Here is a 288,358-nt window from a genome sequence, read left to right on the forward strand (position 1 = left end):
TCTTTGGAATGTTTGGAATTTTTTTGAGTAGATAATATTCATGTCATCTGTGAATAAGTTAGCTATACGTCTTTTCTTCTATTTCCCAAAATGTATTTTTACTTTTTTTCTTGTATAATTTCTCTAGTTATAACTACCAACACAATGTTGAATAAAAGTAGTAAAATCAGGCATCATTGTGTTGTTCCAGATTTAAAAGAAAGACTTTTAGTTTTTAGACCATTGAGTATAATGTTAGCCATGGATTTTTCCTAAATCCCTTCATTAGGTTTAGAAAGTTAACTCCTATTCTTAGTTTGTCAAGTGTTTTGTTGTTGTTGTTATTGTTTTCTAATAATGATAGAATGCTGGTTTTCTCAAATGATTTTTCTGCATCAACTGAAATGATCATGTGGTTTATATTATTCCATTAATGTGGTATGTTACATTGATTAATTTTGTATGTTGAGCCCTCCAACTTTATTGCTTGTGCTTTTGTGATTTTGCAATGAATTCTTAGATATAACATCAAAAGAACAAGCACCAAAGTTGGAGGCCTCAACATTAAAAAAAAAAGTCTCTCATATTTGGAATAAATCCCACTTGGTCATGGTGTTTAATGATTTGAATATGTTACTGCATTTGGTTTGCTAATATTTTGTTGAGGATTTATGAGTCTGTACTCATAAGCAATATTGTTCTGCAGTTTTCTTTTTAAAATGCCTTTGTCTTTTGTATCAAAGTAATGCTAGCCTTATAGAATTAGATAGTAACATTCCTTTATCTTGTACTTTTTGGAAAGCTGGAGAAGAATTTGTATTAATTATCCATTAAATCATTGGTAAAATTTATGAGTAAAATTTCTGTTCCTTGGCTTTTATCTGTTGAAAGGCTTTTGATGATTAGTTCAATCTGTTTGCTTGTTATAGTCTGTTCAGGTTTTTAATTTTCTTGAGTTCATTTAGAACTTTTGTATATTTTAAAGATTAATCCATTTCGTGTTATCTAACTTATTGCTGTAGAATTGTTTATAGCATTATCTTTCTGTCATTTTTTATTTTTAAAAAGTCAGTTATCTCATTTTCATACATAATTTTAATAATTTTCTTCTCTCCTTCATTAGTCAGCCAACCTCGTTTTGTTGTTTTAATGATCTTTTCAAATAATTAATTTTAGATTTTGTTGATTCTATCTATTGTTTTTCTTTTCTTTATCTCATTTAATTCTGAACTAATCTTTATTACTTTAGTTCTTCAAATAATTTGATAGTTTGTTCTTTTTCTAATTATTTAAATTGTAAAGGTAAGTATTGATTTAAAATTCTTTTTTATTTTTTAATATAAGCCTTTATAGCTATGCATGTCCTTATCACTGCTTTAACTGCAGTTAAATATAAATTTTGGTAGGTTGTATTCATTTTTCTTCATCTCAAAGTATTTTTTCATTTCCCAGTGATTTATTTTTTGAATTATTGGTTGTTTAAAAATGTGTGGTTTAAAATCTACCTATTTGTGAATTTTCTAGTTTTCTTTATTTTATTGATATCTATTTTTATCCCATTTGAGCTAAAGAAGATATTTTGTAAGATTTCAAAGTTTTTAATTTATGGAGTAATGTTTTGTGGACTAATACATAATCTATCTTGGAAAATATTCTATGTGCAATTAAAAATATGTATTATGTTTTTGCATGGTACCGTGCATATGTCTTTTAGGTCTACTTGTTTTTTACTGCTGCTCAAATCCTCTATTCCTTATTAATTTTTCTCTTTAGTCCTATTCATTATTAAAAGTGGAGTATTAAAGTTTCCAATTATTATCATAGAACAATTTATCTCATCAACTCTCTCAATGTATGTTTCATATGTATTGAGGTTCTATTTTTTGGAGCATATATGTTCATAATTTTTATATCTTCAAGATGGATTTGAATTTTATTATTATATAATGTTGTTTGGTCCCCTGTAAAAAAATTAACTTCAGGTCTATTTTGTTTTGATATTAGTTTAGCCATCCCAGCTCTTAATTGGTTACCATTTGCATTGAATATATTTTCTCATTCTTTTTCTCTAAACTTATCTGTATAACTGTATCTAAAGTGAGTCTTTTGTAGACAATATGTAATGGTTTCATATATTTTTAAAAATTTATCTGCCAACCTCTGCCTTTAAATTAAAAAGTTTAGTTCATTTACCTTTAAGGTATATAAACCCTAATGGTATTTATTTTATTTAATTAGTCTTTAGTTATGCCCACAATGTTTTATAGATCTGAACATACAGGCCTTGCACTTGTTTTTTTCAGATTTATTTTCATGTATTATTTTTGGTCCTTTTATAAGTAGTGTTGTTTTAAAATATGACCCCCAGTAAATGTTGCTAATATTTTGAAGCAAAATCAGTTTTATTGTTCTTTTACACTTAAAAGTTTTTAAAATTAGGTGTTAGCTCTAGTAGCACTTTAACAGTCATCTAATTTTCAAAATAGACAATCATGTTGTCTGCATATAGAAACAGCTTTATTTCTTTTTAAAACAAATCTGAATCCTCTTTGATTTCTTAACTCCCTTATTGCACTGGCTAGAACATCCAGTTCAATGCTAAGGACATGGGAGACCATTTGTTGATATGTGAGATATTTTTTATGAATCAGGACTTAAAATTCTGACTACAGCACCTGGAATTCATTGGAATACACTCTAGGAATAATTACTTAAAATGTAATATATGGCAATGTCCTGCAGTAAATGCCCGAATTTTCTTGCCTAAGTGATGAGAAAGCAATCAAAAGACTCACAGAGATGAAAATAATAGAACGAATTTATAATAACACATGGAACCATTTTCTTAAAAAGCTAGTGAGTAGCTCTCCTCTTTAGGCCAAGGTTGATAATAGAGCATGGTACCATGGAACTTACCTTCTTAATAATCAGGAATCTAAGAATTATAGAATTCTATATTAGTAGATTCTAAGTAGCAGAATTCACTCTTTGGGACAAATGGTAAAAGTTATTCTAATGGACAGCAAGATTGAAATAGAAGCCCAGGTGCCTTCAACTACAGAAATCTGTGATACGCACTATTATAGTGGTTCTAAAACTTTAAAAATCATATAAACTATATGAGAGTATTTTTTAAAATATAGATTATAATTCAAGATATCTGGTTTGAGACCTGAGATTCGGAAGTTCTAACAAGTTCTCATATGATGCTACTGCTGCTGATATATCACACTTTGATTAGCAGAGGAATAATTAACAGAACATAGTGTTTCTAGGGGATGGATGAATGTGCAGTTGACTAGAGGTTAACCTGGCATGTTTAAACACCACATCTCTCTCTCTATCTCTCTATCTTTCTCTATAGATAGATATAGATAGATATTCTATATAATATCTATACATATTATATACATACTTTATGTATATATATCACATATATATGTAAAACCATAAACCATAATGAGATAATGAGGGGTATGAAGAATAAAGCTGTGTCAGATCTCAAATAAGGAATTGAAATTCCTCACTTATTTCTAGGACAATTAACAGATCCAAAGGATACTGCTTAAAGTAGAAGCTAGATTTCCTTGAGAATTAATACCAAACATAAATGTTAAAAAATAAGCATTTATCCAAAACTCTACCAAAAAATGATTTACAGACATTTATAACATTTATGCTATGAAAGAGAGATACCTAAACTCTAGAAGGCGGTGGAATACAAGATACAATCAAGCACAAGTAAATCAGAGGGGCTGAAATGCCATTATGACTAAAATTATTAAAAGAATATTGATCGAAGTCCTTTTCACAGCAGGTCCAATATTTTTCAATCTCTGATTCTGTAGTTACATTCAAATCACCAAATTCAAAATTGGATATTTAAACTTGGCACCTGTCAGACTCCTCACATTATGCCTGATCTGTAAAGTAAGAATAATTTTAATAGAAGCATTCAAGTGAAAATTAATCCACCCACCTTCCAGCCATCATATGAAAATAGAAGAAATATTTTATCCCTTGTAGAATGTATGAAAGTAGTGACATATTCAAAGGATAAAATATAAAAAGGTGGTTCTCTATTATGTAATTATTCAATTCAGTTATATATCCTTCAATAATAAGATAGATCATGGTGGGTTATTTTAGACTATCATAGTCTTCACCAAATCCTATCCAACCTTGAACTATATGTTCCTATTATGGCATTTTTACTGGAACAGATGAGTTTTGTCTCTGGGACTTGATAAAAATAGTATTTATCAAGTCAATGTGTTCTCAATCCTTATCCATAAAGAAAATCTAAACCAGTTTGTGTTTCTTAGAAGAGAATATTAACTGTTTTGCTCTTAGGCCATATTAATTCTCCTTCACATTATCCAAAGAGAAATTGATCATTTCAAAATTCTGCAGAACATGATTCTGGTACACTGTTTGTTGACATTAAGCAAGTACATCTGGTGAGCAGAAAGTTGCATCTTCTCTGGATGCTTAAGATCCTCATAGACAGATAATACCACTTTGATGAAATTTTGTGGGTTCACTGAGCTGAGAGTACTAGGATGTATTGTTTGTAGTAAGAACAAGACTTTGAACCTCTTAACTTATAACTGCTAAAAAATAGATACGTTGCATGGTTGGCTTCTTTGCATACTGGAAGCAGTATATTGCACACTTAAAAATGCTTCACAGCCACATTTCTAAAGCTGCCAGTTTTGAATAGGGTCCAGAAAAATAGAAGACTTTATAGTAAGCTCAAGCTATGGTACAAGCAGCCCTTCCACTTGGACCATCTCATAAAGTAGGTATAATAATGCTATGAGTATCTCTAGGTTATGAAGGAAAATCTGTGAAATGTATGAAAATTCCTACGGAAAATAATTTTAGGTACTTAATAAATGTCTGAAGCAAGAGTCCTTTATAGTAGAGAACAACTCACTATTAAGAATGAACTTTTCAGCTTGTTACAAGGCCCAGAGAGGTACCAATTACATTTATTCGATGTTAAGTAATTATGTGCTCAAAGTTGTCAATCAGGATCTAAGTATTATCAGAAGCACACACTCATAAGGTCAGGTAAACTTAGCAGAAATTATATAATGGAGTCAGCACATCTAGTGCTGGTCCTGAGAATGTTCAGAGGCTAATGAGTAAGTTGTATTAACAGATACTGCAGACTCCGTCACCAATCTCTGTTACTCCAACATCAGCTCACATCTACTTACTCTTGGCAAGTTTCATATGAACAACCAACAGAGGAAGAAGAATCTTGGACCTGGTGCATAAATTTGTTGACTCCATAGGCTTGTGCTGCTAAAAATGGACTACCCCACACAGCAAGCACACTCAGCTTTAACCTGAAGGAGAGAAAGGAAGGGAACATCTCCCATAGGTCTGCAAGTACTGCTCTTAGCAAATTAGTTTATATGGAGAGAGAATTTCCCTGAAATTCAGAGGTAGATGGACTCAAGGGAAATAGTGAATGGATTGACTGGCTTGTTGGGAGCTGAAAGGGTAAAAATTTGATATCAGGGTAAGAATGTATGGGAAAGAGATATGCAGAGGGCCCTATTTAATTGGCGGAAAGCAAACACATCTCATAAGGTATACAGAAGAACCACTCAATAACTAGGTAGACAGAGAGATCTGTGAAATCTATGGAAATCCCTACAAAAAATAATTAGATACTTAATAAATGTAACTAGGCCAGTGGTTATGAAATAGTCTTTTTTTTTATTACACAACCCAATAGTTGTATAATAGTCCTATAAACAGAGTTGATACAGTGATAGAAGTTATACACAGACTTTAGTGGATGCTGACCTTCTCACAAATACTGGTCATGCTACTGCCACTGCTGATTGTCCAAACTGTCAGCAGTTAAACAACTCAGTCCACTCAATATGGTGTTACTCCTTAATGAAACAAGCCAACATTCAGTCTCAGGTTAATTATAGTAGAACATATCCATCCTGTAAAAGACAGAGATTCATACTTCTGGGAGTTATTATAAATTCCAGAAATTACTTGTCTTATTTGTACAAAGTACCACTGCCATCATCCCTATTGCAATTATAAGGAATGTCTAATTACTGGTATAAGATTTTATGTGATAGCCCTCAGAAATAAGGAAGAAATTTATAGCAAAGAGGTACTACAATGGACAAAAGGTGAGGAGATGAGAACAGCACTGTTGTCTATATGTGCATATATATACACACACATGAAATTTTATGGGTTCAGTGAGCTGGGGGTACTAGGATGTATTGTCTGTAGTAAAAGACAAGCCTTTGAACCTCTTACCTTATAACTACTAAAAATGGATACATTGCATAGTTGGCTTCTTTGCATACTGGAAGCAGTATATTCCACACTTAAAAATGCTTCTCTGTTGCATTTCTAAAGCTGCACATATATGTGTGTATATATATGCATGCATGTGTGTATACATATATGTGTATATATTTATGCATGTATATATTACAGATGTAGATATATACATATAATATATATTAATAAATTGGATTTTATATAGGAAATGGGTATATCTAAAGGACAAAAGAAGTAAACTAGGATGTAGGAAATTAATAAATATCTCATATTTTCTTAGCCTTCATTTTGTTCCAGCCATTGCTGTGGCAATAGATTTCAATTCGGTATAGTCTGGAAGCAGCACCTTCTCTCAACTGCAACAGATATCTGTAGCTTTCTGTCTTAAAGGTATTTTCCCAGTGAGTAAATAAACTTTTTGCATTAGTCTCCACAGGAACTTTTGTCAAACCTAAAAATGCAAGGGTATGAAAACCCTGGGAATAACTAGTGATCAATGGGAAAAGGAGTCAGTGACAAATACTCTTTTCTATACGTCAGGTAGACAATTCTGAGATCCATTTTTGATTCCTCAGATAGTCCTAAAGGATGTTGAATTCCAATTGTCCCTAGATTAACAATACAATTAGGATTTGCTTTCATTTAATCTATTTTCTCTTTTCCAAGTCTCCTAATCATGTTCTTTGGAATAATTTTCTTAAAAAAGTATTTTAATGTAAGCTCTCACCTTAAATTCTGTGATTAGAGAAACATAAACACATAAACTCTTGAAACCAATAATTGATATATTAAAAACTCAACTTAGAACTAGTGGAAAAAGTATGTTTTAGCCATGGGTCAAAGAGAGATGCTGTTAATCAAGTCATAAAATAGAAATACAACTGTAAGATGGAATACTTAGAAAACAACTTTTTCACAAGTACAACACAATAAACTGTCATGATGATCAATCATATTTTGCTGCATGCATAAAGACAAATTTGAAAGAGATCTAAATTTAAAAAATTAGCTAAATATAGAAGAGCCATAAAATACAGGCTTTTCTCACAGGGAGTTTGGATAGGTGGTAAACTCTACCAAGTAATAATTTAAAGCCAAAATCAACAAAAAGTGGATTAAGAACCCTATGGTGGAAGATAAAACAATTAAGCAATGTGAAATCAAGAGCTTTTTGTACAAAACTACATGTACTATAGAATAGAAATGATCACATTCTCTGCTATTAGCTATGTGCTAAGTGATCTGTATTTATACTTTAATTCACGCTCAAAAAATGGAAGAAATAGTGGATAATTGTCTAATCAAAATATTTAGAATAATTGTCCTAGCATGATAATTTTATTTCCAAAATATTCTTTGGACAGGGAGTATATTTTTACATTCTTTTTAGTCTCTTACGAAAGCTCTTTTAGTCTTTCAGGAGATACACAAACATACATATCCATACACACATATACATACATATATAATGTATACATGCTTATAATACATATAGGCATATATAATATAAACATGTACATACATTTTGGTATACTTTATATGAATATGTTTGTGTATGTGTACATATTGCATTCACAGATATATCATTTTTAATACATCATTTTCTAGAAATTTCTTGGGTTTTTTTTTTTTTTTTTGAGACAGAGCCTTGCTCTGTCGCCCAGGCTGGAGTGCAGTGGCAGGATCTTACTGACTGCAAGCTCTGCTTCCCGAGTTCACGCCATTCTCCTGCCTCAGCCTTCAGAGTAGCTGGGACTACAGGCACCCACCACCATGCCTGGCTAATTTTTTTTTTTTTTTTAGTAGAGGCGGGGTTTCACCCCGGGATGGTCTCGATCTCCTGACCTCGTGATCTGCCTGCCTCGGCCTCCCAAAGTGCTGAGATTACAGGCGTGAACCACCGCGCCTGGCCCAAAATTTCTTAAAACACTTTTTATGTCCTTCAAACAAACCATACCAAGATATACATGTGCATTTTAAATGTAACATAGTAAACCCAAATTTGCAGCCTGTGTGGTCCTATGCATATATGGTCCTATGAGACAATTCAAAGACAGAATAATATGCGTCAAATATAAGACCACCCTAGCTAATAAGGCTACAATGACTATGAAGACGTTAGACATGTTCATTAGTAATAGCCATAGTCATCTAAGATTTCTTCTTCTCAAAATAATATTTGAAATAATACGTATGTTTTCCTTGAATCTCTAATTTTGCTATATTTTCTCTCAATAGAGGTTAGTTGACTTTTGTTTTCTTTCTCAAACCCATTTTTGATTTTTAGCCTGGGTCTGTTTTACATTGTAAAACAGACACATGTAACCTCTTTTTTTTTTATTTTTTTATTTTATTTATTTATTTTTTTATTATACTTTAGGTTTTAGGGTACATGTGCACAATGTGCAGGTTTGTTACATATGTATCCATGTGCCATGTTGATTTCCTGCACCCATTAACTCGTCATTTAGCATTAGGTATATCTCCTAATGCTGTCCCTCCCCCCTCCTCCCACCCCACAACAGTCCCCTGAGTGTGATGTTCCCCTTCCTGTGTCCATGAGTTCTCATTGTTCAATTCCCACCTATGAGTGAGAACATGCAGTGTTTGGTTTTTTGTCCTTGTGATAGTTTACTGAGAATGATGTTTTACAATTTCATCCATGTCCCTACAAAGGACATGAACTCATCATTTTTTATGGCTGCATAGTATTCCATGGTGTATATGTGCCACATTTTCTTAATCCAGTCTATCGTTGTTGGACATTTGGGTTGGTTCCAACTCTTTGCTATTGTGAATAGTGCCGCAATAAACATACGTGTGCATGTGTCTTTATAGCAGCATGATTTATAGTCCTTTGGGTATATACCCAGTAATGGGATGGCTGGGTCAAATGGTATTTCTAGTTCTAGATCCCTGAGGAATCGCCACACTGACTTCCACAATGGTTGAACTAGTTTACAGTCCCACCAACAGTGTAAAAGTGTTCCTATTTCCCCACATCCTCTCCAGCACCTGTTGTTTCCTGATTTTTTAAAGATGGCCATTCTAACTGGTGTGAGATGGTATCTCACTGTGGTTTTGATTTGCATTTCTCTGATGGCCAGTGATGATGAGCATTTCTTCATGTGTTTTTTGGCTGCATAAATGTCTTCTTTTGAGAAGTGTCTGTTCATGTCCTTTGCCCACTTTTTGATGGGGTTGTTTGTTTTTTTCTTGTAAATTTGTTTGAGTTCATTGTAGATTCTGGATATTAGCCCTTTGTCAGATGAGTATGTTGCAAAAATTTTCTCCCATTCTGTAGGTTGCCTGTTCACTCTGATGGTAGTTTCTTTTGCTGTGCAGAAGCTCTTTAGTTTAATTAGATACCATTTGTCAATTTTGGCTTTTGTTGCCATTACTTTTGGTGTTTTAGACATGTAACCTCTTTTACATTGACCTCTGGTAAGATCAAGATCCTTCTTGGGGCCCAGCAGGAAACCAGTTCTGTGCCACTAACATCAAGACAGTAGGTGGCATATATTATTTTGCCTCTAGATACTCCTGTAGACATATAAAGGCTGGGACAAAAATATCTATGCAACACACAAAGTTATATATAAAGGTACAATTTGACAATAAATATTTCAAAAAGTTATATACAGTTATATATTAAATTTAACATTTTGTTGATGTACTTCTCATTTGGATGACATTAACACCTTGATACAGAATATCACTATGCTAATATCTTTCTCAGAGTAAATTGAAAACATACCACAAGAATACTCTCATTTTCCTACAAACGAATAATCAAATTCACCTAATCCCTACCCTTCCATTTACCCTAAGGATAGCCTCTTTAAGGTCACACATGTACCTCAAGCAATCCACATAAGTCCCCTTCACGCACACTCCTACTTCCATCCTGCTTACTGCATACATCTCATCAATTTGAATCCCAAATCAATACTCTATCAAAACTGCTATTTCTCAACTTGCTAACAAATTTCTTACTGCCAAGTCCAAAGGTTAATTTGACACCTACCCTGTCTGTCGTCTTAGCAGTTTCTGAAAACTCTGTTATACAACAATACATTTAAAAAATAATAGATATGAAAGTACCACAGTACCTAAGATTTATCCTAAGTCTGTGATAGATGTCTTTGCATTTCCAAAAACTGCTTTTGTATGTATTTATGTATTTTTTATTTTTATTTTCTCAAAAACTCTCATATTTAGATTTATATTTCCATATAAGATGTTGTATAGGAATTCTTTAAATATTACAACATTTTGTTCTTTAGTTTGAATATTTAGTTCATTCTCATTAACTGCAAAACCTGATACACTGTGTTTAAATATTACATCTTATTATTCCCTTCCTTTGAGTTTAAATTGTTTCACATTTTTGTATTAAAAAAATTAATCTGGCTAATTTTTAACTGATAATTGATTTTTTAAGTCACTCTTCATTTATTCCATAACATTTTTGGTATATTCATTTATTACTTTTTTGAGTGATTACCATTGGCTTTTAAAGTCTAATATGTATTGTTACTTTTACAACTTTCTAGATGATGCAAGGACTTTTGGACACTTTCAATCCATGCAACTTTCCACATCTCATACGCTACCTGTGTTTTTACTCTTTGTAGTATTTAAAACCAGTAAGATGTTATTTTTAATCCAATCAATATTTTCATGACAACATATTTACCCTTTATGAATTTCTGAGTATCCATCTGGTTCAGTCTGCATGTAATGTATTTCCTCTGATTTTGATTGGCAAAAAAAAAGTAAGTGTTGCATTTAATTAATCCAGGGTCATTTTATTGGATATATCATTCTTATTTTCTTTTAACACATTAAAATTGTCATTTCTTTTTTTTGGCATCTACTTTTTCTGTCAAGAACAATGCTGTCAGTATATTTTCTAGTCATGTGAACATAATATGTATTTTTGTCCTGTGGCTTCTTTTAAAATTTTGTATTTGATTTGATTTTCAGATATTTTTCTATATTTTGAGGAGTTATTTTCTTTGATTTGCTGCTGCTTGTAGTATCTTTTTTTTTTTTCATCAGTTTGGGTAAAATGTTGGCCTTTATTCCTTCAAACATTTTTATTTTCCAGTATTTTGTCTCTTTTCTTTTCCTAGAATTCCAATTATATGTATGCTTGACCTTTTCATATGTTTTGGACTGAGTTTTGTTTTCCTCTCTCTAATTGGTATGTTAAGCCTTAAACTCAATGTGATTGTATTTGGAGACAGTGTCTTTAAAGGGGTAATTAAGGCTTAATGAGATCATAAGGGCGAAAGTAGCAACTCAGCAAGAGAGGCCTCAGGAGAAACCAAACCTGCCAACCCCTATTTATATGCATTTTACATCATTTAGTCCCTCTATGCTTTATTCCCTTTTTTTGCTTCACAAGATTTTCCTTATTTGTATTAAATCTACTATTAGATTAAATCATTAATATTAAATCAAGTCATTGAATTCTGAATTTTTTGTATGTTTTGTTTTATTTTGCTTGCTCTTTTTTAGAGTTTCCAGTTTTCTGAGAAATGATTTTTCTTGGCTATAGTCTATTGAAACATATTAAGCATAGTTGTATTAATATTATGTTTATCATATTTCCATTATCAAGAACCTCTAGGTAACTATTTTCATTTTAGTTCTTTTCTTTGTTTACTCATATCTTAGCCTCGCTGTCTTAAACTGAGTTTTGGATATTGTATGAGGAAAGAGTAGAGATTATTGCAGATGTTGGATAATAGCTTCATACAGAGATAATTTATGTTTGCTGGAGTCTAAATGCAATAACAACACCAGATGATTCTAGTTTATTGTGGAGGTTAAAATAATTGAAGCTTGAGTTTAGTTTCCTTAAAACCAGGCAATCTCTACTTCATTCCATGGTTGTATCCTTTTGGGTTCCATTTAAAAATATGTAAAGGGAAGCATTAGTTTCAACACATTTGGTGGACTATGAAATTAAAAAATGTATCTCCCTCAATCAAAAGGAGAATTAAAAGAGCTGCCAAGATTCTCAGCCACCACTTTACTATTGCACATTTTAATTTTCTTCTTTTTCTACTATTTTAAATTTTTATTAAGTGTTGGCAAATATACATAGGTGTATAGTTCATTAGATTATTTTGTGTTGGTGGTTTTTTTAAATTATACTTTAAGTTCTGGGGAATGTGTGCACAATGTGCAGGTTTGTTACATAGGTATACACCTGCCATGGTGGTTTGTTGCACCCATCAACTATTGCAGATTTTTCTAAGAGAAAAGTTTCCCCAAATTATGGCCTCAATTATTGTAAGCAATATATATATATATTTGAATCTAGTATTTCGTCCTTGTTTTTCAAAGAGTTGTTAGATTTCTGATGATTTCAGTAAGATGTTTTAAAGATTTAATTAAACGTCCTCATTGTTTTCTGCCAGCTAGTTAGTCTAAGTGAACTAGTCTTCCATTTTTGGAAGGAAATCCATTTTATAATAGACTTAAGATGAAGAAAAGTGTCTTTTCAATTATATTTATTTTTATTAGAGACAGGTAAAATAAATACTCAGCATACTTATGGAAACTCAATATAGTAAGGCTATTTTAGATTCCTATTGTTAGAGTATATATTCTTTTATTTTCTTTCACACTGTTGACCATGATAGAATATATATTCTTTCTTTAAAATCTCATTGCACTATGTAGACTCTTTGAAAAAGAAATACATTGGCAGAATGTGGTAACATGTAATATGGATATATCAATATGTTTTAACTCACATCACAGGCTCCATGTGTACCCTCGTTAATGGACTTTTAAGACTGGATGGCACATACAGATATTGACATTATAAAAAATTAAACATTCAGGAAATGACTAATGAGAAATATATCCTTCTGAAAAAAATTGTTGAGAACTTCTTTCTTTAATTTTTTATTTCATATTTATGCTCCAGCAAATTATCTTTGTGATTTCCAATAACAATAAGACACTGGACTACATAGTTTATTACTATTCTTTTGATAAGACTGTCCTTTCTACCTTACCTGGCTTTTTCCTTTATCTTCATTTCATTCAGCTAATGCCAACTCACTTTTAATGCTTATGTCATGTATAGTCCTCCTCAGGAAAACTGTACTTACACCCATAACCAGTACTCTAATCACCAACTGTATTGTGTCTGACTCACTGTTCTATTAGTACAGGATACTTACCTCCATCATGGGAGTAATGATGCCAATTTATAATACATTTATTCCTCTACATTCCACTTGAGAGAAGGAAATGTTTACTAATCCTAAAATTAATTTTTGTTGACTAAACAATAGGTGAATTAATGAAAAAATGCTGATAATATTGTGGAATCTGAGAGAAAATATTTCAAAAGGTAAGTTTTGTTTTTTTTTTTTAGAAAAAGATAGTGTAAAGAATGATAAGAAATATGTAGAGTCAATAAATCAGATTTTTCTTTGGATTTGGGAACATCAATGACCTGCAACATGAGTAACTGAGGGGTGCACAAATAGACAACTCTTTTGAGAAGCCCAGTTGTGAACCAAAGTCCTCTCAACCATGACAAAGGCAGAGGTCAGTTGACAGTTAAGAGGCTTCGTCAAAAGACCAAAGGAGAATATTATGGGTGAAAATACTGCAGGAAAATATTGCTTACTGTAGCATCATTTATAGATATAACAAAAATAGAATAATATTAAATAATTTTGAAAAGTTCCTTAATTAATTTCAATAAAGAGCATGACCATTTTGGTCCACTTAATGTAGAAGACAATGTATATAGAGAGGAGATGATAAAATCAGGTGGATTTATAATAAAAGAATAAAAAACTTAGATCACTAAAACCAAATGTACTCTACTAAATGTACAGATACACTACAAAAAGCCCTGAGCACCTCTGAGTTCATTTTGGACATTTACATCACAGTGGTTGTACATTACTAGGCAAAATAATGTCTTTTCCATGTGTTTATTCATACAGGTAGCTACCATTGGTTTAGAAAAATTTATCTGAGAGTAATAATAAAGCATATTTAGAAAATGATTGTTTTGTATACATATATTCAGTATACTTTTATAGGTTATCTTCTGCTTGGCTTTTTAAACTTTCTATTGGTTTACCATTTGATTTTATTTTCATTTTTACTTTTTTTTTTGCTTCATTTGCTCATAAAGGTAAATACCATTGCATTTTAGAGCAGCATATTTTCAGGCCACCAATTATGTGCTGCTCTCTTTCCAGAAAGTCCTATGAAGTAGTAAAGAAGAGTGATAATTTGTGCTTCAAAAACACTTTGAAAATATTCAATCTATTTTATTTTAAATGTAAGAAAATTTTGTTTCACATTATGTAAGTGGTGAATATGGTTATTTGATAGAAGTATATGCTTTTCTATTGGCTGTAATTTTGTTGTTTAGAATGTAAATTGCTCTTTCATATAAGAACAATATGTTTTCCCTCTGTACAATAACACATTTTTCTTTTACTTAGTACTAAATTCAATCTGCCTTGCAAAATACTCAATTGTTTAAATATCTTATTCACCTTTATAAACCCTTCAGCAAGTAGCAGTCTTGCACATATTTAGAAATTTGAAAAATGCTTATTTGAATAAAGTGAAAGGCTAAAAAACAGTGAAAACTGTCAATTATAATCATTGTCTATGAAATACAGAACTTCTTTTCATAGAGAATTGACATTTTTAGCATTAGATTTTAAGTGCATTTAAATCGAGAAAAATCCTCGTTCTATTCTGAATTTGTAATTTATTGTAAGTATATTTTGCTTGCATCTGATTCTCCACTAAGCCCCTGGCTCATATACACACACTGTTTAAAAAATTTTTAATGCAGCCCTCTATTGAAAAAAGGGAATGGCCTATTTCTTGACTCCTTCCACACCTTGGCATTTCACACGCAATATTACCTTTCTTATTGAACTTCTGATCTAGTCAGACTCCACTTTAAACTTGTTCATGCATAGATTCAACTATTAATTTTACTTGGCATTAGTAAGAAGGATACACTATTAAAAGTGAATATTTATAGTCCAATTCATATTTAGTTCAAATATTTTTTCACTTTCATTATTTCAAGTATATGTTTAGGTGATATTTTATTTAAAGCTTGACAATGAAATAATTATTTTTAATTAGGTCTAACAGTCAAAGTAAGCATATGTGATAATTTTTAATATATGTTATATATTTTTTCTTTTTAATTTCTTTTTTATTTTAAGCTCCAGGGTACATGTGCAGGCTGTGTAGGTTTGGTACATAGGTAAACGTGTGCCATAGTGGTTTGCTTCACCTACCAACCCAATTCCTAGGTATTAAGCCTGGCATGCATTAGTTATTTTTCCTTATGCTCTCCGGCGACCTGCCCTCCCACAACAGTCACCAGTGTGTGTCTTTCCCCACCCTGTGTCCACGTGCTCTCATTGTTCGGCTCCCATTTACAAGTGAGAACATGCAGTGTTTGGTTTTCTGTTTCTGTGTTGGTTTACTGAGGATAATGGCTTCCAGCTTCATGCATGTCCCAAACTATTACCATGGTTGCATAGTATTCCAGTAACACTACTACATTAAAAATATCATGACTGCATAGTATTCCATAATATTTCTAATATAGTAGTGTTATTGGAGATGAAAACTATGAAAAAAGCCACAAGCCTAAGAAACCTTAAAATGTAGGACAAAACTCACAGCTTTATGTGTGATCTTATTAAATTTCAAGATCTAACTTACTTTACTTTGAACTGAATTGCATTTTGTAATGTTAGTTGTAATTAGTATTTGTAATATTAGTTCAATATTTTATAGCATTAAATACCTATTTGGTTCAATGTATGGTTTTTCATAACACAGTTTTCATATACAATTTGCTTAATAAAAACCTTTAAATTTGAGCTACTACTACAGATATGTAACACATTAACATAAATTAATATAAAATGTGCTACATATTATTTAATATAAAGTAACTTCAAGTCTTTGATATATTAACTTATATGACTGATGCCCACATATAACTATTTTAAGATTTATAAAAAATAATTGATTTTAAAATTTTTTACAAAAACCACTAAGCTAAATAAAACTATGTTCTAAAATCTATTTTCCAAAACACACTCAATACTCATAAATACAATGTGTATAACTTTTATACAAAACAAATATCTTGTTTTAAATGAAGCTTTATACCTATTAAATGTATTGCATGTCAAAAATTAAAATAGTTTTCAAATGTTTTATTTTTATATATTAGACTTTGCAGATGAGCTTAAACTTACATATTCTTACAAATAAGCAGACATTACATTAAAATAGCAGACATTACATTTTCTTTAATAGTGAAAATCTAGTTCAGAAAATTTGATGTTCACTTTTTCTTTAAATAAAAACATCACTTTTTGAAAACATGACACATTGAATACAGTTTAAAATATATAAATTTTATAATATATTGTTAACTAATGCCAAGTGTTGAAAGGAGGGATAAACCAAGATGTTGGGAGGCAATTCCCCATGGGATTCATTGTGTACCTGCATATTCTAGGCTTTCTGAATTTGAATATTCAAATAATAAATGTGGCTTGGAAGCTGGAGATAGTGTATATTTTGGGAAAAATTTGCAGATACCCCAAAATAATAAAGACAATTCTCTCTGCTTCACCTTCAGTATAATAAGGTGGACACATCAAAAAGAGGTCTGATCTTTATCCAAGCTCCTCGAAAGTAATTCAGAAGGTAAACCCTCTGAATTTCCTGAGTGACAGGAATATCTTTGTTTTTTATAGTAGACCCCTGGGACCACACTTGATAGTTTGTGCTAACCTGGTCTGGTGGGACCAGGCAGGCACATCCAGTAGTCTTGGAGTGGAATATGGCCACAGTAGAAAGACCAACCATGTGATTAGGAAGTTGAAGCTTTGGGTCACATGATATTGCCTTACCTCTGGAGAGAGGGACCTGGAGATTTTATTCAATCACGCTAACAATGAATCAATCAATCATGTTTGTATAGGGAAGCCTCAATAAAACTCTAGACACTAAAGCTTTGGTGAGAGTTGCAGGTTGTCAATACCTCTAGTGCATTGTCCTATGTAATGTCAGAAGGGTAACATGTTCTGAGGATGTGGAAAATTCCCATTCAGAACCCTCCCAGACTCTACCCTATATGTTTTTTTTCCTTGAGTGCTTTTAATGCCTAATTTCTCTATAATAAACATCAATCTGAGTATAATAAGCTTCTGTGAGATCTGTGTGTCTGTTTTAGCAAATTATCAAACCTGAGGGGGTTTTTGGAAACCTTATGAACTTAACAGTTGATAACAGAATTCTTGGGTAGACAAGAATTGGGTTGTGCAATTAAAAAATTTAAAGAGTGTTGATTTTATGTTAAATGTTCTTATCACAAAAAAGTAAAACAAACCACAAAAGGGCATGTGGGCACATTCAAAGATTATGGATATATTTACTCCCTTAATTGTGGTGATGGTTTAATGGGTGAATCCGTATATGTTCAAACTCATCAAATTGTATACATTAAGCCTATACAGCATTCTGTATATCAGTTATATCTCAATAAAGCTGTTAATCAAAACAACAAAAAAGTACTCTTTAGTTTGAGTAAGCATAATACCAAAATACATGAGGATAAATGGTCTGTTTATTGACCTGGGTGCTGATTCCAAAGATGTGCTGATTTGTGAGGATCCATAGAGGAGGGAGCTTATAGAGGGGGGATTTTTTATACATGTGTATTTTAATAGATTATATGAATATTTGTGGGTATGCAAAAAATTGCTAATTTTTTATGATGATATAAGTAAAGATAGGCAGATTTAGAGAATTTTATCTTGTCATAATTGAGTGGGAACAATTAACTATGTAGAACAATACTTTGTTTGCTGTTGTTTCCTGGATCCTGAAACCTCTCCTGGAGTCTGATCTAGGTCTTACTCGGGGAATCTATACCTATGGTTCATCCTGGACTTCAGTGAGAGTCTTGGTTTCACTATGTTCTTGTATGATATTGCAGTGTCTCAATTGCATAAGGTAATTTGTTCTGGAATACACACACATAAACATAAATGAAAACCTTACAATAAATTATTCATGTGAATGTCTTCTTGTCATAAACAAGTTGTTCTACAAATACTGATAACATCTATCAATATTCATTTGCCCCAATAATACAAAAATTATGAGTAAAAAAGGAGGAAAGCTGACCTCATAAAATATATTCTTTCTAGTTTCAAATTGTTACTTGCAGAAAAATGTAAATCATGTTGTTTAAAATGGCTAGAAGCTTTCAAAATTACCTTTAGTAGACACTCTCACCATACATTTATTTAGAATTTTGAACTTGGTACTTTACTGGAAATCATAATCTCTTTTCTGTATTTTGATAAGAAATTAATGGAATGTAATGGGAAAGTGAATTTTAATGTGAGGGGGATTAATTTGGGACTACTGTTAATTGTTTCTGATAGAATTTTAAAATTCATTTTCTTAAAATGATAGAAACATGTTTAGAACTCACTAGTTAAACAACAACAAAATGTCTGTTTCAAATTTTGCTTGCTCAAGAAATATTTAGATTTAACAATATGATTTACTCATGATTTCATTCTTGTAGTTCATGTTTTTATTATGCTATAAGAAGAATAAATACATGAATATGAAGTATACATTTCCTAGATGGCTTTGGCTCAATTTATTCATTTAAAAAGGCAAATTTTATAGGTATATAAGCTAAAGATTAAACTTAAATTGGACACAAAAGCAGCCTCTTTCTTGAAGTTTAATATTAATAAAATTCTATAACAGATATTTACAGGAATTTTAAAATATAGTTCATCTTACTTGTGAGCTGGTACTTGGTTGCCATTTTCTTGAATCACTTCCTGATGTGGCAGAAAAAAATAAATAAATAAACGAATTGATTTTCAATCATGTGTGGAAAATTTATACTATGAAAATCTAGATCAAAATATTGTCCTTTTCACATGAGCTTTTCAAAGGTACCTTACATCTTATGTATGCTTGGTTTAATATCTATAGTTATAGATTTACTTGTCATAAAATTTCTAAAGATTGATGATAATACAAAAATTTAAATAATTTTACTGTTCTCTTTTTGTGTTTCATTGGATTTTAACAACATTTTTTAAAGATGGGAATAAAAAATATATCTTAAGCAAGTTAGGGTTGAAATAGAATGAAAATGTTGAAGAAAAAAGCACATAGGGCCAGATTTTCTTTATAAATAATACATAGGCAGGGGCTTATTTAGCATTTTGTGGGACTTGTGTGAACTTATTCTATCCACTGAGAAATCTGTTCCCTGAGTACCACAAAATAGTAAGGTAAGACTAAAGGATAAAAAGAAACTTTTAAAAATAATTTTCTCACTTTCAGAAAGCAGTTTATCCAATGAGAATTTCCTAACATATGTAATAGTCTTTTTACCTTTTAGAATGTTTTCTTGGTGAAGTTAAAGCATTGAAGAAACAAAGTGGTCAATGAATTAAACTTTTTTTGAACAAACAAACCAAAAAACTCCAATAGTAATTGAATGATTTTTTCTAACCTTTAGATAAAATTATGGCTTACAGAGGCTAAGGCTACACTAAAAACTGAAAAGGCCCTAAAACATGCCACAATAAATTCTGGATTATCTTTATGAAACTACATGCAAGGTACTGGCTCTGATTCTAACGGAGCAATAATTTATTACATGCATTGGTAGTAAAAAGTATGTAACTCAAAGACAGTATTATAAACATGGCTTCCATTTTCAGGCAGCGAGCAACTTCATCATTTTTCAAACTTTCAGTGAAAAATTATGTAAAATTATATGGATAGACATGAAGGTGTGCTGCCCATTTTCACTTTCAATGAATGACTGACTTTTCAGCTCCAAGAACTTAAGTGATGTCCTTCCTGGGTAGCCCACAGCCTGTGACTGAGTAAGGTGAATGTATGAAGGCCTGATCATTTCAGCCTGACAACATAGAATATTTGAATGGGAATATTCACTTCAGAGCTTCTATTGGAATGGTCAGCATTTCTCTGTCATGCACTGCTGTTCACCTTATTTCATCCCAGTCCTGTTCCTCCCTCCTTTTCACTGGTATAAATTCTAAAAAAAAAAAAAAATACTTTATCCGAACTATATCTGTGTCTCATTCCAGAGAAGCCAGTCCGTAACAAACTGCCTAGGCTATCAGTCAAAATTCAAACAAACTCGTATTCCATTTCTCACTTCTGTCAAAAACAGGGGGTTTATCTAGAAAGTATGAAGTATTCACAAAGACTGTTTAACGATTAAAACATTTTAAAATATGGAAAGTATAAAAACGATATTTTTGTATATTAACAATAACAATCCAAAAACTAAAATTAAGAAACTAATTTCATTTACAATAATATTGAAAACGATAACATCCTTTGGATTTTTTTTCAGAGACAGAGTCTTGCTCTGTTGGCTAGGCTACAGTGCAGTAACATGATCATAGCTCACTGCAGCCTCATACTCCTGGGCTCAAGGGATCTTCTGACCTTAGTCTCCTGAGTAGCTGGGACTTCAGGTGTGTGCCACCACACCCAGATAATTTATTTTTATTTTTCTAGAGATGGGGGGGTGTCACTAGTTGCCCAGGCTATTCTCCAACTCCTTGTTTCAAGCTATCTTCCCACCTCAGCCTCACAAGTAGGTAGGATCATAGACACAAGCCACCGTGGCCTGGCCTGAAATAAATTTAACGAAAAAAGTATAAACTTTGTACACTGACTATTACACAACAATGCTGGAAAAAAATAAGATCTAATTAAATGAAATGACATTCCCTCTTCATCTGAAACTCAGTCATATAAAAAATAGCTATTCTATGCAAATGGCAATCTAGAGTCAAGGTAATCCCTATCAAAATACCAGCATATGTTTTTAGGTAAATTGGCAAGTCCTTGCTAAAAATTTATAGTAAATGCAAAGAACACAGAGTAGACAAAATCTTCAAAAAAGAATACAATGTTTATAGACTCATTCTTCCTGATCTCAAAATTTACTATGGTGCTAAGTAATGAAGTGTGGTACTGGCATAAGGATACACATATAAATTAATGGAACTGAATTAATAAGTTAGAAATAAACTCTTACATTTATAGACAATTGATTTTGACAAAGGTGGCACAGCAATTTAATGGAGAAAGTATAGCTTTTACAACAAATAGTAATTATAAAATTTCTCTTCATGTATGAAGGGTGAATTAAGACCTGTACCACACTTGCAGTGAGCCGAGATTGCACCACTGAACTCCAGCCTGGGTGACAGAGCGAGACTCTGTCTCAAAAAAAAAAAAAAAAAAAAAAAAAAAAAAAAAAGACCTGTACCACATACCATGCAAAGCAATCATCTTCAAATAAATCATAAACATAAATGTAAAAACAAAAACTATTAAACTTTTAAAGATAATGTAATAGAAAATCTTCATGGATTTGCTTAGGCAAATATTTCCTATATAGAACATCAATAGCACAATCCATGAAAAAAAGGTAAATTAGACTTCATCAAATTAAAAAATATCTACACTACAACAGGCACCATTAAAATAAATGAAAAGATAATCCACGAAATGGAGAAATATATTCATGAATCCTATATCTGTGGAAACTCGTCTTCAGAATTTGCAAAGAACGTGTATAATTTATTAATAAAAGGACAATTAAATTTAAAAATGGACAAAATATTTGAATATACATTTTATCCAAGAATTTAATTGTCAATAAGCACATCAAAACATGCGCAACATCATTGGTCCTTAGGGAAATATCAATTAAAACTATAGTTTAATCTCATCCATTAGAATGGCTACAATCAAATTAGCAAGTATATTTAGTGTTGACAAGGACGTAAAGAAACTGGTACACTTATACATTGTTTATGAGAATGTAAGTACTGTAGCTCCTGTGAAAAACTTATTGAAGTTTTGTGAAAACTTAAACATTAATCTCTCTTAGTTCCAGTAATTCCTCTTCTAGATATCTAACCAAGAGCAATGAAAACATATTTTCACGTAGACTTGTACACAAATTTCTACAATGTTGTTATTCATAATAGCCAAAATAATCCAGATAACCATCATTAGTTATAAAACTGTAATATGCCTAAACAATGGAATACTATACAGCAATAAAAAGTAATAAAATATTCCTACATGCACCAACATAAATGAAACTCAAAAAATTATGGTAAGTGAAAAAAATCTCAATTAGTATCCAATTTATTTTTTTAAAATGTCAAGAGATTAAGCTAGATGTTGGATTATGAAAAGCTTGGGAATGCAGGAACAAATTATGAGCCTCATTTTCTAATGGAGATCCTTGGACCAGATGTATTTTAGGTTAATTCAACCTATCTTTGCTAAAGGGATGTCTTAGTATTTTGGGAGGAGGTTAGGAAGGAGGGAAGGGATTCAATCTGCATTGTGGAAATCTTGGCTATGACATATAATTATGAAAATAAGCAATTTATATTGTTTCTTAGAAACTTAGTTTCATTAGGAGAAAAAATGTGAATAAGACCATCTGATTTATTTTATCATTTGCGAGTATGATAAAATATAAAAACATGTAAGGATGCCTTTAGGAAAGTTTAGAAATTATATAATGATAACTACTCATTTTTATATCGTGTCTTTTTCAATTACACAAAATTCGAATGTTCTATCTCAAATTTATGACGAGTAGTGTTTAAATATAAACATAAAGTCATAATGGATTAGGTATATTTTTTAACTTTTGATTTATATCTGCTGAATTGTACTTATATATAGTGTTACACTTTTTTTATTTAGTTGTTACTTAATTTAACGTGTTATTTCAGTAAACATTTAATAAGCACATGCTATGCATTCTGATGGGTACTTGTAATAAATTAGTCAATATAAAATAGAAATAAATCCTATATCCACTAACTTTCTGGACATGAAGTTTGAAAATAAAGTGATTACAGTATAATGTGAGTACTACTTGAATGAAATTTTGATGAGAACACATGAAAACAATTGATAAATGTTCTTCACCCAGCTTTGGTAAACAATGTGATGACAAGCATGAGTTCTGTCACATATGAAGCATGAGGGAGATTCTAAAACAAATGAGCCAAAATTATGAAATGAATACAAATACAGTCTATAAAAAATTGAAAATACTATGTTTGCAGTGTAAAATAAAATATTTAGTAATAGTCAATTAGGAAGAAAACTGTCATAATATCATGAATAATCTGTTAATGCCATGATAAATATTTAGGTATATGTGCATGTTAGAAATATCACTAAATTTAGCAATCATCCAGTAGGCTAATACTGCCCATAAATTATTAAACTAATATTCAGATATGTTGAGACATTCAAATATACATTTTTACTAAAACTGTAACTTATGTTTCTTTTCCATATTTCTTGATCCTGCACCAACATTCAAGTATTTATGATACACTTTTTTGTTCTATAAAAGTACATGTGTATGGTCTTCATTATTTGGTATGGTTTGACTCTGTGTTCCTGCCCAAATCCACCTCGAATTATAATCCTCATAATCCCTATGTGTCAAGAGTGGGACCAGGTGGAGGTAATTGGATCATGGGGGCAATTTCCTTCATGCTGTTCTCAAGATAGTGAGTGAGTTCTCAAGAGATCTGATGGTTGTATAAGTGTGTGGCATTTCCCCTGCTTGCACTAGCTCTGTTCTGCTGCCCTGGAAAGAAGGCGCCTGCTTTTCCTTTGCCTTCCGCTATGATTGTAAGTTTCCTGAGGCCTCCCCAGCAATGTGGCACTGTGAGTCAATTAAACCTCTGTTCTTTATAAATTACCCAGTCTCAGGTATTTCTTCATAGCAGTGTGAGAACGGACTAACACATTATTATTAATTTATGTTGAGATTTCAGTTAGTCAGTGATGTATGTCTATATGAAAGCTTAATATAAACCCTTAGGTTTTCTATAAAGTATCCAAACATTTAAAGTATAATTTTTTCACTAAAACATCATTTTACATCTGTGTAATTTAAAAAAATAATTGCAAACCTAGTAGAAAATTAAAATATTTGTGTGAAAATTTATGATTTCTGCATTAATAGTGAATTAAAAAATTACTTTTTATGACCTAAGAATAACATTAAGAATTTATCACCATGCAAATTCTCCTGACATGTTCTACAGATGACTTGCACAGTATTAACTCATCAATGAATGACATTCAGTGAATCCTAAAGTACTTAACTTGAACACAGACAATAGAGTGCTCATAAAGTTCCTCTTTTTAATCAAATATTATATGCGTTCATATTTTTAAAATTTAAGTCAATACTAAATTAGTGATAGAGAAAAATTATGTTAGCTTTATTCAGAAATGCATTTTGTGACTCTGAATTTGAATAGGTAGTTAATATCTGCCTATTGTCCTTTGATTTTTAGAGTTGATTCCAATTCTAAAAATATATTCTTCTTATGGTTCTGCACTTATTAAACCTGGAAGGTATATTATAACAGGTTAGTATATTGATTTAAGTAGTAAATATTAACTTTATATGTCTTTCTCTGTTAATTATGTAAGCAGAAAATAGTTGCTGTTTTGATACACACAATACTAGTTCTTTACAGCTGTTTATATGTAACAACAGTTTGACTTGTAAAATCTGCCTAGAATATTTACTGGCACTGCATTGCTTGTTTGGCATGTCTTTATCAAAATGATCCATGTGATGGTTTATGAAACTCAATTTGCATCTAATCAATATTTTAATTTTAATCATGAAATCACAATTTTTTCTCAGCTAATTCTGTTTTCTTAGGAGCTGTTAATACCAACCAAAAGTGATACTAAGGACAAAATTATATTTAATCTAATGTATACATTTTAAATCCCACCCATATTTCCCAGCCTTTCCACTCATCCTTTGAATGAATAACCTTTCCATCCACAATCCCTTCTTGTAAATAATCAGAATAGATATCTGAAGGGTTTAAGACAGAGATGGGGATGGAATTATGGCATATATTCACTTGTGCACAAGAAGAAGAGTTGCTCTCATTTTATAGTGGTGTGTACCTGGATATTTATGTCAGCAGATAAAGACTAGGAGAAAAATGAAGTGTCACCCTCTCCACTTTAAATCAAACAAGGGTATTTTGTAAGGATTTAAAGTGAATGTTTCACAAATTTTTTTAAATTTGTTTTTTGATTTTTAATTTTTATGGGTACATAGTAGGCATTTATATTTATGGGGTACATGAGATGTTTTGATACAGGCATGCAATGTATAATAATTGCATCACAGAAAATGAAGTATTCATCCCCTCAATCATTTATACTTTGTGCTATGAGCAATCCAATTGTATTCTTTTAGTTATAAGTACAATTGAATTTTTGTTGATTATAGTCACCCTGTTGTGTCACCAAATACTGGGTCTTATTCATTCATTCAAACTACTTTTCGTACCCATTAACCATCCCTATCTCCCCCTCATTCCTCACTACCCTTCCTAGCCTCTGGTAACCATGCTTCTACTCTATCTCCTTGAGTTCAATTGTTTTGATTTAATATCCCAGAAATAAATGAGAATATGCAATGCTTCTCTTTTTGTGCCTGGCTTATTTCACTTAACATAAGGATCTTCAGTTTCATCCATGTTGTTGCAATTGACTGAATCTCATTCTTTTTTATGGCTGAATAGTATTCCATTATGTATAATTATCACATTTTCTTTATCGATTCGTCTGTTGATGGACACTTAGGTTGCCCCCAAATCTTGGCTATGGTGAACAGAGCTGCAGTAAACATGGAAGTGCAGATATCTCTTCAATATATTCTTTTTTTTCTTTTCTGCATACACTCATCAGTAGAAATACTGGATTATATGGTAGCTCTATTTTTAGTTTTTTGAGGAACCTCCAAACTGTTATCCATAGTTGTTGTACTAATTTACGTTCCCACCAACAGTCTACCAGAATTCTTTAGTCTCCACATCCTCACCAGCATTTGTTATTGCGTGTCTTTTTTATATAAGCCATTTTAACTGGGGTGAGACGATATCTCACTGTGTTTCGATTTGCATATCTCTGGTGATAAATGATGTTGAGCACATTTTCATAAACCTGGTTTTCATTTGTATGTCCTCGTGTGAGAAATACCTTTTCAAATATTTTGCTCATTTTATGATTGAGTTATTAGATATTTTTCCCATAGAGTTGTTTGAGCTCCTTATATATTCTGATTATTGATCCTGTGTCAGGTGAATAGTTTGTAAATATCTTCTCCCATTCTGTCGGTTGTATTTTCACTTTGTTGACTGCTTCTTTTTCTGTAAAGAAGCTTGTTAGCTTGACATAATTCCATTTGTCCATTTTTACTTTGGTTGCCTGTGCTTGTGGGGTATTGCTCAAGAAATCTTTGTCCAGACTAATGTCCTAGAGAGTTTAATCAATGCTTTCTTGTAGTAGTTTCATAGCTTGAGGTCTCAAATTTAAGACTATCATCTATTTTAATTTTATTTTTGTATATTGTAGGAGATGGGCGTCTACTTTCATTCACTCCCTTGCTACCACCTATGTTCACTCAAAGCCCTGGAGCTTTGAAATCTACAAGTGGCAAAGCCAGTCAGGCCTATACCATTCCCTTCAAGATATTGAGTTTCCCCAGGTCCCAGGTAGGTCCAGAAAAACTGTCCAAGAGCAAGGGACTAAAGTCAAAAACCTTAGAAGTCCATCTAGTGTTCTATTGTACTGTGGCTGAGCTGGCACTCAAACCATAAGATGCAGCCCTTCTCACTCTTCCCTCTCCATTCTAAAGACAGAGGAGACTCACCCTGTGGCCACCTCCACCTGAGGTTCAAGAGGAGACTATCACTGATGTTCCCTTAAGGCCCTAGGGCTCTCAAGTCAACTTCTTGTGAAAGCTACCTGACCTAGGTCTCACCTTTCAGGGAACGGGTCTCCCCTCTGGCACAGGGCAGGTCCAAAAATGCTGTAAAAGAGTCATGTCCTGGAATTGGAGACTTTAAGAGCCCACTTGGTGCTCTACCCACCTGTGGCCAAGCTGGTACCAGGTGCAATTACTTTTCCCTCTGCTTTCTCAAGCAGTATTCTTGCCTCATAGCCACCACAGCTTGGAATGTGCTGAATCTCACCTGAGGCCAGCAAGTCTCAGCATCTCTCCCATGGCTCTCAATGTAGTACCTGGGTATTGTTACTGGTTATTCAGGGCCCAGGGGCTCTTCGGTTAAGAGGTAATGAAGCCTCCCAGGACCAGGTATTTCTCTTCAAGGCAGCAAAGTTCCTTTCTGGGCCAGGGTGTGTCTAGGAATGTCATTTGAGAGCCAGGGTATGGAACAGGCCTCACGACTCTGACTGGTGTCCTATCCTACTGTGGTTAAGCTGGTATTCAAGATGCAAGATATAGGCCTCCTCACTCTTCTGTCTCCTCTCCTCAAGTGCAAGAAAGTGGCCTTTATTGGAGCTGCAAGCTGAGCAGCCTAGGTTTAGGGGAGGGGTGATGCGAACATTCCCTTACCCACCCTGGCTGGTGTTTCAACAGGTCACGTGCCCCAAGCCCTGCAACCCCAACCCCCCGCCACCCAATCCACTGTCTCTGGGCTCAGCTCAGCCCTGGGACTCATCTAGGTGGAGGCCTTTCAGGTTTATTTGGAGATCCAGATCCCATTAGCCCATGGTGGCAAGGCTTAGGGGAAATCAAGTTTCCATTGCTGGGATTGATGATTCCCCTCTGCATAGGGCTGGTTTAAATGCACCCTCCATGGGCAGGTGTCAGCTGCGTTTGGTCCCATTTTGCTTTCTTCCATAACAAAGACAGCACTGAGTTCAATGCCTCAAAATTGCTGGCTTTCCCTCTCCCTAGGGCACACCATGCTGCTGTTGCCAGGGCATGAGGGAGGGGTGGCATCAGCAATTCAAGACTTTTTCCACCTCTTCAGTGCCTCCTTCAGTGACATGAATTAAAACATTGTGCTGTGAGTTCTCACCCAATCTTTGGTTCTTACAAAGGTGTTTGTGTGTGTGTGTGTGTGTGTAGATAGTTGTTAAATTTGTGTTCTTGCAGGGGGACAATCAGCGGAGCCTTCTATTCTGCCATCTTGCTCCTCTTTCTCACAAGTAAATATTAATTCACTCAGGTCATCCGTTTTCCAATTAGTAAAAGCTTCAACTCTAGTTGTTGTTCATATGTTCACAATTCATGTCAGTCTATCCAAAACTCCTCACCATCTTCTTATGTGTTTTCACAGAAAGTGCTAAAATTGAAATACTGGCATTCTTAATTTAAGTGACTTTGCTTAATATAATTGTATTTCTCATCTAGGTTTCAAGAAGTAGAATTTTCTAACTTATACATGTTAATGTAATTTAATAAGAAATAAAAAATCAATAATTATCTCTATCAGCATATTGTTTTTCTTCCCATGTTCTGTATTTTATTTGGCAATAACCTCCAAACTAGAGCTCTGTGATTTGTATTTCACTGCTATATCCTATGGATTCAATATTTTTATATACTTTTCCTTTTCATTTGTAGGGTCAACATTTTTCTCATCATTGCCATTTGAAATAGCCACCCCATCATCTTCTGCTTATTTTTCTCTCCTCTTCAAATGATATGTTTTGTATTCTACTCATCGCCTTTTACAAATCTGATCACCAATCATTTAATCTCCTACCATTGTGTGTTTTTCTAGGTCACTCTGCCAAACTACATATATACGACCCAGCTCTCCTCTGCCCTGATCCACTTCTGCTTCCCCTCTGTTCTTTACCTTCCACACTGCTCATTCACAGTATTCAATTTTTTTTAACCCAAATGTGCCTGAGGAATGATCTACCAGTTTATCTGGAAAATCACCAATCATCACCCATGCCCAATACAAAAATTCTATCTTTAATGAAATACTTGAGTTTCAAAAAATAATTATTATTCATTGTTTTCCAATCACTATTACTTATATTATAATAAAACTGTTATCTTTTTATAGTTAATTTTTGTATCTTTTCCATGTTTTTCTAAGTTTATTTCCAGCAAGGCTTATTTTCTAATCGTGTGGGGTTTTTCTTTGTTTTTGTTTTTGGTTTTTGTTTTTTTTTTGAGACGGAGTCTCACTCTGCCGCCCAGGCTAGAGTGCAGTGGCATGATCTCGGCTCACTGCAACCTCTGCCTCCCAGGTTCAAGCGATTCTTCTGCTTTAGCCTCCCAAGTAGCTGGGACTACAGGTGAGCGCCACCATGCCCAGCTAATTTTTTTATTTTTAGGTGAGACGGGTTTTTACCATATTGGCCAGGATGGCCTCGAACTCCTGACCTTGTGATCTGCCTGCCTCAGCCTCCCAAAGTGCTGGGATTACAGGTGTGAGCCACAGTGCCCAGTTCTAATTGTGTTTTTTAAAATCCCTAGTGCCCAGTATAGAGTCTTTAATGTACTAATAAATGAATATTCATTAAAAATAATTGAATGTGAATCATTTCTGTAACTTGCACTCTAAAAGTGGTTTACCTTTTAAGAATATTACCAGAATAATATGAAAGTATAGTTGGATCATTATTTTTTAATCATAGATGATTGTTTTGATATTGTATTTTTTTCACTATGATAGAATAATTTTAAACATACTAAGTTCTCCACATACTGGGTTTTAGTTTTAGGAATTAATTCATTGACAGTTATTGTGTTCGCATATGTGTACATACATATATATAATTTGAGGAGACTTCTTTTTTGAAAGCTGCTTTTGTCATTAGCTATTAATGAAATACTTTACTTTAATATAGGCAAGTGGTATATTAAAACCATGAATATATCAGCTATTCACAACATAGATGAAAAATGTTTGTTATACTATATCATGTCTAATAATCAGCATTATTAAAAAGGCTTTCAATATGTTCTCTAAAAATGCTAATTATTAGACATTATGTTATAATGTCTAATTATGTATTATATATAATGTCTAATAATATATTTTAAAAAGTCTAATATACTATAATGTCTAATAATCAGCATTATTAGACATTCTTTCAATATATTGATATTATTAAATCAGTCAAAATGAATCACTCAGAAAGGAGCCACTCTGTACAGGTCACACAGGGCTGAATTCACTGGCATCAAATATATTGTTTGGGAAAATAAACAAATAACTACATTAAAGAGACGATACGTTTCAAAAGACCAAGTTAAGTCCACTCCCTTTAGTTTTGGAAGAGATGGGGATTCAAATCTGTAACACAATCAGCAAGAAAATATAAAGATAATTTCTCTATATATTTCAAATAAAAAGATAGAGTATCTAGCCTAACATTATATATTGTGCCAGACAGGCAGCCAAGAAGTACTAGCTGAAGGAATGAATGATGATAGAAACATTGTTTGTATTTAAATTAATCAATAAATATCAGGGTAATCTGAAAATTGCCTTTCAGAGAAATGAGGTTTTCTGGGATTATGACTGCAAAATTTCATTGACAAGAGGTTAACTCCCTGTGCTGCTAACAGATCAAGCAAATAAAGTTTCTGAATTTCTAGTTATTTTAAGTATATTTTTAATTTTACCAAGTTTCAGCTTCCAGAAAGTTTGGTAGAAGCATTTAACATTACCTTGGAACATTCTAACTGATTTCTGATTCCAACATTTTTAAGGATACTGAAATTCTGTGACAAAATACTGTGTTAGCTTTTTGGAGCCCCTACTTTTACTATATCATGAAGGTAAACTTATCTCTGTTGCCTACCTCACAAAATTATTTTGAGAATTATATGATGTATTGACAAGTTCAAGGTAAACTGAATTTTATCATTTTGGACATTATAAAACCACCTATAATCATATTTCAGTGTGTGTGTGTGTGTGTATTTGTATATAATATATTTGTGAAATATATTAAAATTTACACAAATTATTTAAAGATGGATTTGGACCAGGTAATGTTTCAAAACGCATATACTATATAGCTCTTATCTTAGTCCATCTTCTCTTGCTTGTAAGAGAATACCTGAAATGGGGCGATGCACATGGTAAAGGATTTATTTCTTACATTTATAGAGGCAGAGAAATCTAAAGTTGGGGAGCCACATCTGGTGAGGGCATTCTGGCTGTTGGAGACTCTGTAAAGTCTCAAATCTGGGTAGGACATCATATGGCAAACAGGCTACATGCTAGGTAAGGTCTATATTCCTCGTTTTACAAAGCCACCACTCTTACCCCCATGTTAACCCTTTAATCTACTAACTCATTAATCTATCAGATCGTGATTGAGCCTTTATGACCTAATCACCTCTTCCAAGCCCTGCCATTCAATACTGCCATATTCAGGATTGCATTTTAACATGAGGTTTTGAACATTACCTTTCAATCCATAGCACCTCTATATTTTAAATTAAAATTTATAATTAAAAATAATTTTGACAATAGAAAGTCTATATATTTGTATTATAAATAAATTATATAATTTAGAATGCTTGCCTTAAGTAAAGAGATATAATGGTGTATATGAATGGTGGAGTTTTGTATTTTCTTTAATTTTTTTATACTTCTTTTTAATTTTTTATTTTACATTGAGTTTTTTTTTCTTTTTCTTTTTCTTTTTTTTATTTTGAGACGGAGTCTCGCACTGTTGTCCAGGCTGGAGTGCAGTGGTGCAATCTCGGTTCACTGCAGTCTCCACCTCCTGGGTTCAAGTGATTCTCCTGCCTCAGCCTCCTGAGTAGCTGGGATTACAGGCACCTGCCACCACGTCTGGCTAATGTTTGTATTTTTAGTAGAGACGGGGTTTCACCATGTTGGTCAGGCTGCTCTCGAACACCTGACCTCGTGATCCTCCTGCCTCAGCCTCCCAAAGTGCTGGGATTGCAGGCATGAGCCACCTGGCCTGGCCTGAGTTTATAATAATAAAAAAATCTTATATTATGGTTAGTACTAAATACGTATTTGTTAAGCTGTTATTTGATGTTATTATATGCCCTAGACAAGTTTTGGATGATTTGGGGAAAGCCAACTCCCAAGTGCCGTAAACCTGAGGAGATTTTTTAATTTGCAGAGATTTGCATAAGTGTAATTAGAGGCCCTGGCGTACCTCTCTATTTGCAGGTGGCCAAGAATCTCCCGGAAGAGAGCTTATTAAACACAGGCCACACATGGGATTCAGATAGAGACAGATTTATCTGAGGGACTAAGGTTAATAAATGGGGTCATAACTTTTGGAAGAAAAATATAGATAATGAAATAAAGTCACATAAGTGAGGGAGTATTCTAGCACTTAGATAAGCCTCAACTATAGGACCTGTATATTGTAAGCGCAAAAACAGGTGGGCAGTAGGACCACTTGAGTAAAGAATGCCAAGAGCATTAGATGGATATCAATGTGTTGCATTTCTGATCATGCAGGGGCGGGATGCCCCTCCACAAGTAATTACTGAAGTTTATAAATTATTTGGAAGATGAGTCTGAGGAAAGTATAGAATTATTTATAATTTACTGGCAATCTAACAGTTTGGAATATTGTATTAACATGACAAAATTATTTTCAACAGAAAGTCACCATAAGTGTGCAACAGTTATGAGATCATATGAATTATCTATAATAAATGTATGTTTGTATTTTATGTAATTATTTAGAATAAGTACCAATATGATATAATCAAAATAAAATCAGCAAGTAAATGAAAATAGAAATTTGTTGCTTTAAATATTGTATAGAAACACATTTACAACATTTTGCCAAAAGTTACTTCCCTGGAATGTTACATAAAATGCTGTCTAAGACTAGCTAACAACAACACTGATGGTATTTTGTTTTTTTTTTTTAAGTATTTTTATTAGGTTTTTATTGCTGTATAGCACATTATCAGAATCTTAGCATTTTAAATCAAATAACATTTATTATCTCACCGTCCTTGTGGGTCAAAAAGTCTGGGCACAACTTATCTTGCTCCTCTGAAAAGGTATATTCAACATGTTGACTGACTAGGGCAGGGTTCCCATCTGGAAGCTCAACTGGAGGTAAATCCTTCTGTAAGTGCACTCAGAATGTTTGCAGAACTCTCCTTACAGTTGAAGGGCTGAGATCCCAAGTTATTTCTGGCTGTTGTCTGGGGCCTGCTATCAGCTCCTAGAAGTCTCCAGAAGTTTATTGGCTTGTGGTTCTTTCCATAAACTCTGTCACTAAATGGCAGCTTTATTCTTTATAATAAGGCCCATTTCCACTAGCAAAATGGAATCTTATAAAATACGACATCACAGGAGCAATCCTTCCTAATGTTTGCGAAATTCTATTGTTTAGACAAAAGTCACAGCTTCTGTCCACACACAAGAGGAAGAGATTATAAAAAGACACGAACCCCTGAAGTCAGGAATCATTTTTGAGTCATTTTAGTGTCTATCACAGTTGTGAACTATCAAGTGACAAAACTTGATTGTTTTCTTACTTCACTTAGAGAAGATATCATGGTCAATCTTAATTGCTACTTAAATCAATTTGTGTATTTTAGTTAAAGTGAAAATCCATATATGAAGCACCATCAGCCATTTACAATAGAAAAAGTTCTAGGAAAATGCAAGTGTGCTTTAGACCACTCAAATAGGAAACATTTTCTAAGTAAAAATCAAATCACTATTCTTACCCCAGTTGTACTGCTAACACAGAATACCTGAGACTGGGTAATTTATAAAGAACAGAGATTTATTTCTTACCATTCCAGAGGCTGGGAAGTCCAAGGTCAAGTGGTCCACATCCAGCAAGGACCTTGCTTTGTCATCCCATGGCAGAAGGCAGAGAGGCAAGAACAGGTGAGAGTGTATGAGAGAGAGGAAATTCTTTTTCCTCCATTTTTGTTTTCTCCAAGCTCCCTGCCAATTGGATGGTGTCCACACCCATTAAGGGCAGAGGCCAATCTCTGGAAACATCCTTATAGACACACTGAGAATACCAGCTAAGTATTCTTTAATCCAGTCAGTTGACACCAAATTAACCATCACACCAATGTTGTTCTAAAAAAATAATAAAAATAATAAAATAAACATGATTTTCTGAGCAACAACTTATTTTAACAAGGTTAAACAAACATAAACAAGGCACCTGGCCCAAAAAAACCACCTAAAGTATTTTGTATTTTTTCTTACAGTTGTCTATTGTTAAATGTAGTGGGTATAATCTCTTGGTGGTGGTCACTGGAATGTATGTTGGTATTTACTTAGGGAAGTATCTGTGTTGTGCTACATGCAAACAAAATAATCTTCCAGGAGAACAGTCTGTGAAGAAAGGAAAAGAAACGAAAGAAATCATAAGGACTATGAGAGACAAAGCAGGAAAAAAGAAAGCCTGCATATTCTGAGAAAGGAGAAACTGACCTCAAAAACTACAATTTTCTAGGTTCTCTTCATCTGAAGCATGGATAAACATTGGCTTGAAATTCCAGTAGGTTTTCTTTCATGTTTTTACACTATTCCTCTCTACTCCTTTATTTGAGCTAGCTAAATAAATCACTATACCTGACAAACAAAGCTCTTTGAAGTAGTTTGATATTGAAAGGACAAAATTCTAATAGCACGTTTATCTTATTATTTCCCTGGAATAAAAAATACTTGGAAAAGTTTCATCAAACTCTAATGTGAATCTGATTTTATCTGCCACAAAATATTAGTTCTTCATAAATGCCTCTTCTAATCATTCTTTTAATTTATGCTCCTATTTTTTCTCTCAAAATTCATATTTTCTCCATCTGTATTACACCTTATAATAGCAATTACTCTTATCTAAAAATGTTTAAATAATCATTTGTGTGTGTGTGTGTGTGTGTGACTCACTTCTCACGGAACTAGTTAAGGACCTTGTAAAAATTAGACAAAAAGTACACAAATATGTAAGCAACTTAATGTGAAATAATGATTATTAGTATGAAAGAAACTATAACAGTACAAGAAACCAATGTTTTAGATGGGGTTGCTTTTGGGAATAGATTTTCTATGTCCCTTTTTTGCTATTGCAGAGTTTAATTCATTAATACCTGAAAACTTGTTGGTATTTGCATGTGTGTATATGTGTGTGTATACAGATATCTGAAATCTGCTTATATAACATTGTATCCTGACCTATTATTTCTTTATAATTCTGCGTATATCTGACATCTTTCAGAAAATTACTGCCTTATCTAAACCAGGTTAACCATAACCATATATTCCCCAAAACTTCTGCTTTACAGCTGTAGTAGAATTTATCACTTTATATGATAATTGTTTATTTATGTATTTTCTGCAATAAACTAAGTTCTTGGTTGGCAGAGATAATAATTACATTGGTTTTATACATATAAAAATAGTGAGAAGATTATTATTTCAGTGTTTGGGTATTTAGCTACTACAAAGGCACTAATTGTTCCTATTCATAATTAACTATATCACAGAACATTTTAATAGAATATGTTTAAAACTCACTGAAACACCATTTGAGGCAAGTACCCTAGGAAGCCAGCAGGAAGCATGCCCATCTGTGCCCTTGGAGACAGGCCTGCAGACTGTACACCCTAAAGAACCCTTGTAAGTCCCACAGTCTTGGGCCAGTCTTGACCAACCACGGACCTACTAAAGGGCATGGTGAGAGCCTCACCTATCCATGCACCTGGTATTAGACCCCTGACCTGTTGACCGACTGCAGACCTTGAAGCAGGCCCTTGTCCCAGTACTAGCCCTGCTCAACAAGGTCTTGGAGGCAGCCAGCCTGTCAAGGTCCAGACAGGATCCACAGCTGCCCTAGTCCCTGGTAACAGGTTTGCCAAACAAAGAACTAACTGCAGACTCACCAAAAGCCGCATCAACCAGCTTTGACCACACTTTATTATGATTACAGAGGCAATTGCATCATCCCAGGAACCTGAAAGGAGAAGGCATTTTCCTGCTGAAACAAGTTTGTAAACACTGGAAGAGGTGTTTGCTCCTTCCAAGGCATAGACATCAATGTAAGGCAAACATGAAACTACTAAAGGAAACTAATAAAGCCCCAGTAGTAATCAACACCAAAGATGTGGGGCTTTACAGGTTGCCTGACAAATAATTCAAAATATTCATCTTTAAGAAGTCCAACGTCATCCAAAAGAACATAGCTACATGACTAAATAATGTTCAGGAAAACAATACATGAACAAAACTAGAAGTTTAATGAAAAAAATAGGAACCATGAAAAAGAACCACACAGAAATTCTGGAGCTGAAGAATACAATGGCATAACTGGAAAAAAAAAAACTAATGCAGATCTTCAGCAGCAGAATAAATCATACAGAATAATCAGGAAACTGGAGGATAGATTAGGCCAGGAAGGGGTAGGATTATCTAAAGTGGTAACAAAAAAAAAAAAAAAAAAAAAAGCAAGCAAACAAACAAAAGCCTGTCAACCAAGAAAACTATGTCTGGGAAAGCTATTCTCAGAAATGGAGAGGTAAAGACATTTTTAGAGAAATAAAATCCCCTTTTTTTGGTGACTTCTAGGGAGTTCATCACCACTAGTCCTGCCTTACAAGAAATGCTAGAGAGTTCTTCAAATTGAAACTAGAGGACACTAAGTAACAACATGAAAATATAAAGTATAAAAGTCACTAGTAGAGGTAAACCTAGAATCAATTTCAGAATATTCTCATATTGTAATAATGGTGCATAAGTTATGTTTACAGAATGTAAACTTTCAGTTATATGGTTAATAAGTTCTGGAATTCTAGCATGTAGTATAGTCACTGTAGTTAATAATATATACTTCAAATTTGTTAAGATCATTGATTTTTCCATGGCTAACATTGTTTTATTTATTTTATTTATTTTTTTACTCATTTTTAACTAAATCCCATACATTTCATTAGCAAATTGTTCAGTATGTATGTCAAAAAGATTAAGACTCTTTAAAGAATTATAATATAGCACCCTTTAACCTATAAAACTATATAGTCAGTATTCAAAATTTCCCTATTGTTGAAATGCGATTTTTAAAATAGATTATTCTTCACACAAGTGCCATACACTGTAATCGGCTAATATGTTTTTTACTCTCAAAATTTATAGGTGCTTCCTCAATTTATTATTGTTTTAAAATATCTACCTGCAGTTTGTTGAACACATCAATTTTTAATTGATATGTACTATTTACATATTTACAATATTTTGTTACCTGCATAGAATGTGTAATGATCAAGTCAGAATATTTATGTCTCCTTGAGTAATTAGCATTTTTATGTGTTGGGAACATTTCAAGCCCCGTCTACTATTTTGAAATATACAATACATTGTTTTTACTGATAGTCACCCTATTCTGCTAACAATGAAACTTATTTCTTCTACCTAACTGTATGTTTGTACCATTAACCAGACTCCACACAGTAGGTCTTAAGGGTTTACAATAGCAACAACATAGGACAACTATGTGAGATGATGGATGTGTTAATTACCTTGATTGTGGTAATTATTTTACAATGTATATAAAACATCATGTTTTGCATTTCAAACATACACAATTTTCATTTGTCAATTGTACCTCAGTAAAGCTGGAAAAATACTCTGAGAAGTGTCCCATCTATTCTCTAATTATATAACATTGTCACTGACTTGATATACATGATAGATTTGCATGGTTGTACCTTCACTATTTAAAAACTGATATGCCGGGTGCGGTGGCTCACGTCTGTAATACCAGCACTTTGGGAGGCCGAGGCTGGTGGAACACCTGAGGTCGGGAGTTTGAGACCAGCCTGACCAACATGGAGAAACCTCATCTCTACTAAAAATACAAAATTATCCAGATGTGGTGGCACATGCCTGTAGTCCCAGCTACTCGGGATGCTGAAGCAGGAGAATCGCTTGAACCCGGGAAGCAGAGGTTTGCGGTGAGCCGAGATCGCAGCAGTGCACTCCAGCCTGGGCAACAAGAGTGAAACTCCATCTCAAAAAAAAAAAAAAAAAAAAAGCTAATGTAATAAATTGTTTTATATTTCAAAGATTAAACATTTTCTTGGCAGAAAGACATTGATGTTTAATTTTTACTTATTAATACAAGATTTTTTAAGACTTTACATGATTTTATGTCATATATTTCTTTGTTGTCATGGTTTTTAGTCTCATTTATATTTCTATAAAATGTAAACATTAGTCATATATATTTTACTTCCTTACAAGTGAGTTTTCCCTTTGAACACCATTGTTAATATCTCTAAAACTTATAAAAATTTCACATAGTTTTTTCTCATAGTTATGTTATTTATAGGTATGTGATTTGATAAAAAAAATACAGATCTTAGGTTGTCCCAATTCAAACAACTTGCCTGGATTTTACAACTATTTAATATACATGCATGTGCGTGTCTGTGTGTGTGTGTGTGTGTGAGTGTGTGTGTGTGTGTGTGTGTATGTGTGTGTGTGTGTATCACCCCTTAGATCTTTTTACTCCTGGCTTATTCTCACATTTCTGGTTTCTACATACATGGCATAAATATACCTTTTACAAACAGACTTTCTGTTTTCTTAGAGACGCTCTAAGGGATTTGTCTTTGATTGTCTTCATCAAAGAACCCAATTTATTTCTTTCATGAAATTAATGATGACTTTTATTTATTTAAATGATGTATTTATTATCTAGCATAAGCTCCCTACTTTCAAATCCAACATCTTGGGCAGTGTACTGTTTCTTGGACACTTAGAATAAGAACGCCTCCAGCAGTGCAACAGATTCCTTGTTAACGATGGGCAGTAACACACACTCTTCCTGGTTACTACAATCGATATTCAAGTACATTTTGCATTGAAAAACCAAGTGGTGAGCATCAGATGTTGCTCATCTTTCTTGCTGTCTGGCTGCCTATGGGGATAGCAAAATGTGCCCTTAACCTTTGCTGTTTGTGACTCACTGAGTAGCTGTACAAAATGCTGCCTAAGGCTGGAGGTAAACTATCCAGGGGCAGCAGATTGTATTTAGATGCTCATCACGCCCTCCACATATCAAAATCTCACACCAAACCCGTAAAAGATTTGTTAATCAACAACGTGGCATAACCCAGCAGGAGATTTGAGTTAGGAATCGGAGGCTTGTGAAGTTCTGAAATTATTTTCTGACTCTTATTCTCATTACATAGACAATTTTATTGTAGTCCAAAACAAATAAACAAACAAACAAGCAAATGCAGTGCACACCACATAAGGAAAACGTTTTTCTTTCATCTGGTATAGCCTATAATTACTGTGTGGGGGAAAAGTATATACACATTGCAGAAATTAAATAAATGCATACTTATATTTAAAAATTTAAAGAGGTAGTTCACAGAAAAAATTGTTTTATAATACATAGAAATAAGTAATCCTCACATTTTTAATGATTGTTATAACATGTAAATTTCAGTTAAACTGTGCATTTTGATAAAATTTGATGTATAGGTACTCCTGTGATACCATTACCACCAATTAATCAAGACAATTTAAAGGAGTATTGGCAAAGATGTAGAGCAACTGGAACTCTTATGCACTAAAGTTTGCAATTTAAAATAAACGACCACTTTCAAAAACAATTTGGAGATTCTTAAAATATTAAACATACACAAAACCATATGATTCAGCCATTCTGCACTTATTTACCTAAGATAAATGAAAGTCCATGTCATTAACGAAAATTTGCATATAATTTGTTCATAATAACCCCAAAACTGAAATAAATTAAATGCCAATCAATAGGTAAATGAATAGATAAATGTTGTTATGTTCATAAAATGGAAAACCATTCTACAATAAAAACGTGTAAACTCTTGATACAAGTAGCCATGTGGCTATATCACAAAATAAGTGAAGTAAAAGCATTAAATAAAAAAGTCCATACTGCATTATTAAATTTCCGTAAAACTCTGGAAAATGTAAACTAATCTCTAGTCATGGAAATCTGAACAGTAATTGTCTGGAATAGGAGGGCAAGGAATGGGGGAAATAAATATAGGAGGGACACAACTTTGAGGTTTTTTAATGTTTATTAGCTTGATTGCAGTGACAGTTTTACGGATACATGCATATGTTACAACTCTTTAAGATGTATTCCTAAAATACTGTATGTGAATTTTTATATCAGTTGCTATAAGTTTTATAGTAATATTTTTCCTCCAAAATCCAGGCACTGAAACTTAAAGCCAATGTGATGGTACTAAGAAGTGGCACATTTAAGATGTGATTAGATCATGAGGACTCCTCCTCTTGTGAATAGGATTAGGGCCTTTATAAAAGGGGCTTTGGCCGGGCGCGGTGGCTCACGCTTGTAATCCCAGCACTTTGGGAGGCCGAGGCGGGCGGATCACGAGGTCAGGAGATCGAGACCACGCTGAAACCCCATCTCTACTAAAAATACAAAAAATTAGCCGGGCGTGGTGGCGGGCGCCTGTAGTCCCAGCTACCAGAGAGGCTGAGGCAGGAGAATGGTGTGAACCCGGGAGGCGGAGCTTGCAGTGAGCCGAGATTGCGCCACTGCACTCCAGCCTGGGTGACAGAGCGAGACTCCGTCTCAAAAAAGAAAAAAATAAAATGGCGGCGGGGGAGGGGGCTTCCAGCAACATTTGCTAGCTTGGCTTCTGCCTTTCGCCACTTGAGGACACAGTGTTTATATCCCCTGAGGAGAAATCAGAATTCATGGTGCCATGTTGAGAGCAGAAATGGAATCCTCACCAGACGATTGAACCTGTCAGTGCCTTGATCTTGGACTTCTCATCCTTCAGAATTGTGAGAAATCATTTTCAGTTTTTTATAAATTACCCAGTCTGAGGTATGTTGTTAGAGTAGCACAAATGGACTTAGACAGAAATATACCTTAATGAAGGTATGAAAACATGGTCTGTAAGAAAAAAAAAAAGACACAAGACTTTTGGTAATACCAAAGGAGATAAAAAGCAACGTGATCAGTGTGCAAAAACAAATATAAAAACTAGTGAAAAGTAAAAGACATTGGAAAGTATCCAATATGCAACAGAAGTTGTAGAATAATTTAATTATGAAAAACAAATACAACTGGATGGGATATTTATTGACAGTTTTTGTTTATTAGTTTGAGGGCACAACTCAATTTCCAAAACTGAGATAAACCGGTGGCAGGAAAATTCATAGCACTACTTGCTAAAGGCAGTAAAATCAGAATTCAAGACTTGGAAAGAAGCATGAAAGGGTCTGTACAAGAACCACAGAAACTGTGAGAACCCAATCAGTGCACAGTCTCCCCAAAATATGAGACTCAAAGCTAAATTATGCATGCAAAAAGGAGATCTCTGTCTTCTCAGTTAAAAAATAAAAAAAGCTAGTAGATACCAAAAGAGAGTTCACTCATGAAAGTGAGAGCTTCAGGGAGCTTGTCTGTCAGTTTGTTGCTTCATTTAACTGACTACATTCTCAACCAGTCATAGCTCAGGTAGCAAAAATGTGGTGCTGAGTAGCTTTGAAGTGTCAGAGTACAGATTATAAGGGAATGAATGAGATACTCTGAAAGTAAAGGAACAACCTCAGAAGAATGGAAACCAAAAGAAGGCTTAGTCTCCATCTCTGCTTAGATCTTTAACTGAGCACCGATTATTTGAAGCCCAAGGGAAACATACAAGGACCAAGCTAAAAAATTCCACAATTAGAGGTCGTCATACTAGAGTAGAGATAATCAGCTGCTACATACCACAGGCAGAAACAATTTCAGATTAAAGACATGCAAGTTATTAATCTACTAGAATTAAAAATTAACAGAAAAATGTGGCAGAATATAAGGTTGCTACAACGTATTGTATAAAATACTCAGTTTTCAACTAAATATTGCTAAACACACAATGACACAGGAAAGTGAGATGCAAAGTCAGAAGAATCTGTCAACAGAATTGACACACAGTGGGTTAAATGTTGGATTAAACAGATGATGAATTCAAATCAGATAGCATAAATATTCTCAAGTATTAAAAGAAAATACTTTCAAATAATTGAGGGATACTATACTATTGGTGAAGAAGCTCAACAGAAATTTAAAAAAGAAAATTCTAGAAATTAAAATTTATTAACTAAAATAAAAATCAGATAAAAAGTTTCAGCATTACATTAGAATTATCAAAAAAAAACTAGTGAACTTGAAGATATATAGAAATTTTAAACTCTGAAGAATTGAAAGAAAAAGAGTAATACTATGGGAAGTGAGTTGGTTAATGTTAATAATTCCTTTTCTTTTATTATCTGAAATGTTTTGTGTAGAAATTTTTATTTATTCTTTAAACATTTGTAAGATTTTACCAGTGAAGCCATTTGGGCATGAAGATTTGAGGGTCTGCTTGTGGATGTGCATCTGTCTGCACATATATTTATGTGAAGATGTTTTAATTAAATTTTTCACTTTTCTTACTATTTACAAAGCTAATCCTTTTGTATTTTTTCTTGAGTAACTTTGGTAGTTTGTGTCTTTCAAGGAATTCATTTATTTTACCTCAGTAAACTTATTGGTATGAAGTCATATATAATATTCCTTTATAATCTTCTTGATATCTAGAGAATCTAGAGTGGTGTTCTGTTTTTCATTCTTAATATTGATAATTTTTCTCATTCTCTCTCTCTCTGTCTCTCCCGTCTATCTCTTATTACCATTGCTAAAGTTTTATCAATTTTATTTTTGTGTTCAAAGCAGCAATATTTGGTTTAATGGATTCTTTATTTATTATTTTATGCTTTTAATTTCATTGATTTCTTCTCTTATTTTTATTATTTTCTTCCTTGCTTGTTTTGGGTTTACTTTATTCTTTGTTTTTTGTATAAGAAATATTAGGATTTTGATTTGAGATTATTCTTCTTTTCCAATATAAGCATTTAATTATATAAATATTTCTCTATGAATATATCTAATTTCATAAAGTTTTATTTTTGTTATCTAAGCCAAATAAATTGAGATATAATTAATATACACAATATTGCATATTTTATGTATATATTTTGATAAGTTTGGATATATGCATACACCATGATAACATTACTATAGTAAAGATATCAAAGAACTAAACATATATACCACCTCTAAAAATTTCGTTGTGTACGTGTGTGTTTTGTGGCATGAACCCTTAAAATAGACCTATCCCCTTAACATTTTAAAGTGCAAAATAGTGCATTTCGTATAGGTACTATGCTGTACAGCAGATTTGTAGAACTTATATTTCTCGCATAATGAAACTTAATATCCAGTAACAATTTCCCATTTTCCTTGTCCTTGGCTCCTGGCCACCATCATTCTATTCCCTGCTCTGGGAATTTGACTATTTTAGACATCTTATATAAACAGAATTATGTGGTCTTTGTTTTTTGGTAACTGGTCTATTTCACTTAGCATAATGTCCTGCCAGTTCATTCATGTTGTAACAAAAGGCAATATTTCCCTTTTTTAATTTTCTGTTTATGTATGTATGTATGTATGTATGTATTTATTTATTTATTTATTTTTGAGATGAAGTCTTGCTCTGTAGTCCAGGCCGGAATGCAGTGGCACAATCTCAGCTCACTAGGAGCTCAGCCTCCCAGGTTCATGCCATTCTCCTGCCTCAGCCTCCCGACTAGCTGGGACTACAATATTTCCTTTTCTTTTAAAGGCTGAATAATATTCCATTGTATGTATATGCTATATTCATTATTATTATTATTATTATTTCAACACCGTCTTGCTGTGAGACTGGAATAGAGTGACACGATCATAATTTACTGCAGTCTCAACTTTCCAGGCTCAAGCAATCCTTCTGCCTCAGACTCCCAAGTAGTTGGGACTACAGGCATGCACCACCATACCCAGCTAATATATATATAGTTTTATTTTTTGTAGAGATGGAGTCTCACTGTGTTGCCCAGGCTGGTTTCAAACTCCTGGACTCAAGTAATCATCCCACTTCAAACTCCCGAAGTGCTAGGATTACAGGCGTGAACCACTATTCCCGGCAGTATATACAATATTTTTTAATCCATTCATCTGTTGATAAACATTTGGATTGTTTTCGTATCTTGACTACTGTGAATAATGCTGCAATTAACATGGAAGTGCAGGCATCTCTTCAAAATCTTGATTTCAATTTTTTTGGAATACATACCAGGCAGTAATATATGGTACACACACAAGGAGATATTGTTACGTATTATAAGAAATATATAATATATATTAAACCTATATATAACATATATTTTATATATAATATATATACCTAGATACATATATATACATATATACACACTCATACATATATATGTGTATATATATATATATATAGAGAGAGAGAGACACAGAAATAACAATTGTTGATGAGGATGTAAGGAAATTGGAATCGATATACATTGTTGATGAGGATAAAGTATGGTGCAGCCACTATGGAAAATGGTATGAAGTTTAACAAAAACACTAAAAATAGAATGACATATGATCTATATATGCATTTTAAAATTATTGAACAATTTAAGATTTTTAAGTTAAATTGAATATTTTAATACATAGTACATTTTAGAGGAACATAGTGTAACATTCTGAGATAAATAAAATATTTTATACTTTGATTAGGATGACATTGTCAAAGATTATTAAACTCTGTACATTAGATATGTGCATTTACTGTATGGAAGTGTTATATTGACTAGAAAAATGTTAATATATGGAATTGGTAGAAAAAATTCCAAGAAAGGAAGGAAGCTGTCAGTAGCTTAAAGAGTGAGAGAAAAGTGTTTGTGCAGAACCCTTAAAAAGACCAGCATTTAAGTGACAGGACAAAGTCTAATAGCCAACAAAGGAGATGTTGCAAAATTATTACGCACAAAGGTGTGAGAACAAGGAGCATGTTGAGTCATGGAATTCAGGGAGTAGAGCTGCAAGAATAAATGAGTAACATTTTGAAATTTGGCAGTGATGTACATTTAAAAACAAAAGCTATACTTGCTGATTTTATATAGCACCATTAAAGTTGCAGCTGCTATTAATGAGAATTGTTCCAGAGACATAACAGAGATACATACAAAAACTGGAAGTGAGGCAGTAGAGAGTGCATTTAGGATATGCTCTTTAGGGGTAAAGTGGGGAGTGATGATCCTTAGTAAAGTATCAAGAGATAAAGTTGTGATGGTACTTGAATATGTGCATTAGTTAAGGATATAGAGAGAATGAGAAAAACAATATAAAGAAACTAGGTAAATGACTGAGGAACAAAGTCCAGAAAGAGGAGGTGGAAATGCTATTCAGGATATAGGTAAATGACTTCCATCATGTAAAACTGAAAGACATCTGCTTAAAATTGGAATCAATATTCTCAGTGAAGCAGAAAGTAGGTTTTAGAAATGTAACAGAGGTAGTTAGCTAGACAGAAGTTAATGAAAGAGACAACTAACTGTGTTTGATGGGCTGTATTAATGGTAGGAAAAAACTTGAACCGAAATAGCTTTGTTATGATAAAATTTTGTTTTCTCAAAAAGAATGAAAATTTTATTAATAATAATCACTTATAAACTGCCTGGTGTGTGTCATACACTGTTCAAAGCTCATTACATGGATAAACAAATTGAATTCTCACAAAATGTGTAATGTGGATAGTATTAGATGAATTCTGTAGGCGGCAAAATTAAATAATTGTGGTACAAAAAGACCAAATAACTTGCCTAAGGTATCATTGTTGATAAGTGCCGAGGTTAGGATTTGAATCTAGGCATACTTGACTTCAGGCTTTCTGTATAAATAGGAAATTATACTGCTACTCTTTGGATCAAATAATAATGATAATAATATTTTTAATGTTGTTCATTAAACTGGAAAGAAGCCATACATTTAAAGATATAAGGTTTGAAGTTCGGACTGCTGCTAATAGTATGCTGATAATTTTGTTGTTTATTCGACTTCATACCTAAGACTATTTTCTGGTAACCCACAAAGTTTATTTGTTGAATAATGGCTGAAAAGATATTGAGATTTATTTAGGATTATATATCTGAAGAATGTGGTATAGGAATGCTAAAATTGTATTCTTCTCTGTATATAGTGTGACAATTTGTATTAAAAATAATAAAAATTATATCAATAATTTTGGAAAATGGTTTTCATTGATTTGGTTATTAGAGATACAGCTAAAATACAAAAATATTATATGCCTTTTATGAATTATATTTTATCAAGCTAATTATAAATTTTGGAAAAGCAATGGTTGAGTTTTCTTTGAGGTTAATCTTCATATTTCTAAATATCTAAAATGAAAACATATTGGTTGTTTTGTGTATATTTTATATCTATTTCTTACATTTATTTTGAAGTTTTCTTTCTATTTTATACCACCAAAATAACATCCCTAGAGACATGTATTTGTCAAGCCCTGCAGGACCTATTGAACAAATCTGCCTTATAATAGATTGCTTCCCACAGAGCATGAACTTGAGGAAACAAAAAGTAATAAAAATGTGTTTTAAAGTTGTCCCAAAAGTGAACATCTAAGTAAGAAAAGCTCATCTCTACACATCCAGCCAAATTTGTCACAAAATATAAAGTGCTTTAATAAATGGCATGATAAATAGCCAAAGTAACAACTTGCTATTTTATTTAAAGAACAGTAAGAGACCACCACATCAGCTTTCTTTGCTCAACATAAGGGGAATGCAGAGGATGTGTTGGTTAAAACTATTTTTACTCTCTGGATTCCTTCTTTATGTCTAAATGTGCTGCATAATATACTGATCAACACAAGCAAGTGAGCTCGCCACTTCTTCTCTATAGGCTTCTATTTTACATTTGAACTTCTTATGTATACCATTTTTCATTGTGATGTTCAACTTTTATCCCCTGTACTCCAAATGCAGGGAAATGAGTTGATTATAAGTTACAGAAGCTCAGAATCACTTTTTTCCTCTGTATGACCAGAGTCTAGAAATTCCAGATTATCCAAGAGAAACATGAGGCTATGCTTTGAGTATTTGTCCTCTTCAAAACTCAAGCTGAAGTTTAATTTTCAATGTGGCAGTATTGAAGGGTTAGGGTCTTTAAGAGGTGATTAGGTCACAAGCGTCCTGTCTGCATGGATGGATTAATCCATTCATGGATTTGTGGGTTAATGGCTTAATGGATTAATAAGCTGACATGAGAGTGGGATGTGGATTTCTTTATAAGAAGAGATGTAGATGCCTGAGCTAGCACACTCATCCTCCTCGTCATGTGATGCTCTGCCCTGCTTTGGGACTCTGCAGAGTCCTACTAGAAAAAAGTCCCTCAGCAGGTGTGGCTCTTTGACCTTGGACTTCTCAGCCGCCGTGACTATACGAAATAAATTCATTTAAAAAAATTACTCAGTTTCAGATATATTCTATAAGCAGCAGAAAACAAAGACACACTTTCCTAGCTGGTTGTTCTTTTTGGTACCTGCACCATGAATATATGAAAGTCTCAGGAGCTCCACATTCTTCTACATATTTATGCTGCTATTTTTTTTTAATTTCAGCCATTATAGTCTTTTAAGCATGATCTTTTAAATTTCAGCCATTTTCCCTAAAATTGATATGGCTGAGCACTTTTTCAAGGCCTTATTGAACAATCATATTTATTTTTTGGTGAATTCTGGGTCCTATATCTTTCCTCACTGTCACTATTTTCGTTAATTTCTTTTTGTTATTGATTTCATGCAAATAAAATATGCTCTAATTTGCAATTTTATCAGATATATACATTGAAAATATTTTCTCTGTGTCTGTGAATTATCGATTTCTTGAGTGTCTTTTAATGACAAAAATTATTGATTTTAATGATGTCCAATTTTTTGGTATTTTTAAATTTTCACTGTGTTTTCTCTGCTATTTACAATATTATTCTACCTCATGGTTATAAATATTTTCTCTTTATTAAAAGAAAATATATAAATATAGATACATGCCATTTTAATATTTGTGCATAATGTGAGGTAGTGATTAGTATTCTTTTTTCTAGTGTGTCTACAGTTTTTTCAGCCCTAATTTTTTTAAGTACATATTAATCATTGCTTCATTCAACTTAAGCAAAATTAATTAACTGAATTATTTGTAGGTATATTTCTTGGTTATCTATTATTGATTATCTTTTTTATATCCATATGCCAATACTTTACTACATTATTTTGATTATTGTGGTTTATACTAAGTCTTGTAACCAGGAACTTAGAGATATTCAATTTTATTCTTGTTTTTCTATTTGTTCTGACTATTCCAAGTCCTTTTCGATTAAAGCTAAATTATAGAATCCATGTTAGTGCCTTTTTAATAGCTGGCATAGAAAAACTTATTAGTATCTTGTTGAACCTATAGGTCGATTTATAGAGAATTGATAACAATACTGCATTTTAGCAACAATGAGTATGGTCTATCTCTCCACTTGTTTACATATTCCTCGCTCCACTTAGCAACGTTTACAATTTCTCAGTCCCACAGAATTCCCATCTGTGTTTCTCTGCTACTCCCTACCAGGGTATCCACTTTCCTGACTTCTAACACTGTAGCCTGTTTATGAGATTTATAAAAGTGGAGTCATACAACAGGTACTCTCTTGTACCTGGAATCTTTACTTTAACAATATGATTACAAGAATTATCCATTCTTATTGTTGTACTATGCTTCGTGGTATAAATATACCACGATTTATGTATTTATTCTACTGTTTAAGTACATCTGTGCAAAATTTATTGATAGCACAATAGAGACACATTTAAAAGTTTAAAAAGTAGCATGTTAAAGAATTCCCTGAAATTATGACGCCTGATCTGAGACTTATGGTGTTTAAGTTGGAGATAATTAGCTGAGCTATATAATAATTAGGTAAGTGCAGGGTGATAATCAAGGTGAGAAAGAGGGTAGCTTAAACAAAAGCACGCTATATTAAAATGGCACTAAAGTATAAAAAATCTTTATACCTTAAGGTATAGCAGAGGTCAGGGAAGTAGTCAGAGAGCCATGATGTAGCTGATTGCTCGATGTCTTTAAATTTCATGTTATAAGTTATGGATTTTTTTCTTACAGGCAATGGAAAATTATTAAATAATCATGGAAATAAATGTATGGATGCAATCCATGCATTAGAAGGATGTTCAGTGAGAAAATATCTGTATTTCTCTTTTCTCCTATTTTCTGAACACCTGTGAATGCTTTGGATAGATACCACTTTAAAGACATACAGGGAAACACACACACACACTCACACACACACACACAGAAACCTGTGTGATTCTGTCCACAGAACTAGTATTCTGGGCTACGAGGCAGGTCAGAGATGGTGCTGGGAAGAAAGAGGTTGGGGGACAATTGAAGAATAGCCTATATGATCATCAGCTCAAGCCCACTCCCTGTGAGGATCTGGGGAACCGAAGGAAGCTTTGCTCATCAAATATTTATCTGCCTGATGCATCATTAATAAACTATATACTTAGAGTTTACCACAAGAAAACAAAACTTCTATAGGGCTTTGCCAAGTCTCAATGTAGTCCTCTCTGTAGCCCTCAATATAGGGTTTAGGCACCTTGTTTAAGTGGAGGAAAGATAAAAATGAACATAATATTTCTCATGATTTAGTGCAGACGATCATTAGTATATGACATAATGTTGCTCAGAGACTGAGGACCTAGTTGAGACTATCCTAGCAGTGAGACCAGGAATGTTCGTTGGGTGACCCAGAGAAGCTACCTTTTTGATCAACAGAATTATCTTGCATTAGAGACACTGGGGAAAGAACTAAGAACAAGAAATAGCTCAAAAAGCTATGCCAGGAAACCCACACATGTTTTGGGACAAATACAGGCAATTCGTAATATACAGGTAAACATTAAAGAAATTCATTATTCAGGCTTTCAGGGAAACAGCAAGTGCCATTCACGAAGTAAACCCTCACACTTCCCAGAAAGAAGTCTTGGTGGATAAATGGAAATTACAATCTGGTTGTGAAAGGAAGGTAAGGGTTATTAAATCCTGCTTGTGTCTTCTCTTCTGGAATGGAAGCTGCTGCTTCTTTTTGTCTTCTGATGTGGGGGTTCAATGGCCTCTGCCACTCTACCTTTCCTCTTTTCCTATACAAGCAAAATTCCTTTACTACTGTAGCCTCTGATGTTGCCATTACTATCACTATCCCCATGGGTGATTAGTCCTTAACTGTCAATGCCAAGTATACCTGAACTGCTCTACCACACAGGCCCAGTATCCCCTCAACTGTGAAAGAACAATGAGTTAGCAGCCAACCCGCCTGGCAGCAGCTAACAGAGCGCCCAGGCTCTTATGTCAACCTGCCAGCACAAGAGAACTTGAAAAATCATTTCCACACAACACTCTAGCCCCAGCTCAGCCTGTCCTGCCTACTACTGTCCTGACATATTTGCTGTTCTGCTCAAAAGGATTAACCTTCCTGTGGTGGCTGTGTGTGCCTAGTGACTCATTATTAAAGGGTCCTGATAGAAATCGCAGGAAGAAAAGTCAAAAGAGAGTAATGGTATTCTGCAAGAAGACAGCAAGTGTAACAACAGTAACAACAAAAAGCTCCTTTCTGTTTACAATGCCTTCAGTCATAATCGGTCAGAATTCTAGCGAGCAGCTGGAGCAAGCCTTGTTAGGTTGGTTTCGGGAGAATTGAGGGAAACTACTTTGCAGAAAAATGATATCATATGTCCTCATTTTTTCCCTTCAAGTCCTGAATAGAAAACAATGCATTTTGTATAGCAAACTTACATAATTATGGGAGTATTATAGTTATCCAAAAATAACTTATCCACAGAGACTCTGGCCAACCCAGACCCTAGCTGTAACTCCTGGGGGACCAAAGAATCAATAATAACATCAGGCTGCAAGCTAAAGACAATGTACTACAGGTTCTGAAGATACATCATCGTCAAAATATCAACCTGAAGAAATCCAGAATTCAGCCAAGAAATGTAGTCCCTAGGTATATCATTTGTTGGAACTGTTAAAATAAAATACCACAGACTAGGTGGCTTTAACAACAGAAATTTATTTTCTTATAGTTATAGAAGCTAGGAGTGCAAGATCTAAGTGTAGGCAGGGCTGTTTCTGCGGAAGCTTCTCTCCTTGGCTTTTAATAATTGTCTTCCTCCAGCGTCTTCTCATGGTCATTATTGTTTGTGAGTCTTTGTCCTAACCCTCTGTCCTTATAAGGACAGTAGTCACATTGCATTAGGGCCTACTCTATGACCTCATTTCACCTAAATTACTTTCCCAAAGCCCTATCACAAAGTTCAGTCACATTCTGAGATACTTGGGGTTAAGAATTCAACATATAAATTTTGTGAGGACACAAGTCCATAACACTAGGTCTAATAAGAGATATAATTGAATTAGTGATGTGATTTCACAAGCAATAGGACTCTTGCAAATGACCATGTCTATCTAAGGTTACAGTACCTTCGGTTTCCTGTTTATAAGTTGAGTCACTAGATATATCATCAAGGCTCTGCTTTCCTGAAAAACAAAATACTAGAAAAATATCCACTGATGTGAAGGTCAAAATATCTGCCCCATGGTTTATTTCCAGATTCCTTTTGTGAGATCAAAAGCTATCTTTGATGCAGGGCTCATAGTATACTCAACACATGTGAACAAAGAATAAGTGAGTCTAAGTTAATAGAAGTTACCCAAACTGAAATAGTTCCAGAGATAATAGGGATATGGGGCAACATAGGGCATCCAAGAGCTATGGGAGAATGTCAGGGGAGGTGCAGAAGCACTAGTAAAGGCTGTGTTCCTGAGACCTAGCAACATGATGCCCATGTAATTGTAAAAAAGAATAGAACGAAAGAAATATTTGAAGAATGATACCAAAACATTTTTCAAAATTAGTGACAGACAACAAGCTGAAGAATCAAAACCTTCAGAGAGCATCAAGGAGTATAAAGCATAGAGGAATATCACATTTAAATAAACAATATCAAAAAACGTATATAAGTCTTGAAGGTAGCCAGAGGAATGTAAGATAGTATATTAAAAAAAAAAGTGAGAATGACACCAGATATCAGAAACCATGTTATCTAGAAGACAATATATTGACATCTGTAAAGTGCTGAAAAGAAAAACAAAACGAAACCTGTCAACCCTGAATTCTATATCCAGTTAAAATATCTTCAAAAGTTAAAAGGAAATATAGACTTTCACGTTTAAAAATGAATAAAGTCATTCATTGGCACAACACCTGGATCAACACAAAGAAACAGAGCATGCTAGCAATGAATTAAATAAAGGCAATATAAAATATGTTCTTTTTATTTCTTAAAGCTATATTTTTACCAACTTTAAAAGATGATTGTCAGCCAGGCGTGGTGGCTCACGCCTGTAATCCCAGCACTTTGGGAGGCTGAGGCAGGCAGATCACGAGGTCAGGAGATCAAGACAATCCTAGCTAACATGTTGAAACTCCATCTCTACTAAAAATACAAAAAATTAGCCGGGCGTGGTGCGGGTGCCTGTAGTCCCAGCTACTCAGGAGGCTGAGGCAGGAGAATGGTGTGAACCAAGGAGGCAGAGCTTGCAGTGAGCCGAGATCGCGCCACTGCACTCCAGCCTGGGCGACAGAGCGAGACTCTGTCTCAAAAAAAAAAGATTGTCTACGGAAGAGAATAAGAAACAATTTTGTGTTCATAAAAATATAAAGATAAGATGCATGACACAAATCGGACAAAAGATATATAAAAAGGATTGAAAATACAGTGGTCCAAGAACCTTAAGCTACATGGCGAGCAGAATAAAATCATTTTAAGGCAACCTGAATAAATTACAGATTAGCTGAAGCCAATACGAGGACTAGAGTATGGCAAGATTTTTAATTCTATCTTCTCAGCCTAAAATAAATTAAACAAGATCTCCTTGCACTATCTTCTTACAGCCTAAAATAAATTAAACAAGATCTCCTTGCACTATCTTCTTACAGTATCTCCTTAGATTGTAATTTGCCCGTAAACTATCAATTAACCTATAAACAATTCTGCAATTATGCTATCTACTTATAACTAGTGGAACTGAGGCACAAGCAAAAATGTACTTTGTATTCGTTTCTTGTAGGGCTTAGTCTAAAGATAATGGAATGCAGCTAACATTCAAGGCTCTGGAATATGATGACAAGCATTGTTAGGACTGTCAGTTCAGTGGAGCAACTATATCAACTCCACCAGGACTGTTTTCATGACTGTATTTTTCTTTTCTTAGTTTTATTATCATGTGGTCTCAATATAGATCCTATATCTTTGTTGCAATGCCTGCATTTCATCAGGGAGAAGAGGAGAAAGGTGTTTGACTATATAAGAAAAATTTTAAAAATATCCCAGGATGAGTATATCAGAAATCATATCAGCCAGAATCTAGCTACTTGGTCATCTCTTGCTGGAATCCTGTAAGAAAGAACCTAAAAATGGATTGGATCAGCCCTAACAGTGTCTGACACACTATTCTTGTACAAGGTATGTAAATTTGTATCTAGTTTATAATCAACAACATAGATCTTACAAAATGTATTACTACGTATCATAGAATTTGTTTTATCTTCATTGGTCTCCATCAGCTCCTTTTTCATTTGATTACCTATTTTTGTTTGCATGTCAAAATGAAGAATAGATGTTAATATCTTTTTTATTACTATGCAGATATAATTTTTACTGTATAATTATTATTGAAACAATTTATCCTAAATCAAAATCATTTGATGATTTTTTTTATTTTCTTGGATTTCTTCATTTTTCACATGTATGGCTTACATATAAATTCAGTGTAACTAATATTATAGAAAAATTTTGTGAGTTATAAATGACATTTTTTTCTTTTAAATTATATCACTATGTCATAAGTATCTATACTTAACTAAGGTACGTTCCATGGATTGAAATCAGTAAAAAGCTCTGCTAGCTGGGGCTGCTACTTACTTTTCAGCTTCTAAAAATGTATTAGCACCCATGGCATGGATGTCTGAATTTCTTCTGTTGTAATTCACTGTCAGAGAAAAATACAGTTGAAGAAACATACTATTATTTTATTCTTTCCAAGTCAAATATTAGAGATTTGCTATTTGTAACCTGATATCTACTTATTTCAAAGCTTGTTTAATTTTCTTTTTACTATATACAATAATACATTTTCTGAAAACAAATTGGCTTTTTATATTTAGAATGTGCTTCCTGTAACTACTGGTTGAAAGAAAGCGTCTGTCATATTATGTCAGCTTTTCCTCTCTGATCCGCTAGAGGGATGATCTGAATCATTAGTTTATAATCAGTTTTTTGTTTTTAATTAAACATCAGCCGTATGATTGAGTCAGGCAAAAATAGATTTTGCTCTTGTTCTCCAAAATAAATAGATTTACGGAAGTAATGTTTGGCAAAATGTTTAATAGGCTAATAGTAATAAATTTTATAAGAAAAGCATCACTTGGAGATTTCCATACATTAATTACTTTTAGGAAAGAGAGAGAGTTTGAATTGTGTAATGTTAAACAAAATGTTATTGATCAAGTCATTGCTATAATTCAGATTTCAATAAGTATAATACATAAGTTGATTTTAATTACACATTCAATTTTTTCTTTATTAATTTATTCAATCAATTATTTATTCAATCAGACCATTAGCAAATTTGCTAGTCTATGTCAGTACGCTGGTATATATGATTGTACGTGTGTGCATGCGTGTGTGCATATGCATAACACCTGTAGTATATTTCTATACATTCAACAGTTGCAGATGAAATCTAAACTAATATAAATTATACTGTAAAATAAAGATTGCACCATCTACTAGTAAATGCCCAAGAAAACACATTTTTATTCGGCTCAGTTTAAACACAGGCACAAACATTTAGCAAGCTTTGTGCTTAATGAATAAGTGAAACATAGACATTTATAGAGAATATGTATTTGCAAATAACCAGAAGTCTATTGAAGAAAATATAGCTTTAAATTCTTTTGAATAAATCTACCAAAACATTTATTAATCTTGGGTTGGAATGCTTTTTATTGATATATATGATGAAGAAAAACAGTATACAAGTAGGAAATTATAAAACTCAACACTAATCAGATTTAATAACTAAACTATTAAGCATATCTATATCTACCTACACACACACACACACACACACACACACACACAAAGATAAACAGAAAGAGCAAGGTAAAAATTAGGAAAACTGATCATCAACAACAAAAAAAATAACAGTGAAAGAAACCTACAAAATATCAGATGGAAAACTCAAACTCAAAACAGAAACAAATAAATTAGTAAACAATAGAAATTTTAAGTATCTTATTCTGAAAAAAAATCAAACACTTCCATTTGATTTACCTTAAAGTAAAATGGAAAACACAATGTTCAAGTACATGCTATTAAGAATTAAATGCTATGTAATTCTATACCAAGAAGATATGAATATTTACTCAAATCTATAATAATTAAATTCACAACTCAAAGAACTCTATTTTTTTCTCAGAAAATAAAATGGAAAAGAACAGTTCAACATTTGGCCTAAAATGAAGTGACAGAAACCTTTGAAGGAAATGAAAAAAATTGCAATAATTTTTTTTTTTTTTTTTTGAGTTGGAATCTCACTCTGTTACCCAGGCTGGAGTGCAGTGGCGCGATCTCAGCTCGCTGCAACCTCCGTCTCCTGGACTCAAGTGATTCTCCTGCATCAGCCTCCCCAGTAGGTGGGATAACAGGTGCCTGCCACCACACCTGGCTAGTTTTGTTTTTTAGTAGAGATGGGGTCTCACCATGTTGTCCAGGCAGGTGCAATAAATTATTTTTATGACTTTGGATTGTTACGGTGGTTTTTAGTAATGGTAAAAAAGATATTTGTATATATTCAAACCCATCAGATCATACTTCCAAAACATCATGTTTGCTTACAAAATATGCTTTAATGTAAGACGAAGGTTATTCTGCATAGCATGACAGCATACCCACTAAGATATCCTCCCTTCTCTAATTCTCACTAAAACAACAAAAGATTTTATACAGATTTTACATCTTGACATTTTCAATATTAAATATGTAAACTTTTACTAAATCTTTATATGCTAGTGCCATAGTATATAGTATATTTTAATACCTTTTTTCTTACTATGCAGATATAATTTTTACTACATATTATTATTATGTAGTATGGGTGCACCTTAGTCTGCTAGCCTATGTTCTACCTTCTGGGTCAGCAGCTTACTTTTCACTTGTATTCATTCTATCTAGGATTTATCATAACAAGTATTGTTTCTGTTATCAGTTAAGATATTTTCAGCTCTGAAAAAGAGAAACTGGCTCAATGATGCCTCCAAATGTTCATTTCTTTTTTTGTCATATTGTTTATTTGTTTGATTTTTGATCATTTGTTTCTGCTTTGTTTTGCTGTGTTTTACTCTTGTTTTGTGTGATTTTAAGCTTGCTTTCCCTTGTGGTTTTAGAATGGCAGCCAGCAGAGTTTGGAGCTAAATGCTTTTGTTTCAAGTCCAGAAGAAATGAGAGGGAAAACAAATGAGCAAGACAAAAAAAAAAGTAAGCATAAAAGTCACCCAAGTATGCCTCAAGCATGAGTTGTAAAGCCTCCCACTGAATCAAAGTGCAAAGATTTAAGCAGCTTTACTAGAAAAATTCCCAGTCAGAGCTTTTTTAAGAAAAAATTATCCTTTTTGTTTCAGGAATAAGATGTCACCTTATTTCTCTGATTATATTAATTGTATTCATTTTAAGGTTTTAGCCTCTATTTTTATGGTTTTTCTTTAAAATGTTGATGCTACTTTTTAATTTTTATCATTATTTTTGTCTCCAAAGTATGATTTGTTTAATAATGACCTCTATGTAATCTCTTTGTAGTTCCATTTTCTCATCAGTTGTCTTCTACTGTTGTTTCCATAATTCACCATTGGGGTTTTCCTTCTGCCAGGGTTCTTGTGAGTTTGTAAAGCATAGAAAAATCCCTTTATGAGGTGCACCTTAGTCTGCTAGCTTTTGAGGGTATTCACTCCTTCTTCCTACTGAAAGTGTACTTCCAGGGAAGAGTTATTTCTTAATAATACAATACTCCATATTCAGTGTGCTCTTCTAGAGGTAGCCACCTAGGTCTCTGATGTCTATGCCAATTTTCTATGTGAATGGTGGGCAGAGATAGACTTAGGCAGGGGATCACTGGTTGGTGGTACTCACAGTAATACTCTGGCAAACACTGGCATTACTCCCAGCCCATCTTCCTGTGCTTACAGCAGAATATACCTAGTGTTCCCACTTTTATCTTTCAGTAATTGCTCTCAGTTCCTGGGCTCCCTGGTGTTTCCTTTCTTTATTTAAGAAAATTATTCTGTTCTTTTAAGGCAGCTAATGTATGGTAGAGCAGCTTCAGTGAGTATTCACAAATTAGTGTAAAGCAGAATTTCTTAAATTCTTAAATACAAAAAAATGTAAACAATAATAAAGGAAAAATTAGGAAAACAAATATACAATCCTGAGGTCAATAAGATCTTCCTAATTAAAAACAAATTTTGGAAGAACAAAAGTTCTTATAAATAAAGTTAAATAATAAATAATACACTAGTGAATATGTTGGCAATTAACATGCAGAGTTTAATATCCATAATGTATGAAAAAAATAGCCAAAAGCTATATTAATAGAAACATTTTAAATAGGATATTCAAAAGGTCAATTGAAATACAAAAAAGTAATATTCAACTCCAGGTTTTAAATTTTGAGCAAAATATGCATCATCCTTGCCTTCATGCAGTTTAGTTTACTGAGGAAAATAGAAATTTAAGACAATATTTTATCTTAATCATTATTGGCAAACTCCTATCCCTTTATAAAACTTGCAGATACAGGAAATCCATTCTCTGAAAGAGTTTTTTGTTTTAAATTAGAAAACAGAATGCAGTAGAGAGAGAAAGATGGTAATATTTCTGCCCTTTCTACCACACGTAGAATGTATCATTGAAAGCAATAGATGAGGAATCAGATGTACCTATTTCTTCCAAATTTCTGGCAGAACTACTAATTGGTAAATTATAATGACATATACTAAAGTTAAAAAAAGATAAGAAGATACTTGGGGATTAACTTTGTGGTTTTACTTCTAGTCATGTCAACTTGTAGATGAGACACATGGGGTGCATACATTTTTATTTAGTGCAATAAACTAAGTCAAAGAAGAACAACATAGGAGGAACCACAACATACATATTTTGAGTGCATTTTTTTGTAGACACAATTACCTTGATTTTAGTAATGGTATCAAAGATATTTGTCTATATCCAAACCCATCAAATTATACACAATAATATGTGTAGTTCTTTATATATCAATTATACTTTAATAAAGCTGTAGAAAAAACAAATACTGATGGAATTATTAAAATAAATAAATCTGTAAAGGACAAAATACCCTCAAGATTTGGAAGAGAACTGAGTTTTTATTTGCCCCCAAGGGGAATCAAGTAGAAATCTATAAATCCCCTAAAAGAATGGCTGTTCTTGCCCACTGACGTCAGTGTTCTTGAGTAAAAAAAGGCTAACACCCATGCACAAATGGTTCTCAGAGTGCAGAAACCTTCCTATAGCATCAGAAAACCAAAAAAAAAAAAATATATGATATTGCTTTTACAATATCTCCTCAAAACAACAACAAATTTTAATCTGCCAAACAAAAGCAACAGCCAAAAACATTTCTTTTCTTTCTTTCTTTTATTTATTTATTTTTTTGAGATGGAGTCTTACTCTGTTGCCCAGGCTGGAGTGCAGTGGCATGATCTCAGCCCACTGCAACCTCCGTCCCCTAGGTTCAAGAGATTCTGCTGAGTAGCTGGGATTACAGGCGGCTTCCACTACACCCGGCTAATTTTTGTATTTTTAATACAGACGGGGTTTCACTATCTTGGCCAGGCTGGTCTTGAACTTCTGACCTCGTGATCCACCCGTCTCGGCCTCCCAAAGTGTTGGGATTACAGGCGTGAGCCACCACTCCCAGCCAACCAAAAACATTTCCCACTAGAGAAGAGATATGACTGAACTTGAAAGAGCATTTATTAAAAGGTACTTGGTAATAGAAATCAGAATTTTAAAGGAAAAGAGAAAAGGAGTCATAAAAGTAAGCATATAATCAAAACAGTTTATTATTACAGGAGGAAGGGGATTTTAAATTAGAAGGAAGACTCATTAATGCTAAATACTATATACAGTGATGCAAAATAAAAACTCAGACCATTTATTACGGTCTTTTAGATCATACTTTGGTCTTTGAAAATCACTGGTGTTCATTTAAAGCATTTTGCTCATTGGATAGTCAGAGATTCTGTTTGCAAAATGTATGAGGCCATTTTTGCAATGCTATAAAGAAATACCTGAGACCAGGCATGGTGACTCAGGCCCGTAATCCCATCACTTTGGAAGGCCAAAGTGGGCAGATTGCTTGAGGCCAGGAGTTCAAGACCAACCTACCCAACATGGTGAAATCCTGTCTCTACTAAATATACAAAATTAGCCCACCAGGTGTGGTGGCACACCCCTGTAGTCCCAGCTACCAGGGAAGCTGAGGCATGAGAATCACTTGAACCCAGGAGGCAAAGGTTGCAGTGAGCTGAGATTGCACCTCTGCACTGCAGCCTGGGCTGGGCAACAGAGGAGTGAGACTGTCTCAAAAAACAAAAACAAAAACAACACAAAAAAAACGGAGACTAATTTATAAAGATAAGAAGTTTAATTGGCCCATGGTTCTGCAGGCCATACAAGAATCAGCTTCTGGGGATGCCTTGGGAAGCTTACAGTAATGGCCCAGGCAAATGGAGAACAGGCACATCACATGGCCAGAACAGAAGCAAGAGGGAGAGGGTGGGGTGGTGGAAGGTGCCACACACATTTAAACATCTCAGAGAAACTCACTATCAAGAAGACAGCACCAAGCCACGAGGGATCCACCCCCATGATTCAAAACCTCCACCCAGGCCCCACTTCTAGCATTGGAGATTACAATTCAACATGACCTACATCACAAAAGGATTAAAGATAAAGTAACTACAAAGTAAGAAACAGTAGTTACCAGATACATATATGGAAAATCCAGCGATCAAAGAGAAAGTCTTGATGATAGCTTGATGAGATGACATGATTGTATAAATGTTCTGTTTAGAACAAGGCAGAAAGTCTACTGAACTGTGATGGTCAAGAAAGAAATAATGGAGGAGAAATGTGTCTTAAATATACAGGTTAAAATAGAGTAAAGTTGGATATTTAATCCCTTATGGAAGACTTAGATGTTACCCCTGGGGAACATGTACATAATATATACAATTATGATACCCTTTATTATCCATACCAGGAGACTTTTAAGAGTGAAAGTGGGACACTTAAGTTTTATACTGAGACAGACATGACCCAGATTGTTCAGTAACTGAAACCATATGGTCCTTTACTAATACATTACACCACAGTTCACAGTATAGCTCAGATTTAATCTGGCAATGAGTAGCAAGTCAGTAACTAAATCTTTGTTTCCTTCTTTAGTACTGCTTTTCTAAGTCTCCCTTGGAGAGCTGTTGTCTTGAGGCCTAGCAATGATGTGCTGTGAGCACAAACGATATGATGTACTTCCAACATTGGCCTAGAAAAGTCTTCTGCATGCTGTCCTTGAGTTTCCCATTTGGTGACCTGAGTTTCTTTGAGGGCCCAATATTAAAACAGTGAATCCACTAGGTTGAATTAGCATGGGTTACGAATATATGATGAGAAGTACAATGCCTCCTCAGAGCTGTAGGCTAATTAAAAGAATCTTTTACTTGTTTGAGAGACATTGTTCATCCGGAAGTTTGTTAAGCAGCTATTATTATCCAATACAAACTTATTCTCAATACAATCCTTCAAATAGTCGCTACCCATAGATTAAAGTGAATATGAGGGCATAATGCTAGGACCCATTTTGACGATAATGGATGAGATGGAAAACACAGATTAGACTTCAAAAAGTAAAGGTACACCTTATCTACAATATAGGATAAGCAAAGGGCAAAAGAGTGCAGAGAAAAAAATTAACAGAGCCAAGAATGTGATTTAGGCTACATGATTTTATTTTGTTTATCCTACTGAAACAGACTGAGATTAAAGTTTCTACTCAGATAATCACATTTTAAAGGACACATTCTATAGATATATATTGTTTATTTTTTTTAATGTATTTGTGTCCACCTTAAGCATTGCTGAAACTACTAATATTTCAATGTCTCATTCTGTCTTCTCATTGTTGACAATTTGAGTGCAATATGGTAGAAAATTTTAAGCTCAAGGCTTACATTGAAACTTGTGTCAGTTTGAAGTTAAATGAAATAATATAAAGCATGCAAGGTCATAGGGAAAAGAGTTATACATAAAAGTATGCTGAGTATATATTTACAAATAAAGTATTATATTTAATCTTTAATAATATAAAAACACATGGTAATCCAATCTGAAAAGGTACATACTATATGATTCCAACTATTTGACATTCTGTAAAAGGCAAAACTATGGATACAGTAAAAAGATCATTGGTTGCCAGGGGTTGAGGGGAGGAAGGAATGAATAGGCAGAAAATTTCTGGGAAAGTACAAAATTCTGCATGATACTGCAATGTTGGATACATGTCATTTTACATTTGTCAAAACCCAAAGATTATAACACTACCAAGAGTCAACCCTAATGTAAGCTATGGAATGACGTTGACCTTAACAAATTGTCATTCTGGTTAGAATTTTGCTACTGGGGAAGACTGTTTTCGTGTTGGGTGTAGTGTGCTGAGAAAGGAACTAGAGATATATGGGAATTCTGTACATTCTCAATTTTACTGTGAATCAAAAACTGCTCTAAAACCTAAAGTCTATTACAGTATTTTAAAATACATGTCAAACCAAAACATAAATTGAAGCATTTCAAAAGATTGTCACTTTGAATTGAATTTTAACAGCTGCTTGAAATATTTGATAGTTTAAATATATATATATGTTTTAATACAATATCTCAAAAATTACTTAATGTAGTAAAGGAGGAACACAGGAAAATGATCAGCAATAAAAATAGTATCTTTTTTCAGTATATTTTTGGATAATAGGGGCAATTTGTTTATTGTTGTTTAATGTGCATAAAGGTGCATGTGTTGTGTCCCTTATTCAAAATGCTTGGAACCAGAAGTGCTTTGAATTTTTGAATTTCAAAAATTTTTGCAATATTTGCCTGTACATAGTAAGATCCAAGTTTAAACATAATATTCATTTATACTTTATAAACACCTTATATACATACACTGAAAGTAATTTTATGTAACATTTTAAATAATTTTGTTCACAAAAATAAATTTGTGGTAAGTACTTAAGTGTTGAATTTTCCTCTTGGGGTGGTCATGTTAGTGCTCAAAAATGATTTAGGGATGCTAGAACTTTATTATTTAGTTAACATAGTGGCAACTTATACAACCCTTGTATTTTGTAGCACATTCACAGATCTCCATTTTGCATCTGTAGCTATATTTTATCTGTCATAATTAATGAAGCTCCATATGAATTTGCAGCCTTTTTGTAAATTATTAGAAATGATACATGATTCATGCATACATTCTTTAAGAAGCTTGTCACCTCTAATCAAGTTCATCATATTTCACAAGTCTATGACCTTGTGAATTTCATCTACTTTTTTTATTTCTTCATGCCTCATTTGAATAATCATCTAACAAACTAAATAGACACAATTGCACCCATAAAATTTACAAACATTCATCAGACTATGAAGAAAGTTCTGTTTTTAAGTAAAGAAGCACTTTTCCTTACTGGTTACATGCCTAAATGCATTGACTTGATTCCGAATACCATCACTGGGCACTAATGACCACATGTACTTGGAGATACAGTGCAAAGAAGTCACAGAGTAGATGCAAAATATTTGAACCAAAAATAAAGTTGAATTAAATATACGTTATTAAGAAGTCAAACAGTGAAAAATAGTGACTTGTAATCATGAAGATATGGGCATGAAATTTGAAAAAAATCATTGATTTTTATTCACTAGATTAGCAATCTTTGGAATTCTGTAGGAGCCAGGGTACAGTTTAAATAAATATAATTTTAAAATTATAATTATTGATCAAAGGATGAAAACGTTTTTCTTAATCTTCATTATATCTTTCGGGAATGACAGAACAGACAACTCCTTAAGAGGAGTTGGTCTAATTTTCTAAGATCTAAACTTTAAAATTATAATAGATCCGTAAATGAAGATAATTACAAATTGTGGGCTAAATATGCTCCTTGCTCAATTAAATTTGTTATTTTCATGTGACTAAAGGATGAACTACGAACGCAGGTTTTTCATTTTATAATGTCATAGACAAGGCATATGAGTAGAGATAGAACCAACTCAATACCCCAAACATGAAGAGAAAAAAAAAGGGAAAAGCCTTGTGTTTCCATTAAATCTTGGATATTTTATACCTGTGTGGCATTGGTAAAGTACATTGGTTGCTCTGAAATTCATTTTCCTTACTAGTAAAATTTGTCAGTGATATCGGCAACATGGAGAATTAGGAAGCCCTGGGTTTCCTCATCCCACAGGCACACCAGTTTAGTAATATACAGAAAATTCTATTTGTGAGAAATTCAGAGACCAATTAAGAGGCTCATGCTCTATGAGCAAGTGTGAAACCAACCACCAAAACTGGTAGGAAAATTTGTAAAATCATCTAACTGTAACTTTCCCTTCAGTACATTGCCAAACAATTGCCAACTATTTGGCAATTGCCAAATTGGGAGAAAACTCCTGGCTTTCAGAGTCTTCTTGGGGAGGGAAGGAGAGAACTAGACTGTAAGTTCAATGTTTTGACTCTCGGGAGACTGATCAAGGGACTGGTTTCTGTCTTGCCTGAATCTGAGAGCTAACAGAAAAGGGACCATATTGGGAACTGCTGAGAACCAAAGTGATGATTTACCAGTATGCACTCACCGGCCATTGCTCATCCTGCCAACTCAGCATAACAGGATCAGGAAAATTATCAGGCCCCAGATTCTCCTCAGGTAGATAAATATAAGACTGAAATATAAGCCCAGTGTTCATACATATGGTGATGGGGAGATTATCTGAGATACTCTACATGACTGGGGGTCACTGAAAACAAAAAATAGAGTCGGATGGTGTACAGCTGCTCCAGAAGACCCCTGGCACAATAGACAAATACTGGAGAGAATAAGAGATTACAGAGTTTTGAAAAAGAAAATTAACAAATCCCTATGGGATATTACGTGCACAAGTCTGGAGAAAACACGTCAAAAGAAAAAAATTGAGAGGCCTCTAGAATCTCTAGCCAGGTCGATTGATGTCTTTCATTTTACAAATTCAGTCCTTAAAGACTCGGAGAGGAAAGTTCTTTTTCAAATGTATGAATCCCACAAAAAACTGTCATGAAACATGAAGAATCAGAAAAATGTTTTTTTTTTTTTAATGGACACAATAGACTTCCAGATGTTGACCCTAAAAAAACAGAGATATATGAATTTCCTGACAAGGAATGCAAAATAATCATCATAAAGTTGTCAGTGATCTGGCCGGGCGCGGGGGCTCAAGCCTGTAATCCCAGCACTTTGGGGGGCCGAGGCGGGCGGATCAAGAGGTAAGAAGATCGAGACCATCGTGGCCAACATGGTGAAAGCTCGTCTCTACTAAAAATACAAAAAAAAAAATTAGCTGGGCATGGTGGCGGGTGCCTGTAGTCCCAGCTACTTGGGAGGCTGAGGCAGGAGAATGGCATGAACCCAGGAGGCGGAGCTTTGCAGTGAGCAGAAATCACGCCACTGCACTCCAGTCTGGGCAACAGAGCGGAACTCTGTCTCAAAAAAAAAAAAAAAAAAAGATGTCAGTGACCTCAGAACAATAATGTGTGAACAAAATGAGAATTTCAACAAAGAAATTAAAGGCACAGTGCAATGGAAAGACCTCCCCATATTTATATCTCAGAAGAATTAATGTAAGTAAAACATCCATACCATCCAAAAAAACCCACATATTAAATTAATCCTTATCAAATTAAATTAATCTCTATTAAAATTCAACTAATATTTTTACATAGAAATATAAAATAGATCCGTAAAATTTATATGGAACCACAAAAGACCCAGAATAGCCATAAAATCTAGAAAAAGTGAATGTAGCTGGAGACCTCATACTTCCTGATTCCAAAACATATTACATAACTACAGCAATTGAATTAGTATGGTACTGGCATAAAGACAGAGTAATGAAACAGAATAGAGAGACTGGAAATAAGGCCACACATATACAGTTAATCGATTTTTAACAATGGCAAAAATAATACACAATAAAGAAAGGACAGTTTCTTCAAACACTGTTGTGAAGACTGGATATCCACATTCTAAAGAATAAAATTGGACTTTTATCTTACCATACACAAAAATCAACTCATTAAAAAACTTTAACATAAGACCTAAAACTCCAAAATTTCTAAAAGAAAACATGAGAAGAATCATGACATTGGACTTGACAATCATTTCTTGGCTAGGTGTCAAAAGCATAGACAACAAAAGCAAAAAAAGAGAAGTGGGGCTACATCACATTAAAAAGTTCTGGGCAGTAAAAGAATAATGAACAGAGTGAAAAACTATATATAGAGTTGGAGAAAATATTTACAAACTCAAAAGGATTTAATCTCCAAAATATATAAGAAACTCCTACATCTACATTTTAAAAACCCTAATAATCTGATTAAAAAAAATGAGCAAAGGGCTTGAATATTCATTTATTCAAAGACGACATACAAATATCCAAAAAGTGTATAAGAAAAGGCGCACCACCACTAATTACCAGAGATATGCAAATCCAAACCACAGTGAAGTATCACCTCACACCTAATAGGATGGTAATTACCGAAAAGCAAACAACAAACAAGTGTTAGCAATGATGTGGAGTAACTGAAACATTTTCGCACTATTTGTGGGAATATAAAATGGTACAGCTGCTATGGAATACAATATGGAAATTCTTCAAAAAATTAAAAGTATAACTACCATACGATCCAGCAAGCCTGCTTCTGGATATATATCCAAAACAATTGAAATCGGGATCTCAAAGAGATATTTGCACATCCACGTTTATTTGTAACATTATTCACAGTAGCAAAGTTGTGGAAGCAAAGTAAATGGTCATTGATTGATGAATCAATAAAGGAGGTTTGGTATATTTTTCAGCATTAAAAAGAAAGTAAACCATGTTATATGCAACCATGAGTTAAAATATACTCATAATGTACTCAATAGATTAACCTTGAGTACATTATGCTAAGTGTAATAGTCACAGAATGACAAATAGTGCCTGATATCACATATATGAACTATTTAAAGTAGTCAAACTCATAGTGGCAGAATGCAGAATGCTGGTTTCTACAGGATAAGAGGAGAGGAAAAGAGGAGGTTGCAGTACAGTGGTTTTATACAAAAATATATACAAGCAGTTATACAGTATAAAACATTTCTAGAGATCTGCTGTGTAACTACTGCTTATAGTTAACAACTGTACAACGCACTTAAAACTTTGTTAAGAAGGTAGACCTCATGTTATGTTTTTTTACCACAATTAAAAATAAGTGACATTTAACTAATTATAAATATTACATGAGATAGTGAAACATTTTTAACACAAGAATGTTGCACACAATATAACATTAAATAATAAAAAAAGTAATCAAAATTATCTCCCTAATTACTATAATTAGTACTACAAAAATATTAGGCACATAGTGTATTAAGGATAAGTGATTTTATATATACAGACAGACATATACAGAAATATATACACATAAGTATAAATGTATGTATATATAATTGAAAACAAATTATTGCAATGGATTAAGAGGGTTACACTACCTATAACTTCCAAACGTAACCTTTTTTAAATTCAGGCACTCATATTGTAATATTGTGAATTTGAAACTACTACAAAGAAAACTAAATAAATTGATTTTACCTACAAAGTTATAATAATAGAAATTTGATTGGAGGCACTGAATTATGATGTCAAATATAACACAGTCAAATATAACATGATTATCCAACGACTACAACATTTTAATGTAATTTCAATTAGACATAACTCTTCAAAATTATTTCTTCAGAAAATAACTTAAAAAATTCAGTTGGAACATTAAAATTAGTATAAGTATCTAATGGATGTATTCAAAAAGTTGAAAATATTTTTTCATATATAAAACTGAAGTTAATAAATATAACACAAAATTCAGTGATAATTATGATAATTCAAAGTAATGCTTTATAATTGGAAGCATTATATATTTATACATTCTGCAACTACTTTTCAATCAGTAAACTTTTAATCTTAAAGGAAGTTAACAAGAGAAAATCTTTTGCTTTCTTTCCTTTCCTTCCTTCCTTCCCTCCTCCTCTTTCTTCTTCCTCTTTTCTTTATTTTTCCTTCTTTCTTCTTTTCTTTCTTTCCTTTTCTTTCCTTTTCCTCTTCCTCTTTTCTTTCTTTGTTTCTTTCTTTCCCTCTTTCTCTTCTTCCCTTTCTCCCTTCCTCCTTTCCATCCTTCTTTCTTTTCTTTTCATTTCATTTCTTTTTGTTTTTGTTATTAGTTCAAAAGGGTAAGACAAATGTTCAGGCTGTTTTTATCTCCTCTAATAACTTTATTTTTTATTTTTAATGTATGTGTGTACATAGTAGGTAAGTATATACATGGGGTACATGAGATATTTTGATACAGGCATACAATGTATAATAATCAAATCAGGGTAAATCGGGGTATCTATCACCTAAAGCATTTATAATTTCTTTATGTTACAAATATTTCAATTAAAGTCTTTTAGTTATTTTTAAATGTACTATAAATTATAGATGACTGTAGCCACCTTGTTATGCTATTAAATACTAGATCTTATTAATTCCATCTAACTATGTTTTTTTTTTTTTTTTTTCTTTTTTTTTTTTTTTTTTTTTATTATACTTTAGGGTTTTAGGGTACATGTGCACAATGTGCAGGTTTGTTACATATGTATCCATGTGCCATGTTGATTTCCTGCACCCATTAATTCGTCATTTAGCATTAGGTGTATCTCCTAATGCTGTCCCTCCCCCCTCCCCCCACCCCACAACAGTCCCCGGAGCGTGATGTTCCCCTTCCTGTGTCCATGAGTTCTCATTGTTCAATTCCCACCTATGAGTGAGAACATGCGGTGTTTGGTTTTTTGTCCTTGCGATAGTTTACTGAGAATGATGTTTTCCCGTTTCATCCATGTCCCTACAAAGGACACGAACTCATCATTTTTTATGGCTGCATAGTATTCCATGGTGTATATGTGCCACATTTTCTTAATCCAGTCTATCGTTGTTGGACATTTGGGTTGGTTCCAACTCTTTGCTATTGTGAATAGTGCCGCAATAAACATACGTGTGCATGTGTCTTTATAGCAGCATGATTTATAGTCCTTTGGGTATATACCCAGTAATGGGATGGCTGGGTCAAATGGTATTTCTAGTTCGAGATCCCTGAGGAATCGCCACACTGACTTCCACAATGGTTGAACTAGTTTACAGTCCCACCAACAGTGTAAAAGTGTTCCTATTTCTCCACATCCTCTCCAGCACCTGTTGTTTCCTGATTTTTTAATGATGGCCATTCTAACTGGTGTGAGATGGTATCTCACTGTGGTTTTGATTTGCATTTCTCTGATGGCCAGTGATGAGGAGCATTTCTTCATGTGTTTTTTGGCTGCATAAATGTCTTCTTTTGAGAAGTGTCTGTTCATGTCCTCTGCCCACTTTTTGATGGGGTTGTTTGTTTTTTTCTTGTAAATTTGTTTGAGTTCATTGTAGATTCTGGATATTAGCCCTTTGTCAGATGAGTAGGTTGCAAAAATTTTCTCCCATTGTGTAGGTTGCCTGTTCACTCTGATGATAGTTTCTTTTGCTGTGCAGAAGCTCTTTAGTTTAATGAGATCCCATTTGTCGATTTTGGCTTTTGTTGCCATTGCTTTTGGTGTTTTAGACATGAAGTCCTTGCCCACGCCTATGTCCTGAATGGTATTGCCTAGGTTTTCTTGTAGGATTTTAATGGTTTTAGGTCTAACATATAAGTCTTTAATCCATCTTGAATTAATTTTTGTATAAGGTGTAAGGAAGGGATCCAGTTGCAGCTTTCTACATATGGCTAGCCAGTTTTCCCAGCACCATTTATTGAATAGGGAATCCTTTCCCCATTTCTTGTTTTTGTCAGGTTTGTCAAAGATCAGATAGTTGTAGCTATGTGGCATCATTTCTGAGGGCTCTGTTCTGTTCCATTGATCTATGTCTCTGTTGTGGTACCAGTACCATGCTGTTTTGGTTACTGAAGTGGGGTGGTTAATGGGTTTAAAAACATAGTTAGTTGACTTTAAACTAACTATGTTTTTAAACCCATTAACCACCCCACTTCCTCCCCCCAACTATGCTTCCCAGCCTATAGTAAATTTCATTCTACTCTCTAGTTCCATGAGTTTAGTTGTTTCCGTTTTTAGCTCCCACAAATGAATGAGAACATGTGAAGTATATCTTTCTTTGTCTGACTTACATCATTTAATATAACATCCTCCAGTTCTATCCATGTCGTTGCAAATGACAGGATCTCATTCTTTTTGTGGCTGAATAACATTCCATTGTTTATATGTACCAAATTTTCTTTATCTATTCATCTCTTGATAGACACACAAGTTGATTCCACATCTTGGCTATTGTGAATAGTGCTACAATAAACGTGGCGTACAGAAGGCTCTTTGATATACTAATTTCCTTTATTTGGTGTACATATCTAGCAGTAGAATTGCTGGATCATATGATACTTCTACTTTTAGTTTTTGAGAAACCTCCAAGCTGTTCTCTATAGCAGCTGAGCTAATTTACATATTCACCAACAGTAAATGAAAGTTCTCTGCTCTCCATATTCTTGCCAGCATTCGTTATTGCCTGTCTTTTGAATAAAAGCCATCCATTTTAACTGAGGTGAGATCATATATCATTTTAGTTTTGAGTTTCAATTCTCTAAAAATCAACGATGTTGAGCACCTTTTCAAATACCTGTTTGCCGTTTGTATATCTTCTTTTCAGAAATGTCTATTAAGATCTTTTGCTCATTTTTAAATCAGGTTATGAGATTTTTTTTTCTATTGATTTGTTTGAGCTCCTTATATATTCTGGTTATTAATATCTTGTCAGATGAATAGTTTGCATACATTTTCTTCCGTTTTGTGGATTGTCTCTTCACTTTGTTGATTTTTTTCTTTTGCTGTGCAGAAGCTTTTTAAATTGACGTGACCCCATTTGTTCATTTTTACTTTGGTTGCTGTGCTTTCAAGCATTGCTCAATAAAACTTTGCATAGACTAATACCTGGAGAGTTTCCCCAGTGTTTTCATGGAGTAGTTTCACAGTCTGAGGTCTTAGATTTAAGTCTTTAATCCATTATTATTTGATTTTTGCATATGATGGGAGATAGGAGTTTAGTTTTGTTTTTCTGCATATGGATATTCAATTTTCCCAGCACCATTTATTGAAGAGAGTGCCCTATCCCCAATGTATGTTCTTGGCACCTTTGTCAAAAATGAGCTCACTGCAGGTGGATTTCTTGCTATGTCCTCTATTTTCTCCCATTGGTCTATGTGCCTGTTTTTATGCCAGTGCCATGCTGTTTTGGTTACTACAGCTCTCTAGTATAATTTGAATTCAAGTAATGTGATTCATCCAGGTTTATCCTCTAAAAAAAATAGAAACAAGGTCTTTCTCTGTCACCAAGGCTGGCGTGCAGTAGTGTGATCATAGCTCACTGCAACCTTTAACTCCTGGACTTAAGCAATCCTCCCACTTCAGCCTTCCCAGTAGCTGGGGCTACAAGTGTGTGCCATCAGATATGGCAATTTTTTATTCTTTTGCTCAGAATGTCTTTGGCTATTCTGGGTCATTTGTGATTCCATATAAATTTTAGAATTATTTTGAATATTTATGTGAATAATATTCTTGATATTTTGATGGGGATTGCATTGAGTCTATAGATTTCTTTGGATAGTATAGATATTTTAACCATATTGATTCTTCCAATCTATGAACATAGAATATCTTCCTTTTCTTTTTTGGTTTCCTCTTTAATTTCTTGCAACAGTGTTTCATAGTTTCTGTTGTAGAGATTTTCCACTTCTTTGGTAAGTTTATTCCTATGTATGTTATTTTATTTCTAGTTATTTTAAATGAGATTACTTCTTCATTTCTTTTTTAGATAGCTCACTGTTAGCGTATAGAAATGCTACTGATTTTATGTGTTGATTTTGTATCTGTAACTTTCCTGAATTTGTTTATCTGTTCTAATAGTTTTTTGGTGGAGTCTTTAGGTTTTTTTACAAATGTAAGATTATATCCTCTGCAAACAGGGATAATTTGACTTATTTCTTTCAAATTTGGATATCCTTTTTTTCCTTCTCTGATTGCTCTAGCTGGAAGTTCCAGTACTATGTAGAATAACAGTGGTCATAGTGAGCACCCTTGTCACTTTCCATATCTGAGAGGAAAGGCTTTCAGTTTTTTCATATTCAGTGTGATACTAGCTGTGGGTCTGCCATATATGGCTTTTATTGTTTTCAGGTAGGCTTCTTCTATACCTGGTTTTTGAGGCTTTTCATTGTGAAGGAGTGTATGCTTTTTCATCATCAGTTGTAGTAATTGTATGATTTTTGTTCTTCATTCTGTTGATATGATGTATCACATCGAATGATTTTTATATGTTGAATTATCCTTGCATCCCACTGAGTCAATAATAAAAAAATCTACTTTTTTTTTTGTGTGTGATGGAGTCTCACTCTGTCTCCCAGCCAGAGTGCGGTGGCACGATCTCGGCTCACTGCGACCACCGTCTCCCAGGTTCAAGCAATTCTCCTGCCTCAGCCTCCTAAGTAGCTGGGACTACAGGCATGTGCCACCACACTCAGCTAATTGTTTGTGTGTGTGTGTGTGTGTGTGTGTGTATTTTTAGTAGAGATGGGGTTTCACCATGTTGGCCAGGATGGTCTCAATCTCCTGACTTCATGGTCCACCCACCTCCGCCTCCTAAAGTTCTGGGATTACAGGCCCGAGCCACCATGCCTGGCCAAATGATCTTTTAAATGTGTTGTGAATTCATTTTGCTAGTGTTTTGTTAAGGATTTTTGCATCAATGTTCATCAGAGATATTGGCCTGTAGTTTTCTTCTCTTTATGTGTCTGTGTGTGGTTTTGGTATCAGAGTAATACTGGCATCATAGAATGAATTTGGAAGTTTCCCTCTTCCTCTGTGTTTCAGAATAATTTGAATAGCATTGCTATTAGTTCTCCTCTAAAAGGTAAAATTCAGCAGTGAAGTCATCAGGTCCCAGGCTTTTGTTTGCTGGGTGACGTTTTATTATGGCTTTTATCTTGCTCCTAGTTATTGGTCTATTCGGGTTTTGGATTTCTTCATGATTCAATCTTTGTAGGTTGTGTGTGTTTCAAAATTTATTCATTTCTTTTAGGTTTTTCAATTTATTGGCATGTAATTACTCATAGTAGTCTCTCACGATCCTTTGAATTTCTGCAGTATTGGTTGTAGTATCTCCTTTTTCATCATTGATTTTATTTCTTTAAGTATTTGCTCTTTTTTAATCAGTTACTGTGGCTAAAAATGTGTTAATTTTACTTATCTAAAAACAACAACCTTTCATTTCATTGATCTTTTGAATTTTTTAAATTTTAATTTCATTTATTTCTGCTCTGATCTTTATTCTTTCTTTTCTTCTACTAATTTTGAATTTAGTTTGCTCTTGCTTTTCCAATACTTTAAGATGCATCATTAGGTTGTTCATTTGAAGTTTTTGTACTTGTTTGATGTAAGCACTTACTCTCTAAACTTTCCCCTTTAGTACTGGTTTTGTTGTAACCTATACGTTTGGTATGTTGGATTTTCATGTTCATTTGTTTCAAGAAAATTTTCAATTTTCTTCTTAATTTCTTCATTGACCCACTGGTCATTCAGGAGCATATTGTTTAATTTCCATGCATTTGTATAGTTTCCGAAGTTCTTATTATTGATTTCTAGTTTTATTCCACAGTGATCAGAGAAGCTTCTTGATATGATTTTCAAATTTTGTGAATTTTTAAGACTTGTTTTGTGGTATGATCTGTCCTAGAGAATGATCCATGTCGCGGAGAACAATATGTACCCTGCAGCCATTGGATGAAATGTTCTGTAATATCCATTAGTTCCATTTGTCCTATAGTGCAAATTAAATCTGATTTTTTTTTTGTGGATTTTCCTTCTGGGTCATATTTCCAATGGTAAAAGTGATGTGTTGAAGTCTCCAGCTATTACTGTATTGAGGTCTATCTCTCTTTTCAGCTCTAATATTTGCTTTATATATCTTGGTGCTTCAACATTTAGTGCATATATATTTATAATTGTTATATCCTCTTGCTGGATTGAGCCTTTTATTATTACATAATTATCTTCTTTATATCTTTTTATAGTTTTTGTCTCAAAATCTAATTTGTCTGATATAAGTATAGCTACTCTTGCTCTTAATTTCTGCTCTGTTTCCATTTGCATGAAGTATCTTTTTCCATCTCTTTATTTTCACTCTATGTATGGCTTTATAGGTGAAATGTTTCTAGTAGCCAACAAATAATTGAATCTTGGTTTCTGTTTTTTGTCTTGTTTTGTTTTTAATCCATTCAGCCACTCTGTTTTCTTGTTGTTTTGTGGCTTTTCTTTCTTCCTTTCTTGTAAGAAAGGTCTAGTGTTGGTGATATCCCTCAGCTTTTGTTTGTCTGGGGAAGTCTTTATTTCTCCTTCATGTTTGAAGGATATTTTAGCTGGATAAAAATGCAAGGGAAAAAAAAAAAGCTTTTTTCCCCTTTGGCAATTTAAATATACCATGCCAATTTTTTTGTGTCCTGTAAGATTTGCACTGCGAAGTAAGCTGCTAGATGTATTGGAGCTTCTTTTCATGTTGCTTGGTTTTTTTCAGTTATTGCCTTTAGAATCCATTCTTTATCCTTGATTTGGGGGGATTATTATTAAATGTCTTGAGGTATTCTTATTTGAGTTAAATCTGCTTGGTGTTCTACAACCTTCTTGTACTTAGATATTGATATCTCTCTCTAGGTTTGGAAAGTTTTCTGTTATTACCTCTTCGAATAAACTTTCTCTCCTGATTTTTCAATTTACCTCCTCTTTAAGGCCAGTAACTGAGATTTGCCATTTTAAGGCTGTTTTCTAGATCTCTGTAAGTGTGCTTCATTCCTATTTATTCTGTTTTCTTTTGATTCTTTTGCCTGTATATTTCCAAATAGTCTGTCTTCTATCTCACTAATTCTCTATTCTGCTTGATCTATTCTGCTGTTGAGAGACTCTGACATATTCCTCAATAAAATTTTTCAGCTCCAGAATTTCTGCCTGATTTTAAAATTATTTCAATCTCATTGTTAAGATGATCTGATAAAATTCTGAATTCCTTCTCTGTGTTTTCTTTAATTTAGTTAAACTTCCCCAAAACAGCTATTTTAAATTGTCTCTCTGAAAGGTCATATATCTCTGTCACTTTGGGATTGGTCACCAGTTACCTATTTAGTTCACTTGTGAGGTATGTTTTCCTGGATGGTCTTGATGCTTGTGAATGTTTGTCAATGTCTGGGCATTGAAAAGTTAGTTACATATTCTAATCAGAGTCCAGGCTTGTTTGTCCCCATATTCTTGAGAAAGCTTTCCAGATATTCAAAGGAAATTGAGTATTGTGGTCTAGCTTTTTGGTCACTGCAGCTGTATTTTCATTAGGGGGCACCACAAGCCCAGTAACACTGTGACTCCTAGAAGTGATGCTATGGTGGTGTTGGGTAAGGTCTAGAATTCCCTGGATTATAATGTAGTCTCTTGTTCTCTTCCCTTACTTTCCCCCAAACAAACACTGTCTTTTTCCATGTCTAGCTGCCTAGAATTGAGGAAAGGTACATCTTAAGCCAGCACAGCACTGGGTCTTGCCCAAGGCTTGTAGAAACCATTTCCTGGCTACAGCTGATGTTTATACAAGACCATAGGGTTCTTTAGTCAGCAGATGATGAATCCTAACAGGAATAGGTTTTTCCTTCAGGGCAACAGGTTCCCTTCTGACCCAGGGTGGATCTAGAAATGTTGTCCAAGAACTAGGGCCTGGAATCAGGACTTTAAGAATCTGCTTGGTCTTTATTTTGCTATGGCTGAGCTGGTACTGAATTTACAAGAAGAGTCCTCTTTATTTTTCACTATCCTTTCTTCAGGCAGAAGTCTCCAGATGGCCATTATTACCTCACGCCTATGGCAACCGTGGCTACCACTGATGTTTATACAAAGCCTAAGGGCTCTTTTGTCAGCAGGAGATGACTTCTACAAAGAGCGCATTTTTTCCTTGTGACAGAAGGTTCCCTCTGGCCCAGGGTGGGTCTAGGAATATCATCCATAAGCATACTGGAATGGGAGCTTCAGGACTCTGCTTGGTGCTTTATTTTACCATGATTAAGCTGGTATTCAAGCTGTGAGACAAACATCCTCTTTACTGTCTCATCTCCTCTCCTCCAGTGGAAGAAAGGAGTCTCTCCCAGAGCAACTCCAGACCATATGGAGGTAGAGGATGGGTGACACAAGCACTCCCCAGCTGGTGTTCCACTGCATGTGTTCACCCCAAGTCCACTGGCTCTGAGCCCAGTATAGCAGCAGGAATTGCCTAGGAATTGCAGTCCTTGTGGCCCAGACTTTCAAGTTTATTTGGGACCCCAGTGTACTTGAGCCTGCTGTGGTGAGGCTAGCTGGAACTCAGGTTCCAACCTCTAGGATGGATGATTCCCCTCTGGTTAGGGCTAGTTTAAATGCTCCCTCTGTGGCCACTGGCTGAATTCTACCCTGTGTTGCTTTCTTCTGTGACTTAGCAGTACTGAGTTCCAATGCAAAGTCCTATAATCACTTCACTCTCTCTTCCCCAAGCACACTGATTCTCTTCCCCCGCTGTGTGGAACCTTTGGGGAATGGGAGAGGGGTGGTTGTAGAAAATTTGAAATTTTCTTTTCTATGCTCTTCACTGCCTTTTTCCTTGATATGACGCTATAAGGTGAGTGCAAAAGTATTGCATTTTTTGCATTGTTGGAATTTGATATTGGAATACATATGTAAGTAAATGTGTTTATGTTATACATCATCTTAATGGGCACTTCTCGCTTTATTTATTTGCTAATGACTTTATTTGCTGTTTATTTTATGTTTATTGTAGACTATGGAAATGATTTGAGACAAAAAGCAAAGTCAAGCTATTTTCTTATTCGAGTTCAAAATTGGTCATAAAGCACCGGAGACAACTCTCAACATCAACAACACTTTTGTTAATAGATCAGATTAGATTAATAATTGCTAGCCATAAACATTTTATAACATCAAACGTGTCATTTTCATTATTTTCTTACCTTTTTAATATGAAATAATTTCAAAATTGGAAGAAAATTTTCAAGAATAAGACAGAGAACACTAAAATATTCTACACCCCTTCCTTTCTATTGCTAACATTTTACCACATTTGCTTTATCATATTTTTCCTCGCTAAGGATGATTGATAAATAGGTGGAAGAATAAGCAGACATAACATATTTTTTCTGAGTCAAGTAAATGTAAGTTGAGGTCATGCAGTCATGACTGCCTCTTGCCCTAAGGTTTTCTAGGTCTCCGCTGGGAAGATCAGCTCTCTACCCTACAGCGGCTCTCTACCTACACCTGTTTAGAATCACAATTTTACTTTCCTCTTTTTTTTCTTCATGTGTCTCTCTTTTTTCCTTCTTTCTTTCTTCAAGAAGATCAATAGTTAGCTAGAATACTTTGAAAAGTATAATATAACCATAAAATTTAGGAAATTAATATTCTTCATAATACTACCCGTCTAATCTATAAATCCCATTCAAGTTTTACCCACTATTCAGATAAAGAATTCAGCTAAAACATCCAGGATCACACCTAATATTTATTTGTCATATTTTCTTAGTCACCTTCAATCTGCAACAATTCCTCAGTCTTATCTTTGATGATCATAGTATTTTTAAAGACTTTAAGCTTCCATTTTGTTGAGTATCTTTATGGTTATCTGATACTTCTCTTCTTCTTCCCCTGCTTAGATTGTAGTTAAACATTTAGGACAAAAATATCACAGAAGTGATACTATATTCTCATTATATCTTACCAGGTGGTACAAGATTTTGATTTCTTTCATTACTGGTGATGTTAATTTTGGTCATATGGTTAAAGTGGCATCTGCCAAATTTCTCCTGTTGGTATTTTCAAATCAATGTATCTAACTAATGTATCTAATTAAAAAGTCTTTTGCAGAAAGATTCTTTGATACTAAAGTCCGATTTCTCATTACTTTTCACCCAATAATTATAACATCAATTGATGATTTTTCTCAGGTCAATTGTAACTGTTATTGTTGCCAAATGGTGACTCTCTAATTTCATCAGTTCTTATGCATTTACCACCTGGCATTTCACATTCAGGAAGAATTATTTTTTCTCTCACATTTACTCATATATTTATTTATATCAGTATGACCTTATTAATTCTACTTTATTTATTGTTATAGTCTGCCATTACTATTACATATATTGATATTCAAATTGTCCCATATTTTGTAAGTACATCCTAGACAAGTTGGCTTTTATCTTGTTTTAACATGCCTGCATCATTCCTCAGGCACCTTTTTAGTTTCTGGACACACTCACACCCACATATCTTTGTCTATTTATATTTCAGTTGTTCCTTTTTATTTTTATAGCCCAAACATAAATTCTTCAAAGCCTAGGATGTTGCTTCTTTATGCTTTTTTGTTTATCTCAGATACTTCACTTGCCAGCTACCGACACTTAGCACATAATAACTGATTTCTCAGCTTTGCTGAAGTGACTTTCCTGACACAGAGAAGAATAAAGCTCTAGTTCTATATCCAGACTATTTTTGGTCTCACTCTTGATGCTGAACTCACTACTAGTAGTGCAGAGATGCCAGTGAACAGAGAAAGATGTGGGTGGTAGCATTTAAAAATATACACTACTGTTCACATAACTTCTTTTCTTACTCTTCGGAAGAAAATAAAAAGGTAACGTGAAAGTAGAAAATAGCAGTTAGATACATCCTGTTTTTTTAAGTCAGTTTGACCTTAGAAAAATTTAGCCACTTAAAACTTCTGAACTTCTTATTTCCTATCTACATATTTATAAATAGGAAAGTTTTACTGATCTCTTCCAACTTCAAAATTCAGTAAGTCAAAACTTATCCAAAATATTGTTTCATCTTTGAGTGAGGCTGTCAGGAATCACAAAAAAACATAGATGCATCAGGGATTTTCAGATTCAGAAATAAAAGTTGACATGTCAGTCACAGGGAACAAACAAAGCCAGTGACAGTGTCTGAGGACTTGAGCCATGTGTCGTCTGTGGGGTTTACATAAAGCTGTCCATGCTAAATCTTTAATAAAAGTCTGTCTCATAGCATGGAATCAAATTTCCAATTGGTGAATATTTAAACAAATTTCCTATAATACTTTATGTGAGCAAATCTTATATTCTTATTAATGGTCTAGAAGCACTTGACATTGTATATCATCAAGTTATAATCAACAAATATCTCAATAATATTTTTAAATTTTTGTTAAATATTTGTTTATTTTCAAAATTTTGTTATTTAATATAAGATAAACACAAAGCACAACTGTGGATTTTTTTCAACGTAAACCCCAAAATTTCACAAGCTGTGAATGGCTAATTTTAAACATTCATAATATATATCTGTTTTTATGTAATAACATTTTATGTAATAACATATTCCAACATACTGTATTTTTCTAACTTTAAAACAACTGCTTTGACAAGTTTATATAGATTTCTTTATAAATGTCTCTCTACTTCTTTTACATGAAGTAGATGTAATATGTACTTCTTTAACATGAAGTAGATAGACATTTATATTATATCCAAAATTCACCAAGAATTCATATTTTATTTTTCAACATTTCTTTTGTTTACAATCAGAATATGTTAAAAAATATTAGTGTGAAATTTACAAAATAAAAACTGGAAACAAATTAAAAACTTAATATACAATTAAAGGTCAAATGATTTTAAAATGATTATCTATTACGACTACTATTTCATTTTAAAATGTTGTTATATGAGACACAAACTGAAAATATTTTACAACATATTATATTTTCCTGTGAAGAAAACGTCTATTAGAACAGTATTTGTTTTCTCCTTAAATAAAGAATAAAAAATATTTTATTCTACTCTGTCAAATATTCCTTGATTTCACTTCTAGAAAGATGATTCCCTTTGGTGTAGATTTCTCAACTTACTCACTCATGCAGAGTTGGATTTCCAACTGCAGTCAGTTGACCTGGGATTTGGAGTTGGCCTTTAACAGTACAATAGTATAAGCTTCAACAATTTTTCTTCATTGACAGATTAGAGTTCTCTAATGCTGTTTTCATATAAAAATATTTCATTACAAGTTTTATTTCATTTTTAACATTCAAAAATCAAGAAAATTAATAAACAGTTTATTTATTTATAACATTAAATAAAGCAACCAAATAAGTTTAGTGAACTAGGGCTATATGCATGTGGGCCTTATTTATTTGACACGTATCTAATTTATTCTTTTAACTAAGTTTTGTGATCCGTGTCCCTAAACTTAGGCATTTTGAACATCCTATTTTAATTTTCAAAGATGATTCTCCTCCTTTTTCTGCCACCATAAAACAGTTTTGTTTTTGTTTTTGTTTTTTATTTTGAGATGGAGTCTCGCTCTGTTGCCCAGGCTGGAGTGCAGTGGTGCGATCTTGGCTCACTGCAACCTCTGCCTCCCGGGTTCAAGCAATTCTCTGCCTCAGCCTCCAGAGTGGCTGGGATTACAGATGCCCACCACCACGCCTGACTAATTTTTTTTGTATTTTTAGTAGAGACAGGGTTTCACCATCTTGGCCAGGCTGGTCTTGAACACCTGACCTCGTGATCCACTCACCTTGGCCTCCCAAAGTGCTGGGATTACAGACCTGAGCCACTGTACCAAGCCAAAACAGTTTTTATAAAATGCTTTCCAGTTTTATAAATTAATATTCTTTATTGTCAGCATCTGTATGCATTCCAAGAACATAGCATTGTTTTTAGTCACATAACGGTAAGTAGAAGTTTCTCAGAATAAAGCTCTTTATTGTAACAGTAAAATTTCTCTAATTATTGGAATATATTTCATTTACTTTGAGGAATATTTAATAATTCCACATGTGCTAAGCCTGACCATTGCTGGAAGGTAAAGCTTAAAAGAAACCACTTCTTGTGTATACTTTTTTAAGTTCATCAAATACTTTTAGCCCAACATGCACCTCCATGCAAGTAGTGTTCTCCAAACAGAGAAAATTATTTTGCCTATGCATAGTTGTGGAAGAATTCTATGAAAGTTTTATATATATATATATATAGTATATATAGTTATATATAGTTATATATATAAACTAGATATATATGTATAAACTATATATATAAACTATATATATAGTATATATAGTTATATATAGTTATATATATAAACTAGATATATATATAAACTATATATATAAACTATATAGATATAAACTATATATATATAAGCTATATATATATATATAGTGTAAATTCTAAAGTTACACATCATCCCATTAAACTTTGCCCCTCAGCAATCATTGCAACTGGCAATTCATTAACAGAAATTAACAGTATAAAGCGTATATTGAAGCTGAGTTGAAATAGTAAGAATCAAAGAAACAATCAGTGTAAATATAGATGGGACAGCTAATGGAAAAACAAAGCTTTTTCCCTTAGCTTGGCAATTTTGCCGCATCATAATCCTTACTTTTATTAGTAAATTGAAAATATTATGTTTCCAGACAAATACGATACTGGATTTTCTATTTGACCTATGCATGCTGTTTTGCATGTTAAAGTTTCCCTGGCTCAACCATGACAACAGCATTAACCCGTGGGTAAATCCTCCAGTCTTCTGGATGGTGTGATATACGTTACATCAATGGACCTCATGGTCATGGATCGATTTCCACCCCACAGTGTTTCTTCATTCTTGTATTGCTTCTGCTTTAGCTGTCATTTATAAAACTATATATGTGTATATATATACACACACACAGACACATACACACACACATATAAAAGAAAGCCCACTTGATTGTGATTAATTAACTTTTTGATGTGTTGCTGGATTTGGTTTGCTAGAATTGTGTATGTATAAGTGTGTGTGTGTGTGTGTGTGTGTGTGTGTGTATATATATATAGTTTTTGTTCTTTTTCTACTTTTATTTTAGGTTCTGGGGATAGATGGGCAGGATTGTTACATGAGTAAATTGAGTGTCGTTGAAGCTTAGGGTATGAATGATCCTATCATCCAGGTAGAGAACACAGTACCTGATAGGTAGCCTTACAACCTATAGCCCCATTACCCTCTCCTCTCAAGGGTACAGTCCCTGGTGTTTGTTGTTCCCATCTTTGTGTCCATGTGTATTCAGTGTTTAGTTTCCACATTTTAATGAGTATAGACAGCATTTAGTTTTCTGTTTCTGCATTAGTTTGTTTAGGATAATGACCTTCAGCTGCTTCCATGTTGCTGCAAAGGACATGATTTTGTTCTTTTTTATGGCTGTGTAGTATTCCACGATGTCTATGTATTAGATCTTCTTTGTCCAGTCTACTACTGATTGGAAAATGATTTATCTCATGTCTTTGCTGTTGTGAATAGTGCAGGCTGAACATATGTGTACACATGTACACATACGTTCTTTTTGGCATGATAATCTATTTTTCCTTGGGTATACACCCAGTAATAGGATTGCTGGATTGAATGGTAGTTCTAATTAACTTATTTGAGAAATTTCCCAAATATTTTGCATAGTGGCTGAACTAATTTACATTCTGCCCAAAGATAGTATCTTATTGTGGTTTTGACTTGCATTTCTCTAATGATTTAGTGATAATCAATATGTTTTCACATATTTGTTGGCCACATGTATGTCTTTTTGAGAAGTGTCTCCACATATATTTTCCCCATGTTTTAATGAGGTTATTTGCTTTTGGGTTATGTAATTATTTAAGTTCCTTATGGATATTAGATCTTTATCAGATACATAGACAGTGAATATTTTCTCCCACTCTGTAGGTTGTCTGTTTACTCTGTTGATAGCTCTTTTGCCATGCAGAAACTGTTTAATTTAATTAGGCCCCACTTGTCAATTTTTGTTTCTGTTCCAATTGCTTTTGGGTAGTCATAAATTATTTGCCAAATGCCAAAATGGTATTTGCTAGGTTTCCTTCTAGAGTTTTTATTGTTTTAGATCTTACATTTAAACTTTTAATCTATATTGAGTTAATTTTTGTATATGGTGAAAGAAATGGCCTCAGATTCAATTTTTTTACATGTGGCTAGCCAGTTTTCCCAGAACCATTTATTGAAAATGGAGTCTGTTTCCTATTGTTTGTAATTGTTAACTTTATTGAAGATCAGGTGGTTTTAGATTTGTAGCTTTATTTCTGGGTTCTCTATTATGTTCCATTGGTCCACATGTTTATTTCTATACCAGCACCATGCTGTTTTGGTTACTATAGCTTTGTAATATAGATTGCAGTCGGATAGTGTGACACCTCTGGTTTCATTCTTATTGCTTAGTATTGCTTTGGTAATTTGGGCTCTTTATTGGTTTCATATGACTTTCAGTATAGTTTTTTTTTTTTTTTAATTCTGTGAATAATGACATTGGTAGTTTGATAGATATAGCACTGAATCTGTAAATTGCTTTGGACAGTACAGTCATTTTCTCAATACTGATTCTTCCAATCCATGAGCATGGAATGTTTTTCTATTTCTTTGTGTCATCTCTGATTTCTTTCTTTAGTGGTTTGTAATTCTTGTCAGAAATCTTTCACTTCCTTGGTAAGCTGTATTCCTAGCTATTTTATTATTTTTGTGGCAGCTGTAAACGGAATTGCTTTCTTGATTTGGCTCTCAGCTTGCATTTTATTGGTGTATAGAAATGCAGCCAATTTCTGTACATTGACTTTTTATTCTGAAACTTTACTGAACTTGTTTATCAGATCTAAGAGCATTCTGGCAGAGTCTATTAGGTTTTCTAGGTATAGAACCATCATCCATGAAGAGAGATCATTTAACTTCCTCTCTACCTTTTTAAATGCCTTCCCTTTCTTTCTCTTGCCTGATTGCTCTGGCTAGGAATTCCAGTACTATGTTGAATAGAAGTGGTGAAAGTGGGCATCCTTGTCTTGTTCCAGTTCTCAATGGAAATGGTTCCAGCTTTTGCTTATCCACTATGAGGGTGGCTGTGTGTTTGTTATAGATGGTACTTATTATTTTGAGATATTTGTATTTGATACCTATTTTGTTTAGTGTTTTTAACATGAAGGGATATTGAATTTTATCAAAAGCCTTTTCTGCCTCTATGAAGATGACCATATGGTATTTTTTTATTTTATGAATCCAATTTATTGATTTGCATATGCACAACCACCATTGCATCCCAGGAAGAAAGCCCACTTGATTGTGATTAATTAACTTTTTGATGTGTTGCTGGCTTTGGTTTGCTAGAATTGTGTTCAGGAATTTTACATTTATGTTTATCAGAGACATTGGCCTGAAGTTTTCTCTTTTTGTTGTGTCTCTGCCAGGTTTTGGTATTAGAATAATGCTGGCTTTGTAGAATGAATTAGCAAGGAGTCTCTCTTCCTCATTTTTTGGTATAATTTTGGTAGTATTCGTACTAGCTCTTCTTTGTATGTTTGCTATAATTTGGTTATGAATCCATCTGGCCCAGGGCTTTTTATGCTTAGAGGGCTTTTTATAATTATTACATTTCAGGACTTATTATTTATCTATTCAAAATTTTAATTTCTTCCTGGTTCAATCTTGGAAGGATGTGTGTTTCCAAAAGTTTATATATATCTTCTAGGTTCTCTAGTTACTGTGTGTAGAGGTGTTAGTAATAGTCACTCTGGAGCTTTTGTATTTCTGTAGGGTTGATTGTAACATCCCTTTTGTTGTTTCTGATTGTATTAATTTGGTTATTCTCTCTTTTTCTCTTTATTAACCTAGATAGCAATTCATCAATCTTCTTTAATATTTCAAAAAACTAACTTTTGCTTTTGTTGATCTTTTATATTGATTTTTGGATCTCAATTTCATTCAGCTTAGTTCTGATTTACATTATTTCTTTTCTTCTGCTAGTGTTGGGCTTTGTTTGCTCTTGTTTTTCTAGTTACTCTAGATGTGATGGTTGATTTTTAATTTGTGATCTTTCTAGTTTCTTGATGTAGGTGTTTAGCACTATAAACTTTCTTCTTAACACTGTTTTAGCTGTGTCCCAAAGATTGTGGTATATTGTGTGGCTGTTTGCATTAGCTTCATTTTTTTATGTATGCCTTAATTTCATTCTTTACCCAAAAGTCATTCAGGAAAAGTTGTCTGGTTTCCATGCAATTGTATGGTTTTGATAGATATTCTTGGCATTGATTTCTGTTTTTATTGCACTGTGGACTGAGAATATAGTTTATATGATTTCAATTTCTCTGAATTTGTTGAAACTTGCTTTATGGTGGAGCATTTGTTCAATCTTACAGTATATGCTGTGTGCATATATGAAGAATGTATATTCTATTGTGTGGAGTGTTCTGTAGATGTCTATTAGGTCCAATCGGTCAAGTGTCAAATTTAAGTCCTGAATATCATGGTTAGTTTTCTGCCTCAATGATCTTTCTAATACCATCAGTGGGGTTTTCAAGTCCCCCAACATTATTGTGTAGTTTTCTAAATCTCTTAATAGATCTTGAAAAACTTGTTTTATGTATATGTGTACTTGGATGATGGGTGCATATATATTTAGAATAGTTAAGTCTTTCTGTTGGATTGAATGTTTTATAATTGTGTAATGCCCTCATTTGTTCTTTTTGATCATTATTGGTTTACAGTCTGTTTTATCTGACATGAAAATAGCAACCCCTAATTCTTCTGTTTTTCATTTGCCTAATAGATCTTTCTCTGTCCCTTTGAGTTGATAAAATAAACTCACAAGTTTATTTTACTTGTGAGTTGAGTCTCTTGAAGATAGCAGACAGCTGAGTCTTACTTCTTTATCCAACTTGCCACTCTGTGCCTTTTAAGTGGAGCCTTTATCCTGTTTAGATTTAAGGTCAATAGTGATGTATGTGGATTTGATCCTGTCATCATGCTGTTAGCTGATTGTTATACAGACTTGATTGTATAGTTGGTTTGTAGTGTCAATGGGCTATGTACTTAAGTGTGTTTTTGTGGTGGCAGGTATTGTTCTTTTATTTCCATGTTTAGTACTCCTTTTAGCATCTCTTTTAAGGCAGGTAAAATGTTAATGAATTCACTTATCATTTGCTTGTTTGAAAAGGATTTCATTTCTCCTTTGTTTACCAAGCTTAATTTGGCTGAATATGAAGTCACTGGCTACAATTTCTTTTCTCTAGGGCTGTTGAAAATAGGCCCTCAATCTCTTCTGGCCTGTAAGGTTTCTGCTGAAATATCCATTGATAGCCTGATGGGTTTTCATTTTTATGTGACCTTCCCTTTCTCTCCAGCTAACTTTAACAATTTTTTCTTTAACATTGACCTTGGAAAATCTGATGACTATGTGTGTTGGGAATGGTTGTCTTATATAGTGTCTCTCTGAATTTCTTGAATTTGCATGTCAACCTCTCTAGTGAGGTTGGGAAATTTTTCATGGAATTTATCCTCAAACATTTTTGCCAGGTTGCTGTGTCTCTATCCTTCTCTTTCAGAAATGCCAATGAGCCATAAGTTTGGTCTCTTTACATAATCCTATACTTCTTGGAAATTTTATTTATTTAAATTCTTTTTTCTTTATTTCTATCTGCCTCCATTGCTTCAAAGAAGTAGTTTACAAGCTCTGAGATTCTTTCCTCAGCATGGTCTATTCTGTAGTTAATGCTTCCAATTGTCTTTTGAAATTCACGTAATGAACGTTCATTTCCAGAAGTTCATTTTGGTGCTTTCTTAAAATGGTTATGTCATCTTTCAACTCCTGCATAGTTTTATTAGTTTCTTTGGATTTCATTTCAACCTTCACTTATATCTCAATGAGCTTCCTTGCCATCCATATTCTGCATTCTACTTCTGACATTTCAACCATTTTTATCTGGTTAAGAGCCATTGCTCAGGGGCTAGTGTGATAGTTTTGAGGTAAGAAGACACTCTGGCTTTTAGAGTTGCCAGAGTTCCTTATAGGTTCTTTCTCATCTGTGAGGGCAGATGTTCCTTTATCCTTTGGAGTTGCTATCTTTTGGATTGGGCTTTTGTGTTTTTATTATGTTCTTGATTGCCCTTGAGGGTTTGACTGTGGTACACATTGGGTACAGTTAAATGAATCCGTGTCTAGATGCTTTTAGAGTGCCAAGGCTCAACTCCACACTCGAACTTTGTGCTTCAACTCTGAGTGGTAGGGACTGGACCTATATCTTTGTTCTCTGGTCCCTTGAGGTTGAGCACTAGCTGGGGTAGAGGGGCTATGGTACTCTCAGACTGTTGGTAACAGTGCTGTGTTGTGAGCAGCAGAGGCCATGGGAGGAAGGCATTCCAGCAGCAGCACTGTGGGCAAGAAGTGCTCCAGTGGGACGGTGATGGCTCTGTAGGCAAATGTGCTCCAGAGGGGCAATGGTGACATGCAGTGGCAAGAAACTCCCATCAAAAGTCTCTGGCAGGGATGGCATGGGTGCTGCATGTGGAAAGCCTACTGTAGTGTGATGGCAGAGTCCCTGGTGAATTCACCAGCTCTGGCAGCTGGCTATCACCAAAAGTGCTTCAGTGGGGGCAATAGAGGCTTCCAGAGAAAGTACTATGGCATTGGCCACTGGCAAAAGTGCTCTGGTGGGGTAGATGAGCTCTGGCATGCAGCACAGACAGGAAGGAACTCTGGGAGGGGCTGGTCAACAGAAAGGTGAGCAGCTTGGACACACCCTTGTCCTGTGGGCAAGACAGACCTGCTTTTCCAGGTGTGGTGGATTACACAGGTCAGAACCACCTAGAGGAGTATGAAGAACCTTAGGGGATGAACACCAATGGTCATGTTCCACTGCAACCATCCCAGCACCTCACCACCTGGGCTCCATGCACATTCAAGTTCTGCCTACACTCTGGGCAGTTCCCCTGCCGCTCAAATGTCTATGGAATTTGTGGAGTTTCCTGTAGCTATGATCCTTGAGGTCCATGGTGAAAGTAGGCTGCTTGGCATTTATTTTACTCACCTCTTCCTTAGGAGCTGTTCAGGGCCAGGAATGATTTCTGGTTCTTGGCAACCTGATGTATGGTTCCCAGCTTCCTCCCGCTTCAGCCCCAGCATTTAGATTGTCTGTCTATCCACTCCCAGTACATTCTCTCAGATGATCTGTTTGGATTCTGCCAATCTACTGGATATTCTGGTCTTTCTCAATGGGAGAAGTTCTTCCTGACTGCATATAGTTGGCCATTTTTTCACCCTCTCTATTTTTAAATTTTTCACACAAAAAAGTTTTATGTAAATTTTGTCAATTTTCTTTAAAATCATTCTTTTGTTATATCATCTCATTTCTGAATTTTTCCTAACTGTTTTTTATGCTTTTTTTTTAGTTTTTTTCTTAATTTCTTTTTGCTTCTTTTGTGTATATATTTTGTCATGTGCCTTCATTGTGGATTAGGCATTATTGATTGTTGTCTCTTACTGTCTTTCTCTCTTTGTTTTGGCAATGACTTGTATACAATTCAACCACAATTCTTTTCTATTGTCATAGTTAAGATGGGCTTTCAAATAAGAATGATTTTGTTACCCAAGAATATCTGGAAATGTCTGGGGACATTTTTGGGTATTGTTAATGGTTGAGCTGCTGTTGGCATCTAGTGGGAAAGACAATGGATACTACAAAAAAACCCTGCCTTGCCTAGGACATCTTCCCTCTAAGAATTATCTGCTCCAAAATATCAATTTTGTCTAGGTTGAGAAACCCTGGCCCCATACACATAGATGACTATAATGGGGTCTGGGGAGAAGTTAGATTTCTTTAGCTTCATGCCTCCAATGTGTCTTTTTATGTTGTCAAAAGTGAGTCTTTATAATTCCTAAAATCTGTCTTGTCTCCCTTCAGTGTTTTTATCTGCACTTTATTTTTTCCATTTTACTTACAGCTTCTATACTATTCTATTTGATTTTTATTCCCAGGAGTTTGTTTTCAGAATAAGTGATCATCTTGGGAATTATAGTTTACAAATCCCCTCATAATTTGGGCTGCTTTTATTCAATTGAATTGCAGAGACTTCCATAAGCATTTGTGATCCTTCACTCTGAAGTACACTGCTTACTAAAAATCTGTCAGTTCTTCAGTTGTCAAGACCCTCAGAAGTTGCTGCCTTTCTACTACTTCATCTACTTAGTTGCTGATACATCATGAGTCACCTCACTGTTGAATGTTTCAAGTGTATACATTTTCATTGATTTTGTTTACATGTTATATATGACATTTTAAACTAGTGGTTCAATTTCTATACTGAACATCAGTTTTTCCATTTTCTAAAATTCTAAATTTTACAAATATTTGATTTTTCAATTTATTATTGAGCATTGTTGAATTTTGTTTGATCATGTATGTATTAAGTTGTCAATTTAATTTTTTAAACTTACAGGCATAACTGTGTTTCTGTTTTTCTTTGAAGATCTTTTTATGTATCCCTCAGTTTTAGATACACCTCTCTATTACTTTGTAATAACTGTTTTGTTTTCTATAAATTAAATTCATCAAAATATAATCCTCAAAGAAACAACATTTGATTATATAATTCTGGTCTTATTTTTATCTTTTTCTTACTTCTATTTTCTTTCATTTGCTCTTATGGTCTTCTAAATTATTTGGCTAAATATTTTGTTTACCAACTTTTAGCTCTTTGATTCTCATATATAAGAATAAACTTAAATTGTTTGTTTTACATAATGCTTTAGGTGAATCCCATTAGTTTGGAAAGTTTTATTAACTTTTAAATTAACTCTCAAACTAATTGTATTTTAGTTATGTAATTTTTGTTTTGTATCCTTTCAATTTTCTACCAACTTTTGTTTCATTTGCACTTGAAAACTATTTTTTAAATTTATTGTGTAAATGTTTGTATATATATGTGTGTGTGTTTATATCAAGCTTATTTATATCTTTAAATTTTTTTTTGATTTTTATCAAACTATCAGTTTCATCAATCAGTTGTTCCAGAGATATTTTTAAATTTTCACAAATGCACATGGATTTATCAATTTCTCCAATTTTCTGCAAAGTTTTATCTTATGTAATTTGGGGTTATTTTTATAAGCATATTAAGTTGTTATACCTTCTCACTACATTAAACTCTTTATCAATGGGTAGGTACTGTCCATATCCCTCAAAAGGAGATGTGAAGATGGAGGTAGAAATTAGGGTGATGTGGTCACAAAACAAGAATTACTGGCAGCCACCAGAAGATGGCAAAAACAAGGAACAGATCGTCTCCTAGAACCTCCAGAGGGAGTGTGTCCCTGACAGCACCTTAGCTTCAACTTTCAGGCCTCCAGAGCTGTGAGGCAAACATTTTTGCTGTTTTATGCCACCAAGTTTGTAGCAATTTATTGTAGCAGTCTTAGGAAACAAATACACCTGCACTCCCACAAAAAATTTGCATTATGTTTGAGAGTGTGCATCATATTCTATTCAATTTTTAATCTCAACATTATGGCTTATAACAGAGCCCACATCTTGTTCATAATACGTAAATTTTAAATAAGATAATTAAAGCATGTGAAAACATAGGCTTTTCAAATTAGTGCCATCTGGTTCAAATAGAATTTGGAAATAATTCTCTCTGACTCTGAATCAGTTTTTTAAAATTTCTATATTTTTCAAATCCTTATTAAGTAAACTACTGTGTGCTGGCTATATATCCCAAAGTGGATTATGATAAAAACTAGAGTATCCATTTATTGTTTCCAAGATACTTTTAGTTAGTACTCCAGAAAGACCCAGTTTGGTTGTTTTTTATATAAAACTTCTCTAAATTTTTTTCCTGTGACAATTTATTTTCTAAAATGGTATTATGTTAAGATACGTACTATTCCTATAATAATTCAACAACCACACTAATATAATTTTAAATATAACCTTAGGTATAACTTCATGTAATTCTTTCATGATTTTTATCAAATTACCCTTAAAATAGTATAAAACTGCTACAAATTCAGGTATATAGTATGCACCCACTGTGTAATTTTTAACATTAAGCCTTTTTACACTATTAGAGTGTGATATTGGAATCTTATTTTATAAAAACTCTTATTGTTTTCTAAATTGTATTAAAAGTCTTGTTTTATTAATTCTCTTTTATTAAAGAGAATTAAACTTATTGTTTTATTAAAAGATTGTTTTCTAAATTTACTATATATTTGCATCAAATTATTGCAAGAATATATTATTTCATCCTAGTATGCTCTTCTTAGTGCTATAATACTTTCTAAACTGTAAGAAGAGAAATATCAGTTTAATTATGATCATTGTAACCAAGAAATACTCCTGAAAAATGTTCTAGCATGTAGTGTTAAATCATCATAGCAATCATAATGATTTGTTGCATTCGTTACTTATTAAACTTCTGCCATTTTCAATCCCTCAATATTATAGGCAATGTAGACCAAGAAAGATGTTAATTTTAAAATCTTCAGCCATTTGTTCATTTTATGAAGGAACATTACATTCACTATAAAAGGAAGATTGTAATAATTTCTAAATAGAGTAACAAAGCAATAATATTTTTTAAAAAATGGGACAGAACACCTGGCCAGAGCAATCAGGCAAGAAAAAGAAAATGAGGGCATCCAAACGGCAAGACAGGTAAGTCTAACTATCCTTGTTTGCAGGTGACATGTTTCTATAGCTAGAAAACTCCACAGTCTTGGCTCAAATGCTTCCTCAGCTGATAACCAACTTTAGCAAAGTTTCAGGATACAAAATTAATGTACAAAAATCACCAGCATTCCTATACAACAACAACAGCCAAGGCAAGAGCTAAATCAGAAATGCAATCCCATTCACAATTGCCAGGAAAAGAATAAAATATCTAGGAAAACAGCTTACCAGGGAGGTGAAAGATCTCTACAATGAAAATTACAAAACACTGCTCAAAGAAATCAGTTATGACAGATACAAATGGAAAAACATTTGAGGCTCATGGACAGGAAAAATCAGCATTATTAAAAGGGCCATACTGTCCAAAGCAATTGATAGATTCAATGCTATTCCTACTAAACTACCAACAACATCCTTCACAGAACTAGAAAAACTATTTTAAAATTTATATAGAACCAAAAAAGAGCCTGAATAGTCACGGCAATCCAAAGCAAAAAGAGCAAAGCTGGAGGCATCATGATATCTGACAACGTCATTCAAAAGTGGGCAAAGGAGATGAACAGACACTTTTCAAAAGAACATATACACACAGTCAACAGTCATATAAAAACAAGCTCAATATCACTGATCATTAGAGAAATGCAAATAAAAACCACAATGGTATCTCATTGAAAAAGCAACAGTTGCTGGCAAGATTGCAAAGAAAAGGAAATACTTATATTTTATGGGTGGGAATATAGATTACTTCAGCCATTGTAGAAAGCAGTGCAGTGATTCCTTGACATAGCTACCCTTCAACCCAGCAATCCCATTACTGGTTTTAGTGGTTGTATACCCAAAGGAATATAAATCATTCTGCCACGAAGGTGCATGCATGTGAATGTTCATTGCAGCACTATTCATAATAGCAAAGATATGGAATCAACCTAAATGCCCATCAGTAGCAGATTGGATAAAGAAAATGGATTACATATACACCATGGTACACTACGCAGCCATAAGAAAGAAAAAAATCATGTCCTTTGCAGGAACATGGATGGAGTTGGAGGCCATTATCCTTAGCAAACTAACACAGGAACAGAAACCACATATTCTCACTTATAAGTGGGGAGCTAAATGATGAGAATTCATGGACACAAAGTGAGGATCAACAGTCAGTGAGGCCTACTAGAGGGCAGAGGGTGAAAGGAAGGAGAGGAGAAGAAAAAATAACTATTGGGTACTAGGCTTAGTACCTAGACGACAAAATAATCTGTACAACAAACTCCAGTGACACAAATTCACCTCTATATCAAAACTTCACATGTACCCCTGAACCTAAAATAAAAGTTAAAAGACAGAGCAAAGTATTTCTGGGGACTTTCACAGAAAATGTGTTCAGTAAGGCTGAATATATGTTTTTAGGTATAGTATTTGTTTTAGAAAGCTCTTTAATTTCTGACAGAGCCCTTCAAATGTGTACATTTCAATGAAATTAAGGAAATTTCAAACAAAAATGATCATTAACAGTCTTTCTTTTTATACCTTCCTTCAAAACTTTTAGTAAGCAAGTTTTCAAGATTACACAATGATTACTTCCAGGATTCTTGATCAGCTTGTGGTGCAAAGAGCAATCATGGTTGGCAATATAATCTGTTGGAAATACACTAATTTGGGGGAATCTTTTGAAATATTTAATATGTGTCAAATAAATCTGAGTCAGCTATATAAATTGTCTATATTATACAGGATTTTTTGATGCCTAGCTGCCTCAGTATTACTTAATAGTTTTCTCAGAAGAGAAGTGCCATCACAAAAGGAAGCAAAGAAGAAGTAGTAAATGAGAGTGGAGGCATGATTATAAATTGAGTTGAATGTAAAATAAAATAGTTATTTAATATTATGGTCCATGTGCTGCTTTTTTGTGAATTGTATTCTCTTTGACTAGCTTTGTCACAGTATTTCATTAGATTATATATTCATAAAGAATTGTATTTTAAAGTTATACATTTAATTATTTAACATTGGTTTTAAAAATCACATAAAATTATGTCTTTAAATTCCAAAAGCCTGAAAAAAGTCAGTTTTTTAAAAAAGGTTCACAAACTAAAAAAATAAAAGTTACTAAACACTTGTGTAAGTGGAAACATTACAGCTTTCTGGCTTAGTTTATTTGAAATAGTATGATGTTAACTCACTTTTTCCCAACGCTCTGCGTATATTTATGCTGTGTATAATTACATATACATTTTATTTATTTAATTAAGCCAAAAAGACTTGCTGGATCAATGGGGTACACTTTTCAAAGTCTCCACTAAAACATTCTCAAGGTAATGCATGAGAATGACTAATATATATGTGCATATATATATTATGTATCATGTATCATGCATCAAAAATTGATCCACTGCTCTTTTAAGTTGTTAATTTTTATCTTTCCTATTGCTTTCTTTAAATTGAGAACATAATAAATTGAGTTCCAAATTAGTTATAATCACTCTAAAATTTGCAGCTTCAAAAGTTTCAAATGTATTGCATCAATTAAAATTTTGCAAGATTAAATTTACTTGAGAATAACATTCAGCCTTGTCTTGTCGCTGATCTATTGTTTTACAAATCAATTTGACATACACATTAAAATATCTTATTGCTTTAGAAGACTATGAATAATATACGTGTATGCAATTACACAAGATGGTTTTTAAAATGTGTTAATTTACTAGGCTTCAGCCCACACTTATTCAAAGACTAATACTGTTATTTTTTAGAATTGATTGGAGTCCATAGCCAATTGACATTAAGGAAAGGGAATTATCCTAGATAATCTTGGATGGCCTGGTTCAATCAGCTGAAAGCCTTAGGAGCAGAACTGGGGCTTCCTGAAAAAGCTATTCATCTATGAACATCAGCTTTAGCTTGTGCCCAGGAGTCCTTAATGTTCTGCACCAGAGATTTAAGACTTGCCTAGCCAGATCCACAATGAAGAAAGCCAATCTACTGCAATAAACATCTTAGTATACTTCTTACTCATTTCTGACTCTCTGGTTGAACTTTGACTGATATAAATTTTGGTACCTGAAATAGTTCTAGACGAACAGAGGCCTAAGGCTCAATTTCCTGAATTGGTTCTGGGATGTCTGGAATTAGTTATCCAATCTAATTAAATTTAAAGGCACTATTGACTCTATCTCCAGACTCTATCACATGTGACATAAAGTGACAATAATATATGAAATATTTCTATTGGATAGTCCTAATCAATTACCTCTAGAAGGCAAGTTTCTGCAATACCATGTATTTACTAGCTTAGAACATTTTGCTCAAATGAAGGAGTATGAGTTTGGCTGGCTGCCCCTAACTTTGCTCGAGCAAGCAGGTAATTAAAAGTATGTTCAGGGTTTCATATTTCCAACTTAAACTCTGTATTAATGACCTAGAATATTCTCTACTTGCCCAAACACAAAATGAAATGCAACAAGAACCTTTATCACATGTACCTGTATCATAGACATTTCTGAAAACAAAATTAATAGTTCCATTTGGTGAATAGCTGAATTGCAACATAAATTGAATTCCTATCCTAACCCCACAAGGTAGATTCTGTTAAAGTGGAGGCATTGATTGAGAAGGAATGGGATTACGGAAATTGAAACAGGAGATGTGAGAAGATCCTAATGAAGGTGGGAACTTTGGACTCATGAACTCTGCTAAGTGTAGCAGCCATTCTTTCCTTGCTTGAATGGGTTAGCCCATCCCACAAGGTAGTTGCCTTATCAGCCACTGCTGAGCTTTCTCAGTTCCTGTTTCTAACACCTCTCTGTGATTTTAGATGTAAAACTAACTCAAGTCTCTGCAGGCCCCAAAGAGTAAGGTACAAACTGAGATCCATGAGGAAATACACTACCCACCCAAATAACTAAATATTTTTAAAAATGTACACAGAATAAGATCTGAGAAATATGTTTGGGAATGAATCTTAAGAATGTTGATTCAAGGAGGAAAGAATATAAAGTTAAGTCAGGCTGAATTTATTGACATGAGACCCTAAGCAGAGATTCTAGATTTCATGTTTTACCTTGAGGGGTTGAAAAAGCAAACATGTTCTACACTAAAGGAAATTAAATTCTAAAAGTACTTTGGTATAATGTACAGGAAGGGAGAGAGTGGAGATATTGCAATTTTATAATGGATTTATCATACTGATTTGCTCAATTACCCTGGAACACCCCTATGACACACCTTTCACCTTGACTGTGAGAAATAAATTTGTAAAGGAAGCCTTGAATGTTCTTATTTGTAGGTCAGAAATTAGAGTAGATACTTCTGTTGTCAAACTGTGACCTCAAGACGCAATGGAAATAATGACAGCCCAGGGCAGCAGTGGCCTCATGACTGCAGTTAATTGCCAAAGACAAGGTGCACATGGTTAATGGACCTGGTTAATGGACCTCAGGTTAGCAGAACCTGAGGAGTAATCAGAAAACTTTGACTTGCAGTGACTTATGGTATGGGCTACTTAATCACAGTGTACTTAGAAAATGAATAGATGGACAGTCTATTAAAGTCTTATTTGACCTGCATAAGAGGGAAACTTCTAGGTTTAGTGAATAGAGGTCTAATTTGAATTACCAAAAAAGATACTCATGACCTATCAATCAATTCTAAAATATGAACCAATTTTCAGGACACTTCTACACCACGACAAACGTGTACTGCTTGTTTTTTTACCATCCTTTTCCAGATGGACCTATGGATGTTTACTAGCGTAATGATGCAATGGAAAAGGGGAAATAATCAAACATTTTGGAGATTACTGGAGACTGGATCTGAAATGACACACTCTTTCCTGAAGACCCAAAGTGTTACTGTAGTCTACCAGAATTGAGAAATTATGGTGATTGTGGCATTTTTGCTCAGATCTATCTCACAGTGGACGAATGTATCCACGAACCCATTTGATGTTATTTTTCCAGTTCTAGAATGTAAAATTGGAATAGACATACTCAGCAACTGGCAGAATCCACACATTGGTTCCCTGACTTGTATACTGAGAGCCATTATGGTAGAAAAGTTTAAGTGTAAGCCAATATAATTGCCTCTACCCCAACATATAATAAACTGAAAGCAATAATGCAGTTCTGGAGGTATTGCGAGGATTAGTGCCACCATCACAGACTTGAAAGATGCAGGCATGGTGATTTCCATAGAGCCTTATTCAAGTCATGTATTTGGCATATGCAGAAAACAAATGGATCTCGGAGAAGGCGACAGTGGATTATTGTAAATGTTCAAATTGCAGTTGCTTTTGCAGATGTGCTTACATTACTTGAGCAAATTAACACATCTCCTGTTACCTTGTATGCTGCTATTGATTGGGCAAATGCTGTATGGAAATAAGTAATTCAAAATTTAAGCTGTTGAAACTTTAAAATATTTTCAGCCTTGGGGAAATGTGATTAGGAGAGACTCACATCAGACAGCTGTAACCTAGGCAGCTATCTATAACCTATGTTTCTCTTTATAGATTAGACTTCTTCCTTACCTACACTGTTTTATAAAATGTTGTAAATGACTAAAGATCACCAAGGAAGACTATGTCTCTCTTTGCTGTTGATCTTCATTATAGATTAATTTCCCTCTTACCTTTCTCACAAAAAACAATGCGTGACTATCACAATATATTAGATGGAATGTTAAATATACTCTTTTAAATTGGAATGGAAAAACAAGCTGTATGGAAAAGAAAGCAAACTATAACTAATTAAATCATTGTAACTCATAAACCAGCCTTGAATATAGAGCTATAATCCTACTAAACTTGATTTCCTGACTATATAAGCAACTTTTAATGTCTGAGAACTGACTCCATTTCTTTGGAGTCTGTGATCTCTGGATGGCTATTCCTAGATTTTCATTTGAATAAACTATTCAGAACTGGATTCTGACCCTTTTGATTATTTCAGGTTGACAGCTATTTGTTCTGTACCTGTTAATGAAGACCACCAGAGCAGTTTACTTTCAGCTGGCAAGGAGAGCAAAATACCTTCACGGTCATGTCAGAAGTATCTTAGCTTTCTAGATAAGCTATGTTATAATTTAGTCAGCAGGGACCTTGATCCCCTTTCCCTTCCATGAGACATCACACTGGTTCATTAAATTGATGATATTATGTTGATTGTTAGTGATCAGGAAGTAGAAAACTACACACTTGAACAGACATTTGTGTGTCAGAAGGTGGGAAATAAATCCCACAAAGATTCAGTGGCCTTTCATCCCAGAGAAATTTCTACGGTTACAGTGGCATGAGCATGTGAAGTTATCCTGTCCAAGGCAAAGAACGAGTTTGTTGTGTCTGGCCCCTGCTGTCACACACAAAATGAAGCTTAATTCTTATTGAGCCTCTTAGAATTTTGAAGGCAATGTTAGCAGTGGTGAATTCATACAGGTTGGCCCCAACTTGATTTTTGCCTCATCGAAAGAAAGACTTCAGCCAAGGAGCATAAGGCAGGGTAAGACACTGAGGCCAGTTGTAGAGCAGGAGTGAAATGTATGACAAGTTTTACAGCGAGATGAAAAAAACTAAAGTACACTTGGAAGAGGGCCAATAGGGTGACTTGAGAGATCCAGTGCTTGGTTTGACCTTCGACTGGGGGTCTTATACATTGACATGCTTCCAGGGTTGTGCTACTTCTCCCCTGATTCACCCCTTGGGATGGGCTGTTTACATGGGCAGTGGCCCGCCAGCACTTGGGAAGGGTCACATGTGCAGTGTGTTTACTGAAGTTGTGCACATGTTCACTTGAGGTGTTTTCCCTTACCAGGCGAGTGTTCCTAGAGGAAGGTCCCTTACCTGTTAAACTCTGCCATTTTGCCTCTTAGTGTGCATGCTTGAAGCTGCTTGCCCAGCTCCTGAGATCATATTGAGAAGCCGCTGGTCACCAGCTTCAAATGTTTTCCATCTATTGAGAGATTGCCTTTCCTGGCACCAGCTGCAACCAATTATTATTTTAGAGCTACAACTTAACAACCAGCTGATCATCATCTCATGGTTGCCTGACATTCCTTGGGGGCGGGTCTCTCCTGACCCACTCATGTTTGCCTAGCTACCTACTGTAACAGAAACAAATTTCTCACTTGGGTCTACTACTATGGTCCATTTACTGATTGGCCATAGGAATAGCTGGTTTTGAGTAGATCCCAGAACAAAAGAAAGCTCTGCATCACATACAGGTTGTCATGTTGACAGATTTTCTTAAATGTCTAAAGCAGAAAGAAAAAGAAAAACTAAACAAACAAAGACAGAAAAATTAAAAAAGAGAAAAATGAAAAAACACACACTCTTCTTGTCTTTGCAGATTTGCATGTGTTGGCAATCTGTGTTGGCACTCCTTTGGCACTTAGGTAGGCTGTTTACCACGCCGTATTAGCCTTCACTCTTTGCTTACTGAGCCAGAAGATCAGCCAGAGGCGAAAGCCTTAGGTCTTCTCTGGCCTTTCTGAACACATTTGAACACGTGTCCTACTCTAAACAAGCATATGGCTTTTTTTTTGGGGGGGGGCGGCGGGGGACGCAGTCTCACTCTGTCGCCCAGGCTGGAGTGCAGTAGCGCGATCTCGGCCCACTGCAACCACTGCTCCCCCAGGTTCAAGCTATTATCCTGCCTCAGCCTCCTGAGTAGCTGGAACTGCAGGCATCCGCCACCAAGCCCAGCTAATTTTTTGTATTTTTTAGTAGCGATGAGTTTTCACCGTATTGGCCAGGCTGGACTTGAACTCCTGACCTCATGATTTGCCCGCCTCGGCCTCCCAAAGTGCTGGATTACAGACGTAAGCCACTGTGCCCGGCCAAGTACATGGCTTTTAAATTTCCCAGTATACATTCCCCAGAATACAGGAGCTTTTCCATGCCCTGTTTCCTCAAAGAACCTCTCTTCTCAGAGCCTCCTTTCAGGCTTCCACATTTTGATTGCCTCACTGTAACTGTCTGTCCCAGATGGCAGAGGGACTGTCCATTTACCTTTCATTGTTTTCAAGACCTGCCCTCTGAATAACTCCTTTTCTTCCTGAGAGAGTTTCAGTTTAGTTGAAACAAAACAAACACCTCGCCTGGGTTCCTCAGGGTGCCTTCAGACAAGTTAAAAGAGACAAATACAATTCTTCGCATAGAAGGTCTGCTTTGTTCCCGCTGGAGCCAGGAACCGGGGTCTCACTGAGAACATGAGCTGCCACTTTCAAGACTGCTGGTGGGCAGGGAAGTGAGGTGGCACAAGAACAAGTAACAATGCTATCAAGTTCTCGACATTTTTAAGTTGGTTTTTCCGTGGTTAACATTTAGTTGGTTCCTGTCAACCTCTGACTGTTTTCCAGAGTGCTAATGAGTTGATTCTGACACTTTCTGCTTGTTTTTTTTTTAGAGATGGGCCCCAGGAGCTACTTAACTCTGAGTTTTTGGCTAATACTATTCCTTTTTATACTAACTGTTGGAATCAGGTAATGTAAGTTCTCTAACTTTTTAAAAAAGCCTTTGTACTTTTCTGTGTCTTGTTTTTTCATATATATTTTAGAATTGGCTTGCCATTTTGCGAAAAAATTCTAGTCAGACTTCGACAGAGAATGCATTAAATCAATAGATCAGGAATTGCCATCTTAAAAATAGTTAGCTTTCAAATGCATGGACATAATGTTCTCCATTAATTAAATCTGTTCAAATTTCTCCCAGGAAAGTTTTGTAGCTTTCTGTATATACCTTTTGCATTTTTTTTGTTGTTGTTGTTAAATGTATTTCTAAGAGGTTTTTTTGGTGCTGTACGTATATGCTTGGTTTGTTAATTTCATTTTTGGATTATTTCTAGTATGTAGAAATACATTTGAGGTTTATATATTGATCTTTACTCAGAGTCATCGATGAGCTTATTAGTTTTCATAAATTGTTTCATGAAATCCTTAAAATTTTCTAGATACAGGTTCATATTACCTATGAATAAAACATTTTTAAACCAGATGTCCTTTATCTCTTTATCTTGCCGGTTGCTCAGTTGCACTGGCTAGAATTTAATGTACCACTTTGAGTAACAGAGGACATTCTTGCCATATTCTTGATTGTAAGGAAAAATCATGTAGTTTTTCACCATTGAATATGATACTAGTTGAAACTCTTTATAGATATTTTTCAGTTGAAGGAGTTCCCTTCTGTTCTTTGTTGAGAGTTTGTTGAGCTATTTTCCCTGGAAAATGGCATGTTTTTCTTGAGCCATTTTCTTATTCATACACTGCAGATGACATATTTTCATGTGTCTGATCACTTGAAAAACAAACAACAAATACATTTTTATTATAACACCAGACAAAAATAATTAATATAGTTGCACTCAGCAAACATCAGTATTAGAAACCTACTTTTAAATCAACAAAATGTACAATATAAGTGCTATTTGATAGCATGAAATATCAGTGATTATTCATTAATTCTAAACCTGGTAATTAATCACCTGAATTACTGGATTTTATTCGATAAGTATGAATACCAATAAAACATTCATTGTGAGCAAACATCTTTCATCTTCCCTTTTATATTCTCTTGCATATAAATTCAATAAATACTATTAATCAATACTTTCTACATTAATATATAAATCTTGCCCTCAGTAGTGTCAAATCTGCACATGAAAATCACTACACAGAAACATGGCATAATGTCTGATGAGATTACCTCTGGATGTATAGTCATACATTAAATGTCAAATGATTAGGAAGAAATACACTAAAAACAGTTGTTATGTATCAGTTGTTGGATCATGGTAAATTTTTAGCATTTTTTTACATGTATGTTCTCAATTCAATTATATTCAACATTTTAACATGTTAAAAGAGGTAAAAGCAATTAATCTTTATTTCAGCAAAGAATGCCACCACAACTTTTTCCCCAGGGATGCCACCCCCCTGTAAGTAAGGGAGTTCACAGGCTTTTACCCATTTCTGAGGCTATCTCTCTCCATTTAATGTATCTAAATTGTTTAGAAATATCCAGTGTTGGGAGAAGATATAAAAGGGATAGATACGAAGTATATCATAATTGGTATAAAACATTATAGTGGAATATGGGAATATGGTAGAATTATTCAAGTTAGCTAAACAAAGGAAACTTTAAAAAGTCAAACATTTAGCTTTGCCTTATCTGCCATTTGTATTGCAATGTTAGTAGTGTTTTCCATAAATCTTGAGCATCTTCTGCTAAGTACAACTATATTGCTTAATTGGTTTATAAGGCACGCCAAAGGAACATTTTTGTATTCCATATTTGAGTTAATGTTCAGCAGGGAAACATGACATGGCAGCAGCAGCTAAAAGAGAACATTTAGTAGCAATAGGATTTGCAACCAGAAAGAAACATGAAATCATAAGCTATGGGTATTTGTCAGCATATTGGGAAATATACTGACCTTCCATAAGACTAAGGAGTTATGTAAATCACTGCATAATTTTAATGATTCAGGCAGCTATCTGGGTTAAATTTGCTTTGTTAACTATAAAACTCTTTGAACTTTGGCGTACAAGTTCATGCCAGCCCCGCTTCCCACCATCAATCCACAGTGTGTTGTGACTTATTCCTACTATTTTGGAATAGTAGGTTTGGAATATTTTAAGTCTCTCCTTAAATTATTCACAATCTGTTCATCTTCTTTGAGTGCAAAAGTTGCCATTTGCCTTTTAGTTGCTCAGAAGCCTATTTTCTGGTATGATATTCCAAGATTTACTATTAAGCTGCACTATTGCACATTAGAGTTCAGAAAAATATGTCTCAAAAGCTCAATTTATCTATTCAATCAGATGTAGTTACTTGGAAAATACAGAATGATTACTTTTCTAAAGTGTATCTGGCCTGATCTAAAGAGATTTCACTTATTCAAGGATCAACTCCACACAAAGACTATAAATTTCGCACAGTAAGAATAACACTAACAGATTGCAGGAATTCTAATGAGTGAGTTTCCATGTCTACTAGGACACATACAGATATTCAGCCATAGAAAAGGAGAAGAACTGAAAAGCATGCAAACTATTTACAAGATAATTACCCAAGTGGAGATTACATTAAAATACATATTTTGCTCAATTTCTACAATTCTCATACTTTTAGCTTAAAAATAGTAATATATATGGAATATTACCTACATATAAAATTATTGTACAGGTGTTTTTACCATAGAGGGGAGATGCTGAAGAGAGTATTTGACTCAATAATTCAGTAAGTTTCAAAAGATGTTACAATAAACTGAAGTTGGCAGTTATCACGCATAATTTTCATATGTGGTTGCATTAAATTTCTAATTCTGGGCATCAACTCAAATTCTGAGAACAAGTAATATGCTTTCTATTGAAACCAGCAGTTGAGTAATAATACATAATATGACAATATTATGTGAGTAACATTTGTATATGAGATATTATCACGGCTAAAAATGTATTAGGCATAATAATACCTTAGGAAAACTTGAACTTCTTTCTTGTAAGAGGCATAGAAAAGAAATAAGAGCTCTTTCAACAGTTGGTTTACTCTTTTTCAAAGCTTTCACAAAATAATGCAAATATAACTTTTCAAAGAGAAACAAAATAGTATTTAATATCAGTAAGAAAGATGGAGTAAGTGAACATTAAATTTTACTGCTAGATTTTTTTTCTAAACTAAACAGTTTACCAATTTATAACAACCTTAGTTATCATTTCTAATTAATTATAATTACATATTGTTCCATTTATACAACATTAAAAGTTTAGTAATACAGTCATGTGTTTCTCAACAATGGCGATACTGTCTGAGAAATGTGTCATTAGGTGATTTCATCGTTGTACAAATACCAGAGTGTATTTACACACTCTACATCAGAGTGTACTTTCAAGCCTAGATGGAATAGCCTACCACACACCTAAGCTAAATAGTATGGCCTGTTGCTCTTAGGCTACAAGTCTGAACATCATGTTATTTTACTGAATATGGTAAACAGTTGTTATACAATGTAATACAAGTATTTTTTATCTCTAAAGATATCTAAACATAGAAAATAAAAAGACATTATAGTATAACCTTATGGTTGCACCATTGTATATGTGGTCCATCATTAACTGAAACATTGTTAGGCAGCACATGACCATATACTGGACACATTCAATGTCAAATGTGTGTGACTGTCAAGGTGAGGGGTCAGGGTTTTAGGCTGCACGTAGAAAGATGTGGATTATTCTGAGACTCTACATCCTCCAAGTGCCAGCACTGCAATTTTTATATCACTAGTAATTGTGAGTGATCTGGCTTCTTTTCCAGAGTTTGAGTTTCATCTGTTCAAGGCAATCTTATTCTGTCATTCATCCAGTCCATGCTCCTCTCCTAAATCAGAGATAAAATATATTACAAATTCTGCTATGAACTCCAGTGTTGTCTCAATCATAAAATGCCAATTTGGTATTCCAACTGGATTAATAAAAGTGATCTCCTGAAAGTGATAAACTTTGCAAACTGACAAACAACATTCTAGTTCATACAGCATCTTGCTTCGTCTCTAGTAGCCATTTCATTTTTGGGGAGCCAGGGAATAGGTAAACCTGCATGCTTTATTCCTTAAAATGGAAAGAAAAATAAGAAAAAGTTCACAAGCCTGGTTTTCAACAACTTAATTTAGTTTAAATGATAAAAGAATACATACATAAACACACACACACACACACACACACACACACATTAGTTTCCAAAGATAGTGTGAAACCTATCTACTACTCTCTATGTGGCATGCACTACCTACAGTCAAGAGTGGAGATGCTCTTTGAATCTGAGCTGAGCCTGTGACTGCTTTGATCAGTGGAATGTGGACAAAGTGAGGTCTTAGGCTACTGAGCACAGTTATTAAGATTTGACAGTCTACTCTCCCTGTCATGGAAAACTAAGCTTTCAAGTAAGAGTCCAAGTTATTCTACTAGAGAGAGAAACCACTTGTTAAGGTCTTGAAAGTTGAGATGCAACGTAGAGAGAGGCCACATGGAGAAGTACACGGGCACCAGATATCCAGAGAGAGCTGGCAGGCCCAACCATCACCTGACTTGACTCACTTAAGAGACCTCAAGCTAAATTTATTAAGCAACCTACCAACTGTGCTCCTGCCAGCTTACAGAATAAAATGGCTATTGCGTAAACCACCAAATTTGGAAGTTATCTGTTATTCAAAAATATTGAAGTGAAATAGACTTTTTAATGTTAAGTGGAATGTTGCTTTTGAAAAAAGCTTCACATATATATTATACACTTTGAGACATCATGGGGCATGGAAGCTGGCAATGCCTTGAGAAGATTGTTAGGCATGAAGAGAATTTTGGAAATTATTATTTGAGCTGGAAAGACAGAGACACAAGTTATATAAAAGCAATATAATTAATAAAATAATCAATAAAGGGATTATGAAAAATTGAAAGGTTACCCAAACTTGTTGATCTGTGTAAACATATTACCAGAAAAAAATTTGAGAGTGTGAACTTTTTTAAATATAAATATTACATTTGTATATCGGTTGATGATAAAGTACAAGAGTAGCTAGAAAGGCTAAAAAGTAACTGCTCAGTTTTTTAAGATAATTTAGAGAAAATACAAAAATGCAATACTTTTCTGTCTTCAAAAATAAAAGCTTGTCTATTCTCAGTCTCTGTGAAAGACAAAAACAGCTTTCAAAGTAGGAAATAGCCTCAGAGCAAAGGACAAATCTTGGCCATTGCTAGTATAAACTGATCTCTGTGTAAATTTCAGATCAAGGATCAGCTGTACATGCCTTTCTTAAGGCTCAAAAAACTTTGTCACCTATAGAAATTTTCACTAGAAAAAAGACCACTAGGTTAAATAATAGAATTTCTGAAAATTTTAAGAAAAATTTTACCTCAGTAGCCTTGGATAGGAGGTCTAAGGTACAGCAGCTCTTACTTCTGAAGGTAATGTGAGTGCTATTTTTTGTTTGTATGTGTTTTCTTGTCTAATGAGTTTTATTATGATATGATAAATTTAAAAACCTACAAAGCTTATTGAAGGAATTATAACATTTTGTACTAAAAAAAAAAAAAAGGTGGCAGTTTATAATGAAAAGAGATCACTGGGAACCTCAAAATTTTATAAGCAGGATGCAGGCCAGAAGAGCTGCTGTGCTAAAAGCATGAGCCATTTCTTATAGAGAAGTGAGGTTAAGTCAGAGGGCAAATGAAAATTCCTGAGGATGGAGCCAGGATCTATGGGGAGCCACTTCATTGAAACTTAATCAAGGAACCACATGTAAGTACCCAGTTGGATATTTTAAAAACTGTTGTTTTATCAGGTCATTTATGTTCTTCTCTAAACTGGAACATATCTCAAAATAATAGGAGCTATTTATGACAAACCCACAGCCAATATTTTACTGAATGGACAAAAACTGGGGGCATTCCCTTTGAAAACTGGCACAAGACAAGGATGCCCTCTCTCACCACTCCTATTCAACATAGTATTGGAAGTTCTGGCCAGGCCAATCAGGCAAGAGAAAGAAATACAGTGTATTCAAATAGGAAGAGAGGAAGTCAAATTGTCTCTGTTTGCAGATGACATGATTGTATATTTAGAAAACCCCATCATCTCAGCCCAAAATCTCCTTAAGCTGATAAGCAACTTCAGGAAAGTCTCGAGATACAAAATCAATGTGCAAAAATCACAAGCATTCCTATACACCAATAACAGACAATCAGAGAGCCAAATCATGAGTGAACTCCCATTCACAATTGGTACAAACAGAACAAAATACCTAGGAATACAACTTAAAGGCATGTGAAGGACCTCTTCAAGGAGAACTCCAAACCTCTGCTCAAGGAGATAAGAGAGGACACAAACCAATGGAAAAATATTTCATGCTCATTGATAGGAAGAATCACTATTGTGAAAATGGCCATACTGCCCAAAGTAATTTATAGATTCAATGCTATTCCCATCAAGCCACCATTGACTTTCTTCACAGAATTAGAAAAAACTACTTTAAATTTAAATTTCATATGAAATCAAAAAGGAGCCCATATAGCCAAGACAATCCTAATCCAAAAGAACAGAGCTGGAGGCATAACACTACCAGATGTGAAACTATACTACAAGGCTATAGTAACCAAAACAGCATGGTACTGGTACCAAAACAGATATATAGACAAATGGAACAGAACAGAGGCCTCAGAAATAATGCCACACATTTATAACCATTTAATCTTTGACAAACCTCACAAAAACAAGCATTTAATACATGGTGTTGGGAAAACTGGCTAGCCACATGGAGAAAACTGAAACTGGACCCCTTCCTTACATCTTATACAAAAATTAACTCAAGATGGGTTAAAGACTTAAATGTAAAATCTAAAACCATAAAAATCCTAGAAGAAAATCTAGGCAATGCCATTCAGGACATAGGCATGGGCAAAGACTTCATGACTAAAACACCAAAAGCAATGGCAACAAAAGCCAAAATTGACAGATGGGATCTAGTTAAACTAAAGAGCTTCTGCAGAGCAAAAGAAACTATCATCAGAGTGAACAGGTAACCTACAGGATGGAAGAAAAATTTTGGAATCTATCCATCTGACAAAGGGCTAATATGCAGAATCTACAAGGAACTTAAACAAATTTAAAAGACTTTAATTTAAACAAATTTAAACAATTTAAACAAATTTAAAAGACTTTAAAAGAACTTTAAACAAATTTAAAAGAAAAAAACAAGCCACCTCATCAAAAAGTGTGCAAAGGATAGGAACACACACTTCTCAAAAGAGGACAGTTATGCAGCCAACAAACATATGAAAAAAAGCTCATCATCACTTGTCATTAGAGAAATGCAAATCAAAACTATAATGAGATACCATTTCACACCAGTTAGAATGGCAATCATTACAAAGTCAGGAAACAACAGATGCTGGATAGGATGTGGAGAAATAAGAACACTTTTACACTGTTGGTGGGATTGTAAATTAGTTCAACCATTGTGGAAAACAGTGTGGCTATTCCTCAATGATCTAGAAACAGAAATATCATTTGACCCAGCAATCCCATTACTGGGTGTATACCCAAAGGATTATAAATTATTCTACTATAAAGACACATGCACACATATGTTTATTGCAGCACAATTCACAACAGAAAAACTTAGAACCAACCCAAATGCCCATCAATGATAAACTGGATAAAGAAAATATGGCACATATACGCAATGGAATACTATGCAGCCGTAAAAAAGGATGAGTTCATGTCCTTTGCAGGGACATGAATGAAGCTGGAAATCATCATTCTCAGCAAACTAAAACAGGAACAGAAAACCAAACACCACGTGTTCTCACTCATAAGTGGGAGTTGAACAATGAGAACACATGGACACATGGAGGGGAACATCACACACAAACGGGGGCCTGTTGGGGGATGGGGGTCTAGGGGAGAGATAGCATTAGGAGAAATACCTAATGCAGATGATGGGGTGATGCGTGCAGCAAACCACCATGGCACGTGTATACCTACGTAACAAACCTGCACGTTCTGTACATGTATCCTAAAACTTAAAGTGTAATTAAAAAATGTTAAAAAAATGTTATGAGCTGCTTATTCCTCTCTTCCTACCACTTTAACTCTATCTACACATTCTTTATCCTTGTTCACTATTATATATTTGGTCAATGGGGTAATGAAAATTTGTCTCTATTTTAAAGATTCTCAGATCAAAAGGGACAATATCCAAGTAGATGAACTGGAGATTTCATGCCAAAGAAACCCGATTCACAAAAGATAAGGAAATTCTAGAGTTCAAGCTGATACTGTAAAAGAATGATACTTTGGCCGGACGGTGTCTAAAAATGGAATGGCTATATGTGACACAAGGAAAGAAATAAATTCTTGTGGCCAGAGGGTTGGATGGCCCCGAAACTTTGCCCTTCCTAGTTTGTAAATAATTACTTTTTTCCATCAAAATATGGAACTTATATCCCTCCAGTACAGTTGTGATACATTTGACAAATGGACTGCAGAGGAAGTACCATTCTAAATTTCTAGTCCAAGTATAAATAAAGCATTAAGGCAACTCTCTCTTTTTTACTCTTGGAGTCTTTCACGAAACTACCAAAAGGAGAAAAACGCCACATGAAAAGTATAAGGTGAGAAAAAAGCCACATGAAAAGTATAAGGTTACAAACAACCACCTCTAGCCATAAGCCCAGCTACCATCTGAGTCCAACCACATAAGAAATCAGAAGAAAGATCAGAAAACAACCAGGTAAGCCCTATCCAAACGTGATATGTAATGAACTGGTGGTTTGATTAAGTTAGCAACGATTTTTAAGAAAAAGTTAAAACTAAGTATTTTAGAATTTGTGATTCATATATGGCATCTGTTTTTACAACCTTTTAAAAATGTGGAAAACATGAATAGTTAGAAGGTCATAAAAAACCAGGTCACAAGCAGTGGGAAATTCTTTGTTGATGCTTGTTTTCAGCCATTAACTTTTGTGCTGGTTAAGGAGGAACATGTGACCAAAACAATTTATAAACATATTTTAATCATAAAACTGAAATTTAACAGCATATTGAAAACTTTATGGACTATTAGATAATATGGTATAGTTTTATTACAGTTTCAAAACAAAATCTGGGAGGTTAAATTTTTTGACCTGATTTCTCAAACAATAAAACAAAATATGAAAATATGTTAAAAACTAAATAACCATGAATTCACCAATTATGGAAATAAATAACAGCATTGAAAGTTTTATTATACTTTAAATATCTTCTAATTGATCAATTAGATTGCTAGCCTATAAATTCCAAATCACAATAAAATTGCCACCAATAAATTATAGAGTAATGAAGGGTTTAAAAAAATGCATCTGTTCCATTTTGCCTTGCTGAAATCCTTCCTGTTACTTCGCAAGAAGATACTTCAATCTCATACACACCAATGTTTGTATATCAAACTCTGCAATTCCTTTGTCTAAACAATAAAATTACTTAATACTGATAATAGTAATTAAACTAATTATTAAGTGCATATTGTGATTATAGCAGTTGCTTTTGGCTTTATGGGGAAAATGAAAACACAGCACATGTATCGATGGAGAAAGTTATCTTTAACAAATAAGATGCACAGAGAAAAGAGGTAAAATAGGAAATAACTTTTATTTATATTCACATGGTAATTTTTATAGAGAAGCTACTCAGAATATTTGCCAATTGACAAAAAATAAGGTAAGATATGATTAGGTGCCAAGCGAATGTTATGACTAATAATTTAGAAGAGGTATATTTATTGTTAAACTTTAAAAAATATATATTTATTGGCCAGGCATGGTGGCTCATGCCTGTAATCCCAGCACTTTGGGAGGCTGAGGCGGGCGGATCACGAGGTCAGGAGTTCGAGACCAGCCTGGCCAACATGGCGAAACCCTGTCCAAAAAGGTAGCCGGGCATGGCCTGTAATCCCAGCTACTCGGGAGGCTGGGGCAGGAGAATCTCTTGAACCTGGGAAGTGGAGGTTGCAGTGAGCCGAGATTGCACCACTGCACTTCAGTCTGGGTGACAGGGTGAGACTGTCTCAAAAAAAAAAAAAAAAAAAGATTGATTTTTTTTGTATATACCTTTGGTGTAGAAATAAAAATTCAGAAGTGAAATCAGTAATCTGTTATATCATTAGGTTTTAAATTTTTGGTTTCATAGAAAAATTAAATATATGAAGATATAGAGAGACAAATATAGATATATAATATAAATATTTTTCAATTAAAATACACTTTTGGATGTTTGGTTCTAAGAGGGAATATATAAGACATTTTTAAATCTCTATTGTGAGTGATTTTCAAAATTACAATTATTAGCTCTATTTTATCTTTATACAGATCATGTTATCTCAGCAGACAAGTAAATAAGATTCAATTCACAAGTCTTTATATGGAATCTGGCCTGGCACGGTGGCTCACACCTGTAATCCCAGCTCTTTGGGAGGCCGAGGCGGCGGTTCACAAGGTCAGGAGATCGAGACCATCCTGGCAAACATGGTGAAACCCTATCTCTACTAAAAGTGCAAAGAAACATTAGCCGAGTTTGGTGGCGGGCGCCCGTAGTCCCAGCTATTCGGAGGCTGAGGCAGGAGAATGGCGTGAACCCAGGAGGCAGAGCTTGCAGTGAGCCGAGATGGCGCCACTGCACTCCAGCCTGGGTGACAGAGCGAGACTTCATCTCAAATAAATAAATAAATAAAATATATGGAATCTTTGCTTGAATATCTGTGCTTTTAGATATTTAACGACAAGACCATTTCATTCACTTCTTATAAGTAAACAATCATATAATATACCAACTATGTTTATTCAATATTGCTGCTTATTTGTTTACATTGTTTTGTCCCTATACTATCAGTTTCACATTGGCTCTTTCCTGATAATCATGCGAAATTTAGATGATCCTTTCCTTACATTCCCTACATTCTCTCACACATAGAAGAGATTGTATTCATATATCGACTTTAAGTGTTCTAAGCAGAATCATCATACAGACCTGGAGGTTTTCTTGAAAATGTGCAAAATGCTTTTAATCATTTACTCTCCAGTCACTGTAAAATTTGTGCTCAGTATTGTCTTTACATGAGCAGACTGAGAAAATGCGCTTTCCTATTTGTTAGAAGAAAAAAGAAGGGCAAAGAATGGGGCGTTTATTATTCTGACAAAGAGAAAATGCACACTCACATACTATTTTTTGGTCTATATTTAAAATGCTTACAAACCATAACATTCTGCTGCACTCCTCTCTTCTGGCAAATTTGTATCTCGTTGGAAGTAGCAATCTTGGCACTTTTTGTTTAAGCATTGTAACTGTGAAATTTGAAGGTTAAAACCAAGACAGCAAATAAATCGTCTCAGTTTTTAAAGCAAAAGTAAGGTTCACTGATTCTACTAACTATTATAAGGAACTCTTACAACTCAACAGCAAAAAATCAAATACTCCAATTTAAAAATTGGCTAAGGACTTGCTTGAGTAGACATTTCTCCAAAGAAACATACAAATGGACAATAGATATGTGTGTATATGATATGTGTCATACTATTGTTTATCATATATTTGTTTGAGTTTTTCATCTGTAAAGTGGTAGTAATAATCGTTGTTGAATAATGTTGTTGTAAAGATTCAGGCACTTAAATATTTAATAACTAGCAGAGAGTAGGTACTATATAAATGTCAGTTAAATGACTTTCACAAAAATACATGATTGTGATGTTTTCTCTCAGGTGCAGGATTTTCAGTCAAATAGCTATACAGATAATTAAACTATGTTTTAATAGCTTTTTTGTGCACTATGTGTTTGGTCCAATTACCTATGCATATGCACATATTCTTCAGCAATGTTATTTTATTTTGCAGATGTAAATTGTTTTTTCTCTTTTACCAGCTATTCCTAACCACTACCCCCCTCCCTTGCTCTTCAGAAATGTAATATCATTCTCATTGTAGAAAAATTTGTGTTCGTAGTTTTAGGTTGTTGCAAAGAAAATAGGCATAGAAACTTATTTCAAGTAATATAACATATTTGAACAAGAGTATAAATTAGATCCTATTATATACAGATTAAGGTCATAGCGAGAGGAAGCATTTCAATTATTTTGCCAGAGGATATTAGGGAAATTTCACTAAAAGGAAAAGAAAAAAAAAAGTAAGATTATACTATTGCTCTTACAAGGGGTTAGTACAACTGTTTCCCGACCCCCAGATTGAGGACTGATTATTAAAGACTTATGAGGATGAAGTTCAGGGAGTCATCTTTTCTCCATTTTTGCATGTTCAAATACTCATTATTTCAGATGTGATAGTCTGCTATCCAGTTTGACATACTAAAATTCTGCCTTTAGAAAATGTGCTGATATTGTATGAATTACTTGGTTTGGGGGAACATTTTTCTCTGTCTTGATGGTCTTAGGATTACCTGATCCCAAGGATTATATTAAAACCTGCTTAGGTCTGTCTGTAGAAGTAAGTCTCCTTTCATTTTATTATATTATATATATATATATATATTTTTTTTTTAGAGAAAGGGTCTTGTTGTGTTGCCCATGTTTGAGTGCAGGTCCTATTTATAGCACACTGAAACCTTGAACTCTGACCTCAAGCAGTCTTCCCACCTCAGGCTCCTGTGCCTGGCTGTGAAAATCTCCTTTAAAGTCACATGCTATTCTGTTGAAATGCTTTGGCTGGAGAAGTCTTATGATCTTATTCAATTACAGAGTCTCTAATATTATTTCTCACTGATCTAGTGACATAAATGAAATTTCAAACCCAATATTTAAAACTCATTATAGTTATAATTTACCCAATAACTCATAGCTATTTTATTCACTATCATAATTATCATCCATTAATGACACCTAATGTTAACATAATTGATATTTGATCTTATAATCACAAATGCCATTAGTCACCTATAATAGTCACATTCATCACTAATATTAACTTCCTATGAAGACAATATATAAAATGACCTGAATTGGATTCTATTTGATGTTATTATCAATGGCCTGATAGACTAAGAAGATAGTTAATATCTGCACTATTAAATATTAAGCATTCCCTTCAATAAAATTTACTATTTCAATAACAGCTATTAGACTATCACATTACAATATTGTTTAATTTTTTAAATTTTTTTCTGATAAACTAATTCTTGTTATAGTTATGTTCTTAACATCCTGGAATTAAGATTGTTTTCAAAATGTATTAGCCAGTTTAACACGTGAAAACATTAGTAAAACATATAACATTAGACCAAATTATTTTATTGGTTTCCGCATTTATGTTTGGATCTGTCAAGATCCAGTCAGGAGACAGAAACCACATACCAGAGATTTTCAACTGAATATTTACTATAAAGTTAAACTAGCTCTTGAACTAAAAGGCTTTTGTAGTTATATACCACTTTGTATCCAACTATGTTTTCATTTAGTTGCTTAAGACAATCATGACATATTATTTCTCAGGATTCTTATGATTCTGGGCTGACTGGAATCATCTGGGTTGTCCTTCTATTCCAAATGGTCCAATTTATGCAGCTCCATTGCCCTGGGAGCTCAGCTGGGGATGAGGATGGAAAATCCAAATGGCTCACTCACATGTCTAATGCCTTAGTTATGGTAGCTGAAACATCTGGGTGAGGCTCAACTTCACTAGAAGCTCCATAGTTATACTTCTTACAGGGTGGCACAGACCTCGCAGAGAGCAATATAAAGTTGGTAGGTCTCATTTCTGTCCATGCTATTGGTCAAAGCAAGTTGCAATGTCAACTGGGATTCAAGGAGAAGGGAAGTAAACTGTACTGTATGGAGAGAGTTGCAAAAACATATAAAAGGGTGGGAGAATAGTTGACAATTGTCATTTAAGACAAGACAGAAAAAGAAATATTAAGGTATATGAAGATAGCAACAGCAGAGTGCAGTTACCCACCTAGTGCTGATGAAACAAAGGGAAGAAGTTGAGAAAATTAAAACTTAAAAGGTTAGAGGAGTAGCCAAATGAGGCTGGAACTCAGACTCCTGATCAGAAGGCACTGTTCAGCTGGTGCAATGCCTAGGAGCCCAACAGAGTTTCCTCATATTTTAAGTATTAGCATATTGTCTTTTTCTAAAATTATACTTTAAGTTCTAGGGTACATGTGCACAACGTGCAGGTTTGTTACATATGTACACATGTGCCATGTTGGTGTGCTGTACCCATTAACTCATCATTTATATTAGGTATATCTCCTAATGCTATCCCTCCCCCCATTCCCCTACCCCATGACAGGTCCCAGTGTGTGATGTTCCCCTTCTTGTGTCCATGTATTCTCATTGTTCAATTCCCACCTATGAGTGAGAACATGCGGTGTTTGGTTTTTTGTCCTTGCGATAGTTTGCTGAGAATGATGGTTTCCAGCTTCATCCATGTCCCTACAAAGAACATGAACTCATAGTTTTTTATGGCTGCATAGTACTTCGTGGTGTATATGTGCCACATTTATCCAGTCTATCACTGATGGACATTTGGGTTGGTTCCAAGTCTTTGCTATTGTGAATAGTGCCACAATAAACATAGATGTACATGTGTCTTTACAGCAGCATGATTTATAATCCTTTGGGTATATACCCAGTAATGGGATGGCTGGGACAAATGGTATTTCTAGTTCTACATCCCTGGAGAATTGCCACACTGTCTTCCACAATGGTTGAACTAGTTTACAGTCCCACCAACAGTGTAAAAGTGTTCTTACTTCTCCACATCCTCTCCAGCACCTGTTGTTTCCTGACTTTTTAATGATTGCCATTCTAACTGGTGTGAGATGGTATCTCATTGTGGTTTTTATTTGCATTTCTCTGATGGTCAGTGATGATGAGCATTTTTTCATGTGTCTTTTGGCTGCATAAATGTCTTCTTTTGAGAAGCGTCTGTTCATATGCTTCGCCCACTGTGTGATAGGGTTGTTTGTTTTTTTCTTGTAAATTTGTTTGAGTTCCTTGTAGATTCTGGATATTAGCTCTTTGTCAGGTGACTATATTGCAAAAATTTTCTCCCATTCTATAGGTTGTTTGTTGACTCTGATGGTAGTTTATTTTGCTGTGCAGAAGCTCTTTAGTTTAATGAGATCCCATTTGTCAATTTTGGCTTTTGTTGCCATTGCTTTTGGAGTTTTAGACATGAAGTCCTTATCCACGCCTATGTCCTGAATGGTATTGCCTAGGTTTTCTTCTAGGGTTTTTATGGTTTTAGGTCTAACATGTAAGTCTTTGATCCATCTTGAATTAATTTTTGAATAAGGTGTAAGGAAGGGATCCAGTTTCAGCTTTCTACATATGGCTAGCCAGTTTTTCTAGCACCATTTAATAAATAGGGAAACCTTTCCCCATTTCTTGTTTTTGTCAGGTTTGTCAAAGATCAGATGGTTATAGATGTGTGGTATTATTTCTGAGGGCTCTGTTCTGTTCCATTGGTCTATCTCTGTTTTTGTACCAGTACCATGCTGTTTGGGTTACTATAGCCTTGTAGTATAGTTTGAAGTCAGGTAGCATGATGCCTCAGCTTTGTTCTTTTGACTTAGGATTGTCTTGGCAATGCAGGCCCTTTTTTGGTTCCATATGAACTTTAAAGTAGTTTTTTCCAATTCTGTGAAGAAAGTCATTGGTAGTTCAATGGGGATGGCATTGAATCTACAAATTACCTTGGGCAGTATGACCCTTTTCACAACACTGATTATTCCTACCCATAAGCATGAATGTTCTTCCATTTGTTTGTGTCCTCTTTTATTTCCTTGAGCAGTGTTTGGTAGTTCTCCTTGAAGAGGTCCTTCACATCCCTTGTAAGTTGGATTCCTAGGTACTTTATTCTCTTTGAAGCAATAGTGAATGGGAGTTCAGTCATGATTTGGCTCTCTGTTTGTCTGTTATTGGTGTATAAGAATGCTTGTGATTTTTGCACCTTGATTTTGTATCCTGAGACTTTGCTGAAGTTGCTTATCAGCTTAAGGAGATTTGGAGCTGAGACGATGGGGTTTTCTAAATATACAATCGTGTCATCTACAAACGGGGACAATTTGACTTCCTCTTTTCCTAATTGAATACCCTTTATTTCCTTCTCCTGCCTGATTGCCCTAGCCAGAACTTCCAACACTATGTTGAATAGGAGTGGTGAGAGAGGGCATCCCTGTCTTGTACCAGTTTTCAAAGGGAATGCTTCCAGTTTTTGTCCATTCAGTATGATATTGGCTGTGGGTCTGTCATAAATAGCTCTTATTATTTTGAGATACGTCCCATCAATACCTAATTTATTGAGAGTTTTTAGCATGAAGGGCTGTTGAATTTTGTCAAAGGCCTTTTCTGCATCTATTGAGATAATCATGTGGTTTTTGTCTTTGGTTCTGTTTATATGCTGGATTACATTTATTGATTTGCGTATATGGAACCAGCCTTGCATCCCAGGAATGAAGCCCACTTGGTCATGGTGGATAAGCTTTTGGATGTGATGCTGGAATCGGTTTGCTGGTATTTTATTGAGGATTTTTGCATCGACGTTCATCAGGGATATTGGTCTAAAATTCTCTTTTTTTGTTGTGTCTCTGTCAGGCTTTGGTATCAGGATGATGATGGCCTCATAAAATGAGTTAGGGAGGATTCCCTCTTTTTCTATTGATTGGAATAGTTTCAGAAGGAATGGTACCACTTCCTCCTTGTACCTCTGGTAGAATTCGGCTGTGAACCAGTCTGGTCCTGGACTTTTTTTGGTTGGTAGGCTGTTAATTGTTGCCTGAATTTCAGAGCCTGTTATTGGTCTATTCAGAGATTCAACTTCTTGCTGGTTTAGTCTTGGGAGGGTGTATGTGTCAAGGAATTTATCCATTTCTTCCAGATTTTCTAGTTTATTTGCGTAGAGGTGTTTATAGTATTCTCTGATGGTAGTTTGTATTTCTGTGGGATTGGTGGTGATATCCACTTTATCACTTTTTATTGGATCTATTTGATTCTTCTCTCTTTTCTTCTTTATTAGTCTTGTTAGCGGTCTATCAATTCTGTTGATCTTTTCAAAAAACCAGCTCCTGGATTCACTGATATTTTGAAGGGATTTTTGTGTCTCTATCTTCTTCAGTTCTGCTCTGATCTTAGTTTTTTCTCGCCTTCTGCTACCTTTTGAATGTCTTTGCTCTTGCTTCCTAGTTCTTTCAATTGTGATGTTAGAGTGTCAATTTTAGATCTTTCCTGCTTTCTGTTGTGGGCATTTAGTGCTATAAATTTCCCTCTACACACTGCTTTAAATGCCTCCCAGATGTTCTGGTATGTTGTATCTTTGTTCTCATTGGTTTCAAAGAACATCTTTATTTCTGCCTTCATTTTGTTCTGTACCCAGTAGTCATTCAGAGCAGGTTGTTCCGTTTCCATGTAGTTAAGCAGTTTAGAGTGAGTTTCTTAACCCTGAGTTCTAGTTTGATTGAACTCTGGTCTGAGAGATAGTTTGTTATAATTTCTGTTCTTTTACATTTGCTGAGGAGTGCTTTACTTCCAACTATGTGGTCAGTTTTGGAATAAGTGTGATGTGATGTGTTGCTGAGAATAATGTATATTCTGTTGATTTGGGGCAGAGAGTTCTTTAGATGTCTATTAGTTCTGCTTGGTGCAGAGCTGAGTTCAATTCCTGGATATCCTTGTTAACTTTCTGTCTCGTTGATCTGTCTAATGTTGAAAGTGGGGCGTTAAAGTCTCCCATTATTATTGTGTGGGAGTCTAAGTCTCTTTGTTGGTCTCTAAGGACTTGCTTTATAAATCTGGGTGCTCCTGTATTGGGTGCATATATATTTAGGATAGTTAGCTCTTCTTTTTGAATTGATCCCTTTACCATTATGTAATGGCCTTCTTTGTCTCTTTTGATCTTTGTTCATTTAAAGTCTGTTTTATCAGAGACTAGGATTGCAACCCTTGCCTTTTATTTGTTTTCCATTTGCTTAGTAGATTTTCCTCCATCCCTTTATTTTGAGCCTATGTGTGTCTCTGCACGTGAGTTGGGTTTCCTGAATAAAGCACACTGATTGGTCTTGACTCTTTATCCAATTTACCAGTCTGTGTTAAGTCTTTATTTTACTTCATTAAGTCTTTAATGAAGGCTGGCTTCTCTGAAGGTGTAAGATAGAAATGGTTTGAGAGTGCTGAAATTAAAAAAACAAACGAACAAACAAACACATGAAATCATGTTCTTATTGAAACAAGTTGTCACTATTACAGTGAATAAAATGGGAAACAACTAGAAAAAGAAAAATCAACAGAAAGAAAACAGAAAGGCGAAGGTGTATTTTCTCCCTCGAGCCTTTAGAGCCAGCTGGCAGAAGAGAAATGTGGTTGGTAGAGTGTCCACCCTGGCAAGAAAGCAGAATATGGTCCTGAGATGTTTAAGCCTGAGGACAGTAGCCACTTCTGCTTATAAAAAATAAGGAGAATGTATATTACTGTACCTTAGTGAATCATTAAATAGGAAATGCCCTTAATTACTTTGCAATATGAAATTTTAAGGGTAATATAAGAGATGCTCCCTAATATTGACTTTTATAATGTTTCTGATGTTTAATAACCATTAACTAGACATTATATTATAGAAACATTAAAATATTTTCCTGCATTAAAAATTCATTAAGTTCTATATGCATCTTAAAGTTTCCCAAGGAACTTTCGAAATTAAGTTCAGTGATCATGTTGTCTTAACAAATGGATAGTCTCTAAGGATGGCTTCCTATAAAGGTAACGTGTATTTAAGGCTTTAAGGTCTATAATGTGTGTGTTTTTTCTGTTCTTATCAGCAATATCTACAGTTACACCACAGATTACCATCTGTGTTAATATAGAGTGAAATGTTACAGAATTACAAGAAATAGTTTACTACATACTTTAATTAAAGCATAATTATATACACTCAAATATTTAAAATATAAACATAATTTTACATTAAATAATTTGTGATTATAGATTGCAGACCCAACCTATTTGTTTTAGGAAGCAACAGAAGCCTCATGTTCATGTCAAATCAACTGTAATTGGGAATCCTCTTTCCCCTTTTTTACTCTTCAGCTTTCTCCTAATATTAACAAAAGAAGAGTTTCACTAACAGATGAATAAACTTTAAAAATTGGCTTTTAGGTAACAATCTGTAGGTGGATAATTAGGAATTCAATATTTTAAGAAATTTAATTTTTATACCTAGTGTGAAATTAGAACAATAAATAATTTTGGATGTGCATAATATTTAAAGGTAAATCTGTTAGCTAATAAACAGAAATAGGAAGAAAAGAGTTCAAATTGCAAACCCACGCCTCCCATTTTATTCTATAATTCATGCAGAATCAATTACTTCTAGAACAGGTGTGGTTTTCCCAATAGCTGACTAAAGGGCTGTTGCCTAGCATGGCTATAATTACATGATGTCAGTATTCTATGCACTAGGCAGAAATTTTTATTGCATACATCTTTTACAAAGGGCAGCAAGGATTCCACAAAGTTATCAGTTCACATGTCAATTGTTTTAAGCTATATGAATTGTTTTAAGCTATATGAATTGTTTTAAGCTATATGAATTGTTTTGAAGTTAAAAAAATCAAAGATCACATAGTCATTATGACCTGAAACTATATAATTTTAAGCCAAATGTCCCACCTACTTGAGGCACGGCACAGTTATTCTTGCTTTCTTAAAAATAATAAATAAAAATGGAAAAATATAAAAATAAGAACTAGGGACAGAGGACAAGAAGTATGATCATAGTGCCTCAGCCCTTGTGAGGAGACATTTGTGTTTTATTGTTCTATATGAAGTAAAGTACAATAAATGATATTTCTACAAATGCTGTCTCTGATCTGCTCAAAACATAAGGGGGAAAGAGGTAAAACCTATTTCCCATAAAAATACTTTCACATTTACATAGGGAACCACAGCATAGACTCAGAAACAATTCTTCTCTTACTTGGTAGCAAGTATTGGAGATAATACATTCATTTATTTAGAAAAGCCTACTAGTATTTTTAGTCCCCTTCTGTGATTTTGGGTGGCCATGAGGAGATTGTAAAGTAGGCTAAATTCTTGTTATATTCAGAAGTACCCACTGCCCTTATGCTGTTCCCTACCTCTATGTGAAATTTAATTACAGCATTGTTTTCTGGTTCTGATTCTGTCTCACCAACTGAAAACCTTAAAAACTGAGGCATGGGAATATTCCCTAGAAGTTACATATTTTCATCTCAAAAAATATTAGTACACTTTTATTATGTTCAAGAAGCAAGGAAAATGTGTTTATATTTTTTGCAATAGTGGACAAATTTATACTTGCTATTCAAGATTTTAGATATCTGTATGTAATCATTTTAAAACTTTAAAAAAGTTCTCAACATTATAGTTGTAATTATCATTATTTATGGTATAAAGAAAAGATAGAAAGTATAAGACATAAAAATGTAGAATGGGACAGGATTAAAGAGAATAATGTACTCTGAGCCAGAAGGCTTGGTTTAAATCTTGGCTGTGGCACTGCAAGCAATGGGACCTCAGGCATTCAACCTCTTGGTCTTTTTATTTCTTATCTAAATGATAGCAATAATAATATCTCCTGTAGATATTTTATGAAGCTTACTGGACTGGTGTATTTAAAGTATATTGGAATATTTATAGTAATTATGAGTAATGTAGATATTAAACATTACCTACAAACCTCCTTGAGAACAAGGATTTCGGTCAGTTTTGTTTATTTCTGAATTCCTGCCTCCCAGAAGAATGCTTGGTACACAGTTGGCACATGTGCCTGTTTGCATGATTTGTATTCCAATTCATACTGTGCTGTTCTGAAAACTGTATTTCTTAGGTTCTGCTCAATGGTTACCATGTGGTTTCAACCAAGGGAGGCATGGTTGGAAGACTAAAGAAGTGAAGGAAAAGGCAAGAAATCACGGCATTCTTAATTCTCTAGTGCCTTCGCGAATGGATTTTTCCCTACATCTGCCCTACTCTGTGTGATACTTGTCCTCCCAGTTGCTGTTCTTTATGTTACTTCATCATCTCTTATTTGTCTTCTCAGCTCTTGTGTCAACTATACAATTCCCTGTATACAATATTTCCATATAAAATACCTAGAATATTTCTTGTTTCCTTGTTGTCTTATTTGTCTTTTTTGTGGACATTGATTGATGCATTACTCAGTAAATAATTGTTGCTTGAATAAATTAACAAAGTAGCAGTTACATACTGCCACATGTTTACACATTTTGGTTCCTGAAGTTTTGATGTATTACCCCAAAGAAAAATAATTCATTGAGAATAATGAAGCAGAGAGTTATCAGCCTCTAATTCTGAAAATAGAAATAATAGGAAGAAGAATATTGATCCCTTATCTATAACAGAGCTGTTATGGTACACACTCTTCTGCATGTTTGTATGATAATCTGGGACTTGCCTTGCTTATTTGATTTGTTGACACATCATTAACCTTCAATTTTATGCACTATCTTAAATGAGAATTATTCTATCAGTATGGCATCTTGTTTCATAAAATATTATGTTATGTCAATGAATGAATTAATTGCAGGTTTTTCCATTGAAGACAATACTAAGTATATCTACATTGAAGCTAACATTGAATTAATACTCAATCCTTAATTAACTCAGGCTATCACGATTTCCTGAGTTGCATCATTTAGAGATAACAAGATTCAATGCATTTTCTGTAACTGAACTGTAGGATAGTGTTTGCTGTCAGCCAAATTCCTAATACTCATGAGGACTCCAGGATTGTCCCTAGACTGAGTCTGTTTGAGAATATCAGTATGCACAAACAAATCATTAAATGTTATTTGTCCAGAGCTAATTGAAACTATCTTGTATATGGCAATAGTAGTTCAAAAGGGAGAGACAATTTGATACAGATAAAAGACAGTGAAACAGAAGTCAGAAGAACAGAGTATTATCTAAATATTGCCGCATACTTTGCTGTGAGACTTAACTCATATGCCATTTAAGAAGACTGGGTTGGATGATTTCTGAAGTTCATTTCGGTTCCAATGGCCAACCACACAAATGAGCTTTTCTACTATTTAAGCAGACCTAACATATCATTTGGTCTTATAGTTAAGTTATACCTTTAAAACAGAATAATATATTTATTTTGGCCCAACATAAATAAAAAGAAAAATGGTTTCTATTCATTTTTAAGATTACATAAATATCAATAAAAAATACTTAGTCTTTGAAAGGCCGGTAAACAACTAAGCATTTCTTCCTAGGTGGAGTTAGCCCATTCATCATCAAATTGTGTTTATTATTTATACTTAAGTTGTGAACAACAATACCTATTTCTCCAAGCCCCCCTCCACCTCCTAGAAATTAAACTAATCAGCGTATCTATGTTTGGATCTACTTGTAGAACTAAATATATAATCTTTACTGTTTTAAAATACTTGCATTGATTTATAAACATAGTTAATGAAATAAATTAGCCTATGTTTTAGAAAATTTTCCTTTAAAATGTAGAAAATTGATGTAGTTAATAATTGCCTTTGCATTAAATAGTATCTAAAATCTAAAGTTGTAGCACATTCTAGTTTATAAGTTTTTTGGAGGATATGATTTTCATCATCTTACTGAAGTATTAGAAACACACTTGACCTTTACTGATGCCTAAACCCCCTATTGATCCTATGGCTTTCCTTTACTCAATCTATTTAAGAGAAGGTGGTATTATTTGCTTTTTGTAAAAAGTCAAGAAAATAAACTGGGTATCTTGAGCTAAGCTATGTCTGTGACTCTATTGAAAGATAGTTTTCCCTTGTCCTCCACAGGACAGGCACGTCTCTACTATATAGGGATACTTTCCACCACGTTGCCTCTGTGTCTAGGTGGATAAAATCTTTTCAATCTTGAGTTCTGTTAGCAGACCTATTTTGATCTTCAAAACAGCATGGACGATTAAGCTATTATTAGCAATAAGAGCAATATTGATACCATCATTGGGTATTTCTTTTTTCTCACCTTGCTTAAGGAGGGGACTGTAATTTCGGTTGCTACAAAGTCCTCAACAAGTGGACATTGATTAGAAATGGAGATAAGTAAAGCCAGGAATATAATTTCAGGCCCAAATAACATGCCAAAGTCTTGTGATGATTCAGGGTACAGAGATCTAGGATTTTAATATATGAACAAGGCACTTCAAACTTGTCCATTTGTACTGGCTAATGTGTGGATGGACAGGCTGTTTCAGTAGTTAGATGATTTTAAACTGCTCTGACCAAAGAAGAAATCACATGGCATTTTGACTTCTGCTTGTATTGTGATTATCTACCAGTGAGTCACTGTGAATGCAGATACTGGCATTTGTAGAAATGCAGGACTGCATGACCAGGCTTGGAAAATTTGTAGATAACTTCAGTAGACTGCTATAGTATCAAAGTAGCAAATATTAGCTGCATAAACTTCAGCAAAATACTAGACTGCACGTCCTTTTGCAGAGACATGCAACTTCAAAATGCAAGCTGCTAGATCTCTCTACACAGGCACACATATTTTTAAGTAGGCATGTCTGAAGCAAAGGTTTTATTTTTGGAATAATATAGCCTTTTTGACCTTTTAAACTACACAACTGATGAGTTCTAAGTGAATTACAGATCACTGTCAAAAAATTTAATTAGTGTGAGGTTAGGTAGATAAAATTAGATCTACTTCTCTAAATTCTTTTAGGCACAAATAGATAAGGACATATTTGGAAGCATTAACCTTAAGTTCATGCAGTTTGTCTATGGGATCATGTGTAGGGGGAAAATGGTTAATTTCAAGCTGCCAACATTTAAGTACATACACATGTAAACTTACCTATAAAAGTGTGAAAATCTAAAGAGAAGAAAGGTAGTACCTTAAGGAGAAGGCAGTATTAGTAGTAAACTAGTTCTAGATGCTGGTATTTGAACTAGTTACTGGTTCTCTGTAGGTCATAAGGACTTAAGATGCAGATTTATAAATATCAGCTCCAGTTCAGATTTCTCGTAAATGCTGTTCACAACTTGAAGACATGTGAACATTAACTGAAAGCCATCCCTAGGAGGCAGTCCTCGTGAACCCTAAAGTTTTAAGCACATTTTCAGCCCAGATATAGAAAACATATAAAGCTAAACAAAAGTCTATCCAGGATATTATTCCTAGTTGAATTCAAACTCATACATTGCTGATTTTAGACAATAGTCGTTCACTGGTTGATAAGCATATGTAGTCGAAAACTAAAATCTGCATTGTCACTTCCTCAAATATCACTAAATTTTTGCTATCGTCTTGGGCATCACTGATAAATTTAGCACGGAAAAATAGTTTTGCCTCGATTTTCATTCTCTAGCAGTGTTTTTAACCTTGATGCTTGTAAGTTCCATAATATTTTTTCCCTGTAAAATAAAAATACGTGATACCTCAAGACTTGGCATTAAGCTAATTCAACCTTTGTGTCTCAGAAAGAAACTGCAGTAATTCCAGTGAAAGAAACCTCATTCTTGAGCTACTGACAGAATTCTACCACCACCCACACTTGGAAAACCATTTGGCTAAGATAAAAAATAATTTAATATTGGGGCAGGTTTTAATTCCTTTGGAATTTCAGCACATAAATGTGGGATATTTTTATTTCAAACTTGAATTCCTGTGAAATTTAACTAGTGGGAGGATTTAATCTTTGAACATTGATATTTCCCTGGAAAGTTCATACCACTCAGGGGCTTATATTCAAATTTATAATATGTCTATAATGTTGGGTTTTTTTATTAAGTGCCTTTATGAATTTTATTATTAGATTTCTTAATGAAATATTTAAACTCAGAATACCTCCTGATAGGCTATGTTGTATAATCTGCCCAAACCTGATTTGGGATGGATAATTAATAGAAAATAGATTGTTAGCCTTGAAGCAGAGTAGGTTTGGCATAAAAGTTAATTAGAATATTATTCAGATCTATTTCAGAGCCTCAGACAACAAAATATTAACCGTTTCCCAGTGGTCTCAAAGGAGAAGGGGTTAGTTTGAGAGTAGTTGTCTCAGGAAAACTTGTGTGAAAAACTTTTAATCACTTATAACAAAGGGGATGACCTAATTTTTGGTAGATCATGGTCCTAATAGTTAAGCCCAATGGGTTATGAAGAAAACAGCTATAGAATAATCATAGAAACATTACTTAGTCTATCTTCTTAATGGATCTTTCCAAGTAGTAAGAATTCTCATCTTTTTTTAGTAGCATTATTGAAGCGTAATTGACAGAAAAAGATCTGTACATAGTTAATCTGTACTCCTTGATGAGTGTGGATGTATGCTGACACCACTATCAAGGGGATAGACAATACCTCCCAAAATTTCCTTGTGTCTTTGCGTGTGTGCATGTGTGTGTGTGCATGCATGTGTGTTTGCATGTTATTAGTCAAGTCATAAAATTACATGTATCATGTACGACATGATGTCCTGGCTCTCAGACATTTTGGTTATTTTTTAAGATTATAAGTGCTTCTATTATTAAATTTTTTAAAAAAATTTGTTTATATTTAAGTATACAACATGATGTTACGAGATACGTACATGCACACATTTATATATTTACATATATGATATGTATACATACATATATATCTATGGCTATCTATATATCTATAGATATACAGATAGAGAAAATCCTTACAATAGTGAAACAAATTAACATATCCATCATTTCATATAGTTACCAATTTTCCCTCTGTGGCAAGAGGAAAATGTACTTGACATCACTTATTATCAGGGAAATACAAATCAAAACCACTATATGCTATCACCTCATTCCCCTTACAATAGCAATTTTCAAAAACACAAGACATAAGTGTTGGCAAGGGTGTGGAAAAAACGAAAGCTTTTATTTCTTGGGATTTGCGTCTTTTTTCTTGGTGTACTACAGCACGTTGGGTATGCAACACATCTCCCAGTGGATTTGCCATATTAATAGATGGAAAAGCAATTTATTGCAATGATGCATATCTCATTATGTTTTCATTCTACTCTTGTTTTAGATATTTAGAGTTTGGCTGAAAGTAGGAATTCTAGGCAGGACATAATTCTTTTTCATAATTTTGAAGCCTTTGCTCACATTGCTTCTGTCTTCTAACGTTACTGTCAAGATGCCCAATGCCATTTTTACTTTTACTTTGTAGAGGATATTATTTCTCTTATTTGTTGATTTCCAGTTCATTTCTCTCTGGACCCTTTGTATACATCTATTTTTCTCTGGTGCTCTGATAATTCATTATGACAAATGTTGGTGTGCATCTTTATTCGTCTTGCTGGGAATTCATCTTGCTGGGTGCGCCTTTCCATTATGAACATTATTACTTTTCAATCTTGCGAAATGTTATTGAACTATTCATTTAAAATTTATTTATTCCCCTGCTGTACTTTTCTGTCTTCTCTTCTATGTTCAGAAATTGCCCTATAGATTAACTAACTTCATCTCTTTTTATCATAATATAGCTCTCTGTTTTTTGAGTTTATTACTTTCTTTGATATTTAGTTTATTACTTTCTTTGATATTTAATCAACTTTACCTTCCAGTGTTCTCTATGACTTTTCATTTCTGCTATTTTACATAAAACATAGATTTATTTCTGCTATTATACATAAAATATAGAATACATACATTATATTATATATAATATATTAAATAAATACATACATGTATCTTTATAAACATCTTATTATATAATATATAATTTTACATTTTTACAAAGTATCAATTACTGTTTTGTGTGTAATTTTTTTGGTCATTTTTATGTCTTTAAATTTTTCCTCTTCATCTGGAGGCTTTGTTTCTGCTGATTCCTCTTTTCTTAGGTAATTAAAACAATATTTTTAAAATAACAAAAAAAAACAGGTGGGAAGCTCTTTCTCTGTGGCTGATATTTATGGACTTGTGATGCTCACAAATTTCGTGATAAAACAGCAAAGCACTTTTCGTTAGGAGTTACGGAGTTACTGAAATTTTATTATTGATAGTTCTTTTTTCTTATTTTGATCAACTCCCTAGTGAGATATGTTTCAAACTTCTACTTAGAGTCTCCAAGATTGGCTTTCAGCATTCTGGGACTCTAAAAGGAGAAGGCAAGTTGAGGTTATAATTGCTTAAGATGCAGGATTTCTTTTCTCTTATTTTTATATCTCCATTTTTTTCTTCTCTTGGGTGTACAAACATCTCCACACAGCGAAAAGCAGTCTCTCCTTATTTCACCTCCGATCTTCTGCCCTGGAACAAGTGGGTCAGTTACATGTTATATGGTGCATAAAAGGGAATCTAGATGTTTTACAACTCCCCAAAAATCTTTGAACCAATCCCTATTTGAAAGAGATGCAAATCCTCACTTGGCAGCTCTGGCTTTTGGGGTACATTGTGCTTCTGTAGCCAGTAAGTTTTGGAACCCTTATCAAACGAATCATTCTAATTATTGGCTTTTACTTTATCTTAACTCTTTGAAGAATTAGTTTTTCAGATTTTTCTGGACTCTCAATCAGTTTCTAATTCTCCATAATCTTTTGGTTTCTAAGATACTTGTTTTTCATTAATTTAACAATGTTTTATGTATTGTTCAATATACTAATAATCAGCAGTTAAAAAAACAATATTAAGATACTTTGATTATAGATGTTAGATAAGATGAACAGATGTAGAGACACTCAAAAACTTCTGCTCTCATAAAGCTTTTATTAAAAATAATGAATGGATAAGTCAATGAATAAATCAGTGAATAAATAAATTAAAAGTAGCTGTAAGTAATACTCATTTTCTTTTAAGGAGTGAGTGATAATAAAGATTCCTAGGCTTTGGAAGACAATGAAGTCAAATATATTTTATTTCTTTCACGTTTATATTTTTAATAATAATAATACCATCATAAAAATACTAAGGCATAAGACCAGAGCAACTTTATTTTATTGAGCTTGACTAGGTATCTTCCATCTTCCATGAGATAAAATCATTTTCATGATCTCTAAGTGATGCATTTACTTTGTTATCTTTAGATATTATTCAGAAGAACAAACCACGAATTGCATGTGTTTTCAAAGCGTTATCTTTACTAATATTTTTCACCGTCTGTTTACTATTTTTCTTTTTTTTTGAGACAGAGTCTTGCTCTGTCGCCAGGCTGGAGTGCAGTGGCGCGATCTCGGCTCACTGCAGCTCCGCCTTGCGGGTTCAAGCAATTCTCCTGCCTCAGCCTCCTGAGTAGCTGGGATTACAGGGGCCTGCCACCATGCCCAGCTAATTTTTGTATTTTTAGTAGAGACAGAGTTTCACTGTGTTGGCCAGGATGGTCTTGATCTCTTGACCTCATGATCTGCCCGCCTCAGCCTCCCAAACTGCTGGAATTACAGGCGTGAGCCACCGTGCCTGGCCCAGTTTACTATTTTTAACTTCTTTACTGGCAATTGGATTGTCCCATAAATTCAGCAATCAGCTCCTTTTAAAAATATCACGTATATAGATGGTCATTTCCTGCTTTAAGAGAATTCATCTTCTAAGTCTTAAAAATGTACATGATACAACTTTTTTTTTTTAGTGAGTATTAATTTTATTGCACCAATACTAACTGCAATGCACATTTGCTGCTTCATTTCTTGTTATTTGGGCCAGTACTATGTACTCTAGTTAAGCATAGTCTTGTTCACAGGATACCCAATGCCCTTTCTTTTTTTTTCTTTTTTGTTTTTTGAGACAGAGTCTCGCTCTGTCACCCAGGCTGGAGTGCAGTGGTGTGATCTCGGCTCACTGCAACCTCTGTCTCTCGGGTTCAAGCGATTCTCTTGCCTCAGCCTCTTTAGTAGCTGGGATTACAGGTTTGTGCCACCACAGCCCAGCTAATTTTTGTATTTTTAGTAGAGATGGGTTTCATTATGTTGGTCAGGCTGGTCTCAAACTCCTGACCTCATGATCCACAGCGTCGGCCTCCCAAAGTGCTGGGATTACAGGCGTGAGCCACCATGCCCAGCCCCAGTGCCTTTTCTTAAACTATACTTTGGCACATATTTTATCCTTAGGCTCCCCAATGGTCTTGTTTCCTATTACTAAATGGCAACATTATAATTATAAAAAAGAACAATAATAATTATTTCCTCTCCACTATTTCCTGCTCTGTAAATACCTCTCTACCTTAACTAGGGAAGGTTAGACATTTATTTTGTTACCATACATTTATATTAATTTATCTTTTTTATCTTTTATTACATTAGTTTTGTAGTTATTTTTATAAAATCTGTTCTCTTAACAGTTTTTGACAACATAAGGCTAGCAGTAATTATGTTTTTTCTCTTGTGCTTAACTATTTCATATGCACATCCACCTTCAATAAATGATTTTTTGAATATGTGTAATAATCTTAAATTTAAAATGCTGATAGTGTGTTTTTCCTTTTAATACTGAAATGAAATTAGATAACCAGTGAAGCATATATATTTTTTCAAACATGTGTAATCGTTAAGGATTATAAAGTCTTGAATATTTTATATGCTTTACTCCAAAATGACTCAAATACTTCCACTTCTCTGTTGTACAAATACATTAAATATCACTTGATATACAAAAGAAGAACAATAAATGAGAAAAAATACAAACAAATATACATAAACATATACTAGGTTAATTCTGAATGTAGTGCTGTCACTGTCACACAACTCAGTTTTGTACAGACACACTGTAAATTAGTCTTTTGGTTTTTTAACAGTGCTAATTATAAATATAAAACAAATATTATTTTTCAGTTAAGCAATGACTATAAAATCAATAATTAGAAAGTACATTTGATAAAACGTTCACAAGGGTAAAAAATCAGGTTTCCATAAGATAGGGCAAACTATTGTGTTTGTCTATATTGAACATATTGACCATCACTGAACAGGATTTCTGTGGATGATATACTTCCCATTTTCCCTCTTTAGACAAGAAATATGTAAAACTTTATCCATTTCGTCTTTTAGGTTTTTGACCAAAATCAGCTAACAGGCCTTATGGTGCTTGAATCCACAGAATTTAGGAGAATAAAAACAAGCTTTCTTATATTAAAAGGGCAGATATCTTGACTTTCAAGCATTTACTCTTAAGACAATCAGATATAATTTGCTTGATGTATCTTTTGAGACTGTCAAATTTGAGTTCCTTGTAATATTCATTCACAATTTACAGTAGGAAATTGTGAGTACAGTGACTTTTATAATCAATAAAATCTATTTATTATTTATTTTCTCCTTATTGTTTTTGAGACAGCATATTGCTATCACTGCAAAACGTCTAAATCAGTGTGTCTCTTTTCAAGCTACTTCTTTCCTTGCTTCAAATCCAGAGTAAAAATATCCTGGCTACTGTGGAATGTTTTGACTAATGAAAAGTTGTCTTTACAACCAAACTGATTATTGCAGTGCTCCTAAGAACAGATGTGGCCTGGATACAGCAGTCAATACCACAGGCATTTCTGAGGAGCTGGAAAATTGAATAACTGACACTTTTTTTATTTTTATTATTTAATGCCAACTCCATTCAATAACTTCTGATTCACCTAGGCTACTTGGGCTGGGTCAGTTTCTTTCACTTTGTCATATTGCACAGCAGAATATACTTGCCCGTGCATTTTTCTTATCCCATATGATTTCATTTTTATCTTTTTTTTTAAAATAAAACATGTCCTGGTATTACACCAAAGTCAGAAAAGAAGGGAGTCCAATTAATCACACAAACTAAATTAGTTGAGGTTTTAATTTCAATTTTAAAAAGGTTCCTATTCTTATTTACTACAAAGGGTCAATAGTATGGTTCTCATTTTTCTCTCAGGAGTAGAAAACAGCAATATATTTAATAAAACAAATTTTGATTGAAGTTTTAAAAATGATTTTGACCCTTTATAGATATCTTGATAAGAGTTTGCAACATTCTTAATTTTTATTATTATTTTATAATTTCGACTTTTATTTTAGATACAGAGTGTACATGTGCAGGTTTGTTACATGAGTATATTGCATGATGCTGAGGTTTGGGATACAGATCCTGCCACCCAGATAGTGAGGATAGTACTCAATGGTAGTTTTCTACCATGAGAAAGGCAGATTTCTTGATATATATATAATAACTGCTGCATTATATATTTTCTATCAAATTCCTAAAAGTAGTACTACATGTCATTAACCCTATTTAAAGAGATTTCACATACGATGGGCCGTAGTACATAGTACATAAACAAATACATTAAAGACACTAACATTTTTACCAATATACTTAAAATCTAAGCAAATGTTACAAAATGTTGAAGAAATATGGCTTGGGATAAACTTTCAAGTAGATGGCTAATTATATTGTAACTACTATTAGTTTTTAAATATTTTTATTCCCTTTTCATATTTATTTGGTTCGAATATATTGATTTTAAAATATAAACCTTTTAATTGTTTTCATTGCTAAACTCTTCATATACTCACATGATAAAATAGTGTGTGGACACGAATGACCAATTTGACTTTGCAAACAAATATTTAAAAAATTTTTTTCTTAAGTCAACTTTGACCTTGGAAATGCTACCAAGGCAGTGTGTGTGGAATTCTGTAATAACCCACCATCCTTACCGGCTTCTTTAATGTTGATTCTACCAATGATCTGGATGCTGTTAAAGCACACATGTTTGAATTTATTTGAGAGAGTACAATAGCAACCCTTTTATGATTTTTTTACAGAGAGTGTAACCTCAAACCTGTTGCTACCAAAAGCTATCATCATCTAAACAGAGAAACAAATGTTTCTTGGAGTATTACACTAAAATTATGTCCTCCAACTCTACTTTTCATTACTATGAAATAAACCCCTAAACTGACTGTAGCTACCAGAGGGGCTGAGAACCACAACGGAATTTTAATGACATTCTCTGTATTATTCCTCTAACTTGCTTGTGCTTTTGCAGGGACAAAATAAGAAAATACTCAATGAAGCCATTTTTGTATTTTCTAAAAAAGATGTTATAAAAAGTGTTGATGTGTTCAAAAGTAATTAGGTGAAAGAAATAGATTGAGACACTCAATCAGTTTGAAATAAATATAAAAAGCAATAATTTCCTAACTTTTCAGCTAATTATTATTTATTTGATTTTTAAAAAATGTTTGGAAGTAATTATTATGCAAACATGTGGAATAATTATATCTAATTTTATTCTTAAAGTAAAATGTATAATTAGAAGGTATATTTATTGAAAGGAGAAATTAAACTATAATTTCATACTGCAGTGCTTACCAGATGGTGCTCTGCTGTACTACTAGCACTCACAAACTAGTTCTAAAAGAATGTATATACATCCTAGAGTTTTAAAAATTGTATTGAAGCTATACTACATAATCTCCCTTTAAGATTCAAAAACATATTAATGTATTTAAAATGCTGAGGAATCGTACAAGAAAAATAGTTTATCTATCATTTTCCCAAAGATGTTGGACAATAAAAAACTTTTTCCAATGCATATTTTTTATAATTTTAATATTCCAAACTTACATTTCAGAAAATATTGTTCCACATCTTAGGTGGGCACACTTTTTCAGTAAATGACCATATAATAAACATTTTTGTTTCTATGAAGAGAAGGTCTTTGCTATGTCTATCATTTCTTTCACCGCTACTAAACTCAACAGTTGTAGTGTGAAAGCAGCCACAGACATCAGAAACAAAAGAGTATGACTCTGGCCCAGTAGAACTTTATTTATAAGAACATGCGGCAGGCTGGGTTTGGCCCATTTTGTTGGCTGACCCCTGATTTCCATACCCTATTCTCAAACAGGTTTGTAAGGTCTAAGATTTAATGAAAGTGTTTATTGGTGAAAATGAGGAAAAATGAGTAGGTCAAGATTACACTTATAGCTGCTCAGTCTAATAACTGTACTTTTAACAAGTCTTTGGTTAAACTCAATCTCCTCTATTCTTTCCTCAACTATAAAATGTAATGACAATAATACCTATCTAATGAAATTATTACAAAGTATATAAAAATAAAACAGAAATTATGTATCATATATTTGCTCAAATGATAGTCGTCGTCTTTTTCAATTATTTTACAACTACATGTGATATTTTCATAAAAATAGTCTGCTGCTAAAACATAACTTAAAATTCTACAGTAAGATTTCTTCACCTTTATTTTACATTCAGTTATTTAAAAAGCTTAAAAAAATTTAAACAACAAAAAAATTCCATTTAATTTTTTTGTATGTTAAATTTTTTCATTTTCTTTAAGCAAAAGCATTTTTAATGAAATCTCTCATTTTAATTATCTATTTTTTCTTTGAAAATTTTTAATTATCTATTTCTTCCTGATGAAAATTATTTTCTTTTGCCTAATGAAAAGTATGGCTCCTAACGCTCTTTAAATTTCTATTTTTATAATTGCTGCTGTAATGTAACAATGAGCATGTATGCTTAAGCAAGCAATTAATATGACTTTAAAGTATGTTTTATTCCTAATCAAATCTCCCTTTGTTATTTCAATATGGTATCCAATTGGAGAATTTGAATTTTACTAATTTGCATGTGTCCATTCTAATTTGCGTGTATCTTTTGGAACAGGCCATTTTTTTACATAAACATAAAAGTAAACAAATACTATATACTTAGACATGTAATGATTAGTTAAAAATCACTACTTTCCCAACCTCAGCATTGCTGGTAGTCTGTGTGATATTTTATAGCAAAAAATGTTTAAAGAATAAAGCCAGGTTTTAATTGAAATTGGCTTGTAAACTTCTTAGTCGTAATGATTCTATGATGAAAAGACTAGGTCAGAACTTTTCATTTTAGATTTTATATGTACATATGAAATATATACATATATATTAAATATATACATATATATATATTTTTTTAATGTGGCTCATTGTATATGCTCTGGAAATTTCACATCTATGACCATGTACTGAAAACAATACGACTTTTACAGAAAAACGAGGGTATAATTTGAATACTAGCTCTGCTTTATGATCTTTGTTTTGTTTTTTTTAATGTATTTATTTATTTTGAGATGGAGTCTCTCTCTGTCACCCACTCTGGGGTGCAGTGATGTGATCTTGGCTCACTGCAACCTCCTCGCCTCCTAGATTCAAGCAATTCTCCTGCCTCAGCCTCCTAAGTAGCTGAGATTACAGGTGCCCACCACCACACCCAGCTAATTTTTCTATTTTAGTGGAGACGGGGTTTCACCATGTTGGTCAGGGTGATACCGAACTCCTGACCTCAAGCAATCCACCCACCTTGGCCTCCGAAAGTGCAGGGATTACAGGCATGAGCCACCATGCCCGGCCTTATGATCTTTAGACTTCAAAATGTTAAGGTTTTTTTGTACCCTCCCTTTTCAAATACAAAGTGGAGGCAATAATGTCTTCATTGCAGATTGTGTTTAGAATTACATGAGATTAAGCATTCTGTAAAGAACCTAGAAGAGCAGCACTACGTTGGAATATATAATGTACCTTCAAAAACCCAATGTCCAAGCCACAGTCATATTAATTAAATTAGAATACCTGGGTATGAAATCCAGCCATCAGCATTTTTACTATTCTCTCAGTTGATTCTAAAACGCAGCCAAGTTCAACAATTATAGGTCTGCAGCAAGAGTTCTCAAACCTCAATTAGAAATTGATCAACTGGGGGTTTTGTTAGGGTCAAGGCTCAGCAGTCCCAGGGAGGCTTCTTAAATTCTTCCCTTCTGAAAAATGCCCACAGCTGATGCTGGTGGCTGCTGTGCATGGAGTATACGTGGAGTAGCAAGGGCTCAGTGATACTGTTTTTATTTACTTTCTGTAGAGGAGGTTTGAAATCCAGGCAGAAAATTGAAAACTGGTTTATTTGTTTACTTTTCAATTCACTTCAGTGATGCAATTCCTATGCTCAGCAAACTAATTTGGCGTTTAAGGCACAATCTTAATTATTATTAATATAAATTAAAAATTTGAGAAGTTTATTTCCAAAAAAGTAATGATTCCTCTTCTTTTCCTTCTAAGGAAAAACTGAAAACTACACAGGAAACATTTATAAATAGAAATTATAAAAATTACAATTATAGTTCCAGAGCTATATTATATATAGCTCAATCATATTATATTGTCTAAAAAATTCGTTATATGCTGAATCAGATTTAAACTTTTTAAATTAAAAAGTACTTATTGTCTATTCTACATTATTAAAAGAGTATTCTAAGATATAAGCATGTATATATACACACACACACACACACACACAGACACCATATTGTGCTTACAAAAGAATTATATTAGCATGAATGTATGAATATGAGAGTTTTTCCAGACGGATGCTTCTGAAGAATTGTAGTCATTCCATTTTTGAGTCTTTTTGTCTTCTTTCCAAATAAGCTAGTGATATTAATGAGATTTTTTTGTTTGTGCCTGAAGAGTTTCTTAAAACTGTTATGGGACTTCAGAGAGATTACCTCAGATTGTCCCTACATTTTATTTTATATACTATTGCTTTTTCAAAAAGACATGTCTTTCAGTGATTGAAAATTGCTTATTGGAGAAATCATAAGAAAAAAATCAAAGTAATAGTCTAGATTTTTTCTCTCTTTGAATATATTTTAAAATACTTAAAAAGGTTATATTTGTGCACTACTCATTTGTTTCGTTATAATTATTTGCAAATAGCCAGGGACACACAGGTTATTAGTGCCATATAGCACTAATACAAGAATTGTAAAACGCAGTTGTTTTCTTTTCGAGAGGTGTAGAGAAAAACTTACAAGTAGAGAAAGGGCAGAGCGCAAAAGATACCAAATCTCTCATTGTCTCAGAGGGAGCCATGCCAGTGTTCAGTGCTGGACTGCACACGTAATGGCTCCCCTTCTCAGAAAGAATACCCCCACCTTCTGAATATTTTATGCATCGTAGAGATAGGAAGTCAAGGAAATTCTAAATGAGGCCATAAGAATGAAATTTGCTCCTCACTGAGGAAAAGCCTTTGCTCAGATACAAACTGGGAGCCTCCGAGCTCTGGAACATGAGTCTCCTCTCATGGGGTGACTCAGCTTTCTGCTAAGTTCCTTTAAAGGGAGAGGACATGAATTTACAGGGTCATCTAAATCTTTGTCTCCCAGAAATATTAACCACTAAACTGTCAGTGCCTGATAAGCATATATATACTCATTCTGCTAATTAATCAGAACTGGATTTTGTTACAGAGCATCCACAGAAAAACTTTTATATTTGAGTTACAAAATACATTAAAGTATAAACCTAAAGCATAAAATTAATGAAAAACTACACACCAATTGTTCTAGTTTACCTGAAAATCTTCATACTAAAAAGATACATTATACATTCAAGCACATTCATTTAAAATATTTCACAGGTTAAAAGAGAATAATTGAAATTTGGTTTGAAATATGCAAAAGCCAGGATTGCTGGCAAGATGGCCAAATAGGAGCAGCTCCAGTCTGCAGCTCCCAGCGAGATCCAGGCAGAAAGTGGGTGATTTCTGGATTTCCAACCGAGGTAACCAGTTCTTCTCATTGGGACTGGTTGGACAGTGGATGCAGCCCAAGGAGGGCGAGCCAAAGCAGGGTGGGGCATCGCCTTACCCAGGAAATGCAATGGGTCAGGGAACTCCCTCTCCTAGCCAAGGGAAATCATTAGGGACTGTACAGTGTACTCCAGCCCAGATACTGTGCTTTTTCCATGGTCTTTGCAACCTACGGACCAGTAGATTGACTCCAGTGCCCACAGCACCAGGGCCCTGGGTTTCCAGCAAAAAACTGGATGGCAGTTTGGGCAGACATTGAGCTAGCTGTAGGAGTTGTTTTTTTTTTTTTTTTTTTTTAATTCCACAGTGGCACCCAGAACAACAGCAGCGAGACAGATCCGTTCACTCACCTGGAAAGGGGGCTGAAGCCAGGGAGCCACGTGGTCTGGCTCAGCAGGTCTCTCTACCACAGAGCTCAGCAAGCTAAGATCCACTGGCTTGAAATTCTCGCTACTAGCACAGCAGACTGAGCTGGACCTGGGATGCTCGAGCCTGGTGCGGGGAGGGGCGTCTGCCATTGCTGAAGCTTGAGTAGGCGGTTTTGCCTTCACAGTGTAAACAAAGCCACCTGGAAATTTGAACTGGGAAGAGCCCACCGCAGCTCAGCAAGGCCACTGAGGCCAGACTGCCCCTCCAGATTCCCTCCTTTCTGGGCAGGGCATCTCTGGAAAAAAAGGCAGCAGCCCGAGTCAGGGACTTATATATGAAATTCCACTCTCTGGAGCAGAGCAGGCAGGAAGGCGTGGTTGGGGGTGCAGCTTCAGCAGACTTAAATGTCCCTGCCTGGCAGCTCTGAAGAGAGCAGGAAAACTCCCAGCACAGCGCTCGAGCTCTGATAACAGACAGACTGCCTCTTCAAGTGGATCCCCGATCCCCATGTATCCTGACTAGGAGACGCCTCCCAGTAGGGGCTGACAGACACCTCATACAGGAGAGCTCTGGTTGTCATTTAGCAGGTGCCCCTCTGGGATGAAGCTTCTAGAGGAAGAAACAGGCAGCAATCTTTGCTGTTCTGTAGCCTCCGCTGGTGATACCCAGGCAAACAGGGTCTGGAGTGGACCTCCAGCAAACTCCATCAGACCAGCAACAAAGGGACTTGACTTGTTAGGAGGAAAACTAACAAACAGAAAGGAATAGTATCAACATCAACAAAAATGACTCCCACTCAGAGACCCCAGCTGAAGGTCACTGACTTCAAAGACCAAAGGTAGATAAATCCACGAAGATGGGGAGAAACCAGCACAAAAAGGCTGAAAATTCCAAAAACCAGAATGCCTCGTCTCCTCCAAAGGATCATAATTCCTCACCAGCAAAGGAACAAAACTGGACAGATGAGTTTGACAAATTGACAGAAGTAGGCTTCAGAAGGCAGGTAGTAACAAACTCCTCCGAGCTAAAGGAGTATGATCTAAACCAATGCAAGGAAGCTAAGAACCTTGACAAAAGGTTAGATGAATTGCTAACTAGAATAATCAGTTTAGAGAAGAACATAAATGACCTGATGGAGATGAAAAACACAGCATGAGAACATCATGAAGCATATACAAGTATCAATAGCCAAATCGATCAAGCAGAAGAAAGGATATCAGAGATTGAAGATCAACTCAATGAAATAAAGTAAGAAGACAAGATTAGAGAAAAAAGAGTGAAAAGTATGCAGGAGCTGGTTTTTCTAAAAGATCAACAAAGTAGATAGACTGCTAGCCAGGCTAATAAAGAAGAGAGAAGAATCAAATAGACGCAATAAAAAATGATAAAAGGGATATCACCACCAACCCCACAGGAATACAAACTACCGTCAGAGAATACTAAAACCACCTCTACAAAAATAAACTAGAAAATCTAGAAGAAATGGATAACTTCCTGAACACATACACCCTCCCAAGACTAAACCAGGAAGAAGTCGAAATGTGGAAGGGAGAACCAAGAAATATGGGACTATGTGAGAAGACCAGATCTACGTTTGATTGATGTACCTGAAGGTGACAGGGAGAACGGAACCAAGTTGGGAACACACTTCAGGATATTATCCAGGAGAACTTCCCCAACCTAGGAAGCCAGGCCAACATTCAAATTCAGGAAATACAGAGAACACCACAAAGATACTCTTTGAGAAGAGCAACTCAAAGACACATAATCATCAGATTCACCAAGGTTGAAGGGGTTATCCACAAATGGAAGCCCACCAGACTAACAGCAATCTCTCAGCAGAAAACCTACAAGCCAGAGGAGAATGGGGGCCAATATTCAACATTCTTAGAGAAAAGAATTTTCAACACAGAATTTCATATCTAGCCAAACTAAACTTCGTAAGTGGAGGTGACATAAAATCCTTTACAGACAAGCAAATGCTGAGAGATTTTTGTCACCTCCAGATTTTGCCTTACAAGAGCTCCTGAAGGAAGCACTAAACATGGAAAGGATCAACTGGTACCAGCCACTGCAAAAACAAACCAAATTTTAAAGACCATTGAAGCTATGAAGAAACTGCATCACTAACAGGCAAAATGACCAGCTAGCATCATAATGACAGGATCAAATTCACAAATAACAATATTAATCTTAAAATGTAAATAGGCTACATGCCTCAGTTAAAAGACACAGAATGAGAATGATGATTTCCAGTTTCATCCATGTCCCTAGAAAGGACATGAACTCATCATTTTTTATGGCTGCATAGTATTCCATGGTGTATATGTGCCACATTTTCTTAATCCAGTCTATCGTTGTTGGACATTTGGGTTGGTTCCAAGTCTTTGCTATTGTGAATAGTGCCACAGTAAACATACGTGTGCATGTGTCTTTATAGAAGCATGATTTATAGTCCTTTGGGTATATGCCCAGTAATGGGATGGCTGGGTCAAATGGTATTTCTAGTTCTAGATCCCTGAGGAATCGCCACACTGACTTCCACAATGGTTGAAGTAGTTTACAGTCCCACCAACAGTGTAAAAGTGTTCCTATTTCTGCAGATCCTCTCCAGCACCTGTTGTTTCCTGACTTTTTAATGATGGCCATTCTAACTGGTGTGAGATGGTATCTCATTGTGGTTTTGATTTGCATTTCTCTGAGGGCCAGTGATGATGAGCATTTTTGCATGTGTTTTTTGGCTGCATAAATGTCTTCTTTTGAGAAGTGTCTGTTCATGTGCTTCACCCGCTTTTTGATGGGGTTGTTTGTTTTTTTCTTGTAAATTTGTTTGAGTTCATTGTAGATTCTGGATATTAGCCCTTTGTCAGATGAGTAGGTTGCAAAAATTTTCTCCCATTCTGTAGGTTGCCTGTTCACTCTGATGGTAGTCTCTTTTGCTGTGCAGAAGCTCGTTAGTTTAATTAGATCCCATTTGTCAATTTTGGCTTTTGTTGCCATTGCTTTTGGTGTTTCAGACATGAAGTCCTTGCCCATGCCTATGTCTTGAATGGTATTGCCTAGGTTTTCTTCTAGGGTTTTTATGGTTTTAGGTCTAACATGTAAGTCTTTAATCCATCTTGAATTAATTTTTGTATAAGATGTAAGGAAGTGATCCAGTTTCAGCTTTCTACATATGGCTAGCCAGTTTTCCCAGCACCATTTATTAAATAGGGAATCCTTTCCCCATTGCTTGTTTTTGTCATGTTTGTCAAAGATCAGATAGTTGTAGATATGTGGTGTTATTTCTGAGGGCTCTGTTCTGTTCCATTGATCTATATCTCTGTTTTGGTACCAGTACCATGCTGTTTTGGTTACTGTAGCCTTGTAGTATAGTTTGAAGTCAGGTAGCGTGATGTCTCCAGCTTTGTTCTTTTGGGTTAGGATTGACTTGGCGATGCAGGCTCTTTTTTGGTTCCATATGAACTTTAAAGTAGTTTTTTCCAATTCTGTGAAGAAAGTCATTGGTAGCTTGATGGGGATGGCATTGAATCTATAAATTACCTTGGGCGGTATGGCCATTTTCACAATATTGATTCTTCCAACCCATGAGCATGGAATGTTCTTCCATTTGTTTGTATCCTCTTTTATTTCATTGAGCAGTGGTTTGTAGTTCTCTTTGAAGAGGTCCTTCACATCCCTTGTAATTTGGATTCCTAGGTATTTTATTCTCTTTGAAGCAATATTCTCAGTAAACTATCGCAAGTTCAAAAAACCAAACACTGCATGTTCTCACTCATAGGTGGGAATTGAACAATGAGAACACATGGACACAGGAAGGGGAACATCACACTCTGGGGACTGTTGTGGGATGGGGGGAGTGGGGAGGGATAGCATTAGGAGATACACCTAATGCTAAATGATGAGTTAATGGGTGCAGCACACCAACATGGCACATGTATACATATGTAACAAAACTGCACATTGTGCACATGTACACTAAAACTTAAAGTACAATAATAAAAAAAACAACTATTTACAGCATTTACATTGTATTCGGTATTATGAGTAATCTAGAGAGTATCTGAAGTATATGGGAGGATATGCATAGATTATATGTAAGTACTACATTATTTTTTATAAGGGAATTGAGCATGTGTGGATTTTGGTATCTGCGGAGATCTTGGAACCAATCCCCTACAGATATCGAGGTATGAATGGAGATATACAGATGGAGAGAGAGAGAGAGAGAGAGAAATATATATATCTTTGATATATATAGCAAACCAATATATACTCGATTCTATTCTTTACTGAGGAGTCTAACAAATAGTATGGATTTATTAGAGGGTTATATTGTCATTGGTTTCTCTCCTGTGCTTACTACCCTGAACTGTATATATTTGACTTATGCCAATTAAATAAAATTTGAGAAACATTTATGGCTGCCTATTGTAAGTCAGGCTCTGTTCTAGGTTATGGGCACCCAAAAATGACTGGTATACTATTCCCTGTGTTACATTTGAATCTCAAAACAATTGAGATTTCATATCTTTTTTTACAAATTGTAAACAGGCAGGAAAAGAAATAAAATAGAGGATTCTGGTTTTCTAAAAAAAAAAAAAAAAAAAAAAAAAAAAAAAAAGACACAGACTGGAGAATTGGATAAAGGGTAAAAACCCATCTCTGTACTGTATTCAGGAGACCCATCTCACGTGCAAAGACACATACAGGCTCAAAATAAAGGGATGGAGGAATATTTACCAAGCAAATGAAAAGCAAAAAAAAAAAAAAAAAGCAGGAGTTGCAATTTTTGTCTCTTATAAAACAGACTTTAAACCAACAAAGTTCAAAAGAGACAAAGAAGGGCATTACATAATGGTAAAGGAGATCAATGCAACAAGAAGAGGATGTACCCAATACAGGAGCATCCAGAATCATAAAGCAAGCTCTTAGACACCTACACAGAGACTTAGACTCCCACACAAAAACAGTAGGAGATTTTAACACCCCACTGTCAATATTAGACAGATCAATGAGACTGAAAATTTACAAGGATATACAGTACTTGAACTCAGCTCTGGACCAAGCAGACCTAATAGACATCTACAGAACTCTCCACCCCAAATCAACAGAATATAGATTCTCCTCAGCACCATATCACACTTACTCTAAAATTGACCACATAATTGGAAGTAAAACACTCCTCAGCAAATGCAAAAGAATGGAAATCATAACAAACAATCTCTCAGACCACAGTGCAATCAAATTAGAACTCAAGATTAGGAAACACTCAAAACTGCACAACTACATGGAAACTGAACAACCTGCTCCCGAATGACTACTGGGTACATAACAAAATGAAGGCAGAAATAAAGATGTTCTTTGAAACCAATGAGAACAAAGACACAATGTACCAGAATCTCTGGTACATTTAAAGCAGTGTGTAGAGGGAAACTTACAGCGCTAAATACCCACAAGAGAAAGCAGGAAAGATCTAAAATCGACACCCTAACATCACATTTAAAAGAACTAGAGAAGCAGGAGCAAACAAATTCAAAAGCTAGCAGAAGGCAAGAAATAACTAAAATCAGAGCAGAACTGAAGGAGATAGAGACACGGAAAATCCCTTCAAAAAATCAGTGAATCCAGGAGCTGGTTTTTTGAAAAGATCAACAAAATTGATAGACTGCTAGCCAGACTAATAAAGAAGAAAAGAGAGAAGAATTAAACAGATGCAACAAAAATTGATAAAGGGGATATCACCACCCACCCCAGAAATACAAACTACCATCAGAGAATACTATAAACACCTCTACAAAAATAAACTAGAAAATCTGGAAGAAATGGATAAGTTCCTGGACACACACATCCTCCCAAGACTAAACCAGGAAGAAGTCGAATCCCTAAATAGACCAATAACAAGTTCTGAAATTGAGGCAGCAATTAATAGCCTACCAACCAAAAAAGTCCAGGACCAGATGGATTCACAGTCAAATTCTACAAGAGGTATAAAGAGGAGCTGGTACCATTCCTTCTGAAACTATTCCAAACAATAGAAAAAGAGGGAATCCCTAACTTATTTTATGAGGCTAACATCATCTTACTACCAAAACCTGACAGAGACACAACAAAAAAAGAAAATTTCAGGCCAATATCCCTGATGAACTTTGATGCAAAAATCCTCAATAAATTACTGTCAAACCGAATCCAGCAGCACATCAAAAAGCTTATCCACCATGATCAAGTCAGCTTCATCCTGGGGATGCAAGGTTGGTTCAACATGCACAAATCAATAAATGTAATCCATCACATAAAGAGAACCAACGAAAAAAAAAACACATAATCATCTCAATAGATGAAAAAAAGGCCTTCGACAAAATTTAGCAGCCCTTCATCCTAGAAACTCTCAATAAACTAGGTATTGATGGAACATATCTCGAAATAATAAGAGCTCTTCATGACAAACCCACAGCCAATATCATACTGAATGGGCAAAAACTGGAAGCATTCCCTTTGAAAACTGGCACAAGACAGGGATGCCCACTCTCACCACTCCTATTCAACATAGTGCTGGAAGTTCTGGCCAGGGCAATCAGGCAAGAGAAAGAAATAAAGGGTATTCAATTAGGAAAAGAGAAAGTCAAATTGTCTCTCTTTGCAGATGACATAATTGTATATTTAGAAAACCCCATCATCTCAGCCCAAAATCTCCTTAAGCTGATAAGCAACTTCAGCAAAGTCTCCAGATACAAAATCAGTGTCCAAAAATCACAAGCATTCCTATGCACCAATAATAGACAGAGAGCTAAATGATGTGAACTCCCATTCACAATTGCTACAAAGATAATAAAATACATAGGAATACAACTTATAAGGGATATGAAGAACCTCTTCTAGGAGAACTACAAACAACTACTCAAGTAAATAAGAGAAGACACAAACAAATGGAAAAACATTCCATGCGTATGGATAGGAAGAATCAATATCGTGAAAATGGCCCTATTGCCCAAAGTAAATTATAGATTCAATACTATCCCCATCAAGCTACCATTGACTTTCTTCACAGAATTGGAAAAAACTACTTTAAATTTTATATGGGACCAAAAAAGAGCCCACATAGCCAAGACAATCCAAAGCAAAAAGAACAAAGCTGGAGGCATCAGGTTACCTGACTTCAAACTGTACTACAATGCTACAGTAACTAAAACGGTATGGTACTAGTACCAAAACAGATATATAGACCAATGGAAAAGAACAGAGGCCTCAGAAATATACCACACATCTACAACCATATGATCTTTGACAAACCTGAGAAAACCAAGCAATGGGGAAAGAATTCCCTATTTAATAAATGGTGTTGGGAAAAACTGGCTAGCCATATGCAGAAAGCAGAAACTGTGTCTCTTCCTCACACCTTGTACAAAAATTAACTCAAGATGGATTAAAGACTTTAACTTAAGACTTAAAACCATAAAAACCCTAGAAGAAAACCTAGGCAATACCATTCAGGACATAGGCATAGGCAAAGACTTCATGACTAAAACACCAAAAGCAATGGCAACAAAAGCCAAAATTGATAAATAGGATCTAATTAAACTAAAGAGCTTCTGCACAGCAAAAGAAACTATAATCAGAGTGAACAGGAAACCTACAGAATGGGAGAAAATTTTTGCAATCTATCCATTTGCATCTGACAAAGGGCAAATATCCAGAACTTGAAAAGAACTTAAACAAATTTACAAGAAAAAATCAAACAACCCCATCAAAAAGAGGGTGAAGGATGTGAAAAGACACTTCTCAAAAGAAGACATTTATGCAGCCAACAAACATATGAAAAATTGTTCATCATCACTGGTCATTAGAGAAATGCAACTCAAAACCACAATGAGATACCATCTCATGCCTGTTAGAATGGCAATCATTAAAAAGCCAGGAAACAATAGATGCTGGAGAGGATGTGGAGAAATAGAAATGCTTTTACACTGTTGGTGGCAGTGTAAATTAGTTCAACCACTGTGGGAGACAGTGTGGTTATTCCTCAGTGATCTAGAACTAGAAATATCATTTGACCCAGCAATCCCATTACTGGGTGTATACTCAAAGGGTTATAAGTCATTCTCCTTTAAATGCACATGCACACATATGTTTATTGTTATTCACTATTCACTATTCACAATAAAAGAGACTTAGAACCAACCCAAATGCCCATCAATGACAGATTGAACGAAGAAAATGTGACACATATATACCATGGAATACCATGCAGCCATAAAAAAGGATGAGTTCATGTCTTTGCAGGGACATGGATGAAGGTGGAAACCATCATTCTCAGCAAACTAACACAGGAACAGAAAACCAAACACCACATGTTCTCACTCATATGTAGGAGTTGAACAATCAGAACATGTATACACAGGGAGGGAAACATCACACACCGGGGCCTGTCAGGGGGTGGGGGAATTGGGGAGGGATAGCATTAGGAGAAATACCTAATGTAGATGATGGGTTGATGAGTGCAGCAAACCACCATGGCACGTATCTACCTATGTAACAAACCTGCATATTCTGCCTATGTATCCCAGAACTTAAAGTATAATAATAAAAAGAGAAACACGCAAAAGCCTTATAACCGTTCCCCAATAATGACTTATGGTTTTTATAATGTCTTTATTATTAAATATGAGGTAAATAATAATAATGATCCAAGTCTAGGCTAAATAATCTCTGAAATATCCTGAAAACATGTGCTTCGTTTTTATCATTGATTATCAATAAATAAATATGATAATCAATAAGTAAGATGGCATTTAACAAAGTAAAATTAGAAAAATTAGAAGCATAGAAAAGTAATATATTACAATGACTAAAACCAAAAATAGATTATTTAGTGGTAACAGAAAGGTATTATGATAAAACCAGTAGAAGTATTAATAATAAATATGAAGAATATCTGACTGCCAGTATTCTGCATCGTTTAGTAATTCAACGATTTTGAGCACATAACTTACATTTCTCTAGGCTTGATTCTTCATTTTAAAAGTGAGAATGAAACACACACACACACATACACATGGACACTTGAAGGCCATGTAAGTTACATGGTTACCTAAATTACTGTTGTGTAGTTCAGCCATAATAACAGACATTGGTGAAATCTTTTCTTCTATCATTTCAGGAGAAATACACACACACACACACACACACACAAGCGCATATTATATTTACAAACATATACATATAGATATATAATTTTAAATGAAATAATAAATGTTATATTAATTTACCTACATATGAAAGCATATCAAGTCATTTTTATTCATCAAAATAAGAAGCATATCTAACCATTCACACAGATCAACAATTTATACATATATTGAAAACATATTTTCTTATCCTTTGAATATTTGTTGTATAGCATATGAAAAGAATAACTAAGACACACCTATAGTTATTAACGGTTTTCCTGATCTGCTCATCTTCTACAAAAATTATGTCTAGTAGTCTGTTTTTGCATTCATATCTTTTCTCTCATTTTATAACACTAATAATAACAATATTGATATTTAAATAATTTACAACCTTGGATATGGTATAAGGATGCTGTTTTTTGCATTTTAAGATTAGAAAAATTTTTTTTGCATTTTAAGATTAGAAAAATTTTAAAAGAGAATTATCTATATGGTATATATTTTGATGTTCAAAAATTTTTAAAACACCCTATTAGTCAGGGTTCTCTAGAGGGATAGAACTAATGGAACATATGTGTGTGTGTGTGTGTGTGTGTGACTTATATATATATATACACACACACATATGTATATACATGTATATATGTATATATACATGTATACTTATACACACACACACATATATATTGTGTGTGTATATACATATATATGTGTGTGTGTATATACATATATATGACTTTATTAAGTCACATATATATATAGAACTCTAAGTTCTTCAGTTTTGGAATTTGAACTGGCTTTCCTTGCTCCTCAGCCTGCAGAGGGCCTATTGTGGGACCTTGTAATCATGTTAGTTAATACTTAATAAAGTCATATATATATATATATATATATATATATATATATACACACACACACACATATATATGTATATGTGTGTTAGCAAATGGAAACGCACAGGTCCTTGAATAATGTCATTTAATTCAACATAATTTTGTTATTTTAATATAATGTTGATGAGAAAAAAATGATTCCTGTCTGGAGCCACTGTCTGTGGTGTTTGCAAGTTCTCCCCATGTCTGCCTTGGTTTTCTCCAAGTTGACTTGTTTACTCCTGCACCCCAAAGATGTGCATATTAGGTTCCTCGGCGTGTCTATATGGTTCCAGTCTGAGTGAGTGTGGGTGTGTGTGTGAGTGTGCCCTGCAATGAAATACTGTCCTGCATAGGATGGGTTCTTCCCTTGGGCCCTGAGCTGCCAGGATAGGCTGTGGTCACCAGTGACCCTGCACTGGAATAAGCTGATTAGAAAGTGAATGAATGCAAAACACAAATTGTCCTAAAATAAACATCTGTAAAGTATACAATAATCACATAAATGCACAACAATAAATGATGTGGGAAGAAAGCTCTTTGCAAGCCTGCCATATTTGTGATTGTTTTTGACCTGCATGGTGGTAGAAGGTGCTCCTTACAATTTTTGCTTTGCAATCACTTATTCCTCGATTTAACTCACCACGATGACCACCATCACTCCCTGAATCACTAAAAATTATAAATTATTATCTTACTTGTTTATATTAATTTTGCTTAAGTGTATATATAGCTCACATTTATTTTAATGTTAAATGATAGAAGTCTTTTAGGTCTTTATTTGGAAGTTGGGTAATATGTTTGTGACCAGAAATATGCCATGGGAAATTAACTCTTGTTTCTGTCACTTAGCCTATGGTAAAATTGATTTGGTTATACATCATTTTGCTGAAAGTCATCATTTCCAAGAACCTATCAAACATAGTGTTGGAAGTTCTGGCCAGGGCAATCAGGCAGGAGAAGGAAATAAAGGGCATTCAATTAGGAAAAGAAGAAGTCAAATTGTCCCTGTTTGCAGATGACATGATTGTATATTTAGAAAACCCCATCGTCTCATTCCCAAATCTCCTTAAGCTGATAAGCAACTTCAGCAAAGTCTCAGGATACAAAATCAAGGTGCAAAAATCACAAGCATTCTTATACACCAATCACAGACAAACAGAGAGCCAAATCATGAGTGAACTCCCATTCACAATTGCTTCAAAGAGAATAAAATACCTAGGAATCCAACTTACAAGGGATGTGAAGGACCTCTTCAAGGAGAACTACAAACCACTGCTCAATGAAATGAAAGAGGATACAAACAAATGGAAGAACATTCCATGCTCATGGGTAGGAAGAATCAATATTGTGAAAATGGCCATACTGCCCAAGGTAATTTATAGATTCAATGCCATCCCCATCAAGCTACCAATGACTGTCTTCACAGAATTGGAAAAAACTACTTTAAAATTCATATGGAACCAAAAGAGAGCCCGCATCACCAAGTCAATCCTAAGCCAAAAGAACAAAGCTGGAGGCATCACTCTACCTGACTTCAAACTATACTACAAGGCTACAGTAACCAAAACAGCATGGTACTGGCACCAAAACAGAGATATAGACCAATGCAACAGAACAGAGCCCTCAGAAATAATGCCACAAATCTACAACTATCTGATCTTTGACAAACCTGACAAAAACAAGCAATGGGGAAAGGATTCCCTGTTTAATAAATAGTGCTGGGAAAACTGGCTAGCCATATGTAGAAAGCTGAAACTGGATCCCTTCCTTACACCTTATACAAAAATTAATTCAATATGGATTAAAGACTTACATGTTAGACCTAAAACTGTAAAAACCCTAGAAGAAAACCTAGGCAATACCATTCAAGACATAGGCATGGACAAGGACTTCATGTCTAAAACACCAAAAGCAATGGCAACAAAAGCCAAAATTGACAAATGGGATCTAATTAAACTAAAGTGCTTCTGCACAGCAAAAGAAACCACCATTAGAGTGAACAGGCAACCTACAGAATGGGAGAAAATTTTTGCAACCTACTCATCTGACAAAGGGCTAATATCCAGAATCTACAATGAACTCAAACAAATTTACAAGAAAAAAACAAACAACCCCATCAAAAAGCGGGTGAAGCACATGAACAGACACTTCTCAAAAGAAGACATTTATGCAGCCAAAAGACACATGAAAAAATGCTCATCATCACTGGCCATCAGAGAAATGCAAATCAAAACCACAGTGAGATACCATCTCACACCAGTTAGAATGGCCATCATTAAAAAGTCAGGAAATAACAGGTGCTGGAGAGAATGTGGAGAAATACGAACACTTTTACACTGTTGGTGGGACTGTAAACTAGTTCAACCATTGTGGAAGTCGGTGCGGTGATTCCTCAGGGATCTAGAACTAGAAATACCATTTGACCCAGCCATCCCATTACAGTGTATATACCCAAAGGATTATAAATCATGCTGCTATAAAGACACATGCACACGTATTTTTATTGCGGCACTATTCACAATAGCAAAGACTTGGAACCAACCCAAATGTCCAACAATAATAGACTGGATTAAGAAAATGTGGCACATATACACCATGGAATACTATGCAGCCATAAAAAATGATGAGTTCATGTCGTTTGTAGGGACATGGATGAAGCTGGAAACCATCATTCCCTGAAAAATATCGCAAGGACAAAAAACCAAACACCGCATGTTCTCACTTATAGGTGGGAATTAAACAAGGAGAACACATGGACACAGGAAGGGGAACATCACACACCGGGAATGTTGTGGGGTAGGGGGAGGGGGGAGGGATAGCATTAGGTGATACACCCAATGCTAAATGATGAGTTAATGGATGCAGCACACCAGCATGGCACATGTATACATATGTAACAAGCCTGCACGTTGTGCACATGTATCCTAAAACTTAAATTATAATATTAAAAAAAAAACAGTGTTAAGTGAAGACTTACTGTATACATGCTTCAAGCCCATGTGCAAGAATATTCATAGAGGCAGTATTTAGAATAGAGGCAGTATTCAGAACACAGAAGTGACTCAAATATATAATCAATTGAATATTAAAAATCTGCACAAAAGCATACTGTATTAAAAATATAAACTATTTACTGTGACATATTAGGTTAAATTTTACAAACATAATGCATACAAATATATGATTTTATAAATCTAGAATACAAAGCTAGGCAAAGTTTTATGGGGTTAAAAATCAGGTTGTTACTTGCCTTTGAGTGAAAAGAGAAATTACTCACTCAGAGGTGGCAGGACAGGAGCATGACCAGTATTAGTAATTTTTAAAACTGGTGTGTGATTATTAAATTGTTAATTTTTAAATAATTTATTGAAATTAGCATTTATAATTTGAACACATATCCATGCTTTATATTTCATTCTTAAAGATTACTGAGAAACTAAACATTTGGAAGTAACTCTTTTGTATCTAAGCTGTAAATATAATTTTTGTTCTTGTCTAGAAAGAATCACATTAAAAGGGGCATATTATATTCAAATCAAGCATGAATTAGTGTCTAGGAAACCTGGATTTACATTCTTATAGCTGCATTAAGTATTGGGATGACCTCTGCAAAATAGTTTAACCTTTTTGAACTTAATTCACCCTGTCTACATAATTGAAAATCTGAAGACTGAGTTCAGTACTTCTGAAACTATTCAATTAACAAGTGAGCTGTTTCATATTTGGGTTCTCCAATAGAGAATATAACATCCATCTTACCTTTACTCGTGAGAAACACAAACTCTTTTTCAATCTGGGCACAATATTCCTTACAAAGTCTTGGGGAAGTAATGTGTTTACTTGCAACCTGTTTTTTGTCATATTAGGTAGAAGTTTTCAGTAGTGAATGATAAGAGCAAGGGTTGGATGAGACTGACAGTGTTATTTCAATGTGGCTGAATCTTTAGGGAAGGGCTTGCTGTCTTGCCTTTCTTTCTCCTTTCAACTATTCTGGCATCCTGGTATAGTCAGTGCAGAGCTGGCGTAAATGAGGCTCAGAATGCCAAACAGATATTGGCTGCTGTTTACTCAGCAGTGTAATAATTACCAAGGTGCAAGGTAACCTAGGCAGCTACGTACAGCTGGGGCCTCCCTTTGTTTTTTATACTAGCCTAACGTTGTCATAACTGGAGTTCCAGAAACCAAAATAAAACAATCAACTTAAAAACCATCAACAAGGAGAGTGAAGTATGGTATAGAGAACTCCATAGATGCTCAACCCTGGAATACTTAGCTCCATACTTCTTTTATATGAAGTACGAATTTCTTTTATATGAAGTTTTAAATTTAACATTTTGATTAATTCAATGCTATAAAGCATTTTTGCTAATACAATAGTGAACTTAATCTTCAACAATGTGGGGTGACATAATTATAATAAGCTATTCTTTGGCAAAATAACATTAATTTTTAAAAGTAATTATTATGGATAAAAATAATGAATATCAAACATTGAGCATATAACTGCATAATCACTGCCCTTTAATTTATAACCTCCACAGCACATTTCTGCATACCTCTCTGCTTTTACTCATATCCTTGGAATCTATCTGAATTCTTGCTAAAATGCACTTCCTTGTTCTTCATCTCTAAATACATAATTAATTGAGTCCACAAGTCTATTAGTTATTGCACATCGCTGGACTTATATTTCAGAGATATCTGCAAATGTTTTCATATCTTCTGTCTTTCAGAAGATATGAAGTATTTATTTATGTTGCTATTTGTACTTTTTGCTTTTCACTCTCCAGTCAGTGTAGTTGTTATACTGTTCTGTTACATAATATTTTTACAACTCTTGCATTTTGAATAATTTTGTAAAAAGAATCTTACACTTGCTTATGAAATCAAAGTTGCTGTTTAGCTCTCAACTGGAAGAAAGATTCAAAAGATGTATGGTTTCTCCTTGCGTCATGAATAACACATTCTGAATATTAATTAACATATAGCATCTCAGCATGTAGTGGATATTCTGGGTTAAATCGTGTCCCTCCAAAAGATTCATTGCAGTCATCACCCAGTAACTCAAAATGTGATCTTATTTGGAAATAACATAATTGCAGATGAAATTAGTTAATTTAAGATTTGGTCATACTAAAGTAGGCTGGGACTTTAATCCAGTATGACTTGTATCCTTATAAGAAGAAGACAGAGATAGGAAGGGCACCGCATGAAGACAAAAGCAGAGACTGGAGTGATGTATCTGCAAGCCAAGGAAAATCAAGGATTGCAGGCACACACCAGAAACTAGGAGACGGGTAATGAACAGATTCTCCCCCAAAACCCTCATAAAGAACTCACCCCGCCAACACCTTCATTTCAGACTTTTAGACTCCAGAACTATAAAAAAATACATGCATTGCATTAAGCCACCCATTTTTGATACTTTCTTATGGCAGCCATAAGAAAATACTACAGTAAATATTGACTGTTATTTATGAAGTATATATACTGGCTTATACTCACTCAGCTGATGTATTATTATTGCCTTCTGAAAAAATGTAAAACTACACAATATTAAGCATGTGGGCTTTAGAAATAAGCTGGGCTCAGATATTTACTCAGTCACTGAGTAACTGTGTGGTAAGAAAAAAGTATTCATGCTTTTTAACTCTGAAAGTCTCATTTATAATATGTATAAAATATTTTCTTGCTCGGCCTGGGAAATCTGATATTTAATTTTAACTGGTATCTTTAAAGTTTTCTCCCTATATTCTTTGGCTTACAGAGGTGAGAAGTCAACATCACTTGCCCTTGCTTGCACACAAACACATCTTGTTAACACTACATGAATGCATTCCAAACGTATAGACTATATAACGCCACACGGTAAAGCTATGAGCAAACTGTTCTACTTAACCCTCTTAGTCTTTCTTCTCACTGAAGAGTTTAGAATTGACACAGTGTAATGTCAGGAAATTCTAATATTGCCAATTAAATACACGGAGTCACATTTTCTACAGCTCGTAGTGATATTTCTTAGAATTATCTGTGTCACAAATGCAGTTACTTCCGTATTGTCAATATAACTCACCTGTGTCTATTAAATGAATAACATGGCCAGCTGATAAGATTGCTATTTGACTCAATGCATCTTTTTGTAAGTACACATTAAGCCATATTACAACACAAAGCAGTTGGTTCCCTCATGTTGAACGTTATCATATGTAATTCTTACTATTTCCCAGTGAATGGCCAAGGAATTGAGGTAATGGAAGCACCCATGAGGCTTTCATCACTCACTTAGCATGAGTTTTAAACTGAATGATCTAGGAATTTCACTGCAGTTTTTGTGTGAGCCTAAGAATAGGACAGTGGTGTAAGCACTGACAGATGTGCTTCTACATTTGGAATGTACATAATGCAAGGCTTTCTTGAAGAAATACACTTCAACTAGAAAGTAGGCAAGAGTACATTGCATAAAATCATGATAGTATTCATAAATATAACAGCATAAATTCAATAGTAGATTCTGTGTAGTGCAAAGAGAGGTACTATAGTATGATGTTTTTGCATATAATTTATTGGGTCAGACTGCATAAGGTGGATTATTTCTTTATCACTTAACATTTGTGTGACCTTAACTAATGGCTCCTTTACTTTGGACTTCAATTTCCTCATCTTTACAATGGAAATAATAATATTTATTTATGTGAAGATCATGGGCCTTCCAAATAGTCCATCAACTTCTTCATTTCCGTGTCCTCTGGAAGTAATTTCAAGGCAAAATCATTTTTCTGGTGAAAAAAATATGACCTGATTGATTTCTGGAATTTATTTTAGTCAAAGAGTGGGATGCATATGTATGATTCTTCAGTTTCTCTATTCTTGTGATAGCCAGAAGTGGACAAAGGAGAAAGAACAGAAAACAACTCCATACACTTCCAGGCTTCCATCCTTGATCCACAAATGGTATTCTCTTCGCGGCTAAACGTTGTTTCTCCTGATCCAGTTAACTTTCAGTGATTGTCACAGCCATGGCTAATTGGCAGTTTAGGGTTGTAATTCAACCACTTTTTCATTTGCAGGATGCTCATACAACTCTTTGATTAAACTGTTACTTAGGCCAGGCACAGTGGCTCACACCTGTAATCACAGCACTTTTGGAAGCCAAGGCAGGCGGATCACTTGAGGTCAGGAGTTCGGGACCGGCCTGGCCCATAGGGTGAAACCCCGTATCTACTAAAAATAGAAAAATTAGCGGAACGTGGTGGCTCGCGCCTGTAATCACAGCTGCTTGGGAAGCTGAGGCAGGAGAATCGCTTTAACCCAGGAGGCAGAGATTGCAGTGAGCTGAGGTCATGCCACTGAACTCCAACCTGGGCAAGAGCGAGACTCTGTCTCCAAAAATAAATAAATAAATAAATAAATAAATAAATAAATAAAATAATTACTTAAAAATGAAGTTTGACTATTACAACTTTCTTGTCCTTTCATCAGGCCTATAATCATAAGCAATCTGTGCTCTGACACCTGTGTTTTGAGGCAACTACTTCAGAGGAGAAACTTATTCTTCACAGTTTTATTTACATCCAAAGCATGTTTATCACAAGTGAAGGGAACATTAGACTCAGCTGTTCTTTTTCTTATTGAAGGAACAGTTATGAACTCTTGGAACCTAAATATTCCACTTCTCAGTAATGGCTGAAGTTTAGGGCCCCATTGTCTTTCCTTGAGAATTTTAAATATGTTATTTCTGATATATACTTTTGTCATAAATTGATGATATGTAAGACTTCCTACATTTTCCCTTTATACCTCATGCTTTTGTTTTTGTCTAGATTCTCAAAGAACTGATTCTTTATCTTGAAGTCTAGCAGTTTTATTGGAATACATATTGATCAATCTGGAACATTATGTAGTTTTCTTTTTTTAATTCAATAAAGTTTTTCTGAATAATACATTTTAGTATGCGTTCTGCTCCCTTGCCTGATTTTTTCCTTCAGAAATTTCTATTAACTCAGAGTTTTATTGTCTATATTTAATATTCATTACTTTCTGTTGAAAAACTTGTATTGCTTTTATTTTTTTTTTCTTTTTTAACTTTTATGCTTCTTAATGCATTATTATTTTTGTAATTCACTCCTGGGCTCTTATTTGTTTAATCTTAATTTCTAAATACTTAAAAAAATTAATTATTTTTGCATTCCTGCCACCCATTTCAGATATTTATAACTTTCACATATTGTATTTTCATATGTCCTATAAATGTCTTAATGTTTCTTAATCATTTTGAATAACAGGTTAAGGTTATGATATTTTTAGCAGATTTTTGGTGTGACTATACAGTGTTAGTAGTGTTCCTAATCCTCTTGTTCTCAAGATAATTTTGGTTAAAATTAGACCTTCATAATTTTCTATGAATGCACGTGTTTCTGTGTCTGTGTGTGTGTGTGTCTGTGTCTGTGTGTGTGTGAAATTAGTTTCTGTAAGTTTTAGGCAGAAGCTTGATTCAGTAGCTTTTCTGAATTCACAATATTTCCTTTTCTATTGTTTCATGTAATGTTAAAAATATGGATTTCCTCTACCTGTAGCTAAGGTGAACTTCTCACTTTAAACAACTGCAAAACCGTACACATTTATAAGTGAACTGTTTCCTGGTGTTGGATAACAAACAGCAGAGTGAGAGAAGTTGGATCCATAAGTGAGCTCCACATTCACGCAAGGTTTTACCTTTGAATGCATTCCTAATCAGGAAAGCAGATCCCAAGCTGAGCCAAGGTGCATACATGGGAAGATCAGAGCTTCTCGTTTGTAAATTTGTTAGGCAGGTTTTGGGAAAGGTAAAGTTATACAGAAGAGGACCCACCCAGAAAACTGTGAAGGGATTCTCCTAAAGTCCTTGACCGAAAGCTTGGCAGCACATTCATGGAGGCCTCTGGGAAGCCTAGCAGCAAGTCATTGTTGATGTATAGAGAATCAGAGGTTACGCATTTCTGAAGCTAAAGCTCTGCCAGAGCGAAGGGCTTTCATGAAGCAATTAGATTATTTAATTGAACCTTATGCAGGCAATTTTGTCAGGCAATTACATTACTGGTGGATACTCTTGAATCTGTTCAAGGAGATTGTGTATGTATGTGTATGTGTGTGTATGTATCTGTGTATACATACATTTGTATATGTGTGTGTATATATATACATATATGATAATATATAGTAAAAACTGCAATAAATAGGAACACATCAAGGGTTGACCCATATGTTGGAAAGGAGACAAAGACTTTGATGCTGCTATTTTAAATATAAATACAGACATGAAGAACAGTATCATCTTATTGGCTACATAAGACTCTATAGAAATAGAATCTATTAAAATGAAAATTCTATAACTAAAAATCATAATACTGACAAACAAGTGTATATTGATTATGTAATATATCATATTACAAAGCTAGAAAGCCAATCCACAAAAATTGAAAGTGGAACAAAGGAAATACTAAAAATGAAGATAGACATTAACAAAGTTGGAAACATAAATTTAAGCTTACAGATAGAACATATTAGTTATTTTGATAAATTCCTAACATAGTTGATCAAGACAAAAAATGAAAAAATAATCATTAGAAATGATGGAGATATCACTAGACATTGTAAAGACCTTAAACTGGTAAGCAATATGAAGAAAAATGTTTACATTAATACATTTAATAACTTATATGACATGAACAAAGTTCTCAAAAACTCAGTTTAGCAAAGTTGATACAAAAGGAATTTAAAACACTGAAGGGCCCTAAATCACTTTAAGAGAATTATAATTTTAAAATATTTTGCAAAAAGTCTCAAGGACCTGGTGGCTTCATTGGTATATTTTTTCAAACTTTTAATAATGAAATCATAGTAATTTTATAAACTTCTTTCAGGAAATAAAGGTCAATTGTATTTTATTTATTCCATTTAAGTCACTCAAAAATAAAATATGAATTTCTTAATAAAACATTATCAAATCAAATTGTAAAACATATAAAAATTTTAACACACTCAGGCATGGGTTTATCCCAATTATGGAAGTTTGTTTTAATATTTTAAATCAACCAAAATAGTATTCCACATTATCAACAAAAAAAATTTAAAAATTATCTCAACATATTCAGGAAGCTCATTGACAAAATCCAAAACCAATTTGTAATTTAAAAAAAAAAACCTTCATAAAATAGGAAACTTTATAAGGTTAGAATAGATTGTGTATAATCTACAACTAAGATTATTATTGTTAAAATATTAAATGGCTTCTTTTAATTTGGAGGTTAAGAGTATGTTATCTTAACTTTTAACTTTTCTCTCCCTCCCTTCCTTCCTTTTTCTTTTCTTTTTTTCTTCTTTCATTCTTTCTTTCTTTCGTTAGTTCGTTCTTTCTTTCTCTCTCTCTCTTTCTCTCTTTCTTTCTTTCTTTCTCTCTTTCCTTCCTCCCTCCTTCCTTCTCTTCTTCCTTCCTTCCTTCTTTTTCCTTTCCCTTTTTATTTTTTCAGGGTCTATGGCCCAGGCTGGAGTGCCATAGCTCAATCGTGGCTCACAGCAGCCTCTACCTCCCAGGCTTAAGTGATCCTCTTATCTTAGCTACTTTCTTTTTTTGTGGAGACAGGGTCTCACCATGTTGCCCATTCTGGTCTTGAATTCCTGGGCTCAAGTGATCTTCCTACTTCAACCTCCCAAAGTGCTGAGATTACAGGTGTGAGGCCCTGCACCTGACCCATCTTAACATTTATATTCAGTATTGCGCTAGAAAGAACAAACAGTGGCATAATCTAAGAGCTAGAAAGCATACAGATAGAGAAATAAGTAAAATCTCTTTTATGTGTGTATATGTCTGTGTTGAGAAAATGCTAAGGAGTCTGAATGTTTTTACTAAAATCTAGTATATAATAATAATTTTCTTTTTATAACCTAGCAATAAAAACTAAAACAAAAATTATAAAAATGGTCCTTCTGACAGAGGAGGAGCACTGTCATCTTGGACAAACACGGCCACTTTAAGTTCTAGCTCCCTTTCTAGTCTCATGCATTTCAAGGAAATCATGTAGAAGCTTCTCTTCTAACTATGAGCAGCCAGAAAGAGCAGAGAATAAAACACAGACAAGACAGCTCAGGCACAGAGGGAGGTGAGGGGAAAGTCTTTTTTTTTTTTTTTTTCAATTATACTTTAACTTTTAGGGTACATGTGCACAACGTGCAGGTTTGTTACATATGTATACATGTGCCATGTTGGTGTGCTGCACCCATTAACTCATCATTTAGCATTAGGTATATCTCCTAATGCTATCCCTCCCTGCTCCCCCTCACCCCACAACAGGCCCAGGTGTGTGATGTTCCCCTCTGAAAGTCCTTTGAGTAACTGCCAAACTTCACTCTCATACAATGGGCCCCAGTAAAACAGTGGGCCTTAATAAGCACATTCCTTTCCCTTCGGGTGCACTAAGATAGGGAGGTTAAAAGCAGACTCAGGGAGTATGTCTGCAGCTGCAGACAGATACACAACTCTCCCTCCCAGATAAGCACAACAAAAAGACACGGAAGCAGTCCAAGCCTCTGATAAACATCACTTTGAATACTTAAAAACTCTTAGTCTGTAAGAAAGTGTGCCTCTGACCTAACTCTGCCAGGAGCCCTCTTCAGGGGCCACCTTTCATGATTCTTTCCTCTTTCTTTAATTATTACATTTACCATGAGATTAAAAAAAATAGATATTTTGGAATACCTTTAACTTATGAAGTGACAGAGCACTACACTGAAAACTACCAAACTTTGATGAGACTCAATATCGCTATGAAGTTAGTTCTCCCTGAAATGACTGGTAGTTCCAATGCTTCGTTATATAATCCGAGAAGGCTTGTAGTAAACATTAACAAGTAGTTCTAAACTTCATATATGAATACAAGAACTTAAAAAAATCAAATCAGCTTGAAAATGAATAATAAATTGCAAGATATTTTTAAAAACTATACAGTCTTAAAGGAATTTTCTTTGTAACCATTGGTAGGAAATTTTTTTAGGGAGATTAAAAGAGCAACCATAAGGAAATTTATAAGTTGAAATTAATCAAAATTCAAAAGATTTGCCCATCAAAACACTCCATAAAATAAAAAATCAATTACATATGGTAGACATACTGCTTGAGATTTTGTTTAGATTAAACAATAGTAGATTCTTAAATTACATTTTTAGCTACAAAATAAAACCATGCTCAGCTTTTGTTTTAAAATCTATTTTAATTTATATTCAATTGATAAAATAATATAATTATTACCAAGTAAGATTAATACTGATGTGACATTAAGGGTTAACTGTAACTGAAGGTTAAGTGATCTCTAAGTAACTTTGAGAATGAAAACTCTTTGAGGCTGAGATCTAGTCTATTATTAAAATAAAATGTAGAAAATTAAGAGATACAATTGCTTATCATAATAACATTACAATTTATTTAAAGTAAGCCTGATCCTGTTTTCCCAATATATGTAATTGGCAACTAAATATTATGAAGCAATATGCACCCTTTATCCTTAAGTCATTTTTATTCTTTAATCACAGAACACTGAAAATAATGACAATTCATATATTCATAGAATAGCTTCAGGTTACAATAAAAGTATTAGATATGCTTTCACCATTTTCATATTATTTTCTAAAGTTATTTTAGTATTATCGGAGGAAATAGCCTTAATAATTTCTAAAATGAAGAAAACATACCATCTCAAAACTCACTTACTATTCAAGGGCTTCTAATAAAAGCTGTAGAAGCTTTGCTTTCAAAGGCAATTTTTACTCTCATAACAATTTTCAATTCATGCTTCAAAATGGGTCAAAAATAAATGAGCTATTAAAAACTATTGAGTTAAGCATCACTGCTGTTATCATTTGAAAATTGATGTATCTTTATATCAATCAAAATAAAATGATTCAACAATAATATGCATTTAATATTTAACTGGTGTTAGAGAGTACATTATTCTGTACAAGTACTCAAGGATAGGACAAATATTTAATTAATAATTTTTTCTCTTTTAAACATTAATGCAACTAGAATGTATCTGGTTCATAAACTAAACGGGTGATGACAAGAAAAGAAGTAACCTCTATGATTCAAATTTAAATGAAGAGTCTACTGTGTAAAGGTTGTAACTCCTTATCAATAGTTGCCTTGCTGCTGAGAAAAATTTTTCTGATACATGAACAAGTATAAAAGAAGCTGGTAAAATAACTTGTATACAATTTTACACTGTTTAATGTGTTTTAGTTAATAGTTTTAATGCTCTAGGGTACCATATCAGAAAGACTAGAGAAAACAACGTAAAAAAAATACATGATAGCATACCAGCACCGAACAGAAAATTTAAGAAGTATGCCATAAAAATAACATAAAAATCTAGGGAAAAAAATCTAATGAATTGCAAAATTGTTACATATAAAACACTTAGCAAAATAAGTGAATTATTGTTGACATGAATTGTGTCCCTTAACTTGAAAACTCAGTAATTTATAACTGCCAATTTCCTATAATTAATTTATTGATGCAATTACATTCAAATATAATTTCCCGTGGAAGTTTGTTGTTGTTTTTGTTGCTGCCACTGCTACTTGGCTCTAGCTTTTTAGGGGCCAAAACTTGATGAACTGATAACAATATTTAAATTGAATGCAAAAAGCCGGAATAATTAATGCAAACTGAAATAAAAAGAACATCTTTGGAGGACTGACTTCATTGCCTCATTACTCAAAGTGTGGTCCATGATTATGCAGCATCAGCATCTCGTAGGAGCTTTTTAGAAATGCAGAACTTCAGACTCCACCTACAGTTATTTAATCAGAATCCTCATTTTAGCAAGAACTCCAGATGAAATGCATACACACTCAATTTAAGAAGTTGTGCTGTATCAGACATTAGGAGTAATTGTAAAGCCAGAATGATTAAGACAGGAAGGCCGGGCGCGGTGGCTCAAGCCTGTAATCCTAGCACTTTGGGAGGCCGAGGTGGGCGGATCACGACGTCAGGAGGTCGAGACCATCCTGGCCAACATAGTGAAACCCTGTCTCTACTAAAAATACAAAAAAATTAGCAGGGCGTGGTGGCGGGCGCCTGTAGTCCCAGCTACTCGGGAGGCTGAGGCAGGAGAATGGTGTGAACCCGGGAGGCAGAGCTTGCAGTGAGCCGAGATGGTGCCACTGCACTCCAGCCTGGGAGACAGAGCCAGACTCTGTCTCCAAAAAAAAAAAAAAAAAAAAAGGATATTTTGATATTTGTATAATGATATCTGTACAAGGCTCAATAGAGGTGAGAAAAGAACATAGAAGTAGACACGTGCCCATATGGGCACACAATTTACAACAAAGGTGGCACTTCAGGGAAGCAGGGCAAGTGTCATCTTTTCAATACCTGTTATTCATTTGCTCTGTAACCCTGTGGAAAGACAAGAGTCTTGATGCCTGTCGAATATTATAGCCCACCATCAGTTCCCGTTCAATTTGTAGAGGTAAATATGGAAGATTCAACGGTGTTTATAAATAACAATAGAAGTTTATATCTTCATGGTTTTAAGAGTTATGAAGAGATTGAAAGTATAATTCATATTGTGAGAGACATGTAAGATGCATAACAAAAAGTCTCCTATCGAGGATACTTAAATAACTCAATACATCAGTAGAAAGAAAGAAAATTTAAAGTTGGTAGGTGCAGCAAACCACCATGGCACAGGTATGCCTGTGTCACAAACCTGCACGTTCTGCACATGTATCCCAGAACTTAAAGTAAAATAAAAAAAAAAAAAAAAAGAAAGAAGGTAATAGAAAAATTAGATGCTGGAACAAGGCCTCCAGAAAAGGATATCCAAATGGACAGTAGCTATAAGGTAATGTGCTCAAATGTATAAATGAAAGAAATTCAAATTAGTACACAATATGATGCCATTATATAGCTAGAAATGGCTAAAGTTAGTAAAGACTGCCAACAATGTTTTCTTGTTAGTGTTGTTGTTTACTTACTTTTTAAGAAATAGAACAATGGGACTTCCATATTCCCCTATGGGAGAGATATGAAAGATTCTTTAAAAAATTACTTTAGCATTTTCTAGTAAATGTGAACCAAGAAGTATATGCCTTACAATATTTTTTGAAAAACATGCCCATACATGCTTCTGCGTAATACACAATCTGTTTTTTCCCCGTATTAAACCAAACTAGGTGGTAACACAAAGGCCTATTCGCACGCTTAAATAAATTTTGGAAGAGTCATAGAATGGAATACTATTCATTAGTGGGCATAACTAAACACAAACGCATGTAATAACCTGAATTAATATAAAATATAATGAGATAGAAGACTGATAAAAAATAAAATAACATAATTTCATATTTTTATAAAAATCAATTTATAATATTTATATAAAATCCACATAAATACATTTCAATACCAGGAAAAATAAAACTCTATTATTTAGGAAGGCAGGCCCAGCTGATAATTTTGTAAGAAAAACAAGAGTTCTATCATAAAAATTAAATCAGATATTACCTCTCAGTGACTAGGATTGTTATTAGAAAGGAGCCCTTCCAAGGTACAGTTAATGTTCTATTTCTGAACCTGTGTGGCTATTACATGATAACTCACTTGTGAAAATTGTGTTCAAATTTTTTGTTGGCATTGTATTTACTTTATACATGATAATTTGCAATGGGGACGTGAATTTAACTGTGGGTGTAGCAGCAGATCGGCAATCTTTTCACTCCTTTACTAGATAAACGTTTTGGGGAAATAAAAAAAACAATGATTTGCTTTTAGCAGGATGTACATATTTGTCAAGAATTGCTTATAGTAAATAAGTCTAGAATACATGAATTTATGAGACGTGATTTTGTGGGAAATGTCATGTAAGCCAATAACTGGGTATAAAATAGAGATGTTTCATGACCTGCCTTCTATACCAGTGTTGTTACTGCCCACCTAATTTAGAAATTTATATTATAATGTAGGCCAATGCACATCACATTAGGGGAGAAAACAGCTAGGGAGTCATGCTGTGAATCCTGGCCCTCTCCCTGTTTCAGCTGGTGCTTATTTGCTAAGCTTTGATACTGACTGAGATTTCTGATTCATGAGAGTCTGATTGGGAAATTCAATATTTGTACAATCTCAACAATATAATATAAAAAACAAGCATGTTAACATAATCCATAGTGATAACAAAATGTTAAAAATTATTTGATAAAAATCATGGGTATAAGATTCATGGCATTAACATATCCTTCAGACCATTTGACTAAACATATTAGAGAATTCACAATAGCATAATATATAAATTATCTGATTAAAAATATTTTAAAAGGAAAGATCCATTTAAGATTAAAAATGCTTCATAGAAAACTAAAGGACCATCCTTAATCTGATAATTGTTATTTATAGCAAATTCAAGGAGCAGGATACAAACATTGACACCATGTTTTCAATACTGTTTTTGAATTCTTAGCCAACGCAATAAACAAATACTAATAACAAATAAATAAGTAACCATATAAATAAGATATAAAATATATGTTATAAAGGAAGAAAATAAACATATATTTCAAGTAATATTATTGTCTATCTTAAAAATATATATGTACTAACAGAGTGCTAAAAGTTAAATGCTTGCTTTTTAAGAGAGCCATTAAAATAAATTAATTTCACATATAGTTAAAGCAAAAATTAAATAGAACAGCAAATAAAATATATGCATAAAATTAATCTTTTATAATATGGAATAACACTATTTTAATCAAAGTATATAATTTATTTAAAAATATAGAAAAGAAACATACATAAAATGATACACTTTGTTCATGAAAATAAACACTCAAAATGAATGTAATATCAAAATTCCAATAGGGCATTTCATGAAACTGGACTAGGTAATTCAAAATGTGAAAAAAATAAAGAACATTTAAAGTCTAGGATTACCCTGCAGAAAACCAAGGAAAGTGTGTCAGATAGAGAGATATTACAAACAATAAAATGTAAAGCTTTTTTTTTTTTTTTTTTTTTTGACAGAGTCTGGCTCTGTCACCCAGGCTGGAGTGCAGTGGCGCAGTCTCGGCTCACTGCAAGCTCCGCCTCCCGGGTTCACGCCATTCTCCTGCCTCAGCCTCCTGAGTAGCTGGGACTACAGGCCTCCGTCACTACGCCTGGCTAATTTTTTTGTATTTTTTTAGTAGAGACGAGGTTTCACCGCGTTAGCCAGGATGTTCTGGATCTCCTGACCTCGTGATCTGCCCGCCTCGGCCTCCCAAAGTGCTGGGATTAACAGGCGTGAGCCACCGCACCCGGCCTAAAATGTAAAGCTTTTTTGGGTGGGCATGAAGATAAACAGATCAGTGGCATAATTGTAGAAAAAGCCCAGAAACAAGTTCATTTCATTCCAATAAAGACAAAGACCCAGTTTTTCAAGATCTACATATTTTTATCTATCACCTGAGTATCCACCATTCAAAGTTTCTGATTAGTCACAAATTTATGTAGTTTATATGGCTTTGTTTGTGGATTTGTTCCCAACTCCTTAACCCATCAAATTTTTTTCAATTGTAATATTTTTCCAGATTAAGATTAGACAAATTTAATTTAATCTAGAATAAGATCATTTATAGCTGTGGTAGAATCCAATCAACTTAAGTCTAGATTTGTCATAGATGGTAGTCCTGGACCATTTTGCAAATGCCATAAACTTCTCTGGTTATCAACTTTGACCTTCAGTAAACGTGGAGGAGCATGAATTAAGGTATGCATAGCCTTGTTGGTTGTGACTCTTAGAGAAGCACTAAGAGTAACTTTAATTGGTTTAATTAAATAGACATATAATCTCCAAATTAATTTTAGGACTGCCCATTTATTCTGTTTCTGAGGAGATTCACTAGATCAAACACAGATAAACACCTTTATAGATATACTGTTAATGGAATTCCTAGTTACTGCAAGTTGACTAAGTAAAACACAACCTCCATAGACTACAGTTATAAATATTGGTCATTCAAGCAAATGTGTGAATTAAAATACACACTTGGATGAACAACAAAGACACCTATGATCACGGATCATGGTGGGCCTTGATGTAAGACAACTCGGCTTGGGAGACAATAATAAAATTCAACTTCTTTCTCTGCCCACTAAATGACAAGACTTAGCATCAGCCCCTCCAGGATGTTTACAAAATTGATGGACTTGGTACTCTCCCTGTGGTCCTAGGAGAGACTGGAATTATTAAACTTAATATCATGTTCACCTTTCCTTTCCTTAGTGTTACATCCAAAGTAAAACCTGTTGAAATGCACCAGGAAGCTATGAGAGAAGCTCTTCTTGTGGACAAAAGGGTTTCAATATTAATAACATGTCTGTGAAATATGTTTGTTACAGGAACGTGGCTGGTAACAGTAAAAATTACGCCTCAATGAAAGCAGCTGGCTTCACTGGTCATGTGATTATCCCGAACCATCTAGGCCAAATCAGTGCTGTCTTTGCCACATAGCTCACATTGCTGGCAAGGTTGCTTAGCTGAAGAAGACCGGTCATCATTCTGGCAAGAAACCAGAATGATGGCCTCAAATTCTGGAAATCTGCTGGTGCTGCCATCATTGATAGGGTTCTGGGCTAGCCCATGTGTATTGAAAACATCTCTGAATATCCTTCTCTAGGTTGCTTTGCTGTTTATAATACGAAGCAGACACTTCCTATGGGTATCACTGTAACAGTGAAACAGTAAATAACATAACACTGTTTTGTTTGAGAGGCTTTTACCTATTTTTGCATGTAAACATAATTTTAGATCAGTGAAATAATATATAAAAAGTGCAATGCAGCCCTTAAAACTAATTCTGGAATTAAAGAAGTATGTAAACAACTTTTTTTTTTAGACAGGGTCTCACTCTGTCACCCAGGATGGAGTGCAGTGGTGACATCTCGGCTCACTGCAACCTCCGCCTCCTGGGTTCAAGCGATTCTCCTGCCTCAGCCTCCCGGGTAGCTGGGATTCCAGGTGCACACACCCATGCCTGGCTAATTTTTGTATTTTTAGTAGAGATGGGGTTTTGCCATGTTGGCCAGGCTGGTCTCAAACTCCTGACCTCAGGTGATCTGGCCACCTTGACCTCTGAAAGTGCTGGGACTAAAGGAGCGAGCCACCGCACCTGGCCTTAAACAACTATGTTTTATTAAACATTTATAGGAACATTGAGACCTGACCAAGGACAAAGAAGTACCCAACCTGCTCAGACTCTCACTGGGACCCAGATATCTGTAGTCGGTGGTCACCTCTCAATACCAAACTCCCTCTCTTTTCCCTTCCCTTAACATAAAAAGAGACTGAAATTTGTGCTGATTTAATACGGTACTCGGTTTTCTGGCTCTCTGAAAGAACCTGCTTTTTCTCTCACCAACTCTTGTGTCACATATCTCTCTTTTGAACAGCAAGCATCCAAATCAGGGTTCAGTAACATCATCAAAGTGTGAACAAGAAGGCTGCTAGAGCTGGCAATGTCACCAAGTCTGCTTAGAAAGTTCAGAAGCCAAATGAATATTATCTGTAACACCTGCCACCCCAGTTGTAATCAGTGAAAATATCTCAGAACTGTTTGTCTCTATCGACCATTGAAACTTAACTGGTAAATGATAACAAAGCATCATAAAATGTTCAGGAAGCAAGGAGAATGTTTACTAGACTGTGTGTGTGTGTATATGTGTGTGTGTCTGTGTGTGTGTGTGTGTGTGCAGAAGAGAGTGGTAGCTTTAAATATTAGTTTTTAAAACCAGTTCTTCTGAAATAAAAACAATTGATCAAAAATCTATCACAGAATTTTGAAACCCATTAAAACAAAAGTTTAATGACAGAAAGAAACTCTCTAGCCTAAACAGACTGACCCCCACTTCCACCCCAGTTGCAGATTCAATGACTCCTGCCTCCTCTATTCCTTCAAGTGAGGAAGATTCCCCCACTGGATCTACCTTCTAGCTGATCATGGATATACAACATAAAAGGAAAATATCTTGGATCCCAATATCACTAAGCTAAAAGGAAAATTAAAGCCACCAACTGCCTAGGGCAAACCTGCCTCCCATTCTATTCAAAGTCATCCCTCTGTTCACTGAAATAAATGCCTATCTGCTTGCTTCCTTTGAAAAGGCTAATCAGAAACTCAAAAGAATGTAACTTTTTGTCTTTCACCTGCCTGTGACCTGGAAGTCCCCTCCTTACTTCAAGTTGTCCCACCTTTCTGGTCTGAACCAACGTTCATTTTACATATATTGATGGGTTTCTCTTGTCTCCCTAAAATGTATAAAACCAAGCTGTACTCTGACCACGTTGGGCACGTGTCATCTGGACCTCCTTAGGTTGTGTTGTGGGTACGTGTCGTCGACCTTGGCAAAATAAACTTTCTAAATTAACTGAGACCTATCTCGAATTTTGGGGTTCACATTTGGCAACCACAAAGTAATTCTAAGTGGAGATGCTCCCCTGACCTTTGAAAGATCTATTGGTGCTTGATACCAGCATGAGCTAACTTTATGGCTCAAAACAATAGGACAACTTGCTGAGGTCTGAGAGCACCCCCTCCAGAGAATCCCTGATCTACCCAAATCTGTTCAAGATCTAAAGTTGATTTTGCTCTACAGCTCCTCTTTTGTTTTTTTGTTTTTGTTTTTGTTTTTTTTGGAGTTCTTCTTGTTTCCAACACAAGGAAGGCAAGTTTTTCCTGCTTCCATGATGATGGAAGGCAGGCAGCTCCTTTATGGAGTTTGAGCTTGCTTCCAGCAAGAAAGATGCGTTATATTTTTCCCCTGCTTCTCGGATGGTAGAGAGCAGTCTTTAGCCTGAGACTCATCGCTAAGTAAGTAACTGAATTGGGGTTTGTCTTGGCTGAAATTAAGATTAACAACCAGCTGGTCTCAATTTCTCCTTACCATTGGAGCACCCAGTGGTCATATTGTTGAGATTTTTGTTGTTGTTGTTTGTTCTGGTCTTTCTCCCATCAGATTTGACCAACTCTACCTGACTTAGTCAAATCTGAGTGACAATTTCAAATTCAAGGCCTCTTGAATCTGGCTAAAATTCATGGTAGCTGCAAAAGGAAAAAAAAAAGGAGAAAACAAAAAAGCGTGTGCTTGGTTTCTGTGTTTGCTTCCTGTCTTAAAAAAACAAACAAACAAAAGATTGCTCTTTTGTTTACTTTTATTCCACCCAATACCTCCTTCCCCCTTTGCTATTGGCAGTACCAAAAAATCTAGAGAAGGCTTCTAATGATTTGAACCCCTTTAAAGAATTCAGAACAAAGGCACTACTTATCCTCTTTGGGGGTGTTAGGTTTTCTTTGGGGAGTTTTCTAGAGTGATAGGAAGATTCTTTTTAGGTCTAAAGGTCTGTTTTTCTGTATTGCAGGACCTGATCCTTTTGGCTTGGGGTAACAGGGATGACTTTGCACTGTGAGAGGATTTGACCTTCACAGAGATAATGGCGGACAAGAGCTACAAAGTTACGGGTGGATGAGCAGTTTGCAGGAAGTAGTCTTGGCTGTTTTTTCTTTCCTCTCCTAGGAAGTTGTTGTTTGAGGATCCTAATTCTAGCTTGCAGGTGCATTCTAAAGGGTCTTCGCTATTGCTTTTTCTCCCAAAATTCATCTTAATTTGGTTTGTCTGTGCATATTTGTGTGAGAAACTGAACTGTTGTTTTCACACATTAGTGAGAGACTTGGGTTTTCTTAGCTCTGAAGAGAAAGGGCATTTGCTTCTCCCAGCTGAAAGGTATCCCTGAGTGACTGGGGGCCTCATGGGAATGTCTGAGGGTTGACCCCGTACCATGTGCAGTGGCCCTGCAGGGAAATCCCTAACAAAAAATAATTTTAAAAATGGTTGGTCCAGGAAATGCATATAAGGGCTGATCGCCTGGTGTTTTGAGCCCTCTCAGAGTTCATAGACATCTGGAGAGAGAGTAACTGAGACATGTAGAGGGTGGAAACAACTCAGCAGTGATACATGGTTGAGTCCTGCCCACAAGCAGCACATATCGATCCACCACACAAAAACCCTAGGCCACAGCTAAGTTTCTCCTTTTAAGGAATAAAAAAGTGGGAAATAATCTAAGAATAAAAAGGAAACAAGGGGAATGACCCCCTTTTGAGCACTCTGTAGGTTTCAGGGCAGCTCTGCTTGCCAGGGTAAAATGGAAATAATACGGTGTTTGTGTACATTTACATTAAGGAAAAAGAGCCCTAAGGTCCACCTGAAAACTCTATGGTTCCCAGGTTCTCTTTTTCTCTATTTATAATTTGATTTATAATAAATTATAAATTATAAATTTTTCTGACCTAATTAATACTTTAAGATATTAGGTTTAATAAAGTCCAAAAATGACATAATTTGGCTTATTGGGTACAAAAATTATGCAGGAAGCATTGTCAAATATGAAATGGTGTTTGGTTTTCTTTGGGCTGTATTAGTATAAATATGCTTTTGGTATGTGTTGCCAAATTATGGGAAACTCCTGTAATTCTCATATGACATGTACATTATAAGTAATAGTCATAATTGTTATGTTAAAATTATTGTGTGCCACAGAGGTAACAGATTTTCTTGTCAACTGTACCTTTGACTATGGCTGCCCTAAAACTCTTTGTCATCCCTGGACAACTGTTGGGTTGTTTTGGTCCTCTTTAGAAGGTGGTTTTAAAATCAGCTATTAAACTCTAACAGGTGCTCTTGAATGCAGGTTTCTGATAACTTTGGAGATTTTGATATCAGAATAGAGGAAACATTTTTAAGACTGATGGAGAGCTAAAATATTCACAAATATCAAATGGAACAGGAATTAACTGCATGAACTGAACTAATTTTTTTGACTTTTTGCTTTGTTTTGTTTTTCAGGGCCTTGAAACTTTTGAGCTATTGACAGCTTTTAACAATTTATTAAAATCCTATGAATAAACTTTGGAGCATATTTGTTTCTCCCTGATTTTGCCAGAATTTGGAAACTGTTTGTGGGTATTCTTAGCTTATGGCAATACAGTTATTTGCATAAGTGCAATAAAAATCTGTTTCCATTTGTAACAGGACACAATTGGAAAATCTGGTTATTTTTACCAAGCTTTGACTGGAATGGTGTGCTTTCCTTTAAGGAATCAAATGACTCTAAAGAATGTCACTTTCTGACAGGTCTAGGAGCCCACAGTTTATCTTGAAACCCCAAGAGGAGAGGAAATTCACCCAACTTGTAGGTATTTGATGGTAGAAATCCATGGCTGGGCTCGGCTTTAAAAAAGTCTTATCTGAGATTCTTTCTATGGAACAAAGTTCCACCAAAGCCAATTTAAAAAATTCTATGGGAAAAAATAATTATTCTGGCTGTACTTTATACAAATAATCTGGCCAAGTATAATAAGGCAAATCAGTCCTATTATGATTTGTCTTTAGTAAAAATGGGAAACTGGAGACAGAAAAAATACGTTTCAAAAACTATATTACACCTTTTGTTATATTCTAGTCTTGCCTAATGTTTTTCAATTTTTATTATTTTCTACAGTTTTGGCTGAATTCTCATTTTTCCTGGCTACAAGCCTCCAAAATAATATTTTCACTTTTTTCTTCTTTCTTTTCCTTTCCCCCCTACTTTTTCCTAATTTGAAATCACTGAAAACTAAGCTGTGCTTTCGTAAAGCCCTGTGAACTGAAGCTAGACATCTTAAAATTCAGAAGAAAGTAATAGCAACCTACTTACATACATAAGCCACTTTCATACCTGCTGTTAGGTAACATGGGGTACCTTAAAATGGTGCCGTACCTTAAGATGGGGCCGGTTCTGGGTTCTTCTCCCCTCCTTGACCGGGCACTGTCTGAACCCGCCAAAGGAGGGCCAATCAGAAAGAAGCATCTCCCACCTTCCCTTGGGCCCGCCCCTAGCCCAATCCACGTAGGCCCAAGGGATATAAAACCCAGCACACCAGCAGCCCTCTCTCTCTTCTCTTCGTTCTCCTTGCGTGGTGCCGCTCAATACCTCCAATAAAGATCTCTTGACTGCGACCAGTGTAGTTTGGTCTCCGCCTGGCCCCTTTCACCTGCCTACTGATGTATGACTTCAGAGTAATGTGGCCTATATCGATTTTCCAGAATTCTTCTTTAGTTTGTTACTGTTTTTCTCCCTTCCTCCCCCTATTTTCTCTTTACAGGACATGAGACTTCACAACCTTCTAACTATGAGCTTTCCTAATAACTTGGGACCTACCTGCCTAGGAATAAACCATTCTAGCCATGCGATACAGACGAAACATGGAACCAAAGAATCATTTTCTTCTAAAATGCTTTATCCAAAACATTTGAAAAAAGAAAAGGAGAGAAATGTGAAAGGAATATATCTTGGGCCCCAAAATCATTAAGCCAGGAAGAAAATTCAAGCTGGGAACTACTTGGGGCAAACCTGCCTCCCATTCTTTTAAAAATTATCCCTCTACTCCCTGAGATAAATGCCTATCTGATTGCCTCCTTTAGAAAGACTAATTGGAAACTCAAAAGAATGCAACTGTTTGTCTCTACCTGTGACCTGGAAGACCCCTCCCCACTTTGAGTTTTCCCACCTTTCTGTACTGAACTAGTGTTCATTTTACATGTATTGATTGATGTCTTATGTCTGCCTAAAATGTATAAAACCAAGCTGTGCTCTGACCACCTCGGGCACATGTCATTAGGACCTCCTGAGGCTGTGTCATGGATGTGTATCATCAAACTTGGCAAAATAAACTTTCTAAGTTAACTGAGACCTGTCTCAAATTTTCTGGGTTCAAAATATCTATCTAGTCTTAAGTAAAACACAAAATATGTAGAGAAAACAGATGTTTCTGAGGAACTTTGTTTCTAAATATAACCATAACAATTAATTACATTATTACTACTTTCCAATACATTAAAAATCTAAAATTCTGCCCTACAAAGAAATCACAACATGAAGGCATTATTTAAAACCTCTCCTTTTTCCATTATTTTGCCAATCTCTTTGAACCATCTTTAATGCTAGCTGAGATTCAAATTTACATAACAACCAGTAACCATCTAGTTGTTCCCCAATCTCTTCACCTTCTAACATCTAAATTCAGGGCTTCTAAAAAGGACTTGAAACTTTGGTTGAAGTGAGAGACAGTGGTGGAGACTTACTTATAGGTGATTTTTTCTTCCTGAGGAGGAAATAGTCTTCTTCATATACCTGTTGGTTCCTTCCCTCTCTGCCTTAGGTGATCCAGCTGTAACCACGATACTCTCCCTTTCCCCCAATGCAAGCAACTGAACTGTCCATGATGTCATAATCACAATTCCATTACCTCACTGTGCTAGAGGCCTTAGAGGAAGGGGAAGTTGTGAACAGCCCTGGGCTCTCCTTAAGCTTTGCAAAGTGTTCTGGATAGGGCTAATTGCAGAACCAAGATAGAAAGGCCCCAGACTGTTGTAAATTCTAGGCTTAAAAGGTTTGAGTCCATCCTGCAGCTAGAGGAGGGGTTCCTGGGACTCAGAGCAGGCCCTTTAGGACCATGGACTACATTTCCCAGAGGCCTTCATGTCACATTGGCGTCCTCTACTGGTGGAGAGGGGAGTCCTTCCAAGAGAGGGCTGTAGAGGGCAGGGCAGGGCAGGAGAGCAGCTGAGAGGAGCCTTGGCTAATACTATTAAGGATCAGGATGACAAAGAAAACCACTTCTTTCCCCCCGAAACAAAACAAAACGAAAAACCAAAAAATAAACAAAAAAGAGTTTTGCATGTAAATCTGTGTGTCAGAGTTGTTTTCCTAGGAAACCTGACCATAAACATTTGAAGCTAGGAGTCAACCAAAGTAGCCACCTCTAAAATGGGAGTTTGGGGTTGGATGGCTTGCTGGCTGGTTGGCTGTGAAGACCCTACCGTTAGTGGTAGTTGGCTGACTAATAAATAGCCCATGGGTATGGCTTGTGGTAGTGGTATAATTATTAAACTTCCATTGGCATTTAACTGAGAAGAAATACCAGTGCAAAGGAATATATGAGAAAGTGCAATGGCTCAGGATTTTGAGCGTTCCATAGGAATTAGTAATACTAACTGTATAAAATCCAGTGGGTGCTGCTGAGTTTCTTCAATGCTTCACAACGTCTGGGGATGATTAATCTCCAATTAAAACCTAAGTGTGAAAGCCAGATGGCCTCCTTGGCAGCATGTAAAGAGAATCATTTCCTACAGCTGGAACATAGGAAAAGCTCAGGATCATGGCTAAATCTTAATTATGAGAGAAGGAGAGCTCCAGAGAAAGCTGTATTCTCAATGCTAGCAATATGTTACACTGAGGTCAGAGACCTGATAGAAAGGATTGGAACTCTGAGACTTCATATAGAGTTATCTCTGTCAATGTATTCAGAAGTCATCAAACCTCAGGCTCTCCTGGCACCTCTATACCTGCAGAATATCCCAGTCCTCTGTGTTAAAGCAGAAAACTCAGCTATTGAAGAAAACGCGGCCGGGCGCGGTGGCTCAAGCCTGTAATCCCAGCACTTTGGGAGGCCGAGGCGGGCGGATCACGAGGTCAGGAGATCGAGACCATCCTGGCTAACACAGTGAAACCCCATCTCTACTAAAAATACAAAAAATTAGCCGGACGTGTTGGCGGGCGCCTGTAGTCCCAGCTACTCGGGAGGCTGAGGCAGGAGAATGGCATGAACCCGGGAGGCGGAGCTTGCAGTGAGCCGAGATCGCGCCATTGCACTCCCGCCTGGGAGACAGAGCAAGACTCCGTCTCAAAAAAAAAAAAAAAAAAAAGAAAACGCACAGTTACCTTCCCTGTTGAAAACATGTGCTCCCCTCATCATTTAACCCTACATCTCTTTCTAAGTGCAGTTTGAATGATTAGCATTGTATTAGTTTTCAGTGGTTGCTTTAACTAGTTAGCACAATTACTGACTTAAAACAACAGAAATTTATTATCTTATAGTTGTGGAGGCTAAAAGTCTGAAGTCAGTATCAGTGATCCCAAATCAAAGTGCTGTCAGGCTTTCTGGTCATTACAGGCATTTCTTGGCTTGTGGTTTTATCATTCCAATTTCTGCCTCTATCTTTACTTTGCCTTCCCCTCTTCTGTCTGTGTTAAAACTCCCTCTCCCTCCCTCTTATAGGGGTGCATGTAACTGTATTTGGGGCTCACCTTAGTAATTCAGGATAATATTCCCATCTCAAGATTCTTAACACATCCGAAAGACCCTTTTGCCTCATAACATTTTTATGTCAGAAGCATTAGGACTTAAAATTTTTATGTCTCAAGGATTAGGACTTAATATCTGTGGGTGGCCATATTTAGCCTACTACAAGCATTAATTCACAATATTATCTGGTATGTAAAGGAATAGACATTTTTATTAATGGTACAGAATACGTCATAGGTGAATTGCAGATCTTAGCCAACAATTATTAGAAGGAGACAGGATGGTATGTGTGTGACTGGATTCTGAAGGTGCTGAATCAAGGGTGGAGGGATGTAATAATGAATTAAGGAGAATTTTAAACTACATAAGAGCACTTTCTCATGATACAGCAAGCATCACATTAAACTACATGTTTTAGCTTTTTAGGTGCTTGCCACCTAAGTGCTTTAGACATTTTGTGTATAGGGACCAGAAGATAAGTAAAGAACGCATTATCTTGACAAGGGTGTTTTCTTCTGATCAGCAGAAAGTGGTACAGATGGTTTTACACAATTAGGGAAGGAAAAAATAGGTGTGTAACCCATGTGATTCACTTTAGTATCCCTTAGTGTTTTCTTTTCTAATTGAAACCATAAACGTATTTATGCAACATTTCTGGCCTCAGAAGAGGACGGTTACCAAGAACTCACATCACTCAGGAATGAGAGTTTTAGTTCCATTACAACATAAGAAACCAAAACCTGCAAAGATGATAGCTGAGCATAATAGAGGAAGAAGGCTATGGAAGCCAAGCTTGCCCTTGAAAACAACTACAGAGCTGGGCCTGCATGTCACTAACCTCCCTCTTCTAAATTTGAACTGAGAAAGAGAGGCCCATAGGAGCCATAGAGGAGCTGCTTCCTGCCTGTGCATATGTTAAGTGTATTTGTGAGGTGCAAGAAGTATGAAATTGTAGCAAAAAATATTTTCATGCTTCTGAATGTTCATGGCTTTCAGAGCAAAAAATACAGGCAATCTAGGTTAATGGACTGTTGAATAGAAACCCAAGAATAAAATACTTCTTAGAGATGTATAAGTTTATCTCTTTCTGAACCATGTGTTTACACTTTAAAAAGGAATAAAACCTCAAGCCATGAAGGAAGGCAAAAACCTAGGGACTTTTCTTTGAGATTTGTTTACATTAGGAAAATAAGGTTTCTCTTCTTTCCTCAGGAGGGGAGGGCAGCAGCTGTACAGCAGCTCCTTATAAAATCCTAGATTTGTCACTTGAGGGCTCCTCTTCTGTAGCACAGACGCGAAAGTGCAGTTGACAACTGCCCTCATTTCATTGCCTTGGAGAGATTGGGATAAGGGAAAGTGATGTTGTTATTGCTGTAATTAATTCTAATGTCTGATCCAGAAAATAGATGCTTTCTTTCAGAAGAAAATTATAAATATAAGTGTTAAAACCTGATCAGAGTCAGGTTTTGACAGCCATAGAGTTGTGCTGCTCAGATGTCCTTTTGAGAGAACCTATTGTGAGCAGCATAGATGGTTCCTCCACCTGCCACACATTTGAATTTCCAGCGGTCTCATGACAAGGCTGCATTCTCTCCGGATTTCTCATAGACAAAGAATGAGCATGACTAGGGAATAAAGTTGGGTTGTTTCTAGCCCAATGTAGTACCCCACTAATGGGCATTTTTTCCTCTGGGGCTTCTCATTTACTTGGTCAAGAATTTCTCAGAGCTTCACTGCAGTCTGCGACTCTTCCAAATCAATTCTTCTTTCTTTCCCCTTGTTTTTATAGTTATAATCATATGTCAACGTTTGAAGGTTCTGCCTACCTTCTCCTGCCCATTAAATCTCTTCATTGTCTAATTATGTCTTTGTATGTGCTTCTCAGAAGACCTTAACTAACAACAACGAAAAGCAAACAATTTGCATATAGATGGGATCCTAAACAACATAAATTTCTGGTCTTGCCCAACTCTTCTTTTCTCTGCCATAATATAGTCTGAAGAGAAATAGAGACTATGACATTGATCCCCTATATCAACTGTATTACATTAATTCTCCCAATTCGCAAGAAGTGGCCAGTAGGTTAAAAGTTTTGGTAAGACACATGCATTCCAGAGGATTGAAATAAAGCTTACATATATTCAGGGGCATTAATCATTAGCAGGAAATATTAGGCTTCCAGTGATTTAGGGTATGTGTATACTGGAATGGCTCCTTTAAGGTAATAGAGAAATTATTGTAACTTACACGTTCTACAATAAGAGAGAAAAACAAACACACAAAATCTTTGGTAGGCCTTTGAGTTTATGAAATTGCCATGTTCCACAATTTGTAATGATTTTTAACTCATATACTATGTGACACAAAAAACTAACAGCTCTTGGTGAGTATCAGAGCAGAAAAGGATGCTGAAGAAGGTCTGAAATGTAATGCAAGTCCATCCTATTTTTGTATTATAGGATTTGGCAGACCCTATGGTTCTAGATTTGTTAGTGTTACAGAAAGACACTGCGTGGAGTTTACAGCAAGTCTCCATGGGAGAATCATAAGGCAGCCTGATAGATCATTGATAAAACTATGCCATCCACAGAGGAAAATACCATTTGAAAAGCAGGTCCTGACATGATAGTGAATCCAGGTAGAAATGAAGTGCCTGTCCAAAAACACCAAGTTGCCTGGTAGCCAGAAATGCCAACCATGAGCTAAGTTCTGTTGCACTCACTAATTCATAGAACTGGATGGGTAGGCAGGATTTCATAGTGAAGTAAAAGTGGTAAACCCAGTTCACAAGCAATATTGGAGGATGGAAGTAAATTGTGTGAGCAGGTAGCCAGCCCCTGTGTTTTCTACCATGCTCATACCATGCCTCTCCATGAGCTAACATTGTGTCCCTTCAGGGTGGTTCCAATAAAACCAGCAGATGGAGTAGAAAGACCATGCTTGTTTTTACAGATGGCTTGTCTTGATATGGTATGTGATTTCACTTCGTATGTCAGGGCAAGCGGAAAATGCATTTTGGGTGTACTATAGACCTCCTTTAGGTGCCCTTGAAAGACAGTGGAGAGGGAAAACCTTCCTGAGTTAGTTTTCACATTAAATCTGGACCTTCACTCTGTGAGAAAAGAGAGTAAGCGAGTAAGCCTGAGAAAAGTATGACACACACACACACACACACACACCCACCCCAGTATGAATGGCTTGACTGGGCTGGTTGATCTAGGTCTGAAATGACAGACTAGGAGTCCATGAGTAGGAGGCATGTAAAAAGAACTGTCGTGGTGAATATAAAGTGTGAAGGGCAATTTAGCTACTGTAACTGCAACCCACAGGGACAAATTATGAACTCTTAACATGTCACTGTCTTTTAAGGGGATTAACCAGCCACTTTGTTGTGGCAAAGAGACATTACCTTGGACTCCTTAATCCCAAAAGGTGTGACAATTTATCTTGGCTAGAATCAACACATATAAAGTATGGTATTGCCCTTCCTGCACATAATGTCTTGCCCATACAATATTTAAACGTAACAGAGTATTTCATTCACCAACACCAGATCCTGAATAATACTGAATTGGATTAAGTGACCAATTTTTTTATCAAGAATTTTGCAACTCATGATCTAAAATCCAAGAGTCCTATCATATTACTGCACCATTCAGTACACAGAAGGTGCTGGCTTAATAGGGCAAAGGAATGGCCTGTTCAAGGTGAAGTTGAAGTGCCATTTGGATATGATGCTTTGTGGTAATGGACACTATATGCAAAGATAAAGTATACACTCTACATCAGTGACAATTATGAAGCCCTGTGTCCTTAAGTAGAATACAATCCAAGGCACATAAGTAGTAGTGTCACTTTTCAGCATTCTCCAGAAACACAGTTGGAGATTTTGCCTTTCCTATCTACACAACTATAAGCTTTGTTTTGGAGCCTTGGTTCTCAGAAGGAAAATGCTTCTATTAGGGAAATAACAAGAGTCCAATTCAATTCGAACTTATGGCTATCATTCATTCACTTCAGTCTCCTCATTGCAGGAGAACCACTGACAAGGAAACAAGTCACGTTCTTTTTAGAGGTAATGAACTTAAATCATTAGGAGATAGTTGAACTAATAATACATATTCAGGCACACAAGTGACTCACTTGCGCATCTATTCTTTGCCAAATAATGGAAGTAAGTGGGAAAGTTCAGTAACTATCATCTGAGAAGTGCTTGTTGATCAGGAGTTAAGACCACTCAGGGATAAAGTTCTTAGTCAAGCCGTCAGGTAAATCTCTGAAACCACTAGAAGCACAAGTCAAACACAAGACAAATCTATACTTGGTAGTAGATTAGAGATAACATGAGAATCAGTTTCAGTTATGAGCATATAACTGCAGGAATATAATATCAACAAGGTATAGCAATGGGAACTTTAATGCATACCCATAAACATCAGTTTGTAATTATTCCAGGAAGAGCTGCTGGCTAAAATTACTTAAAATGTATTTTCTTATCACATTATACAAACAAGCAGATCTAAGGCACACAAGAGGTGGTCTATGCTCTTACGGCTTCCTAGAGGTCCCCTGCTACCAGAATAAATCATTCATTTCTTTCAGGTTTTTGCAGTGTTGGCAGCTCACGTCTATCTCCTGAGCCCCTCTTTAAGAATGATTCTCATCTAAAAAAGTTTTCTTGCCTAAAATTATATTCTCTTACCCAAGAAGCCAGTGTTCAATGTCTGGCCAAGGCAACGAATGTAAAGGCAAGTTGCCTGTCTTCAATAAAAGACAAATCTGTAGGGTTATCCCCATGCCAGAGCTCTGAGTTTGATCAGCCAAGACCTCTGTTGTAACCGAATCTTAGTTCAAATTATTGTTCTGCCAATTCTGCTTTCTTCACTCCTCAACAATGTTTATTAAAAGAGCAGTTCCTAATTAATCTCTTGTATATAAACCTCTGTTTCAGATTCTACTTCCCAAAGAAACCCAACTTCAAAGTTCATTGGTTTATAGTCTATTTTTCTCAGATTATGGAAATGTTGATAAATTTATATATTCCGGTAACCAAACAGGAAATATGATTTTTTTTTTGCTTTGCCAAAGTAATGTGAAAGAACCTGTATTGGCAGTCAACATGAACTTGTTTTGAAGTTTATGCATTCCCCAGATCATTGACTTTCTACCAAACAAATAGAAATGCAGAGAGATATTTCAAAATAAAATTCTATCAGATGCCCTTATATCAATAGAAGATACAACATCATTTATTTTTTGATAACCAGAGGTAATTCAAACGCATCAGTTACATAATTATATTATAAATAGGGGATTAGATCACTCCTTCCTCAAAATCTGTATTATTGTTCTAGTTTTACTCACTAACCCTACTACCAAATGTTTTCCTTGAATGCTAGAATTTTGGTGAAGGTTAGCATCTCTGAGCTGTCTCACTTAAAATGCCCAGTAATCAGTGGCCTGTATTCCTTTGCTCTATTTAGGTAAGAATGATATTTTTGCAAGAGCAGAATAAACTAATTCTAAAAACATACCCAGGGAAACATGAGGACATTTCCAGTTACTTCAACTTTGCAAACTCAGATTTATGTTTATTTATTTCCTCCAAAATAAATATAGTAGTCTTTTTCTTTTAAGGTAATCGCACTATGAAAAAATAATGAAATAAACTTTATCTCATCCTAAATACCTGAACTCTGGCATACAGCTTAGAGTTCTTCTAAATATGTCTGATGTCTTAATGAACCTGGAGGCAAAAATTAATGCTTGTTGCCTTTAACCCTTGATAAGTCCCCACCATCTGCCTCAGACTTTATAAAGCAAATATCTTTAAATTTAAAAAGAGCAGGATAAGTAAGGTGGTCCTTTAGAAGCAGAGAGAACTTCATTCTTCAGATTTACGGCACTTTATCTTGGTGCTAGCTCACTTGGCTTCTTTCCCAGAAATTTTTACTGTCTAAATTGATAGTCTGTCAAGGCTTTTGACCTGGATATAGTAGATTCTTAGAGTTTAACTCTTTCTGCTATTGATTCAATCTCATTTTAAATTGTATTTATCTCTACTAGAATTTTTACGGATTTAAGAAACTAGTTTCCTAAAGAAAAATACTGTGAGCAGGAAATTTGTCTCTGTCCAAACTATGTAATGCATCATAAACAGTGCAAAAAATTGGCTACTCAAAATCTTTTTCATTAGTCATTTCTCCCACATTAACTTTGTTTCTGTTAAAAACTGTTTTAACAGAGAATATTAATCTCATGAAGCAGATTTAATTTTTCTACAATTTGAGAAGAAAATTACTCACATGGTTTAGAATACCAGCGTCTGAATGATCTAGGAAGTAGATCAAAGTATAATATTCTCCTGTCTGTATTTTTAATTCCGTATGAGTTTTCTTGGCTCCCCAAATTATAACCTCCATTATCTTTTATCAGCCAAGAAAAAAATTAAAAAGAAGGAAAAGAAAAGAAATGATTTCCAGGCAATTGGGGTATATTTTAAGCTATGATTATGGTAATGTTGTCATTGATGTTCCTAACAGCACCAGCTCTAACTCAAGGGGGAGAAATATACTATAATGACTCTCATTTATTGTTGGTGAAATGCAAAATTGTACAGCTACTTTGGAAGACAGTTTGGCTATTTCCAACAAAACTAAACAAACTCTTAGCATATAATCCAGCAATCATACTCCTTGGTATTTAGCCAAATGAATTGAAAACTGATGCCTACATAAAAACATGCACATAGCTATTCATAGCAGCTTATTCATAGTTGCCAATATTTGGAAACAATAAAGATGCTCTTCAATAGTGACTGAGTAAAATAAAATAGTATATCCAGACAATGAAATATTACTCACTGCTAAAAAGAGATGACCTACCAAGCCATGAAAGGGCATGGAGGAAACAAATGCATATTACTAAGTGTCAGAAGCCAGTTGGAAATGGTATGTGCTATATGATTCAGCTGTAGTAGTACATGACATTCTGAAAATGGCAAAACTTTGAAGATAGTAAAAAGATTAATTGTAGCCCAGAACTAAAGGAAAGAAAGGGATGAATATTTGAATCACAGAAGATTTTTAGGGCAGTCAAACTTTTCTGGATGATATTATAATAGTATAAAAATATAATACATTGGTCAAAACTCATAGTATGCACACCAAGAATGACCCTTAATATAAATTATGGACTTTGGGTGATAATGTCCTGTCAATGTTGGGTCATCAATTGTAACAAATATACCATTGTGGGGTATGTTGATAGTGGGGTAAGCTGTGCATGCGTGGTAGCAGAGGGTTGATGGGGACTCTTTATTTTCTGCTCAATTTTGACCTGAGCTCCAAACTGTTCTAACAAAATCTAAATAAATTAAAAAATATAATAAAAATAAAATTATAATGAAAAGTCACTTACTACTAGGTGAACACACACACCACAATCACATCCACACACACCTACAATAAATTTCCCAATTAAAAAAAGAAAATAAAAAGAAAAATTAACCTTATTTCTTGCAATTATATATAGATGTAGCTACATATATGTATGTGTATATGCAGATATGTATCACCATTTAATACAAAATAGAACTGTTGACTCTAACCACTCTTTTTGGAAAATCAGGAATCCCTGTGTATCAGTGTTAACCCAATTAATATTGCATAAATTATTAGAGTTCTAATTTGTACATCTTTACTGGACAAACTAAAAAACAAACAAATAAAAATCCCATTATAGACACACGTGGAAACAAAGTAATTCATTTATGTTCAATATAAATATGCAGTCACTTAATATTAAGAAATTTACTAGGCTGTTTCAGGAGATAGAGTTGATTTACAGATGAACTTAAAATACTTTCTTTAAACCTGGCCAGTATGAAAACAGTGGATTTACAATTTGCTCTTTAAGTCTGAAACTTGATAAAGGACCCTCGGGGTCAGTATATTTAACAATGGTTTGCAACTGGCCCAGCGGGTTTAACAAATTTGACTTGTAAATCTGACATGCATTTTTTGCACAGACCTTACTGATTTAAAAGAGGGACATGCAGGACAGTCAATCTTTTGCTGTCCCTTTTCTTTACCTAAATGATAGCCATACATGAGTATGCCCTGCAAATTCTGATAAGCCCTTCCAAACATATGACCTGCAGAAACCTTTGTACTATCCAATTCTTCTTGTCCTGCTAAACAAGTTAAACATCCTTTCTGTTGATTTTTACCATTTTTGTTTATCTGTTATTTATTTACACAACCCTCCATCTATTATACTGTATCATGTTATTTCTTCTTTCTTTCTTTTTCTTTTTCTTTTTTTTTTTTTTTTTTGGTATGGCTGTAGCTTTGTATGGGTGATCCCTCTGGGAACAAGCATGGTCCTAACATAGACACTTAATTTCACTCAGAAAAGCCTGAACTAAATGAAATTTAATAGAGAGCTTCCTTTTCTACAGGGTATTTGGGGTTTTTCTTCTGGTTCGCAGGTAATTCGTCTTCACACTCTGGTGTAAAGGAATTCTACTTCAATTATATAGCCTGAATAAATATTGTACAGAAGAAATGTACCCTTTGGGGAATTTTAATTCCCTACAATTTACTAAGAATCTATACTGAGGTAAAAAGGGAGGGGGTCAGTGCAAGAGGGTCTAGCCTTCTACTTTTACCTCACCTGTTCTTCTATGTTAACATTTCAAGAGAATGAGATGAAGTTTTAACTGTGACTCCTAGGTTGTGGCCTTCAGTAATAGGGTATAAATTGGCAACATTTACAAATACAGGAAGTATTGATGTATTTATTTGACTAAGAGCAGGTATTGGGAAATAGCATAAAGAGTTTTAGTTGGGACATACTGTGTTTTAGTTTCCTATGAGACATCCAAGAAAAAAATGACAAGTAGGCAGGCGAATACTTGAATATTCCTAAAACTGTAACTCAGCAAGAGCATACCAAGAATGTTCTATTTTCTTTTTAGTTCATCAGTATAGTAATATTATAACTAGATATAAAATATATTTCTCAAAAAGAAAAATGTTCAGTGTAATCTAGAACTAAGCAATCCAATTATTTTTCTCTTGTCTCTTTTTCTCATTTTTCCCGTTTTTCTTCATTATAAAACACATTTTTCAAAATTAAAACTTTCAGTGTTATCTGGAACTAAGCAACTCAATTATTTTTCTCCTTTTCTTCTTCTACTTCATTATTATCATTGTCATTGTCATTATTATGATTTTTCTTTTGGCTCAACCATCCCCAAGTTGCATAAACCCCAAACAAAGCATTATTAATATAGGTAAAATAAATTATTTTTCCTTTCATTTCACTCTATTATTTATAAAGACTAGAAATGACAATAATTTACATGTGATTTGTCTTGGAACAACTTTTTGGAGTGAACAAATAAAAGAGTGGTCTCTTTAATGGAGGGGTCTCTTTAAATGATTATTTTTGTTGCTTATTCCCTTTTGCTGAAGTACAGTCATCCCTTGGTGTCTGTTGGTGTTTGGCTGTGGGACTTACTCCACTGTGAGTACCAAAATCCAGGGATGCTCAAGTCCCTAACATAAATGGTGTAGTATTTACATATAACCTACACATATCTTCACACAGACTTTAAATCATCTCTAGATTACTTATAATACATAATGTAATGTAAATTTTATGTAAATACTTATGACACTGTATTCTTTAGGGAATAATGACAAGAAATAAAAGTCTACAGAGTCAGTGCAGATACAACTTTTTAAAATATTTTTGATCTATTGTGGTTAAATCCATGGATGTTGAAACCAAAGATACGAAGGGATGACTGCAATTTATTTAGATTATTTCTCCAGGAAACTTCTGTAGAAAGATGGACTTGGGTGTACTTCTCTAGTCTTGAGAAGAGATATATATTAGAAATCAAGAAAGGACATGGTATAAGTGCAAACTGGAAAATGAACAAGAAATTGAATGAAGCAACTCATGTGGTTCATTCTACCTTAGCATATACAATAAAACAGAAATGTAGAAATATAACATATATTAAAGAGTGACTTTTTCAGAAATCTGTGTTTGTATACTTACATACATATGTCATACATGTATATATATTTATACTCATATTCTTTGGGACATTGTGCTAGACTGTTTGGGCTACAACAGCAAAATATCATAGACTGAGTAGAATACAAACAACAAAAAATTATTCCTCACAGTTTTGGAGGCTAGGAAGTCCAAGGTTAAGGTGCTGGCAGAATCAGTGTTTGATGATGGCCCCCTTCCTGGATAACCATCTTTTTGCTATAACTTCACTTGATGGAAGGGGCAAGAGATCTCTATGGAGTCTCTTCTATAAGGGCACTAATCCCATATCCCAAAGGCCCCCTCCTAATTCCATCATCTTTAGGGTTAGAATTCTAATATATGAATTTGTCAGGTCATAAACATTCAGTCCATGCTAATCTACAACGAGGTTAAGCTCATGTTACTTTTCATCCTCTCCAATATTTACCCAGAGCAAGGCCTTAGCAATATTGACTTTTGCTACCTGTGCATAGAATATTAGTTCTGTTGCATAACTTCATATTTTTCTCAGAGACAGATAACTTTCCAGTACATGTTTTCCCTGATGAAAACCTTTATTAAAGCCTTAGAACCTATGTCAATGTAAATTAGAAAATTATGAGTTTTACATACATACTTTAAATGACAGTAATTATTTTACACTTAAAAATGGCACATTTATTTAATTTTCACTCAATTATGTTTGAATCACCACTAATCACCAATGAGAAGTTAACATATGTTTTGTCAGAAAATGTCCCAAGGTTTTCAGTTATTTTGCATTATGTTGATGATGGATTTTACATCACATCATCATTGCAAAAGGTCAGTTCCAATATATGGAATGGCTGATAGTAGATTTGTAATTACTGTAGCGCCTCAGAATGATATCTGGCCTCATGGGAGCACTCGCCTATGAATACTGTTGCCATAGTTGTGAGTGGGAGAATAATGCCGATATTTCAGGTTTCTAGAAATGTAAATGATCCATAGTATAAACCTCAGCCAATGTGTAAGAAGAGGCAGATGAAAAACATTGAAGCGCCCTTAGCATGAAAATAGCAGACCATTCGGGTGTAGTTACACCTCAACTGCCTTCCCTTTAGTTGCTCTTATCAGCCGAGATATAAACTATGGACTTCGTCTGAGTCTGTCTACAGTGGATTTGGCAGGGACCAGATCTTCCGTGATGCTAAGTGATATCACCCCCAAAATTAAAAATATCAAATGCATGACAGTGCTCCCATGACTGGTTAATATGGTGGTAGTCATTAGCCCATTGAGATGTCTTTTTTAAGGGGAATGTGTGGGTGATCTTAGTTTTATGGCCCTGAAGTAAGAACTGGATGCCAGGTATAGTTTCAGTGTAGCAACCCCCAAGTTTCATGGGCCCGGAGCGAGGAGGGTAGCACTCCAGAGCGGGATGATGATTTCTCGGAGTTTAGTAGATTAAGACACCAAAAATTGGTAGGGGATATCCATGTTGATGAGGGATGTCTTGATTAAAACGTGCTATGTCCGATGAAGTAATGTATGCACTATGTAATATTAAGGATTTACAGTAGGGGTCAATATCCATGTGGATTAGGTTTAAATATACATCACAGACCCAATTAATTATTATCTATAGGCTTTATACAATCTTCAATAAAATATGAGAAATAATATTCTTGGTGAGGATTTATAATTAGGAAGAATAAAGCATTGAGATAAAGAATAAGAGCAAACATAATATCCATGGTTGACACTGCTCACAATCTTTTCTCAAGCCTTTTAATACACTTCTGGTGAGATGACCAAATTAAAAAATAGATAAATGGGACTTAATTAAACTAAAGAGCTAATGCACAGGAAAGGAAACTATCAACAGAATAAATATACTACCCAAAGAACAGGAGAAAATATTTTCAAACTTTGCATCCAACAAAGGACTAATGTGCAGTATCTATAAGGAACTTAGATAAATCAACAAGAAAAAACCAGCCCCATTAAAAAGTGGATAAAGGACAAAACCAAGACATGCAAGTGGCCAAAAACATGAAAAAATGTTCAACATCACTAATCCTCAGAGAGATATAAATCAAAACCACAATGAGATATAATCTCAAACCAATCAGAATGACTATGATTAAAAAGTCAAAAAATTACAGATGCAGGATGTGGAGAAAAGATAACGCTTATATATTGTTGATGGGAACGCAGATCACCAAAGCATCTGAAGATTTTCCAAAGAACTAAAAATGTAACCACAAATCGATCCAGAAATCCCATAAACAAAGGAAAATAAATAATTCTACCAAAAGGATTCATGCACTTGATGTTCATTGCAGCACTATTCACAATAGCAAAGACATGGAATTAACCTATGTGCCCATCAGTGGTAGAATGGATAAAGGAAGTGTGGCACGTATACACATAGACTACTACCTAACATTAAAGAGAAGAAAGTCCTTTGCAGCAACATGAATGCTGCTGGAGACTGTTATTCTAAGTGAATTAATGTGGAAACAAAAAACAAAATATGTCATGTTTTCACTAAACATTGAGTTCACATGGACATAAAGAGGGGAACAATAGACACTGAGGACTCCAAAAGTTGGGAGAGTGGGAAGGACTGAGGCAGGGAGGAAGAGGGGCAAGGGCTGAAAAGCCTTCCATTGGGTATTATGTTCACTAGCTGGGTGACAGGATCAATAAAAGCCCAAACCTTAGCATCATGCAATATACTCTTGTAACGAACCTGCATACATACCCCTGGAGTCTAAAATTAAAATGGAAATTAAAACAAAAAATAACAACAAAAAGACAAAACACAAAAGAGAGCATCATACAAGCAAAAATGACAAAAAATATGTAGCAAATCGAAGAACCAAAATGTTCTCAAAAATAACTGTGGATATAAGTAACTCTTGGCAAAAGAATTTGAGAAAATTGCCCCATAAGCAAACACATCCTCTAATGCCCACTTGAAATTTAATCAAGCAATAATGAAAAATGGAAAAAAAATCTTAGAAGGCAGAGACAAAGTTCATGGAAGAATATCATTTTGGAATCCCCCACTCTTTAGGAAAATAATCTGGCCTAATCAAGAAACATTCTCCATCCACAATGAAGTGTCCCCATAATAACTGCACAGGAGGATTTCTGTTTTGCTATAAACCAGTGTGATCTATATTTTCTACTCTCTCTCTTTCTTGTCAAATGGGAGCATTTAATGTGGTGTATGAAGTGTTTAAGGGGCAGATACTTTTTTTCACTTTATAAATGTCTGGATCAAGTCTACCTGGTATAGAACCTATTGCACATCATACATGATTTTGGACTTGAGGTGTCTTTCAGTGAAAAGGTTTATTGTGTTTTGAGTTCAAAATTGAGTGAAATATTTTGCAACAAGAAGACAGATTACAGTATTTATCACTCTGACTTTATAAGTAGTTCTGCTTTGTGTATATTCAGAACCCTGATATACTTTATCTGGCTCTCTTTTAGCGAGGCCAATATACAACTAGTTCTATCCAATGCGTTATTAGTGGCAATAACAAGTTCCAGTTCCAAACTGGAGCATTTAATTGTGGATGTAAGATTATCCAGAGATCTCTCTCACTCTGCCAGTAGAATGCCAATATTTAGTCTGGTGGCTGCTCATTCAGTTCAGTCTGAGTCCAGGGGTAAGGAGAAGTTGCCTAGTCATAGTCATGTATTGTGAACAATAAGTAACCTTCGTGTAATAAGTCATCAAAATTTTAGAACTGGTTGTTTTGTAGATTAGTTGTCATAGCCTGAATAATAATAAAAAAAGAGAGAATGTTCACATTCATTATTTCATTGAATCTTCATGACAACACAATTAGTAGTTTTTTGTGTCTTACTTGTGAAATAAAAAATTAGGAAATATTTAAAAATACACATTCCTTGATTTTGGGCATTTGTCTTATTTCTTAATTTTTATTAAATAGTAATCAAGTGTAGTAGTCTGTTCTCATGCTGTTATGAAGAAATACCCAAGACTGGGTAATTTATTAAGAAAAGAGGTTTAATTGACTCACAGTTCAGCATGGCTGGAGAGGCCTCAGGAAACTTACATTCATGGTGGAAGGCACTTCTTCACAGGAAGACAAGAGAGGGAATGAGAGCCAAGTGAAGGGGGAAGCTCCTTATTAAATCATCGATCCCGTGAGAACTCACTCACCATCACAGGAACAGCATGGGAAGAAACCACCCCCATGATTCAATTACTTCCCATTGGGACCCTCCCATGACATGTGGGGATTATAGGGGCCAAACCATATTGTCAGTCAAACCATTGTATTACTAAATCTGTTTTCATCCAATCCTTAGGTCATCTACTCTCACTTTCATTGCCCTAAGAGTGCTAAAAATATCGAGTTTACAATAAAATAGTATATTTTTGAAAGATACTTGTGTGTATGGGAAATGGAGAATAGATGTTAGTAGAGTATCCAGAGTTGGGAATACGTTTCTAAAATGATCGCCAAACCTAAAGGATTCTATAGAACTAAATGAAGATATAATATACTCATATTCCAAAAACTCTACATTTTGCAAATTTATCTTTTTTCTTTGGCGAAGCCATTTAACATATTTTATTTAGAACATGCTAGTACTCTTCCAACACTGCTTTTGTAATATATATTTATAGTGAATGTTTGTTCCTTTGTCTTATTTTAAGGAGTCAGCAATGTAATTTTTATGACAATTTGTGCTTTCCTTTTACATATACAGAGATAACAGAAAAGGGTGAGTTGTAAAATTAGACACGACAATCAAATACTTTGCTCAGAATCGAACTCAAAGGCTACAGGTAATTGAAAGACACAGACAAGGTGTGGAAGAGCCTGAGACTGCCAGTCCATCCCTCAGATCTCTTTTGTAAGACACTCATCCAAATTTAACATTTATGCTTCTACATGATATAATCAGAGCATCACTTTCAGAAACAGAGCTAGTTAGATTATTGTATCATTCTGGGTCCTATGAGGAGAGAAAATCACACAGTTGTTGAGTTCTCAACTTTGTAGAAGAGGGCACAGCTATTGCTCACTGGATGACAGAGAAGTCGTGAGATGTCATGAAGCAGAACTTGCTGGAAATATGGCCTTTGGAATTTGCCAGAAACCCACTATCTGGGATACTGGACAAAGCTGTTTACTACATGATTCTGCTGCCCCAGATACTGTGGAAGTGCCTGTGGTTTGAGAGGTGCTGTGAAGTGCCACTGATTGCCACACACTGCAGAACTGGACGCTGGGAAAAGGCTGCTCTTCTTCAAAACTGCTCTGGAGATGGGATGTGTCAAGGAAGCTGCTGGCTATGAAGATATTGCTGCCTGACTTGAGCTGAGAGAGTTAGGCACTAAGAAGCTATGAACGCTATAGGAACCTACAAAGCCAACATATCCAAAGTACAGAACAAAGCTCTTTTTCTCTTGCAGTGCCCTCTGTTGACAAAACATTCTGCCAGCTGGCACAGGGAAAACAAATATTTAAAAGGACCCAAATCTATGTTCCCAGAGCAGTCTAAAAAGAGATGAATTTGTGGTTGAGAGGCAATGAATTTATAATCAGCACAACCATGAAATAACAATATTTATTTCTCTGATAATTCCATCTCTAACTCAAACATTTTTCCAGAATATCATACCACAAACATCCATAAATTTCAGGTGTGTTTGTCGTAAGTAACCTAGACAGACCAGGTATATCTTGCTAAAAACATTCCATAAATAAGAAAACATTCTTCTAATAAATGCTATCAAGAGATTCAATTAGTATGTTTTGAAGTCAATTTGATTAGACTATTTATTCCCAGGTGCTTCAGAGAAGAAAACAAGTTACAGACCAGCTGTTAATTCTTTTATTCCCAACTAACCATTGGCCATGACATTTCAGTAATGCAAAGAGATAGTTTTGGTTTTAGATACAATTAAGAATTTTGTTATTAGAATTTAGAAATTTAGGAGAAAGAACTAAGCAAATTATTTATGGCAGAGAGGCAGAAGAACTGTTATTTCAAAAGATGTAGAAATGTTGATGGTAAGAAGATTTCAAAACCTTTTAAAAGCATATTTCAGATTTCTCAGAATCAATACTTTACACATTTATTTATATTACTACTTCAAAATATTGTTTTTTACTCATTTTCCAAACTGTGGTCTGTCTGCCATATTAACTACATTTGTAAGTTGTCCAAAACATTTATTGAAATCTAAATAATTTCAGTCTTACAAATTAACATTTTATATTGTGATCATGACATTTTCACTATCACTACTTGCTGTTTATTTTCATAACAAATAATTTTAAGCAACCAATCAAAATGTCCACTGTTGGTATTACGACGTATAAGAACCTGTGATCATTTATTTCAACATTCAGAAATATTGAAAGATAGGTCTCAGTGCTCTAAAGGCACAAGAAATCATACAATAAAATTGCCTTAATGAATTTTATATATTTTTGGCACATGTCTTTGCTTTCAGATTTCTTCACCAAGTAAATAACTAAAAGTTGTTTCCAGATGAAATAAAAATCTATATTCTAATAAAAATAAGGGCATATACAAATCTATTTTTATTTCTTTTTATTTTGTTGGGAATAATACTAGGAACATCAGCATTTCCTTAGGAAAACTCAAGAGCAGTATAGATATCTCCAAATTAAAACCAATATTTGAAAAATCTCATCTAGTTTCTTTTCTTTGGATTTTTTTTCAAATTATCTCCTTGGCACAGTCATGAGTCACAAGAAATGAATGTGATTGTGTCCTGATTGTGATGACTAAGGAAAAAGACAAAATAAGCATGACTTCTAATTACAGGTGTTGTGTACTCTGATGTGAAGTTTGTAATTATAATTGCAATTGTAATTGTAAAATTTGTAAAAATGTGATGTGGACTTGATCCCCACCAATTGCATGAAATACTTCTTAGAATAATCATGTATTGGCACTCAGACATTTCTCATCTATTAATTTTGTCATGCACATAGTTCTAATTACTTCCCTTGATGTGTCTTTAGAAGCAAACCAATGGAAGCACCCAACACCCAGAGGTCAACAGCCTATGGTCTTGGTCATAATAGTAATATTAGGTGTAACAATCCAAAGAAGTGTATTCTCCTTAAACTTTTGTAAGAGCATTACTCAGATGAGGCACAATACAGAGTGCAAACTGCAGAGGCCACAAAAACTACAATAATCAAAAATGGCACTTTGGGACGCTGAGTTGGGTGGATCACGGGGTCAGGAGATCGAGACTATCCTGGCTAACATGGTGAAACCCTGTCTCCACTAAAAATACAAAATATTAGCTGGGCATGGTGGTGGGCGCCTGTAGTCCCAGCTACTTGGGAGGCTCAGGCAGGAGAATGGCATGAACCTGGGAGGCAGAGCTTGCAGTGAGCCGAGATCACGCCACTGCACTCCAGCCTGGGCAACAGAGCAAGAATGTCCCCCCCCCAAAAAAAAAAATTGCAGAACTGCATTTGTTTCATTTAGGTTAACTTCTACCATTTAGTAAGTCACAATTTTAGTATGTTAAATGGTGCTTAGCAGCCGGAGAGAGTTAATTATTTTCCAAAGTATTGAACTTATTCTTAGTGAGCAACTTATTGGACCAGTCTTGCTGATTATGAAATATAGCATAAATATATTACAATTATTAATAAAACTACGTGATAATTATTTTATGATTTGACATTAGCTTGTGTGTTCTAAATGTATGACACACTAAATTGATTATTCCTGAACAGAGTGACTAGAAAGAAGTAATTTACTATCACCCGATACCTTAAGACTTCCATATCTTATGGGGGTAAACATTTTAACTCTAGAATACATTTTATCATGATCATTTATCATGAAATTGTGGCTAGTATGATAAAAGTGAGATATTGAAAGACAGCTCATACTTTGTATATTAGTCCTATTATTTTGTCTTACATTTTACTCTTATAATTTATGCAAAAATATCACCATTCTTTTACACTATTCTGTATTTCATTGTTTTTGATAGTAAAGTTTTAGGTTAAATTGTTAAACACATTTTCCTATCTGGTTATCTCCATTAGTAACAAGTATAGAAAAAATGAAAACCATCTGAAGTCTTCCCATTTTTTTGTCTTACCTGTTATTTGATTTCATTTGTATTTTTAAAAATCAGGCATTAAAAAAACCCTGAACTATCCCATCTATATTGAATCTTTACTTCCTGTTACTCTAAGCTTCCTTATTTTATATTTAAAACATATTTACAACTGAAATACTATGCCTTATATAGTTTAGAGAGAACAATTTAACTATTTTAGTATCACAATTTACAATCTAGTTTTGCTATGGTACAAAGGATTTGCATTTGTTATTAAAAAAACATGAAATAGTCTGATCTCGTATATCTAAAAGCATTGAAGTTGCAACCTCCTGAATTTCACCTAAATGCTTAACTATTCTTTAGTCCTTAAATGACACATGACCTTAGCTGTGGTCAATAGTTCAATGATCCAATATTGAGTAGCTCTGACTTTTTTTATTTGTAAAAGATGCTTCCAATATTCATGTTCTTTCTTGTTGCTATGTTTAAAATTCTTCTGTTTTGGACCTAAAATAACTTCAGATAGATTGTTTTCCTTATTTTCAAATTCTAGTATTTTTATAATGATAAATCCTTGATGTGTGGTAACAAATTTCTGCTTTTGGTTAGTCCTATTTTTTTTCTTTCTTTCTTTCTCTCTCTCTCTCTTTTTTTTTTTTTTGGCTAAAAGACTTTTTCCAGAACACACACTACACTAGGCATTTTATAGACTATGAAGGATATAAATATGAAGTCTCTACCTTTAAGAAACTCACTGTCAAGTAATATTGGCAGATACTAAACAAATAAATACAAGACTATATGATGAGTGACATGACAAAGACAAGGTATAAAAATAGTAGAGAAAGGTGGGGTTAATGTGATAGACTGACTATTAAAAGTTATTACATTGCATATGATCTTTCTGTTTTTAGATACTAATCAATGTAATACTCCAAACTGTATTTGATGAATATTTTGGAGCTCAGAATGATTTCTGACAAATAATCAGAATGACTGATAGGTTTGACTCATAATAATGTTATTATTCTGTCCTTCTTTCAAACAAAATAAAGGTTTATACATATTGTTATCATCTAAAAGTTTTACATATTGCTATTGAGTACAAACTTTCCTGATCAAACCATCTCAGAATTTTTTCTCACATTTAACAGTTAATTTTAACTCTACTTTTCCAATTTAGATTCACACTGATACTAAAAGTCATGTTTGAACATCTCTCTGTTATATCATAAACTCTGTAATAATGGCATCAATTTTAGAATAGAGTGGACATTTTTTCCTGTTCATTTTGTTTTTTGGTAAACATCTTTTTCTTTCCCTCATGAAATAGTCCCTTCTACTAGGTCCTCTTTCTACCTTTACTCTGTGGTTCCAGAAAATTCTTTTATATTACATTATGGCCCCACTAACTCCAAGTTCCTGATCTAAGAGAGAATACTTGATATAAGAAAAAAAAAAATCAGAGCATGTTTCTGCAATTTTAAAAATTTGATTCTTCAAAAATCTTAAATGGCAAAAATATTAAAACATACATTTCAATATTTTGTCAGCATGACATTAAAAGCAGTGCACTCAATGAGAAAACAAAATAAAACATTCAGAGAAGTAAAACGAAAAGTGATAGAGAAATGCCTAGAAGTATTTGAGCCTATAATTATAAATATTACTGAGTCAAGTTCCATTACTAAACATTCTAATTGTTGACTAGACAGGCTTTTTAATTCTGTCAATTTTATCTAAGCTGGTTTAAGTAATCATAATACCACCTGCAATACAAAGAGCAATGAATAATGCAGAGACATGAGACACTGAAAAAGACAGATTTTAAAGTTTTGGAGAACAATACTAAAATCTAAAACACATTCATCTACATACAACAAACCCGTCATTTTTTCTCATCTTCTGAGGTTATAATTTTTTTTCTCTAACAGTATTTGGATCATGTAAAACAAGTTATGCTGATTTAAAACATCATAGACTTTTGACATTGAGGTTAATAAAGGTATGTGATGTTTCATTCAACATGTAAAATTAAATGATGAAAATTAATGGAACTCAGATGAACCAAGCAGCAAATAAAGATCAATATGTTCAAAGCAATTTCAGAAATACAATCAAGAAATAAGAAAAAAAAAATGTTTCTTTTTATCACTATACATATATTCTTAATAAAATATCAGTTTACAGTAGTGCAAACAAGAACACAGAAAAAAGTCACAAACGGTATTTCCTAACTGTTGATAAATTAAAATCTCCTCAAAAACTAGTATTATATATGTAATATATACTTATATAGGCACTAAAATGGAAATTATGACAGTATATATTATATCGTTAGAGTAAGAATTTCATCTGTGTAGTTTGGGTCCTTAGAGAAACAGATGCCAAAACAGGATTAGACATGGAAGAGATTTATTGGGAGAAACATCTGTGAAAGAAAGTGGGATTGGTCAGGGGAGGCTGGAAAAGATTTCAGACTGTGATATAGGCTTGACCAATGTGTAGGTATCTGAGAAAGCATAGTGTGTGGGTAGAAAGAGTCTCAGACCGCAGTGTGTGGTTCTAAGAAAAATTCAGTCAGGCCAGTGGGGAGTCCTTAAGCCAAAGCCCTTGGACAGAAGAGTTCTTCATCTTGCAGAAATAAACCGGCAACTGTATCCTTGCTGCATTTAGTTACTAGCTGCGAGCATCCCATGGGACACCTGGTCTTGTGCAAATGGATGACTAGTTTCAGAGAGCAGCAGCTGACACCAACGGTCAATTACGTTTCCCGAGGAGGAGGTCGAGTAGCGTATTTTATGCTTATCACAGTTCATACCTTGTGTTGCACAGGCCTATTTCTCCTCCAGGTTTGGAAAGCAGTTCCTCTGTGATCTCTGTTAGCCTCCCTCCCTGAGACAAAACTCAGAAGAGAGAGGTGAGTGGGGGGAACTACAGAGTTGCCTGCTATTCCACTTGATTTCCATGTCACAAGTAATACTCATCCTCTTCCTCCTCCATTTTTAATTTTAAATTCTCTTCACCTTTAATTGTCAATTCTGCAAATCTTGCTGACCTAACAAATGGCATGACTCATAACTTCATTCCTAAATAATTCAAACCCTGCTTATTATTTCCTTTTTAATCTGGAATTGGTGCAAGTCTCCACCAAGTTTTAATTGGGGAGATGAATACCAGCAGATACCAGGGTAGTTCACCTAGATTTTACATGTATTTCTACTCTGCTGTTTAAAACCAAATCTCTCTTCTGCTGATCAGGGTTGTTAGAAATTGAGTCAGGAGTTGTAAACAAAGACGAATATTTAAACAAAGGATTTTTTAGTAAAGTAAATTTACTTCTGTGCAGAAGGGCGTTTTTTTGTAGGGGTGGTTGTCACTACGGCACACTGAACAAAGGAGAGTAGAAGCTTTTATTTTCCATGCGTCTTTTCTCCCTGTGTCCTTTTCCCATTGGCTGGGGTTGGACCGCACAATTTAAACTAGATTCGATTGGCTAAACATTTAAATTCTTTTAGATAAGGTGGGCGAGTGATGGGAGAGAGGGGAGAGTAGGAAGGGGTTATCTACAGGGGACTACAGAGTCGGTCCATTTTCAAATAAGGAAAGGAATGCAAGCTGGAGCTGTGGCATTCTGGGCATGTAGTAAAATTAGAAAGAAGAAAAAGGAGAAGAAAGTGGGGGGTACTTCGAATTAGAGAATAAGAAGCTGAGCAGGCTGTTTGAAGAGAAACCTTGCCATTTGTCACAAGGGTCATTCATACCCATCAGTATGGTGACTCCTTATCTGCTAGTCTGTATACATAAGGGTTCCAAAATGACTCAACAGCAGTTACAGTTTGAAATTCAGTGAGAGCCTTGCTAATCTCCTGGCAAGTGAACATCCTCTATGGGGAATAAATCTTCCAAATCCACAGACCCCTGATTTGTAAGGAAACCACTCTCCACAATCCTAGTGGTTCATTTGAAGTGATAGTAAGAAGTAACATTTTAGCTTCCCATACTCACATATGAAGTTCTGATTTAATAGATACTGCATCTGGAAAGATAGCACACTGTATTTTCAGAGGATTGCCTCTGAGATGAAACCTCAGCTGTGTTTCTAGAAAGAAACGGTAGCATTCTATGAAGCTGTCTATTTCAGAAAGGTGAGGTATGTGGTACTAATAATAGATCCCAAGGTCACAGGCTCATTCTCTCACTGCTTCTGCTGTGAAGTTGGACATTCATAGGCAATAGTAATAAAATTGGTCTTTGAAGATGCAAATCCATGCTACTGGACCTATACATAGCGTCTGTCACTGCCATTGTGGACACTCACTTTATGTGTCCATCATGCATATTTCAGAGTAGCTGATAATAAAGTAACTAATATCACTGGCCAACTTATGTGCATACTTGATTATTCAGTGCTTTCTTATTGATGAATGCTTCTTGGTGGGTGTTGATGTGTGATACAATAATCTTAACTCTTTATTGCCATTGCTATACATCTGTCCCTTTGCTTCTTTCCATCAAGATCTCCTTTACTCTGATGTTCAAGTCATTTTCCTTGCAAGATCCTGATCAAAAGGCTAGGACATTAATCAGTACTGAGAAACCTACATATTATTTCCTTGACCACTTTCATTTCAATTAATGGGAATACCAGTTGAACTACTCATAGTTCCTCTCATTCAAAATAGTTCCCCTCTCCCCTGTCTTTCAAGTGAAAGCATGAAAGTTGCTATTATGAAATCACTGGCGATTTTTTAGCTTGTAGCCAATCTCTGAGTAAGTCGAACATAATCCAAGCTCAGGGAATTTCTTCCTCCTTCAGCTATTTATATGGTTCCCCCATCCCTACCCTAACTATGTGAGCTGAAGGAGAGACACACTGGCAACTGCGATGAGTGACAGGATTGTCTGCACTATATCTTTTTGGAGTATATACTGCACAGGGTGAGAATGTTAGCATAGCTCTGAGGCAAAATTGTACATGAATATTGGCAGCTGTCTCACATGACTACAAACCGTTTCTTATGTCCTTTTCTCTTTGAATAGAAAAGAATACATTCACCATATCAATGGCTGCATATCTTCTATATGGGGTCTTATTTATCTGTTGCCGCATAGATGCTGTCCAGCCCTGTGGCTGTGATGAGGATGCCACTTAGTCAAGGTTGCGGTCATCTATAATTATTATCCAGGTATTATCTATCTCCTGAAAGGACCAGACTAATTAATTATAGATATACTAAGGACAATAGCTCCTACATTCTCTAGACTTTTATGTCTCTTCTAGTGATACTAATCTATCATGCTGCCTGGTATGCAATACTGTTTTTTATGTATTATCTCTGCTTGGGTGGGGGGCAGTTTCAGTTTGCATAAATCAACAGTTTTTATGTTGCTGCCTGTCATTTTTATTCCTCCTGACTTCATGTTCATCCTGAGAGGCTCCAAAGCCTTGTTATGATCATTACTATCTCTTGGCTTCTGCCAGCTAGGTGCTATCCTTTGCCCTCTTCTTTGAGGGTCCAACATTTTCTTGGGTAATAATGACGCCATCTCTGTGGCAGTCTTTTCTCCTCTCCGTGATGCTGGTGCCATTCTCATTCACAATTTCCTGATGCCTTTGGTGAATGGTGTGTCCTCTGGGTCTTCTGTGGCACATAATCCTCTCGTAAGTTTTCTAATGTCTCCTATAATTTGCGTTTCCACATGCCCTCTTTCCTCAGCCTCTTTATTTCTCCTTAACTGTTGGAGCAACACAAGCATCTTCACTTCACTAGGCAGTGGTCATTTACATTTTAGGCCTCAAAAAGCCATGCTGGCAGCATGTTTGCCCACTGCTTGGAATCTTTGAAAGTGTGTTAAATCCAATGTCTCAAGAAAATGCCAAATCAATAGATTTTTGATTATCCACTCTTACATTCTGGTCCCCTTGATTAAGCATTCTAAAGCTATTAATATAATCCCAAGGGCATTGATCTGGTCCCTCCAGAATTTACTATCTAATTAGTGTAAAACCTTCAGCATCTATACTTTTTCCTTTCTTGGAAGGCCCTCTGCATGTTGGAATTTAACCCTACTTCTTGTCCTGGCAGTCAAGAGAAGAGGTAGGAACAATTACTGAATGTGGCTGTTGCAAAAGTGCTATATCATATTAGGGAAGCAAAGGACACCTCTAGAAGCTCTGAGCCAACATCTCTAGGGGCATCCTTCCAAATGTCCTCCATCCCATGCTTAGAGGATCCATGTTTTTCATACTCACATCATGATTTTTCTATAACAGAGTTACCTTAACTAAGCATTTAAATGTCTCTGAAGTTCTGCAAATCTTTCACATAAAGTTTCCTGTCTGCTGACTAGTTGCATCTATATGAGGAAAAAATGCCTCTTGGTAAACCTCAAAAGAGCCCCTCTGCGCCTCACACTGAGCCTTTACCTACATGTGAACCCTGTGATGCCTGTGATCACCATCTGTGTTGGTGTATTTCCCAATATTATCTTTCTAATGCCCGAATCATTATACTTCAGTGGCACTCTTCTCCACCAGGACTTTTTTTTTTTTTTTTTTTTTACATCACTGATTGCTGAGAAGCAGACTTCTGAGCTGGACCAACAAAAGATTTAGTGAGAAAATTTCTTCTAACAGAAAAAAAGGAGCATGTCAGAAGAGATTAAAAGAGCCTTCACACGATAGTGCATATCTTAATTCTGTGAAGACTGGGAAATCCAGTAGAAAGGCCCTCAGACTTTAACAGCAATCTAAGAAACACTCAGCCAGGCTGAAGAAGTGTCCTGTTGCCAAATCTCCCATCAAAGCTGTCTTGGTTTTGTACATATGGGTCTGTATTAGCGCCTCCCGCTCTCAGTTACTAGCTTCAAGCAGTCTGTGGGGAGTGTACCTCAGCGTTGACATGATGGTGGATTCATCACACAGTAATGGAAGTTTTTTATCAATGTCCCTCCTAACAGAAGGAAATCTGAGTTGGACATTATGATTGTTGCCATATCATTTCATTGTCATCATAAAATATAAGCTCCTCAAATATGTAGATAAATGAACAAATAGTAATTGTTGAGAATATTTTAAGTTCTTATTTGAACATTACATTTTTTCTTTGCTCTCTCTTTCTTATTTTGAAATAATAGATGATGTTAGGCTAAGAGGTAATATGATTTCCTGAAAAGGGGAAATTCAGTAGCTCCCCAGGTAAATATAAAGTAGATTCATAATGAATATGCTTAGGATGTTCTGCCCCAAACACAATCAATGAAATAGAAATATGAGTTCCTTCACTCAGTGGTATGTGTACAGTGTCAGCATATACCTAACTCCATTGAGCGCAGCACTCTGTATTTCACAAGATGTAGTACATTTGGGCTTGGATGTGCCCTGGTACAAATCCTACTTTTGCAATTTTCTGTGTTTAGAATCTGGGATGAAATTTATTTCTCCAAATCCCAATTTAATATAAAATATCTAACACAATGATTTTTTGGGGGAGAGAGGGATTTTATGGGATCAAAAGAAGAACCTGACAGGTGCTCAGTTTATATTACTTTATTGATTGGTAGACAGGCAACATTTGCTACAAACTTAGGCATTACATTGAAGCTAACTGAGTTTACTTTTTATGGCCTTTGTTTTAAATGAAAAATTATATTAAGACACTATCATATAATGCATTTAACTTTATAATAGTTATGTTCCAGGAAGAGTACATTGTAATATTTTCATTATATTTATTACATTAATAATACAAAACATACAGTATTGCACTTCCAACCTGCCTGTCCAGAAACATTGTAGGATATTTAAAAATACCTAGATTTAAATTATTGTATTATAGCTTAGATATAATTGACCAGAACTTCATAGAATCTGTAGTGACACTTAGTTATCTAATACTGCTAAGCTTTGTACTGTAGTTTGATAACCACCCTCTTAGCCTACTTGGATGAATGAAGAAAAGTATAACATTATCATAATATCTATAATAGTGGATAAAGTGATAACTCTAAGTTCCCTGAGGCCCAGACTATCATTTTCTGGTCAGCAGGTCCTCAAAATCAAGGTCTTACCTCTGGGAAAAAGATGAGAAAGGCATTTGAAGTAGTTATGCAATGCTCTGTAGCAAATTACCCCAAGACTTAGAGGCATGACACAACAAACATTTTTTAGTCTCTTCAGATTTTCTGAGGGTTAGGAATCTGAGTACAACTTAACTGGGTGTCACTGACTCAGGATGTCTTGGAAGGTTTCATTCAAGATGTTGGCCCAAGCTTTTGTTAGATCAAAGCTCAACATGGGGAAGATCAGCTTCCAGTCCACTCAAATAGCTGTTGGCATCCCTCAGGTTCTCACTGTCCATTGCCTGGAAATGTGAGTTCCCTGCCATATGGGACTTTCCATAGTTTAGATGATAGCATGTTAACTAGCTGTCTGCATAGAAAGCAGTTAGGAAATTAGAGAAGGACCCCAGTCAGAAGCCACTTTTTTCTGTAACCTCATCTTAGGAGTAACATTCATAATGTCACTTTATTCAAATCTAAGAAAATACTGTTGGGACAGAGGCATAAGACAAACTCAAATAGATGTGGTTCTACAAAATGAAAAAACTGAATTCTGTAAAAATGTCAAGTCATTAATGACAAAAGAAAGTGGAGAAACTATTCTAATTTGAAGAAGACTAATAGTTTTCATCTGAAATACAGTGGAATTTACAATTATGGTCATTCAGGCAAAAATAGGGAGAGCATGAGCTCTTTCATTCTATTCCTCCTCAGCTTGGACATGCTGTTCTTCCAGAGGAGAGGCATGGAGATGGCAGGGAGTGGGAATGAAGAGGTAAGTTTATTTACTAGGGCCCTTGGAAATATATTCTCTCATGGAAATGAAATAAGGCATGCTTGGTTTTGTTTTTGAAATGTGTTCTAAAGTAAGGACTTGCCAATCCTGCTAAGGCAGATGGATTGTGAAGCAAGAACAGTAATTTTTATGTCCACTTGTTTAAAGCAATAGCATGAAATATGTGGAAGGCCCTTCATGGTAGACAGTTTATTGAAGATTACTTGGTCTGTCAATTCCCCGTTCAGGACGGATTGTTTATAAAGCTCAAAGCTCCTAAAAGGAGCTAGAATTGATTACATCAGTCAGAAAGCTTGATATGTTTTAACTCCTGAGGCAAGAGGAATGCATTTGCTATCGTCTCTTGCTATAAGATGGGACAGCAGAAAATGTGGCAAGAGTTGGAATGCAGACAAAAAAAGTGAGGCATAATTTACTTGTCAGTATTAACCTTTCTTGTGCTCTATATGCAAAATTATATCTTAATAAAATATCTTCTCTCATCATTAGGTTGTATTTTAATTCCTTTGCATAGTGGATTTTATATTATCTAAAATGATCCTTATATTTATTTTAACAAATGAATTAAATGTATAACTGAGTATTTGTGTTTTTTTTCCTCAGAGAGGTGGTTTAAAAATAAGAATATAATAGACTTACTTTAGAAAATAGTGGAATTGTATATTTGCTAGATTAGCCTACACCAAATATTAGTATCCATAGGATTCATTTGAAAAACTTTTTAATAATGCAGTTTTCTTGAGCCTTATGATTGCAGTGATCTGAATAGATATTCAGAATTCTAACAATTTAACAAGTTCTCCAGTGAATTCTACTGCAAGGAGCTTTCAGAGCTTGCTTTATAAACCACAGTTCAAGGCCATTGCACGGCATTAAGTTAATAAAACAAATTTAACTTGATGCTAGATGTCTACTGTTAAAATTCAATGCTTCATTCATTAAGGGGAATCATGGTAATTTTTTTTTTGCTTTATGGTGAGCCCACATTTGACCTCTTAGGAACACTCCATCAACCATTATGTATAATCAAAGACATAGAAAGAAGAAAGCCCTTCAATAAAATACATTCACTTTAATTGTATTTTTGACATGCCCTTCTAAATAGCTAATCTGGAAGTAGTATGAAGACACAGCATTGTTTTTGCTTAGATGAGGGAAATCATATATCTCATTTATTCTGGGTCTACTATAATTCTACTTAATCTCCTGAGGGACAAGTTCACTATCTTCTCTCAAGTTTACAAGAAGTCTTATACCAACTTAATATGAGAAATGTGTTATAAGTTTTTTCTTAATTAACAAAATGTACATAAGCATTAAAGTGCTGGCTATGGAAACAATGGATTTTAACCTCTCTACCACCCTCATTAAGTACTACTGTAACAAACACAGATGTGATTGACATTTTAACACTCATTTTAGGTTGAGTGGGAATGGCTTTCAATACATCAAATAATGCAATATTGGTTAAGAACAGACAGAAAGAATGGAAACAGTTCTATTCTATAGAAATCATAATCTATTTTTAAAATGACATTTCATAATAGTGGAGATCCAATAAAATATACTTATTTTGCAAAATGGCATTTTAAGTTAGTGGAGAACCAATAAAATATGATGGAAATCCTAGCTGATCATTTGGAAGAAAATGGTAGGTCTGTCGTTCATCTTACATATAATTATAAATTCAAAAAACATCAAATATTCTGATTACAAATTACAAAAATAACAAAGTACTTTTTTATATGTGGTTATATGATTAGGGTAATAACCTAAACATGACATCTAAGGAAGAAACCAGAAAGTATGTGTGAACATAGAAATTCAAAATGAAAAATAGTCATATACAAAGTGCTGTGAACATATTTGCAAAATACTTTACAAATCTTTGCTTTTCAAATTAAAAAAATACAAATCAACAAGTGTATGATATACTTTCATGAATACACAATGGTGAAATTTATAAATTGACCATTCATTAAAGAAAAAGAGCAAAAGCAGACCAAAAAGTCTTACACTTGTAGAGTTTACATTCTACTACCAGGGGGATATAACTCCTCTTCAGGGTATTTTGATATTAAACAATAAAATTAGTAATGGTATGTACTTTAGACGAAGGAATTGAGTTTATGAAACTTCAAGTTTCTAGACTTTAAGGTGAAGACCACATGTGAACAAATAGATACATTACATGGATGATCATCACAGTACTGACAGGGAAAATTTTAACACAGCTTAAACCTTGACTTTCTCCCTAACTGGCCATAATACACCAGTTTGGCAGGAAGCTTGCAGTTTGCTTTTAAGCATTAAAAAGTACATTTAGGCCTAGTGCAGTGGCCAACACCTATAATCCCAGCACTTTGAGAGGTTGAGGTGAGTGGATCGCTTGAGCCCAGGAGTTCAAGAGGGACTTGGGCTACAGTGAGCTGTGATTGCATCACTGTACTCCAGCCTGGATGACAGAGTAAGACCTAGTCTTTATTTATCTTTGGTTTTTTGTCGGAATTGCTTTTGGGTTTTTCACCATGAAATCCTTGCCTAAGCCAATGTATAGAAGGGTTTTTTCCAGTGTTATCTTCTAGAATGTTATAGTTTCAGGTCGTAGGTTTAAGTCCTTAATCCATCTTGAGTTGATTTTTGTATAAGGTGAGAGATGAGTATCCAGTTTTATTATCCTATGTGTGGCTAGCCAATTATCCCAGCACCATTTGTTGAAAAGGGAGTGTTTTCCCCACTCTATGTTTTTGTTTGCTTTGTCAAAGATCAGTGGCTGTAAGTATTTGGATTTATTTTGGGGTTCTCTATTCTGTTCCATTGGTATATGTGACTATTTTTTATACCAGTACTATGCTGTTTTGGTGACTACGGCTTTAGAATATATTTTGAAATCAGGTAGTGTGATCACTCCAGATTTGTTCTTTCTGCTTAGTCTTGCTTTGGCTATGCAGGCTCTTTTTTTGCTTCTATATTGATTTTAGAATTTTTTTTTCTAATTCTAATATTTTGACAGGGATTACACTGAATTTATAGATTACTTTTGGCAATATTCAACACAATAATAGTGGGAAACTTCAAGACTCCCCTGACAGCACTAGACAGACCATCAAGACAGAAAGTCAGCAAAGAAACAACAGATTTAATCTATACCTCGGAACAAATGGGCTTTACAGATATAAGCAGATCATTTCATCCAACAATCGCAGAATATACATTCTATTCAAAAGCACATGGAACTTTCTCCAAGATAGACCATATGATAGGTCATAAAACGAGCCTCAATAAATTTAAGAAAATTGAAATTATATCAAGCACCCTCTCAGACCACAGTGGAATAAAGCTGGAAATCAGCTTCAAAAGGAGCTCTCAAAACCTTGCAAATACATGGATATTAAATAACCTGCTCTTGAAGAAACATTGGGTCAAAAACAAAATCAAGATGCAAATTAAAAAATTATTTGAACTGAATGACCATAATGACTCAACCTATCAAAACCTCTGGGATACAGCTAAGGTGGTGCTAGGAGCAAAGTTCATAGAAGCCTGAATTCATAAAAGCCTGAATCAAAATGTCTGAAAGTGCACAGTTAATCTAATGTCACACCTCAAGGAAATAGAGAAACAAGTACAAACCAAACCCAAACCCAGCAAAGGAAAGGAAATAACCAAGATCAGAGCTGAACTAGATGAAATTGAAACAACAACAACAAAAACCAGTATAGATTACTTTGGGCAATATTCAAAATGAATATTCAAAAGATAAATGAACAAAAATGTTGTTTTTTTGCAAAGATAAATAATATTGATAGACCATTAGCAACATTACCAAGAAAAGAAGAGAGAAAATCCAAATAACCTCACTGAGAAATGAAACAAGAGATACTACAACTGAACCACTAAAACAAAAGATCATTAAGGATACTAGGAACACCTTTATGCATATAAACTAGAAAACCTAGAAGAGATAGATAAATTCCTGGGAAAATTCCTGGATAGTTCTGGATCTTTACCACACGATATCTACGAACAAAATATGCTTATAACTTGAAAGAACCTTTACTATAATTGTATGGGAAAAACTTGGCCTGTAAATGATGTGACATCTCTAAAATCAACTAGTGTTTAACATGAATAGGTCAACAACTAATATTTTCACAGTAAAGCTTCATCTATTTGGCATAAGCTTGTAGCATGACTTTGAAACCACTTGATTAAAATATAGGCCAGGAGGGGTGGCTCATGCCTGTAATCCAAGCACTTTGTGGGAGGCCGGGGCCGGCAGATCGTTTAAGGTCAGCATTTCGAGACCAGCCTGGCCAACATGGCTAACCCTGTCTCTACTAAAAATACAAAAATTAGCCAGGCTTGGTGCTGCAGGCCTGTAATCCCAGCTACTTGAGAGGCTGAGGCAGGAGGATCGCTTGAACCTGGGAGATGTTGCAGGGAGCTGAGATTGTGCTACTGTTCTCCAGCCTAGGTGACAGAGCGAGAATTTGTCTCTAAATAAATAAATAAATAAATAAAATGACTGATTAGTGTAAAACAATTTGTTTGTTGCTTTGTTTTTATAATGTTAAACAGATACAAATGTGTACCTTTTATCCTCACATAAATTTGATGCACATTTTTCAATTTAATAGGCATTTAAGGGTCTTAGTAATATTTTATAAGATTATTTGACATTAAAGTCAATAATATAATCATTATTGAATGATTTAAAAATAAAATGTATTGCATTAAGGAAAAATTACATGGAGTTATATATGAGATTTATTGAGTTTGTTTTATAGCCATAAACATATTACAGTGAAACCCAATAGTATAGTATACAATTCACCCAAAATTTAAAAACGTCATAAGAATCTTCCCTCTTTATCAATCAACTTGTGTTAAAACATAAGATAAACATGTTTTCTACTTCTTCTTTCATTGTCATTTGCTAACTGCCCACTTTCCTGGTATTTCTCGCAGACTTAGTATTGTCTGCGAGACAATATGATAAATATGATTTATCAATATGATAAATTGGTGCTTTCACTTAGAGCATCTCCTTTTCCCTCTAAATCTCCAATCTATCTATGACTGCCTGTGACTCCTGACTACATGGCTTTCTGGGATATTCTGTCAGCACTACTCAGCTAGGCTGAAGAAGGAGACAGGTTTGCTACTTCAAAATTTGTGAGCATATAAAAGATCCATGTTTTTTAGCAGTATCCTTTTCTTTGTATTTTCAGTTACTTCCTTTCATTTTGCTATCTATATTTTGTTTATAGGGCTTTTAATTAATATTGTTTTAAGGTCTAATTTCTCAATAATGCAGCTCAGCAGTGTATCTTAGTGATATTATGTGGGTAACGACATTTTCTGGGGCAAATAGGTCAACATGAAAATACAAAGATGTTAATTAGTTGATTTGTTTATTTAACTGCAGAACACATGCAGTGACTCTTGTGTAATTAAGAAAAAAATTACAAATATGACTTTTTTAGAAAATTAAATAGAAAATCTAATGTGTAAATATTAATTACTTATTTTTGTTAATAGTTAATCAAATATTGATGGCTGATATTTCTAAACTGAATGACTTAATCAAACAAAACAGAAGATAATTTGTTTTAAAAAATCTAAGATATTGAGATATTTTATTCTGTTTTATGCACCATTTGACTTGTTCTATGATATAAAACACTGTAGCATTAAAACATATGGACTGCGGCTGGAAAATGGTTGGTCAATGAATTAGAAATGTTATAACTAATCCTTGAGTTTAAAAGTCTTCATTCGAATACTGTCTTTAAAAGATAAAGACTTCAGTGCTTACTTGATGAATAGAAAAAATACAAAAGCTACCTAATGAAAAATTGAATTTTCTTTAGGTACATTATGTCTATGATAAAATTTTCTATACTCTGAAACTGTTGTTCTTCTTCCCTCTATAGTATATGAAAATATAATTACATTAATACTATAGGAATATTTTCTATATACTTGTGGTAACTTTTTAATGCGTTTGTTGATGGAATTTACTATTTTCTCTAGTATGAACACGTTAATCTGATTTGCTGTCACTTCCAAAGAAATTTTAAATTTTTAGTTTATATAGCCATTAATAATCAACAAATAAATACTATTGCTTTAGGAAGAAATTATGCTCAAACAAGTGTGCCTCTAATGATGTGGCTGTATCTTCTATTTTCTGTAAAAAAAAAAAAAAAAAAAAAAGTTTGGCAAACCTACTTAAAAATCTCTAAGGTTTTCATTTGTTTGTTTTTAATCAGAAGGGACTTTCATGAGTTTGTTAAATATCTGAGTTGTGCAGTCTGTTTATGCAAATAGTCAAATACATGAACAATTTTTAAGTACACTGAAAAGATTTGAATGGATCCATTGTGCGATTTAGTCAATAATCATCAGCTCTGGCTCAATTAAAGACCCAGAATTATTGTCTATAAAACACAAATTTCACTGAGTATTTGAATCTGTATTACTTAGCTAGCAAAAATATATACATTTAACTGAGCACAAAGTGCAAAAATGATTCGCAAGCTGAAAACTCGAGAAGAACTTTAGAATAATTTTGGATTTCTCCAATGCCACTCTGTATTTCTAAGATATTCATTACCCTCACATTGTATGTATCTAGTTCTCATTAAATAATAACGTTTAAACAAAACTAATTTTTTAAGTTTAAACTGATTATATTTCAAAACTACTCAAAAGTTTTTTTTAAAGAAAACATAATGAGAATAATCTACTTTTGAAATTGACTCAATTTTTAACATTTTTCATTATTTAAAAAAATTTTGTGGGTACATAGTAGGTACATATATTTATGGGGTATGCGTGATGTTTTGATACAGGCATAAAATGTAAAATAAGCACATCATGGAGAATAAAGTATCCATTCCCTCAAGCATTTATCCTATGGGTTACAAACATTCCAATTTGACTCATTTTAATGCATCATTAACTGAATTTCAAATTAAATTGATACTGTAAAAATCTTAAACAGAACTTTTTATTTTTTTCTTTAAAATTAAAGATAAGTAAATACACTTTTTAAAGCAGCAATACTGATGAAGATTGCTTATTAGTAATATATATATATTATTTTTAACAAGTATGTTTGTGGTTAGCTTTCCAAATAATTCATGTTTTCTTTCTCACTGGTATGAGAAACATAATTCAAATCAAATTACTACCCTGAGCCTGCTATCTAGAGTGTCTTCTGAATCATTGTTGGTCCTCAGAGCATCATTTTTGCTCTTTCATGTCTCTATTGAGCATTTTGCCATTAACAATTATAGCCTGCACACCAAGATTCCTCTACCATTTTAAACCTCTGAGGTAACAGAGTGAGATCACTACTATTTGTTACCCCCAAAACACTCAGTAATTTCCCTTATTTTATTATGCCATAAACCAACTTGTTTAGTTGTCCTTGTGAAAATATATTTTGTGATTCCTTTACACTGAGTCTAAAGAACCAATAAATCTCAAAACTGCTATCTATGTATAAATGAGCTTTCAAGGCACAACTGGGATTATATTAGTTTTTCTTTTTTTTACATTAAGCCAATAACATATGTTTTGAAGAGGCTTTTAAACTTGGTCAAGTCATTGAAATTGGTACACATGAATGGAAATGGACATCTAAAAACCACCAAGACTTTAAAGCACCAAACTCTTAGGTATACGTGTGCTGGCGACCACATGCTCCTAACTGGAAATGGTTGATGTTTACACTGTTTTCTTCTTCCCACATTGCTGCTTTGAAGGTAAAAATTATTATATTAAAAAAGGAAACAAATGTAAGACTAAAAACAAAGGACCTATATAATAGAACAAGTGTCTTCCAGTTATAAAAATTTAGGCCACCTTTGTAATTATTGTATTATAAAGATATTTTAAAGTATTGATCTTGTAAATACATGTGATATTTCTAATCCTCCTATATTTTACACTTTAAATTCATCAGATGATTATTTTTTGGCAGTATATGTAGTCAGTTCTATGTCAAGAATATTCAACTTTGTTAAGGCATCAATTTAAATAGCATTATTCAGATATAATCTAACAAAACAAATTCTTGAATTAGATGCTATTATTTTTCCAATTTGGTACCGGAGAAAAAACTACAGAGATGTAAAATTAACAGCTTAACCTCAAACAGAAAGTACATAGGTGAATCAAGTGGATTTTGGCATAGGCCTTGGCTAGAATCCTGCTGTAATCTCTTGGCTCTTCAGCTTCAGTGGGAGGTGGAATAGAATGGAGTCTATTATAGCTTCACTCAGTTCAGATTCCCTTCATCAGAACTTTGACCATAAACCTAGGAACTTTCAGGTATCACCTCTGGAATTTCATACGAGAAAGTTAGCATTTACCTGAGCAATGAAGAAAGTGAGTGTCTGTGAGGTTGCTGAGACAATCTTGAAAACCCTGAAGCCATAAAAAGAAAGCCCAATGGGTCGCTCCGTTAACTTTTCCTGTCCCCTGTAGTGTTGATTAAGCAGACTCTATCTGGAGCATATCCACTCCTCTTGGCAGGAATAAAATATGACAGGTCTCTTGAGGCTCCTGTTCAACAGGAAAACATCTCTTCTTTTTTTTTTTTTTTTTTTTTTTTTTTTGGGACGGAGTCTCGCTCTGTCCCCCAGGCTGGAGTGCAGTGGCGCGATCTCGGCTCACTGCAAGCTCCGCCTCCCGGCTTCACGCCATTCTCCAGCCTCAGCCTCCCGAGTAGCTGGGACTACAGGCGCCCGCCAACACGCCCGGCTAATTTTTTATATTTTTAGTAGAGACGGGGTTTCACCGTTTAGCCAGGATGATCTTGATCTACTGACCACGTGATCCACTCCCCTCGGCCTCCCAAAGTGCTGGGATTACAGGCTTGAGCCACAGCGCCCGGCCACCTCTTCTAATATCATTCTGTTGGTCAAGGGGATGTGTAGCCAAGCATGAAAGAATAATTACTCAAGAGATGAGACATGGATATTGGGGTACAATTATAAAAACTCACACTGCCTCTTTGTTCTTCCCTTCTTCCTTTACCCTCTAACACTGACTCCCCACACACTCAGCCAAAGCTCCTGTTGTAGAGTAGTTAGTACACATTGCCTATACATACTTAATCTTTTATATCACAGTCTTTTATGCATTTGGGTTGGATTGAGGTGATATGTGTCCAGCTGAGGCTGTTAAAAATGATTTTGCCTCTTCTCTCTGCCTTTCGTATTTCACATGTGGAGCTGACAGCAGCATAAGAAGAGCAGAATATGGAAAACTAAGTCTCTGTATTGAAGATTGACTCCTCTGACCTACAGCAGATTTTCTGTGATTTATAAATTAACCTTTCTGGTCCTTAAACACTGTGATTTCAGAATTTATTGGTTACTACCACATAGCTTGGCTCAAATAGACTAATTTTACTGTCGTCCACTATGAACTTTTCTCACTTAAGTTTATCTGAAAAACAATGATGTTGATAGTTTACTTTGATACTAATTGCACTGTGCTAAAAGGACACAGAGTGTTATTCCTCATTTTGACTTACTCTTTCATTCTCAAAGAATGTCACCAAAGTACAAGATGATTGCTTAGCCTAAGTAAACACTATATACAATAGTAAAATGCCTGAAATTTTCTGCCACCCTCAACAGTTTAATAATATAATTCCCCTCAAATTATCAAGTAAATTCCTTGTGTCCACAGCTATATTAAAACATAAAAATATTCTCTCCTTTTTCATCGTAAATAAATTAAAAACGTGTGTCTAGGTGTGTGTATGTAATTTGTTCTAATTTATGTTTATTTTTAATAAGTAGCGATTTGTATCTTACTCAGATTTCTATTTTTTTGCATATATTACCCACAGATTTTAACAAACCCACACATACACAGACCAAACACAAATGTTTATAGATCTTTTTTTAGAATATCTATCTCCATCTCATTTGGTGATCTAGTCAATTTAATCCTACAACCACAAGACAAATGTGAAAGACACTTTTATTGCTTTACTTTAAAATATAAATTCCCTGCTTCTTTCTTCGTAAATGATCTATGTATCATTTCAATGACTTGAGGTACACTGATCCCACTCTCAGCTCTAGTTACAAATTCTGATTAGTCAAACGAATTATTGAGCTCTCAAAGTCCATAATGGTGATTGGTTTAAGAACGTGATTGTAACCTAAGTCAGCTAATCAGACATGGGAAAATATCACCTGGGAGTAACATAGGTAAAATTTCTTCACTTTACTGAATAACTTGGTCATTTTTTTCCATTTTTACACATTGTGTTTGATGTGGGCATATCTCCAATCATCTAGATACGAAACTAGTGATAAAGGCAACATTTGGAAGTGACAGGAATCATCAGAGAAAAACAGAAAGAGAGCAATGATGAATTATGAATTGATCCTGCCTTAGTCAGGGATTTTCTATGCACATATGTAAATACTTTACTTTTCAAATGACCTCGAATCTGGGTTCTAGGATGCTTGCACTATTACATTATAAATGACACAATTAAAAGTGTACACATTAAAAATAAGAAAAGTAAATTATTTTGTGGGGAAAAATAATACAACTTGTACTGAGAAAGCTTGGTTTTGATATACAGCTATATTCCTAACTAGTGTTAAGTTAGTTGCTTAAACTCAACTAAATCTAAATCATTTTAAGACATTTATAAAGGCTAACTTTCATGATTTTTATAAGGAAAATTTTGTAAATATGAGTGAATGAACATGCAAATATTTGGAACTAAATGAATTGTTGTTTGCAGGCAGAAAAGTGATTTCTTAATTATTTTTATTAGAATGGTAATATAATAAAATAAATTTCTAAATTATGTCAAATTTTTTTAGGAGAAAAAGCATTGAAGGTTTTATGTAACACATTAATAAAAACTACCTAATAAATACCACCAATAAAATACAACTAATAAAAACTTTAAAAAGAAGCAAATAGACTTGCTAATTCATAACATTAAAAGTGTCCCTTTAGTTATTATAAGATAATGAATAACAAATAAATGCAAGCAATTTATTAGTTTGAATACTGATAGCACATGTAGTACTCTGATAGCTTTTAACTGAAGAAGAGAAAATACTGGCAATGCATGTCCAAAACTGAGCTCTATTACCATGGTATTCCCAATGGTATTCTCAGTGGTATTACCATCCCTTTTGTAAGACGAAATTACATACATTAAATTTATAGCAGAGATACATATTTAAATATAAATTACTAGATAATCTAAAATAATAGCAATTACAGATGGAATGTTCAGTATATTGTCTACCCTTTTGTTCATAAGCTTTTAATGAGATTTCCTCAGGGATATGATAGACACATTTTCTTTTTTTTTTTTTTTTTTTTTGAGACAGAGTCTCGCTGTCGCCCAGGCTGGAGTGCAGTGGCGCGATCTTGGCTCACTGCAGGCTCCGCCCCCCGGGGTTCACGCCATTCTCCTGCCTCAGCCTCCCGGGTAGCTGGGACTACAGGCGCCCGCCATCTCGCCCGGCTAATTTTTTGTATTTTTAGTAGAGACGGAGTTTCACTGTGTTAGCCAGGATGGTCTCGATCTCCTGACCTCGTGATCTGCCCGCCTCGGCCTCCCAAAGAATGTCTGAATAGGTGAATATGCACTTACCATAATTGTGGAAGAAGATAAGATTATGGCCATTTGTATCTTCTGGAATTAAGAAAAACCATATTGAGATTTGGAAACAACCTTAATCTAGGTAGGATCGTTGTACTCTAACATAATATCCAGGCCTCAGTTTATTTCTTTATAAGTTAGATTGATGTTATTTGCCTCAGAACTGCAAAGATTCAGAACCTTAGCAAGAACAGAGTAGAATTACCAGAATAATTTAGGTTTCATTAAATATTAGTCTTGCATTTTTTTGTTGTTGTTGTTTCTATTTATTTTTGTCTTTCTCACCTTCAGTGGCATAATAAGGAATCACTATATTTTCTGATAATGAGGATTGCCGTACTCATTCTCCGTTAAGTACATGCCTGGCTTCAGGTTACTATTTTCTCCCTCTGCCCATAATATAGAGCATCTTGAAAGGTCTATGCCAGTAATTCCCATAATTGGTGCTCATAGGAATCACATAAGGACCTTGCTAAATATTCAGATATTTAGGGCTTACCTTCAAGTATTCTGATTGTGTGAAGATAGCACAAAGAACTTGTGTTTTAATAAGTACCCTAGACAGCATTAAAGCAAAACACACTGCTGTTGATCTTTAGAAATAAGTATTGGAACTATGATTCAAGCCACAATTTGTTGGGATAGGAAAAAATATAAGAAACATAACTTATTAATATTAAGAAAGTTGGGCTGGGCACGGTGGCTCACGCCTGAAATCCCAGCACTTTGGGAAGCCGAGGCAGGCAGATCACGAGGTCAGGAGATCGAGACCATCCTGGATAACACGGTGAAACCCAGTCTCTACTAAAAATACAAAAAAATTAGCCGGTAGTGGTGGCGGGCGCCTGTAGTCCCAGCTACCGGGAGGCTGAGGCAGGAGAATGGCGTGAACCCGGGAGGCAGAGCTTGCAGTGAGCTGAGATCGCGTCACTGTACTCCAGCCTGGGTGACAGAGCAAGACTCCGTTTCAAAAAAAAAAAAAAAAAGAAAGTCCGTATGTGTCTCTTGTATGCAGGTTTTGAGGAAAATCATCCAATAACTGACATACTAGGCCAAAACAGAAAACTATGAAAATCTTTTTTTTTCCTTTTGAGATGCAGTCTCGCTGTTTCACCCAGGCTGGAGTGCAGTAGCGCAATCTCGGCTCACTGCAGGCTCCGCCCCCGGGGGTTCACGCCATTCTCCTGCCTCAGCCTCCCGCGTAGCTGGGACTACAGGCGCCCGCCACCTCGCCTGGCTAATTTTTTTTTTTTGTATTTTTAGTACAGACGGGGGTTTCACCTTGTTAGCCAGGATGGTCTCAATCTCCGGACCTCGTGATCCGCCCGCCTTAGCCTCCCAAAGTGCTGGGATTACAGGCGTGAGCCACCGCACCCAGCCGAAAATCTTAGACTAAAGTGTTCTATGTTGTGCAGGGAAGTTCTGCCACCACTTAGTTTGGTTGCCTGTACCACTAGCTCTAATTCTTCCATCCTTGTGTACTAGTGTCACTATTCGATAAACTTAAGTATCCTATGCTTCAGTCAAGTTTATGGCACATCATTTACATTTACTTTTACATTTCCACGCTTTTTAGGACTCTATCCCTTCTTCCATGAATGATGGTTCCTTATGTCTTCTACTCACTCTTCAATATCCAGGTAAAACACCTTCCATGAGTCTTTCAAAAATTTTTCCATGCAGATTTAGTTGCTCCTACCTTTGTATTTCTCTAACATCCCTGTAAGTCCTACAAGGTTTTACTGCATTTTTTTATATTATATACTTCTGTTATATACAGGCATATGTAATACAAAATATATGTAGTATAAGTATTATATATACTATATATAAATATATATAGTATGCACCATGCACCTGGAAAAGATGCAGACTCTATCTATCTTAATATATATATAGATATATACAGAAATACATAGTATATATAATAATATAGTATGTATAAAATATATGTATTATATACTTCTAGTCTATAAATATTCAACATAATACTTATACTACATATTCTGTATAAATATGCACACATATGTGTATTAGTCCTTTCTCACACTGCTAATAAAGACATACCCAAGACTAGGTAATTTATAAAGGAAAGAGATTTAATTGACCCACAGCTCAACATGGCTTGGGAGGCATCAGGAAACTTAGAATCACGGCAGAAGGAGAAGCGACCATGTCCTTCTTCACATGGCAGCAGAAGAGAAAATAATGAATGCCCAGCTAGGGGGGAGGCCCTTTTTAAAACCATCAGATCTCATGAAAACTAACTCACTATCACAAGAACAGAATGGGATAAACCACCCTTATGATTCAATTATCTCCTCCTGATCCCCCCCAACAACACATGGGTATTATGAAAACTACAATTCAAAATGACATTTGGGTGGGGACACAGACAAACCATATCATTCCACCCATGGCCTTTCCCAAATCTCATGTCCTCACAATCATGCTCTTCTAACAGTCTCCCAAAGTCTTAACTCGTTCCAGCATTAACCCAAAAGTCCAAGTCCAAATTTTCATCTGAGACAAGGCAAGTCACTTCCACTTATGAGCCTGTAAAATCAAAAGCAAGTTAGTTACTTCCTAGACACAATGGGCATACAGGCATTGGGTAAATACACCAGTTCCAAATGGGAGAAATTGGTCAAAACAAACGGGCTACAGGCCGCATGGAAGTCTGAAATCCAATAGGACAGTGGTTAAACATTAAAGTTCCAAAATGATCTCGTTTGACTCCATGTCTCACATCCAGGTCACGCTGATGCAAGAGGGGGGCTGCCACAGCCTTGGGTAGCTCAGCCTCTGTGGCTTTGCAGGGCACATACCCCTCCTGACTGCTTTCACAACTGGCATTAAGTGTATGCATCTTTTCGAGGTACATGGCACAAGTTGTTAGTGGATCTACCATTCTGGGGTCTGGAGGACAGTGGCTTTCTTCTCACAGCTCCACTAGGCAGTACCCCAGTGGGGACTCTGTGTGGAGGCTCCAATCCCACATTTTCTTTCTGCATTGCCCTAGCAGAAGTTCTCCATAAGTGTTCCACCCCTGCAGCACACCTCTGCCTGGACATCCAGGCATTTCCATACATCCTCTGAAATCTAGGTGGAGAGTCCCAAATTTCAATTCTTGATTTCTGTGCACCTGTAGGTCCAACACCATATGTATGCCAACAAGGCATGGGGCTTGCACCCTCTGAAGCAATGTCCTGAGCTGTACATTAGCCCCTTTTAGTCATGGCTGGAGCTGAAATGGCTGAGACACAGGGCGCCACAACCCCAGGCTGCATAGAGCAGTGGGGCTCCCCGGGGAAGGCCCATGAAACTATTTTTCCCACGTATGCTTCCTTTTTACCCCTAGGCCTCCAGGCCTGTGATGGGATGGGATGCCATGAAGTCTCTGACTGCCCTGGAGACATTTCCCCCATTGTCTTGGTGATTAATATTCAGCTCTCAGTTACTTATGCAAATTTCCACAGTCGGCTTGAATTTCTCCCCAGAAAATGGGTTTTTCTTTTCTATCACATCATCAGGCTGCAAATTTTTCAAACTTTATGCTCTGCTTTCTCTTGAACACTTCGCGGCTTAGAAATTTCTTCCACCAGATACCCTAAATCATCTCTCTCAAGTTCAAAGTGCCACAGATCTCTAGGGCAGGAGCAAAATGCTTCCAATGTCTCTGCATAGCAAGAATGACTTTTACTCCAGTTCACAACAAGATTCTTATTTCATCTGAGGCCACCTCAGCCTGGACTTCATTGTCCATATCGCTATCAGCATTTTCGTCAAAGCAGTTCAACAGTTCTCTAGGAAGTCCCAAACCTTCCCACATCTTCCTGTCTTCTGATCCCTCCAAACTGTTTGAACCTCTGCCTGTTACCCAGCTCCAAAGTTGCTTCCGTATTTTCGGGTATCTTACAGCAGCACCCCACTACTCAGTACCAGTTTATTGTATTAGTCCATTCTCACACTGCTAATAAAGACATAACCAAGACTGGGGAATTTATAGAGGGTAGAGGTTTATTTAATTGACTCATAGTTCAACATGGCTGGGGAAGCCTCAGGAAACTTAGAATCGTGACAGAAGGAGAAGCAACCATGTCTTTCTTCAAGTGGTGGCAGGAGAGAGAAGAGTTAATGCCCACCAAAGTGGGGAGCCTATTTTAAAACCATGAGATCTTGTGAGAACTAACTCACTATCACAAGAACAGCATGGGGAAACAAGGCCTATGATTCAATTATCGCCTTCTAGTACCACCCAGGACACAGGGGAACTACGGAAACAACAATTCAAGATGAGATTTGGGAAGGAACACAGCCAAACCATACTACATATGTATATATATATATACGTATATATATATATATATATATATATATACACATATGTAGTATGTATATATATATATATATACGTATATATATATATACACATATATATATACACATATATATACGTATATATATATATACACATATATATACGTATATATATATATACACATATATATACGTATATATATATATATACACATATATATACACATATATATATACATATACATATATATATATTTGACTTTGGTATATGAGTTTTTATTATGTATGTATCAGCTATAAATTAAGGGCAATAGATGATTATTTACTGCACCTTAACATATAGAGCACTCAATCTGTAATATTTATGTATAACAGAATGTTGCCAGCCCTATAATATTAATTATTCATTGCTATGGTTTGATTAATTTTGTCCTATCAAAATTCGTGTTGAAATGTTAACCCCAATGCAACTATATTAAGAGGTGTGATTTTTAGGAGGTAATTGAGTCATGAAGGCTCTGCCCTCATGAATGATATTAAGTGCCCTTATAAAAGGGCTTGACAGAAGGAGCTCACCCCTTTTTGCCCTTCTGCCTTCCACCATGTGAGGACACAGCATTAGTCCCCTTCAGAGGATGCAGCAACAAAGCTCCATTTTAGAAGCAGATGCTGGACCTTCATAAGACACTGAATCTATCAGAACCTTCATCTTGGCCTCTTACTCTCCAAAACTGTGAGAAATAAATTTATGTTCTTTATTAACCACCCAGTCTCAGATACTTTGTTATAGTAGCACTAATAAACTCAGACGCTCATGAAAATAATCTCTAAGAGCACTAAAATACTAGTAATAGCTTAGCATCTAATAACAAATAATTTAATAATAATGGTTTATTAAAAAAATTCTTTATATTTGAAATGCCTCAATGTTTATTTTATGATTTCCAGAATATTTATTTTGTGTGATCACTATGTGGTCTTTTTATAGCATAATCACTTATAATTTGTAAGATCAGAAGTAGGCATTCTGAAATCTGCTTGCAAAATATTTTGTTAGAAATTAGAATACATTATTTAGTCGTTTAATTAATTTGTGAAACAAATAACTATTTAATTCAACATATATTTTAAGTTAATGTAAATGTAAGTTACAAATAATAAAGGGAGAGCAAAATAATAAAAAGCTTAAGGTTGTAATAAAGTTATTTTTTAAAAAAGATATGTAAATTTATCTTGAAGATATGTCATTTGGACTCGGGTCTTCATTTAAGAAGTGGATTTCAAAACAAACCAATGTCTGTTAATGATTGTACTAATTTTGGTTTCCTAACAAATGAATATTTGCATTGTTTCTATTTTAAATTTGGGTTGAAATTTGAAACAGCATTTTCCTATTTCAAGCCTCACTAAGGTTGTTTGTTAAGGAGGTAAATTACATAATCCATAAAATATTCAATTCATTTATGTCTATTTAGATGGGATACAGGTCAGTACAACTCTGCTTTCCTGCAGAGTTAAAACTCTAGATAGATACAATGGAAGAGTTTTTCATTAACCTTTTATATTGCAATTTTGCATATACTGAATGAATAGTGCTTGATATAACTATAATATTATGATCATATGTAGTGGAAAAAATATGAACTCTTGTAACCTCTTTAATTAATCAGAAAAAAATTACACATGAAATAATAGCTTACCAGAAAGCAAGAAATTTATAAGAATATATATTTTTTAATGTATAATGTATATTTATGGAGTTTAAAAACAAAGTAATTACATCGTTTTTAAACAATGGCATTTTATTATAATATGCATAATATTATCAAAGAATTATTCAATAGTTGGCAAGGCTTAATGTGAACATACTATTTAACACAAATTTTTCAAAGAGATTGAATATTTATAATGTGTAATCATACATGCTCCAGTTCATTAGTGTTAGTCTCTACACTATAATTTTAAAAAATAATTACTAAATAATGCCCTCAACATTCAAGGTTTCAGGATCAATACACAGAATAATCGTAAGAAAGCTTGAACAAATATCTTGATTCATGTAGACATAGGGGTGCTTAACTGAGTGCCAATCAGAAAACAACTACAACAGAATTCCCTCTGAGGATAAACACTTTAAAAGATTATGAGGGTAAACTTTACCAATACATACCTTCCTCCCCTATAGCATATATTGTACAGATCTGTGTTTGTATAGGCCACATGTTGGTAGGCATTGGATTTTTAAAGACTAATCAACTATTGATCCTTCCTGATCATCAATGATGTTATTTCATAATGTATTACTCCATACATGGGTACTGATTTCCTATTCAGCTCTCCCTCCAATTTGAATACTGGCAATTTCTATCAAAGAAAGCAAAAGTAATCCAATTCCTAGCCAAAGTCTAAGTGCAAACACGAATATTTGAAGCAAACACAAATGCAGAGTTCTAGGGATTGTTAGAGGAAAATAAAGATTTAAAAGGCAGGCTTTTAAAATTAACACTAAAAGCAGGCTAGTTACCTTTTGAGAGCACAATGGAGGCAAAGAAGGCCTTCACATACATCAACAGGTAAGGCAAATGTACTATTACAGACTGAGCATTATCTATAAATGACAATACGTATCCAGTTGAAGTTGAGCTGCTAAAATAGAACATGCAAGAGAGGAATGGTAAAGAATCAGACCAGAGGGTTTTTGCTACAGCTCAGTGTTTTCAAAAATTCTAAAGGAGGATGAACTTAGAAAAGGACTGTTAGTATTCATATATTGTTATACTAGTATGTTTTCTTAGCTCTTAGTTTTATCATATAATTGAATCAAATATTGTGTGGATTGTTGAATTTGTCTTCTTTCACTTAGCATATGATTCTAATGTTTATTCATGCTTCTGTATATTTTAGTTGTTCATTCATTTTAAATCACTGGGTGGTATTTCATTACATAGATGTCCATCAGTTTATCAGTTGATGGACATCTGGACGAGTTCTAATTTTATGTGATTGTGAATAAAGTTACTATTAACATTTGCTTACAGGCTTTTTTGTGACATAAGCTTTCATTTCTCCTGCATAAATACCTAGCAGTAATATTGCTTGAACATACGTGAAGTACAACTTCATAAGATACTCTCTGTTTCCCCTAGTGGCTGTTCCATTTTGCATTCCCACTAGTAATGTATAAGTTCCAATTGCTCCGCCTCCTTGCAAAATTTGTTATTGTCAGTTGTATTGGTTTTAGACTTTCTAATAGGTATACAGTAGTATCAAATTTCTTTAAAATCTAGGAAGCTTTAACAGAAAGTCTTAATGTTGGTCATTTGCTGTATAGATATTACCAAGCAGCAGGTTCTGTTTTTTTTTAAATATATCATTTTAAGTCATTATTTAAAATAATTTAAAATTAAAAATTTATTCTATTTTATTGTGGTTAGTTTCTTTTTAAAGGCACTGATAACTGTATGATGCTCTTTTGTTAACTTTTTGGTAGCTTTTACTCCATTTGTTTTATTCCTTTTCATTATTTCCTTTCCTTCATTTTCTATTTATTTTGAGGAATTACCTTTTATGCTTGTTTTATTTTATACTCCTAAAGTAATGGTTCTAAAATAATATTTTATTTTGTATTTCATTCATTGTCTAATGTCTTCTACCTCTCTACTAAGTTTTTGATTTTTATTCAAATTTTTCTTTTCTACTAGTTTTTTATTTATGGCCTCTCATTTTGAGACATTAGAAAATAAATTTTATATTTTTCAGTGGACATATCTTTCTTACATGCAGACATATTTCTAGCATTAATTTGTTCATTAATTTATTCTTTACTCTTTTTTCTTTCATTTTAAATTTGTAAGAGATGTGACCATAATTTTGATAATTTTAGTTGAAATTATTTTTCTGAACTATTAAGAATTAGTAAACAAAAGTACTTTTTAAAACATGGTACACTATTTCTGAGATATTCTGGAATCCGTTCTCACTTATTTTGTAATTATCTTTCTTTTTCTCTAACGTAACTCTCCTGTTCATTTTCATTTCTACTCCCAGAAGTTTTTCACAGTGCCGGGGAGGGTGATAGTTCCAGATATTTTCCAGTAGTCATAATGCTTATACTGCTCTAGCTCCTTGAGAGCCTTCTGTCAACTTACCCACATGTAGGAGTGCTCAACAACTCTTCCTAGTTTTAGCTTGTTTTCACATTTGCCTGCTGCATATATGAAGAAGTATCTATCTTCACCTTACGAGTTTTCCTGTTCTTACAAGCTCTGCCACCTCATTGCTTTTTTCGGACCTCTCTAGTTGCGGATACCATGCAGGTCTTATAGTGCCTTTTATTTTCTTTTTGTCCTAGAGATTTTGATTTCACTGTGCTTACTGCTCTCTTTAATATTATGTCGATTTTGAATAAATTCAAATATGTTACTGCTGCTGCCAACTCTTTCTCAATATACATAACACTTGAAAATATAATATAGTAACTATTTACTTTGCAGAGATTATCAAACACAAATAAGTAAATGGCAAAGGATTACAGTTCAAGCCATATTATTACAGAGAGTTAAATCTTATTATACCTCAAGTTAGTAGGCATAAAAATGAAATAATTTGGACAAGTTGACTTAATTGAAAATGAAGAAACAAATTTTGAAGATACATGTGAAAAGTCTGGTTTTATGAAATAAATCTAAATACAGCAGTAGTAATTGTCTCTTATATTAGTTTCTATAAGATATATATTTATGTACTTTCTATGAAATTAATGAATTATGCATTATTATTGAAGTTTTTATTTCCTTTATACTCATAAAAGAAAAGTATATTCAAGGATGCCAAATAAATATGTAAACAACAAAAAATATGAGAAAATATTTTTCTCATTGTTCAGGGAATATATTTCTTTACATTTGGGAAGTCTTGATATATAATAAGCTTTTTTTTTTTTTTTTTTTTTTTTTTTTTGGAGATGGAGTCTTGCTCTGTGGCCCAGGCTGGAGTGCAACAGTGCTATCTCGGCTCACTGCAACCTCTGCTTCCCAGGTTCGTATAATTCTCCTGCCTCAGCCTCCCGAGTAGGTGGGATTACCAGAACGACACCACACCCGGCTAGTTTTTATATTTTTAGTAGAGACGGGGTTTCGCCACGTTGGCCAGGCTGGTTTTGAACTCCTGACCTCAAGTGATCTGCCCACCTTGGCCTCTCAAACTGCTGGGATTACAGGCGTGAGCCACCTCGCCCACCATAAAATAAACCATTTTAAGTAAATATTGGATTGTTTCTATCAGGCATTGTTTTATTTAAATGAGCATTTTTTTAATTTGTTAATTCCAACTAAAAGTAACACAGAGCTAACAAAATGATAAAAGCTAATTCAAACTTACCCTCAGATCTAGGGAGCTGATAGAGAATAGTGAGTACTAGAGTAGAGTCAATGTCCTTCCAAAAAGGAATAGATGACTCTCAGCTTTGTCTGATCATTGCTATGCAAGTATATGGGTAAGTGTTGCCAGAGTCTTTTTTTTTTTAACAATGAAGTTATAAAATTATCATTTTAAATTAGAAATAAATAAACATTTTTATTAATTAATATTTAAGCATTGCTAAAAACAAACTATGAAGGCTGGAAATATGCATGTCCAAAAACATGTCTTTGAGACTCTATTGGACAAGTTTAGAAGCATCTGTACTGCGATGGACTAAATTGTTTCCTCCTAAAATTCGTTTGTTGAAGCCTAATCTTCAATGTGCTCTTATTTGGAGATAGGACAAATAAAGAAATAAGTGAGGGTAAATGAGGTCAGAGAATAGGGCTCTAATATGATTAGTGCTCTTAGAAGAAGATACATCAGAGATCTCGGACACTGGCATGCTTCTCTGGGACTTTCAACCTCCAAAACGGTGTGAAACGTCTCTTGTTTGAGCCACTCAACTTATATTTTATTAAGGCAGCCAGAGTTAAGACATGTGCTAGCTTTTTGTTCTCCCCTCACACTCAGAACGGTATTTCCTGTTTTGGGGATTCTATATGAATCTTTGTCTCAGTTTTTCAATTGGCTATTGAATCTCAATGATGTGGATAATGTTCATAAAGTAATAGATATTTGCTTTAATTAAGTTTAACACAATTAAAAAAATGAAATAAAGGACTACTGTATTTAGGCCACATGTGTACCATCTTTGGAGGGTTTGTATGCTTCTGTCTGATAATCTGGCCAACAATATCTCAATTTTATACCATGGATAAATATAAATACATACGCACCTATATCCATACATGTAAACATAAATATCTACAATTATAAACAAAACTTTGCTACATAATGCACTATAATATACAATGATGTATGGCAAATTTTCTTATATTGTGAAATCAAATTACTGATGTTTTAAAAATACACTATGTAGTGTATTTTTAAGTACACTTGTCATTTAAAATGACATACAAATCTCCATGAAAGAGGCATTCATAGTTCTAGAGTACATAACTGCATATATTACAGCATATCTAGTGACAATATATAAAACCTGTCATCATGTTGACAACCTTAATCTAAAATAACTTCCATTTCATATACTTCAAGGAAGAAATTATTTATAAAAAGACAGTCATATACATAAGTAATGTCAAATTTATTTAGTTTTCCCAAAGAAATATAATGAGAATAGTGAATAATTACAATCAGCCTGTAATATGTGAGGATTTGAATTTTCCCATTATGAAAGAGGAAAATCTCTTTCAGAAACAAATTCTTATCAGAACTTTGCAGAAGAGAATGTTTTTCCCCTCTATTCATTATAATTTCTCAAACTTTTAAGTGTCTGACGAAATTTTACTGCAATGACAGAAATATTTATTTATTAAATAGAGGTCAAAGATGGATAAACGCAGTCTTCCAAGTTGCAGTTATAAGTTTGAATATTTCTTTGAATACACAGAGGAAATATAATAAAAATTAGAACAAAAATAATTTTAAAAATAATCATCTAAGAACCACCTATTTATTGCCTTATATTTGAAAGTACATTGATGCTGAATTTTTAAAGAAGGTGCCCACTCTAAGCACATGAATAAAAAGTAAAATACCAGGCCAGGCACGGTGGCTGATGCCTGTAATCCCAGCACTTTTGGAGACCAAGGCAGATGTATTACCTGAGGTCAAGAGTTTGAGACCAGCCTGGCCAATGTGGTGAAACCCTGTTTCTACTAATAATACAAAAATTAGCCAGGCATGGTGGCAGGTGCCTATAATCCCAGCTACTTGGAAAGCTAAGGCAGGAGAATTGCTTGAACCCAGAAGACAGAGTTTGCAGTGAGCCGAGATCGCACCATTGCACTCCAGCCTAGACGACAGAGCAAGACTCTGTCTCAGAAAGAAAGAAAGAAAGAAAGAAAGAAAGAAAGAAAGAAAGAAAGAAAGAAAGAAAGAAAGAAAGAAAGAAAGAGAGAGAGAGAGAGAGAGAGAAAGAAAGAAAGAAAGAAAGAAAGAAAGGACCAGAATTAAATTTTGTATAAGTGAATTAGAGTAGATGAAATTAACTACTAAAGTTTGAAGGTAGAATAATTGTTTCCTTACGTTTAAATACCTGAAAGGGAATTATACGCCTATAGATGCAATATACTTTCTTTTATGGATTGAAATTCTTTATATTGAAAAATCAAATCATTTATGGCAATGTATAGTAACTAACATAAGATCTTATATTTTCTCCTCTATACATTTAATAGAGTTTTGTGAATGTGACAATACATTATAAACACGAAGATTGTAATTAAGAAGCCATAAAAAATAGAAAAATAAAAAATCAAGATGCATCTTATTGTACTATTTCTAAGGGTTGTATACTGCTATGGTTGTAAATGAAATGTTTTTATTTAAACTGGTAGTAATCCAGAATCAAGAGGAAAGGAAACAAGAGATGAATCAGTAAATGCTGGAATACAACCCAGTTGCTTGACATATTAAGGCACTATTTCCTAATTATTGTACTACTCACTTTGACCTTTACTCCAGCCCCAAGAGTTAGCAGAGGGTTCTTTTCCCCTTTAGTTTTTTTAAAGTTTGTGGTAAAAATTGTATAACAGAAAATTTATTGTCAAGCATTTTTAAGTAAGTAGTTAAATAGTTTTAAGTATATTCACATTGTTGTAAACAGATCTTCTTAAGTTTTTTTCTTGAAAATCTGAAACTCTAAACTTATCAAACAACAACTCCCCTTTAGCCCCTCTCCTTAGGCCCTGGTAACCTCCATTCTATTTTTATTCTACAAATTTTACTACTTTACTCATATATATAAAATCCTACTATAGTTGTCTTTTTGTGATTGGTTTATTTTACTTAGCATGATGTCCTTAAGGTGTGTGCACATTGCAGCATGTGACAGGATTTTCTTCCCTTTTAAGGATGAATAATACTCAATTTTATGCATAGCTGACCCTTGCACAATGCAGGGGTTAGTGGTGCCAAACTCTCCATGGAGTCAAAATCTGCATATATTTTTGGCTCCCCAAAAACTTAACTACTAATAGATTACTATTGACTGGAAGCCTTACCAATAACATAAACTGTTGATTAACATATATTTTATGTTATATATGTTATATACTGTATTCTCACAGTAAAGTCAGCTAGAGAAAAGAAAATGCTATTAAGAAAATCATAAGGGAGAAAAAAATGTACTGTTTATTAAATAAAAGAGGATCATCATAAATGTCTTCACCCTTGTCTTCATGTTGAGCAGGCTGAGAAGGAGGATGAGGAGGGATTGGTCTTGCTGTCTCAGGGGTGGCAGGTATGGAAGAGGTGGAGTAGGTTGAAAGGGAGACAGAAGAGGCAGGCACACTCAGTTTAAGTTTTTGAAAACATATCGCAGTTTCTGTCTGAGTTTTTGCTTTTTCATTTCTCTAAAAATGTTTCTGCATGGTACCAATCCATCTTTCACTGTTTGCTCTAGTTTCAGTGTCTGTATCATAGAAGGTCCAATATCATGAGAGAAATCAAAAGCAGTCTTGAATAATCGGAACTCTTCTAACTGTCTAATCTCAATTTGTTCTTTGACACTGTTTCTTCTACATTTTCTTCCTCATGATGGGACACTGGTTGAAAAGTGCTCATCTCCATCAGGTCATCTTCCGTTAATTCATCTGGTGTGGCATCTATTAATTCTTGAATTTCTCCAAGATCCATATCTTGAAACCTTTTACTCCCCATCTTTTTTTTTTTTTTTTTTTTTTTTTTCCATATCCACAATCCTTTTACATGGTTTCCTTGACTGACTTTGTCATAAATCCTATGAGGTCATGACCATCTGGACAGTTTTCTTCAGCAGGAATTTATTTGTTCAGGCTTCATAGCTTTCATGACAGTTTCTATAACAATAAGAGAATCTTCAATGTCTTTCCAGACATTGGTTATGTTCTCTCTCTTCCGTGGCATGGGTAATCTTTTTCACAGAGCATCCTGTGTAATGACCCTTAAAGGTTCTTATGACCACTGATCTACAGGCTGGATTAGAGATGTGTTTGGGGACAAGTAGTCCACTTCAGCACCTTTGGTGTTGAACTCATGGGGTTATGATGGCCAAGGGCATTTCCCAATATCAAAAGGATTTTAAAAGGTTGTCCCTTTCTGGCAAGGTATTTCCCGACATGGTGGACAACCCATCTGTGGAATCAATCCAGAAAAAAGGCTTTCATTGTCTAGGTTTCCTTGCTGTACAATCAAAAGACTGGCAGCTGATGTTTATCTTTTCCCTTTATGTCCCATGGGTTAACAGCTTTATAATTAAAAGAGGTTCACTCATAAACCCTACTATACTTGCACAAACCGTAGAGTTAGCCTATTTATTTCTGCCTTGAATCCTGGTCTTTGCTTATCTTCCTTACTATTAAATCTTCTTTGTGGCATTGTTTTCGCTTCAAAATAGAGCACTTTCGCTGTAGATATTTTTTGTTCTCAATTATTTTTCTTAGTGGCATCTGGGAACTCATCTGCTACCTTTTGGTGGGCAGAAATTGCTTCTCCTGTTATCACGGTATTTTTTCGGTGAAATCTTTTTCTGAAATCATCAAGCTATAATTTCCTGGCATTAAATACTTCAGCTTCTATTGCTTTACATTGCCATATAATGACTTTGCTACATTTCAAATCATGTTCATGTCTATGAATATGCCTTGTATTAATAGAAATTCTGTGCCCAAATAAAAGCTGCATTTTTAATATAAGGTAAAAGGCTATTTCATAAAATGTGCAAGGTTTTCACACTTGCTGCACAACTGCAGTGATGGCGTCACAAGTGTTTCTGTTTGTTTTTTTTTCACATCGGTCCTTATGCTGGATTTATTTATCTTGAAATGGTGGTAATCCACAGCTGTAGACTCAATCTAGGGTACTTATCAAATAATTCAGCTTTTATTATAATTACCTGGCTTTTTTTCTGCTTTTTGGAAGCACTTCCAGCATCACTAGTGGCGCTTCATATAGGTCTCTTGGTGTTATTTGTTTATAGTAATGAAAACCTTTACAGTGATTAAAAATACACAAGAAGCCAGTCATGTGCCTCGTGTCTATAATCCCAGCAGTTTAGGAGGCCAAAGTGGGTGGATTATGTGAGCCCAGGAGTTTGAGACCAGCCTTTGCAACATGGTGAAACCCTGTTTCCACAAAAGTTACAAAAATTAGCCCTGCATAGTGGAGCATACCTGTAGTTTTAGCTACTCAGGAGGCTGAGATGGGAGAATCACCTGAACCTAGTAGGCAGAAGTTGCAGTGACTGCAATCATGCCACTGAACTCCAGCCTTGGCGACAGAATGAGACGGTCTCAAAAAAAAAAAAAGTAAAAAGAGATCACTTTTTACTGTGATATGCCATTTAGTGGAGAGACAAACTGCTCATGTGAAAATAATTAGCATTTTACATTTTCAGTGAAATGCATTTGATATCTTAAGCGGATACTTGTAACACTTAAGCTCACTGCAATAGCAACAGGAGGTGACTACAAAATTATTACAGTAGTACAGTAGGTACTACAGCAAATTGTATGCAGCATTGATTTAATAATGCATCCTTACATCTGTTTACATGTCTCTCCAGTATGAATGACACCATATCTGCTCTCTGTTCATGTAAGTTTTGATAAATTTTAACTTTTTATAATGGATTTGTTTATTTTTAGGGTAGTAAATGATAAAATAGACAAGGAATGTCTACATATATTTTAAACATACATGAAATATCTTTCACTTAATTTTTGTAAATATTTTTATGCTGCTTGGTTCATTGGTGAGTTTTTCAAGTTGTCACAAACATCCCCCAAATTCTCCAATATATTCATTGGAAAAGATCTAAGTGTATTTGTACCTGCACAGTTTAAACCCATGTTTTCAAGAGTTAACTGTATATACCATAATTTCTTTCTCCATTCATTCATTGATGTATATGCATTGTTTCTACCTCTTAGCTATTATGAATAATATTGCAATGAGTATAAATGCACAAAGAGAGTTGAAAGTTTTTGTGAGGTTGCAAAGTCAATGTGAATCAAATATAGAATATAGGTGACATCACAGATTCAATTAACAGACCATAATTATAAAGATGGATATTCTTGAGCATTTAATGAAGGGAAGTATCAGTAAGAAGGTGTTGTAAGAGAATGTATCAATGGAGGGATTGTTTTAAGTTGGTCTTTGAACTGTATGTGAAGTTTGTGTTACCAGTCAAGGTAATTAAAATACATGAGGATATATGAAAATCGGTTTTGTTCCTATACACTAGTAATAAACAATCCAAAACAAAAATTAAAGAATCAATTCCATTTATAATAGCAGCAAAAGAATAAAACAAAAATTTATTTGACGAAGTAGTACAAATCTTAACATTTTTTATAATCAACATTTTGATCAGTTGATGTTTTACAATAAGATCATTGAACATTTCTTAGAATTTTAATATAGTTTCAATTCTATTAACTTCTGCAAATGATTAGGAATCATAACTTCTTTTGGTCAAAAATTATGGTTTATCAATTTAATTCTTGAAATTTTATTTTTAAAACCATTTATACTAATGATGACATTTTATATACTGTAGAATTCGGGAAGACTGGAAGTGTAATGAAGGAGTTGAATGTATCCTACATGTTTCTTGTTCAAACTCAGTACACAAATGCTAATTTAAAACCATACAGAGGCCAGATGCAATGTATCACATCTACAATTCCAACACTTTGGGAGCCTGAGGTGGGAAGAATGCTTGAGGCCAAGAGTTTGAGACCAGCCTGGTCAACAGTTTTTCTCCATGCCCCATACCTTTCTCTTTACCCCTCTTTCTCTTTTTTCTTTTTAAAATATTTGGATTCATAATGCATATGTTCTTTACTTGCTCTTTAATATAGCAACAGCAACATATGCTGAAAATATTTTCTTTGTTACATGACAGTAATATAACTGTAAAGAATGCATAACATTCATCTTTTGCATAATTGATTTAATCAGTCTCCTAATATTTGTTATTTATCTTTCATTATTTATGATAAATAGCACCATAATGAATATCTATGTATAGAAATTTTTTGAGCATTTCTTAAATGCATAAATGATTTCTTAAAATTTATTCCTAGATGTCAAGTTATTTGGTTAAAACATTACAAAAATTTCATAATTTTCATACATGAAAAAAGCATCAAAATTCGCAAACTGATTTTGGTTCAAATTCCAAAATTAAGGTTAAATTTAAAAAGAAAGTACTTTTTTATGTTTGTAAGTTAATAAGTAATTTGAGCTTAAATAACTTGAGCTTTCCAGAATAAGGTAGTTAACTTGAGAATTTCATAGCAAAAAGTCATAGGATACGTTCTAGTAACACTATTACTTCCTCATGGAAGTCAAGTGGAGTGAACTGCAAAGTTTTGTTTTTTTTTTTTTTTTTTTTTTTTGAGACAGAGTCTCGCTCTGTCGCCCAGGCTGGAGTGCAGTGGCGCAGTCTCGGCTCACTGCAAGCTCCGCCTCCCGGGTTCACGCCATTCTCCTGCCTCAGCCTCTCTGAGTAGCTGGGACTACAGGCGCCCGCCACCACGCCCGGCTAATTTTTTGTATTTTTAGTAGAGACGGGGTTTCACCGCGGTCTCGATCTCCTGACCTCGTGATCCACCCGCCTCGGCCTCCCAAAGTGCTGGGATTACAAGCGTGAGCCACCGCGCCCGGCCGAACTGCAAAGTTTTGGATGGAATCTACACCTGAGTAGCTATCTTTGCAACTGCAATTATCTGGGTAATTCATGCAGATAGCTTGGAAGTTTAGTGGTGAGATCTCGGCTCACTGCAACCTCAGCATCCCAGACTCAAGTAATCCTCCCACCTCAGCCTTCTGAGTAGCTGAGACTACAGGCACACACCGTCATAGTCAGCTAACTTTTTTGTTTGTTTATTTGTAGAGATGAGGTCTCACTATGTCGTCCAAGCTAGTTTGGAACTCCTGGAGTCAAGTGATACTCCCGTCTTGGCCTCCCAAAGTGTTGAAATTACAGGCATGAGCCACCATCTCCAGCCTTCATATAAATATTACATAATACTATTTAATCATTACAAAGGAAAACTGTGTTGTAATTTTTATATCAATTCTGTTGAAACTAAACTAAATTCAGGAAAATTAATAGCTAGCAATATTAACTCTTACAATTCATGAACATGCCATATGTATCTCCTCCATCCATTTAGGTCTTTAATTTTTCTTAGCAATTCACTGTAGTTTAGAATATTAATGTCTTTTGGTAAATTTATTCGTAATTATATTTGTTTCTTGATGCCTTTGTATGTAAAATAATTTTTAATTTTTCTTTTTTTTTATTTCTGGTATAATGAAATAAAATGAATTTTAATGACTGCATCTTGCCTTAAAAATTCACGAAATAATTTCATAAGGTTTTCAAAAAATTTTGGGGATTTTCTGTGTAAATCACACTGTCATTGTCACTGGTAAATAGAGATGTTGTTATCTGTTCTATTTCAACTGCATAGTCTTCGTGTGTTTGTGTGTGTGTATTTTTGTTTGTTTTTCCGGCCAGGCCCTTTGACATAGTGCCAAACAAAAGTTATAAGAGAAGACCTTGCATTTTTCCTGACCTTAGGTAGAAGACTTTCTATATTTTTTCATTAAACATAATGTATGCTGTAGGTAGGTCCTTTGCAGTTGTATTTTATCAGATTGAGAAAATTCCTTTATATGCATAGTTTCCCGAGAAGTTTCATCATGATTGGGAGTTTGATTATTTTTTGGAGTGTGTTTCTGTTTCTAATGAGAAGATCATAAGACTTTTCTCAAATATTCAGTTAATATGGCTAAGTAATTTGACTTTCAATTGTTGAGCCAACTACACAAGTCTATGAGAATCCTACTTGGCATTTTGAGGTTACTTAAATGTTACATTACTCATCCCAAAACTTTCAATTATGTGTGTGTGTGTGTGTGTGTGTATTTATACATATTTGTATATATAGAGTCAATATAATATATATACCATAATAACAGCAATGCTCACATTTTGAACATTGTTTTCACATTGGTCCAAATTCACTTACATTTTTCCTACTCAGTTCTAATATCTGCCATCTCACTGAGGTGCTGTGGTTCCTTTTAGTAGGAAATGGCATTTAGAAATCAAAACATGCCATGTACTTTGGCTGATAATGATGTGTCAATACAGGTTCATCAGCTCTAACAAATGTACCACTCTGGTGGAGGATGCTGATAATGGGGTAGTCTGTGAGTCTGGGGAGGCAAGAGACACATGTGAACTCTGTATTTTCCACTCAATTTTGGTTTTGACCTAAAACTGCTCTAAAAATGTCTATTCAAAAGTAAGTGTATGTTCTATACAGTATTTGGTATAACTATATTGTTTTCTTATTTCTTCTAAATGACATGTTTTTTTAAAAATGCACTTTATATTCTAACTGAGTATATTCTGTGCCTTTTAAAGATAGCATTATGCTTCTTTTCAAGATTAAGTTTCAATAGACTATTTCAACTGTATTTTACTGATGTCATCATGAATGCATAGGTCAAGTGTGTAAGAAAATAGTTTTGTAGCCTTATAAGTTACAGAAATTTCTCACCGGTTGAAATACCTTCCATGCCAGTTTATGAGATATTTGACAGTGAATATTTTATATTTAGAATGTAATTTTTTAGGTGACTTAGTATTTCAAATAATTGAGAAAGAGGAGGTCAAAAATTTTAGCTTTTCTTTTACTTTGTGTTTCAAAACCATCTGCCACAGAAAGTACAAATAATTTTATTTTAACCACACAATTTAAGAATAGGTGCTAAGTATAAAGGTATTGGAGGAGGACATTTAAATTGCAGCACATTTCAAATAGATGAAGTCATCTATATAATAAGGCATGCTGCTGTAGGGCAAAATGCATAATGTCAATTTTCGGATTTATCTTCAGTATCATGGGATTTTGAGCCACAGGCTTGAAATGTACTACTCTTGTCAGAATGTCCTGAGCTCGTAGAAAAGCAGACATTTGATGGATTTTTTTCCAGCTCTTTTTATTTCCAGGCAGGTAATTATATAAAATTTGTGACAATCACTGTGGTGCTTTAGGGAGGAAATGCCGAAGCACAGCCGTAATAGTTTGAGCATCATGTTACTATCATCCAGCAAGTTGGCTCTGCTTTCAGATTAAAAATCTTCTCATTAAAGAATTAATATTGTGAAGCCAGACCAGTAATGGTTGGACTTTAAACAAATTAAATTTTTTTTTTTTTTTTTTTTTTTTGAGACGGAGTCTCGTTCTGTCACCCAGGCTGGAGTGCAGTGGCGCGATCTCGGCTCACTACAAGCTCCGCCTCCCAGGTTCACGCCATTCTCCTGCCTCAGACTCTCCGAGTAGCTGGGACTACAGGCGCCCGCCACCAGGCCCGGCTAATTTTTTTTGTATTTTTAGTAGAGACGGGGTTTCACCGTGGTCTCGATCTCCTGACCTTGTGATCCGCCCGCCTCGGCCTCCCAAAGTGTTGGGATTACAAGCGTGAGCCACCGCGCCCGGCCACAAATTAAATTTATTTTATTTGCTGTGTTTATGTCTCATGGATTCAATTAGGCATAATTAATTAAGAATTTAGTTTTGTGTCTCATTTTCCTGGGTTCAAATCCTGGCTTCACCACTTTCTAGCTTGGAATTATTAACTAGTTACTTCTCTACAGCTCTGTCTCCTCATGTTAAAAAAAGAGTTATTAATAAAAGTGACTTCCTCAAAGTAATGTTGTAAAATTAAATTATTTAAGTTTTATAAAGTTATTGAATCAGTATTCATCATAGTAATTACTCAAAATTAGCTATGTTAATAATACTAATTTCCTGCTAATTAAGCAATATTTAGTAATAGTATCATTTCACTACTTATTTAAAAGAAATCCATCAATCCTTGAGAAAATAAAAGATGTCAAGAATTGTAATAGCTCCCATTTTCTTTCTAAGTAGCTGTCCATTTACATAAATTGATATCTCCAATGGAAGTGGAATTAAATAAACTTAATCATAAACTAAACTATTTAATAACTTATTTTGCATATAGATTTTATCTGTTCTGTAATATTCCATGTTCTCAATAACATTAAAATAATATATTGCTTATTAGAAATGCTTAGCATGTCTGTCAAATTGTTAATACTTTCATAATTAATATTTATACTGTAAAATATAGTCAGTATTTATAAAAACATTTTTATCAATTATTAATTTTTTCAATACTCTTAAAATTTCCCCAAACATTTATCATGAACAGCTTTAAATGTTTTTCTAATTGAAGGCAAAATAGAAATATGAGATTTATATTTTTATATATTAAATATCTTAAAGAGGCTAAAAATGTGAAAAAAATATGCCATTTGTAGAAGTTATTAAGCGCATCCTGCAGCAAAATATATCATTCTGATCCAAATGACTCTAGATTGATATATTCATGTCTAATTCACCTCCCATTACTGAAAGTAAATATTCCAAATTATCACACTTCTTTCCAGACTTGTATTCTTTTGCTGCCCTAAATCTTTAAAAAATGAACTTACCTCCTAGATGTCATACCTCACAGGTAAATTGAAGTTTATATATATGAATTCAAGAAATCATACTGATAGGTATCCAAATATTCAAGATAAAATAAACAATAAATTATAAATATATAGGTAAATATAAAACATTTTTATGTAGCTTTTCAAGAGCATTCCAAGATAATTGGTTTACCTACATTAAAAATAAATTATGCGTTTATAGATTTTGTGTTTTACAGAAAATGTAGAAAAATATTTGCAAAAGTAATAGCACAAAGACAGAGACAGAAAAGCATAGACATTTACAGTTTTAAGGATTGTTATAAAAACATGAAAGTGGTGTAAAATCTTTGAAGATAAAATAAGTTGGTTGTATAAAATGCATTTCTTTTTAGATTTCTAACAATTTTTTTTTTTTTTTTTTTTGGTTTGAGACAAGAGTCTCACTCTCGCTGTGTCACCCAGGTGGGAATGCAGTGGCTGGATCTCGGCTCACTGCAAGCTCCACCTCCCGGGTTCACACCATTCTCCTGCCTCAGCCTCCCCAGCAGCTGGGACTACAGGCACACACCGCCACGCCCGGCTAATTTTCGTATTTTTAGTAGAGACAGGGTTTCACCGTGTTAGCCAGGATGGTCTCGATCTCCTGACGTTGTGATCCCCCCTCCTCGGCCTCCCAAAGTGCTGGGATTAAAGGAGTGAGCAATAAGGCATAATTTGCATATAGTGGACTGCACAAATTTAATATGCACAAACTGATGGCTTATAAAACATCACCAAAATCAAGACATTGAACACATGCATAAACTCATAAATCCCTTATTCCCCTCTGTAATTCTTCCCTCCCACCTTTCATGACCCTTTCCCCACTAAACCTTAGATCTGCTTTCAGTACACACTAGTTTCACTTTGCTAGGATTTCATGTAAATTGAATCATACCATATGTAATTTTATGTTGTTGTTGTTGCTGTTGGTGGGGGCAGTCTGACTTCTAACATCAGCAGAATCATTTTAAGATTCATATATTTATTGTAAGCATGAATAATCCCCTTCTTTTTGTTTATGACTGATATTCCATTGCATATATATACCAGTATTTATTTGTTTATCTGTTCACCAATTGATGGGCATTTGTTACTTTGCAGTTTTCACTTATTGCAGTAAAGCATATTTGACTATTCATGTAATAGTTTGTGTAGAAAAATATTCCATCGTTTTTCTTGGGTGAATACCTATAAAGGGAATGGCTAGGTCTTATGAAAGATGTGTGTTTAATTTTTTATGAAATTGTTGGATTTCCAAAGTATTTGTGTCATTTTACATGTCTAGTAATAGTGAATGGGAAAAATATTCCACATTCTTGCCTAGACTTGATATGGTGAGACTTTGTAATTTTAGTCATTCTGGTAGGTGTATAATGGTATCTCAATGTAGTTTGGCTTTGCAGTGCCCTAGTAATTAGTAATGTTGAGTATATGATGATATGTTTATTTACCATCCTTACATATTTTCTGGTAAAGCATCTGTTCAAAAATCTTTTTTGCATTTTTTAAAAATTAAATTGTTTGGGGCGGGCACAGTGGCTCACGCCTGTAATCCCAGCACTTTGGGAGACTGAGGCGGGCGGATCATGAGGTCAGGAGATCGAGACCATCCTGGCTAACACGGTGAAACCCTGTCTCTACTAAAAATACAAAAAAATTAGCCGGGCGTGGTGGCGGGCACCTGTAGTCCCAGCTACTCAGGAGGCTGAGGCAGGAGAAAGGTGTGAACCCAGGAGGTGGAGCTTGCAGTGAGCGGAGATCGAGCCACTGCACTCCAGCCTGGGCAACAGAGAGAGACTCCATCTCAAAAAAAAATAATAAATTGTTTGTTTAAGAGTTCTTTACATGTTCTGTGTGATAGGCAATTAATTGATCCTGAAATAGATTATTGAGGATTATCTAGTAGGGTTAATCTGAACACATACACCCTAAAAGCGAGAGCTTTCTCAAGTTGGTGGCACAAGTCAGAGAGATTTGAAGAATAAGAAAGAATGAATGCACCGTTGCTGATATATAAATGGAAGAAACTGTATGAGAAAGAATGCAGATGACCATAAGGAGGTAAAAGATGTCCTTGTTTAAGAGTCTGAGAAGAAATGAGACAGGACATCAGTCCTACATCTGCAAGGAAATAGATTCTGGAATTTGCCGTGCTGTGATTTTGAGCCTAGAAGTAAATTCTTCACTAGGACCACAATCTAAAGTGTCCAACCCAGACATTATCTTGATTAATGCCTTATAACCTTGAGCATAAAACCCATATCAGTTCACTTGGACTTCTGACCTACAGAATTGTGAGATGATAAATGGATATTGTTTTAAGCTGCTAAATTTATGGTAATTTGTTATGCAACAATAGAAAACTAATATATTCTGTGTAAAAGTTTCTGATTAGATATGTTTTGAAAATATATTATCTATGTCTGTGCCTTTTCATTTCAATCCTTTAAGAGAAAAACTCAGAAGGAAAGTTTTAATTTTGAAGAAGTCAAAGCTCTCATTTTATATGAATTATAATTTGGAGGTCATATCTAAGAGATTTTTACCAAACCTTCATTTGCCTTTTATGTTTTCTCTAGATCTTTTTCATAATTTTAGGAAACATATTTAAGTTTATTGCCAATTTTAAGTGAATTTTGGTTATTGTTAGAGATATCAATCAAACTTTTTTCTTTTTCATGTACATACCCAATTATTTTATCACCATTTATTGAAAAGAGTGTCCTTTCTCCACTGCTTGCATTTTTAAAGACTTTTCATCAGTCAGTTCTCTTAATCCATTTTCTGTTGCTATAACAGAACCTGAGACTGGGTAATTTACAAGGAAAATAGGTTTGTTTGGTTCATGGTTTTACAGGCTGGGAATTTCAAGGGCATGGCCCTGGCTTCTGGCAAGGGCTTTCATGCTGCATCATAACATACTGAAAACATTCAAAGGGGAACCTACCATGTACACATGAGAAGAAAGACCAAACAAGAGGAAAAACTCACTTAATAACAATCTTTCTCCTGGAAACTAATCTATTCACAGAGACTTAATCCTGTCTTCGGAGTGTAAGAACTCACTTACTGCTGTGAGACTAGCACCAAACCATTCATGAGGGATCTGCCTCCATGACCCAAACACCTCTCACTAGGCCCCACTTCCCAACACTGCCACACTGATGATCGTATTTCAGCAAGAATTTTGGTGGGGAAATACAAACCATATCCCAACCATAGCAGTTGTCCATGTATATATAGATCTATTTCTGGGTTCTCTATTCTGTTTGTTCTGAATATATGTGTATATAACATGTATACAATATATGTAATAGTCAATATCAAACTATTTGATTACCATAACTTTATACCATGTCTTGGAATCAACTGGTGCTGAACTTCTAACTTTATTTTTTATTTGCAAAATTGTGTTAACTATTCTAGGTTCTTGCCATTTCCACATTAATTGTAGAATTGGTTTGTTAATTTCTACAAAAATTACGCTAAAATGTTTATTGAGATTGCTCACGAAATCTATATATAATTTACAGATAATAATGTCAAAAAATAAATCTTCCGACAAATGATCAAGCTATATATCTCCATTTATTTATGTATTTTCAATTTGTCTTATTTGTAGATTTCAGCTACATGGGTATTACCCATCTTTTGCTATATTTATCCCTAAGTATTTCTTAATTTTTGAAGTGCTTGTATGTGATATTTTGAAATTTCAATTTCCAAGTTTTTGTTGCTCGTAATATAATTATGCATACATGTTAACATTATATCCTAAAAACTTATCTAAACTCACTTAATACTTTAATTAATTTTTTTTAAATCCACTATATTTTCTATATAGAATAGAGTTTTTCAACAGCATCACTATTGGGATTTGGACTGTATAATTATTTGTCATAGGGGGCCATCCTGTGTATCATAGCATATTTAGCACCATCCTGATCCTCTATATATTAGATGCCAAGAGCACCTCACTTGTGATAATTAAAAATATCTCCAGATATTGATATATATCTCCTGAGGAGCACTATCACTCCCAGGAGGAAACCAAAGATTTATCATGTCATCTGCGAATAAAGGCAGTTTTCCAATTCTTTTCCAATCCGGATGTATTTATGTTCTTTCTTTTCTTTTCTTTCTTTCTCCTTCCTTCCTTCCTTCCTCCCTCCCTCCCTCCCTTCCTTCCTTCCTTCATTCCTTCCTTCTTTCTTTCTTTCTTTCTTTCTTCTCTCTCTCTCTTTTGCGGTATTGCTTCAACAATGCATTCTAATAGTATGTTCAATAGAAGCAGTAAGAAGGAATATGGAATATCATTGTCATGATCTTTATATTAAAGTGGATATATTCAGTCTTTTGCTAATTGAAATAATGTCAACTATATGTTTTATTAAATGCCCCTTTTATTAAATTCAGGTATCTTCTATACCTAAATTGTTGAGAATTTTAATCTGGAATAGATGTTGGATTTGGTCAAATTTTGTTGTTGTTGTTGTTCCATTTTTTGAGATTTTCACATATTCTATTACTATTAAAGTTTTCTATTATTGTGAATTGCATTGATTAATCTTTTTAAATGTTAAACCAACTTTACATTTGTATGATCAACTTTACTTGGTCATAATGAGTTATCCATTTAATTTACAGCTGGATTTTATTTGCAAAATATTTTACTTAAAATGTTTACATTCATGTTGATGGGGAATAATAATCTGTAAGATTGTTTAAATGATATAATTGATTTTGGTGTTAAAGTAATACTGACTTCATAGAATAAGTTAAAGTGTATTTCATCCTTTTCAACTGTGAGGAAGACTTTCTGTTAGATTGCTTGATATTCTGTAGAACTAACCAGTGAAACTGTGTTGGCCTAGAATTTTCCTTGTGGGAAGGTTTTTAAGTACAAATTTAACTTATTTAATAGAAATGAGGCTACTCAGTTTATTTCCTAATTAGTGAATGGCTTTGGTAATGTGTTTCTGTAAGGGAATTTCTTTATTTCATATTGTAGAATTACTGGCATACGGTTATTCATAGTGTTTCCTTATTATCCTTTTGACAGCTATAAAAATCTTCATTGATGTTACCTCTTTCATTCCTTACATTAGTAATTTTTGTTTTCTGACTTTTTTTCTCATCAACTTGGCCATGGGTTTATAAATTTTATTGAATGTATGAAATAACCAGATTTGGGATTTTTTAATTTTCTCTATTGGCTTTTTGTTTTGTATTTCATTGATTTCTGTTTTCATCTTCATTATTTAATTTCTTCTATTTGAGGTTAGGTTTACTTTTTTTCTAGATTCTTCTGCTGTAAGTGGAGATCATTGATGTAAAACCATTTTTCTTTTCTAGTATTGACATTTACTTCCATAAATTTCCCACTACATCATCATTCTTTAGTGGCATCTCTCAATATTTTATATGTGTTTTTACATTCATTCATTTCAAAATTATTTCTAAATTCATTTTATCTCCTGTTCACCTTCATTAAATAAATATATTTTGAAATTTAAAAAATAGTCTTATTTGACTCACGCATTATTTTTAAAAGTTGCTGGTTTGTTTCAAATTATTTGGAGATTTTTCCAGATATCTTTCTGTTATTGACTTCTAATATAACTTTATTATAGTGAAAGAACTATACTTTGTATGACTTAAATCATTTTTAACTTATTCAAACTGATTTTATGGCTCAGAATACTGTCTATTTTGGTAAAGCTTTTTGTACACTTTGAAGACAGTAAATTATTTTGTTGTTGGGTGGAGTGTTCTGCATGTGTCAATTAAGTTGGTTGATAGCATTTTTTAACTCTTCTATATTCTTATTTTTGTCTCACTGATCAATCATTAAGAGGAGAGTATTAATATTTTTGGCCATACTTACAAATTTTTCACTTTTTACTTTTAAATTTTTCTTGGCTTTATATCTAGCTTGAATTCCTTATATCTCTTGCTATTTTATCAAATCAGACAATCTCTAAATTGAAATTAAAAAGCTAGGGCACTAACATTTCATGTCATTATTTATACTAGGTAAACCTATCATCATGTTATTTCTTTTCAAATTATTCCTACTGAGGGTGAGAGAGCTTGGTAAGCAACACAGCAATTAATCAAATGCTGACTGTATTCTAAAACACATGCCTTAATTATTTCCTAACACAAATTCATAGTACTATGAAGGAGACAAGTATTATTCATGCATACAGTTATTCATTCTACAAATGTTTATTGATCATCACACATTATCTTTATCTTTCAAGGTGATTATATCCAGTAGATAGTTGTAACAATCAAAAACTAACCAATTTTATGGGAGTAATTTTTACACTTGTCTCCATAAAACTACTATTCTTAGGCCTTTAACCTCCTGTACCACCAACAACTTGCTCTTTGTCAAAGCCCCCTACCCTCTCTATTAAAGGACTTATGAGGTACCTTGGGCCTTTAATAAGCTACTGCATGTAAGATGCAGTGGGAAGAGGGCAGTATTGCAAGCACAGAATATCTTGCATGGTACTCAGCAAGGTTCTGGGCCAAAGAGAATATCTTGCAGTTGAATTAACTTCAGGCTTATGTGCACATAACTATTCTCCTAAATTTTGGCTGTGCTTGGTCCACACTCAAAATTCCAAGTGATCATTGTTTCCTGTTTTTTTTTTTTTCTTTCCAGTGGAGACAAATTCTACAGATTTGGGGTAGTTCTTTTTCTTTTCTCTCTATTTATTTCATTTGTTAGAATTCTAATTTTTTGGAGTGCCTCCCTCAGATCTTCCTTTTTCATTCCCACATGCCTTGGTTGTGTCTCAAAACAATGAATGCTAACTGATCCTTGTTCTTCTAATTCCTATATATAAATATTCTTTCTCTCTTACTAGTATGGTTGCCTCTTTTTGGGAGAAAAGTCACTTACAAGGGGGACAGAAATTGCTAAGATTAATATTCAAACTACAAAAAGTAGTTTTGGGGTCCAGTGAATGTTGCCAAATGCATGTGTATATATGTATATATACACATATATATATTCTCTATATACACACATATATTATATGTATATTACATATATATATGAAGAGATATATGAGATATATGAAGAGAGAGAGACTAGAATGAAGAGAGAGACTGGAATACGTACGTGTGTGTGTGTGTGTGTGTGTGTATATATATATATATATACAAAATGTTACATTACACAGTTATCATTCTAACCATACTTGCATGGGACTTGCTTCTAGGAATACTCCTTCACCCAATTTTTGGATGTACATTGAAAAGCTTATGTGCTTTAGCACCTCAAAATGGAAGGATGAAGACTCGGTAGAATAACTAAAATGTGCCATGATCACAGGCAGGAGGCAGTTAGCAGAAAACATTTACATTCATAAGGTTGCAAAATTGTAAGTGAAGATCTAGTTCTCATTAATGCCTAGTTAAAATGGCAGTTCTCATCAGAAACTGACAATGCAGCACACAAAATTATAAACATAGGATTTGTTATTTTTTGTTTTGATTAGCATACCTGCAATTAAAATAATCAGAATCTGTGTTTGTAAGGTACCAACCAGATTATGTTTGTTTGTAAATAGCTTACACATCAAACAATACATAATAAATACCACATGATGTGAGGCTGAATTATCTTTCTACTATCTCTAGAAAATTATATTCTAATTATGATATGAAGACACAATTAGAGATTCCACCCGTAAAGCACAGTAAAAAATACTACAGAATAATGCAAGCAGTTAACCAATAATATTGTCTTGTTTTTCTGTATTTTGTGATGCCCTTAGAATTTGCAAGTTTTTAAACATTGATAATCTGGTATAATTTGTTTGTTCATTCTAAATTACTATTATGTTCATATATAATTTTATTTTCAATATTTTTGTGTTCTATATTATTTTAAAAAGATTTGCAATACCTGACTCCACCCTGACTATACATCAAAAGCCTACACAGAAAAGGAAGAGCATTAGGAAATGGTCTTTTAAAGCTAGTGCAAAGCCAGATTCCGGTGGACTTTTAGGCAATAGGAAGAATTGAAATTGTATCTTTACTGTTCACCAGGCTTGTATCAAAAAAATATGTCACTCCGGTTCCTGTGTGAAGAGGAGATTAGACAGAGGAAGCCAGTATAGAATCAGATATGAGCTGGAAATCAATTTTATTATTCAGGCTTAAACTGATGGTGGCTCAGTCGAGAATTTCATGGGGAGGCAAAAGATATTGAAAAGCTTAGAAAGTGTAAAAACAAAGTGCTGTATGCAACAGTAGGTTCTTTTGTGTGTTTTGTTTTTATTATTGTTGTTTCTTTGTAATACATTAACTGTTGGGAATACAAAGAAAGAGAAAATGATTTATGTCTCATGGGTATTTGTCTCAAGGCTCTGGGTAAAAGGTTGCTACACTTACGAATAAAGAAGAAATAAAACTAAAAAAAATGTGTAAGGCTTGTGCAAAGGTACATATCAGTACAAACAATAAAAGAAAAAAAAAGAAATGGCCCAAATGGTTTACAGACATAAAAATTCAAAGGCTAAGTTTCACAAGAAATGGAGTGCATTCAATAACATCAAATTTTGTTGAGATTTTGATATCAATGAAGGCAGAGATGTATTTATTGGATTTAAAAATAAAGTTACTTTGGCATGAACACATGTAGTATTCTGCAGGGGCTAGAGCCTTTTGATGGATTGGAGTGAGTTGAAGAGTATGATGTGAGGAGGTGGTTCTTTACAAGAAATATTATCAAGAAGTGTTTATTGAAGGTGGGCAGAGAAAAGAGTAAATACAGAGTGAACTATAGTCTCTATAAGCAAATGAATGATGTAGCTATTGTAGCTCATTATTATCAGAATAGAGAAATTGATTTCTCTTGAGAATAAAAAGAAATACGAATATTTGGTGATTCAGGAGAGAGAACAATACCAGAAGGTTAACTGATGAATTTTGTAATTTGGATTCCTCCAGCAGCCACCCATGAAAAAATAAATCAAGTGTAAGTAGTTTATTTTGGAGGTACAGAGATACTAGTAGGGCAGTCAGAAATTAAAACTGGAAACAGAAGTCAGCTAATAAGTTTGTGTTATCAGGCCAGCCAGCATCATAAGAAATAGCATAGAACACGTATTTGTTACTCCATCTGAGAGACAGGAATTTGGGATAAATTTATTTGAGACCTTCTCCCAGACTGAATGCCAGGCTCTGATGACATCCAGTAGCCTTCCCTAGAGAAAGCCCTTAGGCAGACATAGAGATAGTGGTACCTGGACATTGTTCAGGACATCAGAATTATGAAAGCCTGAAGGCTGTAGATGGAGCACTTATAACATCATACACGTCCAAAACATGTAAGTTATAAAATTGAGTATTATATTAATAAATTCCAGGTTAAAGCACATATTTTTACTTAAGAATGTAAATGTTACATTTTTTATATGTTGCCTCATTTGAACAACTTTTAAATAATTTTTACAGTAATGAAAACAAACTGAAAGTGTCATATTTAAATGGTTTCCCTCAGTTGAATGTTTGGACAGAACAGATTGAAGAAGAAAACCATTGGTTATTCATATAAATGGAAACATAATTTGCCATTCATTTTAGATTTTGATATGGGATGACATTTGGAATTTATTAAATCAGTTTTGTCATTTTCCTAATGCAATGCCTGATGTTGAAGCTACACATGACAAAACTGGAAGAGACAGGAAATCTTCTTTCGTCCCATTGAAATTAATAATAATAATAAAAATAAACCTTTTAGATAAAATGACTCTAATTCTATGGTCATTAATGCTTGAACTGAAGAAATGTTTAAGCAGAAATTATTTTATAAAATCTAGCTTTGGGGAAAGGAATACACTGATTATATTCACAGTTAGAATGGTTTTGCTCAGCATAAAACAATCAACTAACTCAATGCACAGAAATATAAAAGGTGAAAGCTACAGTTTTAAATATTAATTCCATCCACTGAAAAGGTAACAGTGCTTTTTAACAGTGCTTCTTTACACTGTTATATCACTGTCCCGGTTGGTGGTTGATGATTCTGACAAACTGTGATGCTAACTACTTAACAAAGCCCAGAGCTTTCAAGCTGTTATACAACCGTGATTTTCTGATATGCTTGCTATGAGTATAAGGTTTTATTCCAATAATGTTGTCTGGAAACTCTGACACACCTTAGTCTTAGAGAAGAATATGACAGTCACTAGGCCCACCGAGAATCACTTTGTTTAAAATATTAAACATCAGTGTCTGTTGAAAGAAAATGAGAAGACAATTTAGATGGCTGAAAATTATTAGGAATCTCTTCCATACCTTAAAAAAACTAAAGAAAATTGCTTTACATTAAGAATAATAATATTTTTACTTAAATCATATTCTATTTAGATTTCTACTATGATAGGCAAATGTTTCATGCTACAGCTATAGGCATTCCTCAAATATTTAAAAGTTTGCAAATTTATTTTTACTTCTTGGCCTTTTTTCATCATTTAATATCTTGTTAGATATTATTTACTATTTTGATTAAATAATTCTATTCTTTCTCATTAAGCTAACAGTCATGAAGAAACAAGAAACAGTAGTCTACTGCTTAGAAAAGGGTGAGAATGTAAATGTGGTCTTCATAATATAGCTGTGAGAGAATAGCCAACAGCTAAGAGACAATGTGTTAAGTTCAAGGACTCATCAAGGAAAATAAATGACCATGAGAAAACAGTGTTGAACAAGCTTTATTGGGTGTTCAACCACTTGGGCAGGGTTTCATGAAAGAGGAAGTCATTCTCAGTAGGTGACTTTCCAAAGATTGAAGTGCAGGGCTATCTCACAGAAACAGAAAAGGCAAGGGAACTACCAGGGAACAGAGGAATTAGTGGGAACTTATATGGCTAGGCAATGTTGCTCAAGGTAGGGAGTCTGAAGCAGAGAGCTTGGAAGGACAACAGCAGGTCAAGGACTTGCCTAGTTATAGGGTGGGTCTTTTCTGTAGTTAGGGGAGAACTTATAAACAATATGGAAATCAGACAAGCTCTAAATGGCTAAAACTTTGTTGATATTAACTATTTTTCAAATAATTGGGTGTTGAAAAATTAGAATTTTCTGCCTGATATGGTTTGACTCTTTGTTCCCACCCAAATGTCATCTTGAACTGTAATACCCATGGTCAAAATTCCTTGGCCAGGCTGGAAATTCCCATGGTAGGAAGTAATTGTATCATGGGGATGGTTCCTCCATGCTGTTTTCATGAGTGAGTGAGTTCTCACAAGAGCTTATGATTTTAAAAGTGTTTGGCAGTTCCAAATTTGCTCTTCTGTCTCTCTACTGCTGCTTTGTGAAGAAGATGCCTGCTTTCCCTTCACCTACAGTCATGATTGTAAGTTTCCTGAGGCCTCCCCAGCCATGCAGAACTGTGAGTGAATTAAATGTTTTTTGTTTATAAATTACTTAGTCTCAGGTAATATCTTTATAGCTGTGTGAGAATGAACTAATACATTGCCTCAAATTAAATCTTTGAGCCAATGATCCTAGCTTGTTATGAAGAAGTAAAAAACATAGAGGCCAATATAGAGGTGCCATTTTTAGCCCATTTATATATAAATCCATTTTCTTTAGCTCCAAATCATTTAAGAATCCAAGTTGTATTGTGTTTCATAATATCTGAATTTGGAGCCAGCGATATAGCATCCTAAAGAAAAAGAATCCTACAAGGGAGCACAGCAGGATTTCAAAGACTCTTCATGGCTAGCCTGCCCTCAGAGAAAGCCAGAAGACTAGATCAGAAAATAAGAAGATTTTAATTTGCTCAGTCTGTTTGGTTAATAGTGTCACATTATTTGGTACATGTCACTCGCTATCCAAAAAACTTGCTGAGTGTTGTCTACCTAAGTACAGCAAGATATGTTAGCAAGTGCATAGACCGCCCATTAAGAAGTCAATTGTAACTTAGGGCTATGTGGTTATAGCCCTTAAAATATGAGGAGATTAAGTCCTTGGGCTATTTCTTTAATTTGTGTGGATAATTCCTTGGATATGACTATTTGTGTTTCTTTTCACTTTTGTGTAATGTCTTGCACATATGATGTCATCACTGCCTCAAGAATTATTGTCCCTAGGGTGGTTAGCACAAGGGGATAATTAGGAAAGATTTTTTTGTGTGGCATTAGAGAGTTGCAGCCAGTATGGTTTTGAGGGACAAGTATTTGGGGAGGGGTTTCTACTTGACAAAAATCGACTGGAATTTCCAGCCTGGCCAAGGAATTTTGACCAAACACAATGAATGTAGGATATGTTGCCAAAGCTCAGACGAGGGGAAGCTTATGATAGGGGAAGCCATTTGACTTCCATACAGGTCAACCAATCTCCCTGCTGTTTGTATTCTCTGCATTCCTATGAAGATAAATTTGTATTGTTTAGTGTTATTCTAAGTAATGCTAATAGAGGAACATAATAATATAGTCAAAGAAACTTGGTTGTTATCTGCTTTGCATACAGAACCTAGGCCAAATAAATTGGTTATAAACTCAGCCCACTACTTCCCATGTATTTATGGGAGATTAGCCTCTGGTTATTGTTCTTGGATGTCAGTGATTAGGACAAGAAGCTTATCTTGATAAATGAGATTTACAGGGTGGATTGGCCAGAGGAGAGGTATTATGCTATGTGTATTAAATTCAGGTTGGAAATATTTTGTGTCTGTAGTATGCAATATGGTAGCCACAGCCACATAGGGCTATTTAAAAATAATTGGCATCTTTACTATGTTTATTCTTTCAAATTAGGAACATGGTATATCTCCCTGTGTAGAAAGATCACTTTTATTTCTTTCATCAACACTTTACAATATTCATGGTAAATTTCTTCATTCATGGTTTGTTTTGTTTTGTGTTACACAAAATATTTTATTTTCTTTTTAAGAAGTGTGAATAACATTGTGTTTCTATCTGAAATTTGGTTTCCACTTGTTAGTTGCCAGTGTGCAGACATTTTATTTATTTTTATAAGTTGATTGCTTAACTTGTGTCATTGCTGAACTTATTTATTAGTACAGAAGAATTATTTAAATATTTGCTGAAATTTTCAATGTAGAAAATTATGTTGTCTGCAAAATATTTGGTTGTATTTTTCACTTCCAATATACATGCCTTTCAAAATGTCTTTTGTTCTTTTCCAGTGACTAGAAGTTCCAGAACTATTTTGAATAGGAGCTAACATGCTTGCCTTGTTCTTGAACTTAGGGGGAAAGCATTAGGTCTCTCAGTGGTAAGTAAGCTATAAACAACAGGTGTATTTAGATGCTCTCTATCAAGTTTATATGGTTTCTCTCTATTTTCAGTTCCTTGAGGGTTTTGTTTATTGGATTTTGTGAAATGCTATTTTTTAGCCAATCGATATAATCTTATAATTTTTCTGTCTTAGCTTGTTGCTAGGGTGAATTATATTCATTGGTTTTCTAATGTTGAAATAGCCTTGCATACCCGCAATACATTCCAATTGTCATTGCATATAAATTATACATTGCTGAATTTGATTTGCTAATATTTTCTTAATGAATTATGCATGGAGGTTTGTGAGTGGTATTGGTCTGGAGTTTTATTTTTTTAAATAATGATTTGCTTAGTTTTGGTATTGGGGTAATAACAGGCTCGTAACCAGAGATGGGCAGTATTTCTCTTTATTTTATGTTTTTGAAAAAGTATTGTGTAAACTTGGTATTAATTTTTTTTAATGTTTGATAAAATTCTCAAGTTAAAACTTTTGAGCCTGAACATTTCTTTGTTTAGGACCTTATTTTGTGAAGGATAATTTTGATAGCTATAACGTGTATATTTTCCTCAGGATCATGAAAATGGCACTCTAATTTTCTGGCTTTTATCCTAGTTTTAATTTTTTTGAGAAGTCAGCTATCAAGCTATCTTTTCTTCTCCAAATATGACTTGTCAGATATTTTAATCATTTGTATTTTTCTAACTATGAATTTATATACTTTCTAAAACCCAAATCATATGTTCTTATGTCTTATAACTAATGGTATTTACTGAAAAATATTGAATATACTAATTAATTAGAATATACTTAGTATTCCTAGTGAATTTCTATGTTTAGAGAGAAGAGTCTAAATTAAGATTGGTTCCTTTGATTATATTCTGTCTTCACAATTCCTTTTTTAAAATTGTGAACTTGCGTTTTAAATACATAAGGTTAATTTTATGATTTTGTTATTCAAAATCACACTTAAGTAATTGAGAATTATATATGTAAATGAATATTCATATATCATAACATCTTACATTTGTCATGGCACATTTAAAAGTTTTATTTTTACGTGAGAATTTCTTAGAAAGGTCACCAAGAAAATAGTGTTCAATTGAAACACAGTTGGTGAGTGGTAAAAAAATAGTAATGAAATTTATCACCATATGGATTCTTCTTTAAAAATGGTGCCAAAGAAGAACACTTGAGGAGTTTATGTAGGAGTACATCATTGCAATCATTTAGATGTGTGGTTGTGTGTATGTGTGTGCATGCACATACATGCACACACATATTTGTAAAAATAACTCAAAATAATGCTGAAACTGAAGTGAAGCCATTATATATTATAAGAGATAAGGAGTCATAGAATAATTCAGGCAAGAAATAACAGGTGATTTTGATTTTATAATTATATATTCAAAGTAAGAAATGTGATGGCTAACTAAGCTGTTCTTACATATCAACTATTTTTTATGAATGTCATTATCATTTTGACATGTTAATATACCCCATTTTACAAGAAGAGGTGTTAATCATATTGATAAAAGCAAAGCAAAACAAAACAAAAAAACACTAACTCAACTTAACATACAACGAAGACAGGACATATTAGAGAAATCACTATCTAAATAACAAAAAAACCCTTGATGGTATGTCAAATAGCATTGTTATCAATATTAAGTCAATGTAATGGAAAACAATTAAATTATAGGTATCAGTACTGGAAAAAAAGGGTAAACTGCCAGATTTTAATTATGTAAAATACTCTGTTTACTTTGGCCAAATTCATCTTCCATATCTTGTGTTACCAGAACCTTTGTTTCTTCCTATTAAGCTGGAAATACATTCAAATATATGTAATTTTTTTACAGTTCCTTCCCTTCTCTCTCCTACCAGTGACTACAAATTTAGGAATATATTTCCAGTTCATCTATTCAGAATATTTATCCCCTGTTAGCTATCACTATTTCAGGGAGGGGCACATAAATCAAGGCAGAATAATCAGAAAATCCCCTGTAACCAATTACTTTGCTCCTTAGAATTCTCTAAGTGTAATGCAATCTAATTCAAAAATTGTCAGCTGCAATTGCTACCCCTTCACAGAGCAAGCCTGACTGAACACACAGCGGAAAGAAAAGAAAACAAAGACAGTCTGCTGATTACATCATTTGACCTCTAGATATAACTGTCTAAAGCCAACATAATCACTGCAATAGGCAGGTGCCCAAGATAGAAAAAAAAAATCTTCTTTTTTTAAAAAATAAGTTTTCTTGTGTATATTTGGAGTTTACAACATGACTTTATACGATACATAATGATAGTCAAGTGGTTACCATAGCAAAGCAGATTATGTTTTATCTCATTAATCTGAGTTGGATTTCTTTAACTTGCAATAAAAAGAGTCCTGAAAAATAGAGCTAATATGATGATAACAAGAAAGGGGAGATTCATTAGAAATTGCAATATTATTTAAGAATGAGATTAACTTAGTTTGTTATTTTTCCCAAATGTATTCAATCATTGGATATTTGTAAACCCTAATAATGTCAGGCAAAGCATTGAGACATAATTTACATATCAGTTAAAAAAACATAATTTGGTGGTGAAATTTGTATGTCAATATGGTTAGGCCAGAGTTACCAGTCATTTGGTCAAACATGATTTTGGATGTTTTCATGGAGGGTTTTTCAGGAATAGATTAACATCGAAATCTGTGGACATTGAGTAAAGAGCTTACCCTCCGTAATGTGGGTGAGTCTTACACAATCCATTGATAACTTTAATAAAACAAAGACTGACCTCCCTTGAGGAAAAGGGAACTCTGCCAGCAAACTGCCTTTGGGCTGGGACGGCAAGTCTTTCCTGAGTCTCCAGCTTGCTGGCCTACCCTGCAGATTTGAACTTGCACTTTTAAATCGAGTGAGTCAATTCCTCAAAATCAATACATCTCTCTCTCTTTCTAGATAGATACTTAGATAGATAGATAGATAGATAGATAGATAGATAGATAGATAGATAAAAATTAAATGTATATGGTACAAAAATATAACAAATACATTCTGTTACATTTTTCTGGAGAACCTGATTAATACAATTCATACCACCTAATTTATAACTCTAACAAAAATGCCAAATGTATAAAACAACCTCAAGAAGGTAATAATCATGATTTATATGAACAATAAATTACAAGAATCTACTGAGGAATATAATGTATGCTTCAGTGATGGAACATTGTATCATGTTTCAGGATGAAACAGAACTTTATTCAATGTAGTTGTAAATATTGTAAACTTTAATACAAATTTTAACATTAATCTGAAACGAAATATTTAGAAAAATTCACAGACATTTTATGTCTAGAGATACTAAAAGCACTATGTCTAGTGAACACATAAAACGTATTTTGAAAATTTTAGAAGGTTAAAAATGTGGCTTTAGGCTTAGAATGAGAATAAATGAACAGAAGAAGACACCCATAAAGAAGCTGTTGTGTAACTAAGAACTAAATAAATATCAATACTTATAATATATATAACATTTAATATGCTGAGTGTCCTAAGCCCTTGTATGGTAATATGAGGATTATCTGTGTACAACAAGCTTATAAGAGAGGTGAAATTATTATTTCCATTTTATTTATGTTACCTATCCAAATTTTGAACTGTAAAGAAACAAAGAAAAAAAAGAAAAATGAATAAAACACAACAAACCAAAAGAAAAAGGCAAATATAAATACAACTTACATAAAAATATTGGCAAAGCATATATATGACAAAGTAATAATAATTGCTAGCTAAATAACTCACTTAAATCAATTATTATAAAATATAGTTAAAATGGGTTTAAAATATAATGCAAAATGTAATCATATTTATATAAATCTATGACATGATAAAATGTCACAGAAGATACACAAAAAGATAACATAAATAAGTGACTGTATACAAAACTGCTGAGATCCCAGTAATGTATATAATCAATTGTCTTGGCCAATGTCAATTTTTTGTTTTTTTGATAATGTACTATGGTAACACTAAATGTTATCATTGGGGGAAGGAGGGGCAATAAGTACACTGAAGTATTTTTACAACTTTTCGTGAGTCTATATTTCAAAACAAAAAGTTAAAAAGTAATGAAAATGCCCATAATGCCTATAGAGATTTTTCTACATTTATATTAGTAAGTTCAACTTTAACGCAACATAAATATATTTTGTTGTTACTCTGAACATATGAATTTTCAATCTTCCTAAAGATAATTAGCATCAGGCAATAAGAAATAAGTCATTCCTATAAGGGCTGTTTTTTAAATGTGAAAATTAGGAGAATGTTTCTTTTGTGTAATTTTCTAACATGTAAGAGAAGATTTAAAATGCATGTACTTACTATTCGAAGAATCAATTTATAAGCATTTCTAGAATAAAAGTGATTTATTTAAGATATAGGCAAGGATCTGAATTAGAGGGTTGCTGATAACAGTAAGAGATAGAACACATTAAACTTTTAACATAGGGCTTTGCTTAAAATATTTATGGAATAGTCATGAAATGAAAAATCATAAAACCATTAAATGGTGATGTTAATGTTCATTCACTGACGTGAAGATTGTTCATGAAAACTTAAAACACTTGCAGTAAAACTACAGATTATGAGATTCAATACAGCCATGCATATTTTAGTTGGAAGTATATTCAAAGAGAGGAATATCAAAATGATAAATGTGATTTTTCACTATGGCATAGAATAAAGAGTATCCTTCCTTAACTCTATTTTTTGTTTGCATTTTCTAAATACTCTTTGTAAATACTTATATATATATATGTATTCTTTACAACGTGTATATATATTCAATTTACAAAGTAGAGCATAAAATTATCAATTCAGTGCTGTAATTTCAATGAAGACATGAGCAACAAATAATTTTTTCTACTTTTTAAATTATATAAGAGTCAAGAATAAAGTGAACTAATACTAAGCACAACTAAGCATTGGAGCCTCAGTGTAACCAATTTAAAAAAGAAGAAAGAGGAAGGAAGGAAGGAAAGGAAGGAAGGAAGGAAGGAAGGGAAGGAGGGAGGAAGGGAAGGGAGGGAGACAAAGAGTGGGGAGGGAGAAAGAGTGAAGGAAGGAAGTATTTTCAAATATCCTTGGTATGCAGCATTTACCAAAATCCATCTGGCTACTTGTGTGATAGGAGCCAAACAGTTCCTATACCTTTTTGTTTTAACCTTCATTTACTTTTTCCCTCCCCCAGTCTCCCAGACAGAGTCTTGCTCTGTTGCCCATGCTGGAGTGCAAGGGCGCAATCTCAGCTCACTGAAACCTTCACCTTCCGGGTTCAAGCAATTCTCTTGCCTCAGCCTCTAGAGTAGCTGGGATTACAGGTGTGTGCCACCATGCCGGTCTAATTTTTGTATTTTTAGTAGAGACGGGGATTTCATCATTTTGGCCAGGCTGGTCTCGAACTCCTGACCTCGTGATCAACCCGCTTTGGCCTCCCAAAGTGCTGGGATTACAGGCATGAGCCACCAAACCCGGCCCATTTATTCTTCAAGAGTGAAACTGTTCATTGCTGGGAGAGAAACATTGTAATTTTTACTTGTTAAAGTTTACCTATTAAACTTATCAAAAATTGTTCATAATTATAAAAAATTATTATAAGAAAGCAAAATTCAACTGGGCAACTATTTTGGTGATAGCATTTAATATTTTCTCTATAGAGGTATAACATTAGATTAGGATTGCCATGTTGCTACATAACTTAAGACAAACCTGGGGTAATTTCCAATTTTATTTTTCTGTTTCAGAGTAACACTGTGTTTGAAAGGGGTATTGTTTTCCCATCTAGTATTGATACTAAGATATCCATATTAGACACAATTCATATTTTTCCTTAGTAAACAAATTATTTTAGAGATCTGTAATATATTTTAATATTTTTGTATTTAATACTTTGTAAAACATAAAGAAATGGGAAATATAAGGAAGTAGAACAAATATAAAAAAGTTTAATATTACCTATTTTTTGTTTAGTATACTGGAAATACTAACTCAGTATACCTTTAGTTAACATTTTAAAGAATATACAAAATGTCTCTATAATTATAAATCTAATATAGATAAAATAACTTCTAAAGCCAAGTCTTCTCCATATGCCCTTCACAAGGCTGTATAGCATTTTTATTTGGCTTTTATGTCAATCTGCTCAACTCCAAGCTGTCACTGTCACAGCTGCATATGTGTTCTAGTGAATCTAGCAGAAAGCAACACGCAAAAAGCAGCATACATTTAAAGGACAGGAGTACTACAACTAAATGTTGAATTATGTCTAAGCAATTTCCTATATGACATTTTTTCCATTGCCAGATAACTTTATGATTATTCTTAATATTTACTTATTTTCCATGAAGCCTATAGCTTGAATGTTCTTTGCCTTAAACTACTCTCAAGGAAATTGAAGTATGGAATATATAAAAGGATGCTATCAGTTTATCCCATAAGTATAGGCATGGGAGTGTGTTTAATAAGATTAAAGGAAAATGTATTGACAGAAAGATGAAAAGGTCCTTGGTCATGATATTACACCAATGCCATAAATGGGAAATACAACATCGGTGACTACTTAATATTTTTTAGCTATGAGTAGATAAGTAAATAATTTCTATACATTTTTTACTTGTGATTATGTATTAAGGCCTAAGCAAGAGGTGTCTCCACTGAAAAATGGATGCCTTCTATAGAGGACATCCGTGATGATTTTGGAAAGGCATCATTTAAATTGAATTAAGGTTCTTATCAACTGGTAATTATAAAGAGCATCATATTCTGCTGTGAAATACAACTATTATATCTTTGATATATGCCCCTCTTTGCATTACAGGGATGCCACTTAAATCCAATTATTTCCAATAACTAACCTTATGATATCACCTCTACCACTTCATTTACTCTATGATGGGTGTACCTCTTTGAAAATATACCCCTCTTTAATTGTATCAAGAACCAAAACCCCATTCCCTGTTTTACCTATAGTACCAAGTTAAAAACAAGAAACCTTTGAGCATAAATTAAGGCATTACTCAAAGGAGGAGAAAATAAATATTAAATAACAATCTCTATTCAGACAAAAATAAAGACCTTGTCCTAAATTTTTTCCCAGGATTTCAGCTTCTTCCCAGTCAGTCTTGCAGACTCTTCCCCTCGGTTGAGTGGAAGACTGGAGAGTTTACCTCTAATCAGAGGCCACCCAAACCATACTTGCCTCCAGCATAAACACCAAAATCACATCTGTACACTTGTCACAACCCCAACACCCTCAACAACAACTACTACAATAAAAACAAAGCACCAAGCTATACTATATTTTTTATCTTTGTATTGTGAATTAATGATAGATTCACAGGAACCTACAGGAAATGTACAGAGAGGCCCCTTCATATTGCACCCAGCCTTCCCCAATGTTAACATCTTGCACAGCTATAGCAAAACATCAAAATTGGTGTTGACTATAGTATAACATGAACATTGAAATTGGTCTAATCCAAAGAACTTATTTACATTTCACCAGTTATATATGCACTAATTTATGTGTATGTGTGCATGTGCGTATAGTTCTATGTAATTTTTTTTTTTTTTTTTTTGAGATGGAGTCTTGCTCTGTCACCCAGGCTGGAGTGCAGTGGCATGATCTTGGCTCACTGCCACCTCTATCTCCCAGGTTCAAGCGATGCCCTGCCTCAATCTCTTGAATAGCTGGGATTATAGGCATGTGCCACCACACCTGAAAAATTTTGAATTTTTAGTAGAGACAGGGTTTCACCATGTTGGCCACACTGGTCTGGGAACTCCTGACCTCAGGTGATCCCCTCACCTCGGCCTCCCAAATTGTTGGGATTACAGGCGTGAGCCACCAGGCCCAACCTGCAATTTTATTATATATAATCCCTGTCTTGATCAAGTTACTCAACTGTTTTATCACCATAAATTACCCTACAATTTTTAAGTAGCAGATATATATAAATTACTTTATTAAGTATTTTAAGTGCATTATTTAATCCACACAACCCCACATGAAGTTTCATTTTTGTTAATGGAGAAACAGGTTTTGGGAGGGTTAATAATCCAAAACCACCAAACTAGCAATACACAGGAAAAGGTCAGAGCTGAACTCAAGCTCTTTATTGACCCCAAAGCTTGTGCAACATATTTTCAAAGAAGTTCACATCCAAGCAGGTGGTACTTCCATTTCACAAAGCACCATTTTGTGGGAGGCGGTGGGGATGCAAGCAGAGGTATGTGAGGAAGAAGAATATTGATCTACTTGACTCCTGTCATCTAAACTCAATCACCTCTAGGTACTCTTTCACCATGTGTCCTCATCTGAATCGCCTGCAGTAGAGAAGTTGGTGGAAGAAGAGGAAAAGACAGGGGGACAAGGAGAGAGAAGAATAAGGAGGAGGAAAATGAGGGAAGGAAGGAAGGGAGGAAGGAAGGGAGAAACTTTATGGGGGGAAAGTGAAATTTAATCAAAGTTTTAGGTTTTTGTTCCAATTAAGTAAAACATATTGAGAAAAACAAATGAAATTAAAAGTTTACATACAAGGAATCAAATATATTAATGGATCATGGGATCTATGCTGGATAAGCAGACAAATTAGGGCACAGCAAAATGAGAGGAATAGTAGTTACTATCAATAAATTTTAGTATTAGTAGATTCTAAAAATTATTTGCGCTAGCATTCATAAAACAAGAAAAAATAGAATAACTGATAGTGAATAATATAGGTTTGACATTTTTATTTATTTATAAATAGCAAGATCTCACTATGTTGCCCATGCTGGTCTCAAACTCAAGTGAATCTTCCACCTCAGCTTCCCAAAGTGCTGATATTACAGATATGAGATACCATGACTGGACAAGGTTTGAAACTTTTTAAAATGACAAAAATCAATGTATGTGATCAAGGGATTTAGAACCTGAGGTGTAGTGGATAATAGAATGACATCCAGCAACAGATGATAGAAAAGTCTCAATAAGGCCAGAATATTTAAAGAATAATCTGCATACACTTTGAAATCAGGAGTTTGCAAAGAAGTATTGGGAAGAGTGATGGAAGATAGCAACTGAAATATTTATGCAGTGAGAAAGGTAATGAAATACAGCTTTGTAACTGGCTACAGTAAGAAGGGGTGGTATTTTGACTAACCTAATTAAATAAGATTTATACCAGTAGCTATTATGAGGAACTGAGAGATAATGGTGTAAAAATAACAGGGAGTCATTTACCAACCTGTTAACCGTGGGGCTAGAGGGGAGATACAGAAGACATTATTAAAAGGAGATTTTCAGGGAAATGTTTTCTTCAGGAGGAATCCAAGTTTCAGTAACAGCAACAAAGTTATGACTGACTTTAAAATTCTTAAGTCTCATTGAAAATTTATTACTAGAGGTGTAATTGGGAAGAGGTGAGATTTGGTGAGATTCTTATAAATTTGCACTTTGTAATTGTGACTTCTCAAAGTGTGTGTGTGTGTATCAGTGTGTGCTTGTTTAAATGATTCTGGATAATTGAATATTTGTTGTCTGAAGAGACCTAATGAAAACACATATAAATAAACTGTGGGAAAACAGTGAAATACATGCATACATATAAAAAATATAAAAACTGGCCGAGCGCAGTGGCTCACGCCTGTAATCCCAGCACTTTGGGAGGCCGAGGCAGGCGGATTACGAGGTCAGGAGATCAAGACCATCCTGGCTAACATGGTGAAACCCCATCTCTACTAAAAATACAAAAAATTAGCCAGGCATGGTGGCGGGCACCTGTAGTCCCAGCTACTCAGGAGGCTGAGTCAAGAGAATGGCATGAACCCGGGAGGCCGAACTTGCAGTGAGCCGAGATCGCGCCACTACACTCCAGCCTGGGTGACAGGGAGAGACTCTGTCTCAATAAATAAATAAATAAAATAAATAAATATCCATGTACTTTATATTTGTGGTATATTTAAAATGTATACAGTGACTAAAATCTGAAATAATATAACCTTATTTGCATTCCAGAATTGACTTCTAGAGTTCCCATTAGCAATGCTCTTAGAAGTTACTTGGTTTTACCATTTTATATAATTGTATCAATATTCCACTCTCAGGTGGATTACAGTAGCCAGCTTTAGACCAGTGCTCTAGCTTAGAAAAACTAAATTCATGTAGTAGAATTCACAGGAAATGCCCAAGGCCTTAAAACTGCAGAACTACATAACAAGAGAAGCTGAGAGAGGTGATATATCTACTCATTTATTCCCAGTGGACATTTCCTCATCTTGAAGGCAACCAGTAGGATGAAAATGTGGATTTTACACTCATAAAAGGATCCTGCTGGATGAAAGATATACTGACAAAGAACTTACAGGTTTCAAGCATATGGATGGTTTTGCCTTAGGACGTTTGATGAATTTAGAGATTTTGCAGGGTAGATGACTAAACAACAAAATTGGGGAAGGAATTTGAATACTCTTAGCTAAAATCTTAAAAAGTGTTTTAAAAAAGAGAGAAAAGTTTGCTGGAAATATGATCATATGCCTAAATATTCTAAAAACCCCTCCAAAAGACTCTTACTTTTGATAAATGAATTCAGGAAAGTCCCAGGTTAGAAAACTGATGTACACACATCAGTAGAACTGCTATACACTGACACTGAACAAACCTGAGAATCAAATCAAGAGTTCAATCCCTTTTACAATAGCTACATGAAATAGTAAAATACCTAGGAATATACTTAACAAACAAGATGAAAGATTTCTACAAGGAGGACTATAAAACACTGCAGAAATAAATCAGAGTTGACATAAACAAATGGAAATACATCTCATGCTCATGGATTGGAAGAATCAATATCATAAAAATGACCATATTGCCCTAAGCAATCTAAAATTCAATGCAATTCCTAATATAATACCAACATCATTTTTTACATAGTTATAACAAACAATCCTGAAATTCATATGGAATGAAAAAGAGCCAAAATAGCCATAACAATTCTAAGCAAAAGAAACAAATCTAGAGGCATCACATTACCTGACTTCAAATTATATAATACTGCAAGACTATAGTAACCAAAACAGCATGGTACTGGTATAAAAGTAAATATACACACCAATGAAACAGAAAAGAGACCACAGAAATAAAGCCAAATACTGACAACCAACTAACCTTTGACAAGGCATAAAAAAACACATAAATTGGGGAAAGGACACCCTATTCAATATATGGTGCTGAGAAAACTGGATAGCCACATGTAGAAGAATACGACTGGATCCCTGGCACTCACCATATCAAAAAATTATCTCCAGATGAATTAAAGACTCAAATCTAAGACCTGAAACCACAAAAATTCTAAAGAAAACCTACAAAAAACTCTTTCAGGCATTGGCTTAGGCAAAGGCATTATGATTGAGACCCCAAAAGCAAATGCAACAAAACCAAAAATAAATAAGTAGAAACTAATTCAACTAAAAATCTTCTGCTCAGCAAAAGAAGTAATCATCAGAGTAAATGGACAACCTACAAAAAGGGAGAAAATATTTGCAAACTTTGCCTCTGACAAAGGACTAATATCCAGAATCTAGAAGGAACTCACACAAATCAGCAAGAAAAAGAAAAACTAATTTCATCAAAAAGTCAACAAATGACATGAATAGACACTTCTCAAAAGAATACATATAAATGGCCCACAAAAACACGAAAAAAATGTTCAACATCAATAATCATCAGGGAAATATAAATTATAACCACAGTGAGGTACCACCTTATACCAATTAGAATGGCCATTGTGTTGGTATTGATGTGCTGAAAAGGGAATGTTTATACACTGTTGGTGGGAAAATAAATTAGTACAATCTTTATGAAAAATGGTATTCATATTTATCAAAGAAAAAAAGATTTATCAAGGAACATTTCATTTATCAATCCCACTACTGGGAATGTACCCAAAGGAAAATAAGTCGTTATATCCAAAAGACACTGGCATGCATATGTTTATCATAGCACAATTCACAATTGCAAAGATATGGAACCAACCTAAATGCCCATCAACCAATGAGAAGATAAATAAATGTAGTACATATACATTATGAAATACTACTCAACCATAAAAAAATAAAATAATGTCTTTTGCATTATTTGGGATAAAACTGGAGGCCATTTTCTAAGTGAAGTAACTTAGGAAAGGAAAATCAATTACCTCACATTCTCATTTATAAGTGGGAGCTAAGCTATAGATATGCAAAAGCTTACAGAATGGTATAATGATCTTTGGATACTCAGAAGGGTGGGTAAAGGGAAGGGTGAGGGATAGAAAACTACATATTGGGTACAACGTACACTACTCAGGTACTAAAATCTCAGACTTTACCACTATAAAATTCAACATTGCAACTGAAAACCACTTATACCCCAAAGCTATTGAAGTAAAAATATATAAAAAATAAAATAAAAATAAATAATAAGTTTAAAAAATTTTTTTCACAGGCATTTGAGATAAATAAAATCAGTACAATGTAAGGGGCTATGGCTCCTAAAAGAAGAAATGTACATTTTAAAGGGTTTATAGTCAAACCAAGTTTTTCCCTGAGGGAATTTTACATGCTGTAGCCTAGAGTCAAAGCAAAAACTCAACTTTAACTGGTATTATAGTCCATGAATGAAGCAGAGTTGCAATTTCACAAAAACTTGAGGGGCAAAATCTTAGAAAGGAGGAAGCACAAAAGACTTACCCTAAAAGAAATGCCTGAAAATATGATTGCCACCAATTTTACCCAAATTCTAAGTAGAAAAAGCACAAGGAGATACTGCAAGAAAAAAACACAAAAGAAAGTGGTGGCACATGCCTGTAATCCCAGCTACTCGGGAGGCTGAGGCAGGAGAATTGCTTGAACCCGGGAGGTGGCAGTTGCAATGAGCCAAGATAACACCATTGCATTCCAGCCTGGGCGACAAGAGCAAAATTCCGTCTAAAAAAACAACAACAAAAAAAAAAGAAAAGAAAAAAAGAAAAGAGCAGTGGAATATTAAAGAAATGGGAAGAGAGGTCAGCAGCTGTGTGGTATTGAGATAGCAGAAGCTTGAATTCAACAACTGCCAAGGTAGAGGAGCCTTAGTAAACATTCCAGGCTTTCAGTCAGCTATTTTGTTGGCATAGCATAGACTAGATGGAAATATATCAAGAAAAGCGGAATCTAAAATGACCATTAACAAGTTTGCTTTAGGTTTCAGAAAAAACATATAAATCTTTAGTACAAAAATAATATTTGTAAATATTTTAAAATTATAATATAAAAATCCTGCATCAAAGAAAAATGTTTTAAAAAAAGCAAAGATATCAGCAAAATGGTAGAGTAGCATCTCCAATCTCTTCTCCCTCCACAGGAATATTGAGGAGCAAACAGAAACTGTCAAAATCAACTTCATCAGGACTCTATAAAATGTCCAAAGTTTGTAGCAAAAGCAAACAATAAATTGAGAAAAAAAAGGCAATTTTAAAATGCCCTTGGAATTCAAGAAAATTTCTGTTAAAAAACTATCTGAATAAAAGCTAAGGTATCATAGATTTCAATAACTATACATGACAAGGAATGAATCTTGGAAAAAATAGTTTGAAAAAAGTAACCAAACATAAAGAGGACTCCGACCTTTATAAAACAAAGACAACAAACCCTGAGAATGTGGATAATCTGATTTCTAGAGTTACTACATTAAAACATGCAAATATTTAATTATCAACAATAAAAAAGCAAAACATAGAAAGATGTAAGAAAGTATAATTCATTCATAATTACATACACACACACACACACACACATTAACTGAAATTTTCCACTAGGAAACATAAGCTTTGGACTTATTAGGCAACAATCTTGTTACTGTGTATATACCCAAATAAATATAAATCCTTCTACTATAAATACACATGCTATAGCACAATAGCAAAGATACAATAGCAAAGATGTGGAATCAACCTAAATACCCATCAACAGTGGACTGGATAAAGAAAACGTGGTACACACACCCTGGGACACTACACAAACATAAAAAGAATGAGATTATGTCCTTTGCAGCCACAAGGGTGGAACTGGAGGTCATTATCATAAATGAATTAACACAGCAGAAAATGAAATACTACATGTTCTCACTTACAAGTGGAAGCTAAACACTGAGTAAACATGGACACAAAGAAGGGAACAACAGACACTAGGGCCTATATGAGGGTGGAGAGTAGAAGGAGGGTGAGGCTTCAAAAACTACCTGTTGGGTACTAGGCTTCTTATCTGTACGCCAAACTCCTGTGACATGCAAATTACCTATATAACAAACCTGCACATATATGCCTGAACCTAAAATAGAAGTTGGAAAGAAAATAAAGTAAGATGCCCATTAATAACCTAGCTATGGATCCAACAGTATAAAAGAAAGAAAAAAGACAGTCTTTAAATTAACTGTGTTAAATATGCTCAAAGAGCTAACAGAAACCACAGATGAAGAACTGAAGCATGAACAAAATAAGAATAACAACAAAGAGATATAAATTACAAGAAAAAAACAAATAGATATTCTGTGGCTGAAAAGTACAATAAATGGAATGAAAAATCATTAGAGGGGTTAAAAGAGATTTGAAGAAGCAGAAGGAAAAATCAGATAACTCAAAGAGAGGACAATTGAAATTATTCAATCTGGTCTATGGCCATACCACACTGAACATGCCCAGTTGCATCTAAATTATTCAATTTGAGGAGCAGAACGAAAAAAGAATGCAGAAAAATGACATTAGTCTAAGGGGCCTCTGGCATACCAAGTGAATCAACAAACACATTATGGAAGTTATAGAATGAGAAGAGAGAGAGAAAGGAGCAGAAATAATATTTTAATTAAATAAGAGTCAAAACTGTCCCAAATTTGACTACAGTCATTACTCATACACCTAAGATTTAAAGCTAACTCCAAGTACAAAACTGAAAGAGAACTATAGTAACACACAATAAAATGAAACTCTTGAAATCCAAAGACAGAGAATCTTGACAACAGCAAGAGAAAAGCAACTAATCACTTACATTGGATCTCCAATATGATTGAGACTGAATTTGTCATCAGAAACTATGAAGTCTAGAAGACAATGGGATGGCATTTTTTATCCACTTTACTAAGGTAGGATTGACATACAAAAAGCTGTACATATTTAATGTGTCAGAATTCTATAAATAGTTAGATACAGCAAAAGCAAACAATAAATTGAGAAAAAGACAATTTAACACTATATGAATAAAAGCTAAGGGATCAAAGACCTCAATAATCATACATATTTAACAAATAATTTATTTGTTATTTATAAATTATTTAACAAATAATTAATCTTTTAAAAATCTGAAAAAAACCTCCATGAGTAATGTATGTACTTAATTTGAAGATAAGTACACACCCATGAAACTATAACTGCAATTGATGCCATACCTTATTCATCACTTCCAAAAGTTTCAACTCACCCTCTTTGTTTATTATGTTTCGTCTTTTATTTTTTTGTGGTAAGAACAGTTAACATAAGATCTACCCTCTTAGCAAATGTTTAGGTAAACAATGCCATATTATTAACTATGGTAAGTATGATGTACAGGAGGTCACTCAAACTTATTAATCTTGCATAACTGAAATTTTGTACCCTTTGACTAATACTTTACCATTTTCTGCCTCTCTCAGCTTCTGAAAGCTATTTAAATACTGAAAAAAGGCTTGCCAAGTAATACTTTTATATTTGACAAAACTATCTTTCAAAATGAAGGACAATTAATACATTCCCACAAAAACAAAGACTTAGAAAATTCATTTTCAGTAGACCTGCCTATAAAAAATGCTAAAGAGATTAATTCAAATGTAATGATACACTAAAGAGTAACTCATGGATGAACAAAGAAACAAAGACTTCCAGTAAAGGTAAGTATATAAGAAAATATAAAATGTACTATTACTGTATTTGTATTTGTAATTCAAAGGTTTAAAAAGTAGAATGTATAAAAGACAAATGTATAAACATAGTTTATATATATGTGATTGGGCACAATTTATGAGATATTATTTGTGACAACATAAAGTGAGGTGGAGCTGTATAGGAACAGAGTTTTTGTATGTTATTGAAAGTAAGTTGATACCAATTCAAACCAGATTGTTATAAACATATAAACCTAATGGTAATTTTTATGGTAAACATTGAGAAAATGTATTTTAAAATTACACCATATGAAATAAGTGAAAACCAAACAGAATACTACAAATAATTAAATAAACACAAAAGTAATCTGTAGTAGAGGAAATGAGGAAGGAAAGGTATAAAATACAGGGAAAAATAGTAAATTGGGTGAAATAAATTCTTATTAGCAATTACTTTAAAATGTATTAAACTGTTCAATCTAAGGCATAGTTTGGCAGAATGTATACAATGCATGATTTTAATACATGATGTATACAATATACTCACTTTAGATTCAAAGACACATGATATGGTATGGATTTGTGTCTCCAACCAAATCTCACTTTTGAATTGTAATTCCCAATTTTGGAGGAGAGTCTTGGTAAGCGGTGATTGAATCATGGAGGCGGACTTCCCCCTTGCTGTTCTCATGATGGTGAGTGAGCTCTCAATAGGTCTGCTTGTTTAGACAACTCCCCTTTCACTCTCTTTCTCCTGCTCCCACCAGGTAAGACAAACCTGCTTCCTCTTCATCTTCTGCCATGACTGTAAGTTTCTTGAGGTCTCCCCAGCCATGCTTCCTCTACAGCCTGTGGATCTGTGAGTCAATTAAATCTCTTTTCTTTACAAATTACCCAGTCTCAGGTAGTTCTTTATAGATATGTGAGAACAAACTAATACAGAAAATTGGTAGCAGGGAAGTGGGGCATCGCTATAAGGATACCTGAAAATATCAATATGACTTTGGAACTGGATGACAGACAGAGGTAGGAACAATTTGGAGAGCTCAGAAGAAGATTAGGAAGTTTGGAACTTCCAATTGACTTGTGAAATTGCTGTAACCAAAATGCTGATAGTGATATGGACGATAAAGTCCAGACTGAGATGGTCTCAGATAGAGATGAGAAACTTATTAGGAACTAGAGTAAAGGTCATTCTTGCTATGCTTTAGCAAGGAGGTTGGTGGCACTGTGCCCCTACTCTAAGGATCTGTGGAACTTTGAACTTGAGAGTGATAATTTAGGGTATCTGGAAGAAGAAATTTCTAAGCAGTGAAGCATTCAAGAGTCAGCCTGGCTCCTTCTAACTGCATATGGTCAAGTTCATGAGGAAAGGGATAATCTGAAACAGGAACTTATATATAAAAGGGAAGCAAAGCATAAAAGTATAGAAAATTTGCAGCCTGATAATGTGGCAGAAAAGAAAACCCCGTTTTTTGGGAGGAATTCAAGCCAGCTGAATAAATTTCATGAGTAAAGAGAACCCAAATATTAATGGCTAAGAGGGTGGGAAAAATTCCTAGAAGGCATTACAGAGACTTTCACAGCAGCCCCACCCATCACAAGCCCAAAGGCCTATGAGAGAAGAGTGGTCTCATACGCCAGGCCCAGGGCCCCATTGCCATGCACAGCCTCAGGACAATGCTCCCTGCATCCAAGCTGCTCCATATCCAGCTGTGATTAAAAGGACCCCAGATACATTCAGGTCGCTGCTCCAGAGGGTGCAAGCCATAAGCCTTGCCAGCTCTTACATGGTGTTAAGCCTGTGGGTGCACAGAGGTTAAGAGTTGAGGCTTGGGAGCCTTCAGCTAGATTTTAGAGGATTATGAAAATGCCTTGATGTCCAACCAGAAGTCTGCTGCAGGAACAGAGCCCTCATGGAGAACCTCTACTAGGGCAGTGCAGTGGGAAAATATGGGGTTTGAGATCCCACACAGAGTCCCCACGGGGACATTGCCTAGTGTAGCTGTGAGAAGATGGGCACCACCCTCCAGACCCCAGAATGGTAAATCCACCAACGATTTTCACCGTGTGCCTAGAAAAGCTGCAGACATTTAATGCCGGCACATGAAAGCAGCCAAGGGAGCTACACCCTGCAAAATGACCAGGGAAGAGATGCTCAAGGCCTTTGGAGCACCCCCCAACCTTCTATCAGTGTGGCCTGGATGTGACACATGAAGTAAAACATATTATTTTGGAGCTTTAAGATTTAACGACTGCCTTGCTGAGTTTTAGGCTTGCATAGGGCCTGTAGCTGCTTTGTTTTGACTAGTTTCTCCCTTTTGGAATGGGTGTGTTTACCCAATGCCTGTACTCCCGTTGTAATTTGAAAGTAACTAATTGGTTTTGATTTTACAAACTCATAGGCAGAAGGGACTTGTCTCAGATAAGACTTTGAACTGTGGATTTTTTAGTTAGTGCTGAAATGAGTTCAGATTTTTGAAAGACTGTTGAGAAGGGATAATTGCATTTTGCAATGTCAAAAGGACGTGAGAATTGCGAGGGGCTAGCAGTGGAATATGGTTTGGAACTATGTCCCTACCTGTATTAGTATTTTTTTCACACTGTTATCAAGAACTGCTTGAGACTGGGTAATTTATGAAGAAAAAGGTTTAATTGGCCGGGCGCGGTGGCTCACGCTTGTAATCCCAGCACTTTGGGAGGCCGAGGCGGGCGGATCACGAGGTCAGGAGATCGAGACCACGGTGAAACCCCGTCTCTACTAAAAATACAAAAAAATTAGCCGGGCGTGGTGGCGGGCGCCTGTAGTCCCAGCTACTCGGAGAGGCTGAGGCAGGAGAATGGCATGAACCCGGGAGGCGGAGCTTGCAGTGAGCCGAGATTGCGCCACTGCACTCCAGCCTGGGCGACAGAGCGAGACTCTGTCTCAAAAAAAAAAAAAAAAAAAAAAAGGTTTAATTGACTCATAGTTCTGCATGGCTTGGTAGGCCTCCAGAAACTTAAAATCATGTTGAAAGGTGACTGGGAAGAAAGAGCCTTCTTCACATGGTGACAGGAGCTGGGGGGAGGGCACATGCCACATTTTTAAACCATTGGATCATGAGAATTCACTCCCTATCACAAGAGCAGCCTGGGGGAATCCTCTCCCATGAGTCTAACACCTCCCACCAGGCCCCTTCCTTGACATGTGAAGATTACAAATTGAGATGAGATTTGTGTGGGGACACAAAGCCAAACCATATCACCACCCAAATCTCATGTCTGAATTGTAATCCCCAGTGTTGGAGTAGGGGCCTGATGGGAGGGGATTAGGTCACAGGCAGACTTCTTCCTTGTTGTTCTCATGATAGTAAGTGAGTTCTCATGAGATCTGATCATTTAAAAGTGTGTACCAGCTCCCCTTTTGCTCTCTTTCTCCTACTCCCACCATGTAAGACTGCCTGCTTCCTCTTTGCATTCCACCATGATTGTAAGTTTCCTGAGGGCTCCTAAGCTATGCTTCCTGAGCAATCTGTTGAACTATGAGTCAATGAAACCTCTTTTCATTACAAATTACCCAGTCTCAAGTAGTTCTTCATAGCAATGTGAGAACAAACTAATATAATACAAACAAGTTGAAAGTGAAAACATGGGAAAAATATATCCCATGCAAATAATAAAAGAGAGATCATGTGACCATAGCAATATCAGAAAAAAAATGTATTTTAATTCAAAAGCTGTTACAAGAGACAAAGGACATAAAATTTTATGTTGATAAAAGAGTTTATCAATCAAGAAGTTATAACAATTATAAACATACATGCAGCAAATAATAGAAACCCAAAATACATGAAGAATTGCCAGATTTGAAGAGAGAGACAGTAATACAGCAATAATTTTCCATGTCAATGTCAATAGAAGATGTAAGTGTACATTTTGAATATTAAATAGAACTTCTAGAAAAAGATTAATAATAGGATATTTGAAAAGCAGTATAACTGACTACACTAAAAAATATATACAGAACACTTCACTCCACAAGAGCAAAATACACATCTTTCTCAACTTCATATGGAGTATTCTTCTGGATACACCACATGTTAGGCTACAAGACAAGTCTTAAGAAACTAAAAAATAATTGAACTTATTATATTGTTGCAGGAAGTCAGAGAACCCAGAGGGACTGGCTGAAGCCATGGCAGAAGAACATAAATTGTGAAGATTTCATGGACATTTATTAGTTTCCCAAAGTAATACTTTTATAATTTTTTACACCTGTCTTTACTGAAATCTCTGAACATAAATTGTCAAGATTTCATGGGCATTTATCACTTCCCCAATTAATACTCTTAAAATTTCCTTTAATCTCTTAATCCCATCATCTTTGTAGGCTGAGGATGTATGTCACCTCAGGACACTGTGATGATCACGTTAACTGTACAAATTTTTTGTAGAGCATGTGTGTTTGAACAATATGAAATCTGGACACCTAGAAAAGGAACAGGATAACAGCAATTTTCAGAGAACAAGGGAGATAACCATAAAGTCTGACTGCCTGCGGAGCCGGGAGGAACAGAGTCATATTTCTCTTCTTGCAAAAGCAAATAGGAGAAATATCACTGAATTCTTTTTCTCAGCAAGCAACAGCCCTGGGAAAAGAATACACTCCCAGGGCATGACCTCTAAAATGGACGCTCTGGGAGTGCCTGTCTTATGCAGTTGTAGATAAGGGATGAAATATGCCCTGGTCTCCTGCAGCACCCCAGGCTTGTTAGGATTGGGAAATTATAGCCTGGTGAAATTCTAGTCAGACCAGTTCTCTGCTCATGAACCCTGTTTCCTGTTAAGATGTTTATCAACGACAATACGTGCACAGCGGGACGAAGAACCTCATCAGTAATTCTAATTTTGCCCTGGCCTTGTGACCTTGCCCTGCCCATTTGCCTTGTGATATTTTATTGCCCTTGAAGCATGTGATCTCTGTGACCCACACCCTATTTGTACACCCCTCTTCCTTTGAAATCCATAGTAAAAACTTGCTGGTTTTGTGGCTCAGGGGGCATCACGGAACCTGCCAACATGTGATGTCTCCCCTGGACACCCAGCTTTAAAATTTCTCTCTTTTGTACTCATTCCCTTTATTTCTCAGACCAGCTGACACTTAGGGAAAATAGAAAAGAACCTACATTGAAATATTGAGGGCTGGTTCCCCCAATATTATACAAAGCATCTTCTCTGTTCACAATAAAATATAGGTAGAAATCAATGACAGAAGAAATGAAATTTAAAAATATGTAGAAATTAAACAGCATCCTGTTGAACAATTGATGAGTCAAAAAAATTCACAGGAAAATAAACTTTAAAAACTTAAAATGAAATGGAATCACAGCATATCAAAACTAATGGGATAAAGTGACAATTAGAGGAAAATTTATAACAAAAACACAAACATTGAAAAAAAATCTCAAATCAATAACCTAAATTGACATTTAGGAATTAGAAAAAGAAGAGCAAACTATACCAAAGATAGAAGAAGAATGGAAGTAATGAATATTACGGGACAGATAAATAAAATAGAAAATAGGAAAACAACAGAGAAAAGCAATGAAGGCAAAACTTAGTTTATAAAAAGAAAAGAACATTGATAAAACTTTAGCTAAACTGACAGAAAAACAGAGAGAAGACACAAATATCTAAAATCAGATAAAATTGAAGGAATTATTAATTACTTACACAAATAAAAGATTATAAGAAAAAACTGGGAACAATTGTACAACAAAAGTTAGATAAACTACATGCAATAAATTCCTAGAAATACAAACATTACACACATATGTACAAATATACCAAACAAGTTTGTGTAGCAAGTTAGAAATCATGAGCATGTCTAAACATGGGCAATTACAGTATTGAAAGAAGAAGGAAGAGAATGGTAGCCAAACAATATTTGAACAAATGTCAGTGAAGAATTTTCTAGATTCCATGAAAAATATAAAATTACATATTCACTAGATGCAGAAACACATCAGATACAAGATGACAACATTTTATGTTATAAACATCAATAAATTTTGAGTTAATATGAAATTTCTAAGCCCATTAAAGTTATTTTAAAGTTATAGAAAAAATCACATTCGTCAAAATTTAAGCCACATATTGGGAGAATATATATGCAATACATTATCCTGACAAAGGATTCAAAAGAGCTTAAAAGTTTATCTGGTATTTTGCAAAGAAGTCTGTCAAAATGCCCAATAAAAGTCCAGTATATTAAAATGACCTCAATTTAATTAGTAATCAGGAAAATGCAAATCAAAAGCATAATGAAATACCACTACACTCCCATTGGAATGGATTTAATTAAAAAGACAACATCAAGAGGGAATGTGGAGCAGTTCAGGCCCTTATACATTGTTGGTTGGATCTTAAATTAGTGCAACCTCCTTTGAAAATATTTGTATTACTACTAAAGTTAGAAGTAAATACAAAATATTATCCAGTAATCTTACATCTGAGTGTATTTCTTAAAAAAGGAATTATTATGTCAATCAAAAAGACTAATACACCATACTCACAGTGTTTTTATTCATAATTTGTAAGACTTTCAACAAAGATGTTCAAAAATAAGAGAAAAAATATGTAAATCAATAAATTGTGGATTATCCACCCAATAGAATACTACATAGCAGTAGAAATGTATGAAGGAAACAACACGATGAATGAAACAAATAGATGTGACATAGAGTAAAAGAAGCATTAAATAATAAAGTGTATGCTTTATAATTCCATTTATATATAGATCAGGCAAAATTATTCTATGGTAATAGAGTTTAAAATAGTAGATATATTTTGGCATTTGACTGATGGAAAAGTGATGCATTAGGAATGTTGATAATGTTTGTATCTTGATCTGATGGAGATTTCAATGAATATGTACTGTATATACTTTAAAATTATATATTAATCTGTATATTTTTCTCTGTAGAACGGATACCCAATTAAAATATATAGTTTGTTATATTGTACATATTTCAAAAAGTCTTTTCAGATAGCTTGTGAGCCAATTATTTAATTTCTACATTAGAAAGCACTTGGATCTTTGAAAAAGAAAACATACTTCTAAATGAAAGAGAGTAGAAATATTTTATATCTACTATTCATTTGAGATATAGTAGGCCTATCGCTTCATCCTAACAATAAAAATGTTTCTTAGCTGCATCATTGTTTATCTATGCATCTGTTTCAAAATAAAAAATGTTTAAATAGTTCACAGATGTCTAAATGCTTTCTGGGATTTAAAACAAAGGTGTGAAGGTAACAGCATGTGTTACAGCTTAAGAATGAGGCATAGAAAAATCAAATGAACATAAACTAGAAGATGAACCTTTCTGGACATATTTTAGTTTGCTTTATGGCAAATAAGCCCCATCTGGCCCTTAAATCAAGGAAGTTCAAATCCTAGACAGGCAATAACTTTTTCTCATGAGCTAAAGAATAACAGAGTTTACCCAATAATTGTAGAAGCAATCCAATAGTATTTTGGCCAAGAATAATAAATGTAACTATCTCAGAATCCCAGAAGTAATTTGACAGGGTCTCAGTTTTGTCATGAATCTATCAGAGAGCACCAACCTAAGTCTGTGACAAGGTTGATGTTAAAATGTTACAGTGCCAACTTTAGTATTTAGTTTGCAGAGCCTGGTTGTTGAAGTCCCTTTCCCTCTCCCCTACAGCTAGAAAGAGATTCTTTATTAAGTTTGATAGTTAAATAACCACACTTTAAAACATTGACATTACACATACATCGTACATACACATTAACCTATGTCATAACAAGAAAAGCTACTACTGTTCATGAGACATATAATTTAAAAACAACACTGTAAAAAATGACATATCATTTATATATGCATAACCTTGCTCATCTTTCCTTTTACTACAAAGATGTATTCACTGTAGCTTATTAATCAATTTATCCATTCATGCAACAAATATTTGTCAAACCTTTTCTGTGAGCGTCTATTAAATATCTCTTACTGGATGCCCACAAATAAGATTTCAATGAAATAAAAAATCCATAAATGAGACACAAAAGAGTTTATGTTCCAGTGGATGTCTGCCCCTTAAAGACATGTCATTTTCATATTCTTTCTTCACCTTCTAAAAACTTCTTTTTTATGTATCTCCAGATATTCTAAAATAACTATGTAGAAATGTGCATTTTACTGAAGATACTGTAATAAGAGAAATTGCTTTTATACAACCAAATTTTAAAATATACAAATTTGCTATTAGTCATTTAGCTCTTCATCCCATCAATTTTCTCCCTGGCTAGTACTCACATTGTTCTCCTTCAATATCATCCATTAATCAGTTGAATAAATTTCTCTCATCTTGTGAGTGGCACTTACAAAAACAATTTGTAACACAACAGAGACACACAACTGACCCTTACACATGGCTCTTGTGAAAAACTACCTTTTAAATCCAAGGACTATGAAAATATTAACATAATCAAAATAGTCTATTATGTTATATCTTCTTTGTGAATAACAAAATGGAGAACTAGGAAGGTTTTATTTTACTAACAAAACAAATATCCTTTCTGTTATTACACTTTACAACATAACAATTTAACAAAACATTTCTATTATCATACACAAAATTTTATTTTCATTCTTTTTTCTTTCATTTATATTACAAACAATTCATCTGAATCACCAAAGTCTGGTCTATTTTAGGACAACAGTTATTCACCCTGATGTTTTGGATGCACTCCACAGAAACCTAGGTAAAGTATATACACATACATTCATATGCACTTCATATAAATATTATTAGTGTGCATATGTATATTGAGTATATATGTATGTATGTGTGTATGTTTACCCAGTTTCCTGTGGATTATAACCAAGCATATAGCTAATAAAATACTTAACTAATATCTATCATTCTAATGTAATTATGTACTTATGTGCCTTTTAAAAGCATGTGTGTAATTTAAAAGCATATAAACACATGCTTTTAAAAGACACATAAGTACGTAATTATATTGATAGATAAAGGGAGTAAAAAGTCTGTCTTCTCTCCCTCTCATCTTTGACCTAGTCTTCACACTATGTCAAATTTAAAATGTGCAAAGGAAATTCCTGACCTACCCCCTACCCTCTCTTCCCACTCATATAATTTCTTCTCCTCCTCTAGACCTCTCATCTTAGTAAACATCAGATATTATATTCTAGATGAACAGGCCAAATTCCTCAAGCCATTCTTTTAATATCTGAGTTTGTTTAAACTTACATTCTCTATCTAATCCATCAGCAAATCTTACTAAATTACTTTAAAAATAAATCTAGAATCCAAGCCTATCTCTCCACCTAAATTGATATCACCCTTCTTTCAGCCACAATAATGTCACATGGATTGCTGTCATAACCTCTTACTTATTTCTTATATCATCCTTCTTTCAGCCACAATAATATCACATAGATTGTTGTTATAATCTCTTACTTATTTCTGATATCACCCTTCTTTCAATCACAATAATATCTCATGGATTGTTATTATGACCTCTTACTTCTTTCTTTTTGTGTTCTCTGCAGCTTTCCTAGAGTACTGTTGACCCTTGACCAACAAAGGTTTGAATTGTGAGGGTTCACTTATACATGAACTTAAAAAAAAGTTACACCAAGTGTGTCTTTCTCACCTCCCCTTCCACCTCCTCCACCTTTTCCACCTCTGCCATTCCTGAATTGCCACCTCCTGCCAATTCCATTCATTTATATTACCTAAATGTTCTAATGTGGGAGTGATTTCTGACAATGAAAATAAAAATAGCTTTTTACAACTATACTGACAGAGATTCTGGATTGGGGACTAAAATGGAGGAATAGAATACTCCACCAATTGTCCCCCTGAAAAGACACCAATTAAACAACTATTTACCCACAAAAAAAGTACCTTTGTAAGAACCAAAACTCAGGTGTGCACACGTCGAACCTGGTTTTAACTTTATATTGCCAAAAGAGGCATTGAAGAGGTAGGAAAAACAATCTTGAATCACAAACACCACCCCTCCCCCATGGCCTGGCAGCTGCAGTGTACTACTGAGAGCATTTCTGAGCCCTGCGGGGAGAGAGAGAGCCAATGATTGTAAGCCATTGAACTCAGTGTTGCCTTAGTTATAGCAGAAAGCAAAACTAAACCAAACTCAGCTGATACTTGCCCAGGGAGAGTGCATTGAAATCAGCCCTAACTAGAGGGGAATCACCAATCCCAGCAGTCAGAACTCGAGTTCCCACAAGCCTAGACACCATGGGCCTAACAAGCTCTGGGCCCCAAATACACTTCAAAGGCAATCTAGGCCACAAGGACTGCAACACCTAGGTGAGTCCTAGGGCTGAACTGGGGTCAGAGACAGTGGAGTGGGTGGGCACACAACCTGCTGAGATAGTAGCCAGAGTAGCTAAGGGGGTACTTGCATCACACCTCTCCTAACTCCAGGCTTCATAGTTTTGGCTCCAAAAAAGACTCCTTCTGGCTGGGCACAGTGACTCACATCTGTAATCCCAGCACTTTGGGAGGCCGAGGCAGGAGGGTCACCTGAGGTCGGGAGTTCAAGACCAGCCTAACATGGAGAAACCCTGTCTCTACTAAATAAACAAAATTAGCTGGGCGTGGTGGCACATGCAGGTAATCTCAGCTACTCAGGAGGCTGAGGCAGAAGAATTGCTTGAACCTGGAAGGTGGAGGTTGCGGTGACCTGAGATCACACCATTGTACTCCACCCTGGGCAACAAGAGAGAAACTCCATCTGTCTCAAAAACAATAAATAAATAAAATTTTTAAAAGTCTCCTTCCTTCCATTTGAGGAGAGCAGAGGGAAAGGTGGGAGTACTTTGTCTTTTATCTTGGATATCAGCTCAGTCACATCAGGATAGGGCACTGGTCAGAATCTCAAGGCCCCTATTCCAGGCCCTAGCTCCCGTACATGGCTAGACATACCCTGGGCCAGAAAGGCACCCACTGCCTTGAAAGAAAGTACCCAGTCCTGGCAGTATTTATCAACTGCTAACTGAAGCAAACTCGAGCCCTGGGTAGCCAACAGCAATTCACAGGTTCCACAATGAGGATCTTCAGTGAGACAATGACACATGCTGGTTGCAAATGAGACTCAGCATTTTCCCAGCTGTGGTGGCTATGAAGTGAGAACTCCTTCTGCTTGAGAAAAGCTGAAGGAAAAGTAAAGGGTACTCTGTCTTGCCTCAGCCACAAGGGTAGAGCACCAAGTGGGTTCTTGGAGTTCTTGATTCCAGGACTCGGCTATTGGGTGGAATTTCTAGAGCTGATCTTGGCCAGAGGGGAGCCCATTCCCATGAAAGGTGAGTCCCAGGCCAGGCAGCATTCACCACAAGCTGACTTCATAGCTCTGGGCCTTTAGGGAATATCGCTGGTAGTGTGAGACTGCTCCCTGTGGGATTAAGATGGTGGTGGCCACTGGGTGAGGCTCCTTTGCCTTTGGAAAGGGTAGGGAAGAGTGGGAAGAACTGCATCTTATGCTTTGAATGCCAGCTCAGCCATAGCACAATAGAACATCAAGTAGACTTGTAACCTTTTTGACTCTAGTTCCTGGCTCCCAGAAGGCACCTCTGGACTCACCTGGGGACTATGAGACCTCACCACCCTGAAGAAAAGGGTATAGTGTTGGCTGGCTTTGACATGTGCTGATTGTAGAGCCCCAAGGCTTTGAGCGAAAATAGACAGTAGCCAGGGAATGGTTATAGCAGGGCTTGAACAAGACCCAATGCTATACTGGCTTCAGGCCCAACCCAGTGCTGTTCTAGGGGTGGTGGCCACAGGGGTTCTTGTGTTAAGCCACCCACAGCTCCAGGTGGCTCAGGGGCAGAGGGACAAACTCTGTTTGGGAGAATTAAGGGAAGAGAACAAGAAACTCTGCCTGATAATCCAAATAATTTTTCTGGAGCTTCCCCAAGACCATCAAGCTGGTTACCTCTATGAGTTTGCAAGAATCACAGCACCACTGGGTTTGACATCCCTCCTAAAGCAAATGTAGCTTAGACCACAAAACCCAAGTATTTTTTAAATATCTGGGAAGGTTCCTCAAGAAGAACAGGTATAAAGAAGCCCAGGCTGTAAAGATTACATAAATATCAAACTCTTCAATGCCCATACTCAGGTAAACATATACAAGTACCAAGATGATCCAGGAAAACATGACTTCACTAAATCCACTAAATTAGGCACCATGGACCAATGCTGGAGAAACAGAGATATGTAACCTTTCTAACAGAGAATTCAAAATAACTGTTTTGACGAAACTCAGAGAAATTCAAGATAACTTAGGGAAGGAATTCAGAATTCTATCAAATAAATTTCACAAAGAAGTGGAATAATTAAAAAGAATCAAGCAGAAACTCTGGGAATGAAAAATGAAATTGGAACACTGAATAATGTATCTGTATCTTTTAATAGCAGACTTGATCAAGCAGAAGAAAGAATTAGGGAGTTAAATAATAGGCTATTTGGAAATACACAGTCAGAGGAGACAAAAAAAAGAATACAAAACAATGAAGCACGCCACAGCATCGTAAAAAAAAAAAAAAAAAAAAAAAAACAGCCTCAAAGTGGAAAATCTAAGAGCTATTGGCCTCAAAGAGGAGGTAGAGAAAGAGACAAGGGTAGAAAGTTTATTTAAAAAGATAACAAAGAAGTCCACACGACAAGAGAAAGATATCAATATCCAAGAAGGTTATAGAACACCAAGCAGATTTAACCCAAAAAAGACTATCTAGAAGCATTTAATAATCAAACTTCCACAGGTCAAGGAAAAAGAATCCAAAAAGCAATGAGAGAAAAGAAACAAATATCATAAAATGAAGGTCCAGTACCCCTGGCAGCAGAGTTCTCAGTACAAACATTATAAGCCAGGAAAGAATGGCATGCCATTATTTGAAAAGCTGAAGAAAAAACAAACAAATAAAGAAACAAACAAAAAACTTCTACCCTGGAATAATATATCCAGCAAAATTGTCCTTCTAACATGAAAGAGAAATAAAGATGTTCCCAGACAAACAAAAGCTGAGAGATTTCATCAATAGTAAACCTGTCCTACAAGAAATGCTAAAGTTAATACTTTAATAAGAAAGAAAGATCATTAATATACAATAAGAAATACTTTAATAAGAAAGAAAGATCATTAATATACAATAAGAAATTACCTGAAAGTACAAAACTCACTAGTAATAATAAGTACAAAGAAAAACAGAAGATTATAACAATGTAAATGTGGTGTGTATGTTACTTTTATCTCAAGTAGAATGACTAAACAATGAACCATTCAAAAATAATAACTGCAACAACTTTTCAAGACATAGTATAATAAAATATAAATAGCAACAACAAAAAATTAAAAAACAAGGGGACAAAGTTAGGCTGTAGAGTCTTCATTAGTTTTCTTTCTGCTTGTTTGTTTGTTTAAAATAGTGTTAGGTTGTTATGAGGTTAAAATAATAGATTATAAGATAGTATTTGCTATCTTATAACAAATACTATAATATAGTATTATAAGATTTAACAAATCTTATGAGTCTCATGGTGATCTCAAACCAAAATATAAAAAACATATAATGGATGTATAAAAATACAAAACAAGCAGCTAAATCATATCAGAGGAGAAAATTACTTTCACTAAAAAAAGGGAGCAAAGAAAAAAGGAAGACAGTATTATGAAACAGCCAGATAAAAGAAAAATATGGGAGGAATAAGTCCTTACTTAATAATAACATTGAATGTAAATGGAGTAAACTCTCCAATCAAAACACGTAGCATGGCTGAATGGATAAAGAAACAGGACCCAATTAATCTGTTGCCTACAAGAAACATATTTCACCTATAAATACACACATAGACTGAAAATAAAGGGGTGGAAAAGGATATAGCAGGAGTAGCTATACTTGTATCAGACAAAATAGATTTCAAGACAAAAGCTATAAGACGAGACAAAGATAATGATAAAGGGTGATAAAGGGGTCAATTCAGAAAAAGGATATAACAATTTTAAATATACATGCACCCAACACTGGAATGCCAAGATATATAAAGCTAATACTATTAGAGCTAAAGAGAGAGGCCCTGATACAATAATAGCTGGAGATTTTAGCACCCCACTGGATAGATCTTCTAGACAAAATCAACAAAGAAACATCAGACGTAATCTACACTATAAACCAAATGGATCTAATAGATATTTACAGAGCATTTCATCTAAGAGCTACAGAGTACACATTCTTTTTTCCTCAGGACCTACATCAGTCTCAAGGATAGGTTATATGTTAGGTTACAAAACAAGTCTTAAAACATTAAAAAAAAAACTGAAATAATATCAAGCATCTTCTCTGACCACAATGGAATGAAACTACAAATAAAAAACAAGGAATTTTGGAAAGTATACAAATACATGGAAATTACACAATATCCTCCTAAATGATGAGTGAGTCAATGAAGAAATTAAGAAGGAAATTGAAAAATTTCTTCAAGCAAATGATAATGGAAAAATACCAAAACCTATGGCATACAAAAAAAGCAGTATTAAGAGGGAAGTTTATAGTTATAAGTGCCTAGATCAAAAAAGAAGAGAAACTTCAAATAAACAACCTAACAATGCATCTTAAAGAACCAGAAAAGCAACAGCTAACCAAACCTAAAATTAGTAGAATAAATAATAAAGATCAGAGCAGAAATAAAGGAAATTGAAATGAAGAAAACCGTATAAAAAAATCAATGAAACAAAAAGTTGTTTTTTAAAAGTAAAACTAGACTAATTTCAAGCAAAATAAACCAACAATAGAAAAGTATTTTCCGATAGAAAATCTCAATATCGTAAAGATTTTTTCCTTAAATATATTTAAAATGAATTATTTCCATAAAATACTAAATAGGCAACTTTTTCAAGGTTCTTAATTTTAAGGTGGAAGAATAAATATGGAACATACAAAAAGACTGCAAGAATAATTCTGAAAAGGAAGAGAAACAGACAAAATATATCACAAAATGCTTAAATACATTAAAATATATTAATTATGTTACAAAGTAATTTTACTAATTTTGCTAATTTAGTAAAATATTCCATAAAGCCACTGCTTTTGATTTTTATATCAGATGGATACCTAGTGTAATAAAGTGCTTTATGGAATATTTTATATGATAATTTTTATTATTTTTGAGTATAGTTAGTGGTTAAATGAATATATTCATATATAAAATTTAATATTTACACATTTTAATTACTTTGTATTTACATAATTTATGTATATATGTTATGTTAGTTAAATATTATTTTAGAATTCAGAGATCCTTCTTAAGGTAAACGTTAAACCCATAGTAATAAATTTGGCACATACAAAAAGAATAAAACATATATTTTCAAAGTAAAAGTACATGTCCTTGGGAAAATGCTGGCAATGTATGGAGCAAATCCTTTATCTCATTAATATCATAAACATGTTTACTAAACATGAAGAAGAATTACAAAAATTGCCTATCGGGAAAAATAAATGAACAAAATAGGAGAACAGTTCATTGAATTTTTTTCAGTGCTTAAAAACATCATGAGAACATCTTCAAACTTAATTATGACAAAAAGATTTCAAACTAAAAACCAAATCTCTATACAGAAATTATTTACCAGGTTGGCAAATCTCCACCATTTGATTTCACACAATGTGGGTGATGGTTTTGGGAATTCAACACTGGCATATACTGATGATGGTTGTATAATTTGATGATATACAGTACAGAACTATAAAATATTTTAAAACATTTAAATATACATTAATTTTTGACTCATTGATTCTAGTTCAATAAAATAAAAGTAAAATACTTTAGAAAATTGAGAATTTAGACATGAAAATACTCAAAGCAGTTTTTTTAGACCTAAAGTTTGAAACAAACTAAATTATCATTAGTTGGAGATATAGTAAGTATGCATTCATATAATGAAAACTCTACAGCTATTACAAAGCAAAGGGATAACCTACATGTGCTAATATAAAAAATTATATTTTGTTTTCAATGAAATAGAACAATATGTGAAACTGTACAGATAATCCCAGCTGATGATACACGGATTTGTTAAGGGAGTTAATACTGAGTTTTATCAGTAGACTCCAAGGTTTTAAAAAATGTGAAATCCCAAAGCCAGATCACTGTTTACAGAATAAGAAATGTCTGAGAACCAAATACCTATAGTCTTGATTTCATTTACCACTTCGAGAATTGAAAAAAAAAAATCTAACAAATAGGAAGAAACATCAGAGGGAGCTTCTGCCTTGCCGTGCAGTATTGTGAGAGGATATGCTAATTCTTCACCCCTGGTCTGGTAAGAAAGCTTCCATGGGTTTAGTTGGCATGCTTTTCAATATATTCTTGTAGTTGAGACATACATTGTTGCTGAACCCACACCAGAAAAAGTTTAGCTATGGGAACTAGAAGGAAGTGCTTTATGTTTCCCTGGACTCACAGAGTTTTTCCAAAGCATAGTAACTGTTTTTTCAATCTTTTCTGCTTCCCCACCTCTTCTGTCCCGTCCCATGAGCAAGATGTGGACCAAGCAGGAGAAACAGCTGAGATCAGGCCATATTGAACCCTGTCAATGATGTCTACTTAAGCACAAGAAGCAATCCCAGCCCAGCAACAAAAAGCTGAGAGGAAATGTTGGGTGGTAGAAATGAGTCACAAGAAACTATCAGAAATAAAGTTAACTTGGGTGATGACAGCCTCAGCTGAAAAGTCATCAGGACTCCCTAGTGGATCCATTAAAACTCAGTAATAAATATCTGTCGGGCCTAAGGGGTACAAAGTCAGCCTAGGAAGGAATGGATAGAATCAGAATCCCTCTACACTATCCATCCAAGGTCTGAGGATGTAAGAAATTCTCTGGCAGGTAAACGTAATGTGAGAATGGAGAAGAAATAGAAAGTTCTTCTTTTCCCATAGGGAATTCAAACCTGAAGCATGCCCACACTGGGGAAGATGAGAGAATGTTTAATCGACTAAGATCTTGATGGGTTTCTTAGACTGGATATTATAACTGAGTTGAATTTTTCCTTGTTATTCAACTTTTGAAATATACATTGAGAAAAGAACTACTTCTTAAACGTGCACATAAAAACTTTATATTAGCCTATGTTTTTATCCAGGATTACATAATTACACCCACTTAACAATGAGCAATACACATGCCTAACTCAATATATAAACACATAATGTGTATCTGTGTACGCACATATACATACTGTTCATAATAGAATGTTAATATGTGATTAATTATACTAAGCTGTGACAACTGAGATTTGAGATTCAAGCTTATTTGCTTTTTACTGTAATTTTTAATTATTAAAGCAATTATTTCTATAAAATTGTTCTTTTCACATATTTTAGGAAAAAGTTATTCTAAACAAAACAGAACATATTAATTCCACAAAATTTAATAAAAGAATATTATCATTCATCAATAACCCAATATGTTAAAATCTTTTAGCTATTGTGTATATCACATGCATAATCATATATAAACTGAATCTCCTGTCATATAGATAAATATATAGACATATAATACATATATATCTTACTGCAAATAACACCTCATTGTAGATAACAAAAAACAACTAAAGTGAATGCAACACTGAAGAATAAAACAAGTATTTGTTTTGATTTCTTAGTGATATATTGATTTTAGAATGATATGAATTTAGTTTAAGATTAATGCAAATACTATATAATTTCTATTAAAAACCCACTCATTTTCTAAAAAAAAAATAGAATAACATGAAATTTGAAGGTAAGCATAATGTACTGCTATATAATAAAAGGTGATTTAAATAAGACTTATTGCCTGGAAAATTGGACATGGCTTATCTTGTAGAAGAGAAAAATTATTTATATAGACAAACCAATGTGAAGCACTTGCAATTATACCCTTCCCCATAAGTTTAAAAATTTAGAAATAAAAAGCAACACAATTATAACATTTTGGCAGGAAGCTGCTATCCAATCTTTTAATTTTCTTCAACCACTTTTTAAAATATACAGATGCTCCTAAAATTCACAGTGGAGTTACACCTCAATAAATCCACCATAAATTCAAAATATCATGCCAAAAATTCATTTCATACACTTAACCTAGTGAACATTATAGCTTAGCCTAGTCTACCTTAAATGTACTTAAAAAAAAAAAATACATAGCCTAGAGTTCGGCAAAAAAACCTAACACAAAGCATAGTTAATAATAAAAAGTGTTGAATATGTTTTGTAATTTATTTAATACTGTATTAACGGTGAAAAACAGAATGGTTGCATGAGTACTTGAAGCATTATTTCTACTAAATGCACATCACTTTTGCACCATTACAAAGTTAAAAATTCTAATTTGAATCAGGGACCACCTATGATACCACAATCTTACAATTGTCCAGGATTTATAATTCTCTTTAAGAATTTAGGAAATTTAATTATGTTCATATCTTTATCTAGTTTCTCCATATTGTTATCATTAAGAAAACAGTAGATTTGATCAACAAGTACAATGAGTTTTTCTTTTAGAATAGATATTTAGGAATAGAAAGGAAAAAAGTAATAATCATCTTTATTTCTTTCAGTCAATACTGCTTGAAAAGCAACCATGAACTGCTATTTTTTTCTAAAAGGCACATGTGTACATCTTTAATCCTTTGCAACAATCCACAAAATTTAAGAATATACCTGAAAATTTTCATGACTACAATGTTTTGTTATGATGTGTCCCTAGGCAAATGTGCAAAAATTGATAACTGATTCTAGAATATCTTACTTTAAAACTATAATAGCACGTAAATATTGTTTTTAACAAGATCATTGAATAACTTCTAAATATTGGGACTTAAAAATTATTACATTTTATTGAATGGTCGCACACATTTAAAATATCAACCACTAGGTATATATTGGGTCAAACGTGTATATTTACTGATACGGTTTGGCTCTGTGTCCCCGCCCAAATCTCATCTTGAATTGTAATCCCCATGTGTCCAGGGAGGGTCCTCGTGGAAGGTGCTTGGATTATGGAGGTAGTTTCCCCCATGCTGTATTCATGGTAATGAGTGAGTACTCAACAGGTCTGACGGCTTAAAAGTAGCACATCCCCCTTTGCTCACACTGTCTCATGACACCATGAAAGACATGTCTTGCTTCTCCTTCGCATTCCACCATGAATGTAAGTTTCCTGAGGCTCCTCAGCTATGTGGAACTGTGAGTCAATTAAATCTTATTTTTCTTTATAAATTACCCAGTCTCAGGAAGTTCTTTATAGCAGTGTGAAGATGAACTAATACACATACAAAATCTATTATGATCTCACAAATATATTTACTAAAGAGTCATAAGCAGAAGATTTTTCTGAATATAAGATATAGTAAACAATATATTAATTAATATATTATATTGTTAATATCTTATTAAAATATTAAATTTATTAAATTAATAATTAAATAAATATTAAATGTATATAATATTTCAAAATGTCTGTTATACAGTTGATGTTTGAACAATAAAACACTAAAGTATTTTATTTAATAATAAATACGCACTGATAAGAATTTAAATGCCTTTAGATAGGCATGAAAATAACTTACTCAATAGACGACATTAAATTGACAAATCATAATTCAACTTAATGAAGTGCTTGGTGTGGGAGTAAGTTAATTTCTGCAGACCATGTGAATGACCATTCAAACAGCCACTGGCTATTTATTCAGTAGTATTGTCCTGTCTCAACTGAAGATAAAATTATACTTTCTCATTTTTTTAATATAGTAAAGATTCTAAAAAATGTAAAATTAAGTTATCATATGCTTTTAAATTTATCACATTGAAGTATATAGAACTAAAATTATTTAAAAGAATTACTACTGTGATAGAAATAAAGATAGTATTTGAAGTTTAAACAGAGGAAGTAATTCATTGAAAGGTTTGTTAAACATTGAAAAGTATATTTACCAGCATCATGTTCAACCTGCATTCATTCTCTAGGGTATCTGCAGTTGCAAAATTTGTTTGTATTTGGCACACACAGAGAGAAAGCATTCACAGTTAATTTCCATAGAAAAGTCCAGTCAAAATTGTGCTGAATAGAATGAAAGGCAAAGAAAATAGCATATTTTAAGAACATTTAATATCATACACACATTTTGTTATGTTTTGCTTTCTGTGTGTTTAATGGCAAATAGGGGAAATATTATTTTTTTAAAAGAATGGTGATAAATGGCTAAAAAGACATGCTGAAATTCTGTGTGATTGAGAAATAGGGCAAAAAAAGGAGCTAAAGCCTCCTAATCTCTTTGCAGGCATGTTTATGACAGACCTAGTGAAAACCCTAAATGTTTTTTGTTAAGAGAATAGTGCCAGTGTGTAAAATACTCTACATAAAATAGGCCTGGTTATCTAGAATACTTAAAAAAAAACCAGAAATCTAAGAACTTATATAAATATCTGAGTTTAAAATGGTGGCGTTTCATAATCTACATAGCTCTACGTGAAGTGACCACATAACTCATTTAGAGAGCCCATCTATAACCTAGGTCAAAGCATGTTCAATGGGAGAAGAAGGAAACTGAGGAGCTGTGCTGGGGGATCCGAGACTTGCCTCTTTCATTTGTGCAATGCAATTTTTATATCCTTAAACATGTTTAGTTAAGCTTGATACTGGTTAGTATCTCTGATGTATGGGAAGACTCTGGTCCACAAATCTGATATTATGTGTAATCTCAGATTGGTACTGTTGGCATGATTGTCTTTTAAACCAATGAGTCATAATTGCTAATATACTTTATGGCAAGAAATAAAGAGATAATGATAAAACACTATAAAGACTTAATGTCAGAATGGCTGTTTCTCTAGCCTCTTAGTATGAAGAAGCGAGAGCTTTTAAAGAAATTATAACAGTGTGAGAATGAAGAGTAATGGTATTTGAAAGAAATTGGTTTAATTCAGGTAAACTGGCTGAGTGGATAGATAAGAAGTACAAAACTGAAAGGGATGTTAGTCATTTTTTTTTTTCTATTTCTTCGCTCTTGCTAGAAACTCTAGCAAAATCCACACACACAAAGATAGGAACCAAAGTCCATGTAAAATTCATTTCTGTATTCTCTAGCAAGCCTCATCATTGCCTTTCGTATAGGAGTAATTTATAAAATATTTGTTGACTGAATAAATGTGCAAATCTGTAAAGATAGCATTCCAGACACTGACACTCAAAAAGATACTTGCTCCTGCTCTATGAAACCAGTAGGCAGGAATGTGAAGAGTAGCCCTACCACAAGTTGATATTTAACCCAGCTCTGCTAAGTTAAAGCTGTCACAGTTCCATAAAATATGATTTTACTCATATGTATGATTTGAGAAAAGGACAAGCCCATAGTTCCAGACAGATTAATAGACTGTATTAAGTCACTGAGACAATAATTCCTTTCACTGCCATAGATGTTGAAAATTAACATTGGTGTTCTCTCTTTGAGGTTTAATATTAAATAATTTGATCAAAATCAACCTTTCTTGAGGTTACAATAGAAAATTCAAAAGGTTTAATTGATACTTCTAAAATTCATTTTTCTTCCATTTTCAGAGCTTCCTTTCTGTATTGGAGTTAATGGAGCAAATCTGACTTCCTAGACAGTACCTCCAGAACTCAAGAAGATGTTACTGCTCAACCATCCTTAATCAGGGCACAGATGAAAAACCAAGTACACTTTTTCATCACAATAGAAAGAACATAAAGTCCTAATTAAATTTTTTAAAACACATTTTGTAATTTTTCACAATATATGACACTCAAAAATATGTTTAAAGATGGCTAATTAAATGTTTGGAAACAGATGTAAGATGACAACTCTTCTTATTAAATATTTTAAATTTTAAAAAGTAAAATAAGCATTTAATATGAATGATTGCAAATAATCTCATAATTATATTAGAAAGTGCTTAATACTTAAGTAAACACTATAACCTAGTTTTTCTGTTTGTTTTTGGCTTGGGAAATTTTTCTCTTGAGTTTTTCATTAAGAAAAATTCCGCAAAAGAATAATGCCCAATTTTGGTCAGAACCATAATAACATCAAAGCACTAAAAACATAATGTTTTAAATTGAATATAATTTGGTGTAATTTTTAAGCAATATATTCAGAAAATGCTGACGTTTAAAAAAAGAAGTAATTCAACTTCCTGTAGTCATTTCACAAAACTTTTTTGCATAAATTATAATGTTTAAATAGTTTAGAGGCCATTCATTAAAGTTTTCCTACTGATTATCTAAACTTGGTAAAGAACATGAAAATAGTAAACCATATGGTTTCCTGGTTTTGCTTGCTAAATTTTATTCACAATAAAGGATTTACTTGCTAAACATCACTGGAGTTTGATTCTATTAGTAGGCAGAATATACCTGCCTCAACTGCCAAATTGCCAAGATGTTTATACCCAAATCTCTGAAATGTGTGAATATATTTCCTTACCAGCCAAAAGGGTCTTTCAGACATTAAAATGCAGAGATCATCCTGAATTATCTAGGTGAGTCTAATCAAATCTGTTCTGATAAACTTCAGGGCTCCCATCTCAAGATCAAACATTGAGACTTGTAACCACAGAAGACATTCCATAAAATTTTTGTGATGTCTGAATTGGAATATTTGGGAATAATCAGGAGAATGACACTTTATTGCATATTTACTTAAATATATCATATAATAACATATCAATATTAGATTTTTGATAAGCTCACTGATTCTTCTATCCAGTAAATAATATTCTAGAGTTTAGCTAGAATTTGAAAGAAGGGAGAGCAACACATTTTATCACAACTGAAAAGGACAATAAATAGGTGCTGAAGAGAAAAGCTAGAACTGGAAGAAGAAATAGGACAAACAATAAAGAGTAGGTTTAAATGGCCACTGAGGGAATGAGGGGGCTGGAAAGAATAGATATTTGGGATAGTTCTGGCATTGGAGCGTATGTGATATTTAGTGATAGAAAGCTCAACTGAATTAAGAAGTTTTTCTATGGCTTACAAATTTAATTTGGCATTGTTTAATGAAACCACTTAAGTTAATTTTCAATTATGTTTGGACATAGAGATACATATTCTAAATTTGACCAGTGCTAAGCTAGATCATGAAACAAGTACAAGTTAGTCTTATCCTAGGTTCATATCTATACAGAGTAGAATATATGGCCTTTATTTACCCAGGGTTCAGATTTTAAAATACAAAAAAAAAAAATGCTTATATGGATGCCGTGAGGTTGACTTCTATATAACATGTACATGTAGCAAATTAAACATTGCTCACATTTTTCAATTTAATTTGGAAAACATTAATCAAGAAAAAGACAAAAGGTAAAAGGCAGTCAATAAATGGCATAGTTCTAAATAAAGCTAGTTTTAAATTTATCAAAAATTATTAACATTTATCATAAAAATAATAGAATATTATCTGCCTAGGGCTCTTCAAGATTATCATGTCTACAATAGACTGAGTCTTAGGCAAAATGGGTGCAAATATGTCTAATTTCTGTTTCTACATCATCAACACCACCCGAACACCTGTATTACCCGCAAATATCTTTCATATAATCACTGAAAAAAAATTCTATTGAATTTAACTGAATTGATCTGTTGTCTTTGCCTTGACATAATTCTGTAAGAAAATGGATGATTGCTTTATCTGAAATATTTGGTTTATTATTTAAAATGCTTCACAGGCTTCTCAGCCCTTAAACAAGAACTATGAACAGGCAGGGGAAAAGACACATTGCTTGGTAAATCACAATCTGTCTTGCATAATAAAATGTCATGATCATGCAATTTTGGAAAAAAACAGAGTAGACGTTTTAAAAAAAACTTGCTTGTTTGTCACAAATATTTGGAATTACGACATAAGGATTGTAAAAACAGATACAGGGTCATTACATTGTACCTAGGCATATAGTTAGCAGAGTTGTCATTGTTAACCACTGTTGGTACAATTAACTGTTACAAGAACTTCATTTCTGCCTATTTTGGCAAAACACCCCATGTGGAATACTCGAATAACAAAGCAAAGATCTCTTCAGGAAGATACAATAATAATCACATAATTCAGTAAAAACTGAGACGATTCCTGGTTGTGAGCATGAAAAAAGGCTCAGTGTGATGCAACATTGCTGTTTTCAACGAAGGCCAAAAGCCAAACAAAATGGGCAGCCTCTGAAACTGGAAAAGACAAGAAAACTAATTCTCCTCTAGAGACTCCAGAAAGAATGCACCTTGATTTTCACCCCGTGAGACCCATATTGGACTTATGACCTACAAAACTTTAAGATAATAAATATGTGTCGTATTAAAACACTAAGTGTAGAGTAATATGTTACAGTAACAATAGAAAATTAATACATAATTTATGAGGTTACATCATAAATATGTCTGCTAACTTTGTAATATATTAAATGAGAATTCCTTTAATGCCATAAGGTACTAAGTTGATTAAATGAGCATTAGAACTTAGCACGTGATACATTATTAGTGCCTAGGACTTGATATATTCTTAAAAAATTAGTAACAGCATTATTAATGTAGTGAAAATACAGTTAAATGCTGAGAAAAGGAATAGATATTTCATTTTCTGTGAAGTCTCTATTCAAGGCAAAAATAAAAACTCATACATACAATATATCTGTATTAGCTACTAGCTACTGAAAGAAAATTAAATTAATTTATTAAAAATGAATACTCCAATATGTTTTGTTTGGATAGCATTTATACTTTTAAAAGAAAAAGAATATTGAATCAAAACTTATTGAACAACTATACGAGTATGACAAAATATAAAAGAGATACCTTTGAATAAACAGA

General features: G+C 34.4%; 1 long non-coding RNA gene across 1 annotated transcript; it reads right to left on the reverse strand.

Annotated features, from left to right (window-relative positions):
* Nucleotides 1–17,998: 17,998 nt before the first annotated feature.
* LOC134737241 (uncharacterized) lies at nucleotides 17,999–172,203 on the reverse strand. The gene is made up of 5 exons (XR_010121933.1): nucleotides 172,096–172,203; nucleotides 54,257–54,323; nucleotides 38,171–38,298; nucleotides 19,186–19,222; nucleotides 17,999–18,385 (listed from the first exon to the last, which is right to left on the reverse strand). It is a non-coding gene; the product is annotated as an uncharacterized lncRNA (long non-coding RNA).
* Nucleotides 172,204–288,358: the final 116,155 nt, after the last annotated feature.

The sequence above is a fragment of the Symphalangus syndactylus genome, chromosome 7 (genome assembly GCF_028878055.3).
Source record: "Symphalangus syndactylus isolate Jambi chromosome 7, NHGRI_mSymSyn1-v2.1_pri, whole genome shotgun sequence".
Classification (NCBI taxonomy): Eukaryota; Metazoa; Chordata; class Mammalia; order Primates; family Hylobatidae; genus Symphalangus; species Symphalangus syndactylus.